This window comes from Hemibagrus wyckioides, linkage group LG08, assembly GCF_019097595.1.
Source record: "Hemibagrus wyckioides isolate EC202008001 linkage group LG08, SWU_Hwy_1.0, whole genome shotgun sequence".
Lineage (NCBI taxonomy): Eukaryota > Metazoa > Chordata > Actinopteri > Siluriformes > Bagridae > Hemibagrus > Hemibagrus wyckioides.
This window is the reverse complement of record NC_080717.1, coordinates 12,593,943-12,882,300: the sequence shown is the minus strand read 5'-3', so window position 1 is coordinate 12,882,300 and position 288,358 is coordinate 12,593,943. Positions and strand designations below refer to the sequence as shown.

Here is a 288,358-nt window from a genome sequence, read left to right as displayed (position 1 = left end):
AATTCGCTAAGAAGAATAATAATAAGCTTATAAAGAAAAACAGAATGTTGGCTCTTTCAAACCAACATAAATTATAATACTTATCAGCAAGAAGCACACTCAAGCAACATTTTAGCATTGGAACCATGTTTCTAGCTATTACTGTTTAAGCGATATGGTGCTTAAACTATTGCAAGAAATTCTCAAATTATATATATATATATATAGATAGATAGATAGATAGATAGATAGATAGATAGATAGATAGATAGATAGATAGATAGATAGATAGATAGATAGATAGATACATACATACATACATACATACATACATACATACATACTTACATACATACTTACATACTTACTTACATACATACTTACATACTTACTTACTTACTTACTTACTTACTTACTTACTTTATTCATCCCAAAGGGAAATTCACAGTTTCCAGCAGTATCCACAAACACAGGTAATAGATAAAATAGGAAGGAATATAACAAAAATACTAAAATACCCAAATTAGGGTACAAAAATATAACAAAAAATATATCAAATAACAAAATAGAAAATATTACAAAATATAGCAGAATATAACAATATAACAAAATATAGCAGAAAGATACTAAATACAGAGATTTAGGAATAAATATGGAGAATGAGATGAAAAACAAGATAAGTAATGTGCAAAAACAAGTGTTTAAAGTTACAGGCCACGTCGATGTGCAAAAACTGTTATGTGTTTATGAGTCCTGTGCAAATGTCAGTTTATTGAGAGTTCTGTATAAACTGGAGTGTATTATGTGTAGTGTGTGTTTTATTGTACAGTCCAGTCCAGTACAGAGAGAAGAGTAGTGTCAGTACTGACTTCTCCCACCCCACGTTGAATTAAAGAGTCGCATGGCATGGGGGAGGAACGACCTCCTCAGTCTGTCAGTGGAGCAGGGTAGTGACAGCAACCTGTCACTGAAGCTGCTTCTCTGTCTGGAGATAATGTTGTACAGTGGATGCAGTGGATTGTCCATGATGGACAGGAGCCTGCTCAGCACCCTCCTCTCTGCCACTGATGTCAGGCTGTCCAGTTCTGAGCCTACAATCGAGCCCGCCTTCCTCACCAACTTGTCCAGACGTGAGGCGTCCTTCTTCTTTATGCTGCCTCCCCAGCACACTGCCGCATAGAAGAGGGCACTCGCCACAACAGTCTGATAGAACTGCAGTAGCTTTTTGCAGATGTTAAAGGAAGCCAGCCTTCTTAGGAAGTACAGCCGGCTCTGTCCTTTCCTACACAGAGCGTCTATATATACGCTATATACATATAAATTGAGAATAATAATAATGTGTGTGTATATATAATTTGAGAATTTCTTGCAATACTGGAGCACCCACCAAGCACGGTAAAACATGCGCGCTCCACACAGTGAGCAGGAGCGAGACTCGAGCCCTGGACGCTAGAAGTGTGAGGCGAACGTGCTAACCACTAAGCCACCTCCGTTAAAGATATACTCGCTAAATATGCTTAAACTATTACAAGACATTCTTAAATATTTACAAGCTAAAGTCACAGTTACAGTATGAAGTCTAAACGTCCTTAAAAAAACTCTTCCGTCACTCTAGGTGACGTCACACACAGTAGCGGTCTGAAGTCTGTATAGCATTTAAAACTTAATATAAAATAAACTATTATACTTATCAGCATGAAAAGTAATAGTACACTTAAGCACATGAGCAACATTTTAACGTTGGAACTATATTATTGTTTAGGACTAGTAGCGCGCTGAGGAAACCGGAATAATAATAACTAGAATGTTGCATTTCCAGAAGAAAATGCGTGTGATTGCGAAAAGCAAAGCAATATGTTGCTTAAACTATTGCAGTACATTGGCAAATAATATATACAAGCTAAAGAAAGAAAAACCGCTTTCCCTTGCTCGTAGAGCCCTGAGACTTGCGGAATCGCATTTTCAGCGCCAGAGAAGCACAATGCACAGAGCACACTGCGCTGTGACAGGAAACAAGCCTGTTCGATGACTTTGTTAAGTGAATTTTGATGGTGTAATGTGGCAGGGAAAAGTATTAATATTGAGTGTGATGAAGTTAAATCTTCAATCAAAGACAGAAACTTTGGGGACTTTGTGGGGTTTTGGGAAGTGTGTCATGAAACAATTCACATTTCTGTGTAACCCCCCTCTTCAAGGAGGCAGTGGTGGAACTATTTTCTGGATCTCACCAAGAATTTACATTCTTTTACCCTTCAGGTTCTAATCTCAAGGAATGCTGAAAAATTATGATGATATACTTGATATACTGTATGATGTTATTGATGTTTAATGTCATTCTAAAGGTCATGATTGGTGAAAAAGGTCTAGTTTCCAAATCAGAGTATACTAAAGTTTACACATAGTCTGTAATCCTATTGGAGATATGGCAAAATAAAATTGTTAATCTTGACTTATTCTGAGCCTGTGGAAAATCATTATACACCTCTTTAATCTTAGATTGTGAACTTAAATCGGAATGGAGAAAGCCTAGGTTTATGTTGGAATAGAGTAGCTGCGACTTAAACTTGAATGGAGAATGGATCATATGCACAGGATTTATTTACTGCTGCAAGACAAGAAATTTTAGACATTTGTCCACTCAAAACACCTTGGCATGCTTTAAATGATCTCATAGAAATTTTAGACTTGCATAGATGGTTTGCATCTGAAAAGATGAAAGATATTAAATGCTCTGAATTACTGTCTACATTGATGTTATACACTGGGAATGAGTGCACCGGCTACATTGGGATTTTTGCCAGTTTTCCTTTTATACACCCAGAGCAAGTATTTTTGAACTCCACGACTATACGTTCTATAGGTGTAGTAGTGAAGGATCAGATCATTAAATGGGACCACCTAAGAGTACCCTCTAGAGTATGTCTTTAAAAGGGGATGAGACCTTGTTTACCACTTGCACCTGTTGTCATGATGTTTGTACATGTAATACTTTACAACCCTTCTCTTCCAATGATACTAAGCTTATCAGTGTTCAGTCATTGCATGGTCACGCTGATGCGATTCAAGTATCTCACACACAGTGGTGTGTTGTCAGTGAGATGAATTCCTTCACCTATGGCGCTCTGACCCGCAAACCATACCTTCTGCTACAGAGGATTTCTCAATGGGTCAGATAAATATCTTGGGGAGGATACCACTGGACATGGATGTTTCCCCATGGTGGGAAGACACTTTTTTTGAACATAGCACAAAAGCTCTAACGGACACAATATATTTGATACAACAAACTATGCTACAGACTGAGTATCATCTGAACCAGGCTCAGGTGGAAGCAAACCTGGCCAAAGGAACAGCAGACATTTTGTCAAGTTCATCTACCCGCTCAGCCCACTACAAATACACCTGGTGGGACTGGGTGTTCCGTGGCTGTGTGATTGCCAGAGGACTTGTTCTCATATTCTCTACACTTCAATGCTGTTATTTCAGATTTATGCTTTGCTCCTTACGAACATCTGCCAACTCTGGTGTCACGCTTAGCCCCTTAGAGGTGCCAGCCATTCAGAGACTGCTACAGTAAGATTCCCAGCAATGTCCTATTGGGAATTATTTTGAAAATGTCCCAAGAGGCCAGGGGAGGATTGTAATGTGGCAAGCAAAAGTACTAATATTGAACGTGATGAAGTTATATCTTCAAGCAAAAACAGAAACTTTGGGGACTTTTGGGAAGTGTGTCATAAAACAGTTCACATTCCTGTGTACCTCCCCCTCTTCAAGGAGGCAGTGGTGGAACTATTTTCTGGATCTCACCAAGAATTTACATTCTTTTACCCTTCTGGTTCTAATCTCAAGGAATACTGAAAAACTATGATGATATTCTCACTGTATGATGTTATTGATGTTTAATGTCATTCTAAAGTTCAAGGTGCATCGTGGTGTGAAAAAGGTCTAATTTCCAAATTAGAGTATAGTAAAGTTTACACATAGTCTGTACTCCTGTTGGAGATATGTCCATATGACATTATTCAACCCCCTCACAGGTCACGAAACAACAATCCGAACTATGTCTTTTACAACCCATTTGGTGTGAACCAAAACTAAAAGCCAGATGTGTCCGTTCGATCGGTCCAAAACCAGGCCTTCTGTGGACTCATAGATTGTACAACCCTTTGTCTCTCTTGGGTATATAAGGTGCATTGGAAAAAGACTCAGGGAAGCATCTGCATTCAGAACTTCCCACACTATTATTGTGTGTCTCTATTGCCAGGTATGACTTTAACTTTGTAGCCTGTGTTTTTCATACTATGTTGATCCTGTTATTGAATTTGGTATTTTTCTAATTAAATAGACTGAATTAAGTGGAAAAATCATTATTATACACCTCTTTAATCTTAGATTGTGAAATTGGAATGGAGAAAGCCTAGGTTTAAGTTGGAATGGAGTAGGCTCGACTTAAACTTAAATGGAGAAAACCTTGGTTTAAAGTTAAATTAGAACAAACCAAAACTTAAACTTGTATAGAGAAATCCAGGTTTAAGTTTAAATAGTTATGTTCAGTCATTTCAGTTTCCTATCTGCTTAATAAATTAAGAATAGTCAATCCGCTAAATTGTGATCAGCATCAGATTATACTTATATTAATTATTAATTGGAGTCAGATTATCATTATACACAGAGTTCAAAGAATGAAGCCAAATTTTAATAAAGGAAGCAAATTCTTCTAGAAACGCAAAGGAAAGGTAGGACACAAGATCCCTTCACCCACGCCACTTGATTCCGTCGTTGGGAAATGTAAACAATCACATTTCATGTTATAGTTCATCCCAAACATGTGAAAAAAAATCAAAGAAAACTGCACTATTCAGCTGCACACATGCGTTTGTCTGAAAAACCGCTTTCCCTTGCTCGTAGAGCGCTGAGACTTGCGGAATCGCATTTTCAGCGCCAGAGAAGCACAAGGCACAAGGCACACTGCGCCGAGGCAGGAAACGAGCCAGTTCGATGAAAAATGTTGAAAGTTGACTTTGTTAAGTGAATTTTCATGGAATATCACTGTTTCCATGTTTCTTATGAATTTTTGCACTGTAATGTAAAAAATCATGTTTCATATCAAAATTCATATTTTTTATCACTTTCCCATGTTTCTTATGAATTTTGGCATTTTAATGTAAACAATCACGTATCATATGATAGTCGACCTCAAATGTGAAAAAAGTCAAAGAAAACTGCCCCATTCAGCTGCACGCAAGCGTTTGTCTGAACCACTTTCCCTTGCTCGTAGAGCGTCGAGACTTGCGGAATCACATTTTCATCGCCAGAAAAGCACAATGCAGACAGGACACTGCGCTGCGGCAGGAAACAAGCCTGTTCGATGAAAAATGATGAAAGTTGACTTTGTTAAGTGGATTTTCATGGAATATCACTGTTTTCATGTTTCTTATGAATTTTTGCACTTTAATGTAAAAAATCATATTTCATATGAAAATTCATATTTTCTATCACTTTCCCATGTTTCTTATGAATTTTGGCATTTTAATGTAAACAATCACATTTCATATCACCGTTGACCCCAAACGTGAAACAAGTAAATTGAAAACTGCCCCATTCAGTTGCACACATGCATTTGTCAGAAAAATACAAAGTAAGTAACAAACATGAACAAGGTGGCAGGTACCAGGAGTGACTCTATTCGTGGAATACAAGAACATCATATATCTTGTTTTTCTATATGCTATAGCTCCTTTTATGGAAGTGAGATGTACCATTCTACAAGAGTTTTGTGCTGTTGGTCACATATACATTTGGTTTAGGATGCACCTAAAAGTTCTATATAAGGGGGACCCGTGAAAGCGGGCCTTGCCTCTCTGCTGTGTAATCTCATTTCACTGTGTTTGAGATAACAAAATTAAAATAATAATAAAAAAAAAATAATAAAAATTCCTTTTTTATCTCTTTGCTTTGACTTGCACCCTTGTGTCCATGTGTAGTTTGTTAATCATTTCTATTTAAGCTTGGATTCTGGACAACAGTTCTGGGAACCGGTAAATTTACATTAATAGTTCTGGGAACTATATACTATCGTAGTATATTTTGATGTTGTAACTACTTTCAGCCGTCTTTGAGGAAACCCGTCGCTCATGCTGATGAGCACAGCTGAGTGACCTGCGCAGGTAAAATCAGGCTAAAAGAGGTAAATAAGGCTTTGTCTGTTGATCGATTATTGAGAGAATACAGGAACCGTCACGGACAATGGGTAGTGGGGAAAGTAAGGATAAGAGTGATGATTTCCTGAGGGCATGTAAGCATCCTAATGTTCAATTCATGATAACTAATTATGGGCCTGGTTCTTTATCACAATATCATATGTGGGTGATGGACTGTGGATTTGCAAAGAAAGGTAGTTTTAGTGAAAGACAATTAGAAAAGTTGAGAGAACAGTTACAAGAATGTGAGGCTTCAAAGAAAAAAGGGAAAAAACAAAGAGAAGTAGACTGGGTTGCGTTGCAAAACAAATGCACAAACTAACATTCAATCTTCTTCTCTTCAGTGTACTTATAGACCCAGACCTGGACAGCTGCCCTCCCAGACCACCACCTCAGAGACACAGACAACCACTCCAACCGCACGCCTCCACACCTCAACCATCCACAGCAGCTGAGTGGGGCCCTCCTCCCTGCTATACAGGACCTGGAGCCTCTACCCCTTACTCCCCTGTGTGCTATCACACCCGTGGTTGAAAGCAAAAGGGGATTCTGAAGGAAATGAGACCAGATAATCCAATTTCCAGCCCACTTGATGAGCATGATGCCGAGGCCGTTCCTGATGGCCGACGCGGATCGCCTCACTCAAGAACTGATGACATTCATATGCCTATGGTCGAGGTAGCTGGCCCAGAGGGAGGACCACTTCTTGTGTATCACCCATGGGGATCAAATGACATAGAATGTCATTGACGTGCAGAACCAACTCCCAGATCCAAGAGAAGTGGGAGGTCGGAAGTTCAGTGATGAACTGGCCCGATATTGCAGAGAATTCAGACCCACAGCCCATGAACTGCGTCGCCTCATGATGAGAAAACTCAGCTTTGATGTGTCGCACCTGCGTTTTGACTGGCCAGAGAGAAATATGCAGATTCATCACATAAACTGGAATAACGCCGAGAATGTTGAATACAAAGACTTAGTAATGTGCCAGACTGATGCTCTTAACCAAGCTTTTCCAGTAAGAATGGACAAGCCTGGATTCCAGAGTGGATGTTTCCTGTGTGGAAAAACAGACCACTGGATACGAGACTGTCCAAAGAGACATCGCGGGGGAGAAGCAAATACAGAAGCATGAGATTTGGTTGGGTCAGGGACGGGTGAGCAGCCAGGGAAGGGTAAGTCTGATCTTTTTGTGCAATGCAATGGAGAAAAGCTTAAGCTTACCATTCCATTTCCACCTCTCACTAATCCAATGTCTAGAAAAGTATCAGAGGTTGCTATTTCACCTATGAATGAAACTTGAAATTGCTAAATATCATGAACCAGAATTTAAGAAAATGCCTGTGATTACATTACTTGTTGAGCAATACCAATACAGTTTCTGTTGGGTCAAGATTTGATGTGCAAACTAAATTTAAATCTGATCAGCACATCACTAGGCCTTAGAATAGAATAGAATGGAATGGGGAGATAACTCCCGCTTTGTAAAATATGATCCCAGACCCCTGCTCTATGTGTATGAATGGAAACTGTGTAAGTCCTCTTTCACTGATGTCACACACTCTCTAGTAGAGAAAGCAAAAACTCTCACCTCCTTTTCTCACACAGACTACATGATACCGAAAGCACTGCACTGTACTGCGCACGTACACAGACATGAACCACATGAGAGTTATGAGAAAGAATGGTACAGGAAGTTAGATAGACCAGACATATTGATATTGAAGCGTGTGAGATGGAATGAACACAGATGTGCTGTAGAGGAAGATTTATATCGGGTTTCAGTTCGAGCTGGTCATCCACACCCATTCTAAATGAATCATGGATCTCCACATCTCTCTCTAGCCAAATCCGTCAATGATGAGTGGGAAACTTTGGGAGAATGGATGTTACAGGCTACTCAAAGTCATGATTGGGAACCAACTGAGCAGCCAGCTTTTTTTTACAGCCCAAAATTAAATGCATATAGCACAGCACTAAATAGGCTGGCTAGAGCTGAGAGAGGCGTGGTGATCCTTCCTGATGATGGGATAGATCCCAACCCATGGTACAAAACCGATTTGGCCCTACCCAAATTGGAACATTCAGATGTACGACTACAAAAAGTGCCCAAGCAATTGTGGGCGAGTGGAAAATATGATGTAGGTCTGATTAAAAATTGCCAGTGATCATCACTCCAGTGATCATTACACCAAAATCAGATTACAGGCCAAAGAGGGCTCAATATCCCCTAACACCAGAAGCTCTAGCCCTAAAAACACCGGTGTTTAATTCTCTATTCAAATCTGGAGTTATAGTGCCATGTGAGTCATCTGTGCAACCACCACTCTTCCCAGTAAGGAAAATAAGAGCTCCAGGGGAGCCAGAGGAGTGGAGATTCGTACAGGATCTGAAAGTGGTCAGTGATGCGGTGATCCAACAAGCACCTAATGTTCCCAACCCATACACTATCTTGTCCCAAATTCCAGTTGACAGTGCATGGTTTTCTGTTGTCGATATAGCTAACGCATTCTTTAGCGTACCAGTAGATCCAGATTGTCAGTTTTGGTTTGCGTTTTCCTTTAATGGATATACTTTCCTATACTTTCACACACTTATGTCAGGGTTATTGTGAGTCACCTACAATCTATAATGAAGCATTAAAGAACAGTTTAGATACACTGCAGCTAACTGAGAAATTTGTGTTGCTTCAGTATGTAGATGACATTCTTTTGGCCGCATTGTATAAAGAGTAGTGTGAAAAAGACACCATTAAATTGCTCTATCACCTCGCTAAAGAAGGACATAAAGCAAGCCTGTCAAAACTGACGTTTGTACAACAAGAAGTGAAGTTCCTAGGACATTTAATTTCTGCAGAAGGTAAAACTCGAGTTAGACTCGAGTCAAGTAGAGTGGAAGCAATACAGAAAATTCTCAAACCGGTTACTAAAAAACAGTTAATGTCGTTCTTGGGTATGTGTTAATAGTGTAGGTTGCTTATACCCGATTATGCTGTGTTAGAGGCACCGCTGAGTGCTATTGCTCACGAACAAGGCCTGCAAGCACACAGCAATGTGACGTGGACTGAGACTGCAAACGCTGCATTTGAACAACTGAAACAGACATTACAGACGACACCCACATTGGGCATTCCTGACCCAATGAGACCATTTACACAGACTGTGGATGAAAAAGGGGGGTGCATAACATCTGTTTTACTTCAAGAGCATGGGGGTAGGCTGCGACCAGTGGCTTATTTCTCAGCAATCCCTGTAGGGTTTGCAGTAGTGACTCAGAATGAAATTGTACTTTCAGGGAAACTTCCGTCTCATTACTCAGCACAGGTGGCAGAACTCACCACCCTCATAGAGGCCTTTAAATTGGCAGATGGTAAGACTGTAAATATTTACACAGATAGCAGGTATGCCTTTGGCATCACGCATGATTTTGGATTATTATGGAAGCATAGGGGGTTTTTGACCTCCTCAGGCAAGCTTATCGTGCACCATGGCCTGATAGCTGACCTCCTGGATGCAATCCTACTTCCAAAAGCTATTGCAGTATGTAAATGCGCATATGCATTGTTATGATCCTATTTCCACAGCTAACACCAAAGCTGATGCAGCGGCGAAAGCACCAGCAAAACAACCTGAACAGAAACGAACTACAGATGACTATATTGTCTGCTCCTACTCTAAATCTGACTGAAATACAGGGTATGGGTGATTGTGAGGAGAAACAATGCTGGAGGCAGTTGGGATGTGTCCAAAAACAAGGTGTTTGGTATGGGCCCACAGGAAAACTGTGTTTACAGAAGAAACTATTTCCTTTTTATGCTAAATTGACACATAGTTAAGACCATGTGTCAAAATAAGGGATGGTAACAGAAATTAGGAAACACAAATAATTTTGTGAACACTGTGTCATATGTGCAACAAACAACATTGGGAGAGGCACATCCATCACCACAAAGGCCATTTGAACACTTACAAATAGACTTTATTGAGTTAACACCTAGCGAGGGTAAGAAGTATTGTCTGGTTATAGTAGATATGTTCTCTAAATGGGTAGAGGCTGTTCCTACATCTAAGCAGGATGCTAGTGCAGTAGCAAAAGCACTACTCACAGAAATGATTCCACGGTGGGAAATTCCTGAGAGAATTGGTAGTGATAATGGTACCCCATTCGTGAATCAGGCATTACAGAAAGTCAGTGAATACTTAGGGATCAACCTGAAACAGCACTGTGCCTACCACCCAACTAGTGGTGGAGCAGTAGAAAGATCTGACACAAACAGACTGTGACCCTAAGTTGACAAATGATAAAAAATTAATTTAGCTTAAACTGTGTGTGTTTTGTTTTGATTTTATTTATCCCGATATGTTTTGTTATGCTTTTCTTTTCCCTGATTCTGATTCCCTGACTAGCAAAGAAAAAAAAGAAAATTAAAGGGGTTTCTCCTCTCTCAAGAAAAAGCAGAGTAACTATTTTTTTTAAGTTTTAGTTGATGAAGGCATCATTGGAAAGCCAAGGGAAAAGATTAAGGACAAAAAGGAGGGAAATGTGGAAATTTTAACAAGTAACAAAGATGAACAAGTAAGACTTTAGGACCTCTGCTGTGTGTGTGTGTGTGTGTGGAGAGGAAGATATTAACCAGGTGGCTGTCAGTACCAGGAGCGACTCTACTCATGGCATGCCAGAACATTGTATATCATGTCTTTCTATATGCTATAGCTCCTTTGATGGAAGTGCTGTTGGCCACGTATACATTTGGTTTAGGATGCACCTAAAAGTTCTGAATAAGGGGGACCCGTGAAAGAGGGCCTTGCCTCTCCACTGTGTAATCTCGTTGCACTGCGTTTGAGAGTCCTATTGCCACGGCAAGATAAAAATTCCTTTATTATCTCTTTGCTTTGACTCACACCCTTGTGTCCATGTGTAGTTTGTTAACCATTTCAGTTCAGAGTGCAGACTTGCCACAACAATATCAAAGTTCTTTTTTTTTTTGCTGTTCCCATGTTTCTTTGAATTTTTGCATTTTAATGTAAACAATTACATTTCACATGTGAAAAAGTCAAAGAAAACTGCCCCATTCAGCTGCACACATGCGTTTGTCTGAAAAACCGCTTTCCCTTGCTCATAGAACGCTGAGACTTGCGGAATCGCATTTTCAGCACCAGAGAAGCACAATGCAGAGAGCACACTGTGCGGTGGCAGGAAACAAGCCAGTTCGATGAGAAATGATGAAAGTTGACTTTGTTAAGTGAATTTTCATGGAAAATCACCGTTTCCATGTTTCTTATAAATTTTGTGCATGCCTGTATAGGTGTGGCCTGAGGCTGTCTGTTAAGCAGAGGACATGAAAGGTTATTGCTTCTTAGCCTTTTGGCTAAGATCAAGTGTTCTATGGTCTGGTTTTGGGCTTTGACTGGGTTTGAGAAGGAGAATAGATGGAATGGGGTTTGTGTAGGATGGCTTCTCAGGCTTTTAAGCTAGGATCTATTGTGTTCACTGGTCTGGCTTTTTGGCCTTGGTCGGGGTTCACGTTACAATCCTTAGTCTGGCCATGAGAAGGCGAATGGTTAGGTATGGATATGGGTAGGATTTGGAATGAAAAAAAAAATCTGTTCTTATAAGTTTAATATCTGATTCGTCCTCTATATTAAACAGATTTTTAGAGCTGGGAGCCCGAAAAGGGGCTTGCTACGTCCGCTCCACGGAACGGCCTGGTATTGCAGTAGTTCCAGGCTTGGTGCACCGTTTTCTGATATAAAATGAAGGAGAAAAATTTACTGACTTACTGTCTTACTTACTTACTTACTTATCAAATTATGTCTGCATTCAACCCACCCTGTTCCCTAGCCTATCTTCACCTCTTTCTGCTCACCACTGTCAGTTGTTGCTCGTCAACATTTGCCCGCCCTTTTCCCCGCTCAACAAAGCAAAGGGGCCGGCCTTACCCTCATCGAGCGTTGTGTTTCTCCGACAAGGGTTTCCCGGTGCTGCTCGGCTCTTTTTGTTTACAGCGCTGGTTTCTTTTCAGACATGCATAAATCTTTTGCCTATTATTAAAGATAGTGGAGAAAAACATCAATGAGTTTGATATGTTTTTGTGAGCTTTGGTCTGGCAAAGCTGAGTATGCTTCAATGTTGAATGGGTAGTTTCCAGGAGTTGGGTTTTATTTGGTCCTGTGACTTCATGCATGTCTGTATAGGTGTGGCCTGAGGATGTCGGTTAAGCAGAGAAGATAAGAGGTTATTGCTTCATGGCCTTTTGGCTAAGATCAAGTGTTCTCTGGTCTGGTTTTGGGCTTTGACTGGGTTTGAGAAGGAGCATAGATATCATGTTTCATCGAACTGGCTCGTTTCCTGCCTCAGCGCAGTGTGCTTTCTGCTTTGTGCTTCTCTAGCGCTGAAAATGCGATTCCGCAAGTCTCAACACTCTACGAGCAAGGGAAAGAGGTTTTTCAGACAATAAACGCATGTTTGCAGCTGAATGGGGCAATTTTCTTTGACTTTTTTCACATGTTTGGGGTCAACTATGATATGAAATATGATTAATTACATTAAAATGCCAAAATTCATAAGAAACATAGCAAAGTGATAAAAAAAAGAATTTTTTTACTTTTAGTCTTCTCAAGGCCAGACCAAGTATTGTAACGTGAATGCAGACCACGGCCAATAAGACCAGTGAACACAATAGATCCTAGTGACAAAGCCTGAGAAGCGATACTACACAAACCCCATTCCATCCAGACCCAACTCCTAGAAACTACCCATTTACCATTGAAGCATACACAGCCTTGCCAGAGCAAAACTCACAACAATACATAAAAGTCACTGATGTTCCTCTCCACAGAAATCTTTAGTAAAAGGCAAAAGATTTTTTTTTTTCTTCGGCTTGTACTCCCTCAGCCTCTTGTTGTCTGTTTACTATTTATTTGTATTTGGGGTTTGTCTTTTTGTTGCGTGTGTGTGTTTTTGAGATTGTGTCAGTGTGATGTCTTTGTTTTCCTTCATAGAATGTCTGTTTTTTTTTAGTTCCAATTGCTATTGTAAGGGTATATGGGTGATGGTGGGGGATAGGGAGCGACGGGGAAAAGAATCGTCTTTTTTTGGGGACTGATTAGAAACATGTTCAAAAGGCAAATAACTCATGCACGACTGAAGAGAAACCAGAGCTATTAAGAAAAAAAACCCGCGCAGCACCCGGAAACCCTTGTCGGAGAAATACAATGCTCAATGAGGGTAAGGCCGGCCCCTTTGTTTTGGTTGAGTGGAAAAAGGGTCAGGAAAGGTTGACGAGCAACAAATGACAGTGGTGAGCAGAACAAGGCAAAGATAGGCTAGGGAACAGGGCGGTTTGAATGCAGACATAATTTGTTTATTAAGTAAGTAAGTAAGTCAGTAATTTTTTCTCTTTCATTTTACATCAGAAAATGGTGCACCAAGCCTGGAAGTACTGCAATACCAGGCCGATCCGCAGAGCAGATGTAGCAAACCCCTTTTCCGGCTCCCAGCTCTAAAAATCTGATTGATATAGAGAACGTATCAGATATTAAACTGATGAGAACCGATTTATTTTTTCAATTTAAATCCTACCCATATCCATACCTAACCATTAGCCTTCTCAAGGCCAGACTAAGGATTGTAACGTGAACCCAGACCAAGGCCAAAAAGCCAGACCAGTGAACATAATAGATCCCAGCTAAAAAGCCTGAGAAATGATCCTACACAAACCCCATCCCATCTATTCTCCTTCTCTAACCCAGTCAAAGCTCAAAACCAGATCAGAGAACACTTGATCTTAGCCAAATGGCCAAGAAGCAATAAACTTTTATCTCCTTTTGGTAACAGACAGCCCCAGGCCATACCTATACAAGCATACATGAAGTCACACAACTTAATAAGACCCAACTGCTGGAAACTACTCATTTAACATTGAAGCATACACAGCTTTACAAGAGCAAAGCTCACAAAAATACATCAAACTCATTGGCTAGCCCTGCCACAGAAATCTTTAGTAAAAGGCAAAAGATTCATGTGTGACTGAAGAGAAATCAGAGCCATGATGGAAAAAAGGTAAGCAGTACAGGGAAACCCTTGTCGGAGAAACACAATGCTCGATGAGGGTAAGGCCGGCCTCTTTTTTTCATTGAGTGGACAAAGGGTGTGGAACGGTTGACGAGCAACAACTGACAGTTGTGAGCAAAACGAGGCAAAGATAGGCTAGGGAACAGGGCGGGTTGAATGCAGACATAATTTGTTTAGTAAGTAAGTAAGTAAGTCCATAATTTTTTCTCTTTCATTTTACATCAGAAAATGGTGCACCAAGCCTGGAACTATTGCAATACCAGGCTGATCGGACATAGCAAGCCCCTTTTCCGGCTCCCAGCTCTAAAAATCTGTTTAATATAGAGGACGTATCAGATATTAAACTGATAAGAACAGATTTTGTTTTTTCAATCCAAATCCTATCCATATCCATACCTGACCATTCACCTTCTCAAGGACAGACTAAGTATTGTAATGTGAACCCAGACCAAGGCAAAAAAGCCAGACCAGTGAACACAATAGATCCTAGCTAAAAAGCCTGAGAAGCGATCCTACACAAAATCAATGAGTTTGATGTATTTTGGTGAGCTTTGCTCTGGCAAAGCTATGTATGCTTCAATGTTAAATGGGTAGTTTCCAGTACTTGGGTCTTATTTTATTACTTGACATTATGCATGCCTGTATAGGTGTGGCCTGAGGCTGTCCGTTCAGCAGAAGAGATAAAAGATTATTGCTTCTTGGCCTTTTGGCTAAGATCAAGTGTTCTCTGGTTTGGCTTTGGGCTGAGACTGTATTCACATTGCACTTCTTAGTCTGCCTTTGAGAAGGCGAGTGTGACGGAAAGGATATAAAAAAAAAAGAAAGTAAAGAAAAAAGGGGCCGGCCTTACCATCAATGAGCATTGTGTTTCTCCGACAAGGGTTTCCTGGTGCTGCTCATCTCTTTCTTTTTTTTTTCCCATAGTGATGGTTTCTTTTAAGTCCTGCTTAAATCTTTGGCTTTTTAGTGACAAGGTCTGTGGAGAGGAACATAAATGAGCTTGATGTATTTTTATGAGCTTTGCTCTGGCAAAGCTGTGTATAAAATGTTTCAATGTTAAATGGGTAGTTTCCAGGAGTTGGGTCTTATTTGCTTATGTGACTTTATGCATGCCTGTATAGGTGTGGCCTGAGGCTGTCCATTAAGCAGAGGAGATAAATGTTTGTTGCTTCTTGGCCGTTTGGCTAAGATCGTGTTCTCTGGTCTGCTTTTGGGCTTTGACTGGGTTTGAGAAGGAGAATAGATTGAATGGGGTTTGTATAGGATGGCTTCTCAGGCTTTTTAGCTAGGATCTATTGTGTTCACTGGTCTGGCTTGTTGGCCTTGGTCTGGGTTCACATTACAATCCTTTGTCTGGCCTTGAGAAGGTGAATGGTTAGGTATGGATATGGGTAGGATTTGGATTGGAAATAAAAATCTGTTCTTATCAGTTTAATATCTCATACGTCTTCTATATTAAACAGATTTATAGCGCTGGGAGACGGAAAAGGGGCTTGCTACGTCCGCTCTGCGGATCGGCCTGGTATTACAGTACTTCCAGGCTTGGTGCACCGTTTTCTGATGTAAAATGAAGGAGAATCAATTACTGAATTACTGCTTTACTGACTTACTTATTTACTTACTTATTTACCAAATTATGTCTGCATTCACCCCGCCCTGGTCCCTAGCCTATCTTCACCTCCTTCTGCTCACCGCTGTCAGTTGTTGCTCGTCAACCTTTCCCCACCATTTCTCTACTCAACCAACCCAAGAGGCCGGCCTTACCCTCATCGAGCATTGTGTTTTTCCGACAAGGGTTTCCTGTTGATGCTTGTCTTTTTTTTTTTTCTTTATGGTGCTGGTTTCTCTTCAGTCACGTGTAAATATTTCACCCTTTATGAAAGAGTTCTGTGGAGAGGAACATCAATGAGCTTTACTCTGATAAAGCTGTGTATGCTTCAATCTTAAATGAGTAGTTTTCAGGGGTTGAGTCTTATTTGGTTGTGTGACTTTATGCACGCCTGTATAGGTGTGGCCTGAGGCTGTCCGTTCAGCAGAAGAGATAAAAGTTTATTGCTTCTCGGCCATTTGGCTAAGATCAAGTGTTCTCTGGTCTGGCTTTGAGCTGTGACTGTATTCACATTGCACTTCTTAGTCTGACTTTGAGAAGGCAAGTGTGAAGGAAAGGATATTAAAAAAAAAAAAAGAAAGAAAAGAAATAAAGGGGCCGGCCTTGCCCTCATCGAGCATTGTGTTTCCCCCACAAGGGTTTCCTGGTGCTGCTCGGCTTCTTTTTCTTTATAGCTCTGATTTCTCTTAAGTCATGTGTAAATCTTTTGACTTTTGTTAAAGCTTTTCGTGTAGAGGAACATCAATGACTTTGATGTATTTTTATGAGTGGTGCTCTGGTAAAGCTGTGTATGCTTCAATGTTAAATGGGTTGTTTCCAGGAGTTGGGTCTTATTTGCTTAAGTGAATTTATGCATGCCGGTATTTGTGTGGCCTGAGGCTGTCCGTTAAGCAGAGGAGATAAAAGTTTACTGCTTCTTGGCCTTTTGGCTAAGATCAAGTGTTCTCTGGTCTGGTTTTGGGCTTTGACTGGGTTTGAGAAGGGGGCATAAACAACATTTTTCATCGAACTGGCTCGATTCCTGCCTCGGCGCAGTGTGCTCTCTGCATTGTGTTTCTGTGGCGCTGAAAATGCTATTCCGCAAGACTCAGCGCTCTAGAGCAAGGGAAAGCGGATTTTAAGACAAACGCATGTGTGCAGCTGAAAGGGGCAGTTTTCTTTGACATTTTTCACTTTTGGGGTCGACTATGATATGAAATGTGATTGTTTACCTTAAAATGCAAAAACTCATGAGAAACACAGCAAAGTCATGAAAAATATGAATTTTTATATGAAATATGATTTTTTCGTCAAAGTGCAACAATTCATAAGAAACATGGAAAAATTGATATTCTATGTTAATTCACTTAACAAAGTCAACTTTCAACATTTTTCATCGAACTGGCTCGTTTCCTGCCTCGGCGCAGTGTGCTCTCTACACTGTGCTTCTCTGGCGCTGAAAATGCGATTCCGCAAGTCTCAGCGCTCTACGAGCAAGGGAAAGCGGGTTTTCAGACAAACGAATGTGTGCAGCTGAATGGGCCAGTTTTCTTTGACTTTTTTCACTTGTATGTGGTCGACTATGATTTGAAATGTGATTGTTTGCCTTAAAATGCCAAAATTCATGAAAAACATTGGAAAGTCATAAAAAATATGAATTTTGATATGAAATATGATTTTTCTCATCAAAGTTCAAAAATTCATAAGAAACATGGAAAACGTGATCGTCCATGTTAATTCACTTTACAAAATAGACTTTCAACATTTTTCATCGAACTGGCTCGTTTCCTGCCTCGGCGCAGTGTGCCTTGTGCCTTGTGCTTCTCTGGCGCTGAAAATGCGATTCCGCAAGTCTCAGCGCTCTACGAGCAAGGGAAAGCGGTTTTTCAGACAAACGAATGTGTGCAGCTGATTGGGCCAGTTATCTTTGATTTTTTTCACGTGTATGTGGTCGACTATGATATGAAATGTGATTTTTCGCATTAAAATACCAAAATTCATAAAAATCATTGGAAAGTCATAAAACATGAATTTTGATATGAAATATGATTTTTTCGTCAAAGTGCAAAAATTCATAATAAATAAGGAAAAATTGATATTATGTGTTAATTCACTTAACAAAGTCAACTTTCAACATTTTTCATCGAACTGTCTCTGTTCCTCCCTCGGCACAGTGTGCCTTGTGCCTTGTGCTTCTCTGGCGCTGAAAATGCGATTCCGCAAGTATCAGCGTTCTAAGAGCTGAAAGCGGTATTTCAGACAAACGAATGTCTGCAGCTGAATGGGTCAGTTTTCTTTGACTTTTTTCACATGTATGTGGTCGACTATGAAATGAAATGTGACTGTTTGCCTTAAAATGCCAAAATTCATGAAAACCATTGGAAAGTCATAAAAAATATGAATTTTGATATGATACATGATTTTTTCGTCAAAGTGCAAAAATTCATAAGAAACATGGAAAAATTGATATTCTATGTTAATTCACTTAACAAAGTCAACTTTCAACATTTTTCAACGAACTGGCTCGTTTCCTGCCTCTGCTCAGTTCGCTCCGAGCATTGTGCTTCTCTGGCGCTGAAAAAGCGATTCCGCAAGTCTCAGCGCTCTACGAGCAAGGGAAAGCGGTTTTTCAGACAAACGAATGTGTGCAGCTGTATGGGCCAGTTTTCTTTGACTTTTTTCTCATGTATGGGGTCGTCTATGATATGAAATGTGATTGTATACCATAAAATGCAAAAATTCATGAAAACCATTGGAAAGTCATAAAAAATATGAATTTTGATATGATACATGATTTTTTCGTCAAAGTGCAAAAATTCATAAGAAACATGGAAAAATTGATATTCTATGTTAATTCACTTAACAAAGTCAACTTTCAACATTTTTCATCGAACTGTCTGGTGTCCTGCCTCGGCACAGTGTGCCTTGTGCCTTGTGCTTCTCTGGCGCAGAAAATGCGATTCCGCAAGTCTCAGCGCTCTACGAGCAAGGGAAAGCGGTTTTTCAGACAAACGAATGTGTGCAGCTGAATGGGCCAGTTTTCTTTGACTTTTTTCTCATGTATGGAGTCGTCTATGATATGAAATGTGATTGTATGCCATAAAATGCAAATATTCATGAGAAACATTGGAAAGTCATAAAAAATATGAATTTTGATATGAAATATGATTTTTTCCTAAAAATGCAAAAATTAATAATAAACATGGAAAATTTGATATTCTATGTGAATTCACTTAACAACGTCAACTTTCAACATATTTCATCGAACTGGCTCGTGTCCTGCCTCGGCTCAATGTACTCTCTGCACTGTGCTTCTCTGGCGCTGAAAATGCGATTCCGCAAGTCTCAGCTCTCTAAGAGCAAGGGAAAGCAGTTTTTCAGACAAACGAAGGTGTGCAACTGAATGGGCCAGTTTTCTTTGACTTTATTCTCATGTATGGGTTCGTCTATGATATGAAATGTGATTGTATACCATAAAATGCAAAAATTCATGAGAAACATTGGAAAGTCATAAAAAATATAAATTTTGATATGAAATATGAGTTTTTCCTCAAAGTGCAAAAATTCATAAGAAACATGGAAAAATTGATATTCTATGTTAATTCACTTAACAAAGTCAACTTTCAACATTTTTCATCGCTCTGGCTCGTTTCCTGCCTCGGCGCAGTGTGCCTTGTGCCTTGTGCATCTCTGACGCTGAAAATGCGATTCCGCAAGTCTCAGCGCTCTACGAGCAAGGGAAAGCGGTTTTTCAGACAAACGAATGTGTGCAGCTGATTGGGCCGGTTTTCTTTGATTTTTTTCACGTGTATGTGGTCGACTATGATATGAAATGTGATTTTTCGCATTAAAATGCCAAAATTCATAAAAATCATTGGAAAGTCATAAAACATGAATTTTGATATGAAATATGATTTTTTCGTCAAAGTGCAAAAATTCATAATAAACATGGAAAAATTGATATTATATGTTAATTCACTTAACAAAGTCAACTTTCAAGATTTTTCATCGAACTGTCTCTTTTCCTCCCTCGGCACAGTTTGCCTTGTGCCTTGTGCTTCTCTGGCGCTGAAAATGCGATTCCGCAAGTCTCAGCGCTCTACGAGCAAGGGAAAGCGGTTTTTCAGACAAACGAATGTGTGCAGCTGAATGGGTCAGTTTTCTTTGACTTTTTTCACATGAATGTGGTCGACAATGATATGAAATGTGATTGTTTGCCTTAAAAAGCGAAAATTCATAAAACACATTGGAAAGTCATAAAAAATATGAATTTTGATATGAAATATGATTTTTTCGTCAATGAGCGAATATTCATAAGAAACATGGAAAAATTGATATTCTATGTTAATTCACTTAACAAAGTCAACTTTCGACATTTTTCATCGAACTGGCTCGTTTCCTGCCTCGGCGCAGTGTGCTCTCTGCACTGTGCTTCTCTGGCGCTGAAAATGCGATTCACATGAATGTGGTCGTCTATGATATGAAATGTGATTGTTTGCCTTAAAAAGCGAAAATTCATAAAACACATTGGAAAGTCATAAAAAATATGAATTTTGATATGAAATATAATTTTTCTCTTCAAAGTTCTAAAATTCATAAGAAACATGGAAAACTTGATGTTCTATGTTAATTCACTTAACAAAGTCAACTCTCAACATTTTTCATCGAACTGGCTCGTTTCCTGTCTCGGCGCAGTGTGCCTTGTGCCTTGTGCTTCTCTGGCGCTGAATATGCGATTCCGCAAGTCTCAGCGCTCTACGAGCAAGGGAAAGCGGTTTTTCAGACAAACGAATGTGTGCAGCTGAATGGGCCAGTTTTCTTTGACTTTTTTCACTTGTATGTGGTCGACTATGATTTGAAATGTGATTGTTTGCCTTAAAATGCCAAAATTCATGAAAACCATTGGAAAGTCATAAAAAATATGAATTTTGATATGATACATGATTTTTTTCGTCAAAGTGCAAAAATTCATAAGAAACATGGAAAAATTGATATTCTATGTTAATTCACTTAACAAAGTTACCTTTCAACATTTTTCATCGAACTGTCTCGTTTCCTGCCTCGGCACAGTGTGCCTTGTGCCTTGTGCTTCTCTGGCGCTGAAAAAGCGATTCCGCAAGTCTCAGCGCTCTACGAGCAAGGGAAAGCGGTTTTTCAAACAAACGAATGTGTACAACTGAATGGGCCAATTTTTTTTTACTTTTTTCTTATGTATGTGGTCGTCTATGATATGAAATGTGATTGTATACCATAAAATGCAAAAATTCATGAGAAACATTGGAAAGTCATAAAAAATATGAATTTTGATATGAAATATGATTTTTCTCATCAAAGTTCAAAAATTCATAAGAAACATGGAAAACTTGATGTTCTATGTTAATTCACTTAACAAAGTCAACTTTCAATATTTTTCATCGAACTGGCTCGTTTCCTGCCTCGGCGCAGTGTGCTCTCAGCACTGTGCTTCTCTGGCGCTGAAAATGCGATTCCGCAAGTCTCAGCGCTCTACGAGCAAGGGAAAGCGGTTTTTCAGACAAACGAATGTGCAGCTGAATGGGCCAGTTTTCTTTGACTTTTTTCACATGAATGTGGTCGACTATGATATGAAATGTGATTGTTTGCCTTAATAAGCGAAAATTCATAAAACACATTGGAAAGTCATAAAAAAATATGAATTTTGATATGAAATATGATTTTTTCATCAATGAGCGAATATTCATAAGAAACATGGAAAAATTGATATTCTATGTTAATTCACTTAACAAAGTCAACTTTCGACATTTTTCATCGAACTGGCTCGTTTCCTGCCTCGGCGCAGTGTGCTCTCTGCACTGTGCTTCTCTGGCGCTGAAAATGCGATTCCGCAAGTCTCAGCGCTCTACGAGCAAGGGAAAGCGGTTTTTCAGACAAACGAATGTGTGCAGCTGAATGGGCCAGTTTTCTTTGACTTTTTTCACTTGTATGTGGTCGACTATGATTTGAAATGTGATTGTTTGCCTTAAAATGCCAAAATTCATGAAACCCATTGGAAAGTCATAAAAAATATGAATTTTGATATGATACATGATTTTTTCGTCAAAGTGCAAAGATTCATAAGAAACATGGAAAAATTGATATTCTATGTTAATTCAATTAACAAAGTCAACTTTCGACATTTTTCATCGAACTGGCTCGTTTCCTGCCTCGGCGCAGTTTGCTCCGAGCATTGTGCTTCTGTGGCGCTGAAAATGCGATTCGGCAAGTCTCAGCGCTCTACGAGCAAGGGAAAGCGGTTTTACAGACAAACGAATGTGTGCAGCTCAATGGGCCAGTTTTCTTTGACTTTTTTCACATGAATGTGGTCGACTATGATATGAAATGTGATTGTATACCATAAAATGCAAAAATTCATGAGAAACATTGGAAAGTCATAAAAAATATGAATTTTGATATGAAATATGATTTTTCTCATCAAAGTTCAAAAATTCATAAGAAACATGGAAAACGTGATCTTCCATGTTAATTCACTTAACAAAGTCAACTTTCAATATTTTTCATCGAACTGGCTCGTTTCCTGCCTCGGCGCAGTGTGCCTTGTGCCTTGTGCTTCTCTGGCGCTGAAAATGCGATTCCGCAAGTCTCAGCGCTCTACGAGCAAGGGAAAGCGGTTTTTCAGACAAACGAATGTGTGCAGTTGAATGGGGCAGTTTTCTTTGACATTTTTCTCATGTATGGGGTCGTCTATGATATGAAATGTGATTGTATACCAAAAATGCAAAAATTCATGAGAAACATTGGAAATTCATAAAAAAATATGAATTTTGATATGAAATATGATTTTTCTCATCAAAGTTCAAAAATTCATAAGAAACATGGAAAACGTGATCTTCCATGTTAATTCACGTAACAAAGTCAACTTTCAATATTTTTCATCGAACTGGCTCGTTTCCTGCCTCGGCGCAGTTTGCTCCGAGCATTGTGCTTCTGTGGCGCTGAAAATGCGATTCCGCAAGTCTCAGCGCTCTACGAGCAAGGGAAAGCGGTTTTTCAGACAAACGAATGTGTGCAGCTGAATGGGCCAGTTTTCTTTGACTTTTTTCACATGAATGTGGTCGACTATGATATGAAATGTGATTGTTTGCCTTAAAAAGCGAAAATTCATAAAACACATTGGAAAGTCATAAAAAATATGAATTTTGATATGAAATATGATTTTTTCGTCAATGAGCGAATATTCATAAGAAACAAGGAAAAATTGATATTCTATGTTAATTCACTTAACAAAGTCAACTCTCAACATTTTTCATCGAACTGGCTCGATTCCTGCCTCGGCGCAGTTTGCTCCGAGCATTGTGCTTCTGTGGCGCTGAAAATGCGATTCCGCAAGTCTCAGCGCTCTACGAGCAAGGGAAAGCGGTTTTTCAAGCAAACGAATATGTGCAGCTGAATGGGCCAGCTTTCTTTGACTTTATTCACTTGTATGTGTTCGACTATGATTTGAAATGTGATTGTTTACCGTAAAATGCCAAAATTCATGAAAACCATTGGAAAGTCATAAAAAATATGAATTTTGATATGATACATGATTTTTTCGTCAAAGTGCAAAAATTCATAAGATACATGGAAAAATTGATATTCTATGTTAATTCACTTAACAAAGTCAACTCTCAACATTTTTCATCGAACTGGCTCGTTTCCTGCCTCGGCGCAGTTTGCTCCGAGCATTGTGCTTCTGTGGCGCTGAAAATGCGAATGCGCAAGTCTCAGCGCTCTACGAGCAAGGGAAAGCGGTTTTTCAGACAAACGAATGTGTGCAGTTGAATGGGGCAGTTTTTTTTGACATTTTTCTCATGTATGTGGTCGTCTATGATATGAAATGTGATTGTATACCAAAAATGCAAAAATTCATGAGAAACAATGGAAATTCATAAAAAATATGAATTTTGATATGAAATATGATTTTTCTTATCAAAGTTCAAAAATTCATAAGAAACATGGAAAACGTGATCTTCCATGTTAATTCACTTAACAAAGTCAACTTTCAATATGTTTCATCGAACTGGCTCGTTTCCTGCCTCGGCGCAGTGTGCTCTCTGCACTGTACTTTTCTGGCGCTGAAAATGCGATTCAGCAAGTCTCAGCGCTCTAGAGCAAGGGAAAGCGGTTTTTCAGACAAACGAATGTGTGCAGCTGAATGGGGCAGTTTTCTTTGACATTTTTCTCATGTATGGAGTCGTCTATGATATGAAATGTGATTGTATACCATAAAATGCAAAAATTCATGAGAAACATTGGAAAGTCTTAAAAAATATGAATTTTGATATGAAATATGATCTTTTCATCAAAGTGCAAAAATTCATAAGAAACATGGAAAAATTGATATTCTATGTTAATTCACTTAACAAAGTCAACTCTCAACATTTTTCATCGAACTGGCTCGTTTCCTGCCTCGGAGCAGTGTGCTCTCTGCATTGTGCTTCTGTGGCGCTGAAAATGCGATTCCGCAAGTCTCAGCGCTCTACGAGCAAGGGAAAGCGGTTTTTCAGACAATCGCTTGTGTGCAGCTGAATGGGGCAGTTTTCTTTGACTTTTTTCACATGTATGGGGTCGACTGAGATATGAAATGTGATTGTTTACTTTAAAATGCCAAAATTCATAAGAAACAGTTGAAAGTCAAAAAAATATGAATTTTGATATGAAATATGATTTTTTTCATCAAAGTGCAAAAATTCATAAGAAACATGGAAAAAGTGATACTCCATGATAATTCGCTTAACAAAGTCAACTTTCCAGATTTTTCAACAAACTGGCTCGTTTCCTGCCTCGGAGCAGTGTCCTCTCTGCATTGTGCTTCTCTGGCGCTGAAAATGCGATTCCGCAAGTCTCAGCGCTCTACGAGGAAGGGAAAGCGGTTTTTCAGACAATCGCTTGTGTGCAGCTGAATGGGGCAGTTTTCTTTGACTTTTTTCACATGTATGGGGTCGACTAAGATATGAAATGTGATTGTTTACTTTAAAATGCCAAAATTCATAAGAAACAGTGGAAAGTCAAAAAAATATGAATTTTGATATGAAATATGATTTTTTTCATCAAAGTGCAAAAATTCATAAGAAACATGGAAAAAGTGATACTCCATGAAAAATCACTTAACAATGTCAACATTGAAGATTTTTCATCGATCTGGTTAAGTTCCTGCCTCGGAGCAGTGTGCTCTCTGCATTGTGCTTCTCTGGCGCTGAAAATGCGATTCCGCAAGTCTCAGCGCTCTACGAGCAAGGGAAAGCGGTTTTTCAGACAATCGCTTGTGTGCAGCTGAATGGGGCAGTTTTCTTTGACTTTTTTCACATGTATGGGGTCGACTGAGATATGAAATGTGATTGTTTACTTTAAAATGCCAAAATTCATAAGAAACAGTGGAAAGTCAAAAAAATATGAATTTTGATATGAAATATGATTTTTTTCATCAAAGTGCAAAAATTCATAAGAACCATAGAAAAAGTGATACTCCATGATAATTCGCTTAACAAAGTCAACTTTCCAGATTTTTCATCGAACTGGCTCGTTTCCTGCCTCGGAGCAGTGTCCTCTCTGCATTGTGCTTCGCTGGCGCTGAAAATGCGATTCCGCAAGTCTCAGCGCTCTACGAGCAAGGGAAAGCGGTTTATCAGACAATCGCTTGTGTGCAGCTGAATGGGGCAGTTTTCTTTGACTTTTTTCACATGTATGGGGTCGACTAAGATATGAAATGTGATTGTTTACTTTAAAATGCCAAAATTCATAAGAAACAATGGAGAGTCAAAAAAATATGAATTTTGATATGAAATATGATTTTTTTCATCAAAGTGCAAAAATTCATAAGAAACATGGAAAAAGTGATACTCCATGAAAAATCACGTAACAATGTCAACTATGAAGATTTTTCATCGAATTGGTTAAGTTCCTGCCTCGGAGCAGTGTGCTCTCTGCATTGTGCTTCTCTGGCGCTGAAAATGCGATTCCGCAAGTCTCAGCGCTCTACGAGCAAGGGAAAGCGGTTTTTCAGACAATCGCTTGTGTGCATCTGAATGGGGCAGTTTTCTTTGACTTTTTTCACATGTATGGGGTCGACTAAGATATGAAATGTGATTGTTTACTTTAAAATGCCAAAATTCATAAGAAACAATGGAAAGTCAAAAAAATATGAATTTTGATATGAAATATGATTTTTTTCATCAAAGTGCAAAAATTCATAAGAAACATGGAAAAAGTGATACTCCATGAAAAATCACTTAACAATGTCAACTATGAAGATTTTTCATCGAATTGGTTAAGTTCCTGCCTCGGAGCAGTGTGCTCTCTGCATTGTGCTTCTCTGGCGCTGAAAATGCGATTCCGCAAGTCTCAGCGCTCTACGAGCAAGGGAAAGCGGTTTTTCAGACAATCGCTTGTGTGCAGCTGAATGGGGCAGTTTTCTTTGACTTTTTTCACATGTATGGGGTCGACTGAGATATGAAATGTGATTGTTTACTTTAAAATGCCAAAATTCATAAGAAACAGTGGAAAGTCAAAAAAATATGAATTTTGATATGAAATATGATTTTTTTCATCAAAGTGCAAAAATTCATAAGAACCATAGAAAAAGTGATACTCCATGATAATTCGCTTAACAAAGTCAACTTTCCAGATTTTTCATCGAACTGGCTCGTTTCCTGCCTCGGAGCAGTGTCCTCTCTGCATTGTGCTTCTCTGGCGCTGAAAATGCGATTCCGCAAGTCTCAGCGCTCTACGAGCAAGGGAAAGCGGTTTTTCAGACAATCGCTTGTGTGCAGCTGAATGGGGCAGTTTTCTTTGACTTTTTTCACATGTATGGGGTCGACTAAGATATGAAATGTGTTTGTTTACTTTAAAATGCCAAAATTCATAAGAAACAATAAAAGTCAAAAAAATATGAATTTTGATATGAAATATGATTTTTTTCATCAAAGTGCAAAAATTCATAAGAAACATGGAAAAAGTGATACTCCATGAAAAATCACTTAACAATGTCAACATTGAAGATTTTTCATCGATCTGGTTAAGTTCCTGCCTCGGAGCAGTGTGCTCTCTGCATTGTGCTTCTCTGGCGCTGAAGATGCGATTCCGCAAGTCTCAGCGCTCTACGAGCAAGGGAAAGCGGTTTTTCAGACAATCGCTTGTGTGCAGCTGAATGGGGCAGTTTTCTTTGACTTTTTTCACATGTATGGGGTCGACTAAGATATGAAATGTGATTGTTTACTTTAAAATGCCAAAATTCATAAGAACGAGGGGAAAGTCAAAAAAATATGAATTTTGATATGAAATATGATTTTTTTCATCAAAGTGCAAAAATTCATAAGAAACATGGAAAAAGTGATACTCCATGATAATTCGCTTAACAAAGTCAACTTTCAAGATTTTTCATCGAACTGGCTCGTTTCCTGCCTCGGAGCAGTGTCCTCTCTGCATTGTGCTTCTCTGGCGCTGAAAATGCGATTCCGCAAGTCTCAGCGCTCTACGAGTAAGGGAAAGCGGTTTTTCAGACAATCGCTTGTGTCCAGCTGAATGGGGCAGTTTTCTTTGACTTTTTTCACATGTACGCGGTCGACTAAGATATGAATTGTGATTGTTTACTTTAAAATGCCAAAATTCATAAGAAACAGTGGAAAGTCAAAAAAATATGAATTTTGATATGAAATATGATTTTTTTCATCAAAGTGCAAAAATTCATAAGAACGAGTGGAAAGTCAAAAAAATATGAATTTTGATATGAAATATGATTTTTTTCATCAAAGTGCAAAAATTCATAAGAAACATGGAAAAAGTGATACTCCATGATAATTCGCTTAACAAAGTCAACTTTCAAGATTTTTCATCGAACTGGCTCGTTTCCTGCCTCGGAGCAGTGTCCTCTCTGCATTGTGCTTCGCTGGCGCTGAAAATGCGATTCCGCAAGTCTCAGCGCTCTACGAGTAAGGGAAAGCGGTTTTTCAGACAATCGCTTGTGTCCAGCTGAATGGGGCAGTTTTCTTTGACATTTTTCTCATGTATGGGGTCGTCTATGATATGAAATGTGATTGTATACCAAAAATGCAAAAATTCATGAGAAACATTGAAAATTCATAAAAAAATATGAATTTTGATATGAAATATGATTTTTCTCATCAAAGTTCAAAAATTCATAAGAAACATGGAAAACGTGATCTTCCATGTTAATTCACGTAACAAAGTCAACTTTCAATATTTTTCATCGAACTGGCTCGTTTCCTGCCTCGGCGCAGTTTGCTCCGAGCATTGTGCTTCTGTGGCGCTGAAAATGCGATTCCGCAAGTCTCAGCGCTCTACGAGCAAGGGAAAGCGGTTTTTCAGACAAACGAATGTGTGCAGCTGAATGGGCCAGTTTTCTTTGACTTTTTTCACATGAATGTGGTCGACTATGATATGAAATGTGATTGTTTGCCTTAAAAAGCGAAAATTCATAAAACACATTGGAAAGTCATAAAAAATATGAATTTTGATATGAAATATGATTTTTTCGTCAATGAGCGAATATTCATAAGAAACAAGGAAAAATTGATATTCTATGTTAATTCACTTAACAAAGTCAACTCTCAACATTTTTCATCGAACTGGCTCGATTCCTGCCTCGGCGCAGTTTGCTCCGAGCATTGTGCTTCTGTGGCGCTGAAAATGCGATTCCGCAAGTCTCAGCGCTCTACGAGCAAGGGAAAGCGGTTTTTCAAGCAAACGAATATGTGCAGCTGAATGGGCCAGCTTTCTTTGACTTTATTCACTTCTATGTGTTCGACTATGATTTGAAATGTGATTGTTTACCGTAAAATGCCAAAATTCATGAAAACCATTGGAAAGTCATAAAAAATATGAATTTTGATATGATACATGATTTTTTCGTCAAAGTGCAAAAATTTATAAGATACATGGAAAAATTGATATTCTATGTTAATTCACTTAACAAAGTCAACTCTCAACATTTTTCATCGAACTGGCTCGTTTCCTGCCTCGGCGCAGTTTGCTCCGAGCATTGTGCTTCTGTGGCGCTGAAAATGCGAATGCGCAAGTCTCAGCGCTCTACGAGCAAGGGAAAGCGGTTTTTCAGACAAACGAATGTGTGCAGTTGAATGGGGCAGTTTTTTTTGACATTTTTCTCATGTATGTGGTCGTCTATGATATGAAATGTGATTGTATACCAAAAATGCAAAAATTCATGAGAAACAATGGAAATTCATAAAAAATATGAATTTTGATATGAAATATGATTTTTCTTATCAAAGTTCAAAAATTCATAAGAAACATGGAAAACGTGATCTTCCATGTTAATTCACTTAACAAAGTCAACTTTCAATATGTTTCATCGAACTGGCTCGTTTCCTGCCTCGGCGCAGTGTGCTCTCTGCACTGTACTTTTCTGGCGCTGAAAATGCGATTCAGCAAGTCTCAGCGCTCTACGAGCAAGGGAAAGCGGTTTTTCAGACAAACGAATGTGTGCAGCTGAATGGGGCAGTTTTCTTTGACATTTTTCTCATGTATGGAGTCGTCTATGATATGAAATGTGATTGTATACCATAAAATGCAAAAATTCATGAGAAACATTGGAAAGTCTTAAAAAATATGAATTTTGATATGAAATATGATCTTTTCATCAAAGTGCAAAAATTCATAAGAAACATGGAAAAATTGATATTCTATGTTAATTCACTTAACAAAGTCAACTCTCAACATTTTTCATCGAACTGGCTCGTTTCCTGCCTCGGAGCAGTGTGCTCTCTGCATTGTGCTTCTGTGGCGCTGAAAATGCGATTCCGCAAGTCTCAGCGCTCTACGAGCAAGGGAAAGCGGTTTTTCAAACAATCGCTTGTGTGCAGCTGAATGGGACAGTTTTCTTTGACTTTTTTCACATGTATGGGGTCGACTGAGATATGAAATGTGATTGTTTACATTAAAATGCCAAAATTCATAAGAAACAGTGGAAAGTCAAAAAAATATGAATTTTGATATGAAATATGATTTTTTTTATCAAAGTGCAAAAATTCATAAGAAACATGGAAAAAGTGATACTCCATGATAATTCGCTTAACAAAGTCAACTTTCCAGATTTTTCAACAAACTGGCTCGTTTCCTGCCTCGGAGCAGTGTCCTCTCTGCATTGTGCTTCTCTGGCGCTGAAAATGCGATTCCGCAAGTCTCAGCGCTCTACGAGCAAGGGAAAGCGGTTTTTCAGACAATCGCTTGTGTGCAGCTGAATGGGGCAGTTTTCTTTGACTTTTTTCACATGTATGGGGTCGACTAAGATATGAAATGTGATTGTTTACTTTAAAATGCCAAAATTCATAAGAAACAGTGGAAAGTCAAAAAAATATGAATTTTGATATGAAATATGATTTTTTTCATCAAAGTGCAAAAATTCATAAGAAACATGGAAAAAGTGATACTCCATGAAAAATCACTTAACAATGTCAACATTGAAGATTTTTCATCGATCTGGTTAAGTTCCTGCCTCGGAGCAGTGTGCTCTCTGCATTGTGCTTCTCTGGCGCTGAAAATGCGATTCCGCAAGTCTCAGCGCTCTACGAGCAAGGGAAAGCGGTTTTTCAGACAATCGCTTGTGTGCAGCTGAATGGGGCAGTTTTCTTTGACTTTTTTCACATGTATGGGGTCGACTGAGATATGAAATGTGATTGTTTACTTTAAAATGCCAAAATTCATAAGAAACAGTGGAAAGTCAAAAAAATATGAATTTTGATATGAAATATGATTTTTTTCATCAAAGTGCAAAAATTCATAAGAACCATAGAAAAAGTGATACTCCATGATAATTCGCTTAACAAAGTCAACTTTCCAGATTTTTCATCGAACTGGCTCGTTTCCTGCCTCGGAGCAGTGTCCTCTCTGCATTGTGCTTCGCTGGCGCTGAAAATGCGATTCCGCAAGTCTCAGCGCTCTACGAGCAAGGGAAAGCGGTTTTTCAGACAATCGCTTGTGTGCAGCTGAATGGGGCAGTTTTCTTTGACTTTTTTCACATGTATGGGGTCGACTAAGATATGAAATGTGATTGTTTACTTTAAAATGCCAAAATTCATAAGAAACAATGGAGAGTCAAAAAAATATGAATTTTGATATGAAATATGATTTTTTTCATCAAAGTGCAAAAATTCATAAGAAACATGGAAAAAGTGATACTCCATGAAAAATCACGTAACAATGTCAACATTGAAGATTTTTCATCGATCTGGTTAAGTTCCTGCCTCGGAGCAGTGTGCTCTCTGCATTGTGCTTCTCTGGCGCTGAAAATGCGATTCCGCAAGTCTCAGCGCTCTACGAGCAAGGGAAAGCGGTTTTTCAAACAATCGCTTGTGTGCAGCTGAATGGGGCAGTTTTCTTTGACTTTTTTCACATGTATGGGGTCGACTGAGATATGAAATGTGATTGTTTACTTTAAAATGCCAAAATTCATAAGAAACAGTGGAAAGTCAAAAACATATGAATTTTGATATGAAATATGATTTTTTTCATCAAAGTGCAAAAATTCATAAGAAACATGGAAAAAGTGATACTCCATGATAATTCGCTTAACAAAGTCAACTTTCAAGATTTTTCATCGAACTGGCTCGTTTCCTGCCTCGGAGCTGTGTCCTCTCTGCATTGTGCTTCTCTGGCTCTGAAAATGCGATTCCGCAAGTCTCAGCGCTCTACGAGTAAGGGAAAGCGGTTTTTTAGACAATCGCTTGTGTCCAGCTGAATGGGGCAGGTTTCTTTGACTTTTTTCACATGTACGCGGTCGACTAAGATAAGAAATGTGATTGTTTACTTTAAAATGCCAAAATTCATAAGAAACAATGGAAAGTCAAAAAAATATGAATTTTGATATGAAATATGATTTTTTTCATCAAAGTGCAAAAATTCATAAGAAACATGGAAAAAGTGATACTCCATGAAAAATCACTTAACAATGTCAACTTTGAAGATTTTTCATCGAACTGGTTAAGTTCCTGCCTCGGAGCAGTGTGCTCTCTGCATTGTGCTTCTCTGGCGCTGAAAATGCGATTCCGCAAGTCTCAGCGCTCTACGAGCAAGGGAAAGCGGTTTTTCAGACAATCGCTTGTGTGCAGCTGAATGGGGCAGTTTTCTTTGACTTTTTTCACATGTATGGGGTCGAGTAAGATATGAAATGTGATTGTTTACTTTAAAATGCCAAAATTCATAAGAAACAGTGGAAAGTCAAAAAAATATGAAGTTTGATATGAAATATGATTTTTTTCATCAAAGTGCAAAAATTCATAAGAACCATGGAAAAAGTGATACTCCATGATAATTCGCTTAACAAAGTCAACTTTCCAGATTTTTCATCGAACTGGCTCGTTTCCTGCCTCGGAGCTGTGTCCTCTCTGCATTGTGCTTCTCTGGCTCTGAAAATGCGATTCCGCAAGTCTCAGCGCTCTACGAGTAAGGGAAAGCGGTTTTTTAGACAATCGCTTGTGTCCAGCTGAATGGGGCAGGTTTCTTTGACTTTTTTCACATGTACGCGGTCGACTAAGATAAGAAATGTGATTGTTTACTTTAAAATGCCAAAATTCATAAGAAACAATGGAAAGTCAAAAAAATATGAATTTTGATATGAAATATGATTTTTTTCATCAAAGTGCAAAAATTCATAAGAAACATGGAAAAAGTGATACTCCATGAAAAATCACTTAACAATGTCAACTTTGAAGATTTTTCATCGAACTGGTTAAGTTCCTGCCTCGGAGCAGTGTGCTCTCTGCATTGTGCTTCTCTGGCGCTGAAAATGCGATTCCGCAAGTCTCAGCGCTCTACGAGCAAGGGAAAGCGGTTTTTCAGACAATCGCTTGTGTGCAGCTGAATGGGGCAGTTTTCTTTGACTTTTTTCACATGTATGGGGTCGAGTAAGATATGAAATGTGATTGTTTACTTTAAAATGCCAAAATTCATAAGAAACAGTGGAAAGTCAAAAAAATATGAAGTTTGATATGAAATATGATTTTTTTCATCAAAGTGCAAAAATTCATAAGAACCATGGAAAAAGTGATACTCCATGATAATTCGCTTAACAAAGTCAACTTTCCAGATTGTTCATCGAACTGGCTCGTTTCCTGCCTCGGAGAAGTGTCCTCTCTGCATTGTGCTTCTCTGGCGCTGAAAATGCGATTCCGCAAGTCTCAGCGCTCTACGAGCAAGGGAAAGCGGTTTTTCAGACAATCGCTTGTGTGCAGCTGAATGGGGCAGTTTTCTTTGACTTTTTTTACATGTATGGGGTCGACTATGATATGAAATGTGATTGTTTACTTTAAAATGCCAAATTCATAAGAAACAGTGGAAAGTCAAAAAAATATGAAGTTTGATATGAAATATGATTTTTTTCATCAAAGTGCAAAAATTCATAAGAAACATGGAAAAAGTGATACTCCATGAAAAATCACTTAACAATGTCAACTATGAAGATTTTTCATCGAATTGGTTAAGTTCCTGCCTCGGAGCAGTGTGCTCTCTGCATTGTGCTTCTCTGGCGCTGAAAATGCGATTCCGCAAGTCTCAGCGCTCTACGAGCAAGGGAAAGCGGTTTTTCAGACAATCGCTTGTGTGCAGCTGAATGGGGCAGTTTTCTTTGACTTTTTTCACATGTATGGGGTCGACTAAGATATGAAATGTGTTTGTTTACTTTAAAATGCCAAAATTCATAAGAAACAATAAAAGTCAAAAAAATATGAATTTTGATATGAAATATGATTTTTTTCATCAAAGTGCAAAAATTCATAAGAAACATGGAAAAAGTGATACTCCATGAAAAATCACTTAACAATGTCAACATTGAAGATTTTTCATCGATCTGGTTAAGTTCCTGCCTCGGAGCAGTGTGCTCTCTGCATTGTGCTTCTCTGGCGCTGAAAATGCGATTCCGCAAGTCTCAGCGCTCTACGAGCAAGGGAAAGCGGTTTTTCAGACAATCGCTTGTGTGCAGCTGAATGGGGCAGTTTTCTTTGACTTTTTTCACATGTATGGGGTCGACTAAGATATGAAATGTGATTGTTTACTTTAAAATGCCAAAATTCATAAGAACGAGGGGAAAGTCAAAAAAATATGAATTTTGATATGAAATATGATTTTTTTCATCAAAGTGCAAAAATTCATAAGAAACATGGAAAAAGTGATACTCCATGATAATTCGCTTAACAAAGTCAACTTTCAAGATTTTTCATCGAACTGGCTCGTTTCCTGCCTCGGAGCAGTGTCCTCTCTGCATTGTGCTTCTCTGGCGCTGAAAATGCGATTCCGCAAGTCTCAGCGCTCTACGAGTAAGGGAAAGCGGTTTTTCAGACAATCGCTTGTGTCCAGCTGAATGGGGCAGTTTTCTTTGACTTTTTTCACATGTACGCGGTCGACTAAGATATGAATTGTGATTGTTTACTTTAAAATGCCAAAATTCATAAGAAACAGTGGAAAGTCAAAAAAATATGAATTTTGATATGAAATATGATTTTTTTCATCAAAGTGCAAAAATTCATAAGAACGAGTGGAAAGTCAAAAAAATATGAATTTTGATATGAAATATGATTTTTTTCATCAAAGTGCAAAAATTCATAAGAAACATGGAAAAAGTGATACTCCATGATAATTCGCTTAACAAAGTCAACTTTCAAGATTTTTCATCGAACTGGCTCGTTTCCTGCCTCGGAGCAGTGTCCTCTCTGCATTGTGCTTCTCTGGCGCTGAAAATGCGATTCCGCAAGTCTCAGCGCTCTACGAGCAAGGGAAAGCGGTTTTTCAGACAAACGAATGTGTGCAGTTGAATGGGACAGTTTTCTTTGACATTTTTCTCATGTATGGGGTCGTCTATGATATGAAATGTGATTATATACCATAAAATGCAAAAATTCATGAGAAACATTGGAAAATCATAAAAAATATGACTTTTGATATGAATTATGATTTTTCTCATCAAAGTTCAAAAATTCATAAGAAACATGGAAAACGTGATCTTCCATGTTAATTCACTTAACAAAGTCAACTTTCAATATTTTTCATCGAACTGGCTCGTTTCCTGCCTCGGCGCAGTGTGCTCTCTGCACTGTGCTTCTCTGGCGCTGAAAATGCGATTCCGCAAGTCTCAGCGCTCTACGAGCAAGGGAAAGCGGTTTTTCAGACAAACGAATGTGTGCAGCTGAATGGGCCAGTTTTCTTTGACTTTTTTCACATGAATGTGGTCGACTATGATATGAAATGTGATTGTTTGCCTTAAAATGCGAAAATTCATGAAAACCATTGGAAAGTTATAAAAAATATGAATTTTGATATGAAATATGATTTTTTCGTCAATCAGCGAATATTCATAAGAAACATGGAAAAATTGATATTCTATGTTAATTCACTTAACAAAGTCAACTTTCAACATTTTTCATCGAACTGGCTCGTTTCCTGCCTCGGCGCAGTTTACTCCGAGCATTGTGCTTCTCTGGCGCTGAAAATGCGATTCCGCAAGTCTCAGCGCTCTACGAGCAAGGGAAAGCGGTTATTCAAGCAAACGAATGTGTGCAGCTGAATGGGCCAGCTTTCTTTGACTTTATTCACTTGTATGTGTTCGACTATGACTTGAAATGTGATTGTTTACAGTAAAATGCCAAAATTAATGAAAACCATTGGAAAGTCATAAAAAATATGAATTTTGATATGATACATGATTTTTTCGTCAAAGTGCAAAAATTCATAAGAAACATGGAAAAATTGATATTCTATGTTAATTCACTTAACAATGTCAACTCAACATTTTTCATCTATCTGGCTCGTTTCCTGCCTCGGCGCAGTTTGCTCCGAGCATTGTGCTTCTGTGGCGCTGAAAATGCGAATGCGCAAGTCTCAGCGCTCTACGAGCAAGGGAAAGCGGTTTTTCAGACAAACGAATGTGTGCAGTTGAATGGGGAAGTTTTTTTTGACATTTTTCTCATGTATGTGGTCGTCTATGATATGAAATGTGATTGTATACCAAAAATGCAAAAATTCATGAGAAACAATGGAAATTCATAAAAAATATGAATTTTGATATGAAATATGATTTTTCTTATCAAAGTTCAAAAATTCATAAGAAACATGGAAAACGTGATCTTCCATGTTAATTCACTTAACAAAGTCAACTTTCAATATTTTTCATCGAACTGGCTCGTTTCCTGCCTCGGCGCAATGTGCTCTCTGCACTGTGCTTCTCTGGCGCTGAAAATGCGATTCCGCAAGTCTCAGCGCTCTACGAGCAAGGGAAAGCGGTTTTTCACACAAACGAATGTGTGCAGTTGAATGGGCCAGTTTTCTTTGACTTTTTCGCATGAATGTGGTCGACTATGATATGAAATGTGATTGTATACCATAAAATTCAAAAATTCATGAGAAACATTGGAAAGTCTTAAAAAATATGAATATTGATATGAAATATGATTTTTCTCATCAAAGTGCAAAAATTCATAAGAAACATGGAAAAATTGATATTCTATGTTAATTCACTTAACAAAGTCAACTCTCAATATTTTTCATCGAACTGGCTCGTTTCCTGCCTCGGAGCAGTGTGCTCTCTGCATTGTGCTTCTCTGGCGCTGAAAATGCGATTCCGCAAGTCTCAGCGCTCTACGAGCAAGGGAAAGCGGTTTTTCAGACAATCGCTTGTGTGCAGCTGAATGGGGCAGTTTTCTTTGACTTTTTTCACATGTATGGGGTCGACTGAGACATGAAATGTGATTGTTTACTTTAAAATGCCAAAATTCATAAGAAACAGTTGAAAGTCAAAAAAATATGAATTTTGATATGAAATATGATTTTTTTCATCAAAGTGCAAAAATTCATAAGAAACATGGAAAAAGTGATACTCCATGATAATTCGCTTAACAAAGTCAACTTTCCAGATTTTTCATCGAACTGGCTCGTTTCCTGCCTCGGAGCAGTGTGCTCTCTGCATTGTGCTTCTCTGGCGCTGAAAATGCGATTCCGCAAGTCTCAGCGCTCTACGAGCAAGGGAAAGCGGTTTTTCAGACAATCGCTTGTGTGCAGCTGAATGGGGCAGTTTTCTTTGACTTTTTTCACATGTATGGGGTCGACTAAGATATGAAATGTGATTGTTTACTTTAAAATGCCAAAATTCATAAGAAACAGTGGAAAGTCAAAAAAATATGAATTTTGATATGAAATATGATTTTTTTCATCAAAGTGCAAAAATTCATAAGAAACATGGAAAAAGTGATACTCCATGAAAAATCACTTAACAATGTCAACATTGAAGATTTTTCATCGATCTGGTTAAGTTCCTGCCTCGGAGCAGTGTGCTCTCTGCATTGTGCTTCTCTGGCGCTGAAAATGCGATTCCGCAAGTCTCAGCGCTCTACGAGCAAGGGAAAGCGGTTTTTCAGACAATCGCTTGTGTGCAGCTGAATGGGGCAGTTTTCTTTGACTTTTTTCACATGTATGGGGTCGACTGAGATATGAAATGTGATTGTTTACTTTAAAATGCCAAAATTCATAAGAAACAGTGGAAAGTCAAAAAAATATGAATTTTGATATGAAATATGATTTTTTTCATCAAAGTGCAAAAATTCATAAGAAACATGGAAAAAGTGATACTCCATGATAATTCGCTTAACAAAGTCAACTTTCCAGATTTTTCATCGAACTGGCTCGTTTCCTGCCTCGGAGCAGTGTCCTCTCTGCATTGTGCTTCTCTGGCGCTGAAAATGCGATTCCGCAAGTCTCAGCGCTCTACGAGCAAGGGAAAGCGGTTTTTCAGACAAACGAATGTGTGCAGTTGAATGGGGCAGTTTTCTTTGACATTTTTCTCATGTATGGGGTCGTCTATGATATGAAATGTGATTGTATACCAAAAATGCAAAAATTCATGAGAAACATTGGAAATTCATAAAAAAATATGAATTTTGATATGAAATATGATTTTTCTTATCAAAGTTCAAAAATTCATAAGAAACATGGAAAACGTGATCTTCCATGTTAATTCACTTAACAAAGTCAACTCTCAACATTTTTCATCGAACTGGCTCGTTTCCTGCCTCGGCGCAGTTTGCTCCGAGCATTGTGCTTCTGTGGCGCTGAAAATGCGATTCCGCAAGTCTCAGCGCTCTACGAGCAAGGGAAAGCGGTTTTTCAGACAAACGAATGTGTGCAGCTGAATGGGCCAGTTTTCTTTGACTTTTTTCACATGAATGTGGTCGACTATGATATGAAATGTGATTGTTTGCCTTAAAAAGCGAAAATTCATAAAACACATTGGAAAGTCATAAAAAATATGAATTTTGATATGAAATATGATTTTTTCGTCAATGAGCGAATATTCATAAGAAACAAGGAAAAATTGATATTCTATGTTAATTCACTTAACAAAGTCAACTCTCAACATTTTTCATCGAACTGGCTCGATTCCTGCCTCGGCGCAGTTTGCTCCGAGCATTGTGCTTCTGTGGCGCTGAAAATGCGATTCCGCAAGTCTCAGCGCTCTACGAGCAAGGGAAAGCGGTTTTTCAAGCAAACGAATATGTGCAGCTGAATGGGCCAGCTTTCTTTGACTTTATTCACTTGTATGTGTTCGACTATGATTTGAAATGTGATTGTTTACCGTAAAATGCCAAAATTCATGAAAACCATTGGAAAGTCATAAAAAATATGAATTTTGATATGATACATGATTTTTTCGTCAAAGTGCAAAAATTCATAAGATACATGGAAAAATTGATATTCTATGTTAATTCACTTAACAAAGTCAACTCTCAACATTTTTCATCGAACTGGCTCGTTTCCTGCCTCGGCGCAGTTTGCTCCGAGCATTGTGCTTCTGTGGCGCTGAAAATGCGAATGCGCAAGTCTCAGCGCTCTACGAGCAAGGGAAAGCGGTTTTTCAGACAAACGAATGTGTGCAGTTGAATGGGGCAGTTTTTTTTGACATTTTTCTCATGTATGTGGTCGTCTATGATATGAAATGTGATTGTATACCAAAAATGCAAAAATTCATGAGAAACAATGGAAATTCATAAAAAATATGAATTTTGATATGAAATATGATTTTTCTTATCAAAGTTCAAAAATTCATAAGAAACATGGAAAACGTGATCTTCCATGTTAATTCACTTAACAAAGTCAACTTTCAATATGTTTCATCGAACTGGCTCGTTTCCTGCCTCGGCGCAGTGTGCTCTCTGCACTGTACTTTTCTGGCGCTGAAAATGCGATTCAGCAAGTCTCAGCGCTCTACGAGCAAGGGAAAGCGGTTTTTCAGACAAACGAATGTGTGCAGCTGAATGGGGCAGTTTTCTTTGACATTTTTCTCATGTATGGAGTCGTCTATGATATGAAATGTGATTGTATACCATAAAATGCAAAAATTCATGAGAAACATTGGAAAGTCTTAAAAAATATGAATTTTGATATGAAATATGATCTTTTCATCAAAGTGCAAAAATTCATAAGAAACATGGAAAAATTGATATTCTATGTTAATTCACTTAACAAAGTCAACTCTCAACATTTTTCATCGAACTGGCTCGTTTCCTGCCTCGGAGCAGTGTGCTCTCTGCATTGTGCTTCTGTGGCGCTGAAAATGCGATTCCGCAAGTCTCAGCGCTCTACGAGCAAGGGAAAGCGGTTTTTCAAACAATCGCTTGTGTGCAGCTGAATGGGACAGTTTTCTTTGACTTTTTTCACATGTATGGGGTCGACTGAGATATGAAATGTGATTGTTTACATTAAAATGCCAAAATTCATAAGAAACAGTGGAAAGTCAAAAAAATATGAATTTTGATATGAAATATGATTTTTTTCATCAAAGTGCAAAAATTCATAAGAAACATGGAAAAAGTGATACTCCATGATAATTCGCTTAACAAAGTCAACTTTCCAGATTTTTCAACAAACTGGCTCGTTTCCTGCCTCGGAGCAGTGTCCTCTCTGCATTGTGCTTCTCTGGCGCTGAAAATGCGATTCCGCAAGTCTCAGCGCTCTACGAGCAAGGGAAAGCGGTTTTTCAGACAATCGCTTGTGTGCAGCTGAATGGGGCAGTTTTCTTTGACTTTTTTCACATGTATGGGGTCGACTAAGATATGAAATGTGATTGTTTACTTTAAAATGCCAAAATTCATAAGAAACAGTGGAAAGTCAAAAACATATGAATTTTGATATGAAATATGATTTTTTTTCATCAAAGTGCAAAAATTCATAAGAAACATGGAAAAAGTGATACTCCATGATAATTCGCTTAACAAAGTCAACTTTCAAGATTTTTCATCGAACTGGCTCGTTTCCTGCCTCGGAGCTGTGTCCTCTCTGCATTGTGCTTCTCTGGCTCTGAAAATGCGATTCCGCAAGTCTCAGCGCTCTACGAGTAAGGGAAAGCGGTTTTTTAGACAATCGCTTGTGTCCAGCTGAATGGGGCAGGTTTCTTTGACTTTTTTCACATGTACGCGGTCGACTAAGATAAGAAATGTGATTGTTTACTTTAAAATGCCAAAATTCATAAGAAACAATGGAAAGTCAAAAAAATATGAATTTTGATATGAAATATGATTTTTTTCATCAAAGTGCAAAAATTCATAAGAAACATGGAAAAAGTGATACTCCATGAAAAATCACTTAACAATGTCAACTATGAAGATTTTTCATCGAACTGGTTAAGTTCCTGCCTCGGAGCAGTGTGCTCTCTGCATTGTGCTTCTCTGGCGCTGAAAATGCGATTCCGCAAGTCTCAGCGCTCTACGAGCAAGGGAAAGCGGTTTTTCAGACAATCGCTTGTGTGCAGCTGAATGGGGCAGTTATCTTTGACTTTTTTCACATGTATGGGGTCGACTGAGATATGAAATGTGATTGTTTACTTTAAAATGCCAAAATTCATAAGAAACAGTGGAAAGTCAAAAAAATATGAATTTTGATATGAAATATGATTTTTTTCATCAAACTGCAAAAATTCATAAGAAACATGGAAAAAGTGATACTCCATGATAATTCGCTTAACAAAGTCAACTTTCCAGGTTTTTCAACAAACTGGCTCGTTTCCTGCCTCGGAGCAGTGTCCTCTCTGCATTGTGCTTCTCTGGCGCTGAAAATGCGATTCCGCAAGTCTCAGCGCTCTACGAGCAAGGGAAAGCGGTTTTTCAAACAATCGCTTGTGTGCAGCTGAATGGGGCAGTTTTCTTTGACTTTTTTCACATGTATGGGGTCGACTAAGATATGAAATGTGATTGTTTACTTTAAAATGCCAAAATTCATAAGAAACAGTGGAAAGTCAAAAAAAATATGAATTTTGATATGAAATATGATTTTTTTCATCAAAGTGCAAAAATTCATAAGAAACATGGAAAAAGTGATACTCCATGATAATTCGCTTAACAAAGTCAACTTTCCAGGTTTTTCAACAAACTGGCTCGTTTCCTGCCTCGGAGCAGTGTCCTCTCTGCATTGTGCTTCTCTGGCGCTGAAAATGCGATTCCGCAAGTCTCAGCGCTCTACGAGCAAGGGAAAGCGGTTTTTCAAACAATCGCTTGTGTGCAGCTGAATGGGGCAGTTTTCTTTGACTTTTTTCACATGTATGGGGTCGACTAAGATATGAAATGTGATTGTTTACTTTAAAATGCCAAAATTCATAAGAAACAGTGGAAAGTCAAAAAAAATATGAATTTTTATATGAAATATGATTTTTTTCATCAAAGTGCAAAAATTCATAAGAAACATGGAAAAAGTGATACTCCATGAAAAATCACTTAACAATGTCAACTTTGGAGATTTTTCATCGAACTGGTTAAGTTCCTGCCTCGGAGCAGTGTGCTCTCTGCATTGTGCTTCTCTGGCGCTGAAAATGCGATTCCGCAAGTCTCAGCGCTCTACGAGCAAGGGAAAGCGGTTTTTCAGACAATCGCTTGTGTGCAGCTGAATGGGGCAGTTTTCTTTGACTGTTTTCACATGTATGGGGTCGACTGAGATATGAAATGTGATTGTTTACTTTAAAATGCCAAAATTCATAAGAAACAGTGGAAAGTCAAAAAAATATGAATTTTGATATGAAATATGATTTTTTTCATCAAAGTGCAAAAATTCATAAGAACCATAGAAAAAGTGATACTCCATGATAATTCGCTTAACAAAGTCAACTTTCCAGATTTTTCATCGAACTGGCTCGTTTCCTGCCTCGGAGCAGTGTCCTCTCTGCATTGTGCTTCTCTGGCGCTGAAAATGCGATTCCGCAAGTATCAGCGCTCTACGAGCAAGGGAAAGCGGTTTTTCAGACAATCGCTTGTGTGCAGCTGAATGGGGCAGTTTTCTTTGACTTTTTTCACATGTATGGGGTCGACTGAGATATGAAATGTGATTGTTTACTTTAAAATGCCAAAATTCATAAGACACAAAGGAAAGTCAAAAAAATATGAATTTTGATATGAAATATGATTTTTTTCATCAAAGTGCAAAAATTCATAAGAAACATGGAAAAAGTGATACTCCATGAAAAATCACTTAACAATGTCAACTTTGAAGATTTTTCATCGAACTGGTTAAGTTCCTGCCTCGGAGCAGTGTGCTCTCTGCATTGTGCTTCTCTGGCGCTGAAAATGCGATTCCGCAAGTCTCAGCGCTCTACGAGCAAGGGAAAGCGGTTTTTCAGACAATCGCTTGTGTGCAGCTGAATGGGGCAGTTTTCTTTGACTTTTTTCACATGTATGGGGTCGACTAAGATATGAAATGTGATTGTTTACTTTAAAATGCCAAAATTCATAAGAAACAATTGAAAGTCAAAAAAATATGAATTTTGATATGAAATATGATTTTTTTCATCAAAGTGCAAAAATTCTTAAGAAACATGGAAAAAGTGATACTCCATGAAAAATCACTTAACAATGTCAACTTTGAAGATTTTTCATCGAACTGGTTAAGTTCCTGCCTCGGAGCAGTGTGCTCTCTGCATTGTGCTTCTCTGGCGCTGAAAATGCGATTCCGCAAGTCTCAGCGCTCTACGAGCAAGGGAAAGCGGTTTTTCAGACAATCGCTTGTGTGCAGCTGAATGGGGCAGTTTTCTTTGACTTTTTTCACATGTATGGGGTCGACTAAGATATGAAATGTGATTGTTTACTTTAAAATGCCAAAATTCATAAGAAACAATTGAAAGTCAAAAAAATATGAATTTTGATATGAAATATGATTTTTTTCATCAAAGTGCAAAAATTCATAAGAAACATGGAAAAAGTGATACTCCATGAAAAATCACATAACAATGTCAACATTGAAGATTTTTCATCGATCTGGTTAAGTTCCTGCCTCGGAGCAGTGTGCTCTCTGCATTGTGCTTCTCTGGCGCTGAAGATGCGATTCCGCAAGTCTCAGCGCTCTACGAGCAAGGGAAAGCGGTTTTTCAGACAATCGCTTGTGTGCAGCTGAATGGGGCAGTTTTCTTTGACTTTTTTCACATGTATGGGGTCGAGTAAGATATGAAATGTGATTGTTTACTTTAAAATGCCAAAATTCATAAGAAACAGTGGAAAGTCAAAAAAATATGAAGTTTGATATGAAATATGATTTTTTTCATCAAAGTGCAAAAATTCATAAGAACCATGGAAAAAGTGATACTCCATGATAATTCGCTTAACAATGTCAACTATGGAGATTTTTCATCGAACTGGTTAAGTTGCTGCTTCGGAGCAGTGTGCTCTCTGCATTGTGCTTCTCTGGCGCTGAAAATGCGATTCCGCAAGTCTCAGCGCTCTACGAGCAAGGGAAAGCGGTTTTTCAAACAATCGCTTGTGTGCAGCTGAATGGGGCAGTTTTCTTTGACTTTTTTCACATGTATGGGGTCGACTGAGATATGAAAGGTGATTGTTTACTTTAAAATGCCAAAATTCATAAGAAACAGTGGAAAGTCAAAAAAATATGAATTTTGATATGAAATATGATTTTTTTCATCAAAGTGCAAAAATTCATAAGAACCATAGAAAAAGTGATACTCCATGATAATTCGCTTAACAAAGTCAACTTTCCAGATTTTTCATCGAAATGGCTCGTTTCCTGCCTCGGAGCAGTGTGCTCTCTGCATTGTGCTTCTCTGGCGCTGAAAATGCGATTCCGCAAGTCTCAGCGCTCTACGAGCAAGGGAAAGCGGTTTTTCAGACAATCGCTTGTGTGCAGCTGAATGGGGCAGTTTTCTTTGACTTTTTTCACATGTATGGGGTCGACTTAGATATGAAATGTGATTGTTTACTTTAAAATGCCAAAATTCATAAGAAACAATAAAAGTCAAAAAAATATGAATTTTGATATGAAATATGATTTTTTTCATCAAAGTGCAAAAATTCATAAGCAACAGTGGAAAGTCAAAAAAATGTGAATTTTGATATGAAATATGATTTTTTTCATCAAAGTGCAAAAATTCATTAGAAACATGGAAAAAGTGATACTCCATGATAATTCGCTTAACAAAGTCAACTTTCAAAATTTTTCATCGAACTGGCTCGTTTCCTGCCTCGGAGCAGTGTCCTCTCTGCATTGTGCTTCTCTGGCGCTGAAAATGCGATTCCGCAAGTCTCAGCGCTCTACGAGGAAGGGAAAGCGGTTTTTCAGACAATCGCTTGTGTGCAGCTGAATGGGGCAGTTTTCTTTGACTTTTTTTACATATATGGGGTCGACTATGATATGAAATGTGATTGTTTACTTTAAAATGCCAAATTCATAAGAAACAGTGGAAGGTCAAAAAAATATGGTTTGATATGAAATATGATTTTTTTCATCAAAGTGCAAAAATTCATAAGAAACATGGAAAAAGTGATACTCCATGAAAAATCACTTAACAATGTCAACTTTGAAGATTTTTCATAAAACTGGTTAAGTTCCTGCCTCGGAGCAGTGTGCTCTCTGCATTGTGCTTCTCTGGCGCTGAAAATGCGATTCCGCAAGTCTCAGCGCTCTACGAGCAAGGGAAAGCGGTTTTTCAGACAATCGCTTGTGTGCAGCTGAATGGGGCAGTTTTCTTTGACTTTTTTCACATGTATGGGGTCGACTTAGATATGAAATGTGATTGTTTACTTTAAAATGCCAAAATTCATAAGAAACAATAAAAGTCAAAAAAATATGAATTTTGATATGAAATATGATTTTTTTCATCAAAGTGCAAAAATTCATAAGAAACAGTGGAAAGTCAAAAAAATGTGAATTTTGATATGAAATATGATTTTTTTCATCAAAGTGCAAAAATTCATTAGAAACATGGAAAAAGTGATACTCCATGATAATTCGCTTAACAAAGTCAACTTTCAAAATTTTTCATCGAACTGGCTCGTTTCCTGCCTCGGAGCAGTGTCCTCTCTGCATTGTGCTTCTCTGGCGCTGAAAATGCGATTCCGCAAGTCTCAGCGCTCTACGAGCAAGGGAAAGCGGTTTTTCAGACAATCGCTTGTGTCCAGCTGAATGGGGCAGTTTTCTTTGACTTTTTTCACATGTACGCGTTCGACTAAGATATGAAATGTGATTAACTTTAAAATGCCAAAATTCATAAGAAACAGTGGAAAGTCAAAAAAATATGAAGTTTGATATGAAATATGATTTTTTTCATCAAAGTGCAAAAATTCATAAAAAATATGGAAAAAGTGATACTCCATGAAAAATCACTTAACAATGTCAACTTTGAAGATTTTTCATCGAACTGGTTAAGTTCCTGCCTCGGAGCTGTGTGCTCCCTGTAGTGTGCTTCTCTGGCGCTGAAAATGCGATTCCGCAATTCTCAGCGCTCTACGAGCAAGGGAAAGCGGTTTTTCAGACAATCGCTTGTGTGCAGCTGAATGGGGCAGTTTTCTTTGACTTTTTTCACATGTATGGGGTCGACTGAGATATGAAATGTGATTGAATACTTTAAAATGCCAAAATTCATAAGAAACAGTGGAAAGTCAAAAAAATATGAATTTTGATATGAAATATGATTTTTTTCATCAAAGTGCAAAAATTCATAAGAACCATAGAAAAAGTGATACTCCCTGATAATTCGCTTAACAAAGTCAACTTTCCAGATTTTTCATCGAACTGGCTCGTTTCCTGCCTCGGAGCAGTGTCCTCTCTGCATTGTGCTTCTCTGGCGCTGAAAATGCGATTCCGCAAGTCTCAGCGCTCTACAAGGAAGGGAAAGCGGTTTTTCAGACAATCGCTTGTGTGCAGCTGAATGGGGCAGTTTTCTTTGACTTTTTTCACATGTATGGGGTCGACTAAGATATGAAATGTGATTGTTTACTTTAAAATGCCAAAATTCATAAGAACGAGGGGAAAGTTAAAAAAATATGAAGTTTGATATGAAATATGATTTTTTTCATCAAAGTGCAAAAATTCATAAGAAACATGGAAAAAGTGATACTCCATGAAAAATCACTTAACAATGTCAACTTTGAAGATTTTTCATCGAACTGGTTAAGTTCCTGCCTCGGAGCAGTGTGCTCTCTGCATTGTGCTTCTCTGGCGCTGAAAATGCGATTCCGCAAGTCTCAGCGCTCTACGAGCAAGGGAAAGCGGTTTTTCAGACAATCGCTTGTGTGCAGCTGAATGGGGCAGTTTTCTTTGACTTTTTTCACATGTATGGGGTCGACTAAGATATGAAATGTGATTGTTTACTTTAAAATGCCAAAATTCATAAGAAACAATTGAAAGTCAAAAAAATATGAATTTTGATATGAAATATGATTTTTTTCATCAAAGTGCAAAAATTCATAAGAAACATGGAAAAAGTGTTACTCCATGAAAAATCACATAACAATGTCAACATTGAAGATTTTTCATCGATCTGGTTAAGTTCCTGCCTCGGAGCAGTGTGCTCTCTGCATTGTGCCTCTCTGGCGCTGAAGATGCGATTCCGCAAGTCTCAGCGCTCTACGAGCAAGGGAAAGCGGTTTTTCAGACAATCGCTTGTGTGCAGCTGAATGGGGCAGTTTTCTTTGACTTTTTTCACATGTATGGGGTCGAGTAAGATATGAAATGTGATTGTTTACTTTAAAATGCCAAAATTCATAAGAAACAGTGGAAAGTCAAAAAAATATGAAGTTTGATATGAAATATGATTTTTTTCATCAAAGTGCAAAAATTCATAAGAAACATGGAAAAAGTGATACTCCATGAAAAATCACTTAACAATGTCAACTATGAAGATTTTTCATCGAACTGGTAAAGTTCCTTCCTCGGAGCAGTGTCCACTCCGCATTGTGCTTCTCTGGCTCTGAAAATGCGATTCCGCAAGTCTCAGCGCTCTACGAGCAAGGGAAAGCGGTTTTTCAGACAATCGCTTGTGTGCAGCTGAATGGGGCAGTTTTCTTTGACTTTTTTCACATGTATGGGGTCGACTATGATATGAAATGTGATTGTTTACTTTAAAATGCCAAATTCATAAGAAACAGTGGAAAGTCAAAAAAATATGAATTTTGATATGAAATATGATTTTTTTCATCAAAGTGCAAAAATTCATAAGAAACATGGAAAAAGTGATACTCCATGAAAAATCACTTAACAATGTCAACTTTGGAGATTTTTCATCGAACTGGTTAAGTTCCTGCCTCGGAGCAGTGTGCTCTCTGCATTGTGCTTCTCTGGCGCTGAAAATGCGATTCCGCAAGTCTCAGCGCTCTACGAGCAAGGGAAAGCGGTTTTTCAGACAATCGCTTGTGTGCATCTGAATGGGGCAGTTTTCTTTGACTTTTTTCACATGTATGGGGTCGACTAAGATATGAAATGTGATTGTTTACTTTAAAATGCCAAAATTCATAAGAACGAGGGGAAAGTCAAAAAAATATGAAGTTTGATATGAAATATGATTTTTTTCATCAAAGTGCAAAAATTCATAAGAAACATGGAAAAAGTGATACTCCATGAAAAATCACTTAACAATGTCAACTTTGAAGATTTTTCATCGAACTGGTTAAGTTCCTGCCTCGGAGCAGTGTGCTCTCTGCATTGTGCTTCTCTGGCGCTGAAAATGCGATTCCGCAAGTCTCAGCGCTCTACGAGCAAGGGAAAGCGGTTTTTCAGACAATCGCTTGTGTGCAGCTGAATGGGGCAGTTTTCTTTGACTTTTTTCACATGTATGGGGTCGAGTAAGATATGAAATGTGATTGTTTACTTTAAAATGCCAAAATTCATAAGAAACAGTGGAAAGTCAAAAAAATATGAAGTTTGATATGAAATATGATTTTTTTCATCAAAGTGCAAAAATTCATAAGAACCATGGAAAAAGTGATACTCCATGATAATTCGCTTAACAAAGTCAACTTTCAAGATTTTTCATCGAACTGGCTCGTTTCCTGCCTCGGAGAAGTGTCCTCTCTGCATTGTGCTTCTCTGGCGCTGAAAATGCGATTCCGCAAGTCTCAGCGCTCTACGAGCAAGGGAAAGCGGTTTTTCAGACAATCGCTTGTGTGCAGCTGAATGGGGCAGTTTTCTTTGACTTTTTTTACATGTATGGGGTCGACTATGATATGAAATGTGATTGTTTACTTTAAAATGCCAAAATTCATAAGAAACAGTGGAAAGTCAAAAAAATATGAATTTTCATATGAAATATGATTTTTTTCATCAAAGTGCAAAAATTCATAAGAAACATGGAAAAAGTGATACGCCATGATAATTCGCTTAACAAAGTCAACTTTCGAGATTTGTCAACGAACTGGCTCGTTTCCTGCCACGGAGCAGTGTCCTCTCTGCATTGTGCTTCTCTGGCGCTGAAAATGCGATTCCGCAAGTATCAGCGCTCTACGAGCAAGGGAAAGCGGTTTTTCAGACAATCGCTTGTGTGCAGCTGAATGGGGCAGTTTTCTTTGACTTTTTTCACATGTATGGGGTCGACTAAGATATGAAATGTGATTGTTTACTTTAAAATGCCAAAATTCATAAGAAACAAAGGAAAGTCAAAAAAATATGAATTTTGATATGAAATATGATTTTTTTCATCAAAGTGCAAAAATTCATAAGAAACATGGAAAAAGTGATACTCCATGAAAAATCACTTAACAATGTCAACATTGAAGATTTTTCATCGATCTGGTTAAGTTCCTGCCTCGGAGCAGTGTGCTCTCTGCATTGTGCTTCTCTGGCGCTGAAAATGCGATTCCGCAAGTCTCAGCGCTCTACGAGCAAGGGAAAGCGGTTTTTCAGACAATCGCTTGTGTGCAGCTGAATGGGGCAGTTTTCTTTGACTTTTTTCACATGTATGGGGTCGAGTAAGATATGAAATGTGATTGTTTACTTTAAAATGCCAAAATTCATAAGAAACAGTGGAAAGTCAAAAAAATATGAAGTTTGATATGAAATATGATTTTTTTCATCAAAGTGCAAAAATTCATAAGAACCATGGAAAAAGTGATACTCCATGATAATTCGCTTAACAAAGTCAACTTTCAAGATTTTTCATCGAACTGGCTCGTTTCCTGCCTCGGAGAAGTGTCCTCTCTGCATTGTGCTTCTCTGGCGCTGAAAATGCGATTCCGCAAGTCTCAGCGCTCTACGAGCAAGGGAAAGCGGTTTTTCAGACAATCGCTTGTGTGCAGCTGAATGGGGCAGTTTTCTTTGACTTTTTTTACATGTATGGGGTCGACTATGATATGAAATGTGATTGTTTACTTTAAAATGCCAAATTCATAAGAAACAGTGGAAAGTCAAAAAAATATGAATTTTCATATGAAATATGATTTTTTTCATCAAAGTGCAAAAATTCATAAGAAACATGGAAAAAGTGATACGCCATGATAATTCGCTTAAACAAAGTCAACTTTCGAGATTTGTCAACGAACTGGCTCGTTTCCTGCCACGGAGCAGTGTCCTCTCTGCATTGTGCTTCTCTGGCGCTGAAAATGCGATTCCGCAAGTATCAGCGCTCTACGAGCAAGGGAAAGCGGTTTTTCAGACAATCGCTTGTGTGCAGCTGAAACGGGCAGTTTTCTTTGACTTTTTTCACATGTATGGGGTCGACTGAGATATGAAATGTGATTGTTTACTTTAAAATGCCAAAATTCATAAGAAACAAAGGAAAGTCAAAAAAATATGAATTTTGATATGAAATATGATTTTTTTCATCAAAGTGCAAAAATTCATAAGAAACATGGAAAAAGTGATACTCCATGAAAAATCACTTATGTCAACTTTGGAAATTTTTCATCGAACTGGTTAATTTCCTGCCTCGGAGCAGTGTGCTCTCTGCATTGTGCTTCTCTGGCGCTGAAAATGCGATTCCGCAAGTCTCAGCGCTCTACGAGCAAGGGAAAGCGGTTTTTCAGACAATCGCTTGTGTGCAGCTGAATGGGGCAGTTTTCTTTGACTTTTTTCACATGTATGGGGTCGACTAAGATATGAAATGTGATTGTTTACTTTAAAATGCCAAAATTCATAAGAAACAATGGAAAGTCAAAAAAATATGAATTTTGATATGAAATATGATTTTTTTCATCAAAGTGCAAAAATTCATAAGAAACATGGAAAAAGTGATACTCCATGAAAAATCACTTAACAATGTCAACATTGAAGATTTTTCATCGATCTGGTTAAGTTCCTGCCTCGGAGCAGTGTGCTCTCTGCATTGTGCTTCTCTGGCGCTGAAAATGCGATTACGCAAGTCTCAGCGCTCTACGAGCAAGGGAAAGCAGTTTTTCAGACAATCGCTTGTGTGCAGCTGAATGGGGCAGTTTTCTTTGACTTTTTTCACATGTATGGGGTCGACTGAGATATGAAATGTGATTGTTTACTTTAAAATGCCAAAATTCATAAGAAACAAAGGAAAGTCAAAAAAATATGAATTTTGATATGAAATATGATTTTTTTCATCAAAGTGCAAAAATTCATAAGAAACATGGAAAAAGTGATACTCCATGAAAAATCACTTAACAATGTCAACTTTGGAAATTTTTCATCGAACTGGTTAAGTTCCTGCCTCGGAGCAGTGTGCTCTCTGCATTGTGCTTCTCTGGCGCTGAAAATGCGATTCCGCAAGTCTCAGCGCTCTACGAGCAAGGGAAAGCGGTTTTTCAGACAATCGCTTGTGTGCAGCTGAATGGGGCAGTTTTCTTTGACTTTTTTCACATGTATGGGGTCGAGTAAGATATGAAATGTGATTGTTTACTTTAAAATGCCAAAATTCATAAGAAACAGTGGAAAGTCAAAAAAATATGAAGTTTGATATGAAATATGATTTTTTTCATCAAAGTGCAAAAATTCATAAGAAACATGGAAAAAGTGATACTCCATGAAAAATCACTTAACAATGTCAACTATGAAGATTTTTCATCGAACTGGTAAAGTTCCTGCCTCGGAGCAGTGTGCTCTCTGCATTGTGCTTCTCTGGCGCTGAAAATGCGATTCCGCAAGTCTCAGCGCTCTACGAGCAAGGGAAAGCGGTTTTTCAGACAATCGCTTGTGTGCAGCTGAATGGGGCAGTTTTCTTTGACTTTTTTCACATGTATGGGGTCGACTAAGATATGAAATGTGATTGTTTACTTTAAAATGCCAAAATTCATAAGAAACAGTGGAAAGTCAAAAAAATATGAATTTTGATATGAAATATGATTTTTTTCATCAAAGTGCAAAAATTCATAAGAAACATGGAAAAAGTGATACTCCATGAAAAATCACTTAACAATGTCAACTTTGGAGATTTTTCATCGAACTGGTTAAGTTCCTGCCTCGGAGCAGTGTGCTCTCTGCATTGTGCTTCTCTGGCGCTGAAAATGCGATTCCGCAAGTCTCAGCGCTCTACGAGCAAGGGAAAGCGGTTTTTCAGACAATCGCTTGTGTGCATCTGAATGGGGCAGTTTTCTTTGACTTTTTTCACATGTATGGGGTCGACTAAGATATGAAATGTGATTGTTTACTTTAAAATGCCAAAATTCATAAGAACGAGGGGAAAGTCAAAAAAATATGAATTTTGATATGAAATATGATTTTTTTCATCAAAGTGCAAAAATTCATAAGAAACATGGAAAAAGTGATACTCCATGAAAAATCACTTAACAATGTCAACTTTGAAGATTTTTCATCGAACTGGTTAAGTTCCTGCCTCGGAGCAGTGTGCTCTCTGCATTGTGCTTCTCTGGCGCTGAAAATGCGATTCCGCAAGTCTCAGCGCTCTACGAGCAAGGGAAAGCGGTTTTTCAGACAATCGCTTGTGTGCAGCTGAATGGGGCAGTTTTCTTTGACTTTTTTCACATGTATGGGTTCGACTAAGATATGAAATGTGATTGTTTACTTTAAAATGCCAAAATTCATAAGAAACAATTGAAAGTCAAAAAAATATGAATTTTGATATGAAATATGATTTTTTTCATCAAAGTGCAAAAATTCATAAGAAACATGGAAAAAGTGTTACTCCATGAAAAATCACATAACAATGTCAACATTGAAGATTTTTCATCGATCTGGTTAAGTTCCTGCCTCGGAGCAGTGTGCTCTCTGCATTGTGCTTCTCTGGCGCTGAAAATGCGATTCCGCAAGTCTCAGCGCTCTACGAGCAAGGGAAAGCGGTTTTTCAGACAATCGCTTGTGTGCAGCTGAATGGGGCAGTTTTCTTTGACTTTTTTCACATGTATGGGGTCGACTAAGATATGAAATGTGATTGTTTACTTTAAAATGCCAAAATTCATAAGAAACAGTGGAAAGTCAAAAAAATATGAATTTTGATATGAAATATGATTTTTTTCATCAAAGTGCAAAAATTCATAAGAAACATGGAAAAAGTGATACTCCATGAAAAATCACTTAACAATGTCAACTTTGGAGATTTTTCATCGAACTGGTTAAGTTCCTGCCTCGGAGCAGTGTGCTCTCTGCATTGTGCTTCTCTGGCGCTGAAAATGCGATTCCGCAAGTCTCAGCGCTCTACGAGCAAGGGAAAGCGGTTTTTCAGACAATCGCTTGTGTGCAGCTGAATGGGGCAGTTTTCTTTGACTTTTTTCACATGTATGGGGTCGACTAAGATATGAAATGTGATTGTTTACTTTAAAATGCCAAAATTCATAAGAACGAGGGGAAAGTCAAAAAAATATGAAGTTTGATATGAAATATGATTTTTTTCATCAAAGTGCAAAAATTCATAAGAAACATGGAAAAAGTGATACTCCATGAAAAATCACTTAACAATGTCAACTTTGAAGATTTTTCATCGAACTGGTTAAGTTCCTGCCTCGGAGCAGTGTGCTCTCTGCATTGTGCTTCTCTGGCGCTGAAAATGCGATTCCGCAAGTCTCAGCGCTCTACGAGCAAGGGAAAGCGGTTTTTCAGACAATCGCTTGTGTGCAGCTGAATGGGGCAGTTTTCTTTGACTTTTTTCACATGTATGGGGTCGACTAAGATATGAAATGTGATTGTTTACTTTAAAATGCCAAAATTCATAAGAAACAATTGAAAGTCAAAAAAATATGAATTTTGATATGAAATATGATTTTTTTCATCAAAGTGCAAAAATTCATAAGAAACATGGAAAAAGTGATACTCCATGAAAAATCACATAACAATGTCAACATTGAAGATTTTTCATCGATCTGGTTAAGTTCCTGCCTCGGAGCAGTGTGCTCTCTGCATTGTGCTTCTCTGGCGCTGAAAATGCGATTCCGCAAGTCTCAGCGCTCTACGAGCAAGGGAAAGCGGTTTTTCAGACAATCGCTTGTGTGCAGCTGAATGGGGCAGTTTTCTTTGACTTTTTTCACATGTATGGGGTCGAGTAAGATATGAAATGTGATTGTTTACTTTAAAATGCCAAAATTCATAAGAAACAGTGGAAAGTCAAAAAAATATGAATTTTGATATGAAATATGATTTTTTTCATCAAAGTGCAAAAATTCATAAGAACCATGGAAAAAGTGATACTCCATGATAATTCGCTTAACAAAGTCAACTTTCAAGATTTTTCATCGAACTGGCTCGTTTCCTGCCTCGGAGAAGTGTCCTCTCTGCATTGTGCTTCTCTGGCGCTGAAAATGCGATTCCGCAAGTCTCAGCGCTCTACGAGCAAGGGAAAGCGGTTTTTCAGACAATCGCTTGTGTGCAGCTGAATGGGGCAGTTTTCTTTGACTTTTTTTACATGTATGGGGTCGACTATGATATGAAATGTGATTGTTTACTTTAAAATGCCAAATTCATAAGAAACAGTGGAAAGTCAAAAAAATATGAATTTTCATATGAAATATGATTTTTTTCATCAAAGTGCAAAAATTCATAAGAAACATGGAAAAAGTGATACGCCATGATAATTCGCTTAACAAAGTCAACTTTCGAGATTTGTCAACGAACTGGCTCGTTTCCTGCCTCGGAGCAGTGTCCTCTCTGCATTGTGCTTCTCTGGCGCTGAAAATGCGATTCCGCAAGTCTCAGCGCTCTACGAGCAAGGGAAAGCGGTTTTTCAGACAATCGCTTGTGTGCAGCTGAAACGGGCAGTTTTCTTTGACTTTTTTCACATGTATGGGGTCGACTGAGATATGAAATGTGATTGTTTACTTTAAAATGCCAAAATTCATAAGAAACAAAGGAAAGTCAAAAAAATATGAATTTTGATATGAAATATGATTTTTTTCATCAAAGTGCAAAAATTCATAAGAAACATGGAAAAAGTGATACTCCATGAAAAATCACTTAACAATGTCAACTTTGGAAATTTTTCATCGAACTGGTTAAGTTCCTGCCTCGGAGCAGTGTGCTCTCTGCATTGTGCTTCTCTGGCGCTGAAAATGCGATTCCGCAAGTCTCAGCGCTCTACGAGCAAGGGAAAGCGGTTTTTCAGACAATCGCTTGTGTGCAGCTGAATGGGGCAGTTTTCTTTGACTTTTTTCACATGTATGGGGTCGACTAAGATATGAAATGTGATTGTTTACTTTAAAATGCCAAAATTCATAAGAAACAATGGAAAGTCAAAAAAATATGAATTTTGATATGAAATATGATTTTTTTCATCAAAGTGCAAAAATTCATAAGAAACATGGAAAAAGTGATACTCCATGAAAAATCACTTAACAATGTCAACATTGAAGATTTTTCATCGATCTGGTTAAGTTCCTGCCTCGGAGCAGTGTGCTCTCTGCATTGTGCTTCTCTGGCGCTGAAAATGCGATTCCGCAAGTCTCAGCGCTCTACGAGCAAGGGAAAGCGGTTTTTCAGACAATCGCTTGTGTGCAGCTGAATGGGGCAGTTTTCTTTGACTTTTTTCACATGTATGGGGTCGACTGAGATATGAAATGTGATTGTTTACTTTAAAATGCCAAAATTCATAAGAAACAAAGGAAAGTCAAAAAAATATGAATTTTGATATGAAATATGATTTTTTTCATCAAAGTGCAAAAATTCATAAGAAACATGGAAAAAGTGATACTCCATGAAAAATCACTTAACAATGTCAACTTTGAAGATTTTTCATCGAACTGGTTAAGTTCCTGCCTCGGAGCAGTGTGCTCTCTGCATTGTGCTTCTCTGGCGCTGAAAATGCGATTCCGCAAGTCTCAGCGCTCTACGAGCAAGGGAAAGCGGTTTTTCAGACAATCGCTTGTGTGCAGCTGAATGGGGCAGTTTTCTTTGACTTTTTTCACATGTATGGGGTCGACTAAGATATGAAATGTGATTGTTTACTTTAAAATGCCAAAATTCATAAGAAACAATTGAAAGTCAAAAAAATATGAATTTTGATATGAAATATGATTTTTTTCATCAAAGTGCAAAAATTCATAAGAAACATGGAAAAAGTGATACTCCATGAAAAATCACTTAACAATGTCAACATTGAAGATTTTTCATCGATCTGGTTAAGTTCCTGCCTCGGAGCAGTGTGCTCTCTGCATTGTGCTTCTCTGGCGCTGAAGATGCGATTCCGCAAGTCTCAGCGCTCTACGAGCAAGGGAAAGCGGTTTTTCAGACAATCGCTTGTGTGCAGCTGAATGGGGCAGTTTTCTTTGACTTTTTTCACATGTATGGGGTCGACTATGATATGAAATGTGATTGTTTACTTTAAAATGCCAAATTCATAAGAAACAGTGGAAAGTCAAAAAAATATGAATTTTGATATGAAATATGATTTTTTTCATCAAAGTGCAAAAATTCATAAGAAACATGGAAAAAGTGATACTCCATGAAAAATCACTTAACAATGTCAACTTTGAAGATTTTTCATCGAACTGGTTAAGTTCCTGCCTCGGAGCAGTGTGCTCTCTGCATTGTGCTTCTCTGGCGCTGAAAATGCGATTCCGCAAGTCTCAGCGCTCTACGAGCAAGGGAAAGCGGTTTTTCAGACAATCGCTTGTGTGCAGCTGAATGGGGCAGTTTTCTTTGACTTTTTTCACATGTATGGGGTCGACTAAGATATGAAATGTGATTGTTTACTTTAAAATGCCAAAATTCATAAGAACGAGGGGAAAGTCAAAAAAATATGAAGTTTGATATGAAATATGATTTTTTTCATCAAAGTGCAAAAATTCATAAGAAACATGGAAAAAGTGATACTCCATGAAAAATCACTTAACAATGTCAACTTTGAAGATTTTTCATCGAACTGGTTAAGTTCCTGCCTCGGAGCAGTGTGCTCTCTGCATTGTGCTTCTCTGGCGCTGAAAATGCGATTCCGCAAGTCTCAGCGCTCTACGAGCAAGGGAAAGCGGTTTTTCAGACAATCGCTTGTGTGCAGCTGAATGGGGCAGTTTTCTTTGACTTTTTTCACATGTATGGGGTCGACTAAGATATGAAATGTGATTGTTTACTTTAAAATGCCAAAATTCATAAGAAACAATGGAAAGTCAAAAAAATATGAATTTTGATATGAAATATGATTTTTTTCATCAAAGTGCAAAAATTCATAAGAAACATGGAAAAAGTGATACTCCATGAAAAATCACTTAACAATGTCAACATTGAAGATTTTTCATCGATCTGGTTAAGTTCCTGCCTCGGAGCAGTGTGCTCTCTGCATTGTGCTTCTCTGGCGCTGAAAATGCGATTCCGCAAGTCTCAGCGCTCTACGAGCAAGGGAAAGCGGTTTTTCAGACAATCGCTTGTGTGCAGCTGAATGGGGCAGTTTTCTTTGACTTTTTTCACATGTATGGGGTCGAGTAAGATATGAAATGTGATTGTTTACTTTAAAATGCCAAAATTCATAAGAAACAGTGGAAAGTCAAAAAAATATGAATTTTGATATGAAATATGATTTTTTTCATCAAAGTGCAAAAATTCATAAGAACCATGGAAAAAGTGATACTCCATGATAATTCGCTTAACAAAGTCAACTTTCAAGATTTTTCATCGAACTGGCTCGTTTCCTGCCTCGGAGCAGTGTGCTCTCTGCATTGTGCTTCTCTGGCGCTGAAAATGCGATTCCGCAAGTCTCAGCGCTCTACGAGCAAGGGAAAGCGGTTTTTCAGACAATCGCTTGTGTGCAGCTGAATGGGGCAGTTTTCTTTGACTTTTTTCACATGTATGGGGTCGACTAAGATATGAAATGTGATTGTTTACTTTAAAATGCCAAAATTCATAAGAAACAAAGGAAAGTCAAAAAAATATGAATTTTGATATGAAATATGATTTTTTTCATCAAAGTGCAAAAATTCATAAGAAACATGGAAAAAGTGATACTCCATGAAAAATCACTTAACAATGTCAACATTGAAGATTTTTCATCGATCTGGTTAAGTTCCTGCCTCGGAGCAGTGTGCTCTCTGCAATGTGCTTCTCTGGCGCTGAAAATGCGATTCCGCAAGTCTCAGCGCTCTACGAGCAAGGGAAAGCGGTTTTTCAGACAATCGCTTGTGTGCAGCTGAATGGGGCAGTTTTCTTTGACTTTTTTCACATGTATGGGGTCGACTAAGATATGAAATGTGATTGTTTACTTTAAAATGCCAAAATTCATAAGAAACAATTGAAAGTCAAAAAAATATGAATTTTGATATGAAATATGATTTTTTTCATCAAAGTGCAAAAATTCATAAGAACCATGGAAAAAGTGATACTCCATGATAATTCGCTTAACAAAGTCAACTTTCAAGATTTTTCATCGAACTGGCTCGTTTCCTGCCTCGGAGAAGTGTCCTCTCTGCATTGTGCTTCTCTGGCGCTGAAAATGCGATTCCGCAAGTCTCAGCGCTCTACGAGCAAGGGAAAGCGGTTTTTCAGACAATCGCTTGTGTGCAGCTGAATGGGGCAGTTTTCTTTGACTTTTTTTACATGTATGGGGTCGACTATGATATGAAATGTGATTGTTTACTTTAAAATGCCAAATTCATAAGAAACAGTGGAAAGTCAAAAAAATATGAAGTTTGATATGAAATATGATTTTTTTCATCAAAGTGCAAAAATTCATAAGAAACATGGAAAAAGTGATACTCCATGAAAAATCACTTAACAATGTCAACTATGAAGATTTTTCATCGAACTGGTTAAGTTCCTGCCTCGGAGCAGTGTGCTCTCTGCATTGTGCTTCTCTGGCGCTGAAAATGCGATTCCGCAAGTCTCAGCGCTCTACGAGCAAGGGAAAGCGGTTTTTCAGACAATCGCTTGTGTGCAGCTGAATGGGGCAGTTTTCTTTGACTTTTTTCACATGTATGGGGTCGACTGAGATATGAAATGTGATTGTTTACTTTAAAATGCCAAAATTCATAAGAAACAAAGGAAAGTCAAAAAAATATGAATTTTGATATGAAATATGATTTTTTTCATCAAAGTGCAAAAATTCATAAGAAACATGGAAAAAGTGATACTCCATGAAAAATCACTTAACAATGTCAACTTTGGAAATTTTTCATCGAACTGGTTAAGTTCCTGCCTCGGAGCAGTGTGCTCTCTGCATTGTGCTTCTCTGGCGCTGAAAATGCGATTCCGCAAGTCTCAGCGCTCTACGAGCAAGGGAAAGCGGTTTTTCAGACAATCGCTTGTGTGCAGCTGAATGGGGCAGTTTTCTTTGACTTTTTTCACATGTATGGGTTCGACTAAGATATGAAATGTGATTGTTTACTTTAAAATGCCAAAATTCATAAGAAACAATTGAAAGTCAAAAAAATATGAATTTTGATATGAAATATGATTTTTTTCATCAAAGTGCAAAAATTCATAAGAAACATGGAAAAAGTGATACTCCATGAAAAATCACATAACAATGTCAACATTGAAGATTTTTCATCGATCTGGTTAAGTTCCTGCCTCGGAGCAGTGTGCTCTCTGCATTGTGCTTCTCTGGCGCTGAAGATGCGATTCCGCAAGTCTCAGCGCTCTACGAGCAAGGGAAAGCGGTTTTTCAGACAATCGCTTGTGTGCAGCTGAATGGGGCAGTTTTCTTTGACTTTTTTCACATGTATGGGGTCGACTAAGATATGAAATGTGATTGTTTACTTTAAAATGCCAAAATTCATAAGAAACAGTGGAAAGTCAAAAAAATATGAAGTTTGATATGAAATATGATTTTTTTCATCAAAGTGCAAAAATTCATAAGAAACATGGAAAAAGTGATACTCCATGATAATTCGCTTAACAAAGTCAACTTTCAAGATTTTTCATCGAACTGGCTCGTTTCCTGCCTCGGAGCAGTGTCCTCTCTGCATTGTGCTTCTCTGGCGCTGAAAATGCGATTCCGCAAGTCTCAGCGCTCTACGAGCAAGGGAAAGCGGTTTTTCAGACAATCGCTTGTGTGCAGCTGAATGGGGCAGTTTTCTTTGACTTTTTTCACATGTATGGGGTCGACTAAGATATGAAATGTGATTGTTTACTTTAAAATGCCAAAATTCATAAGAAACAGTGGAAAGTCAAAAAAATATGAATTTTGATATGAAATATGATTTTTTTCATCAAAGTGCAAAAATTCATAAGAAACATGGAAAAAGTGATACTCCATGAAAAATCACTTAACAATGTCAACTTTCGAGATTTGTCAACGAACTGGTTAAGTTCCTGCCTCGGAGCAGTGTGCTCTCTGCATTGTGCTTCTCTGGCGCTGAAAATGCGATTCCGCAAGTCTCAGCGCTCTACGAGCAAGGGAAAGCGGTTTTTCAGACAATCGCTTGTGTGCAGCTGAATGGGGCAGTTTTCTTTGACTTTTTTCACATGTATGGGGTCGACTAAGATATGAAATGTGATTGTTTACTTTAAAATGCCAAAATTCATAAGAAACAAAGGAAAGTCAAAAAAATATGAATTTTGATATGAAATATGATTTTTTTCATCAAAGTGCAAAAATTCATAAGAAACATGGAAAAAGTGATACTCCATGAAAAATCACTTAACAATGTCAACTTTGAAGATTTTTCATCGAACTGGTTAAGTTCCTGCCTCGGAGCAGTGTGCTCTCTGCATTGTGCTTCTCTGGCGCTGAAAATGCGATTCCGCAAGTCTCAGCGCTCTACGAGCAAGGGAAAGCGGTTTTTCAGACAATCGCTTGTGTGCAGCTGAATGGGGCAGTTTTCTTTGACTTTTTTCACATGTATGGGGTCGACTAAGATATGAAATGTGATTGTTTACTTTAAAATGCCAAAATTCATAAGATAAAGTGGAAAGTCAAAAAAATATGAAGTTTGATATGAAATATGATTTTTTTTCATCAAAGTGCAAAAATTCATAAGAAACATGGAAAAAGTGATACTCCATGAAAAATCACTTAACAAAGTCAACTTTCAAGATTTTTCATCGAACTGGCTCGTTTCCTGCCTCGGAGCAGTGTCCTCTCTGCATTGTGCTTCTCTGGCGCTGAAAATGCGATTCCGCAAGTCTCAGCGCTCTACGAGCAAGGGAAAGCGGTTTTTCAGACAATCGCTTGTGTGCAGCTGAATGGGGCAGTTTTCTTTGACTTTTTTCACATGTATGGGGTCGACTAAGATATGAAGTGTGATTGTTTACTTTAAAATGCCAAAATTCATAAGAAACAGTGGAAAGTCAAAAAAATATGAATTTTGATATGAAATATGATTTTTTTCATCAAAGTGCAAAAATTCATAAGAAACATGGAAAAAGTGATACTCCATGAAAAATCACTTAACAATGTCAACTTTGAAGATTTTTCATCGAACTGGTTAAGTTCCTGCCTCGGAGCAGTGTGCTCTCTGCATTGTGCTTCTCTGGCGCTGAAAATGCGATTCCGCAAGTCTCAGCGCTCTACGAGCAAGGGAAAGCGGTTTTTCAGACAATCGCTTGTGTGCAGCTGAATGGGGCAGTTTTCTTTGACTTTTTTCACATGTATGGGGTCGACTAAGATATGAAATGTGATTGTTTACTTTAAAATGCCAAAATTCATAAGAAACAATGGAAAGTCAAAAAAATATGAATTTTGATATGAAATATGATTTTTTTCATCAAAGTGCAAAAATTCATAAGAAACATGGAAAAAGTGATACTCCATGAAAAATCACTTAACAATGTCAACTTTGAAGATTTTTCATCGAACTGGTTAAGTTCCTGCCTCGGAGCAGTGTGCTCTCTGCATTGTGCTTCTCTGGCGCTGAAAATGCGATTCCGCAAGTCTCAGCGCTCTACGAGCAAGGGAAAGCGGTTTTTCAGACAATCGCTTGTGTGCAGCTGAATGGGGCAGTTTTCTTTGACTTTTTTCACATGTATGGGGTCGACTAAGATATGAAATGTGATTGTTTACTTTAAAATGCCAAAATTCATAAGAAACAGTGGAAAGTCAAAAAAATATGAATTTTGATATGAAATATGATTTTTTTCATCAAAGTGCAAAAATTCATAAGAAACATGGAAAAAGTGATACTCCATGAAAAATCACTTAACAAAGTCAACTTTCAAGATTTTTCATCGAACTGGCTCGTTTCCTGCCTCGGAGCAGTGTCCTCTCTGCATTGTGCTTCTCTGGCGCTGAAAATGCGATTCCGCAAGTCTCAGCGCTCTACGAGCAAGGGAAAGCGGTTTTTCAGACAATCGCTTGTGTGCAGCTGAATGGGGCAGTTTTCTTTGACTTTTTTCACATGTATGGGGTCGACTAAGATATGAAATGTGATTGTTTACTTTAAAATGCCAAAATTCATAAGAAACAATGGAAAGTCAAAAAAATATGAATTTTGATATGAAATATGATTTTTTTCATCAAAGTGCAAAAATTCATAAGAAACATGGAAAAAGTGATACTCCATGATAATTCGCTTAACAAAGTCAACTTTCAAGATTTTTCATCGAACTGGCTCGTTTCCTGCCTCGGAGCAGTGTCCTCTCTGCATTGTGCTTCTCTGGCGCTGAAAATGCGATTCCGCAAGTCTCAGCGCTCTACGAGCAAGGGAAAGCGGTTTTTCAGACAATCGCTTGTGTGCATCTGAATGGGGCAGTTTTCTTTGACTTTTTTCACATGTATGGGGTCGACTAAGATATGAAATGTGATTGTTTACTTTAAAATGCCAAAATTCATAAGATAAAGTGGAAAGTCAAAAACATATGAATTTTGATATGAAATATGATTTTTTTCATCAAAGTGCAAAAATTCATAAGAAACATGGAAAAAGTGATACTCCATGAAAAATCACTTAACAATGTCAACTTTGAAGATTTTTCATCGAACTGGTTAAGTTCCTGCCTCGGAGCAGTGTGCTCTCTGCATTGTGCTTCTCTGGCGCTGAAAATGCGATTCCGCAAGTCTCAGCGCTCTACGAGCAAGGGAAAGCGGTTTTTCAGACAATCGCTTGTGTGCAGCTGAATGGGGCAGTTTTCTTTGACTTTTTTCACATGTATGGGGTCGACTAAGATATGAAATGTGATTGTTTATTTTAAAATGCCAAATTCTTAAGAAACAGTGGAAAGTCAAAAAAATATGAATTTTGATATGAAATATGATTTTTTTCATCAAAGTGCAAAAATTCATAAGAAACATGGAAAAAGTGATACTCCATGAAAAATCACTTAACAATGTCAACTTTGAAGATTTTCATCGAACTGGTTAAGTTCCTGCCTCGGAGCAGTGTGCTCTCTGCATTGTGCTTCTCTGGCGCTGAAAATGCGATTCCGCAAGTCTCAGCGCTCTACGAGCAAGGGAAAGCGGTTTTTCAGACAATCGCTTGTGTGCAGCTGAATGGGGCAGTTTTCTTTGACTTTTTTCACATGTATGGGGTCGACTAAGATATGAAATGTGATTGTTTACTTTAAAATGCCAAAATTCATAAGAAAAAGTGGAAAGTCAAAAAAATATGAAGTTTGATATGAAATATGATTTTTTTCATCAAAGTGCAAAAATTCATAAGAAACATGGAAAAAGTGATACTCCATGAAAAATCACTTAACAATGTCAACTTTGAAGATTTTTCATCGAACTGGCTCGTTTCCTGCCTCGGAGCAGTGTGCTCTCTGCATTGTGCTTCTCTGGCGCTGAAAATGCGATTCCGCAAGTCTCAGCGCTCTACGAGCAAGGGAAAGCGGTTTTTCAGACAATCGCTTGTGTGCAGCTGAATGGGGCAGTTTTCTTTGACTTTTTTCACATGTATGGGGTCGACTAAGATATGAAATGTGATTGTTTACTTTAAAATGCCAAAATTCATAAGAAAAAGTGGAAAGTCAAAAAAATATGAATTTTGATATGAAATATGATTTTTTTCATCAAAGTGCAAAAATTCATAAGAAACATGGAAAAAGTGATACTCCATGAAAAATCACTTAACAATGTCAACTTTGAAGATTTTTCATCGAACTGGTTAAGTTCCTGCCTCGGAGCAGTGTGCTCTCTGCATTGTGCTTCTCTGGCGCTGAAAATGCGATTCCGCAAGTCTCAGCGCTCTACGAGCAAGGGAAAGCGGTTTTTCAGACAATCGCTTGTGTGCAGCTGAATGGGGCAGTTTTCTTTGACTTTTTTCACATGTATGGGGTCGACTAAGATATGAAATGTGATTGTTTACTTTAAAATGCGAAAATTCATAAGGAACAATGGAAAGTCAAAAAAATATGAATTTTGATATGAAATATGATTTTTTTTCATCAAAGTGCAAAAATTCATAAGAAACATGGAAAATGTGATACTCCATGATAATTCGCTTAACAATGTCAACTTTGGAGATTTTTCATCGAACTGGTTAAGTTCCTGCCTCGGAGCAGTGTGCTCTCTGCATTGTGCTTCTCTGGCGCTGAAAATGCGATTCCGCAAGTCTCAGCGCTCTACGAGCAAGGGAAAGCGGTTTTTCAGACAATCGCTTGTGTGCAGCTGAATGGGGCAGTTTTCTTTGACTTTTTTCACATGTATGGGGTCGACTAAGATATGAAATGTGATTGTTTACTTTAAAATGCCAAAATTCATAAGAAACAGTGGAAAGTCAAAAAAATATGAATTTTGATATGAAATATGATTTTTTTCATCAAAGTGCAAAAATTCATAAGAAACATGGAAAAAGTGATACTCCATGAAAAATCACTTAACAATGTCAACTTTGAAGATTTTTCATCGAACTGGTTAAGTTCCTGCCTCGGAGCAGTGTGCTCTCTGCATTGTGCTTCTCTGGCGCTGAAAATGCGATTCCGCAAGTCTCAGCGCTCTACGAGCAAGGGAAAGCGGTTTTTCAGACAATCGCTTGTGTGCAGCTGAATGGGGCAGTTTTCTTTGACTTTTTTCACATGTATGGGGTCGACTAAGATATGAAATGTGATTGTTTACTTTAAAATGCCAAAATTCATAAGAACGAGGGGAAAGTCAAAAAAATATGAATTTTGATATGAAATATGATTTTTTTCATCAAAGTGCAAAAATTCATAAGAAACATGGAAAAAGTGATACTCCATGATAATTCGCTTAACAAAGTCAACTTTCAAGATTTTTCATCGAACTGGCTCGTTTCCTGCCTCGGAGCAGTGTCCTCTCTGCATTGTGCTTCTCTGGCGCTGAAAATGCGATTCCGCAAGTCTCAGCGCTCTACGAGTAAGGGAAAGCGGTTTTTCAGACAATCGCTTGTGTCCAGCTGAATGGGGCAGTTTTCTTTGACTTTTTTCACATGTACGCGGTCGACTAAGATATGAAATGTGATTGTTTACTTTAAAACTCCAAAATTCATAAGAATCAGTGGAAAGTCAAAAAAATATGAATTTTGATATGAAATATGATTTTTTTCATCAAAGTGCAAAAATTCATAAGAACCATGGAAAAAGTGATACTCCATGATAATTCGCTTAACAAAGTCAACTTTCCAGATTTTTCATCGAACTGGCTCGTTTCCTGCCTCGGAGCAGTGTCCTCTCTGCATTGTGCTTCTCTGGCGCTGAAAATGCGATTCCGCAAGTCTCAGCGCTCTACGAGCAAGGGAAAGCGGTTTTTCAGACAATCGCTTGTGTGCAGCTGAATGGGGCAGTTTTCTTTGACTTTTTTCACATGTATGGGGTCGACTAAGATATGAAATGTGATTGTTTACTTTAAAATGCCAAAATTCATAAGAAACAGTGGAAAGTCAAAAAAATATGAATTTTGATATGAAATATGATTTTTTTCATCAAAGTGCAAAAATTCATAAGAAACATGGAAAAAGTGATACTCCATGAAAAATCACTTAACAATGTCAACTTTGAAGATTTTTCATCGAACTGGTTAAGTTCCTGCCTCGGAGCAGTGTGCTCTCTGCATTGTGCTTCTCTGGCGCTGAAAATGCGATTCCGCAAGTCTCAGCGCTCTACGAGCAAGGGAAAGCGGTTTTTCAGACAATCGCTTGTGTGCAGCTGAATGGGGCAGTTTTCTTTGACTTTTTTCACATGTATGGGGTCGACTAAGATATGAAATGTGATTGTTTACTTTAAAATGCCAAAATTCATAAGAAACAGTGGAAAGTCAAAAAAATATGAATTTTGATATGAAATATGATTTTTTTCATCAAAGTGCAAAAATTCATAAGAAACATGGAAAAAGTGATACTCCATGATAATTCGCTTAACAATGTCAACTTTCAAGATTTTTCATCGAACTGGCTCGTTTCCTGCCTCGGAGCAGTGTGCTCTCTGCATTGTGCTTCTCTGGCGCTGAAAATGCGATTCCGCAAGTCTCAGCGCTCTACGAGCAAGGGAAAGCGGTTTTTCAGACAATCGCTTGTGTGCAGCTGAATGGGGCAGTTTTCTTTGACTTTTTTCACATGTATGGGGTCGACTAAGATATGAAATGTGATTGTTTACTTTAAAATGCCAAAATTCATAAGAAACAGTGGAAAGTCAAAAAAATATGAATTTTGATATGAAATATGATTTTTTTCATCAAAGTGCAAAAATTCATAAGAAACATGGAAAAAGTGATACTCCATGATAATTCGCTTAACAAAGTCAACTTTCAAGATTTTTCATCGAACTGGCTCGTTTCCTGCCTCGGAGCAGTGTCCTCTCTGCATTGTGCTTCTCTGGCGCTGAAAATGCGATTCCGCAAGTCTCAGCGCTCTACGAGCAAGGGAAAGCGGTTTTTCAGACAATCGCTTGTGTCCAGCTGAATGGGGCAGTTTTCTTTGACTTTTTTCACATGTACGCGGTCGACTAAGATATGAAATGTGATTGTTAACTTTAAAATGCCAAAATTCATAAGAAACAGTGGAAAGTCAAAAAAATATGAATTTTGATATGAAATATGATTTTTTTCATCAAAGTGCAAAAATTCATAAGAAACATGGAAAAAGTGATACTCCATGAAAAATCACTTAACAATGTCAACTTTGAAGATTTTTCATCGAACTGGTTAAGTTCCTGCCTCGGAGCAGTGTGCTCTCTGCATTGTGCTTCTCTGGCGCTGAAAATGCGATTCCGCAAGTCTCAGCGCTCTACGAGCAAGGGAAAGCGGTTTTTCAGACAATCGCTTGTGTGCAGCTGAATGGGGCAGTTTTCTATGACTTTTTTCACATGTATGGGGTCGACTATGATATGAAATGTGATTGTTTACTTTAAAATGCCAAATTCATAAGAAACAGTGGAAAGTCAAAAAAATATGAATTTTGATATGAAATATGATTTTTTTCATCAAAGTGCAAAAATTCATAAGAAACATGGAAAAAGTGATACTCCATGAAAAATCACTTAACAATGTCAACTTTGAAGATTTTTCATCGAACTGGTTAAGTTCCTGCCTCGGAGCAGTGTGCTCTCTGCATTGTGCTTCTCTGGCGCTGAAAATGCGATTCCGCAAGTCTCAGCGCTCTACGAGCAAGGGAAAGCGGTTTTTCAGACAATCGCTTGTGTGCAGCTGAATGGGGCAGTTTTCTTTGACTTTTTTCACATGTATGGGGTCGACTAAGATATGAAATGTGATTGTTTACTTTAAAATGCCAAAATTCATAAGAAACAGTGGAAAGTCAAAAAAATATGAATTTTGATATGAAATATGATTTTTTTCATCAAAGTGCAAAAATTCATAAGAAACATGGAAAAAGTGATACTCCATGAAAAATCACTTAACAATGTCAACTTTGAAGATTTTTCATCGAACTGGTTAAGTTCCTGCCTCGGAGCAGTGTGCTCTCTGCATTGTGCTTCTCTGGCGCTGAAAATGCGATTCCGCAAGTCTCAGCGCTCTACGAGCAAGGGAAAGCGGTTTTTCAGACAATCGCTTGTGTGCAGCTGAATGGGGCAGTTTTCTTTGACTTTTTTCACATGTATGGGGTCGACTAAGATATGAAATGTGATTGTTTACTTTAAAATGCCAAAATTCATAAGAAACAGTGGAAAGTCAAAAAAATATGAAGTTTGATATGAAATATGATTTTTTTCATCAAAGTGCAAAAATTCATAAGAAACATGGAAAAAGTGATACTCCATGAAAAATCACTTAACAATGTCAACTTTGAAGATTTTTCATCGAACTGGTTAAGTTCCTGCCTCGGAGCAGTGTGCTCTCTGCATTGTGCTTCTCTGGCGCTGAAAATGCGATTCCGCAAGTCTCAGCGCTCTACGAGCAAGGGAAAGCGGTTTTTCAGACAATCGCTTGTGTGCAGCTGAATGGGGCAGTTTTCTTTGACTTTTTTCACATGTATGGGGTCGACTAAGATATGAAATGTGATTGTTTACTTTAAAATGCCAAAATTCATAAGAACGAGGGGAAAGTCAAAAAAATATGAATTTTGATATGAAATATGATTTTTTTCATCAAAGTGCAAAAATTCATAAGAAACATGGAAAAAGTGATACTCCATGATAATTCGCTTAACAAAGTCAACTTTCAAGATTTTTCATCGAACTGGCTCGTTTCCTGCCTCGGAGCAGTGTCCTCTCTGCATTGTGCTTCTCTGGCGCTGAAAATGCGATTCCGCAAGTCTCAGCGCTCTACGAGTAAGGGAAAGCGGTTTTTCAGACAATCGCTTGTGTCCAGCTGAATGGGGCAGTTTTCTTTGACTTTTTTCACATGTACGCGGTCGACTAAGATATGAATTGTGATTGTTTACTTTAAAATGCCAAAATTCATAAGAAACAGTGGAAAGTCAAAAAAATATGAATTTTGATATGAAATATGATTTTTTTCATCAAAGTGCAAAAATTCATAAGAACGAGTGGAAAGTCAAAAAAATATGAATTTTGATATGAAATATGATTTTTTTCATCAAAGTGCAAAAATTCATAAGAAACATGGAAAAAGTGATACTCCATGATAATTCGCTTAACAAAGTCAACTTTCAAGATTTTTCATCGAACTGGCTCGTTTCCTGCCTCGGAGCAGTGTCCTCTCTGCATTGTGCTTCTCTGGCGCTGAAAATGCGATTCCGCAAGTCTCAGCGCTCTACGAGCAAGGGAAAGCGGTTTTTCAGACAATCGCTTGTGTGCAGCTGAATGGGGCAGTTTTCTTTGACTTTTTTCACATGTATGGGGTCGACTAAGATATGAAATGTGATTGTTTACTTTAAAATGCCAAAATTCATAAGAAACAGTGGAAAGTCAAAAAAATATGAAGTTTGATATGAAATATGATTTTTTTCATCAAAGTGCAAAAATTCATAAGAAACATGGAAAAAGTGATACTCCATGAAAAATCACTTAACAATGTCAACTTTGAAGATTTTTCATCGAACTGGTTAAGTTCCTGCCTCGGAGCAGTGTGCTCTCTGCATTGTGCTTCTCTGGCGCTGAAAATGCGATTCCGCAAGTCTCAGCGCTCTACGAGCAAGGGAAAGCGGTTTTTCAGACAATCGCTTGTGTGCAGCTGAATGGGGCAGTTTTCTTTGACTTTTTTCACATGTATGGGGTCGACTAAGATATGAAATGTGATTGTTTACTTTAAAATGCCAAAATTCATAAGAAACAGTGGAAAGTCAAAAAAATATGAAGTTTGATATGAAATATGATTTTTTTCATCAAAGTGCAAAAATTCATAAGAAACATGGAAAAAGTGATACTCCATGAAAAATCACTTAACAATGTCAACTTTGAAGATTTTTCATCGAACTGGTTAAGTTCCTGCCTCGGAGCAGTGTGCTCTCTGCATTGTGCTTCTCTGGCGCTGAAAATGCGATTCCGCAAGTCTCAGCGCTCTACGAGCAAGGGAAAGCGGTTTTTCAGACAATCGCTTGTGTGCAGCTGAATGGGGCAGTTTTCTTTGACTTTTTTCACATGTATGGGGTCGACTAAGATATGAAATGTGATTGTTTACTTTAAAATGCCAAAATTCATAAGAAACAGTGGAAAGTCAAAAAAATATGAATTTTGATATGAAATATGATTTTTTTCATCAAAGTGCAAAAATTCATAAGAAACATGGAAAAAGTGATACTCCATGATAATTCGCTTAACAAAGTCAACTTTCAAGATTTTTCATCGAACTGGCTCGTTTCCTGCCTCGGAGCAGTGTCCTCTCTGCATTGTGCTTCTCTGGCGCTGAAAATGCGATTCCGCAAGTCTCAGCGCTCTACGAGCAAGGGAAAGCGGTTTTTCAGACAATCGCTTGTGTGCAGCTGAATGGGGCAGTTTTCTTTGACTTTTTTCACATGTATGGGGTCGACTAAGATATGAAATGTGATTGTTTACTTTAAAATGCCAAAATTCATAAGAAACAGTGGAAAGTCAAAAAAATATGAATTTTGATATGAAATATGATTTTTTTCATCAAAGTGCAAAAATTCATAAGAAACATGGAAAAAGTGATACTCCATGATAATTCGCTTAACAAAGTCAACTTTCAAGATTTTTCATCGAACTGGCTCGTTTCCTGCCTCGGAGCAGTGTCCTCTCTGCATTGTGCTTCTCTGGCGCTGAAAATGCGATTCCGCAAGTCTCAGCGCTCTACGAGCAAGGGAAAGCGGTTTTTCAGACAATCGCTTGTGTGCAGCTGAATGGGGCAGTTTTCTTTGACTTTTTTCACATGTATGGGGTCGACTAAGATATGAAATGTGATTGTTTACTTTAAAATGCCAAAATTCATAAGAAACAGTGGAAAGTCAAAAAAATATGAATTTTGATATGAAATATGATTTTTTTCATCAAAGTGCAAAAATTCATAAGAAACATGGAAAAAGTGATACTCCATGAAAAATCACTTAACAATGTCAACTTTGAAGATTTTTCATCGAACTGGTTAAGTTCCTGCCTCGGAGCAGTGTGCTCTCTGCATTGTGCTTCTCTGGCGCTGAAAATGCGATTCCGCAAGTCTCAGCGCTCTACGAGCAAGGGAAAGCGGTTTTTCAGACAATCGCTTGTGTGCAGCTGAATGGGGCAGTTTTCTTTGACTTTTTTCACATGTATGGGGTCGACTAAGATATGAAATGTGATTGTTTACTTTAAAATGCCAAAATTCATAAGAAACAATGGAAAGTCAAAAAAATATGAATTTTGATATGAAATATGATTTTTTTCATCAAAGTGCAAAAATTCATAAGAAACATGGAAAATGTGATACTCCATGATAATTCGCTTAACAATGTCAACTTTGGAGATTTTTCATCGAACTGGTTAAGTTCCTGCCTCGGAGCAGTGTGCTCTCTGCATTGTGCTTCTCTGGCGCTGAAAATGCGATTCCGCAAGTCTCAGCGCTCTACGAGCAAGGGAAAGCGGTTTTTCAGACAATCGCTTGTGTGCAGCTGAATGGGGCAGTTTTCTTTGACTTTTTTCACATGTATGGGGTCGACTAAGATATGAAATGTGATTGTTTACTTTAAAATGCCAAAATTCATAAGAAACAGTGGAAAGTCAAAAAAATATGAATTTTGATATGAAATATGATTTTTTTCATCAAAGTGCAAAAATTCATAAGAAACATGGAAAAAATAATACCCCATGGAAAATCACTTAACAATGTCCACTTTGAAGATTTTTCATCGAACTGGTTAAGTTTCCTGCCTCGGAGCAGTGTGCTCTCTGCATTGTGCTTCTCTGGCGCTGAAAATGCGATTCCGCAAGTCTCAGCGCTCTACGAGCAAGGGAAAGCGGTTTTTCAGACAATCGCTTGTGTGCAGCTGAATGGGGCAGTTTTCTTTGACTTTTTTCACATGTATGGGGTCGACTAAGATATGAAATGTGATTGTTTACTTTAAAATGCCAAAATTCATAAGAAACAGTGGAAAGTCAAAAAAATATGAATTTTGATATGAAATATGATTTTTTTCATCAAAGTGCAAAAATTCATAAGAAACATGGAAAAAGTGATACTCCATGATAATTCGCTTAACAAAGTCAACTTTCAAGATTTTTCATCGAACTGGCTCGTTTCCTGCCTCGGAGCAGTGTCCTCTCTGCATTGTGCTTCTCTGGCGCTGAAAATGCGATTCCGCAAGTCTCAGCGCTCTACGAGCAAGGGAAAGCGGTTTTTCAGACAATCGCTTGTGTGCAGCTGAATGGGGCAGTTTTCTTTGACTTTTTTCACATGTATGGGGTCGACTAAGATATGAAATGTGATTGTTTACTTTAAAATGCCAAAATTCATAAGAAACAGTGGAAAGTCAAAAAAATATGAATTTTGATATGAAATATGATTTTTTTCATCAAAGTGCAAAAATTCATAAGAAACATGGAAAAAGTGATACTCCATGAAAAATCACTTAACAATGTCAACTTTGAAGATTTTTCATCGAACTGGTTAAGTTCCTGCCTCGGAGCAGTGTGCTCTCTGCATTGTGCTTCTCTGGCGCTGAAAATGCGATTCCGCAAGTCTCAGCGCTCTACGAGCAAGGGAAAGCGGTTTTTCAGACAATCGCTTGTGTGCAGCTGAATGGGGCAGTTTTCTTTGACTTTTTTCACATGTATGGGGTCGACTAAGATATGAAATGTGATTGTTTACTTTAAAATGCCAAAATTCATAAGAAACAGTGGAAAGTCAAAAAAATATGAAGTTTGATATGAAATATGATTTTTTTCATCAAAGTGCAAAAATTCATAAGAAACATGGAAAAAGTGATACTCCATGAAAAATCACTTAACAATGTCAACTTTGAAGATTTTTCATCGAACTGGTTAAGTTCCTGCCTCGGAGCAGTGTGCTCTCTGCATTGTGCTTCTCTGGCGCTGAAAATGCGATTCCGCAAGTCTCAGCGCTCTACGAGCAAGGGAAAGCGGTTTTTCAGACAATCGCTTGTGTGCAGCTGAATGGGGCAGTTTTCTTTGACTTTTTTCACATGTATGGGGTCGACTAAGATATGAAATGTGATTGTTTACTTTAAAATGCCAAAATTCATAAGAAAGAGGGGAAAGTCAAAAAAATATGAATTTTGATATGAAATATGATTTTTTTCATCAAAGTGCAAAAATTCATAAGAAACATGGAAAAAGTGATACTCCATGATAATTCGCTTAACAAAGTCAACTTTCAAGATTTTTCATCGAACTGGCTCGTTTCCTGCCTCGGAGCAGTGTCCTCTCTGCATTGTGCTTCTCTGGCGCTGAAAATGCGATTCCGCAAGTCTCAGCGCTCTACGAGCAAGGGAAAGCGGTTTTTCAGACAATCGCTTGTGTGCAGCTGAATGGGGCAGTTTTCTTTGACTTTTTTCACATGTATGGGGTCGACTAAGATATGAAATGTGATTGTTTACTTTAAAATGCCAAAATTCATAAGAAACAGTGGAAAGTCAAAAAAATATGAATTTTGATATGAAATATGATTTTTTTCATCAAAGTGCAAAAATTCATAAGAAACATGGAAAAAGTGATACTCCATGATAATTCGCTTAACAAAGTCAACTTTCAAGATTTTTCATCGAACTGGCTCGTTTCCTGCCTCGGAGCAGTGTCCTCTCTGCATTGTGCTTCTCTGGCGCTGAAAATGCGATTCCGCAAGTCTCAGCGCTCTACGAGCAAGGGAAAGCGGTTTTTCAGACAATCGCTTGTGTGCAGCTGAATGGGGCAGTTTTCTTTGACTTTTTTCACATGTATGGGGTCGACTAAGATATGAAATGTGATTGTTTACTTTAAAATGCCAAAATTCATAAGAAACAGTGGAAAGTCAAAAAAATATGAATTTTGATATGAAATATGATTTTTTTCATCAAAGTGCAAAAATTCATAAGAAACATGGAAAAAGTGATACTCCATGAAAAATCACTTAACAATGTCAACTTTGAAGATTTTTCATCGAACTGGTTAAGTTCCTGCCTCGGAGCAGTGTGCTCTCTGCATTGTGCTTCTCTGGCGCTGAAAATGCGATTCCGCAAGTCTCAGCGCTCTACGAGCAAGGGAAAGCGGTTTTTCAGACAATCGCTTGTGTGCAGCTGAATGGGGCAGTTTTCTTTGACTTTTTTCACATGTATGGGGTCGACTAAGATATGAAATGTGATTGTTTACTTTAAAATGCCAAAATTCATAAGAAACAGTGGAAAGTCAAAAAAATATGAATTTTGATATGAAATATGATTTTTTTCATCAAAGTGCAAAAATTCATAAGAAACATGGAAAAAGTGATACTCCATGATAATTCGCTTAACAAAGTCAACTTTCAAGATTTTTCATCGAACTGGCTCGTTTCCTGCCTCGGAGCAGTGTCCTCTCTGCATTGTGCTTCTCTGGCGCTGAAAATGCGATTCCGCAAGTCTCAGCGCTCTACGAGCAAGGGAAAGCGGTTTTTCAGACAATCGCTTGTGTGCAGCTGAATGGGGCAGTTTTCTTTGACTTTTTTCACATGTATGGGGTCGACTAAGATATGAAATGTGATTGTTTACTTTAAAATGCCAAAATTCATAAGAAACAGTGGAAAGTCAAAAAAATATGAATTTTGATATGAAATATGATTTTTTTCATCAAAGTGCAAAAATTCATAAGAAACATGGAAAAAGTGATACTCCATGATAATTCGCTTAACAAAGTCAACTTTGAAGATTTTTCATCGAACTGGCTCGTTTCCTGCCTCGGAGCAGTGTCCTCTCTGCATTGTGCTTCTCTGGCGCTGAAAATGCGATTCCGCAAGTCTCAGCGCTCTACGAGCAAGGGAAAGCGGTTTTTCAGACAATCGCTTGTGTGCAGCTGAATGGGGCAGTTTTCTTTGACTTTTTTCACATGTATGGGGTCGACTAAGATATGAAATGTGATTGTTTACTTTAAAATGCCAAAATTCATAAGAAACAGTGGAAAGTCAAAAAAATATGAATTTTGATATGAAATATGATTTTTTTCATCAAAGTGCAAAAATTCATAAGAAACATGGAAAAAGTGATACTCCATGATAATTCGCTTAACAAAGTCAACTTTCAAGATTTTTCATCGAACTGGTTAAGTTCCTGCCTCGGAGCAGTGTCCTCTCTGCATTGTGCTTCTCTGGCGCTGAAAATGCGATTCCGCAAGTCTCAGCGCTCTACGAGCAAGGGAAAGCGGTTTTTCAGACAATCGCTTGTGTGCAGCTGAATGGGGCAGTTTTCTTTGACTTTTTTCACATGTATGGGGTCGACTAAGATATGAAATGTGATTGTTTACTTTAAAATGCCAAAATTCATAAGAAAAAGTGGAAAGTCAAAAAAATATGAATTTTGATATGAAATATGATTTTTTTCATCAAAGTGCAAAAATTCATAAGAAACATGGAAAAAGTGATACTCCATGATAATTCGCTTAACAAAGTCAACTTTCAAGATTTTTCATCGAACTGGCTCGTTTCCTGCCTCGGAGCAGTGTGCTCTCTGCATTGTGCTTCTCTGGCGCTGAAAATGCGATTCCGCAAGTCTCAGCGCTCTACGAGCAAGGGAAAGCGGTTTTTCAGACAATCGCTTGTGTGCAGCTGAATGGGGCAGTTTTCTTTGACTTTTTTCACATGTATGGGGTCGACTAAGATATGAAATGTGATTGTTTACTTTAAAATGCCAAAATTCATAAGAAACAGTGGAAAGTCAAAAAAATATGAATTTTGATATGAAATATGATTTTTTTCATCAAAGTGCAAAAATTCATAAGAAACATGGAAAAAGTGATACTCCATGAAAAATCACTTAACAATGTCAACTTTGAAGATTTTTCATCGAACTGGTTAAGTTCCTGCCTCGGAGCAGTGTGCTCTCTGCATTGTGCTTCTCTGGCGCTGAAAATGCGATTCCGCAAGTCTCAGCGCTCTACGAGCAAGGGAAAGCGGTTTTTCAGACAATCGCTTGTGTGCAGCTGAATGGGGCAGTTTTCTTTGACTTTTTTCACATGTATGGGGTCGACTAAGATATGAAATGTGATTGTTTACTTTAAAATGCCAAAATTCATAAGAAACAGTGGAAAGTCAAAAAAATATGAATTTTGATATGAAATATGATTTTTTTCATCAAAGTGCAAAAATTCATAAGAAACATGGAAAAAGTGATACTCCATGATAATTCGCTTAACAAAGTCAACTTTCAAGATTTTTCATCGAACTGGCTCGTTTCCTGCCTCGGAGCAGTGTCCTCTCTGCATTGTGCTTCTCTGGCGCTGAAAATGCGATTCCGCAAGTCTCAGCGCTCTACGAGCAAGGGAAAGCGGTTTTTCAGACAATCGCTTGTGTGCAGCTGAATGGGGCAGTTTTCTTTGACTTTTTTCACATGTATGGGGTCGACTAAGATATGAAATGTGATTGTTTACTTTAAAATGCCAAAATTCATAAGAAACAGTGGAAAGTCAAAAAAATATGAATTTTGATATGAAATATGATTTTTTTCATCAAAGTGCAAAAATTCATAAGAAACATGGAAAAAGTGATACTCCATGAAAAATCACTTAACAATGTCAACTTTGAAGATTTTTCATCGAACTGGTTAAGTTCCTGCCTCGGAGCAGTGTGCTCTCTGCATTGTGCTTCTCTGGCGCTGAAAATGCGATTCCGCAAGTCTCAGCGCTCTACGAGCAAGGGAAAGCGGTTTTTCAGACAATCGCTTGTGTGCAGCTGAATGGGGCAGTTTTCTTTGACTTTTTTCACATGTATGGGGTCGACTAAGATATGAAATGTGATTGTTTACTTTAAAATGCCAAAATTCATAAGAAACAGTGGAAAGTCAAAAAAATATGAATTTTGATATGAAATATGATTTTTTTCATCAAAGTGCAAAAATTCATAAGAAACATGGAAAAAGTGATACTCCATGAAAAATCACTTAACAATGTCAACTTTGAAGATTTTTCATCGAACTGGTTAAGTTCCTGCCTCGGAGCAGTGTGCTCTCTGCATTGTGCTTCTCTGGCGCTGAAAATGCGATTCCGCAAGTCTCAGCGCTCTACGAGCAAGGGAAAGCGGTTTTTCAGACAATCGCTTGTGTGCAGCTGAATGGGGCAGTTTTCTTTGACTTTTTTCACATGTATGGGGTCGACTAAGATATGAAATGTGATTGTTTACTTTAAAATGCCAAAATTCATAAGAAACAGTGGAAAGTCAAAAAAATATGAATTTTGATATGAAATATGATTTTTTTCATCAAAGTGCAAAAATTCATAAGAAACATGGAAAAAGTGATACTCCATGATAATTCGCTTAACAAAGTCAACTTTCAAGATTTTTCATCGAACTGGCTCGTTTCCTGCCTCGGAGCAGTGTCCTCTCTGCATTGTGCTTCTCTGGCGCTGAAAATGCGATTCCGCAAGTCTCAGCGCTCTACGAGCAAGGGAAAGCGGTTTTTCAGACAATCGCTTGTGTGCAGCTGAATGGGGCAGTTTTCTTTGACTTTTTTCACATGTATGGGGTCGACTAAGATATGAAATGTGATTGTTTACTTTAAAATGCCAAAATTCATAAGAAACAGTGGAAAGTCAAAAAAATATGAATTTTGATATGAAATATGATTTTTTTCATCAAAGTGCAAAAATTCATAAGAAACATGGAAAAAGTGATACTCCATGAAAAATCACTTAACAATGTCAACTTTGAAGATTTTTCATCGAACTGGTTAAGTTCCTGCCTCGGAGCAGTGTGCTCTCTGCATTGTGCTTCTCTGGCGCTGAAAATGCGATTCCGCAAGTCTCAGCGCTCTACGAGCAAGGGAAAGCGGTTTTTCAGACAATCGCTTGTGTGCAGCTGAATGGGGCAGTTTTCTTTGACTTTTTTCACATGTATGGGGTCGACTAAGATATGAAATGTGATTGTTTACTTTAAAATGCCAAAATTCATAAGAAACAGTGGAAAGTCAAAAAAATATGAATTTTGATATGAAATATGATTTTTTTCATCAAAGTGCAAAAATTCATAAGAAACATGGAAAAAGTGATACTCCATGAAAAATCACTTAACAATGTCAACTTTGAAGATTTTTCATCGAACTGGTTAAGTTCCTGCCTCGGAGCAGTGTGCTCTCTGCATTGTGCTTCTCTGGCGCTGAAAATGCGATTCCGCAAGTCTCAGCGCTCTACGAGCAAGGGAAAGCGGTTTTTCAGACAATCGCTTGTGTGCAGCTGAATGGGGCAGTTTTCTTTGACTTTTTTCACATGTATGGGGTCGACTAAGATATGAAATGTGATTGTTTACTTTAAAATGCCAAAATTCATAAGAAACAGTGGAAAGTCAAAAAAATATGAATTTTGATATGAAATATGATTTTTTTCATCAAAGTGCAAAAATTCATAAGAAACATGGAAAAAGTGATACTCCATGATAATTCGCTTAACAAAGTCAACTTTCAAGATTTTTCATCGAACTGGCTCGTTTCCTGCCTCGGAGCAGTGTCCTCTCTGCATTGTGCTTCTCTGGCGCTGAAAATGCGATTCCGCAAGTCTCAGCGCTCTACGAGCAAGGGAAAGCGGTTTTTCAGACAATCGCTTGTGTGCAGCTGAATGGGGCAGTTTTCTTTGACTTTTTTCACATGTATGGGGTCGACTAAGATATGAAATGTGATTGTTTACTTTAAAATGCCAAAATTCATAAGAAAAAGTGGAAAGTCAAAAAAATATGAATTTTGATATGAAATATGATTTTTTTCATCAAAGTGCAAAAATTCATAAGAAACATGGAAAAAGTGATACTCCATGATAATTCGCTTAACAATGTCAACTTTGAAGATTTTTCATCGAACTGGTTAAGTTCCTGCCTCGGAGCAGTGTCCTCTCTGCATTGTGCTTCTCTGGCGCTGAAAATGCGATTCCGCAAGTCTCAGCGCTCTACGAGCAAGGGAAAGCGGTTTTTCAGACAATCGCTTGTGTGCAGCTGAATGGGGCAGTTTTCTTTGACTTTTTTCACATGTATGGGGTCGACTAAGATATGAAATGTGATTGTTTACTTTAAAATGCCAAAATTCATAAGAAACAGTGGAAAGTCAAAAAAATATGAATTTTGATATGAAATATGATTTTTTTTCATCAAAGTGCAAAAATTCATAAGAAACATGGAAAAAGTGATACTCCATGAAAAATCACTTAACAATGTCAACTTTGAAGATTTTTCATCGAACTGGTTAAGTTCCTGCCTCGGAGCAGTGTGCTCTCTGCATTGTGCTTCTCTGGCGCTGAAAATGCGATTCCGCAAGTCTCAGCGCTCTACGAGCAAGGGAAAGCGGTTTTTCAGACAATCGCTTGTGTGCAGCTGAATGGGGCAGTTTTCTTTGACTTTTTTCACATGTATGGGGTCGACTAAGATATGAAATGTGATTGTTTACTTTAAAATGCCAAAATTCATAAGAAACAGTGGAAAGTCAAAAAAATATGAATTTTGATATGAAATATGATTTTTTTCATCAAAGTGCAAAAATTCATAAGAAACATGGAAAAAGTGATACTCCATGAAAAATCACTTAACAATGTCAACTTTGAAGATTTTTCATCGAACTGGTTAAGTTCCTGCCTCGGAGCAGTGTGCTCTCTGCATTGTGCTTCTCTGGCGCTGAAAATGCGATTCCGCAAGTCTCAGCGCTCTACGAGCAAGGGAAAGCGGTTTTTCAGACAATCGCTTGTGTGCAGCTGAATGGGGCAGTTTTCTTTGACTTTTTTCACATGTATGGGGTCGACTAAGATATGAAATGTGATTGTTTACTTTAAAATGCCAAAATTCATAAGAAACAGTGGAAAGTCAAAAAAATATGAATTTTGATATGAAATATGATTTTTTTCATCAAAGTGCAAAAATTCATAAGAAACATGGAAAAAGTGATACTCCATGAAAAATCACTTAACAATGTCAACTTTGAAGATTTTTCATCGAACTGGTTAAGTTCCTGCCTCGGAGCAGTGTGCTCTCTGCATTGTGCTTCTCTGGCGCTGAAAATGCGATTCCGCAAGTCTCAGCGCTCTACGAGCAAGGGAAAGCGGTTTTTCAGACAATCGCTTGTGTGCAGCTGAATGGGGCAGTTTTCTTTGACTTTTTTCACATGTATGGGGTCGACTAAGATATGAAATGTGATTGTTTACTTTAAAATGCCAAAATTCATAAGAAACGAGTGGAAAGTCAAAAAAATATGAATTTTGATATGAAATATGATTTTTTTCATCAAAGTGCAAAAATTCATAAGAAACATGGAAAAAGTGATACTCCATGATAATTCGCTTAACAAAGTCAACTTTCAAGATTTTTCATCGAACTGGCTCGTTTCCTGCCTCGGAGCAGTGTCCTCTCTGCATTGTGCTTCTCTGGCGCTGAAAATGCGATTCCGCAAGTCTCAGCGCTCTACGAGCAAGGGAAAGCGGTTTTTCAGACAATCGCTTGTGTGCAGCTGAATGGGGCAGTTTTCTTTGACTTTTTTCACATGTATGGGGTCGACTAAGATATGAAATGTGATTGTTTACTTTAAAATGCCAAAATTCATAAGAAACAGTGGAAAGTCAAAAAAATATGAATTTTGATATGAAATATGATTTTTTTCATCAAAGTGCAAAAATTCATAAGAAACATGGAAAAAGTGATACTCCATGAAAAATCACTTAACAATGTCAACTTTGAAGATTTTTCATCGAACTGGTGAAGTTCCTGCCTCGGAGCAGTGTCCTCTCTGCATTGTGCTTCTCTGGCGCTGAAAATGCGATTCCGCAAGTCTCAGCGCTCTACGAGCAAGGGAAAGCGGTTTTTCAGACAATCGCTTGTGTGCAGCTGAATGGGGCAGTTTTCTTTGACTTTTTTCACATGTATGGGGTCGACTAAGATATGAAATGTGATTGTTTACTTTAAAATGCCAAAATTCATAAGAAACAGTGGAAAGTCAAAAAAATATGAATTTTGATATGAAATATGATTTTTTTCATCAAAGTGCAAAAATTCATAAGAAACATGGAAAAAGTGATACTCCATGAAAAATCACTTAACAATGTCAACTTTGAAGATTTTTCATCGAACTGGTTAAGTTCCTGCCTCGGAGCAGTGTGCTCTCTGCATTGTGCTTCTCTGGCGCTGAAAATGCGATTCCGCAAGTCTCAGCGCTCTACGAGCAAGGGAAAGCGGTTTTTCAGACAATCGCTTGTGTGCAGCTGAATGGGGCAGTTTTCTTTGACTTTTTTCACATGTATGGGGTCGACTAAGATATGAAATGTGATTGTTTACTTTAAAATGCCAAAATTCATAAGAAAAGTGGAAAGTCAAAAAAATATGAAGTTTGATATGAAATATGATTTTTTTCATCAAAGTGCAAAAATTCATAAGAAACATGGAAAAAGTGATACTCCATGAAAAATCACTTAACAATGTCAACTTTGAAGATTTTTCATCGAACTGGTTAAGTTCCTGCCTCGGAGCAGTGTGCTCTCTGCATTGTGCTTCTCTGGCGCTGAAAATGCGATTCCGCAAGTCTCAGCGCTCTACGAGCAAGGGAAAGCGGTTTTTCAGACAATCGCTTGTGTGCAGCTGAATGGGGCAGTTTTCTTTGACTTTTTTCACATGTATGGGGTCGACTAAGATATGAAATGTGATTGTTTACTTTAAAATGCCAAAATTCATAAGAAACAGTGGAAAGTCAAAAAAATATGAATTTTGATATGAAATATGATTTTTTTCATCAAAGTGCAAAAATTCATAAGAAACATGGAAAAAGTGATACTCCATGAAAAATCACTTAACAATGTCAACTTTGAAGATTTTTCATCGAACTGGTTAAGTTCCTGCCTCGGAGCAGTGTGCTCTCTGCATTGTGCTTCTCTGGCGCTGAAAATGCGATTCCGCAAGTCTCAGCGCTCTACGAGCAAGGGAAAGCGGTTTTTCAGACAATCGCTTGTGTGCAGCTGAATGGGGCAGTTTTCTTTGACTTTTTTCACATGTATGGGGTCGACTAAGATATGAAATGTGATTGTTTACTTTAAAATGCCAAAATTCATAAGAAAAAGTGGAAAGTCAAAAAAATATGAATTTTGATATGAAATATGATTTTTTTCATCAAAGTGCAAAAATTCATAAGAAACATGGAAAAAGTGATACTCCATGAAAAATCACTTAACAATGTCAACTTTGAAGATTTTTCATCGAACTGGTTAAGTTCCTGCCTCGGAGCAGTGTGCTCTCTGCATTGTGCTTCTCTGGCGCTGAAAATGCGATTCCGCAAGTCTCAGCGCTCTACGAGCAAGGGAAAGCGGTTTTTCAGACAATCGCTTGTGTGCAGCTGAATGGGGCAGTTTTCTTTGACTTTTTTCACATGTATGGGGTCGACTAAGATATGAAATGTGATTGTTTACTTTAAAATGCCAAAATTCATAAGAAAAAGTGGAAAGTCAAAAAAATATGAATTTTGATATGAAATATGATTTTTTTCATCAAAGTGCAAAAATTCATAAGAAACATGGAAAAAGTGATACTCCATGAAAAATCACTTAACAATGTCAACTTTGAAGATTTTTCATCGAACTGGTTAAGTTCCTGCCTCGGAGCAGTGTGCTCTCTGCATTGTGCTTCTCTGGCGCTGAAAATGCGATTCCGCAAGTCTCAGCGCTCTACGAGCAAGGGAAAGCGGTTTTTCAGACAATCGCTTGTGTGCAGCTGAATGGGGCAGTTTTCTTTGACTTTTTTCACATGTATGGGGTCGACTAAGATATGAAATGTGATTGTTTACTTTAAAATGCCAAAATTCATAAGAAAAAGTGGAAAGTCAAAAAAATATGAATTTTGATATGAAATATGATTTTTTTCATCAAAGTGCAAAAATTCATAAGAAACATGGAAAAAGTGATACTCCATGAAAAATCACTTAACAATGTCAACTTTGAAGATTTTTCATCGAACTGGTTAAGTTCCTGCCTCGGAGCAGTGTGCTCTCTGCATTGTGCTTCTCTGGCGCTGAAAATGCGATTCCGCAAGTCTCAGCGCTCTACGAGCAAGGGAAAGCGGTTTTTCAGACAATCGCTTGTGTGCAGCTGAATGGGGCAGTTTTCTTTGACTTTTTTCACATGTATGGGGTCGACTAAGATATGAAATGTGATTGTTTATTTTAAAATGCCAAATTCTTAAGAAACAGTGGAAAGTCAAAAAAAATATGAATTTTGATATGAAATATGATTTTTTTCATCAAAGTGCAAAAATTCATAAGAAACATGGAAAAAGTGATACTCCATGAAAATTCGCTTAACAAAGTCAACTTTCAAGATTTTTCATCGAACTGGCTCGTTTCCTGCCTCGGAGCAGTGTCCTCTCTGCATTGTGCTTCTCTGGCGCTGAAAATGCGATTCCGCAAGTCTCAGCGCTCTACGAGCAAGGGAAAGCGGTTTTTCAGACAATCGCTTGTGTGCAGCTGAATGGGGCAGTTTTCTTTGACTTTTTTCACATGTATGGGGTCGACTAAGATATGAAATGTGATTGTTTACTTTAAAATGCCAAAATTCATTAGATAAAGTGGAAAGTCAAAAAAATATGAAGTTTGATATGAAATATGATTTTTTTCATCAAAGTGCAAAAATTCATAAGAAACATGGAAAAAGTGATACTCCATGAAAAATCACTTAACAATGTCAACTTTGAAGATTTTTCATCGATCTGGTTAAGTTCCTGCCTCGGAGCAGTGTGCTCTCTGCATTGTGCTTCTCTGGCGCTGAAAATGCGATTCCGCAAGTCTCAGCGCTCTACGAGCAAGGGAAAGCGGTTTTTCAGACAATCGCTTGTGTGCAGCTGAATGGGGCAGTTTTCTTTGACTTTTTTCACATGTATGGGGTCGACTAAGATATGAAATGTGATTGTTTACTTTAAAATGCCAAAATTCATAAGAAAAAGTGGAAAGTCAAAAAAATATGAATTTTGATATGAAATATGATTTTTTTCATCAAAGTGCAAAAATTCATAAGAAACATGGAAAAAGTGATACTCCATGAAAAATCACTTAACAATGTCAACTTTGAAGATTTTTCATCGAACTGGTTAAGTTCCTGCCTCGGAGCAGTGTGCTCTCTGCATTGTGCTTCTCTGGCGCTGAAAATGCGATTCCGCAAGTCTCAGCGCTCTACGAGCAAGGGAAAGCGGTTTTTCAGACAATCGCTTGTGTGCAGCTGAATGGGGCAGTTTTCTTTGACTTTTTTCACATGTATGGGGTCGACTAAGATATGAAATGTGATTGTTTACTTTAAAATGCCAAAATTCATAAGAAAAAGTGGAAAGTCAAAAAAATATGAATTTTGATATGAAATATGATTTTTTTCATCAAAGTGCAAAAATTCATAAGAAACATGGAAAAAGTGATACTCCATGAAAAATCACTTAACAAAGTCAACTTTGAAGATTTTTCATCGAACTGGTTAAGTTCCTGCCTCGGAGCAGTGTGCTCTCTGCATTGTGCTTCTCTGGCGCTGAAAATGCGATTCCGCAAGTCTCAGCGCTCTACGAGCAAGGGAAAGCGGTTTTTCAGACAATCGCTTGTGTGCAGCTGAATGGGGCAGTTTTCTTTGACTTTTTTCACATGTATGGTGTCGACTAAGATATGAAATGTGATTGTTTACTTTAAAATGCCAAAATTCATAAGAAACAATGGAAAGTCAAAAAAATATGAATTTTGATATGAAATATGATTTTTTTCATCAAAGTGCAAAAATTCATAACAAACATGGAAAAAGTGATACTCCATGATAATTCGCTTAACAAAGTCAACTTTCAAGATTTTTCATCGAACTGGCTCGTTTCCTGCCTCGGAGCAGTGTCCTCTCTGCATTGTGCTTCTCCGGCGCTGAAAATGCGATTCCGCAAGTCTCAGCGCTCTACGAGCAAGGGAAAGCGGTTTTTCAGACAATCGCTTGTGTGCAGCTGAATGGGGCAGTTTTCTTTGACTTTTTTCACATGTATGGGGTCGACTAAGATATGAAATGTGATTGTTTACTTTAAAATGCCAAAATTCATAAGAAAAAGTGGAAAGTCAAAAACATATGAATTTTGATATGAAATATGATTTTTTTCATCAAAGTGCAAAAATTCATAAGAAACATGGAAAAAGTGATACTCCATGAAAAATCACTTAACAATGTCAACTTTGAAGATTTTTCATCGAACTGGTTAAGGTCCTTCCTCGGAGCAGTGTGCTCTCTGCATTGTGCTTCTCTGGCGCTGAAAATGCGATTCCGCAAGTCTCAGCGCTCTACGAGCAAGGGAAAGCGGTTTTTCAGACAATCGCTTGTGTGCAGCTGAATGGGGCAGTTTTCTTTGACTTTTTTCACATGTATGGGGTCGACTAAGATATGAAATGTGATTGTTCACTTTAAAATGCCAAAATTCATAAGAAAAAGTGGAAAGTCAAAAAAATATGAATTTTGATATGAAATATGATTTTTTTCATCAAAGTGCAAAAATTCATAAGAAACATGGAAAAAGTGATACTCCATGATAATTCGCTTAACAAAGTCAACTTTCAAGATTTTTCATCGAACTGGCTCGTTTCCTGCCTCGGAGCAGTGTCCTCTCTGCATTGTGCTTCTCTGGCGCTGAAAATGCGATTCCGCAAGTCTCAGCGCTCTACGAGCAAGGGAAAGCGGTTTTTCAGACAATCGCTTGTGTGCAGCTGAATGGGGCAGTTTTCTTTGACTTTTTTCACATGTATGGGGTCGACTAAGATATGAAATGTGATTGTTTACTTTAAAATGCCAAAATTCATAAGAAAAAGTGGAAAGTCAAAAAAATATGAATTTTGATATGAAATATGATTATTTTCATCAAAGTGCAAAAATTCATAAGAAACATGGAAAAAGTGATACTCCATGAAAAATCACTTAACAATGTCAACTTTGAAGATTTTTCATCGAACTGGTTAAGTTCCTGCCTCGGAGCAGTGTGCTCTCTGCATTGTGCTTCTCTGGCGCTGAAAATGCGATTCCGCAAGTCTCAGCGCTCTACGAGCAAGGGAAAGCGGTTTTTCAGACAATCGCTTGTGTGCAGCTGAATGGGGCAGTTTTCTTTGACTTTTTTCACATGTATGGGGTCGACTAAGATATGAAATGTGATTGTTTATTTTAAAATGCCAAATTCTTAAGAAACAGTGGAAAGTCAAAAAAAATATGAATTTTGATATGAAATATGATTTTTTTCATCAAAGTGCAAAAATTCATAAGAAACATGGAAAAAGTGATACTCCATGAAAAATCACTTAACAATGTCAACTTTGAAAATTTTCATCGAACTGGTTAAGTTCCTGCCTCGGAGCAGTGTTCTCTCTGCATTGTGCTTCTCTGGCGCTGAAAATGCGATTCCGCAAGTCTCAGCGCTCTACGAGCAAGGGAAAGCGGTTTTTCAGACAATCGCTTGTGTGCAGCTGAATGGGGCAGTTTTCTTTGACTTTTTTCACATGTATGGGGTCGACTAAGATATGAAGTGTGATTGTTTACTTTAAAATGCCAAAATTCATAAGAAACAATGGAAAGTCAAAAAAATATGAATTTTGATATGAAATATGATTTTTTTCATCAAAGTGCAAAAATTCATAAGAAACATGGAAAAAGTGATACTCCATGAAAAATCACTTAACAATGTCAACTTTGAAGATTTTTCATCGAACTGGTTAAGTTCCTGCCTCGGAGCAGTGTCCTCTCTGCATTGTGCTTCTCTGGCGCTGAAAATGCGATTCCGCAAGTCTCAGCGCTCTACGAGCAAGGGAAAGCGGTTTTTCAGACAATCGCTTGTGTGCAGCTGAATGGGGCAGTTTTCTTTGACTTTTTTCACATGTATGGTGTCGACTAAGATATGAAATGTGATTGTTTACTTTAAAATACCAAAATTCATAAGAAACAGTGGAAAGTCAAAAAAATATGAATTTTGATATGAAATATGATTTTTTTCATCAATGTGCAACAATTCATCAGAAACATGGAAAAAGTGATACTGCATGATAATTCGCTTAACAAAGTCAACTTTCAAGATTTTTCATCGAACTGGCTCGTTTCCTGCCTCGGAGCAGTGTCCTCTCTGCATTGTGCTTCTCCGGCGCTGAAAATGCGATTCCGCAAGTCTCAGCGCTCTACGAGCAAGGGAAAGCGGTTTTTCAGACAATCGCTTGTGTGCAGCTGAATGGGGCAGTTTTCTTTGACTTTTTTCACATGTATGGGGTCGACTAAGATATGAAATGTGATTGTTTACTTTAAAATGCCAAAATTCATAAGAAAAAGTGGAAAGTCAAAAACATATGAATTTTGATATGAAATATGATTTTTTTCATCAAAGTGCAAAAATTCATAAGAAACATGGAAAAAGTGATACTCCATGAAAAATCACTTAACAATGTCAACTTTGAAGATTTTTCATCGAACTGGTTAAGTTCCTGCCTCGGAGCAGTATGCTCTCTGCATTGGGCTTCTCTGGCGCTGAAAATGCGATTCCGCAAGTCTCAGCGCTCTACGAGCAAGGGAAAGCGGTTTTTCAGACAATCGCTTGTGTGCAGCTGAATGGGGCAGTTTTCTTTGACTTTTTTCACATGTATGGGGTCGACTAAGATATGAAATGTGATTGTTTACTTTAAAATGCCAAAATTCATAAGATAAAGTGGAAAGTCAAAAAAATATGAAGTTTGATATGAAATATGATTTTTTTTCATCAAAGTGCAAAAATTCATAAGAAACATGGAAAAAGTGATTTTCCATGAAAAATCACTTAACAATGTCAACTTTGAAGATTTTTCATCGATCTGGTTAAGTTCCTGCCTCGGAGCAGTGTGCTCTCTGCATTGTGCTTCTCTGGCGCTGAAAATGCGATTCCGCAAGTCTCAGCGCTCTACGAGCAAGGGAAAGCGGTTTTTCAGACAATCGCTTGTGTGCAGCTGAATGGGGCAGTTTTCTTTGACTTTTTTCACATGTATGGGGTCGACTAAGATATGAAGTGTGATTGTTTACTTTAAAATGCCAAAATTCATAAGAAAAAGTGGAAAGTCAAAAAAATATGAATTTTGATATGAAATATGATTATTTTCATCAAAGTGCAAAAATTCATAAGAAACATGGAAAAAGTGATACTCCATGAAAAATCACTTAACAATGTCAACTTTGAAGATTTTTCATCGAACTGGTTAAGTTCCTGCCTCGGAGCAGTGTGCTCTCTGCATTGTGCTTCTCTGGCGCTGAAAATGCGATTCCGCAAGTCTCAGCGCTCTACGAGCAAGGGAAAGCGGTTTTTCAGACAATCGCTTGTGTGCAGCTGAATGGGGCAGTTTTCTTTGACTTTTTTCACATGTATGGGGTCGACTAAGATATGAAATGTGATTGTTTACTTTAAAATGCCAAAATTCATAAGAAAAAGTGGAAAGTCAAAAACATATGAATTTTGATATGAAATATGATTTTTTTCATCAAAGTGCAAAAATTCATAAGAAACATGGAAAAAGTGATACTCCATGAAAAATCACTTAACAATGTCAACTTTGAAGATTTTTCATCGAACTGGTTAAGTTCCTTCCTCGGAGCAGTGTGCTCTCTGCATTGTGCTTCTCTGGCGCTGAAAATGCGATTCCGCAAGTCTCAGCGCTCTACGAGCAAGGGAAAGCGGTTTTTCAGACAATCGCTTGTGTGCAGCTGAATGGGGCAGTTTTCTTTGACTTTTTTCACATGTATGGGGTCGACTAAGATATGAAATGTGATTGTTCACTTTAAAATGCCAAAATTCATAAGAAAAAGTGGAAAGTCAAAAAAATATGAATTTTGATATGAAATATGATTTTTTTCATCAAAGTGCAAAAATTCATAAGAAACATGGAAAAAGTGATACTCCATGATAATTCGCTTAACAAAGTCAACTTTCAAGATTTTTCATCGAACTGGCTCGTTTCCTGCCTCGGAGCAGTGTCCTCTCTGCATTGTGCTTCTCTGGCGCTGAAAATGCGATTCCGCAAGTCTCAGCGCTCTACGAGCAAGGGAAAGCGGTTTTTCAGACAATCGCTTGTGTGCAGCTGAATGGGGCAGTTTTCTTTGACTTTTTTCACATGTATGGGGTCGACTAAGATATGAAATGTGATTGTTTACTTTAAAATGCCAAAATTCATAAGAAAAAGTGGAAAGTCAAAAAAATATGAATTTTGATATGAAATATGATTATTTTCATCAAAGTGCAAAAATTCATAAGAAACATGGAAAAAGTGATACTCCATGAAAAATCACTTAACAATGTCAACTTTGAAGATTTTTTCATCGAACTGGTTAAGTTCCTGCCTCGGAGCAGTGTGCTCTCTGCATTGTGCTTCTCTGGCGCTGAAAATGCGATTCCGCAAGTCTCAGCGCTCTACGAGCAAGGGAAAGCGGTTTTTCAGACAATCGCTTGTGTGCAGCTGAATGGGGCAGTTTTCTTTGACTTTTTTCACATGTATGGGGTCGACTAAGATATGAAATGTGATTGTTTATTTTAAAATGCCAAAATTCTTAAGAAACAGGGGAAAGCCAAAAAAATATGAATTTTGATATGAAATATGATTTTTTTCATCAAAGTGCAAAAATTCATAAGAAACATGGAAAAAGTGATACTCCATGAAAAATCACTTAACAATGTCAACTTTGAAGATTTTTCATCGAACTGGTTAAGTTCCTGCCTCGGAGCAGTGTGCTCTCTGCATTGTGCTTCTCTGGCGCTGAAAATGCGATTCCGCAAGTCTCAGCGCTCTACGAGCAAGGGAAAGCGGTTTTTCAGACAATCGCTTGTGTGCAGCTGAATGGGGCAGTTTTCTTTGACTTTTTTCACATGTATGGGGTCGACTAAGATATGAAGTGTGATTGTTTACTTTAAAATGCCAAAATTCATAAGAAACAATGGAAAGTCAAAAAAATATGAATTTTGATATGAAATATGATTTTTTTCATCAAAGTGCAAAAATTCATAAGAAACATGGAAAAAGTGATACTCCATGAAAAATCACTTAACAATGTCAACTTTGAAGATTTTTCATCGAACTGGTTAAGTTCCTGCCTCGGAGCAGTGTCCTCTCTGCATTGTGCTTCTCTGGCGCTGAAAATGCGATTCCGCAAGTCTCAGCGCTCTACGAGCAAGGGAAAGCGGTTTTTCAGACAATCGCTTGTGTGCAGCTGAATGGGGCAGTTTTCTTTGACTTTTTTCACATGTATGGTGTCGACTAAGATATGAAATGTGATTGTTTACTTTAAAATACCAAAATTCATAAGAAACAGTGGAAAGTCAAAAAAATATGAATTTTGATATGAAATATGATTTTTTTCATCAATGTGCAACAATTCATCAGAAACATGGAAAAAGTGATACTGCATGATAATTCGCTTAACAAAGTCAACTTTCAAGATTTTTCATCGAACTGGCTCGTTTCCTGCCTCGGAGCAGTGTCCTCTCTGCATTGTGCTTCTCCGGCGCTGAAAATGCGATTCCGCAAGTCTCAGCGCTCTACGAGCAAGGGAAAGCGGTTTTTCAGACAATCGCTTGTGTGCAGCTGAATGGGGCAGTTTTCTTTGACTTTTTTCACATGTATGGGGTCGACTAAGATATGAAATGTGATTGTTTACTTTAAAATGCCAAAATTCATAAGAAAAAGTGGAAAGTCAAAAACATATGAATTTTGATATGAAATATGATTTTTTTCATCAAAGTGCAAAAATTCATAAGAAACATGGAAAAAGTGATACTCCATGAAAAATCACTTAACAATGTCAACTTTGAAGATTTTTCATCGAACTGGTTAAGTTCCTTCCTCGGAGCAGTGTGCTCTCTGCATTGTGCTTCTCTGGCGCTGAAAATGCGATTCCGCAAGTCTCAGCGCTCTACGAGCAAGGGAAAGCGGTTTTTCAGACAATCGCTTGTGTGCAGCTGAATGGGGCAGTTTTCTTTGACTTTTTTCACATGTATGGGGTCGACTAAGATATGAAATGTGATTGTTCACTTTAAAATGCCAAAATTCATAAGAAAAAGTGGAAAGTCAAAAAATATGAATTTTGATATGAAATATGATTTTTTTCATCAAAGTGCAAAAATTCATAAGAAACATGGAAAAAGTGATACTCCATGATAATTCGCTTAACAAAGTCAACTTTCAAGATTTTTCATCGAACTGGCTCGTTTCCTGCCTCGGAGCAGTGTCCTCTCTGCATTGTGCTTCTCTGGCGCTGAAAATGCGATTCCGCAAGTCTCAGCGCTCTACGAGCAAGGGAAAGCGGTTTTTCAGACAATCGCTTGTGTGCAGCTGAATGGGGCAGTTTTCTTTGACTTTTTTCACATGTATGGGGTCGACTAAGATATGAAATGTGATTGTTTACTTTAAAATGAAAAAAATTCATAAGAAACAGTGGAATGTCAAAAAAATATGAATTTTGATATGAAATATGATTATTTTCATCAAAGTGCAAAAATTCATAAGAAACATGGAAAAAGTGATACTCCATGAAAAATCACTTAACAATGTCAACTTTGAAGATTTTTCATCGAACTGGTTAAGTTCCTGCCTCGGAGCAGTGTGCTCTCTGCATTGTGCTTCTCTGGCGCTGAAAATGCGATTCCGCAAGTCTCAGCGCTCTACGAGCAAGGGAAAGCGGTTTTTCAGACAATCGCTTGTGTGCAGCTGAATGGGGCAGTTTTCTTTGACTTTTTTCACATGTATGGGGTCGACTAAGATATGAAATGTGATTATTTTAAAATGCCAAATTCTTAAGAAACAGTGGAAAGTCAAAAAAAATATGAATTTTGATATGAAATATGATTTTTTTCATCAAAGTGCAAAAATTCATAAGAAACATGGAAAAAGTGATACTCCATGAAAAATCACTTAACAATGTCAACTTTGAAGATTTTTCATCGAACTGGTTAAGTTCCTGCCTCGGAGCAGTGTGCTCTCTGCATTGTGCTTCTCTGGCGCTGAAAATGCGATTCCGCAAGTCTCAGCGCTCTACGAGCAAGGGAAAGCGGTTTTTCAGACAATCGCTTGTGTGCAGCTGAATGGGGCAGTTTTCTTTGACTTTTTTCACATGTATGGGGTCGACTAAGATATGAAGTGTGATTGTTTACTTTAAAATGCCAAAATTCATAAGAAACAATGGAAAGTCAAAAAAATATGAATTTTGATATGAAATATGATTTTTTTCATCAAAGTGCAAAAATTCATAAGAAACATGGAAAAAGTGATACTCCATGAAAAATCACTTAACAATGTCAACTTTGAAGATTTTTCATCGAACTGGTTAAGTTCCTGCCTCGGAGCAGTGTCCTCTCTGCATTGTGCTTCTCTGGCGCTGAAAATGCGATTCCGCAAGTCTCAGCGCTCTACGAGCAAGGGAAAGCGGTTTTTCAGACAATCGCTTGTGTGCAGCTGAATGGGGCAGTTTTCTTTGACTTTTTTCACATGTATGGTGTCGACTAAGATATGAAATGTGATTGTTTACTTTAAAATACCAAAATTCATAAGAAACAGTGGAAAGTCAAAAAAATATGAATTTTGATATGAAATATGATTTTTTTCATCAATGTGCAACAATTCATCAGAAACATGGAAAAAGTGATACTGCATGATAATTCGCTTAACAAAGTCAACTTTCAAGATTTTTCATCGAACTGGCTCGTTTCCTGCCTCGGAGCAGTGTCCTCTCTGCATTGTGCTTCTCCGGCGCTGAAAATGCGATTCCGCAAGTCTCAGCGCTCTACGAGCAAGGGAAAGCGGTTTTTCAGACAATCGCTTGTGTGCAGCTGAATGGGGCAGTTTTCTTTGACTTTTTTCACATGTATGGGGTCGACTAAGATATGAAATGTGATTGTTTACTTTAAAATGCCAAAATTCATAAGAAACAGTGGAAAGTCAAAAACATATGAATTTTGATATGAAATATGATTTTTTTCATCAAAGTGCAAAAATTCATAAGAAACATGGAAAAAGTGATACTCCATGAAAAATCACTTAACAATGTCAACTTTGAAGATTTTTCATCGAACTGGTTAAGTTCCTGCCTCGGAGCAGTATGCTCTCTGCATTGGGCTTCTCTGGCGCTGAAAATGCGATTCCGCAAGTCTCAGCGCTCTACGAGCAAGGGAAAGCGGTTTTTCAGACAATCGCTTGTGTGCAGCTGAATGGGGCAGTTTTCTTTGACTTTTTTCACATGTATGGGGTCGACTAAGATATGAAATGTGATTGTTTACTTTAAAATGCCAAAATTCATAAGATAAAGTGGAAAGTCAAAAAAATATGAAGTTTGATATGAAATATGATTTTTTTTCATCAAAGTGCAAAAATTCATAAGAAACATGGAAAAAGTGATTTTCCATGAAAAATCACTTAACAATGTCAACTTTGAAGATTTTTCATCGATCTGGTTAAGTTCCTGCCTCGGAGCAGTGTGCTCTCTGCATTGTGCTTCTCTGGCGCTGAAAATGCGATTCCGCAAGTCTCAGCGCTCTACGAGCAAGGGAAAGCGGTTTTTCAGACAATCGCTTGTGTGCAGCTGAATGGGGCAGTTTTCTTTGACTTTTTTCACATGTATGGGGTCGACTAAGATATGAAGTGTGATTGTTTACTTTAAAATGCCAAAATTCATAAGAAAAAGTGGAAAGTCAAAAAAATATGAATTTTGATATGAAATATGATTATTTTCATCAAAGTGCAAAAATTCATAAGAAACATGGAAAAAGTGATACTCCATGAAAAATCACTTAACAATGTCAACTTTGAAGATTTTTCATCGAACTGGTTAAGTTCCTGCCTCGGAGCAGTGTGCTCTCTGCATTGTGCTTCTCTGGCGCTGAAAATGCGATTCCGCAAGTCTCAGCGCTCTACGAGCAAGGGAAAGCGGTTTTTCAGACAATCGCTTGTGTGCAGCTGAATGGGGCAGTTTTCTTTGACTTTTTTCACATGTATGGGGTCGACTAAGATATGAAGTGTGATTGTTTACTTTAAAATGCCAAAATTCATAAGAAACAATGGAAAGTCAAAAAAATATGAATTTTGATATGAAATATGATTTTTTTCATCAAAGTGCAAAAATTCATAAGAAACATGGAAAAAGTGATACTCCATGAAAAATCACTTAACAATGTCAACTTTGAAGATTTTTCATCGAACTGGTTAAGGTCCTGCCTCGGAGCAGTGTGCTCTCTGCATTGTGCTTCTCTGGCGCTGAAAATGCGATTCCGCAAGTCTCAGCGCTCTACGAGCAAGGGAAAGCGGTTTTTCAGACAATCGCTTGTGTGCAGCTGAATGGGGCAGTTTTCTTTGACTTTTTTCACATGTATGGGGTCGACTAAGATATGAAATGTGATTGTTTACTTTAAAATGCCAAAATTCATAAGAAACAGTGGAAAGTCAAAAAAATATGAATTTTGATATGAAATATGATTTTTTTCATCAAAGAGCAAAAATTCATCAGAAACATGGAAAAAGTGATACTCCATGACAATTCGCTTAACAAAGTCAACTTTCAAGATTTTTCATCGAACTGGCTCGTTTCCTGCCTCGGAGCAGTGTCCTCTCTGCATTGTGCTTCTCTGGCGCTGAAAATGCGATTCCGCAAGTCTCAGCGCTCTACGAGCAAGGGAAAGCGGTTTTTCAGACAATCGCTTGTGTGCAGCTGATTGGGGCAGTTTTCTTTGACTTTTTTCACATGTATGGGGTCGACTAAGATATGAAGTGTGATTGTTTACTTTAAAATGCCAAAATTCATAAGAAACAATGGAAAGTCAAAAAAATATGAATTTTGATATGAAATATGATTTTTTTCATCAAAGTGCAAAAATTCATAAGAAACATGGAAAAAGTGATACTCCATGATAATTCGCTTAACAAAGTCAACTTTCAAGATTTTTCATCGAACTGGCTCGTTTCCTGCCTCGGAGCAGTGTCCTCTCTGCATTGTGCTTCTCCGGCGCTGAAAATGCGATTCCGCAAGTCTCAGCGCTCTACGAGCAAGGGAAAGCGGTTTTTCAGACAATCGCTTGTGTGCAGCTGAATGGGGCAGTTTTCTTTGACTTTTTTCACATGTATGGGGTCGACTAAGATATGAAATGTGATTGTTTACTTTAAAATGCCAAAATTCATAAGATAAAGTGGAAAGTCAAAAACATATGAATTTTGATATGAAATATGATTTTTTTCATCAAAGTGCAAAAATTCATAAGAAACATGGAAAAAGTGATACTCCATGAAAAATCACTTAACAATGTCAACTTTGAAGATTTTTCATCGAACTGGTTAAGTTCCTGCCTCGGAGCAGTGTGCTCTCTGCATTGTGCTTCTCTGGCGCTGAAAATGCGATTCCGCAAGTCTCAGCGCTCTACGAGCAAGGGAAAGCGGTTTTTCAGACAATCGCTTGTGTGCAGCTGAATGGGGCAGTTTTCTTTGACTTTTTTCACATGTATGGGGTCGACTAAGATATGAAGTGTGATTGTTTACTTTAAAATGCCAAAATTCATAAGAAACAATGGAAAGTCAAAAAATATGAATTTTGATATGAAATATGATTTTTTTCATCAAAGTGCAAAAATTCATAAGAAACATGGAAAAAGTGATACTCCATGAAAAATCACTTAACAATGTCAACTTTGAAGATTTTTCATCGAACTGGTTAAGGTCCTGCCTCGGAGCAGTGTGCTCTCTGCATTGTGCTTCTCTGGCGCTGAAAATGCGATTCCGCAAGTCTCAGCGCTCTACGAGCAAGGGAAAGCGGTTTTTCAGACAATCGCTTGTGTGCAGCTGAATGGGGCAGTTTTCTTTGACTTTTTTCACATGTATGGGGTCGACTAAGATATGAAATGTGATTGTTTACTTTAAAATGCCAAAATTCATAAGAAACAGTGGAAAGTCAAAAAAATATGAATTTTGATATGAAATATGATTTTTTTCATCAAAGAGCAAAAATTCATCAGAAACATGGAAAAAGTGATACTCCATGACAATTCGCTTAACAAAGTCAACTTTCAAGATTTTTCATCGAACTGGCTCGTTTCCTGCCTCGGAGCAGTGTCCTCTCTGCATTGTGCTTCTCCGGCGCTGAAAATGCGATTCCGCAAGTCTCAGCGCTCTACGAGCAAGGGAAAGCGGTTTTTCAGACAATCGCTTGTGTGCAGCTGAATGGGGCAGTTTTCTTTGACTTTTTTCACATGTATGGGGTCGACTAAGATATGAAATGTGATTGTTTACTTTAAAATGCCAAAATTCATAAGAAAAAGTGGAAAGTCAAAAACATATGAATTTTGATATGAAATTTGATTTTTTTCATCAAAGTGCAAAAATTCATAAGAAACATGGAAAAAGTGATACTCCATGAAAAATCACTTAACAATGTCAACTTTGAAGATTTTTCATCGAACTGGTTAAGTTCCTTCCTCGGAGCAGTGTGCTCTCTGCATTGTGCTTCTCTGGCGCTGAAAATGCGATTCCGCAAGTCTCAGCGCTCTACGAGCAAGGGAAAGCGGTTTTTCAGACAATCGCTTGTGTGCAGCTGAATGGGGCAGTTTTCTTTGACTTTTTTCACATGTATGGGGTCGACTAAGATATGAAATGTGATTGTTTACTTTAAAATGCCAAAATTCATAAGAAAAAGTGGAAAGTCAAAAACATGAATTTTGATATGAAATATGATTTTTTTCATCAAAGTGCAAAAATTCATAAGAAACATGGAAAAAGTGATACTCCATGATAATTCGCTTAACAAAGTCAACTTTCAAGATTTTTCATCGAACTGGCTAGTTTCCTGCCTCGGAGCAGTGTCCTCTCTGCATTGTGCTTCTCTGGCGCTGAAAATGCGATTCCGCAAGTCTCAGCGCTCTACGAGCAAGGGAAAGCGGTTTTTCAGACAATCGCTTGTGTGCAGCTGAATGGGGCAGTTTTCTTTGACTTTTTTCACATGTATGGGGTCGACTAAGATATGAAATGTGATTGTTTACTTTAAAATGCCAAAATTCATAAGAAACAGTGGAAAGTCAAAAAAATATGAATTTTGATATGAAATATGATTTTTTTCATCAAAGTGCAAAAATTCATAAGAAACATGGAAAAAGTAATACTCCATGAAAAATCACTTAACAATGTCAACTTTGAAGATTTTTCATCGAACTGGTGAAGTTCCTGCCACGGAGTAGTGTGCTCTCTGCATTGTGCTTCTCTGGCGCTGAAAATGCGATTCCGCAAGTCTCAGCGCTCTACGAGCAAGGGAAAGCGGTTTTTCAGACAATCGCTTGTGTGCAGCTGAATGGGGCAGTTTTCTTTGACTTTTTTCACATGTATGGGGTCGACTAAGATATGAAATGTGATTGTTTATTTTAAAATGCCAAATTCTTAAGAAACAGTGGAAAGTCAAAAAAAATATGAATTTTGATATGAAATATGATTTTTTTTCATCAAAGTGCAAAAATTCATAAGAAACATGGAAAAAGTGATACTCCATGAAAAATCACTTAACAATGTCAACTTTGAAGATTTTTCATCGAACTGGTTAAGTTCCTGCCTCGGAGCAGTGTGCTCTCTGCATTGTGCTTCTCTGGCGCTGAAAATGCGATTCCGCAAGTCTCAGCGCTCTACGAGCAAGGGAAAGCGGTTTTTCAAACAATCGCTTGTGTGCAGCTGAATGGGGCAGTTTTCTTTGACTTTTTTCACATGTATGGGGTCGACTAAGATATGAAGTGTGATTGTTTACTTTAAAATGCCAAAATTCATAAGAAACAATGGAAAGTCAAAAAAATATGAATTTTGATATGAAATATGATTTTTTTCATCAAAGTGCAAAAATTCATAAGAAACATGGAAAAAGTGATACTCCATGAAAAATCACTTAACAATGTCAACTTTGAAGATTTTTCATCGAACTGGTTAAGTTCCTGCCTCGGAGCAGTGTGCTCTCTGCATTGTGCTTCTCTGGCGCTGAAAATGCGATTCCGCAAGTCTCAGCGCTCTACGAGCAAGGGAAAGCGGTTTTTCAGACAATCGCTTGTGTGCAGCTGAATGGGGCAGTTTTCTTTGACTTTTTTCACATGTATGGGGTCGACTAAGATATGAAATGTGATTGTTTACATTAAAATGCCAAAATTCATAAGAAAAAGTGGAAAGTCAAAAAAATATGAATTTTGATATGAAATATGATTATTTTCATCAAAGTGCAAAAATTCATAAGAAACATGGAAAAAGTGATACTCCATGAAAAATCACTTAACAATGTCAACTTTGAAGATTTTTCATCGAACTGGTTAAGTTCCTGCCTCGGAGCAGTGTGCTCTCTGTAGTGTGCTTCTCTGGCGCTGAAAATGCGATTCCGCAAGTCTCAGCGCTCTACGAGCAAGGGAAAGCGGTTTTTTAGACAATCGCTTGTGTGCAGCTGAATGGGGCAGTTTTCTTTGACTTTTTTCACATGTATGGGGTCGACTAAGATATGAAATGTGATTGTTTACTTTAAAATGCCAAAATTCATAAGAATGAGTGGAAAGTCAAAAAAATATGAATTTTGATATGAAATATGATTTTTTTCATCAAAGTGCAAAAATTCATAAGAAACATGGAAAAAGTGATACTCCATGAAAAATCACTTAACAATGTCAACTTTGAAGATTTTTCATCGAACTGGTTAAGTTCCTGCCTCGGAGCAGTATGCTCTCTGCATTGGGCTTCTCTGGCGCTGAAAATGCGATTCCGCAAGTCTCAGCGCTCTACGAGCAAGGGAAAGCGGTTTTTCAGACAATCGCTTGTGTGCAGCTGAATGGGGCAGTTTTCTTTGACTTTTTTCACATGTATGGGGTCGACTAAGATATGAAATGTGATTGTTTACTTTAAAATGCCAAAATTCATAAGATAAAGTGGAAAGTCAAAAAAATATGAAGTTTGATATGAAATATGATTTTTTTTCATCAAAGTGCAAAAATTCATAAGAAACATGGAAAAAGTGATTTTCCATGAAAAATCACTTAACAATGTCAACTTTGAAGATTTTTCATCGATCTGGTTAAGTTCCTGCCTCGGAGCAGTGTGCTCTCTGCATTGTGCTTCTCTGGCGCTGAAAATGCGATTCCGCAAGTCTCAGCGCTCTACGAGCAAGGGAAAGCGGTTTTTCAGACAATCGCTTGTGTGCAGCTGAATGGGGCAGTTTTCTTTGACTTTTTTCACATGTATGGGGTCGACTAAGATATGAAGTGTGATTGTTTACTTTAAAATGCCAAAATTCATAAGAAAAAGTGGAAAGTCAAAAAATATGAATTTTGATATGAAATATGATTATTTTCATCAAAGTGCAAAAATTCATAAGAAACATGGAAAAAGTGATACTCCATGAAAAATCACTTAACAATGTCAACTTTGAAGATTTTTCATCGAACTGGTTAAGTTCCTGCCTCGGAGCAGTGTGCTCTCTGCATTGTGCTTCTCTGGCGCTGAAAATGCGATTCCGCAAGTCTCAGCGCTCTACGAGCAAGGGAAAGCGGTTTTTCAGACAATCGCTTGTGTGCAGCTGAATGGGGCAGTTTTCTTTGACTTTTTCACATGTATGGGGTCGACTAAGATATGAAATGTGATTGTTTACTTTAAAATGGCAAAATTCATAAGAAACAGTGGAAAGTCAAAAATATGAATTTTGATATGAAATATGATTTTTTCATCAAAGTGCAAAAATTCATAAGAAACATGGAAAAAGTGATACTCCATGAAAAATTCACTTAACAATGTCAACTTTGAAGATTTTTCATCGAACTGGTTAAGTTCCTGCCTCGGAGCAGTGTCCTCTCTGCATTGTGCTTCTCTGGCGCTGAAAATGCGATTCCGCAAGTCTCAGCGCTCTACGAGCAAGGGAAAGCGGTTTTTCAGACAATCGCTTGTGTGCAGCTGAATGGGGCAGTTTTCTTTGACTTTTTCACATGTATGGGGTCGACTAAGATATGAAATGTGATTGTTTACTTTAAAATGCCAAAATTCATAAGAAACAGTGGAAAGTCAAAAATATGAATTTTGATATGAAATATGATTTTTTCATCAAAGTGCAAAATTCATAAGAAACATGGAAAAAGTGATACTCCATGATAATTCGCTTAACAAAGTCAACTTTGAAGATTTTTCATCGAACTGGCTCGTTTCCTGCCTCGGAGCAGTGTCCTCTCTGCATTGTGCTTCTCTGGCGCAGAAAATGCGATTCAAGAAGTCTCAGCGCCTACGAGCAAGGGAAAGCGGTTTTTCAGACAATCGCTTGTGTGCAGCTGAATGGGGCAGTTTTCTTTGACTTTTTCACATGTATGGGGTCGACTAAGATATGAATTGTGATTGTTTACTTTAAAATGACAAATTCATAAGGAACAGTGGAAAGTAACAAAAATATGAATTTTGATATGAAATATGATTTTTTTCATCAAAGTGCAAAATTCATAAGAAACATGGAAAAAGTGATACTCCATGAAAAATCACTTAACAATGTCAACTTTGAAGATTTTTCATCGAACTGGTTAAGTTCCTGCCTCGGAGCAGTGTGCTCTCTGCATTGTGCTTCTCTGGCGCTGAAAATGCGATTCAAGAAGTCTCAGCGCCTACGAGCAAGGGAAAGCGGTTTTTCAGACAATCGCTTGTGTGCAGCTGAATGGGGCAGTTTTCTTTGACTTTTTCACATGTATGGGGTCGACTAAGATATGAAATGTGATTGTTTACTTTAAAATGCCAAAATTCATAAGAAACAGTGGAAAGTCAAAAAATATGAATTTTGATATGAAATATGATTTTTTCATCAAAGTGCAAAAATTCATAAGAAACATGGAAAAAGTGATACTCCATGAAAATCACTTAACAATGTCAACTTTGAAGATTTTTCATCGAACTGGTTAAGTTCCTGCCTCGGAGCAGTGTGCTCTCTGCATTGTGCTTCTCTGGCGCTGAAAATGCGATTCAAGAAGTCTCAGCGCTCTACGAGCAAGGGAAAGCGGTTTTTCAGACAATCGCTTGTGTGCAGCTGAATGGGGCAGTTTTCTTTGACTTTTTCACATGTATGGGGTCGACTAAGATATGAAATGTGATTGTTTACTTTAAAATGCCAAAATTCATAAGAAACAGTGGAAAGTCAAAAATATGAATTTTGATATGAAATATGATTTTTTCATCAAAGTGCAAAATTCATAAGAAACATGGAAAAAGTGATACTCCATGATAATTCGCTTAACAAAGTCAACTTTCAAGATTTTTCATCGAACTGGCTCGCTTTCCTGCCTCGGAGCAGTGTCCTCTGCATTGTGCTTCTCTGGCGCTGAAAATGCGATTCCGCAAGTCTCAGCGCCTACGAGCAAGGGAAAGCGGTTTTTCAGACAATCGCTTGTGTGCAGCTGAATGGGGCAGTTTTCTTTGACTTTTTCACATGTATGGGGTCGACTAAGATATGAAATGTGATTGTTTACTTTAAAATGCCAAAATTCATAAGAAACAGTGGAAAGTCAAAAATATGAATTTTGATATGAAATATGATTTTTTCATCAAAGTGCAAAATTCATAAGAAACATGGAAAAAGTGATACTCCATGATAATTCACTTAACAAAGTCAACTTTGAAGATTTTTCATCGAACTGGCTCGTTCCTGCCTCGGAGCAGTGTCCTCTCTGCATTGTGCTTCTCTGGCGCTGAAAATGCGATTCAAGAAGTCTCAGCGCCTACGAGCAAGGGAAAGCGGTTTTTCAGACAATCGCTTGTGTGCAGCTGAATGGGGCAGTTTTCTTTGACTTTTTCACATGTATGGGGTCGACTAAGATATGAAATGTGATTGTTTACTTTAAAATGCCAAAATTCATAAGAAACAGTGGAAAGTCAAAAAATATGAATTTTGATATGAAATATGATTTTTTCATCAAAGTGCAAAAATTCATAAGAAACATGGAAAAAGTGATACTCCATGAAAATCACTTAACAATGTCAACTTTGAAGATTTTTCATCGAACTGGTTAAGTTCCTGCCTCGGAGCAGTGTGCTCTCTGCATTGTGCTTCTCTGGCGCTGAAAATGCGATTCAAGAAGTCTCAGCGCCTACGAGCAAGGGAAAGCGGTTTTTCAGACAATCGCTTGTGTGCAGCTGAATGGGGCAGTTTTCTTTGACTTTTTCACATGTATGGGGTCGACTAAGATATGAAATGTGATTGTTTACTTTAAAATGCCAAAATTCATAAGAAACAGTGGAAAGTCAAAAAATATGAATTTTGATATGAAATATGATTTTTTCATCAAAGTGCAAAATTCATAAGAAACATGGAAAAAGTGATACTCCATGAAAATTCACTTAACAAAGTCAACTTTCAAGATTTTTCATCGAACTGGCTAGTTTCCTGCCTCGGGGCAGTGTCCTCTCTGCATTGTGCTTCTCTGGCGCTGAAAATGCGATTCAAGAAGTCTCAGCGCTCTACGAGCAAGGGAAAGCGGTTTTTCAGACAATCGCTTGTGTGCAGCTGAATGGGGCAGTTTTCTTTGACTTTTTCACATGTATGGGGTCGACTAAGTTATGAAATGTGATTGTTTACTTTAAAATGCCAAAATTCATAAGAAACAGTGGAAAGTCAAAAAATATGAATTTTGATATGAAATATGATTTTTTCATCAAAGTGCAAAATTCATAAGAAACATGGAAAAGTGATACTCCATGAAAAATCACTTAACAATGTCAACTTTGAAGATTTTTCATCGAACTGGTTAAGTTCCTGCGTCGGAGCAGTGTGCTCTCTGCATTGTGCTTCTCTGGCGCTGAAAATGCGATTCCGCAAGTCTCAGCGCACTACGAGCAAGGGAAAGCGGTTTTTCAGACAATCGCTTGTGTGCAGCTGAATGGGGCAGTTTTCTTTGACTTTGTTCACATGTATGGGGTCGACTAAGATATGAAATGTGATTGTTTACTTTAAAATGCCAAAAATCATAAGAAACAGTGGAAAGTCAAAAAAATATGAATTTTGATATGAAATATGATTTTTTTCATCAAAGTGCAAAAATTCATAAGAAACATGGAAAAAGTGATACTCCATGAAAAATCACTTAACAATGTCAACTTTGAAGATTTTTCATCGAACTGGCTCGCTTCCTGCCTCGGAGCAGTGTCCTCTCTGCATTGTGCTTCTCTGGCGCTGAAAATGCGATTCAAGAAGTCTCAGCGCTCTACGAGCAAGGGAAAGCGGTTTTTCAGACAATCGCTTGTGTGCAGCTGAATGGGGCAGTTTTCTTTGACTTTTTTCACATGTATGGGGTCGACTAAGATATGAAATGTGATTGTTTAAAATGCCAAAATTCATAAGAAAAAGTGGAAAGTCAAAAACATATGAATTTTGATATGAAATATGATTTTTTTCATCAAAGTTCAAAATTCATAAGAAACATGGAAAAAGTGATACTCCATGAAAAATCACTTAACAATGTCAACTTTGAAGATTTTTCATCGAACTGGTTAAGTTCCTGCCTCGGAGCAGTGTGCTCTCTGCATTGTGCTTCTCTGGCGCTGAAAATGCGATTCAAGAAGTCTCAGCGCTCTACGAGCAAGGGAAAGCGGTTTTTCAGACAATCGCTTGTGTGCAGCTGAATGGGGCAGTGTTCTTTGACTTTTTTCTCATGTATGGGGTCGTCTAAGATATGTAATGTGTTTGTTTACTTTAAAATGCCAAAATTCATAAGAAACAGTGGAAAGTCAAAAAATATGAATTTTGATATGAAATATGATTTTTTCATCAAAGTGCAAAATTCATAAGAAACATGGAAAAAGTGATACTCCATGATAATTCGCTTAACAAAGTCAACTTTCAAGATTTTTCATCGAACTGGCTCGTTTCCTGCCTCGGAGCAGTGTCCTCTCTGCATTGTGCTTCTCTGGCGCTGAAAGTGCGATTCAAGAAGTCTCAGCGCCTACGAGCAAGGGAAAGCGGTTTTTCAGACAATCGCTTGTGTGCAGCTGAATGGGGCAGTTTTCTTTGACTTTTTCACATGTATGGGGTCGACTAAGATATGAAATGTGATTGTTTACTTTAAAATGCCAAAATTCATAAGAAACAGTGGAAAGTCAAAAAATATGAATTTTGATATGAAATATGATTTTTTCATCAAAGTGCAAAAATTCATAAGAAACATGGAAAAGTGATACTCCATGAAAAATCACTTAACAATGTCAACTTTGAAGATTTTTCATCGAACTGGTTAAGTTCCTGCCTCGGAGCAGTGTGCTCTCTGCATTGTGCTTCTCTGGCGCTGAAAATGCGATTCCGAAGTCTCAGCGCTCTACGAGCAAGGGAAAGCGGTTTTTCAGACAATCGCTTGTGTGCAGCTGAATGGGGCAGTTTTCTTTGACTTTTTCACATGTATGGGGTCGACTAAGATATGAAATGTGATTGTTTACTTTAAAATGCCAAAATTCATAAGAAACAGTGGAAAGTCAAAAATATGAATTTTGATATGAAATATGATTTTTTCATCAAAGTGCAAAATTCATAAGAAACATGGAAAAAGTGATACTCCATGAAAAATCACTTAACAATGTCAACTTTGAAGATTTTTCATCGAACTGGTTAAGTTCCTGCCTCGGAGCAGTGTGCTCTCTGCATTGTGCTTCTCTGGCGCTGAAAATGCGATTCCGCAAGTCTCAGCGCTCTACGAGGAAGGGAGAGCGGTTTTTCAGACAATCGCTTGTGTGCAGCTGAATGGGGCAGTTTTCTTTGACTTTTTTCACATGTATGGGGTCGACTAAGATGTGAAATGTGATTGTTTACTTTAAAATGCCAAAATTCATAAGAAATAGTGGAAAGTCAAAAAAATATGAAGTTTGATATGAAATATGATTTTTTTCATCAAAGTGCAAAAATTCATAAGAAACATGGATAAAGTGATACTCCATGAAAAATCACTTAACAATGTCAACTTTGAAGATTTTTCATCGAACTGGTTAAGTTCCTGCCTCGGAGCAGTGTGCTCTCTGTAGTGTGCTTCTCTGGCGCTGAAAATGCGATTCCGCAAGTCTCAGCGCTCTACGAGCAAGGGAAAGCGGTTTTTCAGACAATCGCCTGTGTGCAGCTGAATGGGGCAGTTTTCTTTGACTTTTTTCACATGTATGGGGTCGACTGAGATATGAAATGTGATTGTTTACTTTAAAATGCCAAAATTCATAAGAAACAGTGGAGTGTCAAAACAATATGAAGTTTGATATGAAATATGATTTTTTTCATCAAAGTGCAAAAATTCATAAGAACCATAGAAAAAGTGATACTCCATGATAATTCGCTTAACAAAGTCAACTTTCCAGATTTTTCATCGAACTGTCTCGTTTCCTGCCTCGGAGCAGTGTCCTCTCTGCATTGTGCTTCTCTGGCGCTGAAAATGCGATTCCGCAAGTCTCAGCGCCTACGAGCAAGGGAAAGCGGTTTTTCAGACAATCGCTTGTGTGCAGCTGAATGGGGCAGTTTTCTTTGACTTTTTTCACATGTATGGGGTCGACTAAGATATGAAATGTGATTGTTTACTTTAAAATGCCAAAATTCATAAGAAACAGTGGAAAGTCAAAAAATATGAATTTTGATATGAAATATGATTTTTTCATCAAAGTGCAAAATTCATAAGAAACATGGAAAAAGTGATACTCCATGAAGATTCCCTTAACAATGTCAACTTTGAAGGTTTTTCATCGAACTGGCTCGTTTCCTGCCTCGGAGCAGTGTCCTCTCTGCATTGTGCTTCTCTGGCGCTGAAAATGCGATTCAAGAAGTCTCAGCGCTCTACGAGCAAGGGAAAGCGGTTTTTCAGACAATCGCTTGTGTGCAGCTGAATGGGGCAGTTTTCTTTGACTTTTTCACATGTATGGGGTCGACTAAGATATGAAATGTGATTGTTTACTTTAAAATGCCAAAAATCATAAGAAACAGTGGAAAGTCAAAAAAATATGAATTTTGATATGAAATATGATTTTTTCATCAAAGTGCAAAAATTCATAAGAAACATGGAAAAAGTGATACTCCATGAAAAATCACTTAACAATGTCAACTTTGAAGATTTTTCATCGAACTGGTTAAGTTCCTGCCTCGGAGCAGTGTGCTCTCTGCATTGTGCTTCTCTGGCGCTGAAAATGCGATTCAAGAAGTCTCAGCGCCTACGAGCAAGGGAAAGAGGTTTTTCAGACAATCGCTTGTGTGCAGCTGAATGGGGCAGTTTTCTTTGACTTTTTTCACATGTATGGGGTCGACTAAGATATGAAATGTGATTGTTTACTTTAAAATGCCAAAATTAATAAGAAACAGTGGAATGTCAAAAAAATATGAATTTTGATATGAAATATGATTTTTTCATCAAAGTGCAAAATTCATAAGAAACATGGAAAAAGTGATACTCCATGATAATTCGCTTAACAAAGTCAACTTTCAAGATTTTTCATCGAACTGGCTCGTTTCCTGCCTCGGAGCAGTGTCCTCTCTGCATTGTGCTTCTCTGGCGCTGAAAATGCGATTCCGCAAGTCTCAGCGCTCTACGAGCAAGGGAAAGCGGTTTTTCAGACAATCGCTTGTGTGCAGCTGAATGGGGCAGTTTTCTTTGACTTTTTTACATGTATGGGGTCGACTAAGATATGAAATGTGATTGTTTACTTTAAAATGCCAAAATTCATAAGAAAAAGTGGAAAATCAAAAAAATATGAATTTTGATATGAAATATGATTTTTTTCATCAAAGTGCAAAAATTCATAAGAAACATGGAAAAAGTGATACTCCATGATAATTCGCTTAACAAAGTCAACTTTGAAGATTTTTCATCGAACTGGCTCGCTTCCTGCCTCGGAGCAGTGTCCTCTCTGCATTGTGCTTCTCTGGCGCTGAAAATGCGATTCAAGAAGTCTCAGCGCCTACGAGCAAGGGAAAGCGGTTTTTCAGACAATCGCTTGTGTGCAGCTGAATGGGGCAGTTTTCTTTGACTTTTTCACATGTATGGGGTCGACTAAGATATGAAATGTGATTGTTTACTTTAAAATGCCAAAATTCATATGAAACAGTGGAAAGTCAAAAATATGAATTTTGATATGAAATATGATTTTTTCATCAAAGTGCAAAAATTCATAAGAAACATGGAAAAAGTGATACTCCATGAAAAATCACTTAACAATGTCAACTTTGAAGATTTTTCATCGAACTGGTTAAGTTCCTGCCTCGGAGCAGTGTGCTCTCTGCATTGTGCTTCTCTGGCGCTGAAAATGCGATTCAAGAAGTCTCAGCGCTCTACGAGCAAGGGAAAGCGGTTTTTCAGACAATCGCTTGTGTGCAGCAGAATGGGGCAGTTTTCTTTGACTTTTTCACATGTATGGGGTCGACTAAGATATGAAATGTGATTGTTTACTTTAAAATGCCAAAATTCATAAGAAACAGTGGAAAGTCAAAAAATATGAATTTTGATATGAAATATGATTTTTTCATCAAAGTGCAAAATTCATAAGAAACATGAGAAAAATGATACTCCATGATAATTCGCTTAACAAAGTCAACTTTCAAGATTTTTCATCGAACTGGCTCGATTCCTCCCTCGGAGCAGTGTCCTCTCTGCATTGTGCTTCTCTCGCGCTGAAAATGCGATTCAAGAAGTCTCAGCGCTCTACGAGCAAGGGAAAGCGGTTTTTCAGACAATCGCTTGTGTGCAGCTGAATGGGGCAGTTTTCTTTGACTTTTTTCACATGTATGGGGTCGACTAAGATATGAAATGTGATTGTTTACTTTAAAATGCCAAAATTCATAAGAAACAGTGGAAAGTCAAAAAATATGAATTTTGATATGAAATATGATTTTTTTCATCAAAGTGCAAAAATTCATAAGAAACATGGAAAAAGTGATACTCCATGAAAAATCACTTAACAATGTCAACTTTGAAGATTTTTCATCGAACTGGTTAAGTTCCTGCCTCGGAGCAGTGTGCTCTCTGCATTGTGCTTCTCTGGCGCTGAAAATGCGATTCAAGAAGTCTCAGCGCTCTACGAGCAAGGGAAAGCGGTTTTTCAGACAATCGCTTGTGTGCAGCTGAATGGGGCAGTTTTCTTTGACTTTTTCACATGTATGGGGTCGACTAAGATATGAAATGTGATTGTTTACTTTAAAATGCCAAAATTCATAAGAAACAGTGGAAAGTCAAAAAATATGAATTTTGATATGAAATATGATTTTTTCATCAAAGTGCAAAATTCATAAGAAACATGGAAAAGTGATACTCCATGAAAAATCACTTAACAATGTCAACTTTGAAGATTTTTCATCGAACTGGTTAAGTTCCTGCCTCGGAGCAGTGTGCTCTCTGCATTGGGCTTCTCTGGCGCTGAAAATGCGATTCAAGAAGTCTCAGCGCCTACGAGCAAGGGAAAGCGGTTTTTCAGACAATCGCTTGTGTGCAGCTGAATGGGGCAGTTTTCTTTGACTTTTTCACATGTATGGGGTCGACTAAGATATGAAATGTGTTTGTTTACTTTAAAATGCCAAAATTCATAAGAAACAGTGGAAAGTCAAAAATATGAATTTTGATATGAAATATGATTTTTTCATCAAAGTGCAAAATTCATAAGAAACATGGAAAAAGTGATACTCCATGATAATTCGCTTAACAAAGTCAACTTTCAAGATTTTTCATCGAACTGGCTCGCTTCCTGCCTCGGAGCAGTGTCCTCTCTGCATTGTGCTTCTCTGGCGCTGGAAATGCGGTTCCGCAAGTCTCAGCGCTCTACGAGCAAGGGAAAGCGGTTTTTCAGACAATCGCTTGTGTGCAGCTGAATGGGGCAGTTTTCTTTGACTTTTTTCACATGTATGGGGTCGACTGAGATATGAAATGTGATTGTTTACTTTAAAATGCCAAAATTCATAAGAAACAAAGGAAAGTCAAAAAAATATGAATTTTGATATGAAATATGATTTTTTCATCAAAGTGCAAAAATTCATAAGAAACATGGAAAAAGTGATACTCCATGAAAAATCACTTAACAATGTCAACTTTGAAGATTTTTCATCGAACTGGTTAAGTTCCTGCCTCGGAGCAGTGTGCTCTCTGCATTGTGCTTCTCTGGCGATGAAAATGCGATTCCGCAAGTCTCAGCGCTCTACGAGCAAGGGAAAGCGGTTTTTCAGACAATCGCTTGTGTGCAGCTGAATGGGGCAGTTTTCTTTGACTTTATTCACAAGTATGGGGTCGACTAAGATATGAAATGTGATTGTTTACTTTAAAATGCCAAAATTCATAAGAAAAAGTGGAAAGTCAAAAAAATATGAATTTTGATATGAAATATGATTTTTTCATCAAAGTGCAAAAATTCATAAGAAACATGGAAAAAGTGATACTCCATGAAAAATCACTTAACAATGTCAACTTTGAAGATTTTTCATCGAACTGGTTAAGTTCCTGCCTCGGAGCAGTGTGCTCTCTGCATTGTGCTTCTCTGGCGCTGAAAATGCGATTCCGCAAGTCTCAGCGATCTACGAGCAAGGGAAAGCGGTTTTTCAGACAATCGCTTGTGTGCAGCTGAATGGGGCAGTTTTCTTTGACTTTTTTCACATGTATGGGGTCGACTAAGATATGAAATGTGATTGTTTACTTTAAAATGCCAAATTCATAAGAAACAGTGGAAAGTCAAAAAAATATGAAGTTTGATATGAAATATGATTTTTTTCATCAAAGTGCAAAAATTCATAAAAAAAATATGGAAAAAGTGATACTCCATGAAACATCACTTAACAATGTCAACTTTGAAGATTTTTCATCGAACTGGTTAAGTTCCTGCCTCGGAGCAGTGTGCTCCCTGTAGTGTGCTTCTCTGGCGCTGAAAATGCGATTCCGCAATTCTCAGCGCTCTACGAGCAAGGGAAAGCGGTTTTTCAGACAATCGCTTGTGTGCAGCTGAATGGGGCAGTTTTCTTTGACTTTTTTCACATGTATGGGGTCGACTGAGATATGAAATGTGATTGAATACTTTAAAATGCCAAAATTCATAAGAAACAGTGGAAAGTCAAAAAAATATGAATTTTGATATGAAATATGATTTTTTTCATCAAAGTGCAAAAATTCATAAGAAACATGGAAAAAGTGATACTCCATGATAATTCGCTTAACAAAGTCAACTTTCCAGATTTTTCAACAAACTGGCTCGTTTCCTGCCTCGGTGCAGTGTCCTCTCTGCATTGTGCTTCTCTGGCGCTGAAAATGCGATTCCGCAAGTCTCAGCGCTCTACGAGGAAGGGAAAGCGGTTTTTCAGACAATCGCTTGTGTGCAGCTGAATGGGGCAGTTTTCTTTGACTTTTTTCACATGTATCGGGTCGACTAAGATATGAAATGTGATTGTTTACTTTAAAATGCCAAAATTCATAAGAAACAGTGGAAGGTCAAAAAAATATGAATTTTGATATGAAATATGATTTTTTTCATCAAAGTGCAAAAATTCATAAGAAACATGGAAAAAGTGATACTCCATGAAAAATCACTTAACAATGTCAACTTTGAAGATTTTTCATCGAACTGGTTAAGTTCCTGCCTCGGAGCAGTGTGCTCTCTGCATTGTGCTTCTCTGGCGCTGAAAATGCGATTCCGCAAGTCTCAGCGCTCTACGAGCAAGGGAAAGCGGTTTTTCAGACAATCGCTTGTTTGCAGCTGAATGGGGCAGTTTTCTTTGACTTTTTTCACATGTATGGGGTCGACTAAGATATGAAATGTGATTGTTTACTTTAAAATGCCAAAATTCATAAGAAACAATGGAATCTCAAAAAAATATGAATTTTGATATGAAATATGATTTTTTTCATCAAAGTGCAAAAATTCATAAGAAACATGGAAAAAGTGATACTCCATGAAAAATCACTTAACAATGTCAACATTGAAGATTTTTCATCGATCTGGTTAAGTTCCTGCCTCGGAGCAGTGTGCTCTCTGCATTGTGCTTCTCTGGCGCTGAAAATGCGATTCCGCAAGTCTCAGCGCTCTACGAGCAAGGGAAAGCGGTTTTTCAGACAATCGCTTGTGTGCAGCTGAATGGGGCAGTTTTCTTTGACTTTTTTCACATGTATGGGGTCGACTTAGATATGAAATGTGATTGTTTACTTTAAAATGCCAAAATTCATAAAAACGAGGGGAAAGTCAAAAAAATATGAATTTTGATATGAAATATGATTTTTTTCATCAAAGTGCAAAAATTCATAAGAAACATGGAAAAAGTGATACTCCATGATAATTCGCTTAACAAAGTCAACTTTCAAGATTTTTCATCGAACTGGCTCGTTTCCTGCCTCGGAGCAGTGTCCTCTCTGCATTGTGCTTCGCTGGCGCTGAAAATGCGATTCCGCAAGTCTCAGCGCTCTACGAGTAAGGGAAAGCGGTTTTTCAGACAATCGCTTGTGTCCAGCTGAATGGGGCAGTTTTCTTTGACTTTTTTCACATGTACGCGGTCGACTAAGATATGAAATGTGATTGTTTACTTTAAAATGCCAAAATTCATAAGAAACAGTGGAAAGTCAAAAAAATATGAAGTTTGATATGAAATATGATTTTTTTCATCAAAGTGCAAAAATTCATAAGAAACATGGAAAAAGTGATACTCCATGAAAAATCACTTAACAATGTCAACTTTGGAGATTTTTCATCGAACTGGTTAAGTTCCTGCCTCGGAGCAGTGTGCTCTCTGCATTGTGCTTCTCTGGCGCTGAAAATGCGATTCCGCAAGTCTCAGCGCTCTACGAGCAAGGGAAAGCGGTTTTTCAGACAATCGCTTGTGTGCATCTGAATGGGGCAGTTTTCTTTGACTTTTTTCACATTTATGGGGTCGACTATGATATGAAATGTGATTGTTTACTTTAAAATGCCAAATTCATAAGAAACAGTGGAACGTCAAAAAAATATGAAGTTTGATATGAAATATGATTTTTTTCATCAAAGTGCAAAAATTCATATGAAACATGGAAAAAGTGATACTCCATGAAAAATCACTTAACAATGTCAACTTTGAAGATTTTTCATCGAACTGATTAAGTTCCTGCCTCGGAGTAGTGTGCTCTCTGCATTGTGCTTCTCTGGCGCTGAAAATGCGATTCCGCAAGTCTCAGCGCTCTACGAGCAAGGGAAAGCGGTTTTACAGACAATCGCTTGTGTGCAGCTGAATGGGGCAGTTTTCTTTGACTTTTTTCACATGTATGGGGTCGACTATGATTTGAAATGTGATTGTTTGCCTTAAAATGCAAAAATTCATGAGAAACATTGGAAAGTCATAAAAAATATGAATTTTGATATGATACATTATTTTTTCGTCAAAGTGCAAATATTCATAAGAAACATGGAAAAATTGATATTCTATGTTAATTCACTTAACAAAGTCAACTTTCGACATTTTTCATCGAACTGGCTCGTTTCCTGCCTCGGCGCAGTTTGCTCCGAGCATTGTGCTTCTGTGGCGCTGAAAATGCGATTCCGCAAGTCTCAGCGCTCTACGAGCAAGGGAAAGCGGTTTTTCAGACAAACGAATGTGTGCAGCTGAATGGGCCAGTTTTCTTTGACTTTTTTCACATGAATGTGGTCGACTATGATATGAAATGTGATTGTATACCATCAAATGCAAAAATTCATTAGAAACATTGGAAAGTCTTAAAACATATGAATTTTGATATGAAATATGATCTTTTCGTCAATGAGCGAATATTCATAAGAAACATGGAAACATTGATATTCTATGTTAATTCACTTAACAATGTCAACTTCGACATTTTTCATCGAACTGGCTCGTTTCCTGCCTCGGCGCAGTTTACTCCGAGCATTGTACTTCTCTGGCGCTGAAAATGCGATTCCGCAAGTCTCAGCGCTCTACGAGCAAGGGAAAGCGGTTTTTCAAGCAAACGAATGTGTGCAGCTGAATGGGCCAGCTTTCTTTGACTTTATTCACTTGTATGTGTTCGACTATGATTTGAAATGTGATTGTTTACCGTAAAATGCCAAAATTCATGAAAACCATTGGAAAGTCATAAAAAATATGAATTTTGATATGATACATGATTTTTTCGTCAAAGTGCAAAAATTCATAAGATACATGGAAAAATTGATATTCTATGTTAATTCACTTAACAAAGTCAACTCTCAACATTTTTCATCGAACTGGCTCGTTTCCTGCCTCGGCGCAGTTTGCTCCGAGCATTGTGCTTCTGTTGCGCTGAAAATGCGAATGCGCAAGTCTCAGCGCTCTACGAGCAAGGGAAAGCGGTTTTTCAGACAATCGCTTTTGTGCAGCTGAATGGGGCAGTTTTCTTTGACTTTTTTCACATGTATGGGGTCGACTAAGATATGAAATGTGATTGTTTACTTTAAAATGCCAAAATTCATAAGAAACAGTGGAAAGTCAAAAAAAACATGAATTTTGATATGAAATATGATTTTTTTCATCAAAGTTCAAAAATTCATAAGAAACATGGAAAAAGTGATACTCCATGATAATTCGCCTAACCAAGTCAACTTTCGAGATTTGTCAACGAACTGGCTCGTTTCCTGCCTCGGAGCAGTGTCCTCTCTGCATTGTGCTTCTCTGGCGCTGAAAATGCGATTCCGCAAGTCTCAGCGCTCTACGAGGAAGGGAAAGCGGTTTTTCAGACAATCGCTTGTGTGCAGCTGAATGGGGCAGTTTCCTTTGACTTTTTTCACATGTATGGGGTCGACTAAGATATGAAATGTGATTGTTTACTTTAAAATGCCAAAATTCATAAGAAACAGTGGAAAGTCAAAAAAAACATGAATTTTGATATGAAATATGATTTTTTTCATCAAAGTGCAAAAATTCATAAGAAACATGGAAAAAGTGATACTCCATGATAATTCGCTTAACAAAGTCAACTTTCGAGATTTGTCAACGAACTGGCTCGTTTCCTGCCTCGGAGCAGTGTCCTCTCTGCATTGTGCTTCTCTGGCGCTGAAAATGCGATTACGCAAGTCTCAGCGCTCAACGAGCAAGGGAAAGCGGTTTTTCAGACAATCGCTTGTGTGCAGCTGAATGGGGCAGTTTTCTTTGACTTTTTTCACATGTATGGGGTCGACTAAGATATGAAATGTGATTGTTTACTTTAAAATGCCAAAATTCATAAGAAACAGTGGAAAGTCAAAAAAATATGAATTTTGATATGAAATATGATTTTTTTCATCAAAGTGCAAAAATTCATAAGAAACATGGAAAAAGTGATACTCCATGAAAAATCACTTAACAATGTCAACTTTGGAGATTTTTCATCGAACTGGTTAAGTTCCTGCCTCGGAGCAGTGTGCTCTCTGCATTGTGCTTCTCTGGCGCTGAAAATGCGATTCCGCAAGTCTCAGCGCTCTACGAGCAAGGGAAAGCGGTTTTTCAGACAATCGCTTGTGTGCAGCTGAATGGGGCAGTTTTCTTTGACTTTTTTCACATGTATGGGGTCGACTAAGATATGAAATGTGATTGTTTACTTTAAAATGCCAAAATTCATAAGAACGAGGGGAAAGTCAAAAAAATATGAATTTTGATATGAAATATGATTTTTTTCATCAAAGTGCAAAAATTCATAAGAAACATGGAAAAAGTGATACTCCATGATAATTCGCTTAACAAAGTCAACTTTCAAGATTTTTCATCGAACTGGCTCGTTTCCTGCCTCGGAGCAGTGTCCTCTCTGCATTGTGCTTCGCTGGCGCTGAAAATGCGATTCCGCAAGTCTCAGCGCTCTACGAGTAAGGGAAAGCGGTTTTTCAGACAATCGCTTGTGTCCAGCTGAATGGGGCAGTTTTCTTTGACTTTTTTCACATGTACGCGGTCGACTAAGATATGAAATGTGATTGTTTACTTTAAAATGCCAAAATTCATAAGAAACAGTGGAAAGTCAAAAAAATATGAATTTTGATATGAAATATGATTTTTTTCATCAAAGTGCAAAAATTCATAAGAACCATGGAAAAAGTGATACTCCATGATAATTCGCTTAACAAAGTCAACTTTCCAGATTTTTCATCGAACTGGATCGTTTCCTGCCTCGGAGCAGTGTCCTCTCTGCATTGCGCTTCTCTGGCGCTGAAAATGCGATTCCGCAAGTCTCAGCGCTCTACGAGCAAGGGAAAGCGGTTTTTCAGACAATCGCTTGTGTGCAGCTGAATGGGGCAGTTTTCTTTGACTTTGTTCACATGTATGGGGTCGACTAAGATATGAAATGTGATTGTTTACTTTAAAATGCCAAAATTCATAAGAAACAATGGAAAGTCAAAAAAAATATGAATTTTGATATGAAATATGATTTTTTTCATCAAAGTGCAAAAATTCATAAGAAACATGGAAAAAGTGATACTCCATGAAAAATCACTTAACAATGTCAACATTGAAGATTTTTCATCGATCTGGTTAAGTTCCTGCCTCGGAGCAGTGTGCTCTCTGCATTGTGCTTCTCTGGCGCTGAAAATGCGATTCCGCAAGTCTCAGCGCTCTACGAGCAAGGGAAAGCGGTTTTTCAGACAATCGCTTGTGTGCAGCTGAATGGGGCAGTTTTCTTTGACTTTTTTCACATGTATGGGGTCGACTAAGATATGAAATGTGATTGTTTACTTTAAAATGCCAAAATTCATAAGAACGAGTGGAAAGTCAAAAAAATATGAATTTTGATATGAAATATGATTTTTTTCATCAAAGTGCAAAAATTCATAAGAACCATGGAAAAAGTGATACTCCATGATAATTCGCTTAACAAAGTCAACTTTCCAGATTTTTCATCGAACTGGCTCGTTTCCTGCCTCGGAGCAGTGTCCTCTCTGCATTGTGCTTCTCTGGCGCTGAAAATGCGATTCCGCAAGTCTCAGCGCTCTACGAGCAAGGGAAAGCGGTTTTTCAGACAATCGCTTGTGTGCAGCTGAATGGGGCAGTTTTCTTTGACTTTTTTCACATGTATGGGGTCGACTAAGATATGAAATGTGATTGTTTACTTTAAAATGCCAAAATTCATAAGAAACAATGGAAAGTCAAAAAAATATGAATTTTGATATGAAATATGATTTTTTTCATCAAAGTGCAAAAATTCATAAGAAACATGGAAAAAGTGATACTCCATGAAAAATCACTTAACAATGTCAACATTGAAGATTTTTCATCGATCTGGTTAAGTTCCTGCCTCGGAGCAGTGTGCTCTCTGCATTGTGCTTCTCTGGCGCTGAAAATGCGATTCCGCAAGTCTCAGCGCTCTACGAGCAAGGGAAAGCGGTTTTTCAGACAATCGCTTGTGTGCAGCTGAATGGGGCAGTTTTCTTTGACTTTTTTCACATGTATGGGGTCGACTAAGATATGAAATGTGATTGTTTACTTTAAAATGCCAAAATTCATAAGAAACAATGGAAAGTCAAAAAAATATGAATTTTGATATGAAATATGATTTTTTTCATCAAAGTGCAAAAATTCATAAGAAACATGGAAAAAGTGATACTCCATGAAAAATCACTTAACAATGTCAACATTGAAGATTTTTCATCGATCTGGTTAAGTTCCTGCCTCGGAGCAGTGTGCTCTCTGCATTGTGCTTCTCTGGCGCTGAAAATGCGATTCCGCAAGTCTCAGCGCTCTACGAGCAAGGGAAAGCGGTTTTTCAGACAATCGCTTGTGTGCAGCTGAATGGGGCAGTTTTCTTTGACTTTTTTCACATGTATGGGGTCGACTAAGATATGAAATGTGATTGTTTACTTTAAAATGCCAAAATTCATAAGAACGAGGGGAAAGTCAAAAAAATATGAATTTTGATATGAAATATGATTTTTTTCATCAAAGTGCAAAAATTCATAAGAAACATGGAAAAAGTGATACTCCATGATAATTCGCTTAACAAAGTCAACTTTCCAGATTTTTCATCGAACTGGCTCGTTTCCTGCCTCGGAGCAGTGTCCTCTCTGCATTGTGCTTCTCTGGCGCTGAAAATGCGATTCCGCAAGTCTCAGCGCTCTACGAGCAAGGGAAAGCGGTTTTTCAGACAATCGCTTGTGTGCAGCTGAATGGGGCAGTTTTCTTTGACTTTTTTCACATGTATGGGGTCGACTAAGATATGAAATGTGATTGTTTACTTTAAAATGCCAAAATTCATAAGAAACAGTGGAAAGTCAAAAAAATATGAATTTTGATATGAAATATGATTTTTTTTCATCAAAGTGCAAAAATTCATAAGAAACATGGAAAAAGTGATACTCCATGAAAAATCACTTAACAATGTCAACTTTGAAGATTTTTCATCGAACTGGTTAAGTTCCTGCCTCGGAGCAGTGTGCTCTCTGCATTGTGCTTCTCTGGCGCTGAAAATGCGATTCCGCAAGTCTCAGCGCTCTACGAGCAAGGGAAAGCGGTTTTTCAGACAATCGCTTGTGTGCAGCTGAATGGGGCAGTTTTCTTTGACTTTTTTCACATGTATGGGGTCGACTAAGATATGAAATGTGATTGTTTACTTTAAAATGCCAAAATTCATAAGAACGAGGGGAAAGTCAAAAAAATATGAATTTTGATATGAAATATGATTTTTTTCATCAAAGTGCAAAAATTCATAAGAAACATGGAAAAAGTGATACTCCATGATAAATCACTTAACAATGTCAACTTTGGAGATTTTTCATCGAACTGGTTAAGTTCCTGCCTCGGAGCAGTGTGCTCTCTGCATTGTGCTTCTCTGGCGCTGAAAATGCGATTCCGCAAGTCTCAGCGCTCTACGAGCAAGGGAAAGCGGTTTTTCAGACAATCGCTTGTGTGCAGCTGAATGGGGCAGTTTTCTTTGACTTTTTTCACATGTATGGGGTCGACTAAGATATGAAATGTGATTGTTTACTTTAAAATGCCAAAATTCATAAGAAACAGTGGAAAGTCAAAAAAATATGAATTTTGATATGAAATATGATTTTTTTCATCAAAGTGCAAAAATTCATAAGAAACATGGAAAAAGTGATACTCCATGAAAAATCACTTAACAATGTCAACTTTGGAGATTTTTCATCGAACTGGTTAAGTTCCTGCCTCGGAGCAGTGTGCTCTCTGCATTGTGCTTCTCTGGCGCTGAAAATGCGATTCCGCAAGTCTCAGCGCTCTACGAGCAAGGGAAAGCGGTTTTTCAGACAATCGCTTGTGTGCATCTGAATGGGGCAGTTTTCTTTGACTTTTTTCACATGTATGGGGTCGACTAAGATATGAAATGTGATTGTTTACTTTAAAATGCCAAAATTCATAAGAAACAATGGAAAGTCAAAAAAATATGAATTTTGATATGAAATATGATTTTTTTCATCAAAGTGCAAAAATTCATAAGAAACATGGAAAAAGTGATACTCCATGAAAAATCACTTAACAATGTCAACTTTGAAGATTTTTCATCGAACTGGTTAAGTTCCTGCCTCGGAGCAGTGTGCTCTCTGCATTGTGCTTCTCTGGCGCTGAAAATGCGATTCCGCAAGTCTCAGCGCTCTACGAGCAAGGGAAAGCGGTTTTTCAGACAATCGCTTGTGTGCAGCTGAATGGGGCAGTTTTCTTTGACTTTTTTCACATGTATGGGGTCGACTAAGATATGAAATGTGATTGTTTACTTTAAAATGCCAAAATTCATAAGAAACAGTGGAAAGTCAAAAAAATATGAATTTTGATATGAAATATGATTTTTTTCATCAAAGTGCAAAAATTCATAAGAAACATGGAAAAAGTGATACTCCATGAAAAATCACTTAACAATGTCAACTTTGGAGATTTTTCATCGAACTGGTTAAGTTCCTGCCTCGGAGCAGTGTGCTCTCTGCATTGTGCTTCTCTGGCGCTGAAAATGCGATTCCGCAAGTCTCAGCGCTCTACGAGCAAGGGAAAGCGGTTTTTCAGACAATCGCTTGTGTGCAGCTGAATGGGGCAGTTTTCTTTGACTTTTTTCACATGTATGGGGTCGACTAAGATATGAAATGTGATTGTTTACTTTAAAATGCCAAAATTCATAAGAAACAATGGAAAGTCAAAAAAATATGAATTTTGATATGAAATATGATTTTTTTCATCAAAGTGCAAAAATTCATAAGAAACATGGAAAAAGTGATACTCCATGAAAAATCACTTAACAATGTCAACATTGAAGATTTTTCATCGATCTGGTTAAGTTCCTGCCTCGGAGCAGTGTGCTCTCTGCATTGTGCTTCTCTGGCGCTGAAAATGCGATTCCGCAAGTCTCAGCGCTCTACGAGCAAGGGAAAGCGGTTTTTCAGACAATCGCTTGTGTGCAGCTGAATGGGGCAGTTTTCTTTGACTTTTTTCACATGTATGGGGTCGACTAAGATATGAAATGTGATTGTTTACTTTAAAATGCCAAAATTCATAAGAAACAATGGAAAGTCAAAAAAATATGAATTTTGATATGAAATATGATTTTTTTCATCAAAGTGCAAAAATTCATAAGAAACATGGAAAAAGTGATACTCCATGATAATTCGCTTAACAAAGTCAACTTTCAAGATTTTTCATCGAACTGGCTCGTTTCCTGCCTCGGAGCAGTGTCCTCTCTGCATTGTGCTTCTCTGGCGCTGAAAATGCGATTCCGCAAGTCTCAGCGCTCTACGAGTAAGGGAAAGCGGTTTTTCAGACAATCGCTTGTGTCCAGCTGAATGGGGCAGTTTTCTTTGACTTTTTTCACATGTACGCGGTCGACTAAGATATGAAATGTGATTGTTAACTTTAAAATGCCAAAATTCATAAGAAACAGTGGAAAGTCAAAAAAATATGAAGTTTGATATGAAATATGATTTTTTTCATCAAAGTGCAAAAATTCATAAGAAACATGGAAAAAGTGATACTCCATGAAAAATCACTTAACAATGTCAACTTTGGAGATTTTTCATCGAACTGGTTAAGTTCCTGCCTCGGAGCAGTGTGCTCTCTGCATTGTGCTTCTCTGGCGCTGAAAATGCGATTCCGCAAGTCTCAGCGCTCTACGAGCAAGGGAAAGCGGTTTTTCAGACAATCGCTTGTGTGCATCTGAATGGGGCAGTTTTCTTTGACTTTTTTCACATGTATGGGGTCGACTAAGATATGAAATGTGATTGTTTACTTTAAAATGCCAAAATTCATAAGAAACAGTGGAAAGTCAAAAAAATATGAAGTTTGATATGAAATATGATTTTTTTCATCAAAGTGCAAAAATTCATAAGAAACATGGAAAAAGTGATACTCCATGAAAAATCACTTAACAATGTCAACTTTGAAGATTTTTCATCGAACTGGTTAAGTTCCTGCCTCGGAGCAGTGTGCTCTCTGCATTGTGCTTCTCTGGCGCTGAAAATGCGATTCCGCAAGTCTCAGCGCTCTACGAGCAAGGGAAAGCGGTTTTTCAGACAATCGCTTGTGTGCAGCTGAATGGGGCAGTTTTCTTTGACTTTTTTTACATGTATGGGGTCGACTATGATATGAAATGTGATTGTTTACTTTAAAATTCCAAAATTCATAAGAATCAGTGGAAAGTCAAAAAAATATGAATTTTGATATGAAATATGATTTTTTTCATCAAAGTGCAAAAATTCATAAGAAACATGGAAAAAGTGATACTCCATGATAATTCGCTTAACAAAGTCAACTTTCCAGATTTTTCATCGAACTGGCTCGTTTCCTGCCTCGGAGCAGTGTGCTCTCTGCATTGTGCTTCTCTGGCGCTGAAAATGCGATTCCGCAAGTCTCAGCGCTCTACGAGCAAGGGAAAGCGGTTTTTCAGACAATCGCTTGTGTGCAGCTGAATGGGGCAGTTTTCTTTGACTTTTTTCACATGTATGGGGTCGACTAAGATATGAAATGTGATTGTTTACTTTAAAATGCCAAAATTCATAAGAAACATTGGAAAGTCAAAAAAATATGAATTTTGATATGAAATATGATTTTTTTCATCAAAGTGCAAAAATTCATAAGAAACATGGAAAAAGTGATACTCCATGATAATTCACTTAACAATGTCAACTTTGAAGATTTTTCATCGAACTGGCTCGTTTCCTGCCTCGGAGCAGTGTGCTCTCTGCATTGTGCTTCTCTGGCGCTGAAAATGCGATTCCGCAAGTCTCAGCGCTCTACGAGCAAGGGAAAGCGGTTTTTCAGACAATCGCTTGTGTGCAGCTGAATGGGGCAGTTTTCTTTGACTTTTTTCACATGTATGGGGTCGACTAAGATATGAAATGTGATTGTTTACCTTAAAATGCCAAAATTCATAAGAAACCATGGAAAGTCAAAAAAATATGAATTTTGATATGAAATATGATTTTTTTCATCAAAGTGCAAAAATTCATAAGAAACATGGAAAAAGTGATACTCCATGAAAAATCACTTAACAATGTCAACTTTGAAGATTTTTCATCGAACTGGTTAAGTTCCTGCCTCGGAGCAGTGTGCTCTCTGCATTGTGCTTCTCTGGCGCTGAAAATGCGATTCCGCAAGTCTCAGCGCTCTACGAGCAAGGGAAAGCGGTTTTTCAGACAATCGCTTGTGTGCAGCTGAATGGGGCAGTTTTCTTTGACTTTTTTCACATGTATGGGGTCGACTAAGATATGAAATGTGATTGTTTACTTTAAAATGCCAAAATTCATAAGAAACAGTGGAAAGTCAAAAAAATATGAATTTTGATATGAAATATGATTTTTTTCATCAAAGTGCAAAAATTCATAAGAAACATGGAAAAAGTGATACTCCATGAAAAATCACTTAACAATGTCAACTTTGAAGATTTTTCATCGAACTGGCTCGTTTCCTGCCTCGGAGCAGTGTCCTCTCTGCATTGTGCTTCTCTGGCGCTGAAAATGCGATTCCGCAAGTCTCAGCGCTCTACGAGGAAGGGAAAGCGGTTTTTCAGACAATCGCTTGTGTGCAGCTGAATGGGGCAGTTTTCTTTGACTTTTTTCACATGTATGGGGTCGACTAAGATATGAAATGTGATTGTTTACTTTAAAATGCCAAAATTCATAAGAAACAGTGGAAAGTCAAAAAAATATGAATTTTGATATGAAATATGATTTTTTTCATCAAAGTGCAAAAATTCATAAGAAACATGGAAAAAGTGATACTCCATGATAATTCGCTTAACAAAGTCAACTTTCGAGATTTGTCAACGAACTGGCTCGTTTCCTGCCTCGGAGCAGTGTCCTCTCTGCATTGTGCTTCTCTGGCGCTGAAAATGCGATTCCGCAAGTCTCAGCGCTCTACGAGCAAGGGAAAGCGGTTTTTCAGACAATCGCTTGTGTGCAGCTGAATGGGGCAGTTTTCTTTGACTTTTTTCACATGTATGGGGTCGACTAAGATATGAAATGTGATTGTTTACTTTAAAATGCCAAAATTCATAAGAAACAGTGGAAAGTCAAAAAAATATGAATTTTGATATGAAATATGATTTTTTTCATCAAAGTGCAAAAATTCATAAGAAACATGGAAAAAGTGATACTCCATGAAAAATCACTTAACAATGTCAACTTTGAAGATTTTTCATCGAACTGGTTAAGTTCCTGCCTCGGAGCAGTGTGCTCTCTGCATTGTGCTTCTCTGGCGCTGAAAATGCGATTCCGCAAGTCTCAGCGCTCTACGAGCAAGGGAAAGCGGTTTTTCAGACAATCGCTTGTGTGCAGCTGAATGGGGCAGTTTTCTTTGACTTTTTTCACATGTATGGGGTCGACTAAGATATGAAATGTGATTGTTTACTTTAAAATGCCAAAATTCATAAGAACGAGGGGAAAGTCAAAAAAATATGAATTTTGATATGAAATATGATTTTTTTCATCAAAGTGCAAAAATTCATAAGAAACATGGAAAAAGTGATACTCCATGATAATTCGCTTAACAAAGTCAACTTTCAAGATTTTTCATCGAACTGGCTCGTTTCCTGCCTCGGAGCAGTGTCCTCTCTGCATTGTGCTTCTCTGGCGCTGAAAATGCGATTCCGCAAGTCTCAGCGCTCTACGAGTAAGGGAAAGCGGTTTTTCAGACAATCGCTTGTGTCCAGCTGAATGGGGCAGTTTTCTTTGACTTTTTTCACATGTACGCGGTCGACTAAGATATGAAATGTGATTGTTTACTTTAAAATGCCAAAATTCATAAGAAACAGTGGAAAGTCAAAAAAATATGAATTTTGATATGAAATATGATTTTTTTCATCAAAGTGCAAAAATTCATAAGAAACATGGAAAAAGTGATACTCCATGATAATTCGCTTAACAAAGTCAACTTTCCAGATTTTTCATCGAACTGGATCGTTTCCTGCCTCGGAGCAGTGTGCTCTCTGCATTGCGCTTCTCTGGCGCTGAAAATGCGATTCCGCAAGTCTCAGCGCTCTACGAGCAAGGGAAAGCGGTTTTTCAGACAATCGCTTGTTTGCAGCTGAATGGGGCAGTTTTCTTTGACTTTTTTCACATGTATGGGGTCGACTAAGATATGAAATGTGATTGTTTACTTTAAAATGCCAAAATTCATAAGAAACAATGGAAAGTCAAAAAAATATGAATTTTGATATGAAATATGATTTTTTTCATCAAAGTGCAAAAATTCATAAGAAACATGGAAAAAGTGATACTCCATGAAAAATCACTTAACAATGTCAACATTGAAGATTTTTCATCGATCTGGTTAAGTTCCTGCCTCGGAGCAGTGTGCTCTCTGCATTGTGCTTCTCTGGCGCTGAAAATGCGATTCCGCAAGTCTCAGCGCTCTACGAGCAAGGGAAAGCGGTTTTTCAGACAATCGCTTGTGTGCAGCTGAATGGGGCAGTTTTCTTTGACTTTTTTCACATGTATGGGGTCGACTAAGATATGAAATGTGATTGTTTACTTTAAAATGCCAAAATTCATAAGAACGAGGGGAAAGTCAAAAAAATATGAATTTTGATATGAAATATGATTTTTTTCATCAAAGTGCAAAAATTCATAAGAACCATGGAAAAAGTGATACTCCATGATAATTCGCTTAACAAAGTCAACTTTCCAGATTTTTCATCGAACTGGCTCGTTTCCTGCCTCGGAGCAGTGTCCTCTCTGCATTGTGCTTCTCTGGCGCTGAAAATGCGATTCCGCAAGTCTCAGCGCTCTTCGAGCAAGGGAAAGCGGTTTTTCAGACAATCGCTTGTGTGCAGCTGAATGGGGCAGTTTTCTTTGACTTTTTTCACATGTATGGGGTCGACTAAGATATGAAATGTGATTGTTTACTTTAAAATGCCAAAATTCATAAGAAACAATGGAAAGTCAAAAAAATATGAATTTTGATATGAAATATGATTTTTTTCATCAAAGTGCAAAAATTCATAAGAAACATGGAAAAAGTGATACTCCATGAAAAATCACTTAACAATGTCAACATTGAAGATTTTTCATCGATCTGGTTAAGTTCCTGCCTCGGAGCAGTGTGCTCTCTGCATTGTGCTTCTCTGGCGCTGAAAATGCGATTCCGCAAGTCTCAGCGCTCTACGAGCAAGGGAAAGCGGTTTTTCAGACAATCGCTTGTGTGCAGCTGAATGGGGCAGTTTTCTTTGACTTTTTTCACATGTATGGGGTCGACTAAGATATGAAATGTGATTGTTTACTTTAAAATGCCAAAATTCATAAGAAACAATGGAAAGTCAAAAAAATATGAATTTTGATATGAAATATGATTTTTTTCATCAAAGTGCAAAAATTCATAAGAAACATGGAAAAAGTGATACTCCATGAAAAATCACTTAACAATGTCAACATTGAAGATTTTTCATCGATCTGGTTAAGTTCCTGCCTCGGAGCAGTGTGCTCTCTGCATTGTGCTTCTCTGGCGCTGAAAATGCGATTCCGCAAGTCTCAGCGCTCTACGAGCAAGGGAAAGCGGTTTTTCAGACAATCGCTTGTGTGCAGCTGAATGGGGCAGTTTTCTTTGACTTTTTTCACATGTATGGGGTCGACTAAGATATGAAATGTGATTGTTTACTTTAAAATGCCAAAATTCATAAGAAACAGTGGAAAGTCAAAAAAATATGAATTTTGATATGAAATATGATTTTTTTCATCAAAGTGCAAAAATTCATAAGAAACATGGAAAAAGTGATACTCCATGATAATTCGCTTAACAAAGTCAACTTTCCAGATTTTTCATCGAACTGGCTCGTTTCCTGCCTCGGAGCAGTGTCCTCTCTGCATTGTGCTTCTCTGGCGCTGAAAATGCGATTCCGCAAGTCTCAGCGCTCTACGAGCAAGGGAAAGCGGTTTTTCAGACAATCGCTTGTGTGCAGCTGAATGGGGCAGTTTTCTTTGACTTTTTTCACATGTATGGGGTCGACTAAGATATGAAATGTGATTGTTTACTTTAAAATGCCAAATTCATAAGAATCAGAGGAAAGTCAAAAAAATATGGTTTGATATGAAATATGATTTTTTTTCATCAAAGTGCAAAAATTCATAAGAAACATGGAAAAAGTGATACTCCATGAAAAATCACTTAACAATGTCAACTTTGAAGATTTTTCATCGAACTGGTTAAGTTCCTGCCTCGGAGCAGTGTGCTCTCTGCATTGTGCTTCTCTGGCGCTGAAAATGCGATTCCGCAAGTCTCAGCGCTCTACGAGCAAGGGAAAGCGGTTTTTCAGACAATCGCTTGTGTGCAGCTGAATGGGGCAGTTTTCTTTGACTTTTTTCACATGTATGGGGTCGACTATGATATGAAATGTGATTGTTTACTTTAAAATGCCAAAATTCATAAGAAACAATGGAAAGTCAAAAAAATATGAATTTTGATATGAAATATGATTTTTTTCATCAAAGTGCAAAAATTCATAAGAAACATGGAAAAAGTGATACTCCATGAAAAATCACTTAACAATGTCAACTTTCAAGATTTTTCATCGAACTGGTTAAGTTCCTGCCTCGGAGCAGTGTGCTCTCTGCATTGTGCTTCTCTGGCGCTGAAAATGCGATTCCGCAAGTCTCAGCGCTCTACGAGCAAGGGAAAGCGGTTTTTCAGACAATCGCTTGTGTGCAGCTGAATGGGGCAGTTTTCTTTGACTTTTTTCACATGTATGGGGTCGACTAAGATATGAAATGTGATTGTTTACTTTAAAATGCCAAAATTCATAAGAAACAGTGGAAAGTCAAAAAAATATGAATTTTGATATGAAATATGATTTTTTTCATCAAAGTGCAAAAATTCATAAGAAACATGGAAAAAGTGATACTCCATGAAAAATCACTTAACAATGTCAACTTTGGAGATTTTTCATCGAACTGGTTAAGTTCCTGCCTCGGAGCAGTGTGCTCTCTGCATTGTGCTTCTCTGGCGCTGAAAATGCGATTCCGCAAGTCTCAGCGCTCTACGAGCAAGGGAAAGCGGTTTTTCAGACAATCGCTTGTGTGCATCTGAATGGGGCAGTTTTCTTTGACTTTTTTCACATGTATGGGGTCGACTAAGATATGAAATGTGATTGTTTACTTTAAAATGCCAAAATTCATAAGAAACAATGGAAAGTCAAAAAAATATGAATTTTGATATGAAATATGATTTTTTTCATCAAAGTGCAAAAATTCATAAGAAACATGGAAAAAGTGATACTCCATGAAAAATCACTTAACAATGTCAACATTGAAGATTTTTCATCGATCTGGTTAAGTTCCTGCCTCGGAGCAGTGTGCTCTCTGCATTGTGCTTCTCTGGCGCTGAAAATGCGATTCCGCAAGTCTCAGCGCTCTACGAGCAAGGGAAAGCGGTTTTTCAGACAATCGCTTGTGTGCAGCTGAATGGGGCAGTTTTCTTTGACTTTTTTCACATGTATGGGGTCGACTAAGATATGAAATGTGATTGTTTACTTTAAAATGCCAAAATTCATAAGAAACAGTGGAAAGTCAAAAAAATATGAATTTTGATATGAAATATGATTTTTTTCATCAAAGTGCAAAAATTCATAAGAAACATGGAAAAAGTGATACTCCATGAAAAATCACTAAACAAAGTCAACTTTCAAGATTTTTCATCGAACTGGCTCGTTTCCTGCCTCGGAGCAGTGTGCTCTCTGCATTGTGCTTCTCTGGCGCTGAAAATGCGATTCCGCAAGTCTCAGCGCTCTACGAGCAAGGGAAAGCGGTTTTTCAGACAATCGCTTGTGTGCAGCTGAATGGGTCAGTTTTCTTTGACTTTTTTCACATGTATGGGGTCGACTAAGATATGAAATGTGATTGTTTACTTTAAAATGCCAAAATTCATAAGAAACAATGGAATGTCAAAAAAATATGAATTTTGATATGAAATATGATTTTTTTCATCAAAGTGCAAAAATTCATAAGAAACATGGAAAAAGTGATACTCCATGAAAAATCACTTAACAATGTCAACATTGAAGATTTTTCATCGATCTGGTTAAGTTCCTGCCTCGGAGCAGTGTGCTCTCTGCATTGTGCTTCTCTGGCGCTGAAAATGCGATTCCGCAAGTCTCAGCGCTCTACGAGCAAGGGAAAGCGGTTTTTCAGACAATCGCTTGTGTGCAGCTGAATGGGGCAGTTTTCTTTGACTTTTTTCACATGTATGGGGTCGACTAAGATATGAAATGTGATTGTTTACTTTAAAATGCCAAAATTCATAAGAACCAGGGGAAAGTCAAAAAAATATGAATTTTGATATGAAATATGATTTTTTTCATCAAAGTGCAAAAATTCATAAGAAACATGGAAAAAGTGATACTCCATGATAATTCGCTTAACAAAGTCAACTTTGAATATTTTTCATCGAACTGGCTCGTTTCCTGCCTCGGAGCAGTGTCCTCTCTGCATTGTGCTTCTCTGGCGCTGAAAATGCGATTCCGCAAGTCTCAGCGCTCTACGAGCAAGGGAAAGCGGTTTTTCAGACAATCGCTTGTGTGCAGCTGAATGGGGCAGTTTTCTATGACTTTTTTCACATGTATGGGGTCGACTATGATATGAAATGTGATTGTTTACTTTAAAATGCCAAATTCATAAGAAACAGTGGAAAGTCAAAAAAATATGAAGTTTGATATGAAATATGATTTTTTTCATCAAAGTGCAAAAATTCATAAGAAACATGGAAAAAGTGATACTCCATGAAAAATCACTTAACAATGTCAACTTTGAAGATTTTTCATCGAACTGGTTAAGTTCCTGCCTCGGAGCAGTGTGCTCTCTGCATTGTGCTTCTCTGGCGCTGAAAATGCGATTCCGCAAGTCTCAGCGCTCTACGAGCAAGGGAAAGCGGTTTTTCAGACAATCGCTTGTGTGCAGCTGAATGGGGCAGTTTTCTTTGACTTTTTTCACATGTATGGGGTCGACTATGATATGATATGTGATTGTTTACTTTAAAATGCCAAATTCATAAGAAACAGTGGAACGTCAAAAAAATATGAATTTTGATATGAAATATGATTTTTTTAATCAAAGTGCAAAAATTCATAAGAAACATCTAAAAAGTGATACTCCATGAAAAATCACTTAACAATGTCAACTTTGAAGATTTTTCATCGAACTGGTTAAGTTCCTGCCTCGGAGCAGTGTGCTCTCTGCATTGTGCTTCTCTGGCGCTGAAAATGCGATTCCGCAAGTCTCAGCGCTCTACGAGCAAGGGAAAGCGGTTTTTCAGACAATCGCTTGTGTGCAGCTGAATGGGGCAGTTTTCTTTGACTTTTTTCACATGTATGGGGTCGACTATGATTTGAAATGTGATTGTTTGCCTTAAAATGCAAAAATTCATGAGAAACATTGGAAAGTCATAAAAAATATGAATTTTGATATGATACATTATTTTTTCGTCAAAGTGCAAATATTCATAAGAAACATGGAAAAATTGATATTCTATGTTAATTCACTTAACAAAGTCAACTTTCGACATTTTTCATCGAACTGGCTCGTTTCCTGCCTCGGCGCAGTTTGCTCCGAGCATTGTGCTTCTGTGGCGCTGAAAATGCGATTCCGCAAGTCTCAGCGCTCTACGAGCAAGGGAAAGCGGTTTTTCAGACAATCGCTTGTGTGCAGCTGAATGGGCCAGTTTTCTTTGACTTTTTTCACATGAATGTGGTCGACTATGATATGAAATGTGATTGTATACCATCAAATGCAAAAATTCATTAGAAACATTGGAAAGTCTTAAAACATATGAATTTTGATATGAAATATGATCTTTTCGTCAATGAGCGAATATTCATAAGAAACATGGAAAAATTGATATTCTATGTTAATTCACTTAACAATGTCAACTTCGACATTTTTCATCGAACTGGCTCGTTTCCTGCCTCGGCGCAGTTTACTCCGAGCATTGTACTTCTCTGGCGCTGAAAATGCGATTCCGCAAGTCTCAGCGCTCTACGAGCAAGGGAAAGCGGTTTTTCAAGCAAACGAATGTGTGCAGCTGAATGGGCCAGCTTTCTTTGACTTTATTCACTTGTATGTGTTCGACTATGATTTGAAATGTGATTGTTTACCGTAAAATGCCAAAATTCATGAAAACCATTGGAAAGTCATAAAAAATATGAATTTTGATATGATACATGATTTTTTCGTCAAAGTGCAAAAATTCATAAGATACATGGAAAAATTGATATTCTATGTTAATTCACTTAACAAAGTCAACTCTCAACATTTTTCATCGAACTGGCTCGTTTCCTGCCTCGGCGCAGTTTGCTCCGAGTATTGTGCTTCTGTTGCGCTGAAAATGCGAATGCGCAAGTCTCAGCGCTCTACGAGCAAGGGAAAGCGGTTTTTCAGACAAACGAATGTGTGCAGTTGAATGGGGCAGTTTTTTTTGACATTTTTCTCATGTATGTGGTCGTCTATGATATGAAATGTGATTGTATACCAAAAATGCAAAAATTCATGAGAAACAATGGAAATTCATAAAAAATATGAATTTTGCTATGAAATATGATTTTTCTCATCAAAGTTCAAAAATTCATAAGAAACATGGAAAACGTGATCTTCCATGTTAATTCACTTACCAAAGTCAACTTTCAATTTTTTTCATCGAACTGGCTCGTTTCCTGCCTCGGCGCAGTGTGCTCTCTGCACTGTGCTTCTCTGGCGCTGAAAATGCGATTCCGCAAGTCTCAGCGCTCTACGAGCAAGGGAAAGCGGTTTTTCAGACAAACGAATGGGTGCAGCTGAATGGGCCAGTTTTCTTTGACTTTTTTCACATGAATGTCGTCGACAATGATATGAAATGTGCTTGTATACCATAAAATGCAAAAATTCATGAGAAACATTGGAAAGTCATAAAAAATATGAATATTGATATGAAATATGATTTTTCTCATCAAAGTTCAAAAATTCATAAGAAACATGGAAAACGTGATCTTCCATGTTAATTCACTTAACAAAGTCAACTTTCAATATTTTTCATCGAACTGGCTCGTTTCCTGCCTCGGCGCAGTGTGCTCTCTGCACTGTGCTTCTCTGGCGCTGAAAATGCGATTCCGCAAGTCTCAGCGCTCTACGAGCAAGGGAAAGCGGTTTTTCAGACAAACGAATGTGTGCAGTTGAATGGGCCAGTTTTCTTTGACTTTTTTCACTTGTATGTGGTCGACTATGATTTGAAATGTGATTGTTTGCCTTAAAATGCAAAAATTCATGAGAAACATTGGAAAGTCATAAAAAATATGAATTTTGATATGATACATTATTTTTTCGTCAAAGTGCAAATATTCATAAGAAACATGGAAAAATTGATATTCTATGTTAATTCACTTAACAAAGTCAACTTTCGACATTTTTCATCGAACTGGCTCGTTTCCTGCCTCGGCGCAGTTTGCTCTCTGCACTGTGCTTCTGTGGCGCTGAAAATGCGATTCGGCAAGTCTCAGCGCTCTACGAGCAAGGGAAAGCGGTTTTTCAGACAAACGAATGTGTGCTGCTGAATGGGCCAGTTTTCTTTAACTTTTTTCACATGAATGTGGTCGACTATGATATGAAATGTGATTGTTTGCCTTAAAAAGCGAAAATTCATAAAACACATTGGAAAGTCATAAAAAATATGAATTTTGATATGAAATATGATTTTTTCGTCAATGAGCGAATATTCAAAAGAAACATGGAAAAATTGATATTCTATGTTAATTCACTTAACAAAGTCAACTTTCGACATTTTTCATCGAACTGGCTCGTTTCCTGCCTCGGCGCAGTGTGCTCTCTGCACTGTGCTTCTCTGGCGCTGAAAATGCGATTCCGCAAGTCTCAGCGCTCTACGAGCAAGGGAAAGCGGTTTTTCAGACAAACGAATGTGTGCAGTTGAATGGGGCAGTTTTCTTTGACATTTTTCTCATGTATGGGGTCGTCTATGATATGAAATGTGATTGTATACCATAAAATGCAAAAATTCATGAGAAACATTGGAAATTCATAAAAAATATGAATTTTGATATGAAATATGATTTTTCTCATCAAAGTTCAAAAATTCATAAGAAACATGGAAAACGTGATCTTCCATGTTAAGTCACTTAACAAAGTCAACTTTCAATATTTTTTATCGAACTGGCTCGTTTCCTGCCTCTGCGCAGTGTGCCTTGTGCCTTGTGCTTCTCTGGCGCTGAAAATGCGATTCCGCAAGTCTCAGCGCTCTACGAGCAAGGGAAAGCGGTTTTACAGACAAACGAATGTGTGCAGCTGAATGGGCCAGTTTTCTTTGACTTTTTTCACTTGTATGTGGTCGACTATCATTTGAAATGTGATTGTTTACCTTAAAATGCCAAAATTCATGAAAACCATTGGAAAGTCATAAAAAATATGAATTTTGATATGATACATGATTTTTTCGTCAAAGTGCAAAAATTCATAAGAAACATGGAAAAATTGATATTCTATGTTAATTCACTTAACAAGGTCAACTATCAACATTTTTCATCGAACTGGCTCGTTTCCAACCTCGGTGCAGTGTGCCTTGTGCCTTGTGCTTCTCTGGCGCTGAAAATGCGATTCCGCAAGTCTCAGCGCTCTACGAGCAAAGGAAAGCAGTTTTTCAGACAAACGAATGTGTGCAGTTGAATGGGGCAGTTTTCTTTGACATTTTTCTCATGTATGGGGTCGTCTATGATATGAAATGTGATTGTATACCATAAAATGCAAAAATTCATGAGAAACATTGGAAAGTCATAAAAAATATGAATTTTGATATGAAATATGATTTTTCTCATCAAAGTTCAAAAATTCATAAGAAACATGGAAAACGTGATCTTCCATGTTAATTCACTTAACAAAGTCAGCTTTCAACATTTTTCATCGAACTGGCTCGTTTCCTGCCTCGGCTCAATGTACTCTCTGCACTGTGCTTCTGTGGCGCTGAAAATGCGATTCCGCAAGTCTCAGCGCTCTACGAGCAAGGGAAAGCGGTTTTTCAGACAAACGAATTTGTGCAGTTGAATGGGCCAGTTTTCTTTGACTTTTTTCACATGTATGTGGTCGACTATGATATGAAATGTGATTGTTTGCCTTAAAATGCCAAAATTCATGAAAAATATTGGAAAGTCAAAAAATATGAATTTTGATATGAAAAATGATTTTTTTCATCAATGTGCAAATTTTCATAAGAAACATGGAACAAATGATCTTCCATGAAAATTCACTTAACAAAGTCAACTCTCAACATTTTTCATCGAACTGGCTCGTTTCCTGCCTCGGCGCAGTGTGCCTTGTGCCTTGTGCTTCTCTGGCGCTGAAAATGCGATTCCGCAAGTCTCAGCGCTCTACGAGCAAGGGAAAGCGGTTTTACAGACAAACGAATGTGTGCAGCTGAATGGGCCAGTTTTCTTTGACTTTTTTCACATGTATGTGGTCACCTATGATATGAAATCTATTTAATTACATTAAAATGCCAAAATTCATAAACAACATAGGAAATTGATAAAAAATAAGATTTTTTTTACTTTCAGTCTTCTCAAGGCCAAACCAAGTATTGTAACATGAACGCAGACCACGGCCAATAAGGCTGACCAGTGAACACAATAGATCCTAGCGACAAAGCCTGAGAAGCGATACTACACAAACCACATTCCATCTAGACCCAACTCCTAGAAACTACCCGTTTACCATTTAAGCATACACAGCCTTACCATAGCAAAACTCACAACAATACATCAGTCATTGATGTTCCTCTCCACGGAAATCTTTAGTAAAAGGCAAAAGATTTTTTTTTTCTTCGGCTTGTACTCCCTCAGCCTCTTGTTCTCTGTTTACTATTTATTTGTATATGGGGTTTGTCTTTTTGTTGCGTGTGTGTGTTTTTGCGTTTGTGTAAGTGTGATGTCTTTGTTTTCCTTCATAGAAAGTCTGTTTTTTTTAGTTCCAATTGCTATTGTAAGGGTATATGGGTGTTGGTGGGGGATAGGGAGACTGATTGGAAATGTGTTGAAAAGGCAACCGATTCATGCGTGACTGAAGAAGAACTAGAGCTATGAAGAAAAAAAAACTGCGTTGCACCCGGAAACCCTTGTCGGAGAAACACAATGCTCGATGAGGGTAAGGCCGGCCCCTTTGATTTGGTTGAGTGGAAAAAGGGTGGGAAAAGGTTGACGAGCAACAACTGACAGTGGTGAGCAGAACGAGGCAAAGATAGGCTAGGGAACATGGCGGGTTGAATGCAGACATAATTTGTTTAGTAATTAAGTAAGTCAGTAATTTTTTCTCTTTCATTTTACATCAGAAAATGGTGCACCAAGCCTGGAAGTACTGTAATACCAGGCCGATCTGCAGAGTGGATGTAGCAATCCCCTTTTCCGGCTCCCAGCTCTAAAAATCTGGTTAATATAGAGAACATATCAGATATTAAACTGATGAGAACCGATTTTTCTTTGCAATCCAAATCCTACCCATATCCAGACCTAACCATTCGCCTTCTCAAGGCCAGACTAAGTATTGTAACGTGAACCCAGATCAAGGCCAAAAAGCCAGACCAATGAACACAATAGATCCTAGCTAAAAAGCCTGAGAAATGATCCTACACAAACCCCATCCCATCTGTTCTCCTTCTCTAACCCAGTCAAAGCTCAAAACCAGATCAGAGAAAACTTGATCTTAGCCAAAAGGGCAAGAAGCAATAAACTTTTATCTTCTTTGTGTAACAGACAGCTTCAGGCCATATCTATACAGGCATGCATAAATCACACAACCTAATAAGACCCAACTACTGGAAACTACCATTTAACATTAAAGCATACACAGCTTTGCAAGAGCAAAGCTCACAAAAATACATCAAACTTATGGATTATCCCCGCCACAGAAATCTTTAGTAAAAGGCAAAAAAAAAAATCATGCATGACTGAACAGAAATCACAGCTATGAAAAAAAAAATACCAAGCAGCACAGGGAAACCCTTGTCAGAGAAACACAATGCTCGATGAGGGTAAGGTCGGCCCCTTTTTTTGGTTGAGTGGAAAATGGGTGGGTAAAGGTTGACGAGCAACAACTGACAGTGGTGAGCAGAACGAGGCAAAGATAAGCTAGGGAACAGGGCGGGTTGAATGCAGACAAAATTTGTTTAGTAAGTAAGTCAGTAAGTCAGTAATTTTGTCTCTTTCATTTTACATCAGAAAATGGTGCACCAAGCCTGGAAGTACTGCAATACCAGGCCGATTGGACGTAGCAAGCCCCTTTTCCGGCTCCCAGTTCTAAAAATCTGTTTAATATAGAGGATGTATCAGATATTAAACTGATAAGAACAGATTTTGTTTTTTCATTCCAAATCCTACCCATATCCATACCTAACCATTCGCCTTCTCAAGGCCAGACTAAGTATTGTAACGTGAACCCAGACCAAGGCCAAAAACCCAGACCAGTGAACACAATAGATCCTAGCTAAAAAGCCTGAGAAGCGATCCTACACAAAATCAATGAGTTTGATGTATTTTGGTGAGCTTTGCTCTGGCAAAGCTGTGTATGCTTCAATGTTAAATGGGTAGTTTCCAGTACTTGGGTCTTATTTCATTATGTGACTTTATGCATGCCTGTATAGGTGTGGCCTGAGGCTGTCCGTTCAGCAGAAGAGATAAAAGTTTATTGCTTCTCGGCCTTTTGGCTAAGATCAAGTGTTCTCTGGTCTGGCTTTGGGCTGTGACTGTATTCACATTGCACTTCTTAGTCTGCCTTTGAGAAGGTGAGTGTGACGGAAAGGATATAAAAACAAAAGAAAGTAAAGAAAAAAGGGGCCGGCCTTACCATCATTGAGCATTGTGTTTCTCCGACAAGGGTTTCCTGGTGCTGCTCACCTTTTTTCTTTATACTGCTGGTTTCTTTTAAGTCCTGCTTAAATCTTTGGCTTTTTACTAAAGATTTCTGTGGAGAGGAACATAAATGAGTTTGATGTATTTTTATGAGCTTTGCTCTGACAAAGCTGTGTATGTTTCAATATTAAATGCATAGTTTCCAGGAGTTGGGTTTTATTTGCTCATGTGATTTTATGCATGCCTGTATAGGTGTGGCCTGAGGCTATCCATTAAACACACGAGATAAATGTTTATTGCTTCTTGGCCTTTTGGCTAAGATCAAGTGTTCTCTGGTCTGGTTTTGGGCTTTGACTGGGTTTGATAAGGAGAATAGATGGAAGGGGGTTTGTGTAGGAAGGCTTCTCAGGCGTTTTAGCTAGGATCTATTGTGTTCACTGGTCTGGCTTCTTGGCCTTGGTCTGGGTTCACGTTACATCCTTTGTCTGGCCTTGAGAAGGTGAATGGTTAGGTCTGGATATGGGTAGGATTTGGATTGGAAAAACAAATCTGTTCTTATCAGTTAAATATCTCATACGTCCTCTATATTAAACAGATTTTTAGAGCTGGGAGACGGAAAAGGGGCTTGCTACATCCGCTCCGCGGATCGGCCTGGTATTACAGTACTTCCAGGCTCGGTGCACCGTTTTCTGATGTAAAATGAAGGAGAATCAATTACTGAATTACTGCTTTACTGACTTACTTATTTACTTACTTACTTACCAAATTATGTCTGCATTCACCCCGCCCTGTTCCCTGGCTTATCTTCACCTCCTTCTGCTCACCGCTGTCAGTCGTTGCTCGTCAACCTTTCCCCACCATTTCTCCATCCAACCTACCCAAGGGGCCGGCCTTACCCTCATCGAGCATTGTGTTTCTCCCACAAGGGTTTCCTGGTGCTGCTCACCTTTTTTTCTTTATAGCTCTGGTTTCTGTTTTGTCATGCATAAATATTTCATCCTTTATGAAAGGTTTGCGTGGAGAGGAACGTTAATGAGCTTAATGTATTTTCATGCGCTTTGCCCTGACAAAGCTGTGTATGCTTCCATGTTAAATGGGTTGTTTCCAGCAGTTGGGTCTTATTTGCTTAAGTGACTTTATGCATGTCGGTATATGTGTGGCCTGAGGCTGTCTGTTAAGTAGAGGAGATAAAAGTTTACTGCTTCTTGGCCTTTTGGCTAAGATCAAGTGTTCTCTGGTCTGGTTTTGGGCTTTGACTGGGTTTGAGAAGGAGCATAGACAACATTTTTCATCGAAGTGGCTCGTTTCCTGCCTCGGCACAGTGTGCTCTGTGCATTGTGTTTCTGTGTTTTTTCGCATAGTTGGGGTCGACAATGATCTGAAATGTTATGGTTTACCTTAAAATGCCAAAATTCATAACAAACACAGCAAAGTCATGAAAAATATGAATTTTGATATGAAATATGATTTTTTTCATCCAAGTGCAAAAATGCATAAGAAACATGGGAAAAGTGATATTCCATGAAAATTCACTTAACAAAGTCAACTTTCAACATTTTTCATCGAACTGGCTCGTTTCCTGCCTCGGCGCAGTGTGCCTTGTGCCTTGTGCTTCTCTGGCGCTGAAAATGCGATTCCGCAAGTCTCAGCGCTCTACGAGCAAGGGAAAGCGGTTTTTCAGACAAACGAATGTGTGCAGCTGAATGGGGCAGTTTTCTTTGACTTTTTTCACATGTATGGGGTCGACTATGATATGAAATGTGATTGTTTACCTTAAAATGCAAAAATTCATGAAAAACATAGGAAAATCATAAAAAAATTTAATTTTGATATGAAATATGATTTTTTTCTTCAAAGTTCAAAAATTCATACGAAACATGGAAAAAGTGATCTTCTATGACAATTCACTTAACAAAGTCAACTTTCAACATTTTTCATCGAACTGGCTCGTTTCCTGCCTTGGCGCAGTGTCCTTTGTGCATTGTGCTTCTCTGATGCTGAAAATGCGATTCCGTAAGTCTCAGCGCTCTACGAGCAAGGGAAAGTGGATTTTCAGACAAACGAATGTGTGCAGCTGAATGGGCCAGTTTTCTTTGACTTTTTTCACTTGTATGTGGTCGACTATGATTTGAAATGTGATTGTTTGCCTTAAAATGCCAAAATTCAAAAGAAACATTGGAAAGTCATAAAAAATATGAATTTAGATATGAAATATGATTTTTTTATCAAAGTGCAAAAAATCAAAAGACACATGGAAAAAGTGATGTTCCATGAAAATTCACTTAACAAAGTCAACTTTCAACATTTTTCATCGAACTGGCTCGTTTCCTGCCTCGGCGCAGTGTGCTCTGTGCATTATGTTTCTCTGGCGCTGAAAATGCGATTCCGCAAGTCTCAGTGCTCTACGAGCAAGGGAAAGCGGTTTCTCAGACAATAATCGCATGTTTGCAGCTGAATGGGCCAATTTTCTTTCACTTTTTTCACATCTTTGGGGTCAACTATGATATGAAATGTGTTTAATTAAATTCAAATGCCAAAATTCATATGAAACATAGGAAAGTGATAAAAAAAAAGAATTTTTTTACTTTTAGTCTTCTCAAGGCCAGACCAAGTATTGTAACATGAACGCAGACCACGGCCAATAAGGCAGACCAGTGAACACAGTAGATCCTAGCGACAAAGCCTGAGATGCGATCCTACACAAACCCCATTCCATCTAGACTCAGCTCCTAGAACCTACCCGTTTACCATTGAAGCATACACAGCCTTGCCAGAGCAAAACTCACAATACATCAAAGGCATTGATGTTCCTCTCCACGGAAATCTTTAGTAAAAGGCAAAAGATTTTTTTTTTCTTCGGCTTGTACTCCCTCAGCCTCTTGATGTCTGTTTACTATTCATTTGTATTTGGGGTTTTTGTCTCTTTGTTGCGTGTGTGTGTTTTTGCGATTGTGTAAGTGTGATGTCTTTGTTTTCCTTCATAGAAAGGCTGTTATTTTTTTAGTTCCAATTGCTATTGTAAGAGTATATGGGTGTTGGTGGGGGATAGGGAGAAGGATTGTCTTTTTTTGGGGATTGATTGGAAATGTGTTGAAAAAACAAACGATTCATGTGTGATTGAAGAGAAATCAGAGCTATGAAGAAAAAAAAAAAAAAAAAAAAGCCAAGCAGCACAGGGAAACCCTTGTCAGACAAACACAATGCTCGATGAGGGTAAGGTCGGCCCCTTTTTTTGGTTGAGTGGAAAAAGGGTGGGGAAAGGTTGACGAGCAACAACTGACAGTGGTGAGCAGAACGAGGCAAAGATAAGCTAGGGAACAGGGCGGGTTGAATGCAGACATAATTTGTTTAGTAAGTCAGTAAGTAATTCAGTAATTTTTTCTCTTTCATTTTACATCAGAAAATGGTGCACCAAGCCTGGAAGTACTGCAATACCAGGCCGATCCGCCGAGCGGATGTAGCAAGCCCCTTTTCTGGCTCCCAGCTCTAAATATCTGATTAATATAGAGAAAGTATCAGATATTAAACTGATAAGGACAGATTTTTTTTTCAATCCAAATCCTACCCATATCCATACCTAACCATTCGCCTTCTCAAGGCCAGACTAAGTATTGTAACGTGAACCCATACCAAGGCCAAAAAGCCAGACCAGTGAACACAATAGATTCTAGCTAAAAAGCCTGAGAAATGATCCTACACAAACCCCATCTTATGTGTTCTCCTTCTCTAACCCAGTCAAAGCTCAAAACCAGATCAGAGAACGCTTGATCTTAGCCAAAAGGGCAAGAAGCAATAAATGTTTATCTCCTTTGCGTAACGGACCACCTCAGGCCATACCTATAAAGGCATGCATAAAGTCACACAACCTAATAAGACCCAACTGCTGGAAACTATCCATTTGACATTGAAGAATACACAGCTTTGCCAGAGCAAAGCTCACAAAAATACATCAAACTCATTGATTATACCCATCATGGAAATCTTTAGTAAAAGGCAAAAGATTCATACTTGACTGAAGAGAAATCCGAGCTTAAAAAAAAAAAAAAAAAAAGTAAGCAGCACAGGGAAACCCTTGTCTGAGAAACACAATGCTCTATGAGGGTAAGGCCGGCCCCTTTTTTTTTGTTGATTGGAAAAAGGGTGGGGAAAGGTTGATGAGCAACAACTGACAGTGGTGAGCAGAACGAGGCAAAGATAGGCTAGGGAACAGGGTGGGTTGAATGCAGACATAATTTGTTTAGTAAGTCATTAAGTCAGTAATTTTTTCTCTTTCATTTTACATCAGAAAATGGTGCACCAAGCCTGGAAGTACTGCAATACTAGACCGAACGGACTTAGCAATCCCCTTTTCCGGCTCCCAGCGCTGAAAATCTGTTTAATATAGAGGACGTATCAGATATTAAACTGATAAGAACAGATTTTGTTTTTTCAATCCAAATCCTACCCATATCCATACCTAACCATTTGGCTTCTCAAGGCCAGACTAAGTATTGTAACATGAACCCAGACCAAGGCCAAAAAGCCAGACCAGTGAACACAATAGATTCTAGCTAAAAAGCCTGAGAAGCGATCCTACACAAAATCAATGAGTTTGATGTATTTTGGTGAGCTTTGCTCTGGCAAAGCTATGTATGTTTCAATGTTAAATGGGTAGTTTCCAGTACTTGGGTCTTATTTCATTATGTGACATTATGCATGCCTGTATAGGTGTGGCCTGAGGCTGTCCGTTCAGCAGAAGAGATAAAAGTTTATTGCTTCTCGGCCTTTTGGCTAAGATCAAGTGTTCTCTGGTCTGGCTTTGGGCTGTGACTGTATTCACATTGCACTTCTTAGTCTGCCTTTGAGAAGGTGAGTGTGACGGAAAGGATATAAAAACAAAAGAAAGTAAAGAAAAAAGGGGCCGGCCTTACCATCATTGAGCATTGTGTTTCTCCAACAAGGGTTTCCTGGTGCTGCTCACCTTTTTTCTTTATACTGCTGGTTTCTTTTAAGTCCTGCTTAAATCTTTGGCTTTTTACTAAAGATTTCTGTGGAGAGGAACATAAATGAGTTTGATGTATTTTTATGAGCTTTGCTCTAGCAAAGCTGTGTATGTTTCAATGTTAAATGGGTCATTTCCTGGAGTTGGGTCTTATTTGCTTATGTGACTTTAAGCATGCCTGTATAGGTGTGGCCTGAGGCTGTCCATTAAGCAGAGGAGATAAATGTTTATTGCTTCTTGGCCGTTTGGCTAAGATCAAGTGTTCTCTGGTCTGGTTTTGGGCTTTGACTGGGTTTGATAAGGAAAATAGATGGAATGGGGTTTGTGTGGGATGGCTTCTCAGGCGTTTTAGCTAGGATCTATTGTGTTCACTGGTCTGGCTCTTTGGCCTTGGTCTGGGTTCACGTTACAATCTTTTGTCTGGCCTTGAGAAGGTGAATGGTTAGGTATGGATATGTGTAGGATTTGGATTGAAAAAAAAATCAGTTTAATATCTCATAAGTCCTCTATATTAAACAGATTTTTAGAGCTGGGATACGGAAAAGGGGCTTGCTACGTCCGCTCCACGGATCGGCCTGGTATTACAGTACTTCCAGGCTTGGTGCACCGTTTTCTGATGTAAAATGAAGGAGAATCAATTACTGAATTACTGCTTTACTGACTGACTTATTTACTTACTTACCAAATTATGTCTGCATTCACCCCGCCCTGTTCCCTGGCCTATCTTCACCTCCTTCTGCTCACTGCTGTCAGTTGTTGCTCGTCAACCTTTCCCCACCATTTCTCCACTCAACCAACCCAAGGGGCCGGCCTTACCCTCATAGAGCATTGTGTTTCCCTGACAAGGGTTTCCTGGTGCTGCTCGGCTTTTTTTCTTTATAGCTCTGGTTTCTGTTAAATCACGCATAAATCTTTTGCCTTTTATTAAAGGTTTCCGTGCAGAGGAACATCAATGAGTTTGATGTATTTTTATGAGCTTTGCTCTGGTAAAGCTGTGTATGCTTCAATGTCAAATGGGTTGGTTCCAGGAATTGGGTCTTATTTGCTTATGTGACTTTATGCATGCCGGTATATGTATGGCCTGAGGCTGTCCGATAAGCAGAGGAGATAAAAGTTTACTGCTTCTTGGCCTTTTGGCTAAGATCAAGTGTTCTTTGGTCTGGTTTTGGGCTTTGGACTATGATATGAAATGTGATTGTAGACTTTAAAATAAAAAAAATCTACCCATATCCATATCTAACCATTCGCCTTGTCAAGGCCAGTCTAAGGATTGTAACGTGAACCCAGACCAAGGCCAAAAAGCCAGACCAGTGAACACAATAGATTCTAGCTACCTAATAAGACCCAACTGCTGGAAAGTACCCATTTGACATTGAAGCATTAACAGCTTTGCAAGAGCAAAGCTCACAAAAATACATCAAACTCATTGATTATAGCCGCCCCGGAAATCTTTAAAAAAAGGCGAAAGATTTTTTTTTTTTTATTAAAACCAGTACGCACAAGAAAAACACACAAAAAACCAAACAATCAAAACAAATAGAACTTCAACACATGTTCAATCAGTCCCCAAACCCCCCCCAAAAAAAGAACAATCCCTCTCCCCATCGCTCCCCACCCCCCACCCCCCACCCCCCACCAACACCCACACATCCCCACATCAGCAATTTGGAACCAAAAAAAAATTCACAACAAAAAAAAAAACAGAGACATTCTATGAAGGAAAAACAAAAGACATCACACTTACACAATCGCAAACCACACACGAAAGAGACAAAAGAAAAACCAAAAACAAACTCCCAAACCAAAAAAACAGTAAACAGACAAAAGGAGGCCGAGGGAAAACAAAAAGAGTAAATGAAACAGAAAAACCAAAACAAAACAAATGTAGACCCACCTATCCCGACCCTCCTCCCCCCAAATCCAACGGTCCATCTACCTGGGGCCACCATGGCGCCCCCACCACAGTTACCCCTGAAAACCCTCCCCCCTCTGCTGCCCCAACCCCTGCCCTCAGGAAACCACCCCCCCCTCCTCCTCTCTGCCTTACGTTCCTGAGTCTGGCCCTAAATACATGTAGCAGGTCAACCTGGTGGATGCACAGAGTTAGACTGCAGATGCACTCGCACCGCGCTCCCCACAAAACGCACTTCGCCACCGAGATGGCTTGCCACAAAGGCCTTGCAGTCTCCGGTCCCATGCACTTCAACCCGCTACCGTACAGCACGAGGTCGCGGTTTATGTCCGCTTCCCCTCCGTCCGACCACCACTTCGAAACCCGCCTCCAAAATCGTGCTGCAACTGGACACGACCACAGAGCGTGCTCAACTGTCTCCTCACCCCCGCATCCAATCGGACACAGGGGCGTGTTGCTTATGCCATGATGGTAGAGGCACTCCCTGACGGGGAGGCGTCCCAGAGCCCCCAGCCAATGCAGGTCCTTACTGGCCCCATCCAACTAGGTGGGCTAGAAAGCTGCCCACTTAACTCCTGGCACTTGGGGGCAGGTCTCACCCGATTGTACTACCCAGCAGTCCCTCCATTTCTTATATAGCTTCCGGTGGTCCAGCACAAGGCCAGACACCAGGGATGGTCGCGAATGAACTCGGCCACCTTCTGGTAGTGCCCCGGGCGGTCGGTAGACCACAGCGAAGTTCCCCTCCACGGGATCACTGCTCGCAAAGCAAAGCCAATCCAGAACCTCGCGAATAGTGATGACATGTGGCTCTCTGCTCCCCTGACCGACTTGGCCAGGAAGGCCACATACATCACCATAGTCTTAAGAGGGATACACACCACTCCCCTTCCCCCTTTATCCCGCTCCATGCAAATGGTGATGCGGGTGACCTTCTCACTCCCCCCCCAATGAATGTGAACAGGGCACGCTCCAGGCGCCTTCCTATCACAAATGGGACAGGGAACACAAGGGCCAGGTGGTTAAGGCCCGCAAGAAGGTCGGAACATGCCAAAAACTACCCTTCCGGTAAAGGAAGAGGTCTCTTTTGCGCCAGCTATTGGCCATGGCCTGTAACTTGCCAAGGGCGATGTCCCAGTCCTTTTGGGCACTACCCACTCTCCAGAAGACAACACCCAAAATCTTGAGACCATCCCGACACACGGGGAACCCCCCCCCCGGGACATCAGATCTTCCGGCCCACGCCGTACAGGACCGCAGACTTGGTGCGGTTGATACGAGCCTTGCGGAATCGCATTTTCAGCGCCAGAGAAGCACAATACAGAGAGCACACCGCACCGTGGCAGGAAACAAGTCTGTTCGATGAAAACAGATGAAAGTTGACTTTGTTAAGTTAATTTTCATGTTATATCACTGTTTCCATGTTTCTTATGAATTTTTGCACTTTGATGAAAAAAATCATATTTCATTATGAAAATTCATATTTTTTATCACTTTCCCATGTTTCTTATGAATTTTAACATTTTAAAGTAAACAATCACATTTCATATCATAGTTGACCCCAAACGTGTGAAAAAAGTCAAAGAAAACTGCCCAATTCAGCTGCAAACATGCGTTTGTCTGCAAAACCGCTTTCCCTTGCTCGTAGAGCGCTGAGACTTGTGGAATCGCATTTTAAGCGCCAGAGAAGCACAATGCAGATAGCACACTGTGCGGTGGCAGGAAACGAGCCTGTTCGATGAAAAATGATGAAAGTTGACATTGTTACAAGTACTATTTACTTTGTGTTTTGTCATTTAATGAACTAATGCAAAAAATGACAAACTCAAGTAAAGCTTACTCCATGAAGCCAGGTAATATATGCGCATGCTCTCTTGCAGATGCTTATCGATTTTATGCATAATAATCAAGTTAAACAGAGATTATACTCCCTATTGAACCTATACAATAGTGATGCATTTTCTAGTACTGTATGTGTTATAAGTAATGGTGTTCAGAAACATTATTGTTATGGTGGTTTAAGGTCTCTTCACATCCCGATAAGTTATCAGTTTATCACAAGTTGTCAACATCTGATACGTCATCAGTGCGTTCACGTTTTTTCAAAATTTCAAATCAATAAGATCACTATATTTATTTAAATTTTTATTTTAACATTTTGATGTTTTATTTAACCAGTGTCTTGTTCAGTGGGTTTGATCTGAACTCTAACATTAGACTACACTACGTATGAGGTTTGTCACCTGTTGCCATGGTGATTACCCCAGCTAATGCCGGAAGCACGTCGCCAAACTACGCCAAACTAGTGTCCAGGTAAGTTAGGTGGCTTAATATAATAGCCGGCTGCATGAGTAGCTTAAACTTTCTTTCTTCATAACTGATGCATTTTGTTGCATTAACGTTACTTGCATTGTTTACTCGGTAGGGCAATTATTTAAAAAATGTTTAAATTTGGCTTGCTGACAGGTTAGCTAAGCGAACACTATAGCTTCTGTTAAATGAGCCAAAAGCTTAGCTCTTTAGTACAAAATCTGAATAGAATAAATTGGCATTAATTACAAAAGAAAAGAATCTGGCATTGAAGGCTTAACACCACAAAGTCATAATATGCTCCAGACAAAACTTTTCAAGAAACAAAATATAAAATAAAAATAAATGAAATAAATAATATTGCTGTTCTCAGGACACTGTTATGCTATGTCCTTCTGAAAGTGAGACATCGTCCCTTTCTTTAGACTCCAGATCCAGCAGTTCTCAAGACACTGTTCTGCTCTCTTCGTCTGAGTGTTCCACACCATGCAGATCTCAAGGATGGCCAGCAAAGTTTAAAATCCCAACTTTCTCATTTGATACGGAGCTCTTGCATTCAGAAGGAAACAAAGCCTACCAAAAGGATGGTACCCTCTTGAACAATCCAAGAATAACAAGTAGTGTCCTTGAGACAGTAGCAGAGATGATATTTCGTTACATACCCAACAGGCATCCAGATTATGAATGTAGTAGAGATGTTGATTGAAAAGTACCCATGCCTCAAAGAGCCAGGGTCCTTCAATGGACAGTATGGGCAACAGGGGATTAAATATAAGACGGGCAATTATCAGAGGTGGACGAAGTACACAACTTCCTTACTTGAGTGAAAGTACAAATACTACTGGTCAAACATTACTCCATTACAAGTAAAAGTTGTAAAGACAGATTTTTACTTAAGTAAAAGTACAGAAGTACTTGTTTTTAAAAGTACTTAAGTATCAAAAGTAAATGTCAACGTATTGTTTTATTATTGTTGCATTGTTGTATGCAATACTTTCTGTGGAATTAAGAGCTTTTAAAATGTTACAAAACCTATAGAAATTAAACAACTGAATTGACAAAAAAAGACAGGTATAATCATTTATTTTTAATTTAACACTCCTACCACCCCCAACAAAAAAGTACATCTCATTAATTATAATATCATGAAAAAGGTCAATATTTTGTCACTCAGTTCAGAAAGTGAAACCCATATATTATATAGATTCCTCACACATAGTGAAATATTTCAAGCATTTATTTCTTGAAATTGTGATGATTATGGCTTACAGATAAGGGAAACCCAAAATTCTGTGTCTCAGAAAATTAGAATATTACATAAGATCAATAAAAAAAAGGATATTTCAAAGAGAAATGTCAGACTTCTGAAAAGTATGTTTGTTTCTATGCACTCAATACTTGGTTGGGCCTCCTTTTGCATCAATGCAGCATGGCATGGAGGCAATCAGCCTGTGGCACTGCTCAGGTGTAATGGAAGCCCAGGTTGCTTTGATAGCGGCCTTCAGGTCATCTGCATTGTTGAGTCTGGTGTCTCTCATCTTCCTCTTGACAATACCGCATAGACTCTCTATGGGGTTCAGGTCAGGCGAATTTGCTGGCCAATCAAGCACAGTAACACCATGGTCATTGAACCAGCTTATGGTGCCTTTAGCAGTGTGGACAGGTGCCAAGTCCTGCTGGAAAATGAACTCAGCGCTCCATAAAGCCTGTCAGCAGAAGGAAGCATGAAGTGCTCTAAGATTTCCTGGTAGATGGCTGCGTTGACTGTGGACTTCAGAAAACGCAGTGGACCAACACCAGCAGATAACATGGCAGCCCAAATCATCACTGACTGTGGACACTTCACACTGGACTTCAAGCAACATGGATTCTGTGCCTCTCCACTCTTACTCCAGACTCTGGGACCTTAATTTCCAAATGAAATGCAAAACTTACTTTCATCTGAAAAGAGGACTTTGGACCACTGAGCAACAGTCCAGTTCTTTTTTTCCACAGCCCAGATAAGATGCTTCTGACGTTGTCTCTGGTTCAGGAGTGGCTTGACATGAGGAATGCCACATTTGTAGGCCATGTCTAGGATTCGTCTTAAGCTCCCCCAAATTCTTGAATGGATTTTGCCTGACAATCCTCTCAAGGCTGCGGTTATCCCTTTTGCTGGTGCACCTTCTCCTACCACACTTTTTCCTTCCACTCAACTTTCTCTCAACTCAACACCATGACTTTCCAATATTGAACTTCTAATTCTCTGAGACACAGAATTTTGGGTTTTCCTTATCTGTAAGCCATAATCATCACAATTTCAAGAAATAAATGCTTGATACACATAGAGTGAAATATTTCACTCTATGTGTAATGAATCTATATAATGTATGGGTTTCACTTTCTGAACTGAGTGACAAAAAATATTGACCTTTTTCATTATATTCTAAATTTTGAGATGTACCTGTACACATCTATGTGTATCCACTCATGCACATTTCAATCAAATGGTCTGTAAATGAAGACTGGTCAGAAAAAAAATCTAACCTGCTTTAAAACCCAGCTACACAACTGTAGCTGTACAACCACCCAACAGCAACACTGCTTTAACAAAGAGTTATATATATTTCCACAATTCATTTACACCGTTTTAATATGCATTTACACCATTGTCCAGGATCCTTCCTCCTGTGTGCAATGCATTGTGGGCAATATTACCCATTAGAGTGTGCATTGTTCTGCACTTTGAATTTCTACCGGAAGTAGTAGACCATCCAGGAACTTTTGGAATACTCTTTTCAGTATACTACGATTTGGGGCATACTAATTCTATTTTTGAATACCATTTATGACACAGCATACGTTTTTGTGTGTTAACTAACATCATTACCAATGCGTTGGTGGTGTATAATATACAAAGCTTATATTCGTCCATTTTGTCAGAGATTGAGCTCAAAAAATTATGGAAAACCACTGAACTTTACAACACGTGACGCTACAAGAGTGGAAAAAAAAAATCATCCTATGATAAATGTAACTACTTTCTACTCAATGACCTTGACAGAAATGTAGTGGAGTAAAAAGTAGAGTATTTGTCTTTCAAATGTAGTGAAGTTAAAGTAAAAAGTATCCAGAAAAAATAATACTCAAGTAAAGTACAGATACTCAAAAAGTGTACTTAAGTACAGTACTCAAGTAAATGTACTTCTTTACTGTCCACCTCTGGCAATTATCGAGCAAAATTAAGAGGCAGTCAGCTTTCCTGTCCAGAGCTGGAGATCAACTCTTTGAAAAGAAAGAAGACAAGTGAAAAGTCTTGCCCCAAAGGCATGAAAAGACACAGAAACGCTGAAGTAAACTACTTGCCCCCATTTCCATTTGGGGAAACTGAGGAAACTTTAGAGAAGGAGAGAGTTGATCTTCTTAAAGAAATTCAGAAGAAAAACAACAAAAAATTAATTGGTGAGATAATGGAGAAGACTTTTTCCTATTGAAGATTAGAAATCATTAAACACTGCCCTGCTGTCAAAGATTTCCTGGAGAGATGGCCAGCTCTTTTTTATGAATCTGAGGTAAGTTCTTCTTTTGCTGGCTTGATGTGTAGGTACTTACAAACTTTTGGAACTCATATTTCATTCATTAAAAGTAATTAAATATTCTAATTTCATTAGTATAGCATGGGTGCATGCATGCGTGCATGTGTGTGGTTGGCAAAAAAAAGTGTTTGTCTACAAAATCTTAAGCATGTTACCTTTATTTTTTTTGCCTTAGATCAAGAATGAGTTCAGAAGGATAACCACAATTCTCCTGGGTCCAACCTTGCAAAAATTGGACCTCTCCTCTCCAAAGCTCTTGGATTTGTTTAAAATGAAGGTTGGGGATGCAGCCATAAAAATTCTAAGTGTGCTATATTCACTCAGCCAGGTAAATGTATATATTACACATCTGATATCTTGCTGCTTCCTGACTTTATAGATATGCAGTTGTATGTAGATAGAAGTGTACAGTGTTAATGTCCGCTGCAATTTACTTTTGTTTTTAACAGAAAGTTGAAGATAAGCGAGATGTTGTAATTCGCTGCCTTACCTGGCTGCCTTACCTTAATACGCTTTCCTACCTGGGAGAATCATCTGAGGAGCTCATTGAATCCTACCAGCTACATAGATAAATTCAAATTTTGATTTGACTTTGGATATGTACAGTACATGTATACCGTATGTCTTTGTGCTGTAGTTGAAGTATCAGTTCACATTCCTAAACATTCATTTTGCCATTATTTGTAATAATCCAGTGAGATTTTTGTATGCACAGAGAGTCTGATAACAGTTGGTGCTTCACAGAAGAGTCAGACAGTCATTGAGACGGTCTATTATAACGTGAAGGAAGAGATAAAACTGAGACTGCCTAAATTAAGATAAACTGTGGCAATATCTGCAAAATGCTTAAAAAACCTACATGCAAAGCAACCTGAAAAACTATATCAAATTAGAGCAAAAACTGCCTTAACTACAAATAGTGATCACACCAAATATTGATTTAGTCAGAAGAAGGTAAATGAAAATCAATTTATGAAAGCATTTTGAAGACCTCTCCACTTTACAGAATTTTTACACAAGTGCCTGAAACTTTTTACAGTACTGTAGCTTTGCAGGTAGTTTCTTGTGTCTTGTAGTCACAGTTCTTCTGTATTTAGTCTGTCTTTATTTTTTTTTGTTTCTTCGTGTAAAAGCAAATAAATATTTAAATATTGTAAATAAATAAATATTTAAGTAAATAAATAAATAAATATAGTGTAAATATTTTATAGATGGTGACACCAAATCTCTGTGTGGGGCACTTATCACATAAAATTAAAGAGAATGTTCAACTAACTTACTGTACAGTATTGTAACCACTTTGCACTTATTTGTGTATTTGACAGGATGTCAGCAGAGACATGATTAAAGATAGCTTCACCAATCACGTAATGAAGATCATTGTACTGGGCAGCACTGCAGGAGAGAAAGATGCCAACATAGCTGACGTCATCATCGTCACTGAGGGAACTGAGGTGCTGCTGGGATGTAAAAATCTCACAAATGCCTGCCTTCTGCTCATGGGCTTCATTTACTCCCTGAACTTAAGCTATCCCCCAAAACTGAGAAACACTTTTGAAGTCTTTCAGAAATCTTTCTTGGGCTGGATGCTTTTAAATTTTCTCCAAAAGTTAGCTCTTTGCATAGAAAGCTACAAAAGTAAGTCTGCCAGTTGGCCATTTTGTTTGACACTGACACTTACTTTTTGTATTTGTTCATTTGTTTCGCAAGTGAGAATGTTCTTAAAAAGCTTGTTAATGTAACTTAGAGCAAAGTTTGTACTATATTGTACTGTTTAACAGAAACATTGTTATGCAGTGTTATATAAGTAAGTTTGATTAAAATAAACCTTCCACACACAAATTTTCACTTTTCCACGTCAGGATCACTTTATTATCAATATATTGTTTTTTTTTTTATTTGATCAATCATGTTCTTACTCATTTTCAATACATTCAGTGTAAAAAAGCCTTTTTCAAATTCAAAATTCAAATTCAAATTTTATTTGTCACATACATAATCGTACACAGTATGATATGCAGTGAAATGCTTACAAGACTATTTGTTGACCCTTGAAAAAGGAAAAGGAAAAAGGAATAAGGACAGAAAAAAAAGCCAAGGATCAAATGTAAAATATAAAATACGAAATATAAAATATAAAAACTACAAATTTCCACAGTAGGTAAATAAAAATAAAATATAATATAAATAAAATAAAACTGAGACTTGAGGAATGGCATTTTCAGTGCCTAAGAAGCACTTTTATGCATGCATGTAGAGATTCACTGAAAACACAGGAAATTAAAGCACATTTGATGAAAATGAACCTTCCACACCCAAATTTTCACTCTTCCACCTTTGTTCACTTAATTATCAATATGTTGGTATTTTATTTGATCAATCATGTTTTTACTCATTTTCAATACATTCAGTGTAAAAAAGCCTTTTCCCGAGGTTTCTAACCAAACTACCATTTGTACTATCATTTTCCATCAAAACAAGTTGAACAAGCTCATTGCAGAGGATGTCAGACCTTCCACACACAATTTTTCACTTTTACACCTCTGATCACTTAATTATCAATATGTTGTTTTTTTTATTTTCTCATTTTCAATACATTTAGTGTAAAAAAGCCTTTTTCAAATTCAAAATTTAAATTCAAATTTTATTAGTCACATACATAATCGTACACAGTGAAATGCAATGAAATGCTCACACGACTATTTGTTGACCCTTGAAAAAGTAAATGGAAAAAAGAATAAGAACAGAAAAAAAAGACAAGGATAAAATGTAAAATATAACATACGAAATATAAAATAAAAAAACCTACAAATTTCCACAGTAGGTAAATAAAAATAAAATATAATATAAATAAAATAAAATTTAAATAAAGTAAGGTATATTTGTATACAGAATATGTATATAAAATATAGAATATATATAAAAAATGTAAAATGTACACAACTGTATTATACAGAAATATTATTCCTGAAGCCCTAGAACGCTGAGACTTGCGGAATGGCATTTTTCCGAGGTTTCTAACCAAACCACCATTTGTACTATCATTTTCCATCAAAACAAGTTGAACAAGCTCATTGAAGAGGATGTCAGACGTGTGCAAATAAGCACTTCCACGAAAAACCGCTTGCCTGAAGCCCTGGAGCGCTGAGACTTGCGGAATCGCATTTTCAGCGCGACAGAAGCACTTTTGTGCATGCATGTAGAGATTAACTGAAAACACAGGAAATTAAAGCATATTTGATGAAAATGAACCATCCACACACAAATTTTCACTTATACACCTCTAATCACTTTATTATCAATATATTAGTTTTTATTTGATCAATCATGTTTTTACTCATTTTCAAAACATTCAAAGTTAAAAAGTTTTCCCGAGATTTCTAACCAAACCACCATTTGTACTATCAATGTCCATCAAAACAAGATGACCAAGCTCATTGAAGAGGATGTCAGACGAATGAAATGTGATTGTTTACATTAAAATACAAAAATTCATAAGAAACATGTGAACAGGGATGAAAAATATGAATTTTGATATGAAATATGATTTTTTACATTAAAGTACAAAAATTCATAAGAAACACGGAAAAGTGATATTCCATGAAAATTCACTTAACAAAGTCAACTTTCATCATTTTTCATCGAACAGGCTTGTTTCCTGCCACCGCGCAGTGTGCTCTCTGCTTTGTGCTTCTCTGGCGCTGAAAATGCGATTCCGCAAGTCTCAGCGCTCTACGAGCAAGGGAAAGCGGTTTTTCTGACAAACGCATGTGTGCAACTCAATGGGGCAGTTTTCTTTGATGTTTTTTCACGTTTGGGGTGAACTATGATATGAAATGTGATTGTTCACATAAAAATACAAAAATTCATAAGAAACATGGGAACAGTGATGAAAAAGAATGAAAAATATGAAGTTTGATATGAAATATGATTTTTTACATTAAAGTGCAAAAATTCATAAGAAACATGGAAACAGTGATATTCCATGGAAATTCACTTAACAAAGTCAACTTTCATCATTTTTCATCGAACGGCCTTGTTTCCTGCTACAGCGCCGTGTGCTCTCTGCATTGTGCTTCTCTGGCGCTGAAAATGCGATTCCGCAAGTCTCAGCGCTCTACGAGCAAGGGAAAGCGGTTTTCCGGACAAACGCATGTGTGCAGCTGAATGGGGCAGTTTTCTTTGACTTTTTCATGTTTGGGTTCAACTATGATATGAAATGTGATTGTTTACATTAAAATGCAAAAATTCAAAGAAACATGGGAACAGCAAAAAAAAAAAGAACTTTGATATTGTGGTGGCAAGTCTGCACTGTGAATTGAAATGATTAACAAACTACACACGGACACAAGGGTGTGAGTCAAAGCAAAGAGATAAGAAAGGATTTTTTATCTTGCCGCGGCAATAGGCATCTCAAACGCAGTGCAATGAGATTACACAGCGGACAGGCAAGGTCCTGTTTCACTGGTCTGCCTTATATAGAACCTTTAGGTGCATCCTAAACCAAATGTATACGTGACCAACAGCACTTCCTTCAAAGGAGCTATAGCATATAGAAAGACATGATATACAATGTTCTGGCATACCACGAGTAGAGTCGCTCCTGGTACTGACAGCCACCTGGTTAATATCTTCCTCTCCACACACACACACAGCAGATGTCCTAAAGTCTTACTTGTTCATCTTTGTTACTTGTTAAAATTTCCACATTTCCCTCCTTTTTGTCCTTAAGGACAAACATCATCTTTTCCCTTGGCTTTCCAATGATGCCTTCATCAACTAAAACTTAAAAAAATAGTTACTCTGCTTTTTCTTGAGAGAGGAGAAACCCCTCTAATTTTCTTTTTTTTCTTTGCTAGTCAGGGAATCAGAATCAGGGAAAAGAAAAGCATAACACAAAACATATCGGGATAAATAAAATCAAAACAAAACACACACAGTTTAAGCTAAATTAATTTTTATCATTTGTCAACTCAGGGTTATAGTTTATTTGTGTCAGATCTTTCTACTGCTCCACCACTAGCTGGGTGATAGGCACAGTGCTGTTTCAGGTTGATCCCTAAGTATTCACTGACTTTCTGTAATGCCTGATTCATGATTGGGGTACCATTATCACTACCAATTCTCTCAGGAATTTCCCACCGTGGAATAATTTCAGTGAGTAGTGCTTTTGCTACTGCACTAGCATCCTGCTTAGATGTAGGAACAGCCTCTACCCATTTAGAGAACATATCTACTATAACCAGACAATACTTCTTACCCTCGCTAGGTGTTAACTCAAAAAAGTCCATTTGTAAGTGTTCAAATGGTCTTTGTGGTGATGGATGTGCCTCTCCCAATGTTGTTTGTTGCACATATGACACAGCGTTCAGAAAATTTTTTGTGTTTCCTAATTTCTGTTATCATAACTTCTTTTTCTTTTTCAATTTAGTATAAAAAGGAAACAGTTTCTTCTGTAAACACGGTTTTCCTGTGGGCCCATACCAAACACCTTGTTTTTGGGCACATCCCAACTGCCTCCAGCATTGTTTCTCCTCACAATCACCCATACCCTGTATTTCAGTGAGATTTAGAGTAGGAGCAGACAAGTTCGTTTCTGTTCAGGTTGTTTTGCTGCTGCTTTCGCGCTGCATCAGCTTTGGCGTTAGCTGTGGAAATAGGATCATAACAATGCGTATGCACTTCACATTTACATACTGCAATAGCTTTTGGAAGTAGGATTGCATCCAGGAGGTCAGCTATCAGGCCATGGTGTGCGATAAGCTTGCCTGAGGAGGTCAAAAAAACCCTATGTTTCCATAATGTTCCAAAATCATGTGTGACACCAAAGGCATACCTGCTATCTGTACAAATATTTACAGTCTTACCCTCTGCCAATTTAAAGGCCTCTATGTGGGTGGTGTGTTCCGCCGCCTGTGCTGAGTAATGAGACGGAAGTTTCCCTGAAAGTACAGTTTCATTCTGAGTCACTACTGCAAACCCTACAGGGTTTGCTGAGAAATAAGCCACTGGTTGCAGCCTACCCCCATGCTCTTGAAGTAAAACAGATGTTATGCACCCCCCTTTTTCATCCACAGTTGGTGTAAATGGTCTCATTGGGTCAGGAATGCCCAATGTGGGTGTCGTCTGTAATGTCTGTTTCAGTCGTTCAAATGCAGCGTTTGCAGTCTCAGTCCACGTCACTTTGCTGTGTGCTTGCAGGCCTTAGTAAATAGTGAGCACTCAGCAATAGTGCTCAGGGGTGCCTCTAACACAGCATAATCGGGTATGAACATCCTACACTATTAACACATACCCAAGACATTTTTTTTGTAACCAGTTTGGGAATTTTCTGTATTGCTTCCACTCTACTTGACTCGAGTCTAACTCGAGTTTTACCTACTGCAGAAATTAAATGTCCTAGGAACTTCACTTCTTGTTGTACAAATTGCAGTTTTGACAGGCTTGCTTTATGTCCTTCTTTAGCGAGGTGATAGAGCAATTTAATGGTGTCTTTTTCATACTACTCTTTATTCAATGCGGCCAAAAGAATGTCATCTACATACTGAAGCAACACAAATTTCTCAGTTAGCTGCAGTGTATCTAAACTGTTCTTTAATGCTTCATTATAGATTGTAGGTGACTCACAATAGCCCTGACACAAGCATGTGAAAGTATAGGCTTTTCCATTAAAGGAAAATGCAAACCAAAACTGACAATCTGGATCTACTGGTACGCTAAAGAATGTGTTAGCTATATCGACAACAGAAAACCATGCACTGTCAACTGGAATTTGGGACAAGATAGTGTATGGGTTGGGAACATTAGGTGCTTGTTGGATCACAGCATCACTGACCACTTTCAAATCCTGTATGAATCTCACATGGCACTATAACTCCAGATTTGAATAGAGAATTAAACACCGGTGTTTTTCCTGCTATAGCTTCTGGTGTTAGGGGACATTGAGCCCTCTTTGGCCTATAATCTGATTTTGGTGTAATGATCACTGAAGTGATGATCACTGGCAATTTTTAATCAGACCTACATCATATTTTTCGTAGTCGTACATCTGAATGTTCCAATTGGGTAAGGCCAAATCGGTTTTGTACCATGGGTTGGGATCTATCCCATCATCAGGAAGGATCACCACGCCTCTCTCAGCTCTAGCCAGCCTATTTAGTGCTGTGCTATATGCATTTAATTTTGTTCTGTAAAGAACAGCTGGCTGCTCAGTTGGTTCCCAATCATGACTTTGAGTAGCCTGTAACATCCATTCTCCCAAAGTTTCCCACTCATCATTGGCGGATTTGTCTAGAGAGAGATGTGGAGATCCATGATTCATTTGGAATGGGTGTGGATGACCAGCTCAAACTGAAACCTGATATGAATCTACCTCTACAGCACATCTGTGTTCATTCCATCTCACACGCTTCAATATCAATATGTCTGGCCTATCTAACTTCCTGTACCATTCTTTCTCATAACTCTCATGTGGTTCATGTCTGTGTATGTGCACAGTACAGTGCAGTGCTTTCGGTATCATGTAGTCTGTGTGAGAAAAGGAGGTGAGAGTTTTTGCTTTCTCTACTAGAGAGTGTGTGACATCAGTGAGAGAGGAATTACTCAGTTTCCATTCACACACATAGAGCAGGGGTCTGGGATCATATTTTACAAAGCGGGAATTATCTTCCCATTCTGTCCTAAGGCCTAGTGATGTTCTGATCAGATTTAAATTTAGTTTCAAATTCAAATTCAAATTCAAATTTTATTGGTCACATACGAAATCATACACAGTACGACGTGGTGAAATGCTTTTTACGACTGTCTTACATTAAAAAGAAATAGTAAAAAAGAAAAATTTAAAGTGTGGACATGAAAAATAGGGGATATAGTTAAGAATATATAGGGAAAAGTAGGGAAAATTAAATGGTGGAAATCACAAACGAAAATAACTTGAAAGTCAAGTGTCAGATATGCATATGCAAATATATGTCTATGTATGTATATATAAATATATATGTATATAATATAATATATATATATATATATGTATATATATATATATATATATATATATATATATATATATATATATATATATATATATATATGTAGTGTCAATATAGCAGTAAATATTATAAATAATGAAAAAAAAAAATAATAAAAATAATAATAATAAAAATAGTAATATAATATATAATGTATACAAATATAAAACTGCTATATAAACTGAATATAAAAAAACAAATATAAAAACAAAAATATAATACACTAATATAATACAGTACAATATAGTATATGTGAAAAATAGAACAATATAAATAAATATATATGTGCAGACTCTATAATATATAGAAGGTACAGTATATGCATATACGTAGATAAAAAGGTCAACTTTGAAATGGTGTAGCAAATGAATACAGTATGTACAGTGTGCATATGTAAGATAAATATACAAATATATTTGTAGATGTACACTATATTGCCAAAAGTATTCGCTCACCTGCCTTGACTCGCATATGAACTTAAGTGACATCCCATTCCTAATCCATAGGGTTCAATATGACGTCGGTCCACCCTTTGCAGCTATAACAGCTTCAACTCTTCTGGGAAGGCTGTCCACAAGGTTTAGGAGTGTGTTTATGGGAATTTTTGACCATTCTTCCAGAAGCGCATTTGTGAGGTCACACACTGATGTTGGACGAGAAGGCCTGGCTCTCAGTCTCCGCTCTAATTCATCCCAAAGGTGTTCTATCGGGTTGAGGTCAGGACTCTGAGCAGGCCAGTCAAGTTCCTCCACACCAGACTCTGTCATCCATGTCTTTATGGACCTTGCTTTGTGCACTGGTGCACAGTCATGTTGGAAGAGGAAGGGGCCAGCTCCAAACTGTTGGGAGCATGGAATTGTCCAAAATGTCTTGGTATGCTGAAGTATTCAGAGTTCCTTTCACTGGAACTAAGGGGCCAGGCCCAGCTCCTGAAAAACAACCCCACACAATAATCCCAAATAAATGTTGTTTGTAAAAACAGTCTGCAGGCCTAGGTGCTTGATTTTATACACCTGTGGCCATGGAAGTGATTGGAACACCTGATTCTGATTATTTGGATGGGTGAGCGAATACTTTTGGCAATATAGTGTATATATAAGGCAAATATAAATGTCCAATTGAACAGGGAGTAAAGTGTCAGTGCAGTGTGCACACAAAGCTGTACAGAAAAGATGTACAGTGAGAGTGTTATTGTGTGTACAGTGTAGTGCAGAGTACAAAGTAGTGCAATTATTGCATGTGCAACAATCAGCTGAGGTAGAATGTTATGTCGTGAGCATATCTCATTTTTTGGAAATGGGCTTGTATAATGCACTCCAGCACAGCTCCACCACAGCTCCACCACCCATTGTTACCTCAATAATAACACATAGTAGAAACTTGACAGTGTCATCAAAAACTGAAATACACTTATAAATATGTCTATATTTTTTTATTATCCTTTATTGGTTTTATTCAGTCAAATGGTTGTAAATGGATCACAAAACAAGTACAATTCAATCTAAGAATGCTGCAGCACATAATAATTGTGAAATCAAATTTGGATGTTAAACTTTACATTCATCATAAAGCACATTTTGCAGTAATAACTTGCCTGAGAAATTTGTGGCATTCTATTAATTAGTTTTTTGCAGATCTTCAATTCCCAGAGAAAACAACTGATCCCTCTACAGTATAAAGTGCCTTGCACACAGGTTGCCCACACTTCCATTGCCAAAGCTTCCCCAGAACATCACATTTCCACTTCTATGTTTCACCTACGGTCTTAGGCAGGCATCTATCTTCTTTTCATTAGCAGAGATTTACAAGGCTGTCGAGTTCAATGCCGCTGAAATGAAAGAGTGCAAAGAAAAATGCCTAGAGATGAGCAAATCACTCCTGGGATTAACTACATTGCACAAAGACCTGGTGAGTAGAACATCTGAACTCAAGTGGTATAAACGAATCTCCGGACCAATGGTATGAAAGAAAAGCCTGAAGAGGATCTCCACAGAGGAGTCTTTTTGCTGAAATCGCACTGCACCTGGTTAAGAAATTAGAGGACATTGTTGACAGGGAAACCAAGGCAGATGATTGTGCAGTTTACACTGTGAAAATACAGGGATGAAATGTGGAAATCAACAAAGAACTCATCAGTCTGCCGAGACCGTGGAGTTTGATTCACAGAGGATGATGGAGCACTGGCTGGCCCAAGCTGTGCTCTAGCCTTTGATCAATCAGGCATGCGGTTCGTTCAGTTATATTGAAGGAAAACGCATCGACTCGACATGATTATTCACTTGAACTGATTAAGGGTAGGACTGACTATTTTTGGAGATGCACTAGGTTGTGAGGTATGTTCTATGTTTGTGGTTATACAACCTGGTAAATTTTATGCTTTTTCTCATAGAAGTGTTTGCATTTTTCCTTATGTTTTGTACATTTCCTCTTTATTGTTGTCATGTTTCCAGTTAAGTTGCCATTTTCTTTCATGTTATTGAATGTTTGGGGCATTCAAAATAAGGTTAAAAGAAAAGCAATATTCTTATTTTGTAAAAGTAATGGTTCTCACTGTATTTTTCTACAAGAAACACACTCAGTCGTAATGGATACTGCTTTTTGGTCTATTCAGTGGGGAGATGAGATGCTATTTAGCCATGGTTCCTCTCACTCGGCAGGTACTGCAATTTTATTAAATATCTGTCTAGGAAAAATAATCTCTTCCAGATCTGATCTAAGTGGACGTTGGTTAGTGGTTATTTTAGATATTGAACATGTTTTTTTTATTTTGGTTAATGTATATGGCCACAATAATGCTAAACTGAATCAAAATTTACTTCAAAAGGTCTCGTCTGTAATCTCTGATTTAAAAAGTATTTATCCTACAGATAATATTGTTGTAGGTGGAGATTTTAATGTTGTACCAGATGAGACACATGATAGACATCCACCCAAAAGCATTGCTTCTCGAACAAATTCTTTGGTTTCCCACTTTTTCACCAGTCTTAAATTGATAGATGTCTAGAGATATCTCAATCCTAATCTAAGGCAGCTTTCTTAGTTAAGACCCAATGCCTCCAATAAATCAAGAATTGATTATTGTGTTATTTCAGATAATTTACTGTTATTTGTTAAAAACTGCGCTATGTCAGCAGCACCTTTGTGCTTATTATTGCCAGAGATTTCAATCATGCAAATCTCAAGTCTGTTCTCCCTAAAATCCATCAGCATGTGGACTTTGCGACGAGAGGGGCAAACATGCGGGATGTTGTTTACACAAACATTCCTGGTGCGTATAGTGCAGAGCCCCATCCCCACCTCGGCTACTCAGACCACATCTCTGTTATGTTGATTCCAGCATACAGACCACTCGTCAGATGCTCTAAACCGGTTCAGAAACAGGTTAAAACCTGGCCAACAGGAGCCATCTCTGCTTTTCAGGACTATTTCAAGTGCACTGACTGGAAAATGTTCAGGGAGGCTGCAACCAACGGTGATACCACAGACATGGAGAAATACACGTCATCAGTGACCAGCTACATTGCATTGATGACGTGACTGTCTCCAAGATCATCACTACACACTCCAACCAGAAGCCGTGGATGACCGCAAAGGTGCGTGCGCTGCTAAAATCCAGAAACTCTGCCTTCAGAGCTGGAGACAAGGACACACTAAGAACAGCACGGGCCAAACTGTCTTCAGCCATCGGGGAGGCAAAGCGCGCACACTCCCAGAGAATCCACAGCCACTTCCAGAGCAGCGGTGACACTCGGCTCATGTGGCAAGGCATCCAGTCCATCACCAACTACAGGCCAGCTCCACTTGCCTGTGACAGTGATGCCTCCTTTCCAGATGAGCTGAATAACTTCTATGCTCAGTTTGAGGCACAAAATGACATGACAGCAAAGAAGACCATCCCTCCTCCAGAGGACCAGGTGCTCTGTCTCACCACGGCTGACGTGAGAAAAACTCTATGCAGGGTTAACCCAAGGAAAGCTGCTGGACCAGACAACATTCCTGGTAGAGTGCTCAGGGAATGTGCAGAACAACTAGCAGATGTCTTCACACACACTCTTCACCCTCCTGCCATCTGGAAAGACATACTGAAGCATTTGGAGCCGCACAACCAGACTGTTGAACAGCTTCTTCCCTCAGGCAATCAGGTATCTCAACAGAGAACTGAACTGAGTTGGACACGGACACACACACATACACACACACATACACAAGCACACACACAAACACACACAACTGAGAACTGTTCTCAATAGAGAACTGGACTGTGCTGGACAAGGTGTTGTACATACACACACACAAGAGAGCTGGTCTCAAAATAGAACTGAACTGGGCTGGACACACACATAAGCACAAAATTTTTCCTGTTTACATGCACGTCACTTTTACATTGATCTTGTTTACACTTTAAATACTTTTAAATATTTATAACTGTTCACTTCGTCACTTTAACTAAATGTATCTGTTCTAACTTAAATTACTTTGTTACTTCTACATATATATTCACTGTCCTAACCTGTTTCTATCTGTCTTTGCACCCACTGGTAACACTGTTTTTTTTTGTGCACAAGAGTTAGCGTTATATGTCTTGTCTGTCTGCACTGTCTTGTCATCTGTCTTGTGCACTTATGTTGTATGTTTAGTTTGTAAAGAATGCACCTTGTAGGAATAGTTTAGTATAGTTCTATGTTTGTCCACGCCATCTGTAATTTGTTTTTGTTCTGTTTAGCATCTCTGGTCTAGAAGGAACTTTGTTTCACTTCACTGTGTGCTGCATCAGCTATATATCGTTGAAGTGACAATAAAGCTCTTTTGACTTGACCTTTGACAGACCACTGTGCTATTTCACTATTATTCAAACCAAATCACAATACCTCAAGGATTAAGGGATATTGGAAATTTACTTCTGATTTACTTAATAATGAGATATTCTGTAATAAATTTAAAGATTTAATTCTGGAAATTAAGAACAGTAGTAACTTTAATAAAGCCAAAATGGGAGTTCCTCAAATTTAAAATTTGTGAATTATCGATTAATTACGGTAAAGTTCTTGCCAAAGTAAGGAGACAACAGGAACATAATATTATTTATGAGTAACAAATGTTGTAGTCAGAGTGTATTGAATGATACTGAAAAAAACAAAATGGTCTCTCTACAATTAGAACTGGACAATCTTTACATTAAGAAAGCTAAAGGTGCATATTTACGCTCTAGGGCTAAATGGATGGAAGAGGGTGAAAAAAGTATTTCTTCCTTCTGCAGATTAGAAAAAGATGACAATCGAGTAACTCAGTCCTTTCGCTAATGATTAATGGTGTTGAATGCACAGATCCTACTCTATTAAGTAAGAAAATCTGTCAATTATACAGTGACTTGTATTCTTGCAATTTCTCCCCTATAGAGTGTAATGATTTCTTTGATAAAATAATACATTTTATTCCCCACATTGACAATGATTGGAGAGATTGCTGTGATGCTGATTTGCATATTGAAAAACTTGACTGGTATAAAAATGGTATAAAAAGAGCAACTTAGAGAGTCAGAGAAAAAATGGGCAGAGTTCACTAATCTATAAAAAAACTGATTCTACATATTGTTAAATAAAATTTTTTTTTCAAAATAATATATTTTTCAAGGAAGGCCTTGCATACTTTAGCAGGACAATGCTAAACCACATACGGCATCTTCATCTGGCTTCTGAACTGGCCTCCCTGCAGACCAGACCTTTCATTAAATTAAAATATTGGTGCATTTAAAAAAAAACAGTTGTACATCAACCATGAAATGAGTGATATATATCTATATCTCAAGACAATTATTAATTTTTACATCAGTTTCTTATTAGTCAGAGTCCAATTCTGGTCAAACAGATAAACGCCGTGACTTGTCTCATTTCACCCCTACTAAGTCAAACGCCTTGAAAAAGTTAAGGCCTCACTAATGCAACTCGGCTCGCTTTGACTCACAAGATGAAAAACTAGAAGAAATGTCGAGTCATATGCGAAGAAACAGTGTCATGATTGTATCATTTGAACCAGGCTCAGGTGGAAGCAAACCTGGCCAAGGGAACAGCAGAGATCTTGTCAAGTTCATCTACCTGCTCAGCCCACTACATATACACCTGGTGGGACTGGGTGTTCCGTGGCTGAGTGATTGCCAGTGGACTTGTCATATTGTCTACACTTCAATGCTATTATTTCAGATTTATGGTTCGCTCCTTATGAACATCTGTCAACACTGTTTTCACGCTTATCCCCTTACATGTGCCAGCCATTCAGAGACAGCTACAGTAAGATTTCCAGCAATGTAGCCTTGGGAATTATTTTGAAAATGTCCCAAGGGGGCAGGGGAGGATTGTAATGTGGCAAGCAAAATTATTAATATTGAGTGTGATGAAGTTATATCTTCAAGCAAAAACAGAAACTTTGGAGACTTTGGGGGGTTTTGGGAAGTGTGTCATAAAACAATTCACATTCCTGTGTACCTCCCCCTCTTCAAGGAGACAATGGTGGAACTATTTTCTGGATCTCACCAAGAATGTACATTCTTTAACCCTTCAGATTCTAATCTCAAGGAATACTGAAAAAATATGATGATATACTTACTGTATGATGTTATTGATGTTTAATGTCATTCTAAAGGTTATGGTACGATTGCTGAAAAAGGTCTAATTTCCAAATCAGAGTATGCTATATTAGTTGCAGTGTAGATAAGGAGATAATGGATTCCCTTGCATTACAAATCAAACCACTTCTTTTTCAGTTGTACTCAACAGAAATAGAATTAACATGGACTAATGACCAACTTTGGTCTGGAACTCTACAGAGGGCTGTAAACTAGAGACTAAAAGGCCCATTTCAGCCCTACTGGAATAATTTAATGCTGCAAGCATCAGTGTATAATCTGCAGCTTAGGGATTTGTGGCAGATAGCTCTCTTAACCATCCCAAATGAGCTAAAATCAAAAATGCCTAAATATCCGAGATCTGGATTAATTTATAATTAAGAGAGAATGAGAGAGAGATATAGAAATGTATGAACGATTGAAAGCAGCGTTGTTGGAGTTAAGAGGACCAACACATGCAGTGTGGAACGAAATATTGGATATAAAGCAAGTAAGGAAAGAGTCATTTGAAGTGTATGCAGAGCGATTGTGGCTGTCTTACAAAGAAAACTCAGGGTTAGAAGATGTAGAGAGGGACCAGGAAGTTTTACTACAGTGTTTAAAAAAATAATGCAGGATCCCACATTCAACAAGCATTGATCCATGGGGCAGAGGTACCTGAAAATACCTGTTGGGCACTACTGGAATGGGCCTCTAAAATAGAATCCAGACTAAAGCAAAACAAACATTCCATATACCATACAGACCACAGAGTTCTGTAATGGTTGAGCGTGCCAATCATACTATCAAAGAAAGCATTGCTAAACAGATAATTCAGCATCAAAACAAGTGGATTGATGCATTGCCCACAGTTCTAACTGTACTGCAAGCAACCCCATCTAGGGCTACAGGTGTTAGCCCATACGAGCTTATGTCTGGAAGGGTACTGAAACTGCCCATTGATCCAGGCATTTCTCCAGCAGGCTTGGGGCCTCTGATGCTTGCAACACAGCAGACTGTGCTGAAACAGCTTCACGAAAGGCTAAAAGTGTTGCAGGCTCAGGCTGTGCTGAGACAGCAACAGTCTGACCTGACTAATGATGCTCATTTCAATCCAACTTCTGAAACAAAATTTACAGAAGGAGACATGATAATGATATGTGTCTTTGTAAAGCAAAGTACATTCTCTCCTGGGTGGCATGGGCCCTATGAGATTAAAGCTATCTGTAATAGCTGTGTGGCAATGTCTATCTAGGGAAAATTATGTTGGTACCACAGGTCCCAGTGCAAACTATTCAAAGGCCCAGCCAATAATTAACTAATGTTTCTCTGTGCTCTTTCTCAGGCTGATCACAGCAGATGACAGGAAGGTGTCCGGGCACACTTGCATCAAACTAGGCAAATTAAATCCAATCCCTCCAGGTTGTTTTATTAAGGGAAACATTAATAAGACTTTATTGCATGATGTCAATTTGATAATGACGAATGTAACCTATAGCATTTCAAATATTTTGTCTGCTTTTGTGAAACATTGTAGTGAGGATGATAAAACAGCTACAGTCATGAATCGATGATTTAATCTCTGATTACGAAGGCAGGCTTGCAGTCCAAATTGCACCTGTACGTTCTAAGCGAGATCTGTTTGGAAATTTAGGAGGTCTCTTTGGCTCTGTGAATTCAATTGCTAACACTTACAAAATGACAGGACAATCACAGTTCTCAGCTTAGTTGGCAAACCAAGTGGCCACTGTTTTTTAACCCATCACCAATAGCAATGAAAATATCATCAAATTGGTCAGCCATACATTATTCAATTAAAGCTGTACCATCGAACATGACTTAGTCTGCAGATCATATGCACAGAATTTATTTACTGCTGCAAGACAAGAAATTTTAGACCTTCGTCTTCTCAAGACACCTAGGCATGCTTTAAATGATCTTATAGAAATTTTAGACTTGCATAGATGGTATGCATCAGAAAAGATGAAAGATATTAAATACTGTCTACACTGATGTTATACACTGGGAATGAGTGCACCGGCTGCATTGTTTTTTTTTTGCCAATATTCCTTTTATACACCCAGAGCAAGTATTTTTGAACTCCACGACTATATGTTCTATAGGTGTAGTAGTGAAGGATCAGATCATTAAATGGGACCACCTAACAGGATATATGACTTTAAAAGAGGATGAGACCTTGTTTACCACTCGCACCTGTTGTCATGAAACTTCCAGTTATGTTATTTGTATATGTAATACTTTACTACAACCCTTCTCTTCCAGTGATACTAAGCTTATCAGTGTTCAGTCATTGCATGGTCATGCTGATGCGATTCAAGTATCTCACACACAGTGGTGTTTCATCAGTAAAATGAATTCCTTCACCTATGGCAGTCTGACCTGCCCTGCAAACCATACCTTCTGCTTGGAGGTTACAGAGGATTTCTCAGTGGGTCAGATAAATATCTTGGGGAGGATACCACTGGACACAGATGTTTCCCCATGGTGGGAAGACACTTTCTTTGAACATAGCATAAAAACAGTGCTTACATCTCTGACATATAGCACTTCCTTTATCCAAAAAAGAGAGAATACTCTTTTTTCTCGCATGTTCATCATACTTTTTCTAGAATCGATTATTTCCTTATACAGGGGTTGGACAATGAAATTGAAACGCCTGGTTTTAGACCACAATAATTCATTAGTATGGTGTAGGGCCTCCTTTTGCGGCCAATACAGCATCAATTCGTCTTGGGAATGACAGATACAAGTCCTGCACAGTGGCCAGAGGGATTTTGAGCCATTCTTCTTGCAGAATAGTGGCCAGGTCACTACGTGAATCTGGTGGAGGAAAACGTTTCCTGACTCGCTCCTCCAAAACACCCCAAAGTGGCTGAATAATATTTAGATCTGGTGACTGTGCAGGCCATGGGAGATGTTCAACTTCACTTTCATGTTCATCAAACCACTCTGTCACCAGTCTTGCTGTGTGTATTGGTGCATTATCATCCTGATACATGGCACCGCATTCAGGATACAATGTTTGAACCATTGGGTGCACATGGTCCTCCAGAATGGTTCGGTAGTCCTTGGCAGTGACGCACCCATCTAGCACAAGTATTGGGCCTAGGGAATGCCATGATATTGCAGCCCAAACCATCACTGATCCGCCCCCATGCTTCACTCTGGGCATGCAACAGTCTGGGTGGTACGCTTCTTTGGGGCTTCTCCACACTGTAACTCTCCCGGATGTGGGAAAGACAGTGAAGGTGGACTCATCAGAGAACAATACATGTTTCACATTGTCCACAGCCCAAGATTTTAGCTGCTGGCACCATTGAAACCCACGTTTGGCATTGGCACGAGTGACCAAAGGTTTGGCTATAGCAGCCCGGCTATGTACATTGACCCTGTAGAGCTCCCGAAGGACAGTTTTGGTGGAAACAGGAGAGTTGAGGTGCACATTTAATTCTGCAGTGAGTTGGGCAGCTGTGGTTTTATGTTTTTTGGATACAATCCGGGTTAGCACCCGGACATCCCTTTCAGACAGCCTCCTCTTGTGTCCACAGTTACTCCTGTTGGATGTGATTCGTCCTTCTTGGTGGTATGCTGACATTACCCTGGATACCGTGGCTCTTGATACATCACAAAATCTTGCTGTCTTAGTCACAGATGCGCCAGCGAGACGTGCACCAACAATTTGTCCTCTTTTGAACTCTGATATGTCACCCATAATGTTGTGTGCATTGCAATGTTTTAAGCAAAACTGTGCTATTACTCTGCTAATTAAACCTTCACACTCTGCTCTTACTGGTGGAATGTGCAATCAGTGAAGATTGGCCACCAGGTTGGTCAAATTTAGCCAATGAAACCTCCAACACTAAATTGGCCAGTGTTTCAGTTTCATTGTCCAACCCCTGTAGATAATCACCTGATCCCAATGGTTTACTCTTGTGCTTATAAGAGCACTGTGATACAGTGCCTTGCAAAAGTATTCACCCCCCTTGGCATTTTTCATGTTTTGTTACATTATAACCTTTAATTTAAATGTTTTTTTTTATCTGAATTTTATGTGATGGATCTGCACAAAATAGTCTAAGTTGGTGAAGTAAAATGAGAAAAATATATATAAAAAAGAATTTTTAAAAATTAAAAATCTGAAAATTGGCATGTGCATATGTATTCACCCCCTTTGCTATGAAGCCCCTCAAAAGTAATAGTGCAACCAATTACCTTCAGAAGTCACATAATTAGTGAAATGAAGTCCACCTGTGTGCAATCTAAGTGTCACATGATGTGACAAAAATGATGTGTAAACTTATGCTTCTTTTTCTTTATTACTTATTTATTTACTATGCACCAGCACACTAAGACAAATTCCTTGTATATGTTTATTACTTATTTATTTACTATGCACCAGCACACTAAGACAAATTCCTTGTATATGTAAACCCTACAATACTTGGCAATAAAAGTGATTCTGATTCTGATTCTGATCTGTCAGTATAAACACACCTTTTCTGAAAGGCCCCAGAGGCTGCAACACCACACAGCAAGAGGCATCACACCATGAAGACCAAGGAGCTCTCCAAACAAGTCAGGAACAAAGTTGTTGCATACAAGTCAGGGTTGGGTTATAAAAAAATATCCAAATGTTTGATGATCCCCCGGAGCACCATCAAATCCATCATCTTCAAATGGAAAGAACATGGTACCACAAGAAACCTGCCAAGAGAGGCCTGCCCACCAAAACTCAAAGACTGGGCAAGGAGGGCATTAATCAGAGAGGCAGCACAGAGACCAACGGTAACCCTGAAGGAGCTGCAGAGTTCCACAGCAGAAACTGGTGTATCTGTGCATGGGATCACAATAAGCCGTACACTCCATAGAGATGGGCTTTATGGAAGAGTGGCCAGAAAAAAGCCATTACTTAGTGTGAAAAATAAGAAGGCATGTTTTGAGTTTGCCAAAAAGACATGTTGGCGACTCCCCAAATGTATGGAGGAAGGTGCTTTGGTCAGATGAGACTAAAATTGAACTTTTCCACCAAGGAAAATGCTATGTCTGAATGGGCAAAATATCCCAATACTCTCCCCTGATCTTAGATTAAGATTAGAAGAGCCCATATCACAAGAGGAAATAATCTTAGCTACACTCAAAAAAATGAAATGTGGCTGCTGTTGGTCCAAAGAATGTAAATGTGTTTAAATTAAACAACTCCCTTATGTTTGTATGTTAAATTTAAAAGAGTCATGTTGACAAAATGAGAAAGTTAAATTTCAAATTTACACACAGCTCACTTAAGTTAAATGAATGAAATGGAGTTGTGTTGCTTCTGCAGTACCACACTTTCGTCAGCAAGTGGAGTGATATCCACACATGCGCAGATGGAATGCACATTCAACGATCACCCCCTCAGCTTTTTTTGAGATTAGCGCCACATTACCAAACGAAATTCAAACGTGTAAACGGAGCCTGCAAGCGAAGTTTATTCTATTTGTCGACACAGGTGAGATATTTTAACTTTTATAGTATTATATTGAGGCTGGGATTAGATTAGAATGGTTAATCACGTATGATCTGATGTTTTTTTGGGGTATTTTAATAAAGCTGGCCTACTCATGTTGTTTTCACTTTATTGCTAGTTACATTCACGTTTCTTTTGCTCCTATGTAATATTTGATACTTTAACCTTTGATAATATTTGAATTCCCTTAAACAAAGATGCAAGTGACTCATTAAATTGCTAGTTTGCATGAGTTTTGTTTGCAAAATATGTTTTTAAATCAGTTTTAAAAATAATCAGTCTTAGAAAATGTATTCAGAAAGTTATTCTTAAATAATTCATTCGTTAAAATGGCGTTACACATTCTTATTTATTGTCGAGTGCTTTTGTTTTTGGATGGCCAAAATAATACAAATAAACATATTTCACACTTAAAAGATGGCATCTAGGTATCTTGTTTAAGCTCATTTGTTAGGTCATCCAACACATTTTACCCAAGTTTAGTGGTTGGTGTTTTTTTGAAATATTGTTTTCCTCTTCTTAATATTATTTTTTTGTGTATCACATTTTCTTTTTCCCCCTCAGAGTTCTACATGTGGCTGTGCAGAGATTGTGGCTCATCCTATACATCTAGATCACAGCTTCAAAAACACTTCAGGTTGGTACAGGGACACTATGTCCGCAGACAATCATATCCATGTCTATATTCTTACTGTCCATGCACTTTTAAAACCTGGAATGCACTGAGGTCCCACTTAAGCCGATCACATGGCAGTGAGCAGCCACATCAAAAGCAAAATTCTAGTGAAGGTACTGTGATGAATTGTCATGTTTGTGCCGTAACTGCCATTCCTTCAGTAAATGATTACTTTCTTCATATAAATAACCACTTGTGCAGCCATGAGACAGTAAGTTGTATGTTTAAGGGCTGCTTATTTAAAACAAATGTGTATGGCACATTCAAATCACATAAGAGTGAAAAACATTGTCAGGGTTCATTGACAGATTTTAAGGAAAGAATAGTCAAACACTAGAGATTAGGACTATATCTGATGATACTCCTTCAAACAAAGAAAATGAAACATCTCTGTTAGTGGACGATTCCAGTTGTATTGATGTAGAAGAGGTTCCAGAAAACTTGCCAAAGCTTGTAGAGATTAAATTAGCTTCCATGCTGTTAAAGCTGGAAAACCACTACCATGTTCCAGGCTCAGCAGTCAATGAGTTGTTGCAGGACTTACATTATTTACTGAGTGATGCATCTTGCCCTTTGTCTCACAGAACTATAGACACTTTACAAAAGCACAAGATTGATGATGCATCTGTAGTCAAAGACCTTGTTACATCTTTAAGTGCAACAAACCCTTTACTTGCTGCAATAAAACATGGTGGCCTGCTAGCCTCTGCATTTAAGCGTAAACAATATTACAGGGAAAATTTTAAAGTTGTGGACCCTGTAGAATATGTTCTTGAGACCAAGGGTAACAAGACATTTCAGTATGTTCCAATACTTCAGTCTATACAGAATCTACTTTGTCAGAATGACCTACTCGACAAAATGGTTGAAAGTCACAGTTCTCAGCAGTTAGGAGATGTCCATCAGCATAGGTCAGTTCAGGATGGTCTGTATTTTAAACCAAATGATTTGTTCTCTGATGATTTAAGGATATCTTTGTGCTTATATGTTGATGACTTTGAAATTTGCAACCCTCTCGGAACATCACGAAAGAAACACAAGCTATGTGCAATCTATTGGGTTTTGGGTAATGTACCATCAATGTTTCAGTCAACTTTGTCTTCGATTTATCTTGCAGTTTTGTGCACAACGGAAGACGTGAAGACATACGGGTTTGAGAAAATCTTGCGACCTCTTTTGCATGATTTACAAATTTTGGAACAGTCAGGTGTGTATGTCCAACAGCTAGGAACATTTCTTAAGGGAACAGTACAGTGTGTTGTGGCCAATAATCTTGCTGCACATTCTATGGCTGGCTTCATTGAAAACTTTTCAGGTGGATACTGTTGTCGATTTTGTACAGCTTCTCGTTTAAATTAGATTCTCAGACCACTGAAGTGAAGGCAGGCAAATTTATACTTCGGACAGCAGAACAACACCAAGAACACGTGAAACTTGCTACAGAAAAAGAAGTAAATGTCATGGGTGTGAAAAAAGCATGCATTTTCACGGAAAGCCTTAGCAATTTCAGTGTTACAAAAGGCTATCCTCCTGATTTGGCCCACAATCTTTTTGAAGGCATAGTTCCAGTTGAGCTAGCAGAGTGCTTTGGTGTACTTATTTCAAAGAAGATCTTGTCTCTTGATAGGCTCAATGAACTCATCAGTAATTTCTCATTCAAGTGGGGTGATAAGACAAATAGACCTCAAGTGGTGCCACAGACATTTGCAAGCAGAAGATCAGTTGGTGGCAATGCACATGAAAATTGGTGTCTGTTAAGGTTACTGCCATTTATAATTGGGCATTTGGTACCTGCAGATGAACCTATGTGGCTTATGATTTGAGACCTGAAAGATATTGTTGAACTGGTTGTCTTTCGTTCATACAGATGAGACTATTGCATATTTGGAATGCAAAATTTCGGAACATCGTCAGAGATATCAGGAGCTGTTCCCCCTTAAACAATTGCTTACAAAGCATCACTTCTTGGAGCACTATCCAGAAATGATTTGCGGTTTTGGTCCTTTAGCATTTCTTTGGACATTGCGTTTTGAAGCTAAACATAGCTACTTCAAACAAGTAGTTAGGCACACAAACTGCTTCAAGAACATAACAGTAACTTTGGCAAGTAAACATTGATGATGAAAAAAAATTGATGGCTGGATATAACCTGCATATACCCAGTCCTGAAAAGACCACCTTACAGGTCACACGTGTCTCTCCCATTACTGTTGATGTCATGAATGAGGAAATTGTACGTTGTCTGTCTTCTAGATATCCTGATACCACCACTGTAAATGTTGCTCAGAATGTCTCTTATGGTGGCATTATGTATCGGAATGGCATGATAATTGTCCATGGGTCTCTTTGTGGTCTTCCTGAATTTGCAGAGATTTCTCAGATTTGTATAATTAAAGACAGCCTAGCTTTCATTGCCAAGAAAATGTGTTCATGGTATCGAGAGCACTTCAGAGCCTTTGAACTGGTACCAACTCATGAAATTTGCTTAATTCCCCACAATGAGTTGAAAGATCCATACCCTCTTGCTGATTATTTGGTTGGAGGTGTCCGAATGATTACCCTAAAAAGACACATACTAATAGATGAGGTGTAATAACTAGCCACTGAAATCCTGTGGAACATTGTGATGTAGTAAGTCATACCTGTTATGACAGTATGATGAGATCTTTGTAAAGCTGATCACAGTACACAAATACAATGTTGACTGAAGTCTTTGAAGTTTTAAATTTTAAATGAAATTCACTTTTGGGATGATTACAACATGAAAACAAAACCTTGTTACTAAAAATGGAATGTCTGATTCATTGAACTAATTCATTTAGCAAACTATTTTATGTAAATAGTTATGAATGGTCTGCTGGAATTGTACACGTTTAATTCTCTCTCTCTTTCAGAAGAGATTGTCACGATGGGTACCCCAGCTAAACTTCTAGTAATCTTTGGAGAAAATAATTGTGAAAGGTTAAATCTCCCAAACGGTATACCAGAGTCGTTGAATGACCTTAAAAGAGAAATCCAAACACAACTGCGAGTCTTTGAAGACTTTCGACTTAAGTACAAAGATTCTGATTTTAATGATTTTGTCAACCTCAGTTCAACTTCAGACATACATGACCGATTTACACTCAAGGTCATATTTTTGCCTTCAAGTATTTCTTCATCATCATCTGTGTCAGACTTAAATGAGACCTCATCAGTGTCATCCTTTGACACAGAGATAATGTCATCCTCACAGTCTTCTGCAAACTCGACTTCAGAATCTGCATCCTCCGTTAGAAGTCAGACATGGCCTGAACATTTTCCAATTCCTCAGTTTAATTTCGACGCAGAGATGCAATTGCAAAAAGATCAACTTGCATATAAAACTGATGGCACTGTCTTGAGCCCCAATACCAAGCTAAAATCTGACATTTTGGATGGTTTGGCCTCAGAAATAATAAAGTTCAAGGCATACCCTTCAAGTGCAGATCTTGATGAAGTTGCTGCAGCTTTGGTACAGAAACACCCATGCCTCAAAGAAAAAGGCTCTGTGAGCGGCTACTATGGCTGGAAAATTAGCTTGAAATATAAGATGGCAAACTACAGAACAAAACTGAGAAACATAGGATGTTCTGAGCTCAGCCTAACCAAATAAAGAAACCAAAAAAGCTGAGGTCAACTACTGTCCTGATTACCCACAAGGTGAAACAAAAGACACCCTTGAAGAGCAGAGGATTACCCTACTGTCTGAGGTGACTAAACGAAACAATGAACAGGCTATCAAGGTGCTGATGGACAGAACATTTGCACACCGAAGGCATGAGGTGGTAGAAGATATGCCTTTCATTGTTGAGTTTAAGAACAGATGGCCTGCACTCTTTACTGAACGAGAGGTAAGTCTTTGTATCATCAGCTGTGGTTAAATACTTAAATGTTATTGTAAGTTAAAATTAAGAAACTGATGTACTTTTAAATGGTTTTAAGGCTTATGATTATTTTAGATAATTTTCTCTTTGTAAGTGTTGGTAAAGAAATACTAAGTGTTGGTATATGATATTCTGTCAGAAGTTCTGTCACAAATTTATTACCAGCCAACCTGATTTGTCCTTTTAAATTTGTATTAGGTATCTGCAGAATTCAGAAGAATTACAACAATCCCTTTGGTGTCCAAATTTTTGGGTCAGCTGGATTATTTCTCAAACCAACTCTTCAGAATTTTCAAAAAGAAAGGAGGAGCTGAGGCACAGAAGATCACAAACATCCTTTCAGTCATGGATCAAGTATGTTCTCTAAAGTCATCCTCATTTTAAATCGGACAACAAATCAAAATATGCAAAATATTTTATCTAAAAATGAAAATGCAATCCTTATTTACTCATGTGATTCATGTGATTGATTCCCTTATGTCATTTTTTTTCCTGTACTAAAATGGTGCATTTTGGACAGTCTCCTGCTCATTTTTATGCACGTAATAAAAGTCAGTACTTTTAGTAGTACTTTTTCTGAAGCTTTAAATGTTACATGGAATTGTTTAATGCTTTTTAATTTTTAGAATAGGTTATTGACTATGTATATGTCTTTATGCACAGAAAAAAAATCTCTGCATAATGCTACTTAAAATGTACAGTATTTTATTTCACATTTTGCAGAATATCACCATTGAGAAAAAACGTGAATGCATCTTGAAAGCTCTTGCTGTGTACCTCAATGAAGACCCATCAAACCTTCTAAAGGAGTATGTGGTAAGTTAATTAAAAAACAACTCTTGTATGTTACTCTAAAACCTTATTCTTTTCACCCTGGAACTCTTGGTAATTGTTTCTTTTCGTATTTGACATTTTTAGGATGCTGAACAAAATGAAGCTCTAACCTCAATGCATAACACCACCCTGGGAATCTACGTTATAGCACACGAAGGAGCGGATGCTACAGATTCGTATGAAGATGTAGGGATCATCATTGAAGGTGTCCAAGTGCTAGAAAAACTTAATGTGGCAAATGCATGTGCTGTAATGCTTGGTCTAATTTAGGCATTAAACTTGGCTTACCCACAAGACCTGAAATACACTTTTGAAGTGTTTCAAAAGGTTTTTATGGAGCTCAATGCAAACAAGCTGTCAAACAAGGTTCAGGTCCTGAAAAATAAACTCCTTTCATAAACTCTGCAACTTGAGGTCAGAACCTAAAGACAGGAGTTATATCAATAATGTTCGACTGTTGATTGTTGTAGTACATTTCTTTCATTTGCTGACCATGGTAAATTTATTTCGGTGTTGGTCTAGCAGGTCTTAAATAGCTGATGCAGCTGCTTTTTTCTGTTTCAAGGAGACACACTTTTTTCATAACACTTATGTTACACTTGTATTGTGTAGTTGTAATTATTATTATTTTTTTGTTTTTTTATAAAAAGTGAAGATAACCGGTAAATTTGTTTCAGTGTTGATCTAGCTATAAATAACTGATGCAGCTGCTTTTTTCAGTTTCAAGGAGACAACTTTTTTTTTTTAAGAACACTTGTTACATTACACTTGTATTATGTAGTTTGTGAATTGTTTCATTTAAAGGCAGCATGCTGTTGTTGTTTTTTTGTTTTTTTTTTACTTTTATTATAAAATGAATGTAACTGGTAAATAACTAATGCAGCTGCTTTTTTCCAGTTTCAAGGAGACACTATTTTTTATAACACTTGTCACATTATTTGTGTCATTTGTAAATTGTTTCATTTAAAGACAGCATGCTGTTATTATTTGTGGATTTGTTACTTTTAGTAAAAGTGAAGATAACTGATTTTAGACATGTCTGAGTTAAGATGTGGGTTTCCTAATTATTTTTGTAGGAAAAAAGTTGTTAAATTTCTGAATTGATTAATTGAATTTACTTAAACATAATTCAATGAAACTGGATTCTTTGTTTTGATTGAAAGAGACAATAATAATTTTAGAATAATTGAACTTAATTAACTTTATAAATTAAATCAAAATCAGGAATGTTAATTTGATTAAACTAAACAACATTGTATTAACATTATGTAATAAACTTGCATTTACTGAAATAAATATTGTAACTTAAATGCAACGTAACTGAGTTATGTGGAACCTGTTGACATAAAAAGTTAAGTAAAGCCAACATTTCATTTTTTTGAGTGTATCTCAGCATTGCAAACTGGTAAGTCTGATGGTTTCCCTGCAGAATTTTTTAAATCATTCTCCTCATTCCTTGCACCACAACTAGCTTTGGTTTTATCAGAGACTTTTAAGCAAGGTAAATTGCCAACATCATTTAACGAGGCTTGAATCACCCTTATAGCAAAGAGGGATAAAGACCCGACAGAGTGCTCCTCATATAGACCAATCTCTCTGCTTAATGTGGATCCTTGATAAAGTTCTAGCTCTTAGATTAGAGAATGTTCTACCCTCAATTATATCTGAGGACCAAACTGGCTTTATCAAAAACCATAATTCTTATTTTAATATTAGACGCCTTATGGATATCTTGTACACACCATCAGATGGGATTCCCGAGTGTGTCCTCTCTTTGGATGCTGAAAAAGCCTTTGACCGTGTGGAATGGGAGTATCTATTTAGGGCCTTAGAAAAATTCAGTTTTGGACCTTGTTTTATCACATGGGTCAGATTATTATATTCAAGCCCTACTGTACCGCTTCAGTCTTGAATTCACAGCAATCTCAACCATTCAGCCTTCAGTGGGGAACTCGTCAAGGATGCCCTCTGAGTCCATTGCTTTTTAACCTTGCTATTGAGCCATTAGCAATTGCATTCTGTAGTTGTAGGGATATATCTGGGATTTGGAGACAGGTAGAAGAACATAAGGTCTCCCTTTATGCAGATGATCTCTTACTTTTCATATCAGACCCTGCCTCCTCCCTGCCACCTTTGCTGTCACTGCTCACTAAATTTGGTCATCTTTTGGGATATAAACTGAATTGGCACAAAAGCGAACTGTTTCTGCTAAACAGTGAAGCACTAACAACAGAAATGCACAACCTCCCTTTCAAAATCAGTTTACCTATCTTGGTATCACAGTTACAAGAATACATAAGCACCATTGTAAAGCAAACTTTGCTGGGTTGTTAAATCAAACAAAAAGGGACTTGGGACAATGGTCACCACTATTAAAATGAATATTCTCCCTAAATTCCTACATCTTTTTCAGTCTGTACCTGTCTTTATTCCCAAATCTTACTTCAATGCATTGGATTCAGTTATATCATCTTACCTTTGGAAAGGTAAGCATCCTCGATTGAACAAGTTTCTACTTCAAAGATCTAAAAGTGATGGTAGCATGGCTTTACCCAATTTTCGTTTATATTACTGGGCAGCAAACATTCGTTCTCACCTTTTGGGCATATTTCCATAACCAACCTAATCGGCCTGCCTGGGAGGAAATGGAGATAAACTCTGTCCAAAACTTCTCTGTATCTGCAATTCTTGAATCTACACTTCCCATCCCCTCAATTAAATCAATCAATAATTCAGTTATTAGGCATACTCTGAGAGTATGGGCTCAGTTCATCTCCTTTGTCTGTCTCCGCTGCATAAAGGCCTAATATCCACTATTTATGGTATATTAATGGGTTTGAGTTACACCACTTTGAATAAAATTAGGACTGCTTGAGAAAAAGACCTAAATCTGACACTGTCAGATGACACATGGAACTCGATTCTCAAGCTCGTCAACTCAGCCTCCTTATGTGCCCGGCACTCTTTATTACAGTTTAAGGTTGTACATAGGGCTCATTTCTCCAAAGTTAAACTTTCTCGCTTCTACCCAGATGTCGACAAATGTAAAAGTGGAGAGGTGTCTCTCATTCATATGTACTGGACATGCCCTAATTTGGAAAAATTCTGGAGGGATGTCCTTAAATCCCTGTCTCGTATACTCATGTCTCGTGTGCGATCTTGAACCAGACCCCCTGGTTGCTCTTTTTGGCTTTACTGGAGAGGATGATAGGCGTCTAACTCCAGCTAAATGTCGATTACTGTCTTTTGAATCCCTTCTGGCCAGGCGTTCTCTTTTATTTAAGTGGAAGGATGCCACCTCTCCCACTCACACCCAGTGGTTCAGAGATATTATATCCTGTTTGTCCCTGGAGAAGATTCACTATTCAGTCCGTAATTCAGGTTTGAAATTTCATCAGGTGTGGGGGCCCTTTCTTAACTTTTTTCAAATAAATTTATAGTTTAACCCCCCCTTTTATTAATTTGATTGATTGGTTTTCTCAGGCGTATGGCTTTTTTATTTATTTTTGACATTTTATTTTGGAGTTGGGGTTGGGTGGGGGTCATAGAGGTGTGTGTTAGGGGTTATAAATAAGATAAGTGTGCCTTGAAAAGCACACCACATATCTACTGTGTATGTCATTTCCCTGTTTAAAAATCAATACAAATATCATTGAAAAGAAACAAATCCCTATTTTATGAGGACTGGGTTAATAGAAATATTTGGTCAGTGTTGGAATTAATGGATGAGACTGGTAATATGCTAAATTACAATTCATTTACTTTAAAACAGGAATTTGCCTGTCATCCAAAACAATTCTTTACTTAATTAATGCAATACCCTCAGGTATAAATATGTTAATGAGATGTTCCGTTTCCTACTCTAAAATTACTGCAGTCCTTCCCTTATTATATATTGGTGATATTGAGATAGAGAATAAATTCTGCACTAACAAATATATAAGACAACATATTATCCAGTCATGCTACCCTTGTCAAATATTAAGAAATAAATTAGATGATACATTTGATAAAAACATTGTTAAATATTTCAGAACAGCCTATTTAAAATTTCCTATTCCTATCAATTTAAAAGAATTACACTTTAATGTTTTAAATGAGATATATCCCTTCAACAATTTTTTACATTCAAAATTTAATTTTGAAAATGAGCCTTGTTATTTATGCAAACATTTAGTTGAAGATACAGAACATATATTCTTTACATGTAGTTCGTCTCAGTCTTTTTGGGCAGCATTGCACGACTGGATGATGGAGAAGGGTGTGGTTACTGGTGCTTTCACTCTAACCTTATGAGATATAATGTACAGAATAACCAAAGAGTGCTCTGATTTGTATGATTTGATTAATAGTATTATTAGCAAAATACTTTATACATAAATGTAGATACTTTAAATCCCCTCCTTTGCTTATTGTGTTTAAAATTGATCTAAAATATTTCTCAGATGCCCAGAGGTGGGTAGAGTATCCAAAATTTGTACACAAGTAAAAGTGCAAGTACTTATGGAAATATTTACTTAAGTAAAAGTAAAAGTAACAATCTTATTAGTAACTTGAGTAAGAGTAAAAAAGTATCCGATGAAAAAACTACTCAAGTATCTAGTTACTAGTTACTTCTGATCTGATTGAGTGAAAACCCAGAATTTCAAACTACTTGGAGAGCTTTCACACACCTCTCCTTGAAAATTTCTTTGTTCTGCTTATATAAAACATAGGTTGAAGTAAAGTAGCCTATCTCAGTCCAGTGATGGGCACATGAACATTACATAACCTGTCATTTGCAATAAAATCTCAAACACACCCAGGTGTTTTTCTAACAGTTAATTCTGTCTTTATTTTCACATTTACAACACAAACTTTTCAGCATCTGCATTTAAACAAGCTAACAGAGAACAAAAGAGAAGGTGTGTGTTTGTTATTATGTTTGTGTATGAACTTGTTTGTGTTTGCCCTGTTTTGTCCACATTTGCCCACATTTTGTGAATGTTTATTTTGTCATATGTTCTTTCTTGAACAATCAGTTTTACAGAATTTTACTGTTGACTGATCCTCGTTTTTTTTTTACTTGATTAGTTCTGCATAAACCTTAAGCTTGTTTGGTGAATCCTCTAATGAAATAATAATATATTTTTAGAATATATTAGAAGTACATGCATTCTTTGGGTAGGAATAAAATAAAATACAATCCCGTTTTAATTTTGTATGTATGTTCTACATTTTGTTGAGGTGTCCATATTGGTGTATAAATGCAAGACGTCACAGTGTGCAGTTCAATTTATTTATTTTTGTGGAAAATGGATATGAAATTGTGCAGACGTTTAGAATGAACGTTTGTTCATGAACGTGTGTTTGTATGGTTCACTAGATGTTTGTCATTGCTTGCACGAAAGGGCATATGAGGAAAAACATTCGGACAGTGTGAGAAATGTATATTAAAATAAGGTCAATGTGCCCATATCAAATGACCATTAAAAGGGTTCAAATAGGCATTGACACTTACTGCTACGCGTTTTTTCAGTTTGGAGCCGGAATTCTTGTACACTGCGATGTCAGTTTGTTTTGGTGCACACAGCATCGCATTATGAAACTATTCTTTTTGACATCTTGGAGTGAAAAATAAACTAAACTTGAGGCCATGGGTGATCTGCCTCTGACAATTCGCATACGTCTTTCCCTGCTTCAGCCATCATCTTCCAACTAAACATGTGTTTAGATTTGATTTGATTGATTGATGTGCTAAACGTAAGTGGGAGATATGTAAGCAGCCTTTCGCGAAGCAGCCGCAATGTCTCGCGAGCCATATAAACTAATTATTTTAAAAATCTCATAGTTATTAACATTTGACAGTAACGGAGGAACGCTGCCAAATGTAGCGAAAGTTTTTTCACTAAAAATGTACTTGAGTAAGAGTAAAAGTACACATCTTTAAATATACTCTAAAAGTACAAGTTACCCCAAAAATTTACTTAAGTAAATAATTCGTTGCTATCCACCTCTGCAGATGCCTTCAGTAAAATGAAAAATCCAAAAGCAGTTAAACTGTTTAATTTGTTTGTATTATATAATTTGTTGTAATTATACATTTTCTTTGTTATATTATTTATTTAATTTATTTTTATTTTATATTTTTGATTCTTGAAATGTTTTGTCTGGAGCGTATTATGACTTTATGGTGTTAAGCCTTCAATGCCTGATTCTTTTCTTTTGTAATTAATGGCAATTTATTCTATTCAGATTTTGTACTTTGTAAAGAGCTAAGCTTTTGGCTCATTTAATAGAAGCTATAGTGTTTGCTTATCTAGCCTGTCAGCAAGCCAAATTTAAACGTTTTTTAAATAATTGCCCTACCGAGTAAACAATGCAAGTGTAACAGACTTAATAGTTATTCTATTTAAAGTAATTATAGATGCTTAATATTCATTTTGTATGTGTGTGTGAATGCATTTTCGCCTTCTGGACTTGCTGTAGGTAGGCAAGTGTACATGCGCACAAGATACTTGAGTTTTCGGGCAGTGTTTTAAGAGTTTTCTGGAGATGTGCAGCACAGAAATAAAGGTGGTGTTGGAACCACGAAATTTCGTTATTTCATTTCTTAGTTCCTTTATTTAGTATTTAGGCGAACCCAGGAATAACGTTCGGTTACACTGGCGGCAGCGGTTTTGTTTTGTTTAGTGTTTCCGGCAAACAGTTTTGTGGCGTATGTTTATCTAGTTATATTAGCACCAAAAGTGCTTATATAGTGAAGGAGGCTTTCAGGCAAAGGCAGTTTATGGATCGCTTCAGGGCCAGTCTATCAGCCTGCCCCCGTGCTGCGCGTGAAAATTTGGAGGTGTATGCGGCAGAGATCAGCAGATTGGTTGATGAGGCCCTTCCGGAATATGGGGACAAAGCCCAGAGAGAGGAGAAATTTTGTCGTTTCCTAGCTGGTCTGGATCCTATGCTCAGAGCGAAATGCCATGAACAAGGAGCCACGGATTTGGAGGAGGCTGTGATAATCACAGGTCGGTGTGAAAATGCAAGAGATGCTGTAAAGACTGAGTATATGCCGTTTAATGCTCCTTACAGTAATAACTTGGGAGAGGCAGTGGCTGCAGTTCACTCTGGGATGGACAGTGGAGGACTTTACAGATTAGTGGATATACTGGCTGGGGAAATGAGGGACATGAGAATTGAGCTGAGGCGTTTGGGGAATGAAAACCATCGACCGAAAGCTAGAGAGAGCCATTATTTGGATGAGTAGGCTGAAAGCCCCTCTCAATTCAGAGGGATGTGCCAGAGTGTTTGCGGGAGCCATGGATGCCAGTCGCGGGTCTTTAATTCAACGCAGAGGGGCCGGTCACCAGAGAGGAAATTATTTCAACAGAGTGATGACCGTAAGTCAAGCATGGATTTTCGTGACTATAAAGACCCATACCCATCTCACTTTTCTGCAAGGTGCAGCCCAAGTCCTGGTCCTCGCAGACGGATGAGTTACGAGGAGGACTCACGGAAGCGCGGGGTGCGTTTTATGTCTCCAGGGGAAGGTGAATGACGCAATGCACCGGCAATAGTTCGAGATCAGAAAACTAGCCAGGAACTGCTGGTTTCATATATGAGAGGAGTAATTGAAGGTGTGGAAGTTCAGATATTAGTGGACTCTGGTTCTAGTGTATCTCTTATAATCTCGGATTTCCGCATGTCGGTTCCAGCACTGCGTAACCGCCCCCTGAAAAAGGACTATGTGGCAGCCTGTGCTGTAAATGGACAGATGCTGGATACATTGGGCACAATTAAGGTAACACTGCAGTTAGGAACTGAATCGTTTCAGCATGTTTTTCAAGTTTTAAGGGAAACCACTCAGGCTGTATTGTTGGGATGGGACTTTCTATTGAAAAATCATGCTTTACTAGACCTTAGCTGTGCGAAGCTTCAGTTGTGGGACATCTCAGTTCCTCTTCTTACCAGCAAAGATTTCATTCTGATGTGCTGAAATGTGTCACTGGCTACCACTATGAACCTGCCACCTTTCAGCGAGTCAGTGGTACCAGTTAAAGTGTGTTCAACATACCCAGCTGAGTTGGTGAGTGACTTTGTGGGCTATTTGGAACCTAATGTGGCAGCCTCTTCAGGCCTTGTCATGGCGCACACAGTGACTACTGTTCACAAGGTACTGACGAAAGCTCGGATTTTGAATCCTACGGGACAGGACATTTTAGTGAAACAGGATATGCACCTGGGTGAGTTTTACTCAGTTGATGACTCTGATGTTAAGTTTCTTCATGCTCCTGTTGATATAGCGGCAGCAACAACTTTAACAGCAGCATCTCTGGTGTCATTGAATGAGTCACCTATCTCCAAATCAGAAAGAGCTGCACTTTCAGCATTACTGTTGGAGTATAACGAAATATTTAGCTCTGACAGGCAAAAGGTGGGGAAATGTCAGCTGATGAAACATTACATTAGAACGGGTGATCAGACTCCTATTAAACAGCGTGCATATCGTGCATCTCCTGAGAAACGCGCCGAAATAGGGAGACAAGTAGCTAGCTTGCTGGCCAAGAGTGTTATTGAGGAGAGCTGTAGTCCCTGGGCATCACCAGTAGTTTTGGTGAAAAAGAAATGTGGGGCTTGGCATTTCTGTGTTGACTACAGATGATTGAACAATGTGACTGTAAAGGTCTCACATCCTCTGCCTCGTGTGGATGATACCCTGGATGCACTGGCTGGCTCTGAATGGTTCAGCACATTGGATTTCTCAAATGGCTACTGGCAAGTGGAAGTTGCAGAGGAGGACAGAGAAAAGACTGCATTTACAACAGGACAGGGACTATATCAGTGGCAATCCATGCCAATGGGCCTTTCAAATTCCCCTGCCACATTTCAGCGGTTGATGGAGCTTTTTCTTAGAGGGCTCCCATGGCACATCTGCATGGTTTATCTGGATGATATTTTGATCGACAGCAAAACGTTTGAGGAGCACATGCTAAACTTGAGAGAGGTGTTTTCGAGAATTCGATTGGCTGGCTTGAGACTGAACCCAATGAAATGTCATCTCGCTAGGGATCATGTGGTTTTTCTGGGTCACGTTGTTTCTAGTACAGGTCTTCAGCCTGATCCAAGGAACACAGAGAAAGTTGTAAGCTGGCCGGTTACCCAGTCACCGTCTGAGCTTTTGTGGGACTTTGCTCATATTATAGGCGATTTATTAAGGACTTTTCTAAACATGCGGCTCCTCTCAACCAGCTGGTTGGGAAGAACGTGCCATTTGTATGGACTGCAGAGTGTGAAAGGGCAAACTTCTGAAAGGCGTGTTGTCATCTGAACCTGTAATAATGCTGCCCGACTTTAGCCTGCCTTTTAAAATCTACACAGATGCCTCAAATTCGGCCGTGGGTGCAGTTTTAGCCCAAGAAAGGAGTGGACTTGAGCATATAGTTGCGTATGCCAGTCGGTCATTGAACTCCACACAGAAGCGTTGTTCCACATTTGATCGTGAAATGTGGGCTATTGTATGGGCAGTGAGGAAATTTAGACATTACATTGGACTTACTGCTTTTACCATTATTACAGACCATCGTCCACTCTTCACGGCTCGGCGTATATCTATTGATGATGACCCAACAGGAAGGAGAGGAAGGTGGATTCTGGAGCTTGACCCACTGAATTGGACCATTGTTCATAAAGTTGGACAGTGTCACAGGAATGCAGATGCACTGTCTCGACGCCCTGATACAACTGGCTTGAGTGCAGTGGAGTCCAGTGGTGATAAGGTTGTTGAAGTGAATGTTGTGAGTTCTAGTCAACCCAGTGCTGATATTTACTGCCCTACTGAGTTCACTGACTCCGCAGAGAGAGAGACTGTTGTGAGCTTGATGGACAATTCAGACTGCAGGTTTTCCCTATCAGCTTTGTCCTGTGATTTGTCTACCTTTAGGGCTATGCAGCAAGCTGACCCAGATATTGAAACTGTTTCGGTCTGGGTGGCGCAGTCACAAAGACCATAGAGTAGAAAGCTCAGAGGAGTGTTGTTTATGGAAGTTGTGGACTGAGTTCAGTCGGCTCTCAATCATTGATGGGCTGTTGTGTCGCTCTGTAGTCTGTTCCCTCACAGGCGATCCTAGTTTAAGTGGTTGTTCCTTCTGCTATGACCTCTGAAATTCTTTTGCAGCTGCATGGACCCCCAACTTCAGCCCACTTCTCTTCTGAGCGTGCGTGGGAACAGGCGAGACAGTTTTGTTACTGGCCTTCCATGTACAGGGACATTAAAGCGTGGTGTGAACAGTGTAAGATCTGTCAGACTCGTCGTGGTCCCGTTCCTTCCCATAATGCCCCTATGGGTGGGTCCCTGTCAGCCCGGCCATTTGAGAGAGTAGCTATGGACATCTTAGAGCTGCCTGTGACCACAAAAGGAAACAGGTATGTGTTAGTGGTTGAGGACTACTTTACAAAATTTGTCAATTTGTATGCTTTACCCAATCAGTCAGCGCAGACTGTCGCACAATGCCTGTTTGAGGACTATGTATTGATTCATGGTGTTCCAGAAACTTTTCAGATCAGGGCCGCCAGTTTGAGGCAGAGGTGGTTCAAAACCTCTGCCGTCTATTGCATATAAAGAAAACACGCACCACTCCCTACCATCCACAGTCAGACGGTATGGTTGAGCGCTTTAATAGGACTTTGATTGACCAACTGGCAAAGACTCTTTTAACCCATGGGGGGGAGTGGGATGATTATGTGAAGCATGTAGCTTTTGCGTATAACACTTTGCCCCACTCCGGCACTCGTTTCACACCGTACTTTTTGACTCATGGACGGGAAGCACGAGTCCCAGTGGATGTGCTGTTGTCCAATAGTTCTGTTTCACGGATAGCAGGATCTCATGCTGACTTTGTTTCCTCCATGTTGACTAGACTGGACTCTGCCATGTGAAAAAAAAGTCCATGAAAACACTCCTGCTCAGCTGCACACATGCGTTTGTGAGGAAAAAAAAACCCTTTCCCTTGCTCGTAGCACCTTGAAACTTGCAGAAACGTGTTTTTAGTGCCTGAAATGCACAATGCAGGGAGCACACTGACTGTCATAGGAACCCAGACTGTTCCATGAAAAATGATGAAAGGTGACATTGTTCAGTCAATTTTGATCAAATATCACCCATTTCAAGTTTCTTATGAAATTTTGATTGAAAAAAAAACATCATATTTAGTATCATCGTTGACACCAAACATGTAAAAAAAAACCAATGACAAACTCATTCAGCCTCACTATCATATTTGACACTGAAAGATTATGTTATCATTAATCAAATACATTTACATTGTGACTGCCTCTCAGATACATCAGTTATGTCTGTGGGGGGTTTCATCAAGATGGCCCATACAGGAGATGGCCCATACAGGAGACGACACACACAAAGGACATTCACTTTTTTGTATTGAGGACCCTCCACAGGAGGTCCTTACAGTTCTGTATTCCTGTATAAAGATCTGTCTCACAGACAGATCTTTGGGTTAAGATACTTTGAAGACCAACCAGCTAACATCGCTGTTGAAGACCCGCTACACTGCTACCTTCAATAAATTCTTCTCCCCACAAGAACTCTGTTCAAGCTTACTTACTTTATGTATTAGACAAATCTAATACATTGGCGAGCCATCCAAACCACTGCAATTACAGCAAAATCTAACAATACCAAACGTGAAAAAAGTCGATGAAAACACCCCGTTCAGCTGCATAAATGCGTTTACCAACCCCTTAAAAACCCCTTTCCCTTGCTCATAGCGCCTTGAAACTCAGCGCCTGAACTGCACAATGCAGGGAGAAAACATGATTGGAGTATTTTTGAAGCTGGTGCCACTGATCTGGACAAGCTCACAGCACAGGCGAATCAACAACTTACTGAAGACCTGAATGAGTTTTACTTTTACTATAGACTTGAAATTCCTGGTCTAACACCCCTTGCCTGATCTGATCATCCTACACAGCTGTTAACACCACCAGCAATTCTACTCTCTCCCCCACCTGCACACAGCTACAGTGATCTATTGAAGATCTCTAAAAACCTGTGTTGATCAGCTGGCCTACATCTTTTCACAGATCTTCAACAGATCACTGTAGCTGTGTGAAGTCCCTGCCTGCTTCAAATGTTCCACCACCATCCCTGTCCAAAAGAAACCCAAGATAACAGGACTCAATGACCACAGACCTGTTGCTTTAACGTCTGTGGTCATGAAGTCGTTTGAAAGACTGGTGTTGGCTTATCTGAAGAACATTACTACATTACTGGACCCCTACTGGACCCCCTGCAGTTTGCTTACTGAGCAAACAAGTCGGTGGATGATGCAGTCAACGTGGAACTGCACTTTATCTTACAGCATCTGGATAAATCAGGGACTTATGTGAGGCTCCTGTTCGTGGACTTCAGTTTGGCCTTCAACACCATCATCCCACTCTTCCGGACCAAACTACCCCAGCTCTCTGTTCCTAGCTCTATCTGTCAGTGGATCACCAGCTTTCTGACAGCTAGTGCAACTGGGGAAATTCATGTCAAACAGCCGTACCACCAGCACTGGTGCCTCCCAGGGTTGCATCTTCTCCCTACTGCTCTTCTCCCTTTACACCAATGACTGTACCTCTACTGATCCATCTGTCAAGCTCCTGAAGTTTGCAGATGACACTACAGTCATCTGCCTCATCCAGGACGGTGTTGAGTCTGCTGACAGGCAAGAGGTTGAGCAGCTTTTTGTCTGGTGTAGTCTTAACAACCTGCAACTCAACAAGCTTAAAACAGTGGTGATGATAGTGGACTTCAGGAGGAACTCCCCCCACTCACCATCATGAACAGCACTGTAATAATAATGGAGTCAAAAAGTCAAAGTCAAAGTCAAAGTCAAAGAAGGTTTATTGTCACTGTTTGCACCTAGCTGCACACTGTGCACTTTACGCGGCTAAGACAAACTTCTGTCCTAGCTCTGTGGTGTTGTTTTGTGTTGAACTTCTTGTTGTATGTTTATGTAGCTCCAGGTCCTGGAGAAACGTTGTTTCATTTCATTATGTACTGCGTCAGCTATATGTGGTTGAAATGACAATAAAGCTTCTTGAATCTTCTTGAATCTTCTTAACAGTCTAGTTGTGTGAGGGGTGTGTGGGATCATCCACATTGTGTTAGCTTTGCGGATGCAGCGTGTGGAGTAAATGTCTGTGATAGAGGGAAGAGAGACTCCGATGATCTTCTCAGCTGTCCTCACTATCCGCTGAAGGGTCTTGCGATCCGAGATGGTGCAGTTCCCAAACCAGGCAGTGATGCAGCTGCTCAGGATGCTCTCGATGGTCCCTCTGTAGAAGGTGGTCAGGATGGGAGGTGGAAGATGAGCCTTCCTCAACCTTCACAGGAATTACACGCTGCTGGGCTTTTCTGGTGATGGAGCAGGTGTTGAGTGACCAGGTGAGGTCCCCCACCAGGTGAACACCAAGGAATTTGGTGCTCTTGACAATCTCCACGATGGACCCATTGATGTTCAGTGAAGAATGGTCACTCTTTGTTCTCCTGAAGTCAACAATCACATCTTAGTCTTGTTGACGTTCAGAAACAGGTTATTGACTTTTCACCAGACCGCTAGTTGTTGCACCTCCTCTCTATATGCTGACTCGTCGTTCTTACTGATGATCCCCACCACAGTCGTGTCATCGGCGAACTTGATGATGTGATTGGAGCTGTGCATTGCTGCACAGTCGTGAGTCAGCAGAGTGAACAGCAGTGGACTGAGCACACAGCCCTGAGGAGCTTCAGTGTTCAGTGTGGTGGTGCTGGAGATGCTGTTCCCGATCCGGACTGACTGAGGTCTTCCAGTCAGGAAATCCAGGATCCAACTGCAGAGGGAGGTGTTGATGCCCAGCAGACTCAAGTCAATGAACAGCATTCGTAGGTAAGTGTCTTTATTGTCCAGGTGTGTGAGGGCCAGATGGAGGGTTGTGGTGATGGCATCGTCTGTGGAGCGATTTGGACGATAGGCAAACTGCATGGGGTCAAGTGAAGGTGGCAGCAGGTTCTTAATGTGTCTCATGACGAGCCTCTTGAAGCACTTCATGATGATGGGCGTGAGTGCAACAGGACGGTAGTCATTAAGACAGGACACTGGAGACTTCTTCAGCACGGGGATGATGGTGGTTGACTTTAGGCACATTGGGATGACGGCGCTGGTCAGTCAATCAGGTCATTCAGTCATTCAGGTTCCTGGGCACCACCAACTCTGAGGACCTGAAGTGGGACACTCACATTGACTCCATTGTCAAAAAGGCCCAACAAAGATTGTACTTCCGTTGGCAGCCGAGGAAGTTCAACCTACCACAGGATCTGCTAACACAGTTCTCCTCAGCTGTCACTGAGTCTGTTCTGTGAACTTCTATAACAGTCTGGTTTGGCTCAGCTACAAAATCAGACACCAGAAGACTATAGATAACGGTTCGGACTGCTGAAAGGACTATTGGTATTACCCTGCCCACCCTTCAAGAATTGTATACATCCAGAGTGAGGAAAAGAGCTCAGAAAATCACTCTGGACCCCTCACATCCAAGCCATCTTCCTTTTTGAATCTTCCTTTTGCAATCTGGTCGGTGCTACACAGCACCAAATACTAGGACAGCCAGGCACAAGAACAATTTCTTTCCCCAAGCAATCTACCTCAAGAACAGTTAAATGTTCCCCCATTGTGCAATAAAAATACATGCAATAACTTTATATTTATTTGTTATCACCCTCATCTTATTATATTCTGTTCTTTATGTACAATTTATTTTATTTTTCTATTTAAATATATATATTTCTATTTCTTATCCTTTTTTAAAAATTTTTTTATAGTCTGTGTATTGTTGTTGTCTCTGTGCACTGCAGCTTGTGACACTAAAACAAATTTCTTGTATGCGCAAACATACTTAACATAAAGCTCTTTCTGATTCTGAAAATCCCTTTTCCTTGCTTGTAGCACCTTGAAACTCGAGGAATCGCATTTTCAGTGTGTGAACTACACAATGCAGGGAGCAGACAGTGCTGTCATAGGAAAAAAGCCTGTTCGATGAAAAATGATGAAAGGTGACATTGTTGGGTCGATTTTGTTCAAATGTCACCTCTTTCATGTATGTTATGAAATTTTGCATTTTAATGAAAATATCTGACACCAAATGTAAAAAAAGTCCATGAAAACACTCCCGTTCAGCTGCAAATAATGCGTTTGTCAGAAAAAAACCTTTCCCTTGCTTGTAGCGCCTTGAAACTCGGAATTACATTTTCAGCGCCTGAAGTGCACAATGCAGGGAGCACACTGCGCTGTCATAGGAAACAAGCCTGTTCCATGAAAAATGATGAAAGGTGACATCGTTAAGTCAATTTTGATTGAAATTCCCCTCTTTTGTGTTTGTTATGAAATTTGCATTTCACTGTAAACCATCATATTTTGTATCAAAATTCATTGTTTTCCTACCCTGTTGTGTCACCTGTTCCCAATTAACCATAATGTGTAGCCCTATAAATAGGGATCCTTGTGTACCTGTCTTTGTCAGTCATTGTTGAATGTTCTGCGTTACATGTTTTAGTTAGAGTCATGTCCAATTTCATGATCAGGTTTTTGTTTATGTTTCAGTTTAATTAGTGCTGTGTAGTGTCTTTGTGATTAGGTTAGTCTTCCCCATGTCTGTCTACGTCAATAAAGCAGTGTTTTGTGGATTCCTGCATATGGCTCTGTCTCCATGGCGTGCCGGCGCACGCACCACCACAGAGGTCTGGGTTCGAGCCCTGCACAGGACGGGGGAGTCTGGATGTGACAAGTATCATAGTTGACACCAAAGATGTTATTACACATGAAATTATATTTTACACATGAGGTGTTTGTGACTTAATGCGCAGTGTAGCTTAACCACTGATAAAACATCTTATCTGTCCCTTGGCCTACGTTTTCCATGAAACTTTTCAAACCCCTAGTATTCAGTGGTATAATGTAGACCAGTTGTATCATTTCTGCCTCTGTCCTAGTTATTGTCACCTCCCTCTATGGCATCACTATACAGAAACATCTGGAACATATTCCCGCCAAATTGATGGTTAAACTGTCTTCCTAAGGTTGACACCTTGGTCCCTGTAGAGTTCAATGGATCACAGTGGATCACAATGGATTTTCTGGAATTTGAGCAACCAATCCACCATGTTCCCACTGATAATCCTTTTCCAGTGTTAATCTTGCATATTCATACCAAGACGCATCTCATAGTCGTCCTCTAGTAGGAAGCCGGTGTTGCTTTTGCCATAAGTAACATGAATAAATAACTTATCCGCCAGTCAGTATTCATCTTTCTTCATCTGTTACAGCTTTAGGCACCAGAAGAGTGTCTTACCATCTAATACCATCTAATAAACCTTTTTTCACTATTTGGGCTTGGAATTTCCTATGCTGCTGATGTTGATGTATTTACAATTTCTTTGGTTTCAGGCATAACTGTATGCCTGAAACCAAAATGTAAATGTCCACAACCCTAAGTTTGTACACCCCTTGTGTACAGTTGCTTGCAGTTCTTCTCCTTCTCATGGTTCACCGATTTCCCTTTGCTTTCTTTTTCCATTCTCTTTTTGGTCTTGTTGGGTCCATGCTCTTGTTCTAAAGGCTGGCACTTTGTCCTGCTCATCTTGTAGTAGGAGTTCATCCTTTGGGTCCTCTTTTTCTTGTTCCTGTTGCCACTGATACAACAACAATGGAGGACTCTCCCATGGGTGATGGTCCATCTCCTATGGGTTAGGAGCGTGCAGTTGTGGAGATTGTGATGTAGGAACTGTTGGGTCTTGCCTCAGTGCTGTGGACTGCCTTATAAATGGGTCCTGCACCTGTTCTTGGAGTCTCCAAGTTGCTCCTGAGTCTGGTGCCCTGCAACAGTGATTCAGGTAGAACAAGGTTTTGTTTTTCTTTTCACCTTCAGTGCCGTGGGTGTAGCCAGGATGACTTTGAATGTTCCAGCCCTTCTGGGCTCATTCCAACCTCTCGTTCATGCAACCTCTGCTCACAAAGGAACCGTCTGTTTTATAGCTAATCTTACTAGCAAAGTGATAGAATGCAACAACTCAGTAATAGTCAGACCATGTCTGACAGGTGTTCCATCTGCTCTTATAAGGTCTCTCTGTGCCATGGTGGGGCCAAATTATGACACGAGTCAAACACATATTGTGAATCTGTAAAGATTGTACAAGATTTCCTGTAGCCTCCTGTAGCACCTCTAATTTAGCCAGTTACACTGAACATTAACAGAACAGTAACAAAATCTGTTAGATCACGACTGGCTGTCACAATTGCATAAGCAGCCAAGTTGCCTTTTGGGCCCTTAAAGCATGATCCATCTACAAAATAAGTAAAATCTGAATGTAATGGTTGATTTTCTGAATCTTGTCCTGCATTAAAATATTTTAAAATATTTAGAGATTACCTGACTATCATGCAGTTCACCTTCCAATGGGGTTATCATCCTGTCTGCAGAATTAACTTTCTGAAATATCCGAATTGTCACTTCTGGTGAGGAAAGGGTTACATCATAGCTTATTGTAGATGTATGGGTGATTAGAAATATTGGGATAGTCAACAATGCATGTAGTGTATGGGTCATATACAGTGTAGTGAGATGACCCATAGTAATGGTTAAAGATTTTGATATGCAAATGTGTCTGCTGCCAAGGATTACAGATGTGCTATCCTTAATTTAGTATCTCTTCTGAAACATTTTGTACGTCATACTCTTACAGATTATTCTTACAGATCACTGCTTTTGCACCAAAATTTTTTTAAACCACACCTCCACATAAATTTTTCTAGACTCCTCATTAAATAACAGCACAGCATTTGCAAACGCAGCACAATAACAGAAACAAGCACCACACAAACTCAAATTTCACTACACAAACAGTAGAATAGCAGAAGTAAACACGCACAAACTCAATTTTACAGCAGGAAGCATCAGCATTTCAGACACATCTGGAAAGCAAAGGACAAACACTACTTATTTACAACAGGCCTTTTTTAAAAATATTATCACCTGGTTCCAGGAATTTCACTACTCAGCGCTTTTTCTTATTATTTTTTCACATTTTTCTCTTTTGTCACTATCAACTGGACCCGGGAATTTTACTTTTTCTTTTCTCTTATTCCTTTCTCTTGTTTACTTTGTCTTTTTATTTTTCTCTATTTCTCTTTATTCTCTCTCTTTCTCTTGTTTTCTTATTCTCTTTATTCCTCTTCTCTTATTTTTTCTGTTTCTTAATAAATTTCTTTCCTTTATCACCTGGGATCCAGGAATTTTTCTACATTACCTCTTTTTGTGTGTATGTGTTTCTCTCACCTGCTACTTAACTCTGCTCTTTCCAAAACAATGTCTTTTGCAGAAGTTTCTCACACACCACCTGGACTCCACCAGCACTTTCAATCACACGCAAACCCTGCAGGATCTGTTTTTCTCACACACACATCTGACATCATCCAGTCTTTATCATGCAAACATTTAATCATGCACTTTTATCATACAATTTTATTTAGCGTTTACTTTCTATCACTCTATCAAAGCAATACAGAGCTGATCCGTCCTCGGCCCAGGCCGCCTCCGCCTCCCCAGACCACACACAACTAATGCATAATTTTGTTTGAAGAGGCTTCTGCCTTACCTTTGTCCTAGAAGGCCAGATTGTTTGGTCTGTGGGCAGCACCTGCAGGTCCTAGGTCCAGGGCTCCATTGTATTTTATTTCAGATCACGTAGGGGTCACCAAAACAATATGGTAATAATAATAATAATAATAATAATAATTCAGATTATAGTGAGACTCTCCTGAAGCTAATCTATCAGACTCGATGACTGCAGAGGTTTATTGTAGTCATTGCTGTGTACAAATCACAAGATTACAAGATGCTCACATGGAACATCTCATCAACCCCATGAACTTCAGTTTCAAATCTCATGCTCCACCTATTTTTCTTTAGTGGACTTTCCAGGACAGTATTATATTCTAATTGTACATTAATTTATCATTCAGCTTTAATCTATAATATATACAAAATGGGTGTCTTATCTCTATCATTATTTTATTATTTTTAAAAAATATATTTTTCAGTGTGAAACATTTTCATGTTGAGGAGACATCATGGTTATGTCAGATTCACCATCCCTTTTCCATGTTAATTATTCTAAGCTTTTAGCTAATTTATGCATTTTGAATGATAGCTTTGACCTGGGATGAGCTTGATTTCCAAAACTTTTATCAGTGTGCTTCAACAATGCACCGATTCGCCCAGACTTCAGCTGCAGGTGTTCCACAGATCTTACATTGCTCTGAGCGGACTACCTGACCTTGACTTTAACTTCAACTTTAGAGGAGTTACAATGGATGCTGCTGTGCAGACTCTGTTTTTGATAAGATTTTACTGTTAAATTCATTAGCTACACAAAGACTATTCATGCTTAACAGCACGTAAAACATGTAAACAATGTGTCCTTCCTGTGAACCTTACTTCATTAAACCAATAGCAGAAATGGTGTTCAAAAATACTCAAAAATACTCCTGAACTGCATGCCTTTTCTGTTCTTTTTGCCAAAGAACAACACAGAGACAGTGATTGAATAGCAAAACTATTCAAAATTTAATGAAATCAACAGGGAGTATTTATAGAGAAGAAATCAGCAGAAACATGGTGGTTGACATACAAAATCATACACAGTATGACATGTAGTGAAATGCTTTTTACGACTATCCTACATTTAAAGAAAGAAAAAAGGGTAAAATTAAAATTAAAGTGTGTGGACACGAAAAATATAGGAATATAGGTAAAATATATAGAGAAAAATAGGAAAAATAAAAACTAACATAGTAGAATTAAAGACATGTCAAATTCTGAAATACCAATAGTTATGAAAAACCAATACTTATCGGGTATGCATATACAAATATGTGTATATAATATATATATAATATAAATATAAATAAATAATAATAATAATAACAACAATATAATAATATAATATAATACAGTATAATATAATACAGTATAATATATATCAAACAGTGGCGGACTCTGGAGATTGCAGTTTGCTGCATACGGCATCAAGAATGTCTTTTTTGAGAAAATTTACTGTAATAAAATTGACTATTCCTTGTGAGGTGTGAAATACTGTAGCATAATTTCTTTTTTACTTGGCTATTTAACGGTTGATTAGTATCTATTGCCGTGGCATCATAATAATGGTATAGACGTGGATTAATTCAGGAAGGACACCAGTGAAGGCCTAGGTGTGAAATTCACGGCCCGCCACTGGTATCAAATAATATATAAATAATAAATATGTATATACATCTATAATATATAGAAAAATACAATATATACAATATATACATATATGTAGATATAAATTCAAGATTCAAAGAACTTTATTAATCCCAGGGGGAAATTCCTTTGCCATGTTACAGTTGCTCTAATGAACATAACATAACAGAACAGAACAGAACAGAACAGAACAGAACAGAGGCGGACCGTCAGGGCCAGCAAGGCCTTCTCTGCCGGACTAAAGAGCAGTGATCACTGACTTACATTTTATATATTATTATATTATATATTAATATTATTATTATTAATTAATACTTTGAATTATTATTAATACTATTTTATATATTAATATATTTTTCCATGAATGTGTATCAAATTATTCCCAATAGTCTATTCTCTACATTTCATAGCTTTTCTCTTGGTTGAGCTGCTTCCAGTAGTGTATATTTATGATAAAATTATTTATCCAATCATATTTCAGCCAGTGGCTGACATCATGTGTTATAGGCCTCCAGAATTAATAGTGCAGGTGCAATGAAACTGTTTAAAATAAGTGGGGGAAATTCCTTTGCCATGTTACAGTTGCTCTAATGAAAATAAAAATATAGGAGAGAAATTAAGAAATATATACACTGTTTTATAAACTGTAAAATATAATAAATAAATACAAATAGTGTACAAATACTAGTGTATAGCTGTTATATTGCACACAAGGATTGTAAATTGTTGATAAGACAAATATAAATGTTAGGACAATAAAAAAATACAGTATGTACAGTGCGCATACATTATATATATATATGTGTATATATATATATGTGTGTATATATATATATATGTATATATATATATATATATGTATATATATATATATATATATATATATATGTATATTATGTATATATATGTATATTATGTATATATATATATATATATATGTATATATACATATATATATATATATATATATATATATATATATATATATACGTGTTCATATATATATATATGTATGTATGTATGTATGTATATATATATATATATATATATATATATATATAATGTGTGTATATATATATATATATGTATATATATATATATATGTATATTATGTATATATGTATATATATATATATATGTATATATACATATATATATATATATATATACGTGTTCATATATATATATGTATGTATGTATGTATGTATATATATATATATATATATATATATATATATATATATATATATTTATTTATATATACACACATATACACACACACACACATATATATATATATATATATACATATATATACACATACATACATATATACATACATTTTATATATATATATATATATAGATATATATATATATATATATATATATATAGATATATATATATATATATATAGATATATATATATATATATATATATATATATATATATATATATATAAAAAGGCAAATATAAATGTCCAGTTGAACAGGAATATCAGGAAGTAAAATGATGGTGCAGTATGCACACAAAGATGCACACAAAGATGTGGGGTTATTGCGTGTGCAGGGTAGAGCAGAGTATGCAAGTAGTGCAATAATTGTGTGTGCGAGGTAAAATGTCATGTCGTGTGGGGGAAGTCCAGAAAGTCCAGGTTCTAGGTGTTCTGGTTGAAGGCCTCAATGGCCTGCAGGAAGAAGCTCCTCCTCATTCTCTCTGTGTTTGCCTTCAAGGAACGAAAACGTTTCCCTGACTGCAACAGAGAGAAGAGTCCATTGTAGGGATGGCTGAGGTCCTTCATTATCTTCCTGGCCTTGGTCCAGCACCGCTTGCTGATGCGGATGGTACGCTCGGCTGATCGCACCACCGTCTGGAGAGCTTGCCTGTCCTGCTTTGTGCTGTTTCCAAACCAGGCTGTGATACTTCCCATCAGGATGCTCTCCATGGTGCAGGCGTAGAATGTCTTTAGCACCTTTGAGGGCAGTTTAAAGTCCTTTAGGCGTCTAAGATGATACAGACGCTGCTGGGCCTTCACCAGGATGTTGACGTGACGGGACCATGTCAGGTCCTGCGTGATGTAAACAGGTACCGGAAACTGTCCACTCTCTCCACTGGGGTCCCGTTGATAGTCAGGAGCTGGTAATTCCTCTCCTGCTTTGTGCTAAAGTCCACTATAAGCTCCTTAGTCTTGCTTGTTCAGGGGGAGATTGTTGACCTGGCACCATAACTCCAGGTTTCTAATCTCCTCTAGGTAGGCTGTCTCGTCGTTGTTGGAGATCAGATCCCCCACCACAGTATCGTCTGCAAACTTAATGATGTTGGTGGAGCTGGAAGTGGCCACACAGTCGTAGGTGTACAGTGAGTACAGAAGGGGGCTCAAAACACAACCCTGGGGGCTCCAGTGCTGAGGGTGATTTGAGGGTGAGACATGGTTGCCCATCCGCACTGCTTGTGGTCTGTGTGTCAAAGTTAGAGATCCATCGGCACAGGGACAGGCTGAGGCCCAGGATCTCCAATTTAGTGGTGAGTATGGATGGAATTATGGTGTTAAACACAACTGTAGTCAACAAACAGCATTTTAACATAATTCCCCTTTCTGCTGTACAGGTGGCTCAGGGCTGTGTGATGGAAGTGTGCGATGGTGTGTTCAGTAGAACGGTTGAGATGGTACGTGAACTGTAGTGGGTCCAGGGTGTCCGGTAGGGAAGAACTGATGAAGTCTCTGATTAGTCCTTCAAAGCACTTCATCACTACTGAGGTCAGGGCTACTGGGCGGTAGTCGTTCAGGCAGGCGGGCTAGGGTTTCTTGGGGACAGGAACAATGATATGCACATCGTGTTCAAAAAATGAAAAATGATGGAAAACCACTGAACTTCAGGACGCGTGCCCCTACAAGAGTGAAAAAAAATCATCCTCTGATTAACGTAACTACTGTCTACTCAATGACCTTGACAGAAATGTAGTGGAGTAAAAAGTACAATATTTGTCTTTCAAATGGAGTGAAGTTAAGTTCTCAAGTAAATGTACTTCTTTACTGTCCACCTCTGATAGAAATAAAATACCCGCACCATGCTACAAAAGTCATACTCACGCCCTCAAGAGAGCAACGCGTAACCTCAAGCAAAAGTCGAGAAAAAACAAATTAGAAGTTTTTAGAATTGTGTATAAAGACAGTATGTCCAGCTACAGATAGGCTCTAAAAGCTGCTAGGGCTGGGCATCTGAGCAAACTGATTGCAATAAACCAGAACAATCCCAGATTCTTATTTAGTACAGTGGCTAGACTAACAAAGCCTCAGATATCTGAAGAGTGTGTTCCATCACAGTTTAGTAGTGAGGACTTTATGAATTTCTTTACTGAAAAAATTGATGGTATCAGGAACAAAATAATAGATGTTCAACCTTTGACAGCATATCACGATGAACATAGCACAAAAGATCGGGGCGGGGACTAGGATCCTTTAGTTTTTAGGTCTTCCAAGGTTACGTAGTAATTTCCCCTACAAGGCAAGGCCGATCGCTTCGCTCACTCAATGTATGACAAAGTGTGAATTATCATAGCAATACTAGAGTAGTGCTTATAGTGAATAGTGGGGTAGTTTTTAATCAGTGGAGAAGTGCTATCTTCTACACTGATAAACTGCATAACATTAAGACTAAGAGTACAGTTGTTATCTGACCTCATTTGTAAGGCTGGCCAGCTCTTTAAAAAGTCCTTTATCAGTAGCTCTCCCTTAACAATATGCTGTCTGCAAAGAACTTCTGTGATCTGTTCCAGAGTAGCCTGGTTCTCTCCTCCTGGAAAGTTGGGAAGGAAGTTTACTTCAGAGCATCTGGCTCTTTTAATGTTGGAATGCAGGTACTCACACTCAGGGTTGTTTTTGCTCCTCTTGCCTGTGTTGACAGACAACTCTGCACCCCCAGATATGCCCAAATTTGTATGATAATTCCATTATCAACTTTAAGCTCATCTTCCATCCATACCATCCACTGTCACTTCCAAGCTCTCTGAGACATGGATGTGCAGTAATTACAGATTCAGCTGCCTCACCCACTTCCCTATTAATTGGGTATGATTTGAAACTGTACCTTGTTTCAGCGATTTTTTCCAGGATGTTGTGCTTTTGCGATCTTGTCAGTTTCAGTGTCTTTCCAGATCTTTCAAAAACCAGATTTCCTTCTTCAAGTACATTCTACTTCAAAAGAAAAAGTTGGCACAGGAAAAGAATCAGGCCAATTCTTCTGACGCTGTGTTAAAGGTACATGCTAGGTGTGTGTCTTAAAAGATCATTATCCTACATCTATCATGTAAGCTACTGTACCACTGGGAATGTACAACAATCAGCCCAATAAATATATACACTGATCGGCCATAACATTAAAACCAGTGTGTGTAGTGAAGTGAACAACACTGATTATCTCACTATGATTGCACATGACAAGAGGTGCGATATATTAGGTAGCAAGTGAACATTCAGTTTAGAGCTTGCTGCGTATGGGGCTGTGTAGCTGCAGAGTGGTCAGAGTGCCCATGCTGGCCCCTGTCCTCCACTGAAATCACCTACAATTGGCACACACCTTCAGAGGTCTTGTGGAGTCCATGTCATGTTTTGTTGGCACAAGGGGGACCTATACAATATTAGGCAGGTGGTTGAATACGATTGATCAGTGTTTGTTGTAAATGTTATCTACTTTTCATGGAAGTGATATGTAGTGTTCCTTATGTAGATACAGCAGTCTTCCTTGTATGTCATCTGATATGCTATGAATTGTCAAATTCCCTGATAACAGCTCATAGGATCACAGATGTTCAATATCAAATAAAGAGAACCTGGTTGTTAACAAGAAGAATCTGTTCAATTTTGCAAAACTGAGGCAGTTCTCCCTTCTGTCCTGCAGACACAAACATTCCTACATCATAATCAGTTCCATCAGTGTTGACCCTTGATGTGTTATATGCCATTTTGCTATCTGTTTTTTGCGTGATGTATGACTTTGCAATATCATAGAATATTGTGTTCTTTTCAGCAAATGTCTTTGGGGTAGGCTGGGGCTTGTCAACCTTGTCTGTGTGCTGATATGGAAATGACACTTTTTTTTGTTTAAATACTCAAGAGGAAAGTATTTGCAATTTATCATCTACCTAATGCATATGGCCAGCTCCACAGGCACACTCCCCTTAAAAAGGTCATGAAGAACATGAGGTGGGAAACCAGAGATTGTACAAATATACTTTATTCTTTGGTTAAGGACACAATCTCCTTGAACACCAAACTGATCATGATTTTACCCATGCATCACAGAATGTACATCATGGCCATGGCTGTCTTTTGTCCTCAGACTAAAATCTCCCCTTCCAACTTCAATAATTCATAAGACTGAATCTGGTCTTGAGTAGCTGTGCAGAATCTGCAAAAATATTTGGCTTTGAAAGACTTTGTAAAGCCTGCTAATGCATGGGCTGCAGGGTTGTCAGAGACCACACACTTAACTGCCTTACCAATGGAGTCAATGAATACACCATCTTTTTCAAGAGTACAAATGTCTCATAACAAAGGACTAAGTGTTCTTTTATAGCTAAATCTTTGAATGTCAGCAACTTTACACAGTGCTTCTAGCTGAAACATGCAAAGCTGATCTATATTTACTAGGGAGGTCTGCAAGAACCCAGTACAATACAGTTAGCTTGTGGACTTTCCTTGATGTGCCATGTGGATTTGAGATTTCAAGATTATCCATGTACAAAAGGATAGGTAATGTGAGCTCATGAAGTAGAGAATAATTCATCATAATTTACAGTGCCTTGCAGAAGTATTCACCCGCCTTGGCATTTTTCATGTTTCGTTGCCTCATAACCTGGAAATAAAATGGACCTCCGTCCCAGTCTCAAATCACAGGCAGACTGAAACAGGTTTTGCTCAAGAATATCCCTGTATTTAGCACCATCCATCTTTCCCTCGGCTCGGATCAGTTTCCCAGTCCCTGCTGCTGAAAAACATCCCCACAGCATGATGCTGCCACCACCATGTTTCACTGTGGGGATGGTGTTCTTGGGGTGATGGGATGTGTTGTGTTTGCACCAGACATAGCATATTCCTTGGTGGCCAATTCAAGTTCAATTTTAGTCTCATATGACCAGAGCACCTTCCTCCATACATTTGGGGAGTTGCCAACATGTCTTTTTGGCAAACTATTTATTTTTAACACTAAGTAATGGCTTTTTTCTGGCCACTCTTCCATAAAGCCCAGCTCTATGGAGTGTATGGCTTATTGTGATCCCATGCACAGATACACCAGTCTCTGCTGTGGAATTCTGCAGCTCCTTCAGGGTTACCTTTGGTCTCTGTGCTGCCTCTCTGATTAATGCCCTCCTTGCCCGGTCTGTGAGTTTTGGTGGGCGGCAGGTTTGTTGTGGTATCATGTTCTTTCCATTTGAAGATGATGGATTTGATGGTGCTCTGGTCTTCATGGTGTGATGCCTCTTGCTTAGTGGGGTTGCAGCCTCTGGGGCCTTTCAGAAAAGGTGCGTTTATACTGACAGATCATGTGACACTTAGATTGCACACAGGTGGACTTGGTTGCACTAGAATTTTTGAGGGACTTCATAGCAAAGGGGGTGAATACATATGCACATGCCAATTTTCAGATTTTTAATTTTTAAAAATTCTTTTTTATACATATTTTTCTCATTTCACTTCACCAACTTAGACTATTTTGTGCAGATCCATCACATAAAATTCAGATTAAAAAAAACTACAGGTTATAATGTAACAAAACATGAAAAATGCCAAGGGGGGTGAATATTTTTGCAAGGCACTGTATCTTTAAAATATGAGCCATCTTGGTGGCTCACATAATGACCGTTTTGTGCTGTCTTTGTTTCTTTCATTTTGTCAAGAATGTCAGTGTCTGAACATTCCTTGGATCATATTAAGAATGGAAATATGCACTGTTCTGTGTCTGGGCTCTAACTTATACTGTACAGGCATTACCACAAGGTACTTTTTCTCAATAAATGTTTTTTGTCTCTTGGTCAAAGATAACTCCTAACCTTTAGCCATTGTAGTGCAAAAATATTACTCTCCATAACAACACTGACTACCTCATCTAGAGATGCTTTAGTGGGAAAAATATTATGACCCTGTAAGACTTCTGTAATAGTCTTCTTGATGAGGGGTTGGGTTAAAGAATATATTTGAGCCAAATGTTCTACTATTTCCTGAGTTGCCATTTTGGACACATGAAGAACTGCTTTCATTTTAAGAAATAAGGATGTCAAGTTATAGTGCAACTGGGTTCTCAAATTGTCAGTGTTATATGGACTCTCACCTTTAGAAAGATCAGCTAAGTCTGTACTCTCACACTGAGCAGGTACTTCAACACAGTCAGGTAATTATGTTACTGAAGCACTCTCTCTTGACACGACGACATCATAAAGTCTACATGTTTTCTACTTTTGTGTGCATTAAATGATGAGTATACATTTGTGCTGTAATTACAGCTCTTGAATGGGCAAGCTACCATTTCATGCCTTCATAAATGACTTCTCAAATGACCAAAGAGTGTTGCCTCAGAAAAGGGCCCCATAAAGTTACACATACAGCATGAAAAAATGCATTTGCTTCAGTTACCCCATCTAATCTGCCTGTATCATAATGAGACCATGACAAATGAGTTTTTAATACATGAAATAACTGAAAAATGCAAATACAACTGTTATACAGGTATGGCAGAGGGCTAATTCTTGAGCAGTGGCTATGCAGCAAACGACAGTGCTTAATTAATTTTGCCTGTGTTACTAAGGATACAGAACACAACTTGCAGTTCCACTCCATTGTGTCACCTGCACCATGAAACTGTAAACACTTTTTGCATTAAGCAGTCATTAATTTCAGCTGTAGCACTGCATTTAAAAAACCCAACCCAATATTTATTATAATAGTGTTTTTTAAATGTTGGCTTAATTCAAATAAAAACAGTATTTCAGCATACATCATACCTAGATTTCTTTGAAGATTGCTCTTTCCAATGTCCACTTGAACCTACAAGAACAACATTTACAACAATTATAATTTTAAATTACCATTTTAAATTACCAAATGACACAGATATGCTCATTTATTATTATTTAATTTAGGAACTACCTATACCCAATGCTAACCCAAGTTACTCATGAGTAACTTACCTTGTAAGTTAATTACACTGAACAAAATTATAAATGCAACACTTTTGTTTGTGAACAATTGTTTGTTTCCGAAAACTAGTCAGTATCTGGTGTGACCACCATTTGCCTCACGTAGTGCAACACATCTCCTTCACATAGAGTTGATCAGGTTGTTGATTGTGGCCTGTGGAATGTTGGTCCACTCCTCTTCAATGGCTGTGCGAAGTTGCTGGATATTGGCAGGAACTGGAACATGCTGTTGTATACGCCGATCCAGAGCATCCCAAACATGCTCAATGGGTGACATGTCCGGTGAGTATGCTGGCCATGCAAGAACCGGGATGTTTTCAGCTTCCAGGAACTGTGTACAGATCCTTGCAACATGGGGTCGTGCATTATCATGCTGCAACATGAGGTGATAGTCGTGGATAAATGGCACAGCAATGGGCCTCAGGATCTCATCACGGTATCTGTGCATTCAAAATGCCATCAATAAAATGCACCTGTGTTCGTTGTCCATAACATATGCCTGCCCATACCATAACCCCACTGCCACCATGGGCCACTCAATCCACAACGTTGACATCAGCAAACCGCTCACCCACATGACGCCATACACGCTGCCTGCCATCTGCCCTGTACAGTGAAAACTGGGATTCATCTGTGAAGAGAACACCTCTCCAAAGTGCCAGACGGCATCGAATGTGAGCATTTGCCCACTCAAGTCGGTTACGATGACGAACTGTAGTCAGGTCGAGACCCCAATGAGGATGACAAGCATGCAGATGAGCTTCCCTGAGACGGTTTCTGACAGTTTGTGCAGAAATTCTTTGGTTATGCAAACCGATTGTTGCAGCAGCTGTCCAGGTGGCTGGTCTCAGACAATCTTGGAAGTGAAGATGCTGGATGTGGAGGTCCTGGGCTGGTGTGGTTACACGTGGTCTGTGGTCGTGAGGCCGGTTGGATGTACTGCCAAATTCTCTGAAACGCCTTTGGAGACGGCTTATGGTTGAGAAATGAACATTCAATTCACAGGCAACAGCTCTGGTGGACATTCCTGCTGTCATCATGCCAATTGCACACTCCCTCAAAACTTGCGACATCTGTGGCATTGTGCTGTGTGATAAAACTGCACATTTTAGAGTGGCCTTTTATTGTGGCCAGCCTAAGGCACACCTGTGCAATAACCATGCTGTCTAATCAGCATCTTGATATGCCACAACTGTGAGGTGGATTACATTGGCAAAGGAGAAGTGCTCACTAACAGATTTAGACAGATTTGTGAACAATATTTGAGAGAAATAGGCCTTTTGTGTACATAGAAAAAGTCTTAGATCTTCGAGTTCAGCTCATGAAAAATGGGGGCAAAAACAAAAGTGTTGCGTTTATAATTTTGTTCAGTGTACATTCGCGTCATATAAGTATATCTGAAAAGACCAAAATATTATTTAACCCTACACTCCTTTAAAATATTCAGAAGGACGTTTAGCACTTGACATTAACTTTGCATTCGGAAAAGTATACTAGCTTGTATTTTTCAAATTAGAGATAACTCTATGACCCGAACATACTTTGCCCAACACCCAGACATGACTGTTTATGACTGCTTATTATCAATTAAATTAAAAATTATGCGAACTGCAAGCTAATGATACCTACACATCATGCACAGTTTAATTAATTAATTAATTAGCCCCAGGTTACCTTCATGTAATTACCTGGCAACAGGGAAATAAACGTACACATACACACGAGTAACCTGAGCTTAAGATCGAACTGGGGACCCTGGTGCTGTAAGCCGTCATGGTGCACCATCAAGCCACTGCTGTCTAATCCATCAATAAATATTTTATTGTGTGCTGATAAATCTTATAAAGATAAATCTGATAAAGGACTTTCTGATCAGGGATGTCATAAGGAGTGGAAATTTTTTCAGGGAAATTTGAGGTTAAACATTGGGTTTGCTGCGTTGTTTTGAAACATGAACTAATAATTTTCTTTGGAAAATCAGTTAATGTGATGTGTTATTACATTATAAGTCACTATAGCCTATCCTACTCTGAAATGTAAATGCATGCCATGTAAGAGCATGAATATGTGAAAAGGATTGAAAAGGATGGTTGGTGGTGTTTCTCATTTGGGTAGGATATTTTGAGGCAATATATTTTAGGAAGGATGTTTGATTACTTTAAAAGAAATATGTCACATTGTACACATAATCCAGATGAAATCAAATTCCCAGCGGTGGTCCTGTCAGTCAGAGAAAGAAGAGATGCAGGATCTTTTCTTCTTAGCAGTAAATGAGGCATTAAAAATAATGGCTATGAAAATCACCTGCAGCATGACTGTTCTGGAAAGTCAAGAACTTAAGAACATACTGGAAAAATACAACAAACATAATGCTGAAAATGAAAACAATGAGGTTAAGCCATTATATCATTGTATATGGGTAAGAGATTTTTTAGCAAAACTTTTTCTGAATTATGTCTAGTTTTTTAAAGATGATATCCAGAAACTGTGTAATGTAACTGTTTTTGCATTTAGTTTGTTCATGTGGTATAATGTAAGGAAATGTGTAATTCATTCATTTAAAAAAATTGTGATCAACTTTAAGGTGAATTAAAAATGTGTCTTATGCCGAGTTCACACTGCACGATTTTCAAAGTCATCGGATCACTGTTGTTTTCACACTGTCCAACTATCTGGGGTAGCATTCAGTTGCTTCTGTGTTCACACTGCACGATGGGGACAAGAGGTTTCACACTGCATGACTTCACAATAGGAAGAATCACTGACAACTCTGTCTGGTCCGCAAACTGCGTTTCACAACCGAACGTACGCAAGAAATGATAAGGAAATAACGCAAGATCACACGTGAGATTAGAGTTCTCGCACGAGGTGGAAATTGTACCAATGGCATAATTAAACAAATGAATAATTTTGCAATGTGCTGCTGTTGATGCAGCTGGTCAAACAAATATTTCTGTGTTATTTCTGTTCTGATGCTATTGTAAAGCTTATTTATTCTGATATAACTATATTTAAGACTTTTTTCTTATAAAAAACTTTAAACTCAATAAACTATAATATTGTGCTCCAAGCGAAGCCATGCTTGCTGATATTGTGGTATATAACTCCTCCCCGAACTGCCCATTGCCCTGTATCTTGCTCTCTCATTGGCTGTAGGTCATCACCGAGGTATTTTTCAGTCAGAACTCCACACCGCAGGATTTTGAGTCGAATGAGTTGCTCAGATGGAGTATTTGGTCATTCACACTGTGCGATTGTCACTCACGTGCACGAGCTCCGCATTGCCTTGATTTTGCAAAACTAGTCGGCAACTGAAAAGTTGTGCAGTGTGAACTTGTCTTAACGGTTAACTCTCAGTTAATTGTTAACGGTAAAAAAAAAAGAAGATAAAAATTAAATTAAAAAACTTGATCAGACCAGAATTCCATTAGAATGACTGTTGAACACTGACTGCTAAAGCCTAATATTTGTTTAATAAAAGATTAATTAACTTACCATTTCTGCATGAAAATTTCTCTCCCCGTTACATGGCAGTCATCTTGGTCTTTTGAACTAAATAACAGAAAAAAAATTACAGTGGTCTTTTGAACACAGTAAAGCCCACTAAGACGTTGATGACATCAGACACTGCATGTCTTTGAATACCAATAAATTATGATGAGTCTATCATAGTATACTCAAAGACATGAATTTAAATGAAAACCTTATTACTCATTAAGAAAACTCCCAAGTTTTCTGCTGGGTTAACTAATTGCTACATTCATTGCTACACAGATAATATTTATAAGTAAGTAGTACTGTCTGAGTTTACAGTGTACGCTGTGATAGGAAACAAGCCTGTTGGTAAAGTGTATTGAATAAAAAGCTGTAAGGTCCTTGTAAAGAGGTTACAGCTATTGGGCAATCAGTAAGCATTTCATGCGGTGTTAGATGTGGTTAGATGTTATGCAGTTAGTTTGCATTCTTATACTCAAGGCAGTGGCAAATGTTGCATTTTTCCAGCTTCACAGATCTTAACCAGTTTTGCTTTTAAAGTTTCATTAGCTCTTTCCACTATATCCTGCTCTTAAAGGTCTCTCTGTGCTCTGGTGGGGCCAAATAATGACACGTCATAAGCATATTGTGAATTTGTAAAAAATTGTACATTCCTGCAGCCTGTAGCACTTCTAATTCTTCCAATTGCACTGACCATTGAGTAAAATGAACAGGACAGTAACAAAATCCTCACTGTGCAATGAAACACTTTAAATCATCTCACCAAAGATGCCTTCTTTTGATCTGTTGCAACAGGACTACTTTTAGAGCAAAACCACATATCCATTCTCGACTAAGGCCTTCCAGGAAAGATAATATTTGATATATTTGATATATGTCTGTGGCTTTGGAGCGTCAACATGTGAAAGTGAGAGCATATGACAAGTATAGTGCAACATTTTTCCTAACTACAGCAGATGTTACCATACACCCAGCCACTAGAGCATGTGTACTACTCCACACCTACTTGATGTAATACAAATACCCATTACTTTACTCTTTGCCGAAACAATTTCTCTAGCAGTGTTTCTTAACACAATAACTGTTACATTTGCCAACAGACAGTAGTAAATCTTCTTAAATGCATCACAACTGTTTGCTCACACTCAAATGAAATATTAATGTTTCAGCAGAAATTTCGTTTCTTCACTTCAGACTGCATCCTTTACTAGTTTAGTAAATGTCAGAATTGAACAGGTCTGATTTTCTTTATTTTTAGCTGTCCTATTGACTGTCCAATTGAATCTACAGTAGTGTGGTACCTTTTGGATTACAGATGTGCTATCCTTAATTTAGTATCTCTCCTGAAACATTTTGTACATGTCACACACTCAAAGATTACATAATTGATTTTGCACCAAAAAATGTTAACACACCTTTTGCCACAGAGCCCTCTTCTCACTTACACACACAGGTTACATGACCACACACAGTGTTCCTTCACAGCCACTCACACACAAATTTGTTCATTCATGCATTAACGCACAGCGCCTTCACACTTTTTTCCCAGGCTGGTCACAATTTTTATTTGCTTCAGATGTGCCAGCTGTTCCTTTTCTTAATCTTTCTTTTATTGCCGTTTTTATTCAATAAAATATCTTTAATACCTCATTATTTGTTTCTATTTTACCTACAAACCCCAGGGGACATCAAACAGGTATCTAGAGTACTGATACTGAGCTAGCATATACACTATATTGCCAAAAGTATTCGCTCACCCATCCAAATAATCAGAATCAGGTGTTCCAATCACTTCCATGGCCACAGGTGTATAAAATCAAGCACCTAGGCATGCAGACTGTTTTTACAAACATTTGTGAAAGAATGGGTCGCTCTCAGGAGCTCAGTGAATTCCAGCGTGGAACTGTGATAGGATGCCACCTGTGCAACAAATCCAGTCGTGAAATTTCCTCACCCCTAAATATTCCACAGTCAACTGTCAGCTGTATTATAAGAACGTGGAAGTGTTTGGGAACGACAGCAACTCAGCCACGAAGTGGTAGGCCACGTAAACTGACGGAGCGGGGTCAGCGGATGCTGAGGCGCATAGTGCGAAGAGGTCGCCAACTTTCTGCAGTCAATCGCTACAGACCTCCAAACTTCATGTGGCCTTCAGATTACCTCAAGAACAGTGCGCAGAGAGCTTCATGGAATGGGTTTCCATGGCCGAGCAGCTGCATCCAAGCCATACATCACCAAGTACAATTCAAAGCGTTGGATGCAGTGGTGTAAAGCACGCCGCTACTGGACTCTAGAGCAGTGGAAACACGTTCTCTGGAGTGACGAATCGCACTTCTCCATCTGGCAATCTGATGGACGAGTCTGGGTTGCCAGGAGAACGGTACTTGTCTGACTGCATTGTGCCAAGTGTAAAGTGTGATGGAGGGGGGATTATGGTGTGGGGTTGTTTTTCAGGAGCTGGGCTTGGCCCCTTAGTGAAAGGAACTCTGAATGCTTCAGCATACCAAGACATTTTGGACAATTCCATGCTCCCAACTTTGTGGGAACAGTTTGGAGCTGGCCCCTTCCTCTTCCAACATGACTGTGCACCAGTGCACAAAGCAAGGTCCATAAAGACATGGATGACAGAGTCTGGTGTGGATGAACTTGACTGGCCTGCACAGAGTCCTGACCTCAACCCGATAGAACACCTTTGGGATGAATTAGAGTGGAGACTGAGAGCCAGGCCTTCTCGTCCAACATCAGTGTGTGACCTCACAAATGCGCTTCTGGAAGAATGGTCAAAAATTCCCATAAACACACTCCAAAAACCTTGTGGACAGCCTTCCCAGAAGAGTTGAAGCTGTTATAGCTGCAAAGGGTGGACCGACGTCATATTGAACCCTATGGATTAGGAATGGGATGTCACTTAAGTTCATATGTGAGTCAAGGCAGGTGAGCGAATACTTTTGGCAATATAGTGTATGTTTGCATCAGATGAATGCCGATTTTTGTTTTGGGTGAACGGACAATGGAGTGAAAATGGGTATACCAAAAATGTGTGTGCACTCTCGCTAGGCACTGGCTCTTTTCTTTTAGCATGATAAGGAATAGTTTTAGGTATTTTCTGGACGGCCGTCTCAACACAATATTCACTTTTATTTTAAGTCTATGCCATTTTAACAACACCTTCAGATTCTTCAAATCACCAGTTCACAATTATAATCACAATTATGTATTTCAAAATGTACACCTCCACATCAATTTCTAGACAGCACAGCATTTCAAATGCAGCACAATAACAAACAAGCACCACATAAACTCAGATTTCACTTCACAAGTAGTACAATAGCAGAAGTAAACACCCACAAACTCAATTTTACAGCAGGAAGCTATACGCTATCAGCATTTCAGAAGCATCTGGACAGGAAGGACAATCTATACTTATTTACAACATGCCTTTTTCACTATCACCTGAATCCAGGATTTTCACTACTCAGCACTTTTCTTCTCATTTCTTGATCTCTTTTTTTTCTTTGTCACTATCACCTGGATCCGGAAATTTTATTTCTCTTATCTCTTATTTCTCTGTTATTTCTCGTCTCTTTTTTTCTTTTACCTCTTATTTTTCTGTATATTTCTTGTCTCTTATTTTCTGTATTTCTCTTCATAAATTCCTTTCACCTTGACCCAGAATTTTTTTCTACATTCACCTTTTTTTTGTCTTTTGTGTTTTCTCTCCCCTGCTACTTAACTCTGCTTTTTTCAGAGCAATGTCTTTTACAGAACTTTCTCTAACACCTGGACTCCACCAGGGCTTTTAATCACACGCAAACCCTGCACACACACACACAAACATTTGACATCATCCAGTCTTTACAGAGCAAAAATTTATCATGCAAAATTTATCACTCAATTTTACTTACTATTTGTGGATATCAGGACATTATAGAGCTGATCTGTCCTCAGCCTGGGTCGTCTCAGCCTCCCCAGACACACACAACTAATGCACAATTTTGTTGAAACAGGCTTCTGCCTTACCTTTGTCCTAAATGGCCAGATGTCTGGTCTATGGGTGGCAGCTGTGACTGCAATGCAATGGTCCAAGATGGCTTTCCTAGCCTTCAAAGAACTGAAGCGCCGCTTTACCACTGCACCTATCCTACACCACCCTGACCCAGAACACCCCTTCGTGGTGAAAGTGGATGTCTACTGTTGTGGCATAGGGGCTGTGATATATATATATATATATATATATATATACACATACACACACATAAATAGATATTTAAATAAGCAAATATTCAAGTAAATAAACAGGAAACCCCTGCAATACAGAGGAGAATAACAAAGGTCCAATGGATTTTAAATAAGGGTCCCAGATCTTGAAGAAGGTATTCGTAGAAAAATGTGACATGCAAAAAATCTATTCATTAGGAATGAGTTCCATAATAATATTATGCCATGACTTTTTGTTGGAGCAATGTCCTTAATCCAGAACAACAAGACATTTTTCCTGGCTGCAAAGGTCAGTAAATTGAATAACCTCCTATGCATGATATTGGAGATATGAGTATCTGGGAGGCCAAGAAGAAGGTACAGAGGATCTAGTTCAACTGGAACATCAAAGATAACACACAGATCATCACAATACCAGGCCAATAACGCTGTAATTTGACACATGACCAAAAACAGTGGAGAAGGGTACCATTCTCAGATTTACATTTGCAACAAGTTGGAGATATATGGGGATTCATCATTTCTAAGAACAGGTGTTGTGTGTGCAATGTAGGATCATAAACTGAGTAGATTTTGTTCGATTACAGACAGATATCTTTGTTGTGTAGTTCCAGACTTCCTGCCAAGCAGTGTCATCAATAGTGGGACGCAAAAGAGCTGTTAGGAATTAGCAATCTATAAAATCCACTTATACGCTTCTTGGATTCCTGTGGAGGTGAAGATTGGGCTCTTTCCACTTCAGAGGTAGCATTTGAAGTTACTAATGTTGTATCAGTAACAATAAAATGTCTAAGTTGCAGAAATCTGAAAAATTCACCTTTTGGTAGGCCATACCGATCCTGTATCATCTGAAAGGACAGCAAGGTCTGCCTATCAAACAGATCTCCTAGCTTTGTTAACCACTGTGCATACCATGCTTTAAAACCACCATCTCTGAAGCCCGGCAGAAAGTCTGGATTACCTAGAATGGGGGTAAGTGGAGATGTGAGATGAGTACACCTCTCTAAAATACGGATGGATCGCCATGCTCTGATTGTATTTAGAGTAACAGGGTTAGTACAGAAGTCCCTTACAGACTGTGAATTTTTGATAAAGAACAGATTCCATAGGGGGCATTTAGACTGGAAGGATTCAATATCAAGCCAAATTGAGGCATGGTCATATCTAAACCAATCTGCCATCACCCGAAGATGGACAGCCAATTGATACAATCTAATGTTTGGAAAATCTAAGCCCCCATCAGAACCGGTCATCTGCAGTTTTGCCATTTTTAAACGGGCTTTCCTTTTACTCCAAATAAAGGAACTCAACCAGCCTTCGAGCACTTTGATAACCTTCTTAGATAGCATAATAGGGATCATTTGTAGAGGATAAAGTAGCTTGGGTAGGATGTTCATTTTAATAAGGGAAATCCTTCCCAACCAGGACAGAGGCAAGGAGGCCCAGAGTTCTAGGTCTGCTTTGATGGTATCCAGAAGAGGAGGGAAGTTAGCACTAAACATTTGGTTATATTCAGGAGTTATACGTATCCCCAGATAGTCGAATAGGGGAAGACCATTGGAAAGGAAAAGGTTCTGTCAGAACTGGCATAGATGCTGGAGATCCCAGTGGCATAGCCTCAGATTTTGCAAAGTTTATTTTGTAACCCGAGAAAGAACCGAATAGTGAAATGAGACTAGTCAGGTTAGGAATGGGAGATTGTGGTTTAGACAAAAAAATAAGCACATCATCTGCATAGAGAGTAATTTTGTGTTCCTTTTTCTAATAGAAATACCACATATCAGAGCACTCTGCCTTATTCCCTGAGCTAATGGTTCTATCGCAATATCAAAAAGCAGTGGGCTAAGGGCGTCACCTTGCCTATTCCCACGGTGAAGAGGAAAGCTACTAGACCTCATACCATTAGTGAGAACAGCTTCGGTTGGAGTGTTATAGAGTACTCTCACCCAATTAACAGTTATTGCCCAGGTCAAATTTTTCTAATGTATAGAATACCACTCAACCCGGTCAAATGCCTTCTCGGCATCCAGAGAAAGCACAAGGGCAGGGTCATTAGAGTTCCAGGAAAGCTGAATAACATTAAGTAGTCTTCTCACATTATCAGAAGAGTTCCGGCCTTTTACAAAACCGGTCTGATCCTCTCCAACAATGCAAGGGAGCACCTTTTCTAGACGCATGGCCAATATTTTAGAAAGTAACTTTTGGTCAGATTTTAGTAGGGCTATTGGCCTATAGGAGGCGCCGTATTTAGGACATTTCCCTTTTTTAAGAATTAAAGAAATATTTGCTTCTCTAAGTGAGTGAGGCAGAATACCGGTTTCAAGAAAATGGTTAAACATAGCCAACAAAGGATCTAGGAGAATGTCATTAAAGGTTTTATAAAACTCACACCCTAATCCGTCTGGTCCTGGGGTCTTAACTGAAGGCAAGCACTTACTTAACAGGCAAGCAGTGCTTCCTCTCTAGTGATAGGGGCATTTAAGCCTCTGTGGCCCTAGGGAGTTTAAGATTCGAGAAAAACGAGTGCATCAGTGTTGAGGCATTGTCTGGCTGCTCAGATTTATATAAATTAGAATAAAACAAGGAAAATTCCTTGTTAATGGATCTAGTCTCAAATAGCCTCCTGCCATTAGAATCTATAATTGAAGCAATATTCTATTCTGTCAGCCCTTTTTTTAGCCAGATTGGCAAGATACTTATTAGGTTTGTCCCCATATTCGTATAATTTCTGCTTAGCAAATTTAAGAGAATGTTGTGACGCTTGTATTCGCACAGTGTTCAAAGCAGCACATGTAGTTGTCAATTCCCTAAGAGAATCGGAACTTGGATTAGAAATATAATTTTTCTCAAGGTTGGCTAATTTGGATTCCAGGCTATTTAGTTGATCATTCTTTTGACATCTTTTAAATGCCACAAAGGACATAGTTAAACCTCGGGAATAGGCTTTACATGTCTCCCAGAGGACAGAGGGATTATTAGTAGAGGGCGAATTAATTGAATAAAACACCTTAAATTCAGAAGTAAAGTATGATAAGAAATAGTCATCTGTCAGAATGGGGGGGTGGAATCTCCAGCACCGTGAGCCTTTCTTCAGAAAGCAAGTAGACCAGATATACAGGGACGTGATCTGATATAATAATATTACCTATCATGCATGATAACACCAGAGACATTTTTAGGAATGAAAAAATAATCAATTCTAGAGTGACTTTTGTGCAGTGCAGAAAAAAAGGTAAACTCCAATTCCATGGGGTGGAGCATCCTCCATACATCAGAATATCACATATCTTGGCATATAGAAGTAAGCACTCTGGCATGTTTTGAGGGTGGGGGAGTACCGGGTGGAATTCAGGAGGGCAATAAATATTCATAAATGTAATAGCATTGCCCGAAATAACACCCTTTACAATCACATAATGACCCTGTTTATCTTTTACACAATTCAGGGGCTTAAAAATAAGTTTTTTACTAACCAGGATGGCCACACCCCTGCTGAATGTAGAGTATGATGTAGCAAAAACATGCCCTACCCAGTCCCTTTGCAATTTAACATTGTCCTTATCCTCTAGGTGGGTTTCTTGGAGAAAGGCAATGGAGACATTCTCTTTTTTCAGAAATTTCAATAGAGCCAATCTTTTGGCAGGTTTATGGAGACCGCGGATGTTCCAGGAACAAAGCTTAAGAGTATTTAAATTAAATGTGGACAATAATCATATTAGTGATTATACTGACAGGATAATCCACCCCTAAAACCCATGTTGTTTGATAACCAGATAGTTCAAACTTAAAAAAGGAGAAAAATGTCTCATTAAAATGTAATTTAGTCCATGCATGTACCGAACTAAACAAGAAAAACATAACTAAACAAGTATAAAACAAGAACATAGAGAGGGTTTTTCCCCAGCTCAAGAGGGACTTTTCACCAAAACTAAACTTTACAAAATGATAAGGAAAAACAAACTGGCACTGCCTAGAGTAAGACGGCCTTAAAGAACACAAAACCATCTCTTCGAGGTGAACAGTGTATAGGAGTTTTGAATATTACTCAAACTCAAACTTAGAGCGGCCACGCCACTCAGTGGGGAGGTAAAAATTTATCAAGAAAACTTATTTTACAGATAACAGAAGGCAAGATATAAACGAATCTGTGCCTTAGGATTGTGTCTCAGGCCGAGAGGTCAGATAATCTTGAGCCTGTTGCGGTGTGTAAAACTTCCTCTTGATACCTCCTTGGGTTACCTGGAGAGTAGCTGGGAAGAGCATGGCGCACGATATGTTGCGTTCACGAAGCAGCCGTTTTACCTCATCATAAGCCTTGCGTTTCTTAATCACTGCAGAGGAGAAGTCGTTATAAAGCGAAAGCTTGGATCCACTGTATATTAAAGTGCCCTCTTCTTGATTAGCAAGACGTACTGCATCCATCACGTTCTGTTTGTCTCTAAATGTGTGAAAACGCAGCAGTAGAAGCCTAGGCTTGTTGGTCGCATTTGCTGCTAGCGAGCGCTGAGCTCTTTCCAGTTTGATACACCCAGATTTAGTTGTTATCTTGAGAAAATTTGGCAGCCACGACTCAAAGAAATCCACCGGATTCCCTTTCTCGGTGTCCTCTGGCAGGCCAAAAACCCGAATATTCAACTGCCTGTTGTAGTTCTCAGCCATGTCCAGACTCTCGGTCAGGGCCCAACCTGTTTCTCCAACTCGCTAATCCTGGGCTCTTGTGCAGCAGTAGCAGTTTCCGACGCTGCTATCCTAGCCTCCGCTTCGTCTAGCTGCTTACTAGCAGCCTGGAGTTCTGCTGTGTGCTTGCGAATAGTCTCGGCCAGAGGACCCAGCTTTTCATCTATTATTTTAATAATGTTAGCGGTCATCAGGCTAAAGGCCCTGGCCAGAGCAGGGTCGAGTTCATCAGAAATCTGAGCCTCTGCTTGTTCGCCATCTTTAGAGCAACCCTCATCGGCAGGGTCCTTTGGGTTCTCACCATTTTATCAAAAGATTGTGGCCAGAAATCTTCTAAAGACATAACAGGAAATGTTCATTTTAAACTACCTTCATAAATGCGAATGTTTACAAAATAAGCAAGAAAATACAACCGAGTGGTGCAGAGCTTCAGCTAAAACATTGTGATCACCTCGCCACCATAGCCACGTCCCCAGACAATGATGTTTGCAGACGACATTGTGATCTGTAGTGAGAGCAGGGAGCAGGTGGAGGAAAATCTGGAGAGGTGGAGGTTTGTGCTGGAGAGAAGAGGAATGAAAGTCAGTTGTAGTAAGACTGAGTACATGTGTGTGAATGAAAGGGAGGGAAGTGGAACAGTAAGATTACAGGGTGAAGAGGTGAAGAAGGTACAGGAGTTTAAGTACTTGGGGTCAACAGTCCAGAGTAATGGAGAGTGTGGGAAAGAGGTAAAGAAGCGAGTGCAGGCAGGTTGGAATGGGTGGAGAAAGGTGATCGGAGATCTGTGTGTAATATCAGCAAGAATCAAGGGGAAGGTGTACAAGACAGTGGTGAGACCGGCCATGCTGTATGGTTTAGAGACAGTGTCACTGAGGAAGAGACAGGAGTCAGAGCTGGAGGTAGCGGAGCTGAAGATGTTGAGGTTCTCTTTGGGAGTGACAAGGTTGGACAGGATTAGGAACAAGTACATCAGAGGGACAGCTCATGTTGGACGTTTGGGGGACAAAGTTAGGGAGGTCAGATTAAGATGGTTTGGGCATGTTCAGAGGAGGGAGAGTGAATATATTGGTAGGAGAATGTTGGACATGGAGCTGCAAGGCAGGAGGCAAAGAGGAAGACCAAAGAGGTATATGGATGTAATAAATGAGGATATGAAGCTAATGGGTGCAAGTGTTGAGGATGCAGAAGATAGGGATAGGTGGAGAGAGACGATTTGCTGTGGCGACCCCTGAAGGGAAAGGCCGAAAGAAGAAGACGACGACACTGAAGTAAATAAAGTAAACGGGGAACACATTCATTTTGATTGAAGTAATTCTTCCAAAGAGAGAAATTGGTAAAGAGGTCCACCTGTTCATAACCTGCTTAAGTCTTGCCATTAAGGGTGAGTAGTTCTTAGAGAACAAGTCCTTTAAATCAGGGATTATGTGTATGCCCAAAACAGAGAAACCCAGAGTCAGTAATGTAAAAAGGACATTGTAATTTAGCGTTTTGGGGGGTGTATAAAAACATGGCTTGGGATTTCCCTAAGTTTATTTTATATCCACTAGACTGAATATACTGGTATTGTCTCCAACACACCAGAAATTCATAATTTTGGTTGCTTTAATTGCAAATTGAATTTGCCCAACACTTGAAAAAACCTCCACTCAACCCTGTCAAATGCTTTCTCTGCATCCAGAGAAATTATAGCAGCCGGGTCACCATCTGTAGTCAACTTATGTACTATGTTTAAAAGACGTCGTTGTCAGAACCATAGCGAGATTTACCAAATCTGGTTTGTTCACGTTTAACGATCTTAGGTAGGATTCTTTCCAGGTGACGGGCTAAGGCTTTGGCCACGATTTTCAAGTCTACGTTAAGTAAACTGATTGGGCGATATGAGGCACAGTTTAATGGGTTCTTTCCTTTTTTGAGGATCAAACTAATATAGGCAGTCTTCCAGGAGCCTGGAGTAAGACTGTCTTCCAAAAGGTATGAAAATTGGGGAGAGCTCATGCCAAAAATGCCTTATAGAATTCCAGAGGAAAACCATCCAACCCCAGTGCCTTTCAAAATTTCTTCTTTTGTAAGAGGGGTGTCAAGAGAGGCCTGGTCCTCCTCTGAAATTGAAGGTAGGGACACCTTATCCAAGGAAATGACAGAGTCTTGAGATGCGCACAAAGAGGTTTAAAGATTCTCATAGAAATCTTTGAAACTGGAGTTAATTTTTACTGGGTCATAGGAAAGTTGTTTTAATAGCCTTAATGGACCTTTCAGCTCGTTCACAATTGAGGTGATATGCTAAAAGATGACTAGATTTATTCCCATATTGGTAAAACCTTTGCCTACTAAACATTATTAATTTTTGTACATGTTCTGAATAGTCCAGGTTTAATTTAGATCTGGCACCGGTTAAAATACTCCAGTTGGTTTGTGTAGGTGAAGTTTTATGAAGCAATTCCAATCTTTTGACCTCTTCTTCCAATTTCATCCTGTTCTCCAATTTTTGTCTTTTATGCCAGGTAGTAAAAGAGATAATGTGGCTTCTTAAAGTGGCCTTAGCTGCATCACATTTGATAGCACTATTTACCAGACAACATTCATTATCCTGCCAGTTTTGGGATATTTTTACTTTAAGCAAAAATTCAGTTAAACCTTAATACACAGGGCTGTGGTCAGAAAGAGAAATTGGAACAATTGCACAGGATCTTACATAGTTAATGTACCTGGAAGGCAAAAATAAATAGTCTAATCTGGAATATGAATTATGAGAAGAAGAGTAGAAAGTATAGTCTTTAACACCTGGATGTAGTTCTCTCCATATATCAACCAAACCTGAGGCATGACACATATTTTTAAGAGTTTAAGAGCATGTGTTGTCCATGACACAGTTGAAATCCCCAGCCATAATCCCCAGACCATTACACTGATGTTTGAACAATAGGACCATCTTTGATATAAAGTCAGGGTTGTCCTCATTTGGGGCATACACATTCAAGAAAGTTAAGCGTTTCCCCAAAATGTGACCAGTAATGAGAATAAATCAACCTTCAGGGTCCTGTTCAGTCTGTTCTAAGATAAAAAGAAAAGTTTATATTAATCAAAATGGCCACTACCTGTTTATTTGATGAGAATGAACTAAAATATACCTGACCAATCCAATCTCTTTTAAGCTGTAAGTGTTCCATATCTGATAAATATCTGAAAAACAATTGGCTCTGCAAACCCCCCCCCCCCCCCAACCCTCCCCCTATTCCAAAACGATAGGGCTCCAATAACAATTTGTCACACACTCCTTCCACCAACACCTCCATTGACCAACCAGAAACATGACAGTCAGAGAAGAACGCCTCAAAACTCCCCATAAAAAAATAAAGTACTAGTTATAATACTAGTGGAGAAAATGTTAATTAAATAAAAATATAGTGGATAAGTATATGAATGGCAACTGGCAAAAACAAAAAAGTCAACCTTTGTTCAGGTCTGGCATAACAGTAACAAAACATATGGCCAAAAGGCCTTGTCCTTACACACAAAAATTCCACCGAAAACAAGAAAAACTACCCAGGAATTATCCTAAAGTCTACAAAAAATGGAACAAAGTAGCTGACTTGGCTGAAGAGTCCAGAAAGTTGGTGGCTGATTCCACACTATCAAATAAAATGATCTTTCCATTATGTAAACAGTGGAGTCAGGCTGGATATGAGAAACTTCTGTAAGTACCTTGGTCCACCATAATTTTGCAAACTGCTACAACCGCTTGCCGTTTCCACACAACCTCCGCCAACAAATCTGTGAAAAAGCGTAATGTAGCATCTTTATAAGTTACTGCCGTTTTCCTAGCTGCTCTCAAAACAGCCTCCTTTACCGGGAAACATAGGAACTGCACAATAACACTCCTCTGCGGTGTGCTCGGTGTAGACTGAGATGGAAGGGGGGCTCTGTGCGCTCTCTCAATCTCAACGGCAGGGAAATCTGCAGGAAGCTGTAACCAGACCAGCAACATAGACTGTAAAAATGTAGTCAGCAGTTCTTTCTCAGGAAGCCCAACAATCCTCAGATTTTTCCAGCGACCTGATTCTCCAAGTCATCCACCTTAGCTTTAAGTTGTTCAATGGTAGCTTCCAAGATAGGGGTTATTATGTGTGTCTTCTAGCATAGAAATCCGCTGCTTAGCTGTGTTTAGCCGGGTTTCGGTATCAATGACTCATGAGGTGAGAGCAGCGAATGAGTTCTCAAGAACTGTAACTGAAGTAGCGATTTGTCCAAGCTGTCCCTCAATACTGTCTAAAGGGGGAACCAACAGTCCTTATTTTAGTCAGAATAAGTGAAGTGTCCAGCTGTAGGCAAGCACTAGCTTCTTCTCCTTCTCCATCACATGCGGTGGGATTTTTCTTTTTGTCTTTGTTTTTTGTGATCTTGTCGAGGAAAAAATAAGAAAATCTTTGTCCCCTCCACTTTCCATATCTTTTTCCATTATTGAATGGTCACAAAATGTGCAAAAAAGGGACATAATAAGAAAATATGGAGTTTCAAAGAGGAGAAAACGTCCTAAGCTGCCATCTTGCTTCGGGCCACATGACCACCTGTGTTAACTTAGTGAACTGAAAGAGTTGGCAAGTTGCAGTGGCAAGAATTTCGAGGATATCTTGAAGGGTATGTTAGCTCACATGCATCGGATGGTGGTCCCAAAGCGATGTCCTGTACCCATTCTTGCTGAAGTTAATGACACTTCATCTGCTCATTTAGCAGATCCATCTCTGACTGATTTTACTTTCAAGCAGTCTCAGGCAACAGCAGATGATGCATATCACTCTGTCCTACTAGCCTCAGAAGCAACTGCTCCAGAATCCCCATTGTTCACTGCTAGTGATTTAAATCCACCTGGACTGCAGAGAGTCATGGTGGAACATCTTGTACGCAGCACTTACTTAACTGTTCATGGGAACTCACTGCTATGTCTTCGAGTGTTCTCTGGACGTGTTCCTTGTCCACCCAACAAAGTTGACTATGAGACTTGCCGCACTGTTGTTGAGTTACTGTTACAAGACACAACAGTTTCTGTTGGGTAGTATCTGTGAGAATTAGAGTGCTTTATTAGATGTCTGAGCACTGTCAAAATCTTACCCATTCTCAGGCCATGTGGTCCGTGGACATGAAGTGAATTGTGAGGAGAGCTGAAGAGGCAAGAAAGTGAAGAAAATGCAAAAGATGGAGAAAAATTGCATCATAGAGTGTGTTATACAAACATCAGATATAACACAACAATGTGTTATTGACTGCCAACAAGATCACTGCCAAGTTAATTGGTGCAAAGGTATTCACATCAAGCCCTCAACACACACATGGAGAGTACAGTGCAAATCACAAAGAGGATTTATTGGTTATACTTCTTACAAGCAGGAAAAACAGAACCACTCCTCCTACCTTAGAGAAGAATTTTCAATCCAGGTGGCCGATTAAAAAGTGTGTCATACAGATAGACATGAAAGAAAAGACAGACAAGCTTACTATTACAATTTTCACGTTGGAGCTAAACACCCATCAACACTGAGACCTGGTGACACTGTCCTTAAGAAGTGGGACCAGGTGAAGGTCTGGGCTTATCCTGCAGTAATTAGACAGGAAAGTGTGACACCTCTTTCCTACATCCTTGACAATGAACAAGGCGAAATACTGCTATAGTACTGATGACTGCTCCAAGCTGTGCCAACAATACAGACAAAATGCACACATTTGGCACAAACACAAAGTGCTGATAACATTTAACCACACTCTGACACAACAGAGATTGCATCTACCGAACTAATGGGGGAAACAACCCCAGTCCTAAGCATAAAAAAGAGATGCTAGCCAGGACTGGGGGAGCCAATAAGCCCATTGTTATGTCCAACCTGTAAGGAAGAGAACAAACTTTCACTGACTTTTACCTTGAAACGCATTTTTAAATAATTAATTAATTAATTACAAGTTTGTGCAAAGGGGTCTGAAGATTTAAAATGTTTTTTCTGTTCATAAGATTGGTCAGAGCTTATATTGCTCATGTCTATACTGTTCAAAGATGTTTATCTGCCTGGTTACATGATAATATTTATTGGCAGTAACCATGTGTCATGCACAACAGAGTTTCAAAGTATAGAGCTAGGAAGAGAACAGGGAAGTGGAGACGTTGTTTTATTATTTTATTTCTTTTTAAAGAGGGGAAGGTGTCGTGAGACAAAGTGTGGCAGGTATGTTAAGAAGACATAGGGAGTGGGGGGCCGGATAAGGTGGCCATTGCTAATAAGTTATGTATTCCAAACAGAAACTACCTACTCCAGTCATAAGGCACAGAAGGTGCCTGTTGTTATGAAAGAAGTAGAAAGTATTCTTATTTTTCCTTCTTTCCCCTACATCAATGGGGACTGGGTTTCATCAGGAAGGTTTTCATCAGATTTCATCATTGATATTTTATATTGTTTTCTTTTTATACTGTTTTCTGTAAATTATTGTCTTGTGTTGTAAAATTCTTGCAAATTTCATATTTACTTCATTTTTGTAAAATAATAGCCTGTCTAAGGTAAACTCATGTTTCTGTAGAAAATAATTGTGTTGCCAAAACATTTTCTAAACCTCCTACAATATGGCAGTAATAGGCTAATCCTCCTCTATTTCTAACACAGGGTTTGGGTGTGAAAGAGAAATTTATCTATTCACAATTTCTAAGAATGTGCAACAGCAAAGAGAAGAACTGTGATCAAAATTATTGATCCATTTAAAAGTATATTAACTCTGACAGAAAAAAACAATAACCAGAGCAAATCATATTTTAGCAAAAAGGAATATTTTACTGATTCCAAATCCAAAAAAACGAACCAACCAACCAACTGAAGAAACAAACCAAAGACTCTTTCGTGACCTAATTTACACCGCGTATGCGCATCAAACAAGGGACGTGGATTCGCAGTTTACCATGTAGATGTTGAAATGACACATTTGTGTGTGTGTGTCAGTGTTTACAGGGCACAGGTATTTGTGCATATACAGTCCACAAATAAAAGGACCCTTATATAAAGACAGGGTCTTTGGCTTGTAAAACGTTTCCTTCATAAAGTGCTTAAAAATGAAAACATATACATCACAGCAGAAGAAAATATTAAGTACTACAGCTAGACAGGCTAACTTGGTAACTCAGAATAACTAATGTGTGCTGGGCATGTCTGTGCCCTGGGGATTCAGTTTTAAACAAATGACAAGCAAAGATCTAAGCAGATTCACTTTAACAGAAACTTTCTGCTCTACAGATTCAGAGGAAAAAAGTTCAAATTCAGCACAGTCAATATTTCAGTATTTAGTAACTAATGCTTTGGTGTGTGAGGGGCAGTTACAGTATTTGTGCACTAATCTTATTCTGCTTAATGTAACCCAGACTCAAATTAGTTAATTTGCAGTCCAAGAAAAAAGGATTTTACTGTATTTACCTATGTAATGAATCTATATAATTAAGAGAAAAACATTTCATATCCGATCCATCATCGGGTCACGGGGAGCCTGTGCCTATCTCAGGCGTCATCGGGCATCAAGGCAGGATACACCCAGAACGGAGTGCCAACCCATCGCAGGGCACACACACAGTCATTCACTCATGCAATCACACACTACAGGCAATAGCCTAGAAGCATGTCTTTGGACTGTGGGAGGAAACCAGAGCACCTGGAGGAAACCCACCAAGCAAAACATAATACAAACAAAAAAAAAACAAACATAATTCTTTATTAAACATATTACTAATGTGCAAATTACTGCGACGATGACTCCGCCCACCAGAAGGCACAGAGAGAGAGAAAAGAGAGAAAAAACTGAGTGTGTGAACAAAGTTTGAGAATTTCGTGGAAAAAAACGTTATTTCAGAAAAAATAACTGAGGAGGTTTTGCATAAGGATTAAATAAAGTAGATGAGTTAGAGCTAAAATACTGATAAATATCGGAGTTTGTAAAGAAGCTTACCTGTTTATGGCCTTGTTCATCAAGCTGAAGTTAACGGAGTCATTGCTGTAGTTTGTGGTGTATACGATTGTTAAAACACAGTAAATTCAGTGGAATCAGGCAGTTCTGTTGTATGCGTTGAAATTTGGATTTTTGGCTGTGAGTTATGTACCTGGTGCGGATGCAAAATGCCGCATTGAGGGGGAAAAAATGGCGAGCCACCCATAGAGTCTGATTTCGTCAAGTTTTCATATTTTCTTCAATTCGTCGTCTGTTCTGCTGCTCTTCTTTTCAAACTCTGAGGGGAAGAGGTATTTTTCGCTGATCTTGATTAAATGGACTGAAGAAATTTTTTGAACTTGATTGATTCATTGATTGGACTGAGGTAAATAACTTTCATTGTTTGCTGTTGTGTGACCTAATTCACATCTTGTTTGTTTACAAATATTACACCGCTTATGCGCATCAAACAAGGGACGTGGATTCACAGTTTGAATTCATCTTCTTTGTAATGGAGTCATACATGCGCAACAAGTGGAATAAAAACGTTACCGCCATCTATTGTTCTGGAGAAAAATGACAGGTTCTAAAACAAATTTAGCATTTGTGGTTCTTATTGTCAGATCATGGAATGTTTTCTTTTTACATAGAGGAAGAAGTTGAGCATTCATATCATAGGGAAAAAAAGTGCATCCTTGAACTAGACCCCTAGTTTATTTTAGTTATTGTTGAGGTTTGGTTATTTATGGACATCATACTTTAATGCTGCTACCAACTGTTGTTTTCATATGTGTACATATGTTTACAAACAAGCATCTTTTTTTGCATAATAGCCCACACAGACTGTACACTGATCTGCACTATTCTGTGTATCTATTCTGAAGTGTATTATATTGTCTGTCTGCATAGTTCCTGTCTTACACTGTTTGCACTAGGTTGCACACTATGCACTTTATGTGTTTAGGTTACCTTTCTTTTTAATCATTACCTATGTGTTGTTTTATATAAAGAAACGTTCTTTCATTTCACCATGTACTCTGTCAACTAAATATAGTTGAAATGACAATAAAAGCTTCTTGACATTAGAATTCAAGTCATGCTGGATCAGAATTAAAAAATACCAGAATGATCAAAGAAAAAAGTAATATACTGTCTTTCAGTCTATAAGTCTATAAGGGACAGGAATTTTAGAACATATTTTACCATAACGTAATGTATAGTAAACTATTAGACAAGAAAAGTGCACATGAAACCATCATATAGAAAACCTGAGCATCTGTAGGTACGAAATCTGTTGCCCGGGGAAACTAGTAAGCCCATGCTGTGCTACACGAACTCCAGTCCAATAGGAGGCGGTAATACACCTCCTAGTTGGATGTTAAATGCTTAAATTCGAAGAGGAATAATTTAAAACGATTTGAATCTGAACGACAGATTATGGGTAACTATCAATATTTTATTATTATTCTTATTTATTAACCATGCGTTTTACTATTGTTCCATTTAAATATCGTTTATTGACATAGGCCATATAATGTTTTTTTGTCTCATACTATGAACATTTCATGAATGTCTTCTGGATTCACTCTCCTGGATTAGCAAGAGAGCAAGTCCAACGCAATCGTTTCAACTAGCTAGTAAAATATTTTTAGCATAATGCTATAACAATTGCTACCTGCATTAAACATGGCGTTGGACTAAATTTAAGTTTGCGGTGGTTACGGATTGAACACGTTTTATATGCCGGAGAGATATTCGGCAGAAACTGGGAAATAAAGCTCAGATAATGCAAGCCTACAAGTGATGATTAAAAACATATCCTAGGTCGGCATCTTACTGTACAAGTGATTATACAGTTTCACTGTTCAATTAAATTTAATTTTATTTGTATAGGACATTTTTAACAATGGGCATTGTCTGAAAGCAGCTTTACAGAACATAAGAAACATAGTACAGAAGTCTAAGATTAATGTTAGAGAAATTCATCCCAAGTGAGCAAGCCTGATGCGACTATTACTATTAAAGAAAAAACAAGTGAATGCACAAATGCAATATACAGGCAGCTGAAACGTTGAAACAACTAATATTTTGCTAATATTTTTGTAGGATTACATAGAGTGGTCTAATTACCCCTGTTAACATTTCAGATGTTTGTGATGGAAATTTCTTGACATTTTCTTGGTTTCATCTGACAGCTAAAGCCATTAACTTCAAAGACAATATAAAGCATTTAGAACATATGAAGAAAATGGGGTACCATACATTAACAAGACATCACTTTAAAATTGAGGAAAGGACAGGACAAGAGACGTAGGCAGCATTAGAGAAGCTGCATGTACTGGTCACTCCATGCATGTGACCACAGTCTTTTTTACTTCACATCTCTGTGCTGGATTGGAGTGGTTAGAATGAAGACCTTTATCACAAAAAGCTATATGTTTTGCACCAAAGTAAGATTGCATATCATTCAAAGAACACCATACGTGCAGCATTGTTCTATGGGGATATATTCAGCTAGGACTTGGGGCTCTAGGAGAATATTGAGGGACTCGTGTATCTCAATTTTGGCCTGTAGGCCTCTGTTAGCCAGATGAAGATGAACACATTCACCTTCCAGCAATAACAACAAACCAAAATTCAAATGTAAGTAGACAAAGGAATGGCTTTAGAAGAAGATATTCTGCATTTTACACAAAGTACCAACTTATTTGAATGATTATTTTTTATTATTAAACTGATAACAAATTTGCCAATCAAAATCAAGTAATTGTAATAGTTTGTATTTTGAGTGTCCAAGCATTAATTTTATTTCAGGAAAGCATATTTGTATATTAGTTATAGCCTCTTAAGTAATGTTGACTTATGGATTATTATTGATTTATTCTAAATGGTATTATTAGCATTATACTCTGTTTGACCTCTTGTTTGCTGTCCGACACATGAATGACAATTCTATATTGCATTTGTTTCTATTTGTTTTCTTTTCTTTTTTTTCCAGCATATTCTAAACTCATGGTCAGAATAGAAGTGAAGAATAAACAATGAGTCTCATCAATCTTATCAGTAATCTTATCATTTTAACTTAGATATCTGGTGCCAAGTCATTAAATTCTGTAGAGAGTATCTGGGACTGTATAAAAAAAAACTTGTTAGTGCTGATGTCATCATAAAATATTTTAATGAATAATGTGTTTCTTGTGTAAATTATCCTCCAACTGACTTAGAAATAAACCCATTAATATCCAGCTTGATTAACAAGGCTCACTGATGACATTAAAAGTTCAAGATAAGCCTGAAATGGAGATTCTAAATTTCTTTTTCTTTTTCTTCCATTTATATTTACAAAAAACAAACCACCAGCATAAGTCAAAAAGCTTTCATTTGGCCTGGCTTACTTTTACTATTTTCAGAAATAAGCTCTATTTTCTTTAATAGCCAAATGAGCCTGTCTTACAAAATATGCATTAGAGTTTCAAGTTATAAGTGTAAATAATATTTCCAACAGAGAGTGAAATTCAGAGGTTACAACAGAAGCTGGAAGAGGCTGAACTAGCTCTTCAGAAGGCAGGACAATATGGAGTTCAGCTCTTGAATAACCAATCGGATTTGCATAATAAATTGGAGGAACAGCGAAATGAGATGACTGCTCAAATTGAGGTAAGTGTTATATACAAAGATTTTAATTTAAACAAACACACATTTAAAATTTAAATTGTATATGCTTTCTAGAATAGCTTATTTTGTACTTCTGCATAGCTCCAGTAATGTGTAAGCATCATATGTTAACATTTGCAAAAGTTTCTTCAAGAACACCTGCACAAAACATGAACATGGTCATTGTAGCATGGGGCAGTTCAATGTACAGAAACATAAGTCTCAGGCGTTAGCTTATATTTGGGATAATTGTGGGAAGTTGTAAATTACTAGATGTGATAGTTGTTCACATTGTAGTTAAAAATTTGTGGCTGCATTGCATTAAAATATTAGTACCATATTACAAAGCTGTTGTTGACAGTTATAACATCATGATGTCTATAGTAAGAAATAATTACTTTTTACAGCATTATGGTTCAATTTTAGTCTGTTCTTCTTGAACTGTCTGCTATTCCACTAGGTAAGGCAGGTCCCTATGATGGACTCACAATTTAGAGGGAGCTCATTTTAGCTAGATTTATGCCGAGTTTGCACTGCATGATTTTTTAAAGTGGTCAGATCGCGGTTGTTTTCACACTGCATGGCTATCTAGGGTAGCATTCAGTCACTGCTTGTGTTCACATTGCATGACTTCACAATAGGAAGAATCGCCAATAACTCTGTCTGGTCCGCAAACTGCATTTCAAAACCAAATGTACGCAAGAAATAATAAGGAAATAACGCAAGACACACATGAGATCAGAGCTCTTGCTCGAGACTGGAAAAGGAACCACGCAAAATGTTCGCGAGCCAAATGGTCAGTGCGGGGAACAAGGATTGTGATGAAATATTTTTCAATATGCTGCTGCTGATGCGGCTAGTTAAGCAAATGTTTCTGCTTTATTTCTGTTTGATGCTATTGTAAAGCTTATTTATTCTGATATAACTATATTTAAGATTTATTTATTTTTTTCCTGATAAAAACCTATAAACTCTATTAAACTATAATATTGTGCTCCAACCAAAGCCATGTTTGCCGATACTGTGGTCTATAACTCCTTCCTGAACTGACCGCTGCCCTGTATCTGGCTCTCTCATTGACTGTAGGTCATCGCCGAGGTATTTTTCAGTCATAACTCCTTTCGTACTGCTTGATTTTGATATTTAGCATGCCAAATATTTCACGGGCCTCTGCGACCCATCGACGATTCTGTAAGATCACATCTTTGGTAATTCACACTGCGCGATTGTCACTCGCATGCACGAGCTCCAATTTGCCTCCAAATTCGGGCATTTCTTTGCGATTTTGTAAAACTAGTTGGCGACTGAAAATTAGGGCTAAAATCGTGCAGTGTAACCTCGGCATTACTGAGGTATGGAAAAACACGTGGGAGTGAGGCGTGGGTGGAAGTGGCAATTTGCAAATCATTTAAAGTTGTATAAATAAAATTATAAGTTCATTGTTTCTTTGCAGCCCGGTACTGGTCCGCTGCCCAGTGGTTGGGGACCTCTATTGTAGGGGACTTTTAGGAGTGGACAGGGGTCAGCATGGGCACTCTGACTCTTTGCAGCTATGCAGCCCCATATGCAGCAAGTTTTGATGCACTGTGTTTTTACTCCTTTATGTCATAGACAACATTAGCCTTTTCAGCAATTTGTGCTACAGTAGATCGTCTGTAGGATTAGACCACAATGGGCTAGCCTTACCTTCCCATGTACATCAATAATCCTATAACACGTGGCCAGTTCGAGGATACGGTTTCATTCCATGGACCACTTTTTTTGGGTACAAAACAACTTTGAGAACTGACTCTTCAGTTGCTGCCTAATACAGGTGTCATTATAAGAAGATAATCAATATTATGCAATATTATTCATGTCACTTGTTAGTGGCTTTGATGTTAAGACTGATCAGTGTAATCTGCATTTTTTACATATTTATATATAAGTTCATCTTTGTAGCTCAAGGAAAAAGGACACGGTTAAAGATGAATTCTTGACATCAAACAATGGAAAAATATGGAGATAAAGATAAATTACTGTGATAAAGTGCACATTTAGCTATTTATTGTGTGTGTGTGTGTGTAATATATATATATATATATGTATATGTATGTATGTATATATATATATATATAATATATATGAACGTTATCATGCGTCTGAACCAATGAGAGCATTTGGATAAGTGTAAGACTGCCGCGGGGCTGAAAGGAACCGGAAAAAAAAATAGAACGGGCGGATAAACAAACACGAAGAAAGGCACGAGAGAGAGAGAGAACGCGTTAACTCATGACAATCATGCGATTAAAAATTTTAATCTTTGCCCAGCCCTAATATATATGCATTATGTTTAAAACAAACAGCTCCTACCTAGTATGTTACTACCTCCTAGGATAGCTTGCTGTAGTGTTCTGTCTTTGCTGTTCATATAATAATTTTTGTTTGTTTGCTATAATGTAATTGCACTGTGTTTCTCTGAATAAGGCATTGTATTCTTCAGAAAGGTCATTTGGTTGTCATTCTTTTTGCAATTTCATTTTGCTCTTTTCCAGTGCACAATTTAACAACAATTTAACCTGAATATTAACGAATAAAACATGTTTATAAATGTAATGTTAACAGGGCTTGGTGCAAGATAAATATTCACTTCAGAGACAATTGGAACTAAAGAGCCGCATAGAGGACAGCCTTAATGCTGAATTGGATGTTGTTAGAAACCAACAGAAACATCTGTTGGAACAGCAGCAAACAATGTTGGAGAGGAACCATACAGTGGAATGTGGTGAATTCAAGATCAAGGTCAGAATATAATCTTATAACATAATCCTTTATGTTTTACTTATGTTTTCAGTAAAAATTTAGTACAGTTACATATTGTTTTAATTAAGTAATTCTATTCCACACCTGTGAAAGTGTGAACAAGAAACCTAACCACTGCTCAGAAAGGTGTTGGATACTTCCTTTCATGCTTTTATTTGTTTTAAGTTCATAAATTTGATCCTATTTGCATGTATGTATGTATGTATATAAATAATGTGTGTGACGCACACCGATCATAACCTTATGACCACCTGCCTAATATTCTATTGCTCCTGACCCGTATGGACTCACTAGATCTCTGAAGGTGTGCTGTTGTTTCTGGCACCAAGATGTTAGCAGCAGATACTTTGAGAGCCTCCATGGAACAGACTTGTTTGTCCAGTGCATCCCACAGCCTCGACTGGATTGAGATCTTAGGAATTTGAAGTCAACACCTCAAACTCGTTGTTATGCTCATCAAACCATTCCTGAACCATTTTTGCTTTGTGGCACAGTGCATTATCGTGCTGAAAGGCCACAGCCATCAGGGAATACTGTTTCCATGAAAGGGTGTACATGGTGTGCAACAATGCTTAGGTAGGTGGTACATGTCAAAGTAACATCCAAATGGATGGCAGGACTCAAGGTTTCCCAGCAGAACATTGCATAAAGCATGACACTGCCTTTGCCGGCTTGCCTTCTTCCCATAGTGCATTCTGGTATCATGTGTTCCCCAGGTAAGTGGCACATATGCACTCAGCCATCCACGTGATGTAAAAGAAAAACTGATTCATCAGACCAGGCCACTTTCTTTCATTGCTCCGTGGTCCATTTCTGATGCTCACATGCCCATTGTTGGCACTTTCAGTGTTGCACAGCGGTCAGCATGAGCACCCTGACTGGTCTGCTGGTATGTAGCCCCATATTCAACAAACTGCAATGCTCTGTGTATTCTGACACCTTTCTATCAGAACCAGCATTAACTTCTTCAGCAATTTCCGCAACAGTAGCTCTTCTGTTGGATCGCACCACATGGGCCAGCTTTCCCTCCCCACATACATCAATGAGCCTTGGCCCTGTTGCTGGTTCACCACTGTTCCTTCCATGGACCACTTTTATAGATACTGACCACTGCAGAGCCAGACCCCACTGTAGCTACAGTTTTGGAGATGCTCTGATCTAGTCATCTAGCCATCACAATTTGGCCTTTGTCAAACTCACTCAAATCCTTACACCTGCCCATTTTTCCTGCTTATAACACATGAACTTTCAGGACAGAATATTCACCTGTCAGTGCTCATGTTATGCCTGATTGGTGAATATATATGTAAGTGTATATGTGTGTGTATGTATGTATGTATGTGTATATATATATATATATATATATATATATATATATATATATATATATATATATATATATATATATATATATATATATATATATATATATATATATAAAATATAATATAATATTACTCACATCTCATGCATCTCAAATAATTTGAATATCAAGGAAAAGTTCAATATTTTTTTTAAAGTTACTTATGTAAGTGTATATACTGCGGGTAAAATAAGTATTGAACACATCATTTTTGTTTCTCAATAAATATATTTCTAAAGGTGCTACTGACTTGAAATTTTCACCAAATGTTGGTATCAACTCATGCAATCAACACATGCAAAGAAATCAAACGATAGATGTCCATAAATTATGTATAATAATGTGAAATGACACAGGGAAAAAGTATTGAACACATGAAGAAAGAGAGATAATTAGAAATATATCCTGCCCTTTGTCAGTGCAAATTAATATAAGCTGGTTCATTCCCAACTGATGGCCTTTAAAATGTGTCTCATCACCACGGTGACAATTTTGTGATGGGTAAAAGCAAAGAGCTCTCAAGACCGTTGCATCCTTATTTTGGCAAAATATACTGATGGCATTGTTTACAGAAGGATTTCAAAACTACTGAATGTTCCAGTGAGCCCTGTGGAATCCGGAAGTGGAAAGAACATTATTTTACCATAAACTGGTGATGGTGATAATGGCCTCACAAGATTTCTGACAGGAGTGAAAAGAATTATCAGAAGAATTGTTCAAGACCCAAGGACTACTTGTGGAGAGCTTCAGAAACACCTGGAATTAGCAGGTACAACTGTTTCAAAGAAAACAATAACTAATGCGCTCAACCGCCATGGCCTGTAAGCACGCTCACCATGCAAAACTTCATTGCTGAAGAAAAAGCATGTTGAAGCTCGTTTAAAGTTTGATGAACAACATTTGAACAAGCCTGATAAATACTGGGAGAATATAGTCTAGTCACATAAGACCAAAATTGAACTCTTTGGATGCCATAACACACACCATGTTTGGAGGACAAATGGCACTGCACATCACACCAAAAACACCATACCAACAGTGAAGTTTGGGGGTGGGAACGTCATGGTGTGTGGCTATTTTTCAGCATATGGTACTGACAAACTTCATATTGAATAAAGAATTAATAGAAAAATGTACCGAGACATTTTTTATAAAAATCTGCTGCCTTTATCCAGGAGCATGAAGATGAAATGAGGTGGACATTTCAGCAAGACAGTGATCCAAGGAAACTCTCAAATGGTTTCAGAGATAGAAAATAAAGCTGCTAGAATGGCCCAGCCAATCACCTGACTTAAATCCAGTTGAAAATCTCTGGAAAGAACTAAATATCAGAGTAATAGAAGATGCCCACTGAACCTTCAAGATTGGAAGATTGCAAGACTGTTTGTGTGGATGAATGGGCCAAAATCACACTTGAGCAAATGAACACCTAGTTTCTCCATACAGGAGGCACCTTGGAGCTGTCAATACAAAGGCTTCTGTACGAAGTATTAAATAAATTTCAGTAAGTGTGTTCAAATACTTTTTCCCTGTGTCATTTCACAGTATTACACATAACTTAATTTCTTAATTTCTTTGCATTTCTGGATTGCATAGGTTGTTAGCAACATCTGATTAAAATTTTATGTCAATAGCACATTTAGAAAAATATTCATTGAGTAAAAAGTTGACATGTTCAATACTTATTTTACCCACTGTTCCAAGTGTCTTTTGATTTTAATTTTGATTGTGGCCTACAGCTTAAAAACATCGAAAAAGCATATCTCAAAATATTTGAATATTTCATTTCCATGTTGAGAAAATTACTTTTTATTCACTATAAATACCACAAATCTCCCAATCAGGTTCAGTACACACTACCTCAATCATGGGGAAAACTTCTGACATGACGGTTGTCCAGAAGACACTCATTGCCACCCTTCATAAGCCACAGAAGATCATTGCTGAAAGGGCTGGCTGTTCATAGAATGTTGTATAAAAGCATATTCATGGAAAGTTGACTGAAAGGGCAAATTGTTTTAGGAAAAGGTAAGCGAGCAACAGGGATTGTAGACTGTATCCTTGAGAAAATTGTCAAGCAAAGCCGATTCAAGAACGTGGGGGACTTTCACAAGGAGTGGACTGAGTGCATTGAGAGCCACCACACACAGACTTGTCCAGGAAATTGGCTACAAACCCTAGTGTCAAGCCACTCCTGAACCAGATGTCAGAAGCATCTTACCTGAGCTAAGGAGAGAAGAACTGGAGCATTACTCAGTGGTCCAATGTCCGCTTTTCAGATGAAAAGAAATTTTTGCATTTAACTTGGAAATCAAGGTCCTACCTGAACTGAACCCTATAGAGAAACTATGGAGAATTGTCAAGAGGAAGAAGAGAGACAACAAACCCTGCAATACAGATGAGCCGAAGGCCACTATCAAAGCAACCTGAGCTTCCGTTACACCTCAGCAGTGCCACAGTTTGATTGCCTCCATGCCACACTGCATAGATGCACTTAATATTTGGTAAGAGCCCCAGCCAAAAATTAAGTGCATAAATGAACATACATTACTCAGAAGTTTGACTTTTCTCAAAGTCAAAGAAGCTTTATTGTCATTTCAACCATATATACTGTAGCTGATGCAGTACAAGGTGAAATAAAACAACGTTCCTCCTGGATCAGAGGTGCTATACAGAACAAAAACAGAAGACAGGGTGATGCTATTCATTCAAGGTTAAAATCCTTTTAAACTAAACATACAACATAAGTGCAGAGGATGAAGAGACAAACAAGACACAACACCGACTGTGTGCAAAAAATAGTGTTAGACAGTGAGTGCAAAAAAGAAACAGGGTTAAAGTGACTTGTGCATGTGTGTCAGTTGTGTGTGCGTGTCCAACTCAGTTCAGTTCTCTGTTGAGACACCTGAGGTAAGAAGATGTTCAACAGTCTGGTTGTGTGAGTCCGAAAGCTTCTGTACCTTTTTCTGGATGGCAGAAGGGTGAAGAGTGTTTGTGTGGGGTCATTCACAATGCTGTTTGCTTTGCGGATGTAGCATGTGGAGTATATGTCCGTAATAGAGGGAAGAGAGACTCCGCTGATCTTCTCCGCTGTCCTCACTATCCATTGCAGGGTCTTGCTATCCGAAGCGGTGCAATTCCCAAACCAGGCAGTGATGCAGCTGCTCAGAATGCTCTAAGTCGTCACTCTGTAGAAGGTGGTTAGGATGGGTGGTGGAAGGTGAGCCTTCCTCAGCTTTTCCAGGAAGTAGAGATGATGTTAGGCTTTCTTGGTGATGGAGCTGGTGTTGAGTGACCAGATGAGGTCCTCCGCCAGGTGAACACCAAGGAATTTGGTGCTTTTGACGATCTCCACATTAGACCCGTCGATGTTCAAGGGAGAATGGTCACTCTGTGCTCTCCTGAAGTCAACAACCATCTCTTCCATTTTCTCCATGTTCAGAGACAGATTGTTAGCTGCTGCACCTCCTCTCTGTATGCTGACTCATCGTTCTTGCTGATGAGACCCACCACGGTTGTATCATCGGTGAACTTGATGATGTGGTTCGAGCTGTGCATTGCTGCACAGTCATGAGTCAGCAGAGTGAAAATCAGTGGGCTGAGCACACAGCCCTGAGGAGCTCCAGTGCTCAGTGTGGTGGTGCTGGAGATGCTGTTCTCAATCTGGACTGACTGAGGTCTCCTAGTCAGGAAATCCAGGATCCAGTTGCAGAGGATGAACAGCATTCACACATAAGCGTCTTTATCATCCTGGTCTGTGAGGGCCAGATGGAGGGTTGTGCTGATGGCATCATCTGTGGAGCAATTTGGGCGATACACAAACTGCATGGGGTCTAGTGATGGTGGCAGCAGGTTATTGATATGCCTCATGACGAACCTTTTGAAGCACTTCATGATGATAGGTGTGAGTGCAACGGGACGGCAGTCGATGAGACTGGACAATGGAGACTTCTTCAGCACGGGGATAATGTTGGTGGTCTTGTTGGGACGATGGTGCTGCTCAGGGAGATGTTGAATGAAGAGATGTTAGTGAAGACATCCGCTAGCTGCTCTGCACATTCCCTGAGTACTCTGTCTGGCCCAGCAGCTTACTGTGGGTTCCTCACGTCGGCCGTGGTGAGACAGAGCACCTGGTCCTATGGAGGAGAGATGGTCTTCCTCACTGTCACATCATTCTGTGCCTTGAACCGAACATAGAAGTTGTTCAGTGCATCTGGAAGGGGGGCATCACTGTCACAGCCAGGTGAAGCTGTTCTGTAGTTGGTGATGGAATGAATGCCACATGCTGTCACCGCTGCTCTGGAAGTGGCTGTGGATTCTCTGGGTGTGTGCACACTTTGCCTCCCTGATGGCTTGAGACAGTTTGGCTCATGCTGTTCTTAGGGCGTCCTTGTTTCCTTGAGTCCTTGGATTTTAGCAGCGCACGCACCTACCGGTCATCCATGGTATATATAAATAATTTCTTTGATTATCTTTTGAAAAATTCAAATATTTTGAGATACTGGATTTTTGTGTTCATGATATTCAAATTTTACCTTTCAGATACATTTTTTCAGAAAATGAAAAACAAAAAGGTTTGGTATGAAATAGTGTCTCATTATTAAAAGAAAAGCTACATTATGTATTAAACATTTGTGACTGTGAACAAGAGTATGAATAAATGTTTCATAATCCTGTCAATGTATGTATTTATTTATTTATTTATTTATTTATTTTTACAGTATATTGATTTGCTGTATTTGCTTTTTTGTATCACAGAAGGCTTTAGTTTTAATTTTAACAGCATTCTACAACTGGCTAGGGTAGTGTATGTTTTTTGTTGTTCAGTTTCCTGTAATTATATCCTGCTAAAGCAACACATGAAATCGAAAATTGTGTTTTTGAGAGGGGGAGCAAAAGTGTATATTGGCTTCTATGATTTTTCATAGCCTAACCTCAGTATTTAATAATACTTTTTTTTACATTTTTGTGGAAAAGATTTGCTTAGGCAGATGTATATGATTTGATTTGAAAATATGCTGACCTGGCCCTGGTCTAGATTTTTTCAACAGGTATGAAATGATCAATATTTTCAGTAAAGTGCATTCAGAATACTGTATGTTATGTTGTACATAGCCTTTGATTTATATATTCACCCTGCCCCCACTGCCAACTTCTCTGTAGGTGGAGAAATTGAAAGGGGATCTTGATGAGGCTCGGCTTCTTGAGAAACAGCTGAGACATAATTTGGAGTTACAGTCTCATCTTTTAATCAGCAAAACTGAGGAGATTCGCAAAATGTCAGAATGTGCCCATGACACTATGTCTTCAGAGGTCTTGGAGCTACAAATTCAGAAGATGGATCTGGAATCATCTATGGTAAAGTTTTTTTTGTTTTTGTTTTTTTGTTGAATACTTTTTGAAAAGTGTCTTCTTTACTTTTACTTTACTGAATGCAATTTGAATTATTCATGAAAATCCAATGCGTGTAATGAAAGTTTGTAATTTATTATAGACATGTAAATACACACTTACAGTGCTTATCCGATAGGAGATGAATGTTATTGTATTAGCATCCAATGAGTGTAATAATGATGATACATTTCACATATAATGCACCAAAATGGTACAGGATTAAAACGTATTTAAAGAAAAAAGTATGAATAGCAAAGTATAAAATAGAACTGCAAGCAGCAATGAAGGGTCCAAGCATCTCAGGGCCACCAACTTAAGTACATGGACATATGGGTGTTTAAGCTTGTTTTTCAGTATAGCACCCCAAGTGGCCAAATTTCACTAAACTTGCTGTGTCCCACCAAGGCCTCATGGTAAACATATGCACTGACCTTTATGCCAATGAACAAATGCATTGCAGACATATGGCCACTTTTCATTTATGGCACCTTCAAGAGCGAATTTTTGGAAACACTGCAGCCATATTGTTCAACCTCTTAACTATTCTTTATCAAGTCTTAAACGCATTGTCCAAAGAGGTAATACATAGAAACTCACTGTGCCATGGCAGGAGATGGTTAAATATAGGGTCAGTGGAATATGTTCAGTTCATCATAACTTTTGAAAATGTTAAAAAGTTATCAGCAAAAATTTACTCTGAAGTTTTACATATTGACTCCAAATTTGTTGCCTGGATACCTTGGGGTGTTCTCTGTGAAAAATTCAATAATACCATGATGGCTGAAAAACAAAATGGTTTACAATAATGTGTACTAAAAAAGTACACCAAATTTGGACTAATTCCAACCAAGCATTGCTGACAGAACATTGAAAGCTGGCTCACGTCCTCTTTTAGCATCTTTGCTATGGATGATTGGATGATAGCGGCCACATTATTTGCCCAAGCAAATTTTTTTTGGTCACTACCCTCTGTAGATGATACATACCAAATTTGCTGGTAATAGGATCAATGGTCCAGGACTAGTTTGCAAATGGAAAATATTTTACAAGGTGGAAAATCTAATATGGTGGAAATTAAAGAAGAAAAAAAGATCAAAACTCTCAGTGGGAAAAAGTATTATAATTTGTAATACTTCTATAATAATAATTATTATTATTTTTAATATTTGTCATAATTATTTGGCAAACAACCCTACTAAAATATACTGAAAAATTCAGAATGCTTCATAGGCCAAAATATAAAACCCTGAACTACAGCTACACCACCAGGCTAGGTGGTTGTGAAATAGGCCTTGTCACTCGCATTTTTCTGTAGAATTTTTATTGCTGATTTGTGTGTATGTTTTTTTTTTTCACAGCATAAATTTCTATCAGAATGGGACTGTCAAGGGAACTTCTAATCTATTTTTTATTTGTATTTTTATTTGTTTTTTGTTTTTTTTTCCCTCTAAGGCTGCCTTACAGCAGAAGCATCAGGAATTGCAATACAAAGAACAGCAGCTGGAGCTGGCTAATTGTATCCTTCAGAGGCAACTAGAGACACTTGCAAATACAAAGGATGAAGGCGAGAAAGAAATTGCATCACTCTACAATGCTTTGGAGGTAATTCATTGCCAAGTTTTGTATTAGGGTTTAGGTATGTAGAGCATTGATTTACTGATATTATTTAATACAGGTGAATATTAGATATTGTAAAGTTATTCGCTATTTTACCTTTTCCTCTTTAATTTTTTTAAAAAACATTTATGCTTAGGGAAAAATCTAAAACGGCATATTGAATTTGAAGCAATTTTAAGCCATTTTACCCATAATATCATTACCATTTGATCATAGTGCTAATATCAGAATAGCCATGTAATCTTTCTATTTACATCTGTTTATATATGTGTGTATGTGTGTGTGTGTGTGTGTGTGTGTGTGTATATATATATATATATATATATATATATATATATATATATATATATATATATATATATATAGATATATATAAATATATATATATATATATATATATACATATACATATATACATATATACGGCTTTCGGGTGAAATTTCAGACCTTTACAGGTGAACTTAATTTGACCTTCTCTAAACTTTTGAATGCACATGTTCAACTGTTCAGTGTTTCAGTACTTTTGCATAACTTGCTGTTCTTGCTGTTGTTGTTAACAAGGTGCTTAACGGCAAAATTCACATCTGATGTTTGATCCTTTAATCGACCAATAAATTTTCTGGTTAAATTAGAATTGGTATTTAAACAGTCCTCATCATGCTGTTCACATTTTGACATCATGAGACCAAGACGACACTTAACGATTGATCAACAGTACCTTGCCATTGCGAGGCTTCAAACAGGATGTTCTCAGATGGAAGTGGCCACTGAGCTTAGAGTGTCACAGAGTGTCATCAGCAGGTTGCGACAGAGAAACAGAGAGACTAGAAGAGTCACAGAAAGGCATAGAAGTGGACGTCCTTTGGCCACATCCCACATTGATGACCGCTTCATTGTGAACAGTGCCCTGCGGAATCGGATGATGAATGCCACTCAACTCCAGGCACATTTAAGGGAGGTGAGAGGCACCCAAGTATCACGTCAGACCATTCGAAACTGTTTACATCAGCGTGGTCTGCGTGTTAGACGACCTGTAAGGGTACCTGACCATACCACCAGGCACAGGCATGGGGCCAGGGAGCATTTACACTGGACGAGGGACCAGTGGGCCTCAGTGCTGTTCTCTGATGAAAGTTGATTCACGTTGAGCAGAAATGATGGCCGCTAATGATGTTGAAGACGTCAAGGAGAGCGCTATGCATCAGCCACTGTTGTGGTGGTGTTATAGTCTGGGCAGGTGTGTCTACTCAATATAGAACTGCCCTACATCTTGTGAATGGTACAGTGACAAGCCAATACTACCTGAATAACATCATTAATCCAGTTATTGTGCCCCTGCATGAACAATACAGGCCTAATTTCATCTTCATGGACGACAATGCTCCAGCTCATCGAGGTCGCATCATTAGGGAAAGGCTGCTGGAGGTATCTCAAATGGAGTGGCCTGCATTTTCTCCAGACCTGAATCCCATAGAAAACCTATGGGATTAGCTGAGTCGCCGTGTAGAGGATCGTAACCCTGCACCCCAGAACCTCAATGACCTGAGGGCCACCCTTCAAGAAGAGTGGAATGCCATGCCTCAGTAGACAATAAGTTGACTCGTAAACAGCATGAGACGTCGTTGTCAAGCTGTAATTGATGGTCAAAGGCACATGACAAATTATTGAGACATTGACATTTTTTGTTGTGGTATACCCACCACTGTTGTTGGCTTTTCTTTCAATAAATTGTTTGAGATGAGGAAATCACCATTGCATGCTTCTACTTAAATGCCCTACTTTCATGATGTAATATCACTGTAGCGTGAACTTTTTACATTTTCCGTAAATTTCACCCAAAAGCCAAAAATCCTTAACTTTCTGTTAAGAATATATATATATATATATATATATATATATATATATATATATATATATATATATATATGTATATATGTATATATGTATATATATATATATATATGTATATATGTATATATATATATATATATATATATATGTATATATATATATATATATATATATATGTATATATATATATGTATATATATATATATATATGTATATATATATATATATATATATATATATATGTATATATATATATATATATATATATATATATATATATATATATATATATATATAAATGCACCCATAGGAAGGCTGTCTGTCTAAAAGCACAACAGATGGAGTAATATAATGTTAAAATACAACTGCAGCCTGCAAAGAGGAAATGATCAGTATTAGTGTCAGTTTCAGTAGTCTGCCAGGTTTGCCATTCTCTTCTGGGTGACACAGAATAGTGTAATTGTTAATAATTTCTGTGTATGGCATAGGGTCAAAAAGTACAAACTGTGTTAAAGGAAACTGATTCTGAGTGTCATTAGAGTCTCAGTTTGTATTAATGTATTGCTTCAAAGTTATTAACTGTTCGATGATGGAAGTAGTCCAAGTAGATCCTCTTGAAAGCATCCATTGTTACAAAAATCTCACATAAAGGCTCAACTGTGCTACATCGCTTTTGTCAGTCGATTCATCCACTGCAAGATAGATTACTGGCACCTTTCTCAGTGGTGTCAAAGTTAGAATGGCTAGTCTTAAAATGTCTTTTCAAGTTATATTTTTTACACATAGACATGCACTCATTGCAGAGTAAACATACAGGCCTAGTACAGACCTGTGTAAACAAATACTTCTCTGTCCATCTGCTGTTAAATTGCCATCAACTTTTTCTTTTTTCAAAGTAAAAAGAGTCATTTTGTCTAGGCTGAGTAGGATCAATGTTGTTTCACAGAATGTTTGATTTGAGTCCCACTGTGAATTAGTCCAGTCCAAGTTGGATGGGATAGTACAATTCTGTGTCAATTAGAAAAGTCAGTGTGGTGTCTAATTTTGACGCATGTCCAATGGTATATATTAACAAACTTCTTAATTGTTTAGTCATAGCTTGCTTTTACTTAATCCTAGATTTAACTGATATTAGCATGTATTTTTATTGCCTCATGAGACAATGGACTTGCAGCAAACCTGAAAAGTATGCTATAAGATGGGTGGAAATATGGTATCTTGCCAGCACTTGCAGCCCAAAACCAAAATGGAGTTGATGCAGTTTATGTGGATGGCTGTTAACACAGGTTGATGCCTAACTATTTGAACAGAAGCCACTAAACAGACCCTGTCCAGTTAGCTAGGATATGCCAAGTCTGTAATCCAACTTTAAGCTTTTCTCTTTGAGGGGGATGGTGTATTCTCGTGAATTTCTCTACTTTTGTCTGTATTTACATTCTTCATTTTTATTTTACTTCCTATGGTACATATGGTCCTAAATACATACATTTACAATAATAGCTGCCAAACAGGAAGTATCTCTAAGAGTCTCCAAGACGATTTGTCCAAATTTAGGTGGCACTACAATGAACAAATTTGTATAAGTACTCATCTTTTAAACCACTGCACTAATAATTCTTATCCCTCTTAATTCCTTTTGAATGTAACACACTGATGTGAATGTAACACATTTGTGATTTTGAAACAAACAAATTGACCAGTTTGAATTTTTTTAAAGAAACTTTACCTACATACTTGTGTGTCTTTGTTGGTTTTATTCAATCATATGTTTGTAAATGAATTGCAAAACAAAATTCATTTTTAAGCATATTTAAGCACAAAATAATGGTCAAATCAAATTTGCATATTACATTTCACTTTCATCAAAAATGCACCCTTTGCAACAATAACTGCTTTACAAATCTGAATTCTTGGGGTCATTGTCTTGCTGTAAAATGAAGTCAGTCAATTTGCTTGGATTCAAACACCTAGAACTTGGGCTCATCAGTCCACATGACTTGGTTCTATATTTTATAGAGAATAACCTTGCTTTCTGAAGACAAGTATAGATTGACAAGTTTCTATGGAAAGCTAATTTTGTTTGGCCATTTTAAATTCTAATTTACAGTGAAAATGACAGGTGACATTCCCTATGGAGAATATAAACTAAAATGGTTCACTCACTGGACATTAACCTATTTTAAAGATTTTTTAACACCTGAGAGGGCATGCAATTTAAGACCAACCACACTTGAATTTCTGGAAAAACAGATGGTTGCAAGCCTCACTAAAATTGACACGTGGCAACCACGTTTTGTGTATTTTTTTTTTTAATTATTATTCTTGGACTAGTTGGCAAATAATTTTTTTATTATTATTTATTATTAATTATTTAGAATTTAGTTATTTAGATGTGCATAGTCAGAGGAGTAGGCCAGGTTTTCTTTTTACTTCAAATTACACACTGTACTGTGTATTAGGGGTGTGCAATATTGACAAAAAAAAGATATCCTGATATTTTCTGGCATTTTACCAAAAATGATAATCAGACAATATTATGCATCATTCAAAAATGTATTTGTAAATGTCTTACATTATACTCACTCCTTTTTACAATGTCAATAGAATGTTGATTGATATTGTTAATTGAAACAATATATGTTAATGGAAAGAGTATTTATTATTAAAACTGAAGCATTGAAGTACAAACAACACAATCACTGCTCAGTAAATGCAACAAGCAAAAATATGACAAATTAAATAGAAAAACAAATTACTCCCTTCAGTATTATCAAATCTTTATCAAAGATACAAAATCTAACCTATGTTATTTTTAAATGACTAATTTCATTTCTGTCCAATATGGCATGAAAAGTAAACAGCTGTAGAACCTGAAACACTTCAAATGTGTCAAAAATATTGCACTCAGTAAAAAAAAAATAGCATATGTAAACAGAAAATACTACTGTAAACAAAGTACACAATTTAAAGTCTAAAAGGTAAAATAGCCTTTATCATTTAAAGTAGTCTTTAGGACAGAGAAAAAAAGCTTTCAATGCCAATTTTTTTTGTCTTTTTTGTTTCATTACCACCTGCTCCAGGTTCCACTGTCATGGCCTAAGTAGAAGCAGTTGAGGGGCATTCTGCCTTCATTGCTGTTCCAATTGCTTTGATCCTGTCATCATTATTGTAGCAGTTTTTAAACTGGGGGTCAAGTGTCGATGCCAAACTCAACAGCTCATCCACACAGTCTTCTGTGTACTTGGAGTTCAGGTACTCCAGAATGGTTTGTTTGATTTGATTCTGTGCCATCAGACTTCACCGCCAGTACAACAACGTTCAAAATTGTTGAACAAGGGCAACACAGGTTTTAAGTAAGAAACTTCTACAAGTTGCTGAACTGACAAAGAATATGGGTTTTTAAATCCATGTCTCACGATTCTTGGGATATAGGCATAAAATATGCATAGTAATTCCATTTTGCTGGTTGATAAGCTGCATCTACCAATGAAATTTCATTTTGATGTGCTGTATGGTTTAGATTGCCTAATTCATTTTAGCAGAGAAGAAGAAAGAACACTCTTCTAAATAATTTGCCACTGTTTGTTAAATCTGAGACCAGCAGCAAAAGGGAGTAAAAATTTACATTACAACAATATAAAAAATATAACAAAAAATATACAATATAAGAATATACAGAGAAGTACAGAAGATGAATAAATACAGCAGGACATGAATATTAGTGCAAAAACAGTAACAGTGCAAACAGGTATTAATGAGATTGGACAAGTATTGCACAGATTATATAACAGCAGTACAGTTCTGGTTGTAAAGTGTTTAGTGCATTAGCAGCAACTTGGTGGAGAAGAAGGGGTGGGGGTAACAGCTTGACTATGAGCTGTTAAAATTCTGTGTGTGTGTTGGGGTTTGGGGTGATGCAGGTTACAGCTCTGGGGAAGAAGCTGTTCCTTAGTCTGTTTGTGCGTATCTTGATTGTCCTGTATCTTTTGCCCGATGGGAGGGGCACAAACAGTTTGTGTCCTGGGTGGATTGGGACCTTAATGATGTTGCTAGCTCTCTTATGTAAACGGCTAGCATAGACCGTGTCTAGATTGGGAAGCTTGGTTCCTACAATTCTCTGTGCAGTCTTGACTATCCGAGCCAGGTCTCTCTGGTCCTCTGCGGTGCAGCTGGTGTACCACACTGTGATGTAGTGGCAGAGAATGCTCTTTATTGTACTCCTGTAGAAATTTACTACGAGCTGAGAGGCATATAACCACACCTGTAGGAGTCTTGGTGCTGCATGCATGTGTGATTGGATAGAGGGGAAAACACATCTATTTTGTTTTAGCCATTCGGTCCCTCCTCACAATTTTCCCAAATATCATCTAAGTTACTACAAGGTTTGCAGCTGTGCAATAATTGAAATGGAAATAATTCAAATGATAATAGTTAGAATATTTGGAAAATACTTTGGAGGCTTGTGGGGACTTCTACAAGCTAACAAAGAAAAAAAGCCTCCACAACCCCACGGATGTTGCGAAAAGCAACTTCCAAGTATGTCATTATGCAGTACCCTGAAACTATCACAAAGCAATGTGCTTGTGGAGTCAATTCTAATGGTAGGGGATTTACCGGCTGACATTCTAATCATGACCTGCTGCACACCACCTGCATACATTGCCATGAATGCCTGGCCAGAAGAAAGTGGTCCCAAGACTATGTGGAGTTTTCCCTTGATAGAGAAGTTTGTGGTTTTTTGTTTCTTATTAATTTGAGAAGCTGCTGAAGAATCCTGGTGAGGAAATGACTACCATAATGTAGTGAACAGGTACTAGCCTCGTCTTTGGGTAACAAAAAAAATCATTCAAACACCAGAATTTATTCTCTTTATGATTAGGCATAGATGATCTGAATGTGGTGTTACTATTGAAATGACAATATGTTAGAATGAGCACATTAATATAAAACAATAATTTATGCTACAGTTATGCTACAATTTATGCTAAATTGTAGTTCTAATAGTTCTAAAGTTCTACTTGTACATTTAACTATATTTAGTGTATAAATCATTGTAATCAACACACATTCATTAAAAAAAAGGTATTTGGCTTTCATTCTGGTGTGACTTTGTAGAGCACACTTCATGAATGCTGCTTAAAATTCCAGCCCTCTTAATGTTAAACGACTTCCCACATCCCTGCTTTAATCTTACCCTGACAAAGACAAATGCCAGTTGCACTTAAAATCTGCAGATTCAAATGCAAAATCCATCATTGCTAAAAGGATAGGCATGTTTTATGCTACTGTACTTAATTGCGTAACATGCAGGTCATATGGGCAACTCGTATGCTGAGGGAAATTTTGGTGTGCATTAATTTTCTGCACATGCTAATCTCATATTTTATAATAGAAATCCAGGAAAGCCAACCAGGATCTTCAGATACAATTGGACCAGGTGTTGCATCATGCACAGGATCCAAACAGCAAAGGCAATTCATTATTCTCTGAGGTATAGATTTTAATATTATTAAAATATGTAAGTTCATATGATATTATGTGCTGATTTATTTTTATTTTTTTTTTACAGGTAGATGACAAGCGTGCAGAAATAGAGAGACAGTTAATCAGTTTGAAAGTACAGTACCAGTCTCTTCAAAAGCAGCATACTTTTACCAAACAGCAGATGCTTCGCATGAAGGTAAAAGTAAGCAGCATTTTTGTTGAGAAGAGAGCAAGTCCAGTTTCCTTTTGGTATTATTTTTGTTCTTTCATCATAGGTGCAGATATCTAATGTAATGCAGCTTCAGGGAATTAGAGCTGACCCAGCCCAGATTGAGCGATTACAGTTCATGTTGTCGGAGAAGAACAGTGAGATAGAAACCTTGATGAAGAAAGTGCAGCAGTTGGAGAAGGTAGAGGTAAGGTTTTGTATAAGTCACTGAATTTGATGCATTGTTTTGACCTACATGGTTTGGATCTATTTGATTCAATCTATTATTAGTGAAAATGAAGCTTAATTCATTCACCACCAGGTGGCAAATCATTCCATTGGTGTCTCCAAGGAAACTGAGCTTGTGGATGAGACATACTACACAGATCTCTTGAAAATGCAGCTCTCAAATTCTAAGTAAGTTTCCATTTAAGAAATAATTAAGTATAGTGTATTAAAGTCATGTGGACTGGGATTTCTTGGGTTTAGATCTTAACTCTAAATTATTATATATGCATGTGTATGTATGTGTGCATATACATATATATGTATATGCACACATACATACACATGCATATATAATAATTTATATATGCATATATATAAATATGCATAATATTTAATATATAATATATGCAAAATATTTATATATATACAGCATACAGGGGTTGGACAATGAAACTGAAACGCCTGGTTTTAGACCACAATAATTCATTAGTATGGTGTGGGGCCTCCTTTTGCGGCCAATACAGCATCAATTCGTCTTGGGAATGACAGATACAAGTCCTGCACAGTGGCCAGAGGGATTTTGAGCCATTCTTCTTGCAGAATAGTGGCCAGGTCACTACGTGATGCTGGTGGAGGAAAACGTTTCCTGACTCGCTCCTCCAAAACACCCCAAAGTGGCTCAATAATATTTAGATCTGGTGACTGTGCAGGCCATGGGAGATGTTCAACTTCACTTTCATGTTCATCAAACCACTCTGTCACCAGTCTTGCTGTGTGTATTGGTGCATTATCATCCTGATACACGGCACCGCCTTCAGGATACAATGTTTGAACCATTGGGTGCACATGGTCCTCCAGAATGGTTCGGTAGTCCTTGGCAGTGACGCGCCCATCTAGCACAAGTATTGGGCCTAGGGAATGCCATGATATTGCAGCCCAAACCATCACTGATCCACCCCCATGCTTCACTCTGGGCATGCAACAGTCTGGGTGGTATGCTTCTTTGGGGCTTCTCCACACCATAAATCTCCCGGATGTGGGAAAGACAGTGAAGGTGGACTCATCAGAGAACAATACATGTTTCACATTGTCCACAGCCCAAGATTTTCGCTGCTGGCACCATTGAAACCCACGTTTGGCATTGGCACAAATGCTGACCAAAGGTTTGAAGTGATCAAAGGTTTGGCTATAGCAGCCCGGCCATGTACATTGACCCTGTGGAGCTCCCGACGGACAGTTTTGGTGGAAACAGGAGAGTTGAGGTGCACATTTTATTCTGCAGTGAGTTGGGCAGGTGTGGTTTTATGTTTTTTGGATACAATCCGGGTTAGCACCCGGACATCCCTTTCAGACAGCTTCCACTTGCGTCCACAGTTACTCCTGTTTGATGTGGTTCGTCCTTCTTGGTGGTATGCTGACATTACCCTGGATACCGTGGCTCTTGATACATCACAAAGACTTGCTGTCTTAGGCACAGATGTGCCAGCGAGACGTGCGCCAACAATTTGTCCTCTTTTGAACGCTGATATGTCACCCATAATGTTGTGTGCATTGCAATATTTTAAGCAAAACTGTGCTATTACTCTGCTAATTAAACCTTCACACTCTGCTCTTACTGGTGGAATGTGCAATCAGTGAAGATTGGCCACCAGGCTGGTCAAATTTAGCCATGAAACCTCCAACACTAAACTGGCCAGTGTTTCAGTTTCATTGTCCATTGTCATTGTGTGTGTGTGTGAGGAAGAAAAAAGACCTCAGATTAAAATGAGTAAATTGATTTCCCCAAGGGACAAGGGGGGGCCTTGTGGAATGGCCAAACTGGCTAAACATTGGAGTGACACAGACTCTGAGTTGGACTGGATTAGAATAGAACAGAAACTGCCCTCACCATTTCATCCCATTAGTATTCTCTCGCAAAGCCTCGTGTACATATACATTATATGTATGTATGTATGTATGTATGTGTATATACACTATATTGCCAAAAGTATTCGCTCACCCATCCAAATAATCAGAATCAGGTGTTCCAATCACTTCCATGGCCACAGGTGTATAAAATCATGCACCTAGGCATGCAGACTGTTTTTACAAACATTTGTGAAAGAATGGGTCGCTCTCAGGAGCTCAGTGAATTCCAGTGTGGAACTGTGATAGGATGCCACCTGTGCAACAAATCCAGTCTTGAAATTTCCTCGCTCCTAAATATTCCACAGTCAACTGTCAGCTGTATTATAAGAACGTGGAAGTGTTTGGGAACGACAGCAACTCAGCCACGAAGTGGTAGGCCACGTAAACTGACAGAGCGGGGTCAGCGGATGCTGAGGCGCATAGTGCGAAGAGGTCGCCAACTTTCTGCAGAGTCAATCGCTACAGACCTCCAAACTTCATGTGGCCTTCAGATTAGCTCAAGAACAGTGCGCAGAGAGCTTCATGGAATGGGTTTCCATGGCCGAGCAGCTGCATCCAAGCCATACATCACCAAGTGCAATGCAAAGCGTCGGATGCAGTGGTGTAAAGCACGCCACCACTGGACTCTACAGCAGTGGAGACGCGTTCTCTGGAGTGACGAATCGCGCTTCTCCATCTGGCAATCTGATGGACGAGTCTGGGTTTGGCGGTTGCCAGGAGAACGGTACTTGTCTGACTGCATTGTGCCAAGTGTAAAGTTTGGTGGAAGGGGGATTATGGTGTGGGGTTGTTTTTCAGGAGCTGGGCTTGGCCCCTTAGTTCCAGTGAAAGGAACTCTGAATGCTTCAGCATACCAAGACATTTTGGACAATTCCATGCTCCCAACTTTGTGGGAACAGTTTGGAGCTGGCCCCTTCCTCTTCCAACATGACTGTGCACCAGTGCACAAAGCAAGGTCCATAAAGACATGGATGACAGAGTCTGGTGTGGATGAACTTGACTGGCCTGCACAGAGTCCTGACCTCAACCCGATAGAACACCTTTGGGATGAATTAGAGCGGAGACTGAGAGCCAGGCCTTCTCGTCCAACATCAGTGTGTGACCTCACAAATGCGCTTCTGGAAGAATGGTCAAAAATTCCCATAAACACACTCCTAAACCTTGTGGACAGCCTTCCCAGTAGAGTTGAAGCTGTTATAGCTGCAAAGGATGGACCGACGTCATATTGAACCCTATGGATTAGGAATGGGATGTCACTTAAGTTCATATGCAAGTCAAGGCAGGTGAGCGAATACTTTTGGCAATATAGTGTATATATACATACATACAAACACACACACACACACACACACACACACTATAGTGCCAAAAGTATTCGCTCACCTGCCTTGACTCGCATATGAACTTAAGTGACATTCCATTCCTAATCCATAGGGTTCAATATGACGTCGGTCCACCCTTTGCAGCTATAACAGCTTCAACTCTTCTGGGAAGGCTGTCCACAAGGTTTAGGAATGTGTTTATGGGAATTTTTGACCATTCTTCCAGAAGCGCATTTGTCAGGTCACACACTGATGTTGGACGAGAAGGCCTGGCTCTCAGTCTCCGCTCTAATTCATCCCAAAGGTGTTCTATTGGGTTGAGGTCAGGACTCTGTGCAGGCCAGTCAAGTTCATCCACACCAGACTCTGTCATCCATGTCTTTATGGACCTTGCTTTGTGCACTGGTGCACAGTCATGTTGGAAGGGGAAGGGGCCAGCTCCAAACTGTTCCCACAAAGTTGGGAGCATGGAATTGTCCAAAATGTCTTGGTATGCTGAAGCATTCAGAGTTCCTTTCACTGGAACTAAGGGGCCAAGCCCAGCTCCTGAAAAACAACCCCACACCATAATCCCCCTTCCACCAAACTTTACACTTGGCACAATGCAGTCAGACAAGTACCGTTCTCCTGGCAACCGCCAAACCCAGACTCGTCCATCAGATTGCCAGATGGAGAAGCGCGATTCGTCACTCCAGAGAACGCATCTCCACTGCTCTAGAGTCCAGTGGCGGCGTGCTTTACACCACTGCATCTGACGCTTTGCATTGCACTTGGTGATGTATGGCTTGGATGCAGCTGCTCGGCCATGGAAACCCATTCCATGAAGCTCTCTGCGCACTGTTCTTGAGCTAATCTGAAGGCCACATGAAGTTTGGAGGTCTGTAGCGATTGACTCTGCAGAAAGTTGGCGACCTCTTCGCACTATGCGCCTCAGCATCCGCTGGCCCTGCTCCGTCAGTTTACGTGGCCTACCACTTCGTGGCTGAGTTGCTGTCGTTCCCAAACACTTCCATGTTCTTATAATACAGCTGACAGTTGACTGTGGAATATTTAGGAGCGAGGAAATTTCACGACTGGATTTGTTGCACAGGTGGCATCCTATCACAGTTCCACGCTGGAATTCACTGAGCTCCTGAGAGCGACCCATTCTTTCACAAATGTTTGTAAAAACAGTCTGCATGCCTAGGTGCTTGATTTTATACACCTGTGGCCATGGAAGTGATTGGAACACCTGATTCTGATTATTTGGATGGGTGAGCGAATACTTTTGGCAATATAGTGTATATATATGTGTGTGTGCGTGCGTGTGTGTGTGTGTATACAGTGAGGGGAAAAAATTATTTGATCCCCTGCTGATTTTGTACGTTTGCCCACTGACAGAAATGATCAGTCTGTAATTTTAATGGTAGGTGTATTTGAAGAGTGAGAGACAGAATAACAACAAAAAAATCCAGAAAAATGCATTTCAGAAAAGTTATACATTGATTTGCATTTTAATGAGTGAAATAAGTATTTGATCCCCTATCAATCAGAAAGATTTCTGGCGCCCAGGTGTCTTTTATACAGGTAACGAGCTGAGATTACAGTAGGAGCACTCTCGGGGAGTGTTATTAATCTCAGCTCGTCAACTGTATGAAAGACACCTGTCCACAGAAGGAAGCAATCAATCAGATTCCAAACTCTCCATCATGGCCAAGACCAAAGAGCTGTCCATGGATGTCAGGGACAAGATTGTAGACCTACACAAGGCTGGAATGAGCTACAAGACCATTGCCAAGCAGCTTGGTGAGAAGGTGACAACAGTTGGTGCGATTATTTCCAAATGGAAGAAACACAAAAGGACTGTCAATCTTCCTTCCGTCTGGGGCTCCATGCAAGATCTCACCTCATGGAGTTTCAATGATCATGAGAACGGCGAGGAATCAGCCCAGAATTACACTGGAGGATTTTGTCAATGATCTCAAGGCAGCTGGGACCATAGTCACCAAGAAAACAATTGGTAACACACTACGCTGTGAAAGACTGAAATCCAGTAGCACCCGCAAGGTCCCCCAGCTAAAGAAAGCACATGTACAGGCTCATCTGAAGTTTGCCAGTGAACATCTGAATGATTCAGAGGTCATGTGGTCAAATGAGACCAAAATCCAGCTCTTTGGCATCAACTCAACTCGCTGTGTTTGGAGGAGGAGGAATGCTGCCTTTGACTCCAAGAAGACTATCCCCACCGTCAAACATGGAGGTGGAAACATTATGCTTTGGGGGTGTTTTTCTGCTAAGGGGACAGGACAACCGCACCGCATCAAAAGGACAATGGATGGAGCCATGTACCGTCAAATCTTGAGTGAGAAGATGAATGCCTCAGCCAGGGCATTGAAAATGGATAGTGGATGCAAACAGGAGTGGTCCCAAATTCCTTGAGATGTGAGATGTGTGCAAACCTGGTGGCCAACTACAAGAAATGTCTGACGTCTGTGATTGCCAACAAGGGTTTGTCACCAAGTACTAAGTCATGTTTTGCAAAGGGGTCAAATACTTATTTCACTCAATAAAATGCAAATCAATGTATAACTTTTTTGAAATGTGTTTTTCTGGAATTTTTTGTTGTTATTCTGTCTCTCACTGTTCAGATAAACCTAACATTAAAATTACAGACTGATCATTTCTTTGTCATTGGGCAAACGTACAAAATCAGCAGGGGATCAAATAATTTTTTCCCTCACTGTATATATATATTGTATATATGATATATAAATTATCATACCTTTTAACAGTTTATAATTACACACATATGGAGACAAGTGTTACCGATTAAGTCTTTCGGCCTCTCCCATGTTGGGAAACTTACCGACTGTTACAATGCATCCTTCTACAAATGCTGAAAAGAAAACTTTATTAACTTTGCACTAACTGAGAAGAACTTGTTAGTGATGTAAAACATTAGTTAAGTTAACTAAAGATTTTTGAAGTTTGGGTTTCTTTTTCTGCAGAACTCAGATTTCTGAAGTTGAACAAAAAATGCAACTGTAAATTGGTACTATGTAATATGCTATGATTGCAAAATCAAAAACTGAAAACAGAGAGTTAATGTTTACAAATCATTATTTCACCAACCTGTTGAATGCAATTAAATGCAATTTCAAATAGTCATCATTATTAGCATTTCTTCATTTGAAAAGAATTCTCATAATTTATTTCTATGTGATATCTCAAACTCATATAACCTTCTTTTTTCTATAGACCATACAAATGTTTTCATAAATTCTGTTTTTTTAATTAATACAATGCAAGTTTCAAACCTTTTAAGCTATGACTCAGAACTTTAATCCATTTGAAGCGGTTTTGGGTGAGAAACAGATCAAAACACCTCATTCATTGTAAACCCTGATGCCTGTATTGCTTCAGAAAACATGGGTTAAATTACTGGAGTCGTATGGATTACCGTTATAAGCTTGTTGCTTCTATTCAGATACTTTAAGACTTTTATTTTTCCAACTTTTGCTCACCAAAAGAATGTGTGGTCTGCCCTGATGATGCCACCTTCGGTGTAAATATCAGTGCAAAAAGAAAAGAATTGGTCTTGCCAGTCCAATGCTTTCAGAGAGGACTGTTGTTACCACCAGTCTTGTGGAGGTACATTTTTAGTTGGGAAAATTTGATTATGATTGATGTACATAAATTAATATATTAATAAATATTGCATGATATGCAATGACTGGTCCTCCTCAATTTAAAATCTTTATTACTCAGAGGAAGGGTACTTGTCAAGCTACCAGAGGTAAAATATAAAATGACAGGGTTATTTCTTTTAGAAGTGCCAATCAGAGTTCTCTATTAAAGTGTCATAAGAATGGAATTCAATACCTCTCATAATAAAATTATGCCTTTTTGATGATCAGATTTGTACAGTTTGTGGTATCTTCAACCCTTGCTATGTGTTTTTCTTGTTTAATTTCAAATTGCTTTTCTTTGTTTGCATTTTTGTTGTTTTTCCTTCATATCTGCAAATTTTTCTCCTGCCTATTGCTTTCCTGCTGTTGAAGTCACACATTTTGCATGCTTTACAACGTTAAATGAAATTTTTTAATTTCTTTTTTTTTTGGTTACCTGTGGCTAGTAACATCTGGCACCAATTTTTATTTTTTAGGAAAGTTGCAGAGCAACTAAAGGTGGAATTAACCATGGCAAGAATGAAAACCCTTTCTGAGAGTCATAGGGTCCTTGAATTGGAAAGAAAACTCTTTGCAGCAGAGAATGCTCTAAAGCAAGGGCGCACTGAGCTTATCAAGATCCAAGTGAAAATTGAAGAACTCCAGATGAAATATGAGCCTAATGGTAATATAATACACACATAATAGAGTTTTAACAGATTTTTAAGTCTGTTCTTACTCATCATTCAAGCCACAATCCACAAATTTGTGTTCTGCTCTACAATCTTTTATGTTTGATTTGTATTAATATCAATTTCATTCACCCCTGGCAACCAGGTTGTTTAATTTTTTTTTAATTCTTTAATGAGATGTGCATAATATTTACAACACTGTCTTACCAGCAAAATCAATTTATAACTAAACCATTAACCACCAACTAAATCATTAGATTCAGTTAGTTATAAAAGAAAATATAATTATGTTTAGGTTCTATAAACAGAGCAAATTTACAATAAATGGGAGTTGTGGGGTATATTTTGAAATCATTTAGGATTATATAACATTCTGTTCTCACTATGAATGTAAAGTTTCACTTCACTTCAAACTGGTTTAAAAATCATCAGATCTATACCTAAAATGATAGTTTTTATCACCTGAGTCTCCACTATTCTGGAAAGGATTTTCACTAGATTCTGAAGCATGGCTATGGGAATTTCCGCTAGAGGTTTAGCAATTCTGCTTTCCGAAAGAGTATTAGTGAGATTGGTCCCTGATGTTCATTATGATAACTTCTGATTTCCATTTCACAATAATAGCAACTACTGTATTTGTAGACTGAGGTATATCTAACCCGTCAAATTTTCCCAAACTGACTTGGCATCATATGACAGTGCTGCGTATAAAGTCAGTGAGCTCTTCAGCATGACCCATTCTTCTACCAGTGTTGGTCTCTGGAGGTGGCTGTGGCTGAAACACCTGAACTCAAGAATTAGAGTACTTGGTCTTATATGTCTTTTTTTTTTCCTTACAAGTTTACCAATAGATTTTTTTCCTCAGAGGTGAGAAAGGCACAGTCTCAGAACTGCAAGCGAGAGAAATTTCCAGTACCTGATGGGTCTGACCATAGCAACATGGAAACTCTAGATCTGAAGACCGAGCCAAGCAAGAATAAGGCAACAAATGGAGAAGCCCTCCCTTGTGCCTCTGACAATGGAATTTTGACCCCAATGCAGTTATTCCAAGCTCCAAACTGTAGCTCTGTCTTGCTTTGTGAGCCTAAATGTGTTCGCATCTGTGAGAATGCCCCAGTTTCTATTCCTGATTTCTCAAGGTAAATATCTCCCTTTGTTTACAAATTTTGTGTGAATTATTTGACACATAAGGGATTTTAAGAGAAGACACTATTCTTTTGAAATAGGTCCTTATGATAATAATTTTGGTTAGTTGAAAAGTAAGTAGTTTCTCAAATTAATGTCACATAATTAATGTCAATATCACATCAGGTACATCTATCACATATGTGTATTTGCCCTGTCACAGCATCATTCTTTAGTCAACACCTCAGAGTTATAGTCTGCCAACCAAAGCATTAATTTAATGACAAACTGATGTTATTACATTTTTTTTTAAATTGTGCAGCACATTTCTACTCTCTAAATGCAAAGTATTTCACAGTACCTGACAGAAATTTTCATTAATTGCTTAAAGAAACACAAAAGGTACACACAAACTGGTATAAAATTTCACTTGACAGGTACAGAGCTACAGCTGCTGTTAAGTTATTATAAAGCAAGATAATTAAAGTAGGTTTTAAGTTATTTTCTTAAAATGCCCATTCTAACAGTTATCTAACAGATAACTTCATCATTCTGGTACAAGTTGATCTTTGTTTCATCTATCCAGAGGATGTTGTCCCATATATACAGTAATACCTCACACATCCATGAGGTTACGTTCCAGGACCCATCGCGAATGACGAGGTTTCGCGGATGTTCGGTGCAGACACTAAAAATGCTAATACTGTACCGTAAATGCTTATTTTTAAAGTTTAAACCCTAAATATGACCCAAATCATGCTCCCCAAACACTTTGATTTCATTTAAAAGTTAGCTTAATTCATTACCCTTAAAAAATAAATAAATGTTTGATGTAAAAATAGAGTACAGTATCACCTGTATAAAAACCAAGAAAAAAAAATCACCGAGATCACTTATTCACGGAATATACGCGTGTGTTAAACTGAGCACAAGGGGCACGACATCACACATACAAAGCGTCATAGGTACCAGCCAATCAGCAGCTAGGTAAAACTGTTAATGCTCTGTGATTGGCTACTTCCAACCCTTCCAGCCAATAGCGTGTCGTAATGGCTGTACTCTACACACGTGATATCGGCGATGTCCGATATCATTAAAGTAACATTTATATTTTATTTATATTGATATTTTGTTGATTTTACTTTTATATTTATATTACTAAATTAATATTTTTTTTCTTAATGTCGCATGTAGGATTTTGCAAGGATTTCGCAGGTCAAATTAGTTAGGTTCCAATGAAAATTCAGTTGTATATCAGTATATCAGTGAAGCCACGAATCGTGAGACACGGATCCGCGAGGTATTACTGTACAGCCATTTTTCTTCAGTCTAAGGCTTGCCAACATGTTTACAGTTTGTTCTAAATCCTCTGTTTTTACTTGATGGTGTTGGGCAACTGTTGTTAAGGTTTTTTTTTCTTATATATAGAAATAGTTCTACTGTCATGTACCACAGTTGATTACTGGTGTCCTTCACCAGTGCAACTTTTCTATTAAGAATGTACCAAATAATTAATTTTTACGTTTTTACTATTGATTAATTTTATTTTTTAGTCTATGATGGCTTGGATCATTCTCGCTTCATAGAGAGAATCCTTTGCTGAGAGTTATCAGCAATAGATTCTAATTGCCAGACTTTCACTCTCTTATATGAGGGATTGGCAGACCCTGGCCAAGTTGTCCAGTTACTTTTGGTCACTTATAAAGAAGGGATCAATTTCTACACTGTTCACCCAATTTGACTGCACATACCCTAATATTCTGGCTTAATGTATTTGATTAGATTAGATTAGATTACACTTTATTGTCCTTGTGCAGTGTACATGTACAGAACCAATGAAATGCAGTTAGCATCCAACCAGAAGTGCATAAGTGGCATATTTACAATAAATTACAATAAAGATATACAGCTATATATTTCACCCAAAAGCCAAATATCCTTAACTTTTTGTGAGTAATTTCACAAAAAGTTAAGGATATTTGGTTTTTGGGTGAAATTTATGGAAAATAATAATGTGTCATGTGCCCTTGACCATCAATTACAGCTTGACAACAACATCTCATGCTGTTCACAAGTCGACTTATTGTCTGCTGAGGCATGGCATTCCACTCTTCTTGAAGGGCGGCCCTCAGGTCATTGAGGTTCTGGGGTGCAGGGTTACGAGCCTCTACACAGCGACTCAGCTGATCCCATAGGTTTTCTATGGGATTCAGGTCTGGAGAAAGTGCAGGCCACTCCATTTGAGGTACCCCAGCCTCAGCAGCTGTTCCCTAATGATGTGACCTCAATGAGCTGGACCATTGTCCTCCATGAAGATGAAATTAGGCCTGTGTTGTTCATGCAGGGGCACAATGACTGGATTAATGATGTTATTCAGGTAGTATTGGCTTGTCACTGTACCATTCACAAGATGTAGGGAAGTTCTGTATTGAGTAGACACCTGCCCAGACTGTAACACCACCACCACCAAAGGCTCGTCTGGTGACAACAGTGGCTGATGCATAGCGCTCTCCTTGACGTCTCCAACATCATTGGCAGCTATCATTTCTGCTCAACGTGAATCGACTTTTATCAGAGAAACAGCACTGAGGCCCACTGGTCCCTTGTCCAGCGTAAATGCTCCCTGGCCCATGCAAGACGGGTCAGGTACCCTTGCAGGTCGTCTAGCACGCAGACCATGCTGATGTAAACGGTTTCGAATGGTCTGACTTGGGTGCCTCTTACCTCCCTTAAATGTGCCTGGAGTTGAGTGGCATTCATCATCCGGTTCCGCAGGGCACTGTTCACAATGAAGCGGTCATCAACGTGGGATGTGGCCAAAGGACGTCCACTTCTATGCCTTTCTGTGACTCTTCTAGTCTCTCTGTATCTCTGTCGCAACCTGCTGATGACAATCTGTGACACTCTAAGCTAAGTGGCCACTTTCCTCTGAGAACATCCTGTTTGAAGCCTCGCGATGGCGAGGTACTGTTGATCAATTGTTGGGTGTCGTCTTGGTCTCATGATGTCAAAATGTGAACAGCATGATGTTTAAATACCAATTCTAATTGAACCAGAAAATTTATTGGTCGATTAAAGGATCAAGCATCAGATGTGATGTACAGGTATGCAGTCATGGGTGAAGGAGTATAGAAGAGGGGACAATACACAGCCTTAGGGAACTCCAGTGTTGAGGATGAGACTGGAGGTTGTTGGGTTGTCCAGTCTGACAGACTGTGGTCGAGTCCAATTGCAGAGAGGAGTACTAATTCCAAGCTGTCCAGGTGAATCAGAGCAGAATGAAGGACTGTGGAGATGGCATCCTCTGTTGACCGGTTACGGAAATAAGCATGGGAGATAGACAGTCTTGGAGGTGGGTGAGGAACAGCCTTTCGAAGAGCTTTGCTATGATGGGGCTGAGTGCGACCGGACAAAAGTCACTGGGTGTCACTGCAGCAGAGTGCTCAGGCACAGGCATGATGGTAGCTGACTTAAAGCAGCTGGGGACAACTGCCTGAGCTAGGGACAGGTTAAAGATGTCGTGAAGACTTCAGTCAGTTGTTCTGCACAGGCTCTAAACACCCAGCCAGGGTTGCCATCAGGGCCAGCTGTTTTACGCGCATTGACCCTAGTCAGAATAGCACACACTTCCGAGGTGGAGAGAGTGAGTGGCATCAGCCAGAATAATGTATACATGGTCCAGGGTTCTGTGTCCTCTAGTGAAGCAGGAGACATTCTGTTGAAACTTTGGCAGAACAGATCTTAAGTTGCAGTGATTAAAATCCCCAGCGACAATAAAGACTCCACCAGGGTGCACTGTCTGCAGATTGTATCCAAGATCAACAGAGCAATAGGAACAAACAGGGATAGAGACAGTGCACCATGTTTTGTTTACATAGATACCTAAGCCTCCACCTCTGTTTTTACCTGTTACTGCAGCTTCTCTATCAGCCCTGAAAATAGTGCGCCCCTCAAGCTCCAGCATGCTGTTCGGAATGCCATTGTTAAGCCAAGTTTCTGAGAAAACCATTAAATTACAGTTTGTAATCTGTCTTTGCGTAAGTGTCCAAATCCTGAGCTTGTCCAGTTTGTTCGCCAGGGACCGAACATTGGCGAGAAAAAAATCCGGAAGCGCTAGTTGGTGTGGATTTAGCCTTAGTTTGGCTCGTAGTCCTCCTCATTTTCCTTGTCTATGTTTGCGGTCTCTGTGCCGGCGCCGGACTCTTCTGAACAACAGGCACGATGTGTGGCGGCTTCCTCACAAGCTCCGGTGGTAGCTGGGCAAAATTGAAAACGTAGTTCGAAACAGAGTTTGTGTACGCATTATTGATGCTAAGTAATTATAAGTTAAAGCTAAGCTAAGTTAAAATCACACGACTGAAACAAACAAACCTACAGTTGATTAGTAGGTAAATAACCACTAATACAGTAAATCTGGCGAGACGCTGAGCCTCGCAATGTGTATGCGCTGCCATCTTGGTCATTAATGTATGATATCATAGCAGCTAGATGAATATGTCATATGCCTCACATTATCCGTTATGTCCTATTGAAATGGATGTAAACCAGGGGTCTCCAACCTTTTTCCCTTGAGGGCTACATTGACAAACCTAAGGTGGCCAAGAGCCACTTGTGTTATATTATTAGTAACGTATTTACAAAGCTTATTGCCATAAACCAAACCAGCTGAATAAGCTATTTTTGTCTGAACTTTTAAACAAAATGTCAATATTGACATCAATTTAATTGTTAATTGATTTAACATAACGGGTTTGCTGAACTAGACATCACTTATTACTGTCAGATTTCCTTCATTCACATGGATTCTGTTATTTATCAGCACATTGTTATTGACAAGCATATGCAATGGGAAATATTAAAGAGTACTTTGCTCTGAAACACCAGCTGCACTAATGAGAAATGTCTTCAGCATACTCGTCTTGCATCTTCGTGCAGCAGGATAGATTCATTCAACTGTCTTACTTTGGCAGCATTGTAGCTTTATTCCTAATGCTGTCGAATCCCCTAAAGCTTCCAAGTTAAAAGGATCTGCCATGTGTTTTCTTTATCCAAACTACTTCAATTGTGGTTATAGATTTAAGTTTATATAATGATTCTATGTACAGTCTTGGTGCTAGTAGTGTGTAAAAGCAATTGGTGAATGGCTGTATTAAATTGCGTGATGCATGTGCGGAGTGTCAGATTTCGATACAGCATCGGAAAGGGATGGGATGTTTGTGAGTTTGATTAGGATGAAATTTAAACAGGTTTATTGAGTTCATTTCATTTTATCAATTTTGTACATATTTCATGAAACTTTAGGCGAGCTACTCAGAAGTGGGTGTGTCATGTTGGAGAGCCCTGCTGTAAACTGATTTAGAGAAGCTCACTCAGTGACTGTTCTTGCTAACGTGAGGGGACAATTTTTTTTTTAGCTCTGACACTAAATAAAAAAAGACTATTAAATAAAAACAGAACAAACAGGAGTGGCAGGTGGAGCTCTATTTACCAGTTGATCTGTAGAAAAAAAAAATCTGTGGGTTCTTTATTGGCACTGATTAACCTATTATAACCGATTATAATGTGTTTATTATTATAAACCTACTATAATAAGCAGTTCTTGTCATTTAAACTGTTTTGACACGGTCTTCAAGTGAACTTTATCTAGTGTTGCAGATATTATTAAACCAGCTAACCAAATCATTAACATTAGAAGGCTGAATTATTTCTGACTTTAAGTAAGTGAAAACAGTGGTTGGCTGTTTTTAAAAAAAACAGCAGGATATTGTATGTTTAGACTCAAGCTTTATTGTATGTTTAGACTCAAGCATTTTCCTAACAACAACAAAGTTGATTCAGCATATGACCCACCTCACCCCCATGCTTATGTGTGGGACATTAAAAGATTCAGTAGCATTTAAGAATTCTGCTGCAAATGTATTAGTAATATCACAAACGTATGATCATTTTGTCAAACTAAGTACAACTACTTTTACAGTCATCCTATATGTAAGCCTTTCTATATCTTTTGGATATACAGTGCTGCTTAAAAGTTTAAAAGCCCTTAAGCTGTTCAGAGTGTTCTGTTGTTTTACCTTGATTTTCCTATTTTATCATCACCTGCTATTTATAAATTAAATGTCAGATGTATGTTGATCAATTGCATATGTTTGTTTAGAGGGAATTTTGCGAGTAGCCAAAAAAACTACATTAAAGATTGAATCATTGTATGTGCAAAAGTAAGTGAAGCCCGAGCTGCATTGGTAAAGTCAAGTGGGTAACAGATACAGGTGAAACACATTTGGGTGCTTAATTAATCAGTTAAGCAGACCAATCAAATTAGACATCCTTAGGAAAGTGGTTGGGCAACACTGATTAATAGAGAGAGGAAACCAACCAAACCACTGCAGTGCCAAGGAGTCAATGCCAAGAGGAAAGGAGATATCCGAGGACATCAGGAAGAAGGTGGTGACAGCCCATCAGTCTGGGGAGGCTATAAGACCATCTCCAAGAGATTCCAACTCCATCCATCTACTGTAAGACAAATCATCTACAAATGGAGGGCATTCAACATGACCACAACTCTTCCTAGAAGTGGATGCCCATCAAGAAGCACCAGAAAAATAATAAATGAGGTAAAGGCCAATCCACACCTCACCTCTAGATAGTTGCAGACCTCTCTGGCAGCAGCTGGGGTAAATGTACATGCATCTCCAATCAGTCGAAAATTGAACAGACATGAGATTTATGGGAGGGTTGCTAGAAAGAAGCCTCTGCTCTCAAAATAGAATAAAGTTGCCCCTTTCAACTTTGCCAGAAAGCATTTGGACAAACCAGAAGTCTTTTGGAAGTCCATTCTTTGGACAGATGAGTCCAAAATAGATTTATTTGGTCATAATCAAAGCCGCCATGTTTGGAGAAAAGCCAACACTGAATTCCAGGAAAAGAACCTCCTCCCAACAGTGAGGCATGGTGGTGGAAATGTGAAGGTCTGGGGCTGCTTTTCTGCCTCCGGGCCAGGGCGACTCCATATTATTCAGGGAAACTTGAATTCTCAGACCTAACAACAAATTCTTGAAGAGAATCTCCTGCCATCAGCCAGAGAGCTGAAGCTGGGCTGAAAATGGGTGATGCAACAAGACAAGACCCTAAGCATTCAAGCAAATCCATCAAGGAATGGCTTAAAAGAAAGAAGTTTCACACTTTTGATTGGCCGAGTCAGAGTCCGGCTCTCAATCCTGAAATGTTGTGACTAGACCTGAAGCAGGCGGTACATTCCAGATGTCCTTCCAACCTCTCTCAACTAGCTGAGTTCTGCAAGGAGGAGTGGGCAAAAATCCCCAAAGACAGATGTGAGAGACTGGTCAGTGGTTACAGAAGACATTTGGTTGAAGTAATGGCTGCAAATGGAGGTACCACAAGCTACTAAATAAAAGGCTTACTTACTTTTGCACATACAATAATTCAATCTTTCATGTAGTTTTTTGGCTACTCGCAAAATTCCCTCTAAACAAACATATGCAATTGATCAACATATATCTGACATTTAATTTATAAAAAGCAGGTGATGATAAAATATCAATGTAAAACAACAAAAAAGTCTGAACAGCTCGAGGTTCACAAACTTTTAAGCAGCACTGTAGTTTTACACATTTCGATTTTTTTTTATAAAAACTTTCTGAAGGTCTGGTATTTTTTTTTTTCTTTCTACTTTTTGATTACTTTATATAATAGGGAAAGACATTTAGTTCAATATAACCAAATGCATGGATATGTTACTGAAATAGTATTGTATGTGCCATGTAGCAACATACAAAAAAATGCACATGTTCCCATTATGGGGACCAGTCACATTTTATTTATCTTTGATGTGAATGTTTTCTTTTTTCATTTAGGTCTTCAGTGAAAGATACCATTAGCACAGCAAAACATAAAACGATTAACTGGGATGAGGAAGAAGACTGCAAATCTGAAAGGTGCAAGATGTATGAAGCACCTGTTCATGTTGATTCAGAGAACACTATGGAAAGACAGTGTGCTCAACAGTAGAAGTCTTAGAAGTACATAATTGCTAAAAATTTGCTAAAATGTCTATATTTTTAAATTCCATTAGACAATAAATGTTAACAGGCAACAACTTGTGATGTGTTGCAGTGTGTTTTTAATGTACATATTCATGTACAATATATATATTGCTTTGTGCACTGGTGCACAGTCATGTTGGAAGAGGAAGGGAAGAGGAAGGGGCCAGCTCCGAACTGTTCCCACAAAGTTGGGAGCATGGATTTGTCCAAAATGTCTTGGTATGCTGAAGCATTCAGAGATCCTTTCACTGGAACTAAGGGGCCAAGCCCAGCTCCTGAAAAACAACCCCACACCATAATCCCCCCTCCACCAAACTTTACACTTGGCACAATGCAGTCAGACAAGTACCGTTCTCCTGGCAACTCGTCCATCAGATTGCCAGATGGAGAAGCACGATTCGTCACTCCAGAGAACGCGTCTCCACTGCTCTAGAGTCCAGTGGGGGCGTGCTTTACACCACTGCATCCGACGCTTTGCATTGCACTTGGTGATGTATGGCTTGGATGCAGCTGCTCGGCCATGTTTACGTGGCCTACCACTTCGTGGCTGAGTTGCTGTCATTCCCAAACACTTCCACGTTCTTATAATACAGCTTATAACACAGTTGACTGTGGAACATTTAGGAGCGAGGAAATTTCACGACTGGATTTGTTGCACAGGTGGCATCCTATCACAGTTCCATGCTGGAATTCACTGAGCTCCTGAGAGCGACCCATTCTTTCACAAATGTTTGTAAAAACAGTCTGCATGCCTAGGTGCTTGATTTTATACACCTGTGGCCATGGAAGTGATTGGAACACCTGATTCTGATTATTTGGATGGGTGAGCGAATATATATATATATATATATATATATATATATATATATATATATATATATATATATATATGTATATATACACACACACAAATATAATATGCTGGAGGTTTCACACCTATATATGCATGGCCTCAGGGCCAATTTTAATTGATTTCACGTTACAGAATTACGAGTAGAATATGAAACAAAAGAAAACCCATCAAACCATAGCCACCCAATTCACTGCGAAATAATTGCATACCTCATCTGTCCTGTTTCCACCAACACTCACATTGCTACTGCACAGTGCTGCTGCTTGTTTGAAAACCTCCACCCTCACTGGACCTTTTGGGTATTAGATGGGACACCCTGGCTCTAAGGTAAAGATACCTGCAGAGAGCATTGACACACATTTAGAAGATTAAATGGAAGAAACTCCAGCAACGTATGCAAATTCCATGCGCTTCATACAAAGATCTGCACTGTTAACATCAGGTGACTAAAAAAATTTTTCTGAACATTGTTTAATGAAAAAATAAGGTTTATCTAAAATAAAAGGAATTTTATTTAATGTGACCTAAATAATAAAAAAATAATAAAAATATATGAAATTCACATTTTAATAGTTCTGTCTGCTTCTAAGCTCCATCCAGACTGCATATTTAACAATACTACACCTACATACATTATGTTGCCAAAGAATGTGAAAATCTGATTGTCATCACAACCATCTGTGCTCACTGAACAGCTTGTTCCAGATATATTCCCCCTTTGTTTTAATAACAATCTCCACTCTTTAAGGAAGGGTTTTTTAATTAGATTTTGGTGCACAGCTGTGGGGTTTTGTACCCATTTATCCACAAAATAATTTGTGAAATCAGGCACTGACACTATGAGAAGTGAGAAGTGGGAAATGAGAAGGCCTGGCACAAGGGCAGCATTCCAATTTATTCCAAAAAACTATAGGAACATTCTCTCTGTCAATTTACAGACAAAAGATTTGAAGGAAATTGGGAGGAATTTAGACTGTCCCCTGACTTGTGTTCTGCATCCCTCTGGTCCTATGTATGATAAGCAGTGCAGGAAGTAAATCGATACAAGCAGCTTTCTATTCTATGGTAAAAAGGTGAATTGTTCTCTTTAAAATTGTCTGTCTGTCTTTAAATCCATGTCATGGTTGAAATGAAAATCTGCACCCTCATCAGCCCTTTGTGGATAAAGTTGGACACCTCTGCCTTAATGATATAATACTTATGCAAAGGTCATCTTTATTTCTGTCCCCACCACACACACACTATTTAAAATTATAAATGTAACCCTGGACAAACAATAACAGTTTTTGGCCTCCTTATATAAGCAATCATACAGATAGTGTTCACAAAATATTGGAAATACTAGCCCAATAGCAGTTTTTAAATACAAATGTTTACAATGCAAGTATAAGTCTTGAACTTAGCTCATGTCATTCTATTAGTGAATCTTTTAATCTATGTAAATCACTTTACTTTTATATGATTTACAATTTTACATTTTAAACTATATTACATATATACAAATTTTACATATTAACTATATGATGTTAAAATCTGTACATATGGCAGACATGTAATGAAATATTAGAATGAAGGTGCTATAATATAAAAATATTATAAAAGAATATCCTGTCTCAGTCAAGTGTCACAAATGACGCCAAGTGCAGGAGCACACACAGCGCCTTGCAATACCATAGTGTTCTTACACTTTCCTTTTTATTCCATTTCTGTTCTGCATTTTTGTTTGTTCATATTGCCATGTGCTTTTGTTTTAATTCTCGTCAAGATATGTTTTGTTATTGATTTTTGCTCCTATTTCATTTCTGTTTCTTTCATTCCATCCTATTGGCCATTTTTGTGTTCTTACCCTGCCTCTGTCCATGAGCTGCAACTGACAGAACACTTCATCACCAAATGGACGCAGCAGGAGGGTGAGAGTGCCTGCCAATGCCTGATTCCATTCAATTCTGGCAGTGATTTGAGCTGCACCCCCCCTGCACATTGGGCTCATGTTCCAGGCCCCATTTTACTTTAAGAGCATAGTGAACCCCAAGCGAAGGACAGAACAGTGGCTGAAGATCCTGCTGTCCTGTATGATGGGCCAAGCCCTCCAATGGGCACAGCTCCTCGCCATGAGTTTGTGAGGCCCAAGGAAGACCTCAAAAACTTATTAAGCAGAGTCTGCCTGCTTGGCCTTTACTACCAATAGGGCAGCTTCATGGAGACTCCTGGTTTCCTCTACCATTTAAAATTCCCTCTCTTAATCTGAGACAGTAGGGCATTTACATAACATCAGTGTTAATTTTGACAGCCATTTTTGATTTATTCTTGATCGTCATTGCATTTTTGTCAAGTGTTAGTCAAGCTGCAGTTACCAGCTTGAATTTTGTTAATTTTGTATGTAGTATTTAGACAAAAATAGTCATTATAATTTTTCTCTCTTTAGACCAATTAAGCTTATGAGAAATTTGAATCATGATAACAAGCTACACTATATTGCCAAAAGTATTCGCTCACCTGCCTTGACTCGCATATGAACTTAAGTGACATCCCATTCCTAATCCATAGGGTTCAATATGACGTCAGTCCACCCTTTGCAGCTATAACAGCTTCAACTCTTCTGGGAAGGCTGTCCACAAGGTTTAGGAGTGTGTTTATGGGAATTTTTGACCATTCTTCCAGAAGCGCATTTGTGAGGTCACACACTGATGTTGGACGAGAAGGCCTGGCTCTCAGTCTCCGCTCTAATTCATCCCAAAGGTGTTCTATCGGGTTGAGGTCAGGACTCTGTGCAGGCCAGTCAAGTTCATCCACACCAGACTCTGTCATCCATGTCTTTATGGACCTTGCTTTGTGCACTGGTGCACATTCATGTTGGAAGAGGAAGGGGCCAGCTCCAAACTGTTCCCACAAAGTTGGGAGCATGGAATTGTCCAAAATGTCTTGGTATGCTGAAGCTTTCAGAGTTCCTTTCACTGGAACTAAGGAGCCAAGCCCAGCTCCTGAAAAACAACCTCACACCATAATCCCCCCTCCACCAAACTTTACACTTGGCACAATGCAGTCAGACAAGTACCGTTCTCCTGGCAACCGCCAAACCCAGACTCGTCCATCAGATTGCCAGATGGAGAAGTGCGATTCGTCACTCCAGAGAACGCGTCTCCACTGCTCTAGAGTCCAGTGGCGGCGTGCTTTACACCACTGCATCCGACGCTTTGCATTGCACTTGGTGATGTATGGCTTGGATGCAGCTGCTCGGCCATGGAAACCCATTCCATGAAGCTCTCTGCGCACTGTTCTTGAGCTAATCTGAAGGCCACATGAAGTTTGGAGGTCTGTAGCGATTGACTCTGCAGAAAGTTGGTGACCTCTTCGCACTATGTGCCTCAGCATCCGCTGACCCCGCTCCGTCAGTTTACGTGGCCTACCACTTCGTGGCTGAGTTGCTGTCGTTCCCTAACACTTCCACGTTCTTATAATACAGCTGACAGTTGACTGTGGAATATTTAGGAGCGAGGAAATTTCACGACTGGATTTGTTGCACCGGTGGCATCCTATCACAGTTCCACGCTGGAATTCACTGAGCTCCTGAGAGCGACCCATTCTTTCACAAATGTTTGTAAAAACAGTCTACATGCCTAGGTGCTTGATTTTATACACCTGTGGCCATGGAAGTGATTGGAACACCTGATTCTGATTATTTGGATGGGTGAGCGAATACTTTTGGCAATATAGTGTATATTGACACTGCACTCTTAGCAATTGTGCAACTCTACATATCCCTTTTTCTTAGCTATATATCTGGATATCAGCCTGCTGTGCTGCCCTTGCTAATTTATAAGGTAGAATCATACATTAAGTATAGGTAAAAGTGGTCTATAGTTCAAGAATCACATAAAAACCAAAAATGTTTTCTTTAGCTGTTATGGAAAAACAGCCTTGTTGCTAGGAGACGCATGACAAATGAAAATAATATGCATTCTAAAATCGACTCAAAACATGATCAAATATTAAGAACGTTAAGAAAAAGTACTTAAATAAGACTACATAGCTGACTTAGCGTGACAGAAGATGCATGATATATCAGTTCTTCATTTAAGCTTCAGGTGTTGAAGCCATTGCAGCTCTCCAGGCCAGTTCGAGTTTATTTAACCTACCCGCCAACTGTCTGAGATGCAAACGCACCAATCCAATCCAATGACAGAAACGCACATTTTGAAAGCCGGATAGCCTATACAAAGAGATCATTTATTTTGAATGTCCGACATAAAATATAGTCTCCTTAACAAAGAAATGTCTTAAATTTCGTCATAGACTAATATCAGATATTAGTTTCGTCTTAGTCTCATCTCATCTTAGTCACAGAAAAAATGGTCGTTAACAAACATTTTTCCTCATCGTCTTCGTTAACAAAATTAACAGTGCTGATCATATACTTTAAATGCTTTAAAATCATGTAAATGCTTTACTGATTAAATTGACCACATACTGTTGGGTTATATGTACAACCAAAATTACTTTGTTGAGGTATGGTGTATAACTACAAAAATATTGGTTTATTATGACCCAGCATCTTTAGAGGAATTAGCATTATGGATTGATGTCCCTATGTCCTTTAACAATATACTACATCTAGGGAAAATGGCAATATAGATTGCCCGCATTCTCCACCAATATACTTCCACAACTGATCAAGTATTCGTCCAGCATTAAGTTGAACGGTGTGCATTTATTAATTCTGCATGGGCTATTACCTCCGGGGCCAACTACAATAATATCCTAATAATGAACTGGCAGTTATAGGCATACACACCCTGACAAAAGTCTTGTCGCCTATCCAAGTTGTAGGAACAACAAATAATAACTTGACTACTAGTTGATCATTTGGAATCAGAAGTGGCTTATATGAAAGGCAAAGGCCTCTAGATTACGCTTATTTTACCAAATTAAAATCTTATCATGCCATGGTTTTTAATTATTTAATTAGGGCAGAAAGGTCAGACTTTGCTTAGACAAAAGTCTTGTCACTTAACAGAAATAATGTACAGTACAGAACATAAAGTCATGGTGCAGTGGAAAAAGAATTAATATTGTGTATGACTCCCATGAGCTTGGAGGACTGCATCCATACGTCTCGGCAATGACTCAAATAACTTATTAATAAAGTCATCTGGAATGGCAAAGAAAGCATTCTTGCAGGACTCCCAGAGTTCACCAAGATTCTTTGGTTTCATCTTCAATGCCTCCTCCTTCATCTTACCCCAGACATGCTCAATCCTGGAGCACCTTGACCTTCTTTGCTTTCAGGAATTTTGATGTGGAGGCTGAAGTATGAGAAGGAGCGCCATCCTGCTGAAGAATTTGACCTCTCCTGTGGTTTGGAATGTAATGGGCAGCAAGAATGTCTTGATACCTCAGGTTGTTGATGTTGCCATCCACTCTGCAGATCTCTCGCACGCCCCCATACTGAATGTAACCCCAAACCATGATTTTTCCTCCACCGAACTTGACTGTTTTCTGTGTGAATCTTGGGTCCATTCAGGTTCCAATAGGTCTTCTGCAGTATTTGCGACGATTTGGATGCAGTTCAATAGATGATTCATCGGAAAAAATCAACCTTCTGCCACTTTTCCACTTTCCATCCTTCCTGCAAGCTGTGGGCCTTGGCAAATGCAACACGATTTTTTAGTTGTTTAATGCTGGTTTCTGAGCACTAATTCGGCCATTGAAACCACTGCGTGATAGAATTCGACAAACTGTTCTTGTAGATACAGGGGTTTCTGGTGACCAGTTGTTATGTAGCTCTGCTGCAGTTGAAAAAGGGCTGGCCCTGGACTGTCAAACCAACAAACGGTTGTCTTAGGGGGTCTGCCTGACCTGGGCCTGTCATGAACTTCACCAGTTTCTTCAAATCTTTTTTGAATCCTCTCCACTTGACATTTAGATACATTAAAGATGTCTGCCACCTCAGCAGGAGACTTGGTCTTCAGGCTCTTGATGATCAGCACTTTGGTCTGTGGTTGAATCTTTGGCAATGTGTCAGGTCAGGATGCATTTCAAATGAAGGTTGGGTGTGCTGGGGTTCTTCTTCTACACACCTGGGAATGTGTTAATTACAGTATTTGTCACAGGTGATGCTCTAATCTGTGATTGGTTGAATCCTTTAAAGATGTGACAAGACTTTTGTCTAAGTAAAGTCTGACCTTTCTGTCCTAATTAAATAATTAAAAATCATAGCATGATAAGATTTTATTTTGGTAAAATAAGCGTAATCTAGAGGCCTTTGCCTTTCATATAAGCCACTTCTGATTCCAAATGATCAACTAGAAGTCAAGTTATTATTTGTTGTTCCTACAACTTGGATAGGCGACAAGACTTTTGTCAGGGTGTGTATACATATAAGTCAGGATATTAAAAATGCATACACTTTCCAAATAAACCAAATAATTAGGCGCTATAAAGTAAACAATGAGAATTCTTATGCAGAGCTTTATCACTGGAATGGTGTACTATTTATGCCTACCCTGCATTGGGGAGCAGACACCCCTTAGGGAGTGCCAGTGCTGACTGTCTGTATACTGGAGTTAACTCCACCCAGCCTTTCCTGCTGTTCCTTGCCTGTCAGGAAGCTAGTGATCCACTGACAGATGGCAGGGGGCACAGTTAGCTCTAAGAGATTGGAGGAGAGAATTTCCGGATTTATTGTGTTAAATGTCAACAGACAAAATCTGTGCATATGTCCCTGGGCAGTCAAGCTGTTGCAGAATGTAGCACAGCCCCATGTTGACTGCATCATTTAGTGAGCTGTTTGCTCAGTTAAGAAACTGCAAGGGATCCAGTAATTGTCCTGTGATATACCTCAGGTGGACTGATACCAGCTGCTCAAAGGACTTCATGATGATAGACATCAAAGTGACAGGCCTGTAGTCATTAGCCCTGTGATGGATGGTTTCTTGGGGACTGGAATGATGGTAGAGTGACAGAAGGGGATTTCACACAGCTCCAGTGATCTGTTAAAGATACAGGTGAAGATTGGAGCTAGTTGGTCAGCACATGCTTTGAGGCAGGAGGGGGAGACACTGCCTGGGCTGAGTGCTTTCCTGGTTTTCTGTCTCCAAACAAGTCAATTCACATTCTTTTTGCAAATTGTGAGTGCATTTTGAATAAGAGGGTAAGAGATGTGAAGATATTCTTTTCAAATCTGCACACTGATGCAGGATTGTTAGTTGAAAACCTACTTTCATGCTTTAGAGAGTAGCTCTTTTTAGCCACTCCGATCTCCTTTGTCAGCTTTGTGAACTTTCCTGTCGCCAAGGTCTTGTCCCCACTTCTGTATGTGTCTTCCTTGGCCTGGCGAAGTTGTTTCAATCTGGCATGTTGTTATATGTGCCGATGGTTTTGACTGGCAAACATGTCTTCACAAAAACTGATGTAAGATGTCACATTGTTAATCAGTTTAATCAGTTTGTTAGTTGCAGCTCCATGAAACACCCCATTCAGTGCAGTTAAAGCAGTCTTGTAGTTCCTGCTTGGCATCACTGGTCCAGCTTTTCACTGTTTTGACTACAGGTTTAGCAGATTTAAGTTTCTGTCTGTAGGTTGGAATAAGCAATGATCAGCGTCCTAGGACTGCCTGGTTTACTGAGCGATATGTGTCTTTAAGAATTGTGTAACAATAATCCAGTGTGACATTTTCTCTGGTGGGACCAGGGACGATTCTAGGATTTTCATTTAATTGGGGCTCAGCCCCCAATGAGGGTATAATAGTAAATAAATAAATAAACAAACAAACTGGGACTAACAGGGTAGGATGGTAAACCTATTGCAGCATTCCACTGTATTGCATAGATGTGTGTAACATTTGAGTACTGAACAAGTCAAATACAAGTCTTCCTGTTCTCACACACACACACACTTGTCCTCTGATCCTTGCTCTGCGACGCCGCGGTCTGTGGATTGAAGAACACGCTGAAAGACGGGGAAGAGCCGAAGTTTTCATATGATTTAAATGGGACTGAGGAGATCACCAATTTGTGTACAGTTTATGGAGAATTGCAGAATTTTTAGGGGGGCTGAGTTGAAATGTTAAAAATGGCCTAGCGACCTGCATTTTGGTGGTTCATGGGTTAGTTTTGCTTTGTTGAAGTCTCCAAGGATAATGAAGAGAGATAATCCAGATTTTTTGTTCCACGACATTTGTTCTGCCATTATTCAAAATTGACATTACTTGGCTTGGGGTGGTATGTAAACTCTGGTCAGGATCAATGAAGGAAATTCCCATGGAGAATAAAAAGGTTTACAGTTCATGAATAACGTTTCCAAGTCTGGGCTGCAGTGTCGATAGCTCCGTTATGCTGAGTTCACACTGCACGATTTTAGCCCTGATTTTTAGTCACCGACTGGTTTTGCGAAATTGCCTACAAATGCCCGAAATCAAAGGCAAATCGGAGCTTGTGCACACAAGTGACAATCACGCATTGTTAATTACCGAAGACGCGATCTGAGAGAATCACCGAGAATCATACCCAAAATCCTGCAGTCTGAAAGGAGTAATGGCTGAAAAATACCTCGGCGATGACCTACAGCCAATGAGAGCGCAAGATACAGGGCAGCGGGCAGTTCGGGGAGTTATAGGCCACAATTTCAGCAAGCATGAGTTCGGTTGGAGCACAATATTATAGTTTAATAGAGTTTATAGATTTTTATCAGAAAAAATGTAGTTATTCAGAATAAATAAACTTTACAATTACATCAAACAGAAACATTATTACAATAATTATTAAGCAGAAACATTGCAAAATTATTCATTTGTTTAATTATGCAGAACAAACAATACTTGTTCCCGACACTGACCATTTGGATCACAAACTTCTTACAGGGTATCATCTCACATGTGATCTCGTGTTATTTCTTTATCACTTCTCGTTTGCGTTTTATTGTGAAACGCAGTTTGCGGAGCAGACAGGGTTCTTCCTATTGTGAAGTCATGCAGTATGTAACCTGTTGCTGATCCATCGTGCAGTGTGAACACAGCAGCAACTGAATGCTACCCCAGATAGTCGTGCAGTGTGAAAGCTATCCGACGTCATGCAGTGTGAACTTGGCATTACGCAATCCACTAGGTCTAAGTGAAAACCCGAAAGATATAAGTCTATGTTTGTTATGTTAATAAGAAGTATATAAACTGTTGGGTTATTACCATCTTCTAGTGGTAAATAAATGAAAACCTAGCCATTACGTATTATTTGGCCAAAACCTGGGATAACAAAATAAAAATGACTCCAAATACTCAACATAAAGTGACTTTTTTTTTTATCTTAATTTTTTTTTTATCTTAATTTTTTTTTTATAACTCATATACCTCTGGTGCATGTACAATAGATAGCTAGCTGGGGTAGCATCAATCCTTCATCTGACTAGAGGTCATAATTTCTAATTCTGTAATTCATAATCTATAATTCTGACCAGGAAAATACAAAGAAAATGCCTCTTCAATTTAGACGTTCAGGTCCTGAATTCATGATGGTCTTTTAAACTCAGTTCAGCAAGTGATCACAAATTAACATGGCAGTTTCAGCAGTAGACAAATGTACGACAAATTCTTATCTTCTTACCTGACACTTCATACTTTTATGTGATTTAAGATGCATTAGGTTGACCATATGCCCTCTTTCCATGCCCTTTTTGGGGACGTAAAAATGCAATTGGCCTGGATTTCTAAATTGTCTAAAATGGCTGGGACCGCTGTCATGTTGACATTTTCTATATTATACATACTGTGTTCTATTTTTACCTTGCTTTGACCCTTCTCTTTAGTTCACAGCTTCTTGCTTACCACAGGTCAATTATGTACAAGCCCTAAATTCATGTACTTTGTGTCGATGAGAAAAGAGGTGCTATCTAGAAACCCACAGCTCTTGCAAAATACAAAGCTTAAGGTTAGAATTTGTCCACACCAGTTTTACAATAGTTATATATTAATGGATTTCAAGTCTCCCTTGTTAAAAAAAGGCATTCCCTGTGATACATATTGAATATATTGGCACACTCTCATCCTATGATCACATACTCATTTCATGACCTTTGTGTCGCCGTCTTAGACACTTCTTTCTTGATGTCTGGGTATTAATCTTTGTCCTTGCTTTTAAAACTATTTTAAGTAAATTATTACTCAGCTTGCAGAAGTAAAACTTATGCTTCAGCTGAAGCTGTAATATAAGATAAAGGTTATGGCAGCTTCTTGTAAAAAGTGTTTCTCACATCTCTTTTTAATGCTACATACACTCTGCGTCACTAAATAAACATTGGGAGACTTTTCTATCTGAATTCTATTTCTCTGAGTCAGCAAACATTCAGCAAACATCCCCATGTGCAGGTACAGAGGCAGCTGCTTGTTATCCTTGCTAAAACAGTAGTGAGAGAGTTATCCTTGTTTCATTGGGAGGTTGCATCATGGCTTGGTTTGGTAATTCATCAGAAATCTTCATATATCTGTTTTGTGATCTGTCTTGTAGTGTATTGCATTTTCTGTTGTTTTGCCTGTTTGTACTCTTTCCTGTCCTGCACTGTCTTTTGTTTAAATGAGAAGCATTATGTTTGGAGAAAGGAAAATACTGCATTCCAGAATTAGAACCTTATGTCATCTGAGAAACATGGTGGTGGTAGGGTCATAGTTTGAGCCTGTTTTGCTGCATCTGGGTCTCAAGAGAAAATCGGTCATGCAGCAAGACAATGACCTAAGCACACATGTCGTTCAACTAAAGAATGTTTAAAAAAGAACAAAGTGAATGGAATGGACTTAGCTTTGGAATGGCTAAGTCCAAGTCCTGACCTTGTAATGTTGAAATGTTGTGGAAGTACCTGAAGCAAGCACTTTATGTGAGGAAACCCACCAACATCCCCAGAGTTAATGCTGTTTTGTACTGAGCAACAGGCTAAAATAACCTGTGCAGGACTGATAAACAGTTACCAGAAATGTTTACTCGCAGATGTTGCTGCACAAGGGGGTCACACTAGTTACTGAAAGCAAAGGTTCACATATTTTGCCACTCACAGATATGCAATACTGGATAATTTTCTCAATAAATAAATGACCAATTATAATTTATAATTTATAATTTATTTTTGTCTTATTTCTTTAGCATTTTCTATTAGTACTTGTGTGAAAATCTGGTGTTTTGGGTCATATTTATGCAGAAATTATAGAAAATTTCAAAAGATCCAAACTTTTAAGTATCACTGTAGGTCTTTACAGGACAGTGCTTTTTATTAGCCAAGCTGCTTGTCTTTGATAGATATGGAGACCCTATTTGGGACTATGATTAAATTTCTTGAGCTTTAAGTAAGATAAGACAAGAAAAGGTGTTGGGACTAGGAACATCCTCACCCCAAGTTTAAAAAGAAAACTTAAGGTAAAATTTTGTTTACTTGTCCTGCAGTCCTGTCAATAAGTGTGCAAGTGTTCCAATCGCTCACTCCAAGTGCACTCACCCTGAAGGATGGGCTTGTTTTTGTGGCTCCAGGGTTTAATTTTTGTGCTCCTGTTATGAAAGATGACCCCAAAATCTCAATCCATTTGGCCATGATGTCATGGCTAAACTGAACTGTAGTCTTCCCTTTGAATGAGGCTGCTTTGTTTTAAACATGTTTTTTTTTTTCTGTTGTGAGTTCGGAGACCTGTAGTAGTCTGTAGTAAACACACTGACCTCATCATAGACCTCATCAAAGCACAGAGACAACACTGATTAAAATGGGAAATGACCTACTACTGGCCTCTGATCAGGGTTGTGTCTCTTTGGTGGTGACAACATGGATCATACTATTCTAATTAATAGGCTAGAAAATGTTGTTGGAGTAAAGGGAACAGCGCTCTCCTGCCCCAGGTCTTATTTGACAGATTGTTATCAGTTTTATATGTAAATGGTGGCTTCTCCATGAATACTAAGGTTTGGTGTTTGGTGTTTCACAAGGTTCTGTTTTAGGCCCACTGCTTTTTCTCCTTATATATGCTCTCACTCTAATAATAATAATCACTCTAACCTTTGAGTTCTTCTATGGCCATAATGAGAATAAATATATTACTCTGGAGTTAACAGTTTTTTCCCAAAAAAAGCAAAAACCAATTCAGTGTTTTGGCAGATTATGACCCACATTTTCAGACCCCACTGTATTTGGCTGGAGTAAGTGAATGCAGAAAAGTGCTTTATTTCATTAGATCTCATGGAACACTGTTTTGAGTGACTGAAATTAGAGGACTCTTTGGACAGTTTCCACCAAATGTGATTATTATTATATCCAAGACTGCAAAAAGCAATGTGGGCATTCGAAAACCCAAGCTGACGGCCATGGACTTTTAATGGCTCTAATGACAATTTTGAAGTGTACTATGGATTTGAATGGTCAGAAATGTATAGCATGGTGAAAGAGATTGGATTATTATTCCTCAGTGTAGGATATTGCACAGTTGGATAATATATATCAACTGCACTTCTCTGGAATCTTTTCGTTCTCTGTTCTTTTGCCTCTTTCCAGCTGTGACTTTGTCTCATGCTTCCACTCAGACTGAGGTGACCTGCATTCCTCTCACTCCTACCAGCTTACATTCCTCTCAGTATGTGATGCCCCTGCTGGCTCACATACTTTTGGACCGAGATGATCCATACTCCCCTTCAGTTCAAGTGAGGTTTCCTTACCTGAGTCTGACTACAGTCCTGTCAATTGCCCTACTGTCACAGCCCTACAAGTCCTGTATCTCAACAACCCTATTAAACTATATTTTATCATTCGATTCTGTGTTGTGATGTCATTTTTACAATTTTTCATTCCAAGAAATCAAGAATTTCAAACCAGTTAGATAGGAAAGGAACTGTTGGTATTTGTTGACAAGTACATTTCATTGGTTATTTGGGTTATCATTTTCCTTTTCAAACAGGACTTAATTAAGGTTGATTATATTGTATTTTTCTTTTCATTTCATGTGATTTATCTTTTTTTATTGTTTATATCTGTTTTATTGTTTAACTTTTCACTGCATGAATTCTTTAATCATTCACAGAAATAAAACTGAGAATAGCAAAATCTAAATTCAAAATCAAAAACTCAAATTGTGTGCGTGCTTTGCTTCCTTCAATTTTTCCATCCTCTCTTTTGGTCCACTGACCGGGCTTGGTGCAATAAAACAAATTGTAAGTATTTCATGTGGCACTGAGTTAAAGCATCCAGTTAACAGGGGAAGACATTCAGGTCTTCAGCCAATTGATGGGTGTTTTCCAAATGGGGGATGCTGCCTTGAAATTGGTGAGGGCTTGTAAGTCTCCATGCTGATGCTGGTTTATTTGCTGAGAATCGGCTTCTCAGCTTCTTAGAATAGTGTTTGGCAGTTTCGAACCCCCTTAGCATGTTTCTGGATTTGTTGTATAGTGCCCTGTCTCCACTCCTATAAGATTCCTCTTTGTCATTCCGTAGCTGTTTCAGCTTCACAGTAAACCACAGTTTGTCACTGTTTAAATTTCTGCAAGTGGTGGTTTGAATGCAAATGTCTTCGCAGTGACTTATGTAAGATGTGACAGAATCAGTGAGCTTGTCCAGGTTGTCAGCTGCTGCTTCATAAATATACTCCAATCTGTACAGTCAAAGTAGTCCTGTAGTTCCAGCTTTGCTTCATCTGTCTATTTCTACACTGTAGTGACCATGAGTTTGGCAGATCTTCAAATTGTGACAATTCAAGTTTGAGTCACATTGCTTTCACTACCTCTGAGCTGATATCAGGGATTGGATAGCAGAAGTCTTCAAAGTTTCTCTTGTCATTTAGAAATAGGGCTACTGCAACTCTCTGCTGGCAGGTCTACCTCTACCAAAATGCAGTTGAATGACTTGTTTTCAACCTGCCTAAGTTCCCCCACACCACTCCATTGCTGCGTTCCCTCCACTGGCTTACGGTAGCTGCATGCATCAGATTCAAAACACTGATGCTTGCCAACAAAGCCAAGAATGGACCAGCACCCTCTTACCTCAAAGCTCTTATTAATCCTCGCACTGCACCTCATGTACGATGTATTCAATGATAGAGACTGTTTACATTCCACGTGGGTTTGTGTGTGTGTGTATATATATATATATACTGTATATATGATGCTCTGCCAATCCGCTGATGTGCCAACTGTATTTAAGGCCTTGACTTGATTGTGTGTGTGCGCCAGCATACCTTGTGCTTCAATGTGGTCAGCAAGTCTTGTGTTCGAAGCAATTGTCTCCGATGCTTAATGTTTCTTGTTTAATGGAGTCGTGCGTTGTTTTGTGTAATTTGATCTATTTTTAGATTAGTTCTTTGGCTATGGACTTGTATCAAATTCTGTGCGAGAGATTATGCTGATGTCTGTGTTAGAGTTTCAGTCTTACTATGTATCAAGTTCAAAGTTAAGAATGCATCCCACTGCATCTACTTAACCAAACACGTCTTTGGTGTATTTAGTCAATCATTGTTATGATACTGTTTGTTTTGTTTCTTGATTAGATTATTTTGTGTTTTGTTAGATTAGGTTTGTGAGCGTTACACCACCCTTGTACTTTTGCTTCTTAGTTTAGAGGAGTTTAATTAGACTCTGGGTTTTATTTTCATTCCTTTTTTTTGGTTGGTCAATCCAGAAATTTGTTATTAGGATTGTTTTGTTTTGTTTATTTCTTTGATTTGGGTGACACTCCTTCTTTTTTTGTGTGCTAAATTTCATATTCTTTTTCAATTAATAATTATTTGTACACTTTCACATAACGTGTTCAGTAAAATCTTCTGAAACTTACTACTTTACAGTGTCATCTTTGATCTGTTCCACACCCAGTAACAATTGTCTTACTTAAATGTTACTGTATCATCCCTTTTCAACATCAAGCACATAAAGACTTTAAAGCACTTTTGTACGTCACTCTGGATAAGAGTGCCAAATGCCAGAAATGTAAATGTAGTATTCAGCATTGACTGTCAAACAGACGTGATGGTTGACATGTTTACTTGCACTTTGGTGAGTTTATTGTGAAAAGGATTATCTCATTTACGGAAGAAGGAACTGTCGTGAAGTGTCTTAGATTGGCACATATTAATCAGAACAAAACAGAAAGAATTTCTAGGTCAAATCAACGGATATATGGTCATAAGATGAGGTCATAAACAAATGGTATCACACAGTCAGCCAAGATGTATTCAGAATATATCAATAGATTTTTAATTAGCCAAATGCAGCACATATGTCAGTGGCACATATTATGTAAGAGCATAAATAAATGCATATTAAGCCAAGATGGCATATGACTCTATAGAAGTCATATGCCATCTTGGCCATGTTGATCATTCATCCCATTTTTAAATTATTTCATAAGTTCATTCACAGACTCATTTAACATCAGAGTACAAAGTGGTTGGTTTAATACATGAAACAAATTAAAAAAAAAAAAAAAAAAAAGTCTGGATCTGCTGGGATGCAAGCAGACCACAAGACCACAAGATGTCACTAATATGGACTGTGTTGAAAAGCTTTGCTTAATGAACAATTTCACGATACAGGAAAGCTTTACCATCATCAGCAGTCAACAAATGGACTCAGATTGCTGGCATCATCGATTCACCAATGTGACGGGTCACGAGCTGACATTATGGAGTTTGAGCCAATGTCTGTGAACAAACTCATCTGTATTTGTATGAAATGCCACTCATAAATACACAAGTTTATCAGTACATATACAATGAGGGAAAAAAATTATTTGATCCCCTGCTGATTTTGTACGTTTGCCCACTGACAAAGAAATGATCAGTCTATAATTTTAATGGTAGGTTTACTTAACAGTGAGAGACAAAATAACAACAAAAAAATCCAGAAAAACACATTTCATGAAAGTAGGATGTATTTGACCCCTTCGCAAAACATGACTTAGTATTTGGTGGCAAAACCCTTGTTGGCAATCACAGAGGTCAGACGTTTCTTGTAGTTGCCCACCAGGTTTGTACACACCTTAGGAGGGATTTTGTCCCACTCCTTTTTGCAGATCCCCTCTAATTCATTGAGGTTTCGAGGCTGACTTTTGGCAGCTTGAAACTTCAACTCAGATTTTCTGTGGGATTAAGGTCTGGACACTGGCTAGGCCACTCCAGGACCTTAATGTGCTTCTTCTTGAGCCACTCTTTTGTTGCCTTGGCTGTGTGTTTTGGGTCATTGTCATGCTGGAATACCCATCCATGACCCATTTTAAATGAACATGGCCCTGCCCATTGTCCCTTTTATGTGGTGCAGTTGTCCTGTCCCCTTAGCAGAAAAACACCCCCAAAGCATAATGTTTCCACCTCCATGTTTGACGGTGGGATGGTGGTGCCAAAGAGCTTGATTTTGGTATCATCTGACCACAACACTTTCACCCAGTTCTTCTCTGAATCATTCAGATGTTCACTGACAAACTTCAGATGGGCCTGTACATGTGCTTTCTTGAGCAGGGGGACCTTGCAGGTACTGCGGGATTTCAGTCCTTCATGGCGTAGTGTGTTACTAATGGTTTTCTTGGTGACTATGGTCCCAGCTGCCTTGAGCTCATTGACAAGATCCTTCTGTGTAGTTCTGGGCTGATTCCTCACCATTCTCATGATCATTAAAACTCCACAAGGTGAGATCTTGCATGTAGCCCCAGACCGAGGGAGATTGACAGGTATTTTGTGTTTCTTCCATTTGCAAATAATCATACCAACTGTTCTCACCTTCTCACCAAGCTGCTTGGCGATGGTCTTGTAGTCCATTCCAGCCTTGTGTAGGTCTACAATCTTGTCCCTTACATCCTTGGACAGCACTTTGGTCTTGACCATGGTCAGAGGCAGCAATCTTGCTCACTGATAGGGGATCAAATACTTATTTCACTCATTAAAATGCAAATAAATTTATAACTTTTTTGAAAAGCATTTTTATGGATTTTTTGTTATTCTGTCTCTCATTGTTCAAATAAACCTACCATTAAAATTATAGACTTTGTCAGTGGGCAAATGTACAAAATCAGCAGGGGATCAATTTTTTTTCCCTCATTGTATTGGACTTGTAGAGCTGACAGATGCTGACACCGTATTAATTATTCTTGCAGTATCTGCACAAAGTTTATTACATTTCAAGAAAGACATTCTCTTTAAAGTTCTCTTTAGTTAAATTCAATTGAATTTTATTTGTATATCACTTTTAACAATGGACATTGTCTCAAGCCAGCTTTACAGAAATATAAAAAAATAGAATAAAAAAGTTTAAAATTTATAAAATTAGAATTTGAACATTATTTATCAGCTTGCTCATGCACTAGGTTTCTTGCCCATATTGCCCAAATATATATGCTGTTAATAGTAGATTAATGCCATAAACTATCATCTTGTGGAAGTGAAAGTCTTTTTTTTTTAAAATAAATATGGTTTTATTAGTCCTCAGAAGAGTAAGTTGTCTACAAACATTTAAAAAAATAAAGTAACCTTAGTTAATTTATCTGTAGAGACAAACTGAAATGGTAAAGTGGAGCTGCTGAGGTCCATTAAAATCATTTACTTTTTAAAATGTTCTGTATTTACTGTGGAAATTTGGAAGGAAATAAAAAACAATTACATTTTCGAAATTTTAGAAATGCTTGGATGACATTGGACTGAGTGTAATGACACTGACATTGGACTGAGTGCAATGTATAACATTCCCTTAAATTAGTTTCACACACCTGGCTTAAGTACAGTAATGTCAAAGAAGCATAATCTCATTGTCTAGCCTTCTTCTTTTATAATCACATTGTGACATTTAGCTACTGTTGTCATCATTCAGCTCACTTTGCCATCTCTTTTTAGTTTTTCGTGTTCATAATCTGCACTTGCATCTGCTATAAATATATGACCGAAAGGTCAACCAAACTATGGATGCAGCAGATTATTTAGGCAGCAGATTATAGGACCAAAAAGATCTCGTGCAAAAAAACAAAAAACAAAAAAAAAAAACTATATGTCGGAATGGATCAGCAACATACTTGAATGTGCAACCTGGTAAATTTATTCGAGGAGAGGACTCACATCCAGGTTGGAACAATTCCAAATTCTCCCTGCCCCACTGAGAACGTTGCAGCATCGATCAGCTAAGGATGTTCCTGTGTCCTTCTGCCCTGCAAAAGAAATTAATATAATTCATAGCTTTGGTATGGGCATCACTATCTCTCTGTTGTACCAAGGACATATCACAGTGCCACCTGGCTCTGTTTTGAATGTTGCTATGGCTCCAGTTTGGATGTTGCTCCACCGTTCTGCACTACTGGGGATGTCACTCCACTTCCTTGTTTGGCTCCCTGTTTTGCTGAGGATGTCACAGCACCTCTTTGCTTAGCTCCATGTTTTGCTAAGAATGTCACAGCACATCCTTGCTTAGCTGATTACATTGCTCCTTCCCCTTGTTTGTGGAGGATGTTACTCCCCCTTCTGCCTCCTGTTTTGAACCTGCTCTCATCTGTGAAAAGGACAGGGCACCATTGGCGGACCTGCCAATTCTGGTGTTCAATGGCAAATGCCAATCGAGCTCACTGGCATTGGGCAGTGAGCACAGGGCCCACTAGAGGACGTTGGGTCCTCAGGCCACCCTCATGAAGTCTATTTCTGATTGTTTGGTCAGAGACATTCACACCAGTGGCCTGCTGGAGGTGATTTTGTAGGGATTTTGTAGGTCATCCTGTTCCTCCATGCACAAAGGAGCAGATACTGGTCCTGTTGATGGGTTAAGGTCCTTCTACAGCCCTGTCCAGCTCTCCTAGAGTAACTGCCTGTCTCCTGAAATATTCTCCATACTCTTGAGACTGTGCTGGGAGACACAGAAATGTAATGATGTGCCATCCTGGAGGAGTTGGACAGCCTGTGCAACCTCTGTAGGGTCCAGGTATTGCCTCATGCTACCAGTAGTGACACTGACCCTAGCCAAATGAAAAACTAGTGAAAAACAGTCAGAAATGATGAGTAGGGGAAAAAATGTCAGTGGCCTCGACCTGTAAAACCATTTGTGTTCCGGGGGTCATCTCATTGTTGCCCATCTAGTGCATCTGTTGTTAATTTCATTAACACCAAAGCAGCCGAAACTGATTATTAAAAGTGTGCTTGTATGATGTTACTTCAGGACATGTGAAGTAACATGTCCCACATGAAATAAAAGCAGTATCCCATGACTGTACCCCATGACTATACCCCTTGACACCACATGTATACTGAATGAAGACATGTGTGCTGAGAGAGGGCCATTTTCAAACTCTGCTTTTGCATTCTCTGTTGTTCATGAAAGAGGTACATTCTGGAAACACCAGAGGCTTTTTGACAGCTTCAGGACAGCCAATTGCTCATTCTACATTGAATGCAGATTTGGAACCAATGCCTTCTACTATTATTTGTAAATGTAATGCTCATACTAATACTTCTGATCCTATTTCTGCAAAAAGTGCATGTGCTGATTCAGTGGCACACAGTGGACACAGCTTTGCTACTTCCACTGAAGATGTCTTAGTCCACAGATGACATACATGTTGACTTCTGTTTAAATGATTTCCCTTTTTGTAGTGATTGATGTGTTCAGTAAATACTCAGAATGTTTTCCATGAGAACTGATTCCCCAATTTGGTGTACAGTAAAAATTTCATCAGACAGTGGTGGAAATTTTGTGACTAAATTGATTTAGCATCTTACAAGCACATTAGGAATTAACTAAGCCAACCTTAATAAGCAGGGGCAGTGGGGATGTTTGAATCAGACAACTATGCAAAAATTGTTAACAAAAAAGTGAAAATGTTGTAATCATATTAGGAAACAAGATGGTAAAAGATTCCATGCAGTCTCAGTTACCTATCATCAGCTGAAACTGATCCCATTTCCTTCATTTACATACATTTAGGGACAATGGTGATACAAAATCCAGGAAATAATTAAGTTGATTATAAGGATAAATTCTGCCAAAAGGAATAATAGGATACTAAAGTATGTATATAAAAAAGATGTCTTAATTTCAAGATTCAAGATTCAAGAAGCTTTATTGTCATTTCAACCACATATAGCTGGCACAGTACATAGTGAAATGAAACAACGTTTCTCCAGGACCTGGTGCTACATAAACATACAACAACATAGAGTTCAAACACAAAAAACAACAACACAGAGCTAGGACAGAAGTTTGTCTTAGCCACGTAAAGTGCACAGTGTGCAGCTAGGTGGAAACAGAGCATAGACAAGACAGTGCAAAGAAAAAAGAAATTAATAAATAAAAGAAAGATAACACAAAAACACAGGACACTTAGCGCTGAAAAAGAAAGAAAAGAAATAGAATAGAAATAAACATAAATATAACTATAGCAGCAGATGACAGGTTGAGGTAGTGCAAAAAGTAATGAACAATATAAATTATGTGTGTGTGTGTGTGCGTGCGTCCACACAGGTGAGAGAGAGAGTGTGTGTGTGTGTGTGTGAGAGAGTGTTGAACAGTTCAGTCATGGGTGTTGAGGAGCCTGATGGCTTGAGGAAAGAAACTGTTACACAGTCTGGTTGTGAGGGCCTGAATGCTCCGGTACCTCTCTCCAGATGGCAGGAGGGTGAAGAGTGTGTGTGAGGGGTGTGTGGGGTCAACCACAATGCTGTTAGCTTTCCCCAACTAACTGGTTCCCAAACCAGGCAGTGATGCAGCTGCTCAGGATGCTCTTGATGGTCCCTCTGTAGAACACAGTCAGGATGGGGGAAGGGAGATGGGCTTTCCTCAGCCTCCTCAGGAAGTAGAGGCGCTGCTGGGTTTTCTTGGTGATGGAGCTGGTGTTGAGTGACCAGGTGAAGTTCTCTGCCAGATGAACACCGAGGAATTTGGTGCTCTTGACGATCTCCACCAAGGATCTGTCGATGAACAGCTGAGAATGGTCACTCTGTGCTCTCCTGAAGTCAACAACCATCTCTTTAGTCTTGTCGACGTTCAGGGAGAGGTGGTTGGCTCTGCACCAGGCTGTTAGATATTGCGCCTCTTCTCTGTATGCTGACTCATCGTTCTTACTGATGAGACCCACCACGGTCGTGTCATCGGCAAACTTGACGATGTGGTTGGAGCTGTGCATTGCTGCACAGTCGTGAGTCAGCAGAGTGAACAGCAATGGACTGAGCACACAGCCCTGAGGAGCTCCAGTGCTCAGTGTGGTGGTGCTGGAGATACTGCTCCAGATCCGGACTGACTGAGGTCTCCCAGTTAGGAAATCCAGGATCCAGTTGCAGAGAGAGGTGTTCAGGCCCAGGAGACTCAGCTTCTCAATCAGCTGCTGAGGGATGATTGTGTTGAATGCTGAACTAAAATCTATGAACAGCATTCGAACGTAGGAGTCCTTACAGTCGAGGTGTGTGAGGGCCAGATGGAGGGTTGTGGTGATGGCGTCATCCGTGGAGCGGTAAGGACGATACGCAAACTGCAAGGGGTCCAGCAAGAGTGGTAGCTGTGACTTGATGTGCCTCATGACGAGCCTCTTGAAGCATTTCATCATGATTGGTGTGAGTGTGACGGGGCGATAATCATTGAGGCAGGAAACCGTAGACTTCTTTGGCACAGGGACGATGGTCGTTGTCTTGAGGCACCTTGGGATGATGGAGCTGCTCAGCGAGATCTTGAAGATGTCAGTGAAGACATCTGCTAGCATCGCAGTGGAGTAATTGTCCACATCTCCGAGCGTGGGAAAAATATGTTGACCTTCGGCACAGAGACAGTGAAGAAGTATGGCCGTTTTCCGCTTCGTCGGGACCACATTGAGGCCAATTGCTAACAGGTATGTTTCAATGGACGATTTCCATTGCTCCCATGGGACCGCAGGCTCGCCAGGGTGGGGTAAGAAGGGCTTGGGGGAGACAACGACAACACGAGGGAATCATCATCCCATCCTCGTTGCCAATTGTTCTATCTGAAAAGAATTTTCCTTGTCTCTTTATTGTCCAACCATAACAACCATAACTATTAACTGAACTGTGCTTTTTCTTTGCAAAGCATTCAAGTCACTTCCCATTTTGCAAAAGTGACCGACACCCATTATTATTAACACAGCGAACATCAGAATATTAGTCATGTAACAAAATCCACGAAACCGCAGGTGTTTAGAATACAAAAAGCAAAAAGCTTTTATGAACTGTATGTGTTGAATCAGTATTTGATTGGTTGATCATAACTTTAATAATTGTCTTTCATGCATAAACAACCACCCTTAGTTAATGAACAAATTAAAATATTTACATTCCCGGTGCTAATTTTCTGTGCAGCACAAATACCTACAGTAGATCATCACTGTATTAAAGCAGGGTAGAAAGTAATGATCTGTAATCCTTACTTCTGTAATCCAAAAGGATGGAAGAATTGATAACACAATAGATACAATACTTATTTGCTACACAGGATGCAATATTGTCACACAATCTCACAAAAATTTAATATAAAGAACATTTTTCATTGTCCTCCATCTATCCATTCAATCCCATCTCTCCATGTATCCTAACGATCCACTGCATCTGTCCTCTAATATGAAAGCGACTAAGTTATGGTCATATTGAGGCTAACATTAAACTAGCATCCAGAGTCTGCTTGTCATACATTGCTGACAGAAAATGCTCTAGCAAATAGGCTAACATCAACAGGTGGTGACAGTAAATATGATTACCCTGATCTGAGCTAATTTACTGAATCAACCAACTCATCTCCTTTCTTTATTTTCATCCATGATGACATTAAAGTCATCTCTTGCTGCTTCTGGTGTTTCATCACTGACTGTGCCGCAACCACGATACCCGTTCATTGTACTTTTCAGTGAGCTATTTTTAGAGTGTGCACGCAAGGTTTCTGGACGTAGAAGCACGCATTGACACAGGCAGACTCTCTGTGTCCTGCTCGGTCTTGCTCCTCCGTGGTGATGATGGCGTGTGGTTAAAAATTCATAACAAACAAATTTGAGAAGTAGGGGGAACATGTATACATGTATATATACAATATATATATATATATATATACAATATATATATATATATATCCAGTGGTACCTTGGTGTATTATTCATTCCATAAGTCTGGTCGAATACTGATTTGGTCGAATACCAAATTAGTTTTTCCCATAGGAAATAATGTAAAACGAATTAATCTGTTTCAATTCAATGGTTGATCTCACAACTGGACTTATGTCTAAAAAAATGTACATGTTCAAGATACTAATGCTCAATCTTATTATGTCTCAGATCAGGTCCGAGGACTGGTTTGTGACAATAGGCTAGAAGAATTCTGTGCCATAGCACAGAAGATTTCTCAGGTTCGCTTTTGGGTTTGCAGCATACCAGTACTGTGTTCTCCTTTTCTGAGAAAAGCCTTATTGCTGTGCACTTTCACAAAGTGCATAGGTATTGCCCTGGCACCGTTGTGTCTCCAGGGCATCCGTGTACTCTACTATCTAGATGGCTGGTTCATTCTGGTGGAGTCAAGGGGGTGCTTGGGGGTAGTGTGGGACTCAACTATGATGTGGGCATGTTGGTCTCCTGCTCGGGTGGAGACCATTCTTTCTGCTGTGAAGAACAATCAGCTAGGCCAATTCCTCTCTGCTGCCCAGGCACAGAGGGTACTTGGCCTCATGGCTGCAGGAGCCAACATCATTCCTTTAGGTCTACTGCACATGAGACCATTCGAGCTCTGGCTATACCTACACTTTCTTCCACAGCTCAGGGGCTACCATGTGTTTGTCCACTCTAACAATATGACAGTAGTCTCCAAGTCAAGTCAAGAAGCTTTATTTGTCATTTCAACCATATATAGCTGATGCAGTACACAATGAAATGAGACAATGTTTCTCCAGGACCCTGGTCTACATAAAACAATAAAACAGCATAGCGCTACAAAACAACACAGAGCTAAAGAGAGAGTCCTAGCTACATAAAGTGTCCTAGTACTTGGTACAAAGTGCAGCAGTTGGTGGCAGTTTTAAATGCGTGCAAAACAGCAACAGCAGAAATTGAATAAATCCAAGTCAAAGTGAAAGCCAGAGGAGCTTAATTGTCACTTCAACCAAATACAGCTTATGCAGTACACAGTGAAATGAAACAACGTTCCTCCTGGACCAGAGGTGCTACACAGAACAAAAAACAATGTACAAGTGACGCGGAAAACATAGAACGAGACTATACTATTAGGTGCATAATTTAAAGCTAAACAACATAAGTGCACAGGATGACAAGACAGTGCAGACAATACACATAATGCTGACTATGTTCAAAAGGACAATGTTTGACAGTGAGTTCAAAGAAGGACAGAAACAGGTTTAGGAGCAGTAAGTATAGCAGCAGAAGTATTTTAGTTGTAACAGATACAAATAATTTAAAGTGGCATGTGTATTTAAATATTTAAAATAAACAGATACAAATATTTTTAGTGATGTGTGCATGTAAACAAGACAAATGCAAAGTGATGTGTGCATGTAAACAAGGTCAATTTTGTGTGTGTGTGTGAGAGAGTCTGTGTCCAGCTCAGTTCAGTTCTCTGTTGAGAACAGTTCTCTGTTGTGTGTGTTTGTGTCTAGCACAGTTCAGTTCTCTGTTGAGAACAGTTTAGAGAGACTCCGATGATCTTCTCAGATGTCCTCACTATCCGCTGCAGGGTCTTGTGATCCGAGACGGTGCAATTCCCAAACCAGGCAATGATGCAGCTGCTCAGGATACTCTTGATGGTCCCTCTGTAGAACACAGTCAGGATGAGAGGTGGAAGATGGACCTTCCTCAGCCTTCGCAGGAAATAGAGATGCTTCTGGGCTTTCAGCATTCTGGTGATGGAGCTGGTGTTGAGTGACCAGGTGAGGTCCTCTGCCAGGTGAACACCAAGGAATTTGGTGCTCTTGATGATCTCCACATTGAACCCTTGATGTTCAGTGGAGAATGGTCAATCTGTGCTCTCCTGAAGTCAACAACCATCTCTTTCGTTTTCTCCATGTTCAGAGACAGGTTGTTGGCTTTACACCTCTCTGTATGCTGACTCATCGTTCTTGCTGATACGACCCACCACAGTCATGTCATTGGCGAACTTGATGATGTGGTTGGAGCTGTGCATTGCTGCACAGTCGTGAGTCACGGTAGTCATTGAGACAGGATACTGGAGATTTCTTTGACACGGGGATGATGGTGGTGGACTTTAAGCACATTGGGACAACAGCGCTGCTCAGGGAGTTGAAGATGTCGGTGAAAACATCTGTTAGCTGTTCTGCACGTTCACTGAGCACTCTGCAAGGAATGTTGTCTGGTCCAGCAGCTTTCCGTGGGTTAACTCCATCCATCCATCCATCCACTGTCTATATCCGCTTATTCCTAATTATGTTCACGGGGCTCTGCTCCCAGCGCACATAGAGTTATCTGCATAGAGTTTTCCTCACATCAGCCGTGGTGAGACAGAGCACCTGGTCCTCTGGAGGAGGGATGGTCTTCCTCACTGTCACATCATTCCTTGCCTCAAACCGAGCGTAGAAGCTGTTCAGCATCACTGTCACAGGCAGGTGGAGCTGGCCTGTAGTTGGTGATGGATTGGATGCCTTGCCACATGTGCTGAGTGTCACCACTGCTCTGAAAGTGGCCGTGGATTCTCTGGGAGTGTGTGCGCTTTCCCCCCCTGATGGCTCAAGACAGTTTGGCCCATGCTGTTCTTAGGGCATCCTTGTCTCCAGCTCTGAAGGCAGAGTCTCTGGATTTTAGCAGCGCACACACCTTTGCAGTCATCCACAGTGCTCTCTAAATTCCATCAACATGTGGACTTTGCAACAAGAGGGACAAACATGCTGGATTGTTTACACAAACATTCCCAGTGCGTAAAGTGCAGAGCCCCGCCCCCACCTCGACTACTCAGACCACATCTCTGTTATGCTTATTCCAGCATACAGAACGCTCATCAGATGCTCTAAACCATTTCTGAAACAGGTTAAAACCTGGCTAGCAGGAGCCACCTCTGCACTTCAGGACTGTTTGAGCCAAACTGTCCCAAGCCATCAAAGAGGCGAAGCGTGCACATGCCCAGAGAATCCACGGCCACAGACGATGCCATAATCACAAACCTCCATCTGGCCCTCACACACCTGGACAATAAGGACTCATATGTACGAACACAATATTAATACAATCATCACTCAGCACCTGATTGAGAAACTGAGCCTGCTGGGCCTGAACACCTCCCTCTGCAACTGGATCCAGGACTTCCTGACTGGGAGACCTCAGTCAGTCCAGATCGGGAACAGCATCTCCAACACCATCACGCTGAGCACTGGGGCCCCTCAGGCCTGTGTGCTCAGTCCACTGCTGACTCACACCTGTGCAGCAATGTACAACTCGAACCACATCAAGTTTGCCAATGACACGACAGTCATCAGCAAGAATGATAAATCAGTGGAGGTGCTAATCGTGTTCTACGGCGGGACAATCGAGAGCATCCTGAGCAGCTGCATAACTGCCTGGTTTGGGAATTGCACCGTGCATAGTGAGGGCAGCTGAGAAGATCATTGGAGTCTCTTTCCCCTCTATCATGGACATTTAC

At 38.6% G+C, this 288,358-nt stretch overlaps 2 protein-coding genes, 1 long non-coding RNA gene, 8 other non-coding genes and 11 pseudogenes across 20 annotated transcripts; 11 read left to right on the top strand and 11 right to left on the bottom strand.

Moving 5' to 3' along the window:
* Positions 1-2,547: 2,547 nt before the first annotated feature.
* Positions 2,548-6,713, top strand: LOC131357441 (uncharacterized; annotated as a pseudogene).
* A 5,048-nt stretch (positions 6,714-11,761) lies between these two features.
* On the top strand, positions 11,762-11,921 carry LOC131358747 (U2 spliceosomal RNA; annotated as a pseudogene).
* A 1,674-nt stretch (positions 11,922-13,595) lies between these two features.
* LOC131358745 (U2 spliceosomal RNA) lies at positions 13,596-13,760 on the bottom strand (annotated as a pseudogene).
* Positions 13,761-14,112: 352 nt separating this feature from the next.
* On the bottom strand, positions 14,113-14,227 carry LOC131358754 (U5 spliceosomal RNA). Its single transcript, XR_009205674.1, has one exon. It is a non-coding gene; the product is annotated as a U5 spliceosomal RNA (small nuclear RNA).
* A 251-nt stretch (positions 14,228-14,478) lies between these two features.
* On the bottom strand, positions 14,479-14,636 carry LOC131358749 (U2 spliceosomal RNA; annotated as a pseudogene).
* A 960-nt stretch (positions 14,637-15,596) lies between these two features.
* Positions 15,597-15,808, top strand: LOC131358744 (U2 spliceosomal RNA; annotated as a pseudogene).
* Positions 15,809-132,901: 117,093 nt separating this feature from the next.
* On the bottom strand, positions 132,902-133,113 carry LOC131358750 (U2 spliceosomal RNA; annotated as a pseudogene).
* A 303-nt stretch (positions 133,114-133,416) lies between these two features.
* LOC131358758 (U5 spliceosomal RNA) lies at positions 133,417-133,535 on the bottom strand. Its single transcript, XR_009205678.1, has one exon. It is a non-coding gene; the product is annotated as a U5 spliceosomal RNA (small nuclear RNA).
* A 252-nt stretch (positions 133,536-133,787) lies between these two features.
* On the bottom strand, positions 133,788-133,945 carry LOC131358746 (U2 spliceosomal RNA; annotated as a pseudogene).
* Positions 133,946-134,472: 527 nt separating this feature from the next.
* Positions 134,473-134,588, top strand: LOC131358756 (U5 spliceosomal RNA). The gene has a single exon (XR_009205676.1). It is a non-coding gene; the product is annotated as a U5 spliceosomal RNA (small nuclear RNA).
* Positions 134,589-134,892: 304 nt separating this feature from the next.
* On the top strand, positions 134,893-135,104 carry LOC131358742 (U2 spliceosomal RNA; annotated as a pseudogene).
* Positions 135,105-137,179: 2,075 nt separating this feature from the next.
* LOC131358760 (U5 spliceosomal RNA) lies at positions 137,180-137,290 on the bottom strand. Its single transcript, XR_009205680.1, has one exon. It is a non-coding gene; the product is annotated as a U5 spliceosomal RNA (small nuclear RNA).
* Positions 137,291-137,817: 527 nt separating this feature from the next.
* Positions 137,818-138,028, bottom strand: LOC131358743 (U2 spliceosomal RNA; annotated as a pseudogene).
* Positions 138,029-138,333: 305 nt separating this feature from the next.
* Positions 138,334-138,448, bottom strand: LOC131358752 (U5 spliceosomal RNA). The gene has a single exon (XR_009205672.1). It is a non-coding gene; the product is annotated as a U5 spliceosomal RNA (small nuclear RNA).
* Positions 138,449-139,387: 939 nt separating this feature from the next.
* Positions 139,388-139,503, top strand: LOC131358755 (U5 spliceosomal RNA). The gene has a single exon (XR_009205675.1). It is a non-coding gene; the product is annotated as a U5 spliceosomal RNA (small nuclear RNA).
* A 384-nt stretch (positions 139,504-139,887) lies between these two features.
* LOC131358751 (U2 spliceosomal RNA) lies at positions 139,888-140,009 on the top strand (annotated as a pseudogene).
* Positions 140,010-140,276: 267 nt separating this feature from the next.
* LOC131358753 (U5 spliceosomal RNA) lies at positions 140,277-140,391 on the top strand. Its single transcript, XR_009205673.1, has one exon. It is a non-coding gene; the product is annotated as a U5 spliceosomal RNA (small nuclear RNA).
* Positions 140,392-140,782: 391 nt separating this feature from the next.
* LOC131358757 (U5 spliceosomal RNA) lies at positions 140,783-140,902 on the bottom strand. Its single transcript, XR_009205677.1, has one exon. It is a non-coding gene; the product is annotated as a U5 spliceosomal RNA (small nuclear RNA).
* Positions 140,903-163,297: 22,395 nt separating this feature from the next.
* On the top strand, positions 163,298-166,708 carry LOC131357440 (uncharacterized; annotated as a pseudogene).
* A 471-nt stretch (positions 166,709-167,179) lies between these two features.
* On the top strand, positions 167,180-173,506 carry LOC131357377 (uncharacterized). Of its 7 annotated transcripts, XM_058396332.1 has the most exons (7): positions 167,180-167,328; positions 167,911-167,983; positions 169,140-169,229; positions 171,704-171,894; positions 172,126-172,281; positions 172,651-172,743; positions 172,846-173,506. In XM_058396332.1, the coding sequence occupies exons 1-7, from the start codon at positions 167,212-167,214 to the stop codon at positions 173,029-173,031; spliced, it is 906 nt and encodes a 301-aa protein (XP_058252315.1). In that variant the 5' UTR covers positions 167,180-167,211; the 3' UTR covers positions 173,032-173,506. The 7 variants fall into 7 exon arrangements, with proteins under 7 accessions (XP_058252315.1, XP_058252316.1, XP_058252313.1 ...); XM_058396333.1 differs by lacking the exon at positions 169,140-169,229; XM_058396328.1 differs by having other exon boundaries at positions 167,253-167,328; positions 167,911-169,229.
* A 4,128-nt stretch (positions 173,507-177,634) lies between these two features.
* Positions 177,635-221,760, bottom strand: LOC131357933 (uncharacterized). 2 transcript variants are annotated; one of them, XR_009205330.1, is made up of 4 exons: positions 221,624-221,760; positions 204,764-204,820; positions 201,074-201,116; positions 177,635-183,134 (listed from the first exon to the last, which is right to left on the bottom strand). It is a non-coding gene; the product is annotated as an uncharacterized LOC131357933 (long non-coding RNA). The 2 variants fall into 2 exon arrangements; XR_009205329.1 differs by lacking the exon at positions 177,635-183,134 and adding an exon at positions 194,547-195,964.
* A 93-nt stretch (positions 221,761-221,853) lies between these two features.
* spdl1 (spindle apparatus coiled-coil protein 1) lies at positions 221,854-261,059 on the top strand. Of its 3 annotated transcripts, none has more exons than XM_058397341.1 (12): positions 221,854-221,987; positions 225,108-225,259; positions 227,861-228,037; positions 234,585-234,779; positions 236,268-236,417; positions 243,676-243,774; positions 243,853-243,963; positions 244,043-244,183; positions 244,298-244,392; positions 251,578-251,765; positions 252,638-252,911; positions 260,772-261,046. In XM_058397341.1, the coding sequence occupies exons 2-12, from the start codon at positions 225,242-225,244 to the stop codon at positions 260,923-260,925; spliced, it is 1,602 nt and encodes a 533-aa protein (XP_058253324.1). In that variant the 5' UTR covers positions 221,854-221,987; positions 225,108-225,241; the 3' UTR covers positions 260,926-261,046. The 3 variants fall into 3 exon arrangements, with proteins under 3 accessions (XP_058253324.1, XP_058253323.1, XP_058253325.1); XM_058397340.1 differs by lacking the exon at positions 221,854-221,987 and adding an exon at positions 222,952-223,043; XM_058397342.1 differs by lacking the exons at positions 221,854-221,987; positions 225,108-225,259; positions 227,861-228,037 and adding an exon at positions 231,095-234,472 and having other exon boundaries at positions 260,772-261,059.
* Positions 261,060-288,358: the final 27,299 nt, after the last annotated feature.

What these genes read in the sequence shown, in the direction of transcription:
- LOC131357377 (XM_058396327.1), top strand. Translation starts at nt 168,497, where the DNA reads ATGCTGTTAAAGCTGGAAAACCACTACCATGTTCCAGGCTCAGCAGTC. An exon ending in ACAAATTTTGGAACAGTCAG is followed by an intron (nt 169,230 to 170,916) that starts GTGTGTATGTCC and finishes TCTCTCTTTCAG; the next exon opens with AAGAGATTGTCACGATGGGT.
- spdl1 (XM_058397340.1), top strand. An exon ending in AGCAGATGCTTCGCATGAAG is followed by an intron (nt 243,964 to 244,042) that starts GTAAAAGTAAGC and finishes CTTTCATCATAG; the next exon opens with GTGCAGATATCTAATGTAAT. An exon ending in ATGCAGCTCTCAAATTCTAA is followed by an intron (nt 244,393 to 251,577) that starts GTAAGTTTCCAT and finishes TTTATTTTTTAG; the next exon opens with GAAAGTTGCAGAGCAACTAA.